Source organism: Pseudophryne corroboree, chromosome 8 (assembly GCF_028390025.1).
Source record: "Pseudophryne corroboree isolate aPseCor3 chromosome 8, aPseCor3.hap2, whole genome shotgun sequence".
NCBI classification, from domain to species: Eukaryota; Metazoa; Chordata; class Amphibia; order Anura; family Myobatrachidae; genus Pseudophryne; species Pseudophryne corroboree.
Window position 1 is genome coordinate 390,320,815 of NC_086451.1, and position 288,358 is coordinate 390,609,172.

The following is a 288,358-nucleotide window of genomic DNA, read 5'->3' on the forward strand; positions in this document are numbered from 1 at the left end:
GTCATCTCCCAATGTAGACAAGGCGCTATCACGACTGTCCAAGAAGGTGGCGCTTCCGTCTCCTGACACTGCTGCCCTTAAGGACCCTGCGGATCGTAAGCAGGAAACGACCTTAAAATCCATTTATGTCAACACGGGTGCACTGCTCAGACCTGCCGTGGCGTCGGCATGGGTGAGTAGTGCTATTGGTAAGTGGGCAGATAATTTGGCATCTGACATGGTTACCCTGGAGAGGGATAACATTCTTTTGACTCTCGATTATATCAGGGACGCTGCAGTTTACCTAAAGGATGCGGCGAGGGATATTGGCCTCTTGGGCCAGGAGAGCGCTGTGGATTCATCAATGGAATGCTGATGCCAACTCTAAGAGAGCTATGGAAGCTCTCCCATATAAAGGAAGTGTCTTGTTTGGTGACGGCCTCGCTGACCTGGTGTCTACAGCTACAGCGGGTAAGTCATCCTTTCTTCCTTATGTTCCGGCACAACAGAAAAAGGCACCCCATTATCAGATGCAGTCCTTTCGGCCTAATAAATACAAAAAAGGAAGAGGGTCGTCCTTCCTTGCCTCTAAAGGTAGAGGAAGGGGAAAAAGGTCGCCTGCTGTGCCAGGCTCCCAGGACCAGAAGTCCTCCCCGGCTTCTGCCATGTCCACCGCATGATGCTGGGGCTCCTCTACGGGAGTCCGTACCGGTGGGGGCGCGTCTCCGAATCTTCAGTCAGGTCTGGTTTCAATCGGGCCTGGATCCTTGGGTGTTAGACATAGTGTACCAAGGGTACAAACTGGAGTTTCAGGAGGTGCCCCCCCCCACCGATTTTTCAAATCAGCCTTGCCAGTTTCTATCCCAGAAAGGGAAGTAGTGAGTGCTGCGATACAAAAGCTGTGTCAACAGCTTGTCATTGTCACGGTACCCCCGTCTCAACGGGGAGAAGGGTTTTATTCAAGCCTCTTTGTCGTTCCAAAGCCGGACGGCTCGGTCAGACCGATCCTGAACCTAAAATCCCTCAATCTGTATTTGAAAACTTTCAAGTTCAAGATGGAATGTCTCCAAGCAGTGATCGCCAGTCTGGAAGGGGGGGATTTTATGGCGTCAGTTGACATAAAAGATGCCTACTTACATGTCCCAATATATCCGCCGCATCAAGCTTTCCTGAGGTTTACGGTGCAGGATTGTCATTACCAATTTCAGAAGTTGCCGTTTGGTCTTTCCACAGCCCCGAAGGTCTTCACCAAAGTAATGGCGGAAATGATGGTACTACTACGCAAGCAGGGTGTCACAATTATCCTGTACTTGGACGATCTCCTGATAAAGGCAAGATCAGAGGAGCAGTTGCTAAGAAACGTGGCACTCTCCCTGTCAGTTCTGCAACAACATGGTTGGATTCTAAATTTGCCAAAGTCACAGTTGATTCCGACAACTCGGCTGTCTTTCTTGGGCATGATCCTGGACACTGAACTGCAGAGAGTGTTTCTCCCAGCGGAAAAAGCTCTGGAAATCCAGACCATGGTCAAGGAGATTCTGAAACCGGCAAGAGTATCGATTCATCAATGCACTCGGGTGCTGGGGAAGATGGTTGCAGCTTATGAAGTCATTCCGTTTGGCAGGTTTCATACCCGGGTGTTTCAGTGGGACCTGTTGGACAAGTGGTCTGGGTCTCCCCTGCACATGCACCGGAAAATAAGTCCATCTTCCAGGACCAGAATATCTCTCCTGTGGTGGCTTCAAAGTTCTCACCTCCTAGAGGAACGCAGGTGCGGGATCCAGGATTGGGTCCCGGTGACCACGGATGCAAGTCTCCGAGGCTGGGGAGCAGTCACACAAGGAAGAAATTTCCAGGGAAAATGGTCAAGCTAGGAAGCTTGTCTGCACATAAACGTTCTGGAATTAAGGGCCATCTACAACAGCCTTCTGCAAGCGGAACACTTTCTTCGAGGTCTACCTGTCCTGATTCAGTCGGACAACGTAACAGCGGTGGCGTACATAAACCGCCAGGGCGGAACAAAGAGCAGAGCGGCGATGGCAGAGGCCACAAAAGTTCTCCGCTGGGAGGAAAAGCATGTAAGCGATCTGTCAGCGGTCTTCCTTCCGGGCGTGGACAACTGGGAAGCAGACTTCCTCAGCAGACACGATCTCCATCCAGGAGAGTGGGGTCTTCATCAAGAGGTTTTTGCAGAAGTGACAAGTCGTTGGGGAATTCCTCAAATAGACATGATGGCGTCTTGCCTCAACAAGAAGCTTCAGAGATATTGTTCCAGGTCAAGGGACCCTCAAGCCAGTGCAGTGGACGCCCTGGTAACTCCGTGGGTGTTTCAATCGGTATATGTGTTCCCTCCACTTCCACTCATTCCAAAAGTGTTGAGGATCATAAGAAGAACAAGGGTTCAGGCGGTACTCATCGTTCCAGATTGGCCACGGAGGGCCTGGTGTCCGGATCTTCAGGAATTGCTCATAGAAGATCCTTGGCCTCTTCCTCTCAGAGAGGATCTGTTACTGCAGGGGCCGTGCGTCTTCCAGGACTTACCGCGGTTGCGTTTGACGGCGTGGAGGTTGAACGCCAAATCCTAGCTCGAAAGGGTATTCCCCTGGAAGTCATCCCCACTCTCCTTAAGGCCAGAAAGGAGGTCACGGCGAAGCATTATCACCGTATTTGGAGAAAGTATGTGTCTTGGTGTGAAGCCAAGAAGGCTCCTACGGAGGAGTTTCAGCTGGGTCGTTTCCTCCATTTTTTCCAGGCAGGCGTGGATGCAGGCCTGAAATTAGGTTCCATTAAAGTGCAGATTTCGGCTTTATCTATTTTCTTTCAAAAAGAATTGGCCGCCCTTCCAGAGGTTCAGACTTTCGTGAAGGGAGTGCTGCACATCCATCCTCCATGTGTGCCACCCATGCCACCGTGGGATCTTTACGTGGTGTTGCAATTTCTACTGTCTCACTGGTCTGAACCTTTGCGAAAGGTTGAGTTGAAATTTCTCACTTGGAAAGTGGTCATGCTTTTGGCCTTGGCGTCCGCAAGACGGGTGTCGGAATTGGCGGCTTTGTCTCACAAGAGCCCCTATTTGATTTTCCATGTGGATAGAGCGGAATTGAGGACTCATCAACAATTTCCTCCGAAGGTGGTTTCTTCGTTTCACATAAACCAACCTATTGTGGTACCTGTGGCTACGGATGCCGTGGCTGTGTCGAAATCACTCAATGTAGTGAGAGCTTTGAAAATTTATGTAGCCAAAACAGCTCAAATTAGGAAATCAGAGGCTCTGTTTGTCCTATATGCTCCCAACAAAATGGGGCTCCTGCTTCCAAGCAGACTATTGCACGCTGGATCTGTAATACGATTCGGCATGCTCATTCTACGGCTGTATTGCCGTTGCCGAAGTCAGTGAAGGCCCATTCTACCAGGAAGGTGGGCTCATCTTGGGCGGCTGCCCGAGGAGTCTCGGCGCTTCAACTTTGCCGAGCAGCTACGTGGTCGGGTTCAAACACTTTTGCTAAGTTCTACAAGTTTGATACTCTGGCTGATAAGGACATCATGTTTGCTCAATCGGTGCTGCAGAGTCGTCCGCACTCTCCCGCCCAGTCTGGAGCTTTGGTATAGACCTCATGGTCCTTTTGGAGTCCCACATTAGTACCATGGGGTATAGACAGGTCCACTAGGAGTCTTGGGCACTTTAAGAAATCAATAGTGTGCACTTGCTCCTCCCTCTATGCCCCTCCCACCAGAATCAGTTTAGAAAATGTGCCTGGAGGAGCCGGTCACGTTTGGGAAGCTGAAGAGTTTTCTGCATTTATTTTCTATTTTTTGTTTTCAGGCAGGTCTGTTGGTACCAGACTGCCTGCTTCGTGGGACTTAGGGGGAAAACAGCCCAACCACCTTAGGGTTGATGATCCCGTTCTCCGTTGACAGGACACTGAGCTCCTGAGGGTCCTATTCGCAAGCCACACCACGGCGAGCGTACAGACCCGCAGCACGCCGCCTCCCCTAACAGAGCCAGATGTAAGAAGAGTGGTGAGTAGGTGGCCGACGTCCCGGTTAGCGGGTTGGCGGTTGTAATGGTGGCACAAGGGTAGGAGCGCAGCGCTGACAGGAAGGCTGCGGCTCCAGGCTTCAGAAACATGCAGAGTACTGCGTGGTCTGCTGTGAGGGGCGAGCTGAAGCCATAACTATTAATACCCACACTGGCAGTACATCTTACAGGGGTTTTAACCCACTGTGGAGCAGAAATATTACCTCAGCCAGTATAAAAATCCGGGAAGACCGCGCTCCATTAAGGGGGCGGGGCTTCTCTATGAGCGGATCCAGCAGCTCACCAGCGCCATTTTCCCTCTGCAGCTATACACAGACAGGCTGGCAGGAAAGCGCTGCTCCTCCACAAAGACTCCAGATCACCTCAGCTGTACCAGGGAGTCATAGCAAGGGAGGGGAGCAATAATAGTATACTAAGCCCCTATTAAGGGTGCTTAGTTTGCGACCCAGCTAAACTTGGAAATTAGCTATAGGGGCGCGGTGTGGCTGGCTCCATCATACTCTGTGTCTCCCTAGGGGGCTCTGTGTGGGTTAACAGTGCTTTTAACCTATTGTCCTGTGTGTGTGGGTTCTTTCACATTGTACTATGTCAAAGGAGTGTGTCTCATGCACGGCAGAGTGTTTTTCTCACTCAGAGGGGTCAATGTAGTGTACTCAGAATAGTACACATTCTCAGGCTAGTGGAACTGAACCTGTATGGTTAGATTCATTGAAAGGGATGATCTCGAATATTTCCCATAAATTATCCCAAAATGAGGAGACGCAATACTTAAGGCAGTTGGTAGATGACCTGATGAATAGAGATTCAGTGGCCATTCTGGCATCTCAGACCCCTGCCATTTGTCCACAAAAGTGTACACTGGCCCAAATCCTGCAGACTGATACTGATGATGGTGTATCAGACGTTGAGGAGGGTGAGATGGACTCGGGAGGGGGGGATGCAGCTTTGTCACAGGGAATACAGGCCCTGATAGAAGCTATTAGAGATATCCTGCACATTCCTGACAAAGCGACAGAGGATGAGGAGGAATCTTATTTTAATGTAAAAAATAAATCCTCTACTACTTTCCTTGCATCTAAGGAATTAAATTCCCTATTTGAAGAAACTTGAGTTAATCCTGACAAGAAGTTTCAGATCCCTAAAAGGTTACTGACATCCTTCCCTTTTCCTCAGGATGATAGGAAAAAATGGGAAAACACACCGATTGTTGACGCATCGGTATCTAGATTGTCCCGTAAGATAGTCTTACCGGTCCCAGGGGCAGCCTCCTTAAAGGATGCGGCTGACCGCAAGATTGAGACCACTCTCAAATCTGTATACACAGTTGCGGGGGTGGCCCAGAGACCCACTATAGCTTGTGCTTGGATCACTAGGGCCATTGCAAAATGGTCGGGTAACCTAATTGAGGGGTTAGATTCCTTACCAAGAGGTGAGATACTTTTACTCCTGCACTATATAAAGGACTCTGCCAATTTTATGGTGGAAGCCATAAAAGAAATCGGATTGCTCAATGCACGCACCACGGCCATGGCAGTGTCTGCACGCAGGGGCCTATGGCTACGTCAGTGGACGGCGGATGCGGATTCCAGAAAAGGGGTAGAAAGCCTACCTTTCACAGGCAAGGCCCTGTTTCATGGCAAACTGGATACGTGGATATCCAAAGCTACGGCGGGTAAGTCTACATATCTTCCTTCCGCAGCCCCCCTAGCTAGGAAGGCCTATTCTGCTCCGACTCTGCAGTCCTTTCGGATAGCAAAATTTAAAACTAAAACCAAGGGTTCTTCTACAGCCTTCAGAGGCAATAGAGGTAAACCCAGAAAACAAGCAACTGCAGGTTCACAGAAACAGAACTCCGGTTCTGCTTCCTCAAAGCCTTCAGCATGACGGTGGACCTCTCTGCCTGGAAGACGGGCAGGTGGGAGCCCGGTTAAAAGATTTCAGTCACGTATGGGCGACATCATGCCAGGATCCCTGGGTCAAAGAGCACATCGCCCAGGGATACAGACTGGAATTTTAGGGCATCCCACCTTACAGATTCTTCAAGTCAGGTTTACTAGCTTCTCAGGAGGCAAGTATAAATTTACAGGGTTCAATTCAATAACTGATACAGACTCAGGTCATTGTCCCAGTTCCACCTAGGCTACGGAACAGAGGGTATTATTCCAACCTGTTTGTGGTACCGTAACCGGACGGTTCGGTGAGACCCATTTTAAACCTCAAGTCCTTGAACCCGTATTTACGGGTGTTCAAATTCAAGATGGAGTCTCTGAGAGAGGTGATATCGAGTCTAGAGGAAGGGGTATTCTTGGTGTCTTTGGATATCAAGGATACATACCTTCATATCCCCATCTGGCTGCCTCATCAGGCTTATCTCAGGTTTGCCTTACAGGACTGTCACTACCAGTTCCAGGCTCTGCCTTTTGGCCTCTCCACGGTTCCAAGGGTGTTCACCAAGGTAATGGCAGAGATGATGTTCCTCCTCCGCAAACGGGGAGTGAACATAATTCCGTACCTGGATGATCTGCTGATAAAAGGGAGCGGTTGTTGAACAGCATTGCCCTCTCAACTCAGCTTCTCCGGGATCACGGGTGTATTCTGAACCTACCGAAATATTACCTGGAACCAACACGGAGGCTTCCGTTCCTGGGGATGATACTGGATACGGAAGTACAGAAAGTATTCCTTCCATTGGAGAAGGCAGTGGTGATCCAGTCGATGGTGCGGGATGTTCTCAAACCAACCCGGATATCGGTGCATATCTGCATTCGCCTTCTGGGATAGATGGTAGCCGCTTACGAGGCACTGCAGTACGTAAGGTTTCACGCCAGACCCTTCCAGCTCAACATGCACCAGAGGATTCGTCTGTCGCCAAAAGCCGGGATTTCTCTACTGTGGTGGCTCCAGATTTCTCACCTGACCGAGGGCCGGAGGTTCGGGAATCAAATTTGGATTCTGTTAACCACAGACGCAAGCCTCAGAGGTTGGGAAGCAGTCACCCAGGGGGAACACTTCCAAGGAAAATGGTCAAGTCAGGAAACCATTCTTCCATACAACATTCTGCAACTAAGGGCCATATACAACGCCCTTCTACAGGCAGCACATCTTCTTCAAGATCAGTCGGATAAGGTGAGGGCGATAACGTACATAAACCGACAGGGCGGAACGAAGAGCAGAGCAGCAATGTCAGAGGTAACATGGATTCTCCTCTGGGCAGAAAGACACGCTGTGGCTTTGTCTGCGATCTTCATTCCAGGAGTAGACAACTGGGAAGCAGATTTCCCCAGCAGACACGACCTCCACCCAGGCGAGTGGGGTCTTCACCCGGAGGTGTTCAGGTGTGTGACATGTCGGAGAACTCCACAAATCGACATGATGGCCTCTCATTTCAACAAGAAACTCAGGCGGTATTGTTCCAGGTCGAGAGACCCACAGGCAGTGGCCGTGGACGCTCTGGTGGCTCTTTGGGCCTACCAGATGGTGTATGTGTTTCACCACTTCCACTGATCCCAAGAATTCTCAAAAGAATAAAAAACGAAAAGGTTCAGGCAATTTTTATTGCTCCGGATTGGCCAAGAAGGGCTTGGTATGCGGATCTACTGGACATGCTTCTGGAGGATCTGTGGCCTCTACCTTTCTGAGAGGATCTTCTGTAACAGGGGCCGTTCGTCTATCAAGACTTACCGCGGCTACGTTTGATGGCATGGAGGTTGAGTGTCAAATTTTAGCCCAGAAAGGAATTCCAGACAGGGTAATTCCTACCCTGATCCAAGCCAGAAAAGGGTTAACGTCTAAACATTACCACCGAATTTGGAGAAAATATGTGTCTTGATGTGAAAACAGGAAAATTCCTGCGGTGGAATATCAGCTGGGTCAGTTTCTGCTTTTTCTGCAGTCTGGTGTGGATGTGGGCCTACGCCTGGGCTCCATAAAAGTCCATTTTTCGGCCTTGTCCATTTTCTTCCAAAAACAGTTGGCTTCCCTCCCTGAGATTCAGACGTTCTTGAAAGGTGTTCTGCACATCCAGCCGCCCTTTGTGCCTCCCACGGCACCTTGGGATCTCAACGTGGTGTTGCAGTTTCTACAATCTGAATGGTTTGAGCCTCTACAAGAGGTTGATGTAAAGTTTCTTATGTGGAAGACCATCACATTGCTGGCCTTGGCTTCGGTAAGACGTGTGTCGGAATTGGGGGCATTGTCTCACAAGAGCCCTATTTTTATTTTTTATGAAGATAGAGTTGAACTTACAACTCGTCAGCAATTTCTTTGAAAGGTGGTGTCTGCATTTCACATCAACCAGCCTATTGTGGTTCCGGTGCTTCCTGACACCTCTTCCACTTCAAAGTCCCTGGATGTTGTGCAGGCTTTGAAAATCTATGTCAAACGGCAGCTTGTTACAGAAAATTGGATTCGCTGTTTGTACTCTATGATCCCAATAAAATTGGGTGTCCTGCTACAAAGCAGTCTATTGCTCGCTGGATCAAGCTTACTATCCAGCATGCTTACTCTATGACAAGTTTACTGGTTCCTAGATCTGTACATGCCCACTCTACTAGGTCGGTGGGTTCTTCCTGGGTGGCTGCCTGGGGTGTCTCGGCCTTACAGCTCTGCCAAGCAGCTACTTGGTCTGGGCACTCATTCCGAGTTGTTCGCTCGCAAGCTGCTTTTAGCAGCTTTGCACACGCTAAGCCACCGCCTACTGGGAGTGAATCTTAGCTTATCAAAATTGCGAACGAAAGATTAGCAGAATTGCGAATAGACACTTCTTAGCAGTTTCTGAGTAGCTCCACACTTACTCGGCATCTGCGATCAGTTCAGTCAGTTTTGTTCCTGGTTTGACGTCACAAACACACCCAGCGTTCGCCCAGACACTCCCCCGTTTCTTCAGACACTCCCGCGTTTTTCCCAGAAACGGTAGCGTTTTTTCACACACTCCCATAAAACGGCCAGTTTCCGCCCAGAAACACCCACTTCCTGTCAATCACATTACGATCACCAGAACGAAGAAAAAACCTTGTAATGCCGTGAGTACAATTCCTAACTACATAGCAAATTTACTTGGCGCAGTCGCACTGCGGACATTGCGCATGCGCATTAGCGACTAATCGCTCCGTTGCGGAAAAAAAATAACGAGCGATCAACTCGGAATTACCACCCTGGTTCGAACACGTTTGCTAAGTTCTACAAGTTCGATACTTTGGCCTCTGAGGACCTTCAGTTTGGTCAATCGGTTGTGACCTCAGCACTCTCCCACCCAGTTTGGGAGCTTTGGTACATTCCCATGTACATACTAATGTGGACCCCAGTATCCTCTAGGACGCAAGAGAAAATAGGATTTTAATTACCTACCGGTAAATCCTTTTCTCGTAGTTCGCAGAGGATACTGGGCGCCCACCCAGTGCTTTGTTCTTCCTGCACTGTTACTTGGTTAAGTAATGCTGGTTCGGCCGTTGCTGTTCCTGTTTCAAGTTTGGTTAGCTTGGCTTTCCTCTTGTTGTGTGTGCTGGTTCGGAATCTCACCACTATCCTTATCTATCCTTCTCTCAAAGTATGTCCGTCTCCTCGGGGACAGTTTCTAGACTAAGTCTGGTAGGAGGGGCATAGAGGGAGGAGCCAGTGCACACTATTGATTTCTTAAAGTGCCCAAGGCTCCTAGTGGACCCGTCTATACCCCATGGTTGCTAATGTGGACCCCAGTATCCTCTATGGACTACGAGAAAAGGATTTACCTGTAGGTAATTAAAATCCTATTTTAACTTAATGCGACTTGCACCCAACAGACCTCTTCTCCAAGGAGCTGCGTGACAAGTGATCGGTTGTGTGCGCATGATAATTTTGGATTGGTACAACAGATTTAGGATGGAAGTATGTCGCAGTTACCATGAGATAACGGTACTCTGTAGAAGTGAGTATAGGGACCAGGCGGTTATCATAAGCGCTGCTCTGTCTGTACTATTACAGTCAGAGAAAAAAATAATTTCACTATTGTTGCAATTTGCAGGAATAAGTAAATATACTTTATGGCAGTGGTTCCCAAACTGTATGCCTAGGCACTCTGGGGTACCGCAAGGCTCTTGCAGGGGTGCCTCGGGGTGATGGTCCAGGGCCAAATCAACTTCTTTATGGCCAAAGTTATAGGTAAAACCAGTGCTGGTGACTGCCAATCATAAACATGCACACATTCAGAAGCACAGGTGTTCACCACCACATAACTACCTTAAGGATGACAGGTAGGCACAATTAATTAATTTAATATTTTTCTCCAAATGTATTTATTAAAACTTTTATCCCAGGGGTGCCGTGAAAAAAATGCTGATACTCTAGGGCGCCATGATTCAAGAAAGTTTGGGAACCGCTGATTTGTTGGAAAAATTTGTGAGTTTTGATACATTGACCCATTTGGGGCTTATTTAGTGGCATGAAAAGCTTCTAGAGTATAACATTTGGCCCCTTGGCAAATTAATGTTGCGGTTGGGGGGAAGCAAATTGTAATTGTGTGGACAGGTTTAGAGTTGGGTGTTTAGCATATAGTAGCTGGACTCTAAACTGTAGCGTTAAAGCTGCCGAGTAATTGAGTGCTACAGGCATGTGCAGCTCATTGTTGCATGGTTTCCACTTGTTAGCTGGATTTGTTTGTAGCACCACATATGACCCATAAATGCTGATAATAAACAGATGTGAAGCTCTAGGTCAGGGAGAGCTAAAGGCTTATGGGGGGGGGGGGGGTGTAAACACGGAGCGATTTTCTCAGATCATTGAAGCATGCAGTATAAATCCAGTCGGATCACTTAGCAATCGCCCGTGTGTACAGAAACGAGTGATGAGCGATAGTGATCTACATCACCCGAACCACCCCATGCCTCTCCCTGGGCCCTCCTCTTGTTATTCACACTGCGCACCATGCCAAAAAGGGATTTGAAGTGTGAAGACGCGGAGTCCAGAAGCAGAGTTCTGTATAGTTTGGTAAGTACATTTTCTCATACGTCCTAGAGGATGCTGGGGACTCCTAAAGGACCATGGGGTATAGACGGGATCCGCAGGAGACATGGGCACTTTAAGACTTTAAAAGGGGTGTGAACTGGCTCCTCCCTCTATGCCCCTCCTCCAGACTCCAGTTAGATTCTGTGCCCAGAGAGACTGGTCACACACTGAGGAGCTCTCCTGAGTTTCTCGGAAAAGACTTTATGTTAGGTTTATTATTTTCAGGGAGCACTGCTGGCAACAGGCTCCCTGCTTCGTGGGACTGAGGGGAGAGAAGCAGACCTACTTCTGTGAGTTTAAAGGCTCTGCTTCTTAGGCTACTGGACACCATTAGCTCCAGAGGGTCTGATCACTTGGTTCGCCTAGCTGCTCGTTCCCGGAGCCGCGCCGTCGCCCCCCTCACAGAGCCAGAAGAAAGAAGCCGGGTGAGTAAAAGAAGGCAAGAAGACTTCAGTTAAGACGGCAGAAGACTTCACGGTCTCTGAGGTATCGCGCTGCGTGCCATTGCTCCCACACACAAGCGGCACTACAAGGGTGCAGGGCGCAGGGGGGGTGCCCTGGGCAGCAATAAAACCTCACTATCTATCCTGGCATAAGAGGTATACAGGGCATAGGCACTGTATACAGACCCCCGCCAGTATATATATATATATATATATATATATATATATATATAATAGCGGGGCTGTAGCGCCCCATTAAGGGGGCGTGGCTTATCACTCACAGCTAACCAGCGCCATTTTCTCCTCACAGAGACGCTGGCCCTGCCAAATCACTGCTGAAGGTCACAGTGGAAAACGAGGGGGGGCACAGTGTTTTAGAGCAATATATGAAAAGTAAAGCACAATAGATAGGGAGCATGGTGTAAAAGAGCTGGTATACGTCTTCTGTGTATCCCTGACACAAAATAGTCAGTGTAATGTCGGTGGGTGTTTAGTACATGTCGGCATGTCGGAGGCTGATTACTCTGCCACAAAAACAGCTATGGGATGTCTAAAACAGTCGGCACCGCCGACGCCTGAGGGTATTTGGTTCATGTAATTAAGTGTCCACATGTCAGTAGATGTATGTTTTTTCAAAGAGAAAACTATATGGGAGACACAGACGTGGGTGGGTGACCCTGTCGGCACCAATTAATTTGACTGGGTAAAAATTGACAAAGCTATACCTGTTTGTATAATATATTTCTCTCAGACCCCTCGGGGTCGCAAAAAAAACAAGAGAAATGTTATTCTGCACAGTTACTACTCCCTTATATCGACATGAATACTATTTCTTATGTCGACCATAATGTTTCCTGATTAGATCCACAAAAATCAGCATTCAGTACATGTTTCATACACATTAAGAACGTATTAACGTCACTAGGGACCCTGCTGTTCCTGACAAAATATGTGTGTATATGTGTGTGTGTGTGTGTGTGTGTGTGTGTGTGTGTGTGTGTGTGTGTGTGTGTATGTGTATTTAAATGTGCATGAGGGTTTATAATGAATGCTGAAGTAAAGTTATTCCTTTTCATGTGCTGGTCGCTCTGTTGAAAATACTCTAGGTCAGCCGTGAGGCCCGTGACAAGATGGTTTCAAATCCTCATGAGAAGGCCGAGTGTTTATTCTTTTCCCGCCGTGGATAGAATAAAGTGAGAGTCGACTGCACGGGGCCCTGTCACAGAGGATCGTATACAGGAAGCTAAGTGATATTTTAATTATATACGTTGATTATACTTGTATTACATGCGCAAGGGGGAGTGCTTGTGTTCAGAAATGGTCGGTTACTTTGTCATCCGATATAATTACCCTGGGGAGAGATGGGATACTCCTTACGTTGGGTCATATCTAGAACAGTGTAGCATACTACCGTACGACTCCGAGGCATTTGGAACTTTTGGGTTTCGCGAGCCAATTCCATGGCGGTCTCACCTAGGAGGGCGTTGTGGATTCACCAAGGGGATGCTTGTGCTGACTCCCAGAAGAAGCGGAGTCTCTTCCCTATGAAGGTGAAGCCTGGTTTGGTGATGACTTTGTTAATATGCTTGCGGCAGATACCACTGGTAAGTTTACCTTTTGGCCCTAGGATACCTCACTATGGTTGGGGACGCATTATTGTAGGATGCAGTCATTTCGACCGAATGGATAAGGTTTCCTTTTTTCTTTACAGGTAAAGGAAGGTTAAAAGAGGTAGGAGGTCAGCTACCTTTTTCAAGTCCACAGGCAGAACTCGTCCTATGTTTTCTGCCACGTCCACCGCAGGATGTTGGGTCTATCTTACGGGAGCCCACACCAGTGGGACCACGTCTAAAACTCTTCAGTAAGCCCTGGATAGGACATGGACCAGTGAGTGAAGGATAGAGTCCCTAGGGGACATACAGGAGTTTTTTCCAGACGTTTTCCCTCTCTAATTTTTTTCAAATAGACTTTACCAATTCTACTCTGGACAGGGAGGTAGTACGTGATGCAATACAAGAGTTGTGTCAGGATCGGGTCATTGTCCTGCTGTCCTTGGCACACAAAAAAAAAAAAAAGGAAAGAGGAGAAGCTGTTATTCAAGCTTTTTCGTGCTTCCGAGGCCAGACAGCTCGGTCAGACCAAATCCTATATCTGAAATCTCAAATTTTCCTACTTAAAATCCATGAGGGATTCTCTCATGGCAGGTTTCTCTACTCTGAAAATGCAGAAGGAGGCCTAACTACAGTTTTTCGCATTAGGCTTACCTGAGGTTTGCGATTCAGGATTGTCGTTACCAATTCGCCAGAGTGATGGCTGTAGGATGGGTTTCCTTCGATAGGAAGGAGACATAATTATTCTGTACTGGATCGCTCTCCGGATTGCGGAGGGATCAAGAAGCCAAATGGTGAAAAACGTTGTTTCTCCCTGACAGTTCTTCGACAGCAGAACTTGCCAAAATCCCTGTTGGTTCCAACGACGTGGAGGTCGACTTGGGAAATATTATTTGCTTCCAGTGAAAACAGCTCTGAGGATTCAGAGTCTGGTCAGACCTGCAACAGGGTCAATCCTTCAATACATTCGGTTACTGGAAAAGAGGGTTGCGGCCTACGAGACCATTCAGTGGGCAGCTTGCATGCCAGAGTGTTAGTGGGACCTGTTGGACAAGTGGCCCGGTTCCCACCTGGGATAATCATAGTTTCAAGACCAGAATATCACTCCTGTGGTAGCAGCGCAATTCTCACCGAGGACAAGGGTCAAGTTAGGATACTTGTCACCACGATAACGGTCTGGAGTTAAGGGCCGGTTATAACGTTTTTTCTACGAACAAAGTCCGGAGTAGAAATGGCAGAAGCCAGAAAGCTTTGTCGCTGGGCGACAAAAACGTTTACACGCTCTGTCAGCGATGTTCGTTCCAAGTGTGGACAACGAGGAAGCAAACTTCCTCGATGGACATGTTCTCCAGCCGGGAGAGTGGAGTCTTTATCAAGCGAGGGTCACAGAAGTGACAAGTTTTGGGGAATTCTACAAATAGACAAGATGGCGTCTCGCCTCGACAAGAAAATTCAGAGATATTGTTCCAGGTCGAGGGTCCCTCAAGTGGTAGCGGGGGACGCCCTAGTGACACCGCGGGTGTTTCGGTCGGTCTATGTGTTCCCTCCACTTCCACTCTTTCCAAAGATGCTAAAAGATCATACGAAGAACAAAGGTTCAGGTGATCCTCATTCTTCCAGACTGGTCGCGGAGGGCTGGTATCCGGATCTTCAGGAATTACTCATAGGTGTTCTCTGACCTCTTCCTCTGAGAGAGGATCTGTTATGACAGGGGCCGTGTATGTTCCAGGACGTACTGCGGTTTCCATTGACGGCCTAGGGGTTGAACGCCGGATCCCAACCCGAAGGGGTATTCCCAGTGAAGTCATCCCTACTCTTCTTAAGGCAGAAAAGAAGTAACGTTACAACATTACCCTCATTTTTGGAGAAAGTATGTGTCTTGGTGTGAATCCAAGAAAAATCCTACGGAAGTATTCCAGTTGGGTCGTTTTTCTCCATTCTTTTCTTACAAGATCGTGTGGATGCAGGTCTTAAGTTGGGCTCGATTAAGGTTCAGTTTTCGGCCTTATCGGGTTTATTCCTACAACAATTAGCCTCCTTTTCCAGAGGTTCAAACTTTCGTGAAAGAAGTATTGCGCATCCGTCTTCCCTTGTGCCCTGTGGCACCATGGGATCTTACCGTGGTATTGCAGTTCCTGCAATTTCATTGGTTGAATTGTTCATTAAGGTTGAGTGAAAATTCCTCACTTGGAAAGTGGTCATGCGGTTGGCTTTGGCTTCCGCAAGGCGGATATCTTAATTAGCGGTTTGGCTCACAAGAGCCCTGTTCAATCTTCCATGAAGATAGAGCAGAGTTGAGAACTCGTCGGCATTTTCTGCCATTAGTGGTTTCATCGCTTCACATGAACCAACCTCGTGTGGTGCCGGTGGCTACTGACGCCTGGGCGGCATCGAAATGTCTCGATGTGGTCTAAGTTTTGAAACTCTCTGTTGCCAGAATGGCTCACATTAGGAAAACAGACGCTCTGTTTATTATGTATGTTCCCAACTAGATTGGGGTTCCTGCTGCCAAGCAGACTATTCCACGCTGGATCTGTGATACGATTCAGCAGGCTCATTCTACGGCTGGATTGCCGTTACCGAAATCGGTGTAGGCCCATTCTACCAGAAAGGTGGGCGCGTTCTGGGCGGCTGCCCGAGGGATCTTGGTATTACAGCTTTGCCGAGCGGCTCTTTGGTAGGGTTCTTCAAACACCTTTGCAAGGGTTACAAGTTTGATACCCTGGCTGATGAGGACCTCATGTTGGTCAATCGGTGCTGCAGAGTCATCCGCACTCTCCCGCCCATTCTGGAGCTTTGGTATAAACCCCATGGTCCTTTTGGAGTCTCCAGCATCCTCTAGGACGTATGAGAAAATAGGATTTTAATACCTACCGGTAAATCCTTTTCTCTTAGTCCGTAGAGGATGCTGGGCGCCCGTCCCCGTGCATACTGTATCTGCAGTTATTGGTTTTGGTTACACACATGCTGTGTTACTTTTCAGTCGGCCTGTTGCTAACGTTATTCATGCCGTGGCATACATTATGCTATTATTGGTGGTGTTTACACACAGGTTGTGTTACGTTTTCTGGCAGCATATTGCTGCATATTCTTCATGCCGTCAACTGGTGTTCTATTGAATGCCACGTTCTGCGGCATGCTGGTGGTGTGAGCTGGTTTGTCGCTCACCGTGGTAAATGATAAATTATTTCCTTGAAATGTCCGTCTCCCTGGGCACAGTTCTTTAACTGGAGTCTGGAGGAGGGGCATAGAGGGAGGAGCCAGTTCACACCCCTTTTAAAGTCTTAAAGTGCCCATGTCTCCTGCAGATCCCGTCTATACCCCATGGTCCTTTTGGAGTCCCCAGCATCCTCTACGGACTAAGAGAAAAGGATTTACCGGTAGGTATTCAAATCCTATTTTTTTTGCTTGGCACAAATCGCCTACACTAAATCGCTTAGCACAGATTGCTATGTGTGTATGGGCAATCTAGACTCCAGGAAGCTCTAGACAAATTGCATACACCAAATTGGTTAGCACAGATCGCTAGCACAGATCGTTTGCACACATTGCTACGTGTGTAAGGGCGATCCAGACTCCAGGAAGCTCTAGGGCTAGGCAAATCACCTACACCAAATTGCTTAGCACAGATCGCTTGTGCACATCGCTCCGTGTATATCCCATTAGTTGCAGACTTTGTGGGAGATCTTGGAGGGGGAGATCCCAAGGGCAACTACTGGTGCCGTGGTTCAGTGAAACTGAAGTGGACAAATGTTATCACAGAGTGCGTTTCGCTGACTATTGCAAGCAAGATGGGTCCCGATAACACGATTCACAACAAATCATGGCACTATCGACTTTACTGCAGAAGTAGAGCTGATGCAGGAGCCTTGCCTCCTATACCTATATATTCCCGGAGATCTCCTTAACTTTGTGTGTCACCTATACTTTCTGGTATGCTGTGCTTTACAACTGTTAGCTGTTAGATCCTGCATGACACACACAGTACTATGGGGGTAATTCCAAGTTGATCGCAGCAGGAATTTTGTTAGCAGTTGGGCAAAACCATGTGCACTGCAGGGGAGGCAGATATAACATGTGCAGAGAGAGTTAGATTTGGGTGTGGTGTGTTCAATCTGCAATCTAATTTGCAGTGTAAAAGTAAAGCAGCCAGTATTTACCCTGCACAGAAATAAAATAACCAGTGGCGTGCGGTGAGGTCAGTGGCTGGTGAGGCACTGCGGCCATAATGTCCGCCGAGTCCCGCCGATGATCCCTACTGCAGCCGAGCCAATGCCTGCTACTGCCCCTGAGCCGATGTCTGCTACTGCCACCGTCCCTCTTGCCCGCTACCCCCGCCACTAATGGCCGACACCCCCGCCAATGGCTTACAAAATCGCCCACCATCAACTGCCCTGGCCCCCCGCCACTAATTTGCATCTCAGTCCGATGCCGCCGCCAGTGCCCGCAGCCTGCCTGCTCATCAAACTTGTGATGAGCAGGTGGCAAATATATTGTTAATTTTTATCAAATAAAAAATAAAAACTAGTCTTTGGGACTGGGGAGGGAGTGGAAGGAGGACATGAATGCAATTTTGTTGTACAGTGCTTCTATTAACTTAATAGTGGCGTGGGTGTGGGGCTATTAAGTTAATGGAAGAACTGGACAACAAAATAGCCAGCAGTGGGTGGGAGAGGGTAATGCCAGGGAGAGGGTGACAGCAATGTGTGACAGGGAGAGGGTGACAGCAATGGGTGACAGGGAGAGGGTGACGCCAGAGAGAGGGAGACAGCAATGGGTGACAGGGAGAGGGTGACGCCAGAGAGAGGGTGACAAATGGGTGTGGCCAAATGCCACATGGGGCGTGGCCAATGAAAATGGGGGCGTGATACCCATATGGGGGAGGGGCAGATACACGTATGACCCCAATAGTGCCAGATACACGTTGACCCACAGTGCCAGATATACATTGCCCCACAGTGCCAGATACACATTGACTAACAGTGCCAGATACACATTGCCCCACAGTGCCAGATACAGAAATGCCCCCAGAGTGCCAGATATACATTGCCTCGCAGTGTCAGATACACGTTGCCCCACAGTGCCAGATATACATTGCCCCACAGTGCCAGATACACATTGCCCCACAGTGCCAGATACACAAATGCTCCCACTGTGTCAGATATACATTGCCCCCCGTGCCAGATACAGAAATGCCCCTACAGTGCCAGATATGCCCCCAGTGCCAGATATCCCCCAGTACCAGGTATACATGCCCCCCCAGTGCCAGATATCCCCCAGTGCCAGGTATACATGCCCCCCTGTGCCAGATATCCCCCAGTGCCAGGTATACATGCCCCCCTGTGCCAGATATCCCCCAGTGCCAGGTATATATGCCCCCCCAGTGCCAGATATCCCCCAGTGCCAGGTATATATGCCCCCCCAGTGCCAGATATCCCCCCGTGCCAGATAGAAATGCACCCCCAGTGCCAGATATCCCCCAGTGCCAGATAGAAATGCCCCCCCCAGTGCCAGATATCCCCCAGTGCCAGATAGAAATGCCCCCCCCAGTGCCAGATATCCCCCAGTGCCAGGTATAACATGCCCCCCCCCCCCTTCCCTGCTCACCGCTGCCGCTGGCCGCTGCCGTCCTGTGTGAGGGAAGGAGAGCGCAGCCTGTGCCTCTCCTTCCCCTCAGTCTCCGGCGGGTGTCTCACTGTTTAATTCAGTGCCGATCCGTGAGCCAATCAGAGCTCGCACCGCGAGCTCTGATTGGCTCACGGATCGGCGCTGAATTAAACTATGACACCCGCTGGAGACTGAGGGGAAGGAGAGGCACAGGCTGCGCTCTCCTTCCCTCACATCAGCGGCGGTGCGAGGAGCGGCGGCCCGTCGGTAAATTCTTACGGGTACGCCGTACCCACCCGTACCCGCCCACTTGCACCACTAATGTACTTACATAGGGGCACTTGTAAGGTGCTCTGGTCTGGTGGTGGAATGCAGGCCGTCCAGTTCTTTCCTCTCCTGCGTGTTCCTTCCTCTGCTCCCGTTACCCACTCCTGCCAGTCCCTGCAGAAAGGAATCTCTTCCCTCCTGGAGACACCTTGGGGGATTCGACAACCTCAGTGTCCGGAGCACAGTCTGCTGGGCAGGCACACGATGACAGCTGCGATAATCCGCTGTCTGGCTGCCAGGCAACTAGCCGCTATTCCCTCACAGCCAGTGCCGCATTCAAAATGCCGCTGCTAGGTCTCCATTGCCGGTCCGCGAGCATCTCATCACTTGGCAGCAGATCCTCAGCCCTGACACTGCTGCTTCTCAGTCCGACGCCATGGCCCATCTACAGCAGCACCCTCCTCACTATGGCGTTGTACAGGTACCCGGCATAACACTTGGGCCGGCTTAGCTCACACGTAAAAATGACAGCGGTGGCCGGGACAGCTCCAGGGAACATAGCAGCGTCTGACTGCTATGTAGCCCTGACCCCCTCTTCTGTTCCTTAACAGTCACCCCGTTGCCGGGTTCAGAGAGCAGCGCGGCTGGCCCCGGGAATATTAACACAGCAGCGGCGGCCTTACCGGTTACCGGAACAGCAGCTTTGGTAAGTTGGCATGGGGGTCAGGGTCACCGTGTGTTACGGGGGTCGCCCCCTGCTGCATCCGCCACTGCGGGTATGGCCACATATGGTAATGTAAATCTAATTTTAAAATTTGCAAGATGACAGGGTGGCCACATGCCTTGGTAGCCACCACCCCCCACCCCCTCTTAAGTCAACCACTGCCCAATCACATCTTGCCCCTGTCATAGAGGCACTTATACTAGTGCCGCTCTCAGTGATTTTTTTAATGGAGAGAGACGAACTAACCTGCTGGAGCCGGCGGAGGAGGTCGGGGGAGAGCCGCTGCTGGCTGTCAGGAGGACGGAGCCGGCGGGAGGAGAGCTGCCACCGCTGCTGGCTATGAGGTGAGCGGGAGCCGGCGGAGGAGGTCGGGGGAGAGCAGCTGCTGGCTGTCAGGAGGACGGAGCCGGCGGGAGGAGAGCTGCCACCGCCGCTGGCTATGAGGTGAGCGGGAGCCGGCAGAGGAGGACGGGGGGGGGGGGGGATCCGCACACACTGCAGGCCCACCGCTGCCTCCAACGCCAATCATCGCCGGGACCCGCTGCCTCCAGCGCTGCGTGTGGGTGATTGGACAAGCGGATCCGCTGTCCAATCACAGGTGCCTCGCTGACATGGGGGTGGTGTCCCTGTCAGCGAGGCACTTGGATTAGTGCCGCTTTCCTTATCTGTTTTCATGGGCTTTTACAGCCCAGTGCTAGGCTCCGCCCCCGCACTGTCCCCGTTCCCATTATCCACGGGAGGCACTGCTAGCAGTGCCTCCCAAAGTAATTTAAAGAAGGAAAATTATTAGAATTCAATAAAGAAGATACTTATGACACAGAATATGTGTCATAAGTGTCTTCTTTTTATTATTTTAATAATTAATCACAGGGGAGGCACTGCCTCCCCTGACTGCACGTCCCTGAAAATAACCCACCCAAATCTAACTCTCTCTGCACATGTTATATCTGCCTCCACTGCAGTGCACATGGTTTTGCCCAACTGCTAAAAAAATTCCTGCTTTGATCAACTTGGAATTACCCCCCATGTGTATTGACATATTGTACTATGTACCTACGAGTCACATTCAGTAGTGTAACTTGTATTCCCTGTGTGCTTAACTTTCTGAAATATAATTCGTTTGCATCCATTTATTTATTCATAAGTCAACACCCACTAAGGACTACACCCCCCTCACCCCCCACCCCAGTAAGCAAGGGCAAGACAATCCATGTACTGTATATTGTAATTGCTGTATGAAATTTCACTTGTTGTCCTCTTATTCTGTCGTCAATGAATTACCAGCCAATCTCTTACATAGTTTGCATTCTATTGTCAGAGTCACTTCTGTCTATAGTGTATACAGATTTAAGCATTTAAAAGTATTTCACCTTTCACCCTTTCATAAAATTGTCATACCCTATTTACATGTTGGGATGCCAGAGGGAATGTACACTGGCCACCTCATTACTAGCCTGGCGTTAGGGACCATACCACAATGAACCTTGACAAATGCAGCAAATTACCTCCCTTGCCCTGTCCGCAATGCCGTTGCTAATAGCAATACCCATGTGTTATTTCCAATGTTCTACAATTGAGGTCTTAGTATCTTAGTGTTGAGACAATGAGAGAACCAACAATTATGGACATTGAGTCTAATTCAAGGTTGATGCAATAGCAAAATCTTCCTCTAATGGGCAAAACCATGTGCACTGCAAGTGGGGCAGATATAACGTGCAGAGAGAGATTTGGGTGGGTTATATTGTTTCTGTGCAGGATAAATACTGGCTGATTTATTTTTACACTGCAGTTTAGAGTTCAGTTTGAACACACCACACCCAATTCTAAACCTCTCTGCACATGTTACACCTGCCCCTCCTGCAGTGCGCATGGTTTAGCCCATTAGAGCAGTGCCTTTCAACCAGGGACGGATCTAGACTTTTAGGGGGGGCGGTTTACTGTTTAATCTTGACTCCTCCCCTCTCCAGTCCCAACTCCTCCCATCTGTAATCCTAACTCCTCTCTCAATTCCTGAAAAACTGAACTTTTTGAGTGAGACTGAGATAGAGCTTTGTGATTGTTCTATGTACATGTGACTGTGCTGCAGGGTAATTGTATTTATTAGCCCTAGTACCCACACACCCACAAGTGAGGGGCAAATGCTCTGTATCCCTTGCTCTCCTGGCTCCTCTGTGCTGATGTGGTATAGGCTGCAGCACATCGTTCTGTCTCAGGCTCTCCCCGGATAGCTCACTTCTGCTCAAAAGTGGGCGTGGCTATGACTGTTAGACCGCCCCCCCCCTAAATCCGGCCCTGTTTTCAACCACTGTGCCGTGGCATACTAGTGTGCCCTGAGCAGTCTCCAGGTGTGCCGCCATAGAAGCAGAGCCAGGCCTGTCAGTGTTTTGCCGCTACTGATGCCCTAGAATGATCAATACTGGTGGGTTTAGTGGTTGCAGAGCCAGTTCTAATTTTGGGCCCGGGCAGTGTTGGGCTCTTCTGGCTTTCTCAGATGTGGCTCAGGCGTTACCTATGGAGAAGCTGCAACATGACATCCTAGGACACGCAGCTGCACCATGCATCACCATTATATTTTAGTTACAAAAAATGGTGTGCCTTGGCAATTTTTAAATCTTGATCAGTGCGCCATGAGTTGTAAAAGGTTGAAAATCTCTGCATTAGAAGAAGATTTTGCTTTTGCGATCAACCTTGAATTAGGCCCATTGTTCTTCTCCGCCCATCCTTCTGCCTGTCTTTCCCCCCTATTTACTTCACACATGCCCCAGCAATACATATTTTGTTCTAGTCAAAGAGCTTTATATTTAAGGCTTAAGCTCTGTGTCAGCTTCAGTGCCCCCAATAAAACAAACCATTGCCTTGTGGAACTTGAAAGACAGCAAGCTTACATAGCTCTCCTCCAGAAGACATATTGAAAGGCTCCCCATCTAAAGAAGGCGTTAGCGCCATCCATCACTACCATGATTGACACTGCTGGTCCTTGAATGGAGGCTAGGGCCTGGTAACCTTATACCCATCCGATGCTTTCTTAGTATTCCTGTCTTTAGTGCCTCATTAAAGTGCTTTGAACGGGTTGGGTATGTGTGACTGGCAGTCAGGAGTTCGCCGGTCACAATACCAACGCCGGCGGGGGGTGAGCGCAATGAAACCCCTTGCGGGCTCGCTGCGCTCGCCACAGGTTCTATTCCCACTCTATTGGTGTTGCGGACACCCACGAGTGGGAATAGTCCCTGATGGTTGGCAAGCCGACTGGCGGAATATGCAGGGTTCGGGATCCCGGCGTCGGTATTGTGACCGGAAGTCTCCTGACCGCCGGTCACATAACTGCATCCCCGTTGAACATAATGAAATAGCTCACTTAGGACTTCATTGTATATCTAACAGTGTTTAAATGGGATGTGGTCAGGATCCTGACAGAATACCGACAGCGGGATCCCGATGGTAAGTACTGCTGGGGGTAGGGTTAGGCACTAGGTGAGAGTTATGGTTAGCCTGTGGAATGGGGGGGTAGGATCAGGCTGCGGGGCGACGGACGGTTAGGCATAGGCCTGTGGACGGGAGGGTTAGGGTTAGGCTGCATGGTGGCAGTTAGGGTGGGGTAGGGTTAAAATACTTACTTGAATACATTGGAATTTTGACCGTCGGGATGCTGGTGTCGGCATTCTGGCGGTCGTTATACTGTCTGCCGGGATTTCAATAGCAACCCATTTACTACTGCAGGCAAACTCAAAATTGATACAAAGAGAACACTTGTCTAAAACTGTGTACAGATTCAGAATACACTGGAACTATAATCACCATAATGCATTCTAATTTCTGAATGCCCATTACACCCATTAATATTACACTGTGTGTATGAGATCTAAGAAAGTTCCCTGCTATGATATCTTGATACTACTATAACTGCCCGGCACTTCCCCTATGCTATTTCATCACCGCCACTGTTTATTGCTTTTCCTAGCGTCACCAGTGTTGTGAGCAGGAGGAAGTGTGAGTTGGCAGTCGGGTACATTGGGTCAATTACTGGCACCAAAGTCAGATGTGAGCTGCATAACTGAAGAGGGAGATGTTGGAGCAGAGAGGTAAGACCCTGATTCCTCGGTTCAGTGTACACTGTAATAGTGATACATATATTGGTGAATCACCTTGGACACGCAATTGTGATTCTTGGTGCAAAAAAAGCTTGTCAGATGAAGTAACAAGCTCACAGGTGCTGTGCTACCTGATCTGACTTTTTAACACACATGAGGAATTCGGAAGGGACAGCAATGCCCAAATTAGACATTATAGAGGGGTCTCTTTCCATCAATGTGTAGGTAGTGTTTATTTTGGAAATGTACTAACAGGAACAAATCCATCAAATATAGTGTATGGTATACTGTGACTCGGGCAGGGAGCTGACATTCGCTATCACGAGACCCACTGGGATGTAATCTTAATACTGTATTAATATCTTCTTGCTACTGGAGGTAGCGAATAGTAATGGTGTGTGCAGGACAGACCGATGCAGCCGTGTGTGATGAAGGGGTGGGCTGTATGGGGAAGATGATCAAGGGACTAGTAGGTCAGAGCAGTGATATTCGAAGGGCTGCACCTTCTACTTCCCATGTAGCCAGCTAAGCAAATTGGCCATTCACATTGATTGCCAAATTACTGTGATCCAATAGTACAAGTGCCAAGTAAGCAGATTGCACTCCGAGTACAGAGGTTAGCAGCTGATCCGATTTCCTGCCCTGACAGATGTCAGTATGGAGCCAGAGATGATGTAGTGTATGGCTACTTTGATGAACACGACCAATTTGACTGGCAAATCCGCATGTGTGAGGTTTATCTCTAAAGAGTAAAAGAAAAACATCTGTTGCTGTACGGAGCTGCAGATTTGTACTTCTTAAGTAGATAACCCACAGTGCCTATTGCAAGAAAATTGAATATGAAAATGTATACATCAATTATTATCGTCATTAACATATTTTTTTTTATATATAACACCAACAAAATCTGTAGTTCTTTACAATTGGGAACAAACAGAGTAATAAAACAAGCCTGGGTATTAACAGGGGTGTGGATCATAGGGTCGACAGTAACTAGGTCGACAGTCATTATGTCAACTACTATTGGTCAACAGTGACTAGGTCGACACGGAAAAGGTCAACATGAGTTTTTTTTATATTTTTGGGGTGTCGTTTTCTTCGTAAAGTGACCGGGAACCCCAATTAGTGCACCGCGTCCCCTCGCATGGCGAGCGAAGGTGCCTCGCTCTGCTACCGCAGCGCTCGGCACAGGTTACTATTCCCAATCATACTCCACGTGGGTCGTAAAGTATGAAAAGGTTAAAAAAATTAAATAAAATGTAAAAAACTCATGTCGACCTTTTAATGTGTCAGCCTTTGCCATGTCGACCTAATGACAATGTCGACCTAATGCATGTTGACCAATAGTGGTCGACCTAATGAGTGTTGACCGAAGCGCTGTCCACCTAAAGACCGGATACCATTAACAGCCAGAGGTAAAAGAGTCCTGCTTGCAAGCTTGCAATCTATGAAGACAATGGGGTCTATTCAATTAGTGTCTGAATTTCCGAGAAGTCGGAAAAATGCCACTTTTCAACTTTTTTAGGTCGAATCTGGATTTGACCTATACAGTTCTTGTGCCGTTTTTCCAACTTGTCAGAAAACACGTGGATCTCCATATTAGCCGCGGATCCACTTTTTTTTTGTTGAATTTGCGGGTGTTTCTGACAGTTTTTTGGCCCGTTTTCGACAGACCAAAGACCTGTCGCAAACGCCCGCAATTGAATAGGGAGTGTCAGACTACAGCCATATTTCCGACTTGTCGGAAATCCCGACTCTAATTGAATAGACCCCAATGAGTCCATTGCTGCAGTCATAGAGTAATTAATTACAGTGAAACACAGCAGCATCTGTTGAGTAGGTAGATGCAACTTATACGTTATTTTTGGACTGTGATAGCCAAGGAAATGACACAAGTGCAGCTTTCTCTTTTGTAAAAGGGAAGCAGTTGCAGGCTGTCCAATCGTTCACATGGCGTAGATCTGCTGTTATGCACACATTTTTGGGGCCTGGTTTATAGAAAATCCTAATATAGTATGCAATTCAAACCTCTGTCCTCTCTCCAGCCGGGGGCTTGTTGGCTCAGGTCTAGGGAACAGAGGTGCAATGATCGTTACAGCAGAATTGGCAAATTCTTACAATTCACAGGCAGAAAAACATAACTAAAACAGGAGATTTCATTATCATGAGCAGAAGATATTGGATACAAGTGCTTAAACCATGTTTAGCCTGGAGGGAACGAAAAACTGCCGAGTGCCCAGAACATTTGTATGGGGATTTACAGTACAATGATACATGTCAGAAGGCATCCACCAGCATTCTTATATGTACATTATACTTAGTATGAGAAAACATTGATTACATATTCTGCTGCATTATAGTAGAAACATGAGAATCACTATCGAAAATGGCACAAAATGTGATCGGTAGGTGACTGATGCCAGCCTGTGTCTGTGACCACGTAGCAATCCCAATAACAGGCTGCAACAGCTAGAAGTTATACAGATGATCGGTGCGAGGTGCCGACATCTGCATGTACTCCAGCTGGGATAATCACATGCGTGGTCAGATGAAACCATCATCCAGATTCGCTCCGTGTGTGGTCATCCACTGTTTATCTCACTGATTTATCTGCTTACTTGTCATAGTGTCAACACACAGAAGAAAGTAAAAGGAAAAGTACAAGAACTAATTGATAAGAATAATACTGAAAAGTAAACGATCTCACTGTGTACTTGTGTTTACTAACAAAGTTAAACATGAACAGATCGATAACAAGATACTTTGTGGCACATCAAAAGGAAGTATCAATTCTGAAATATGCTGCACTTTATGTATAATATTTTGATACACAGTGGGGGTCATTCAGACCCGATCGCACGCTAGGATTTTTCGCTGCACTGCGATCAGGTCAGAACTGCGCATGCGTATGCACCGCAATGCGCAGGCGCATTGTACGGGTACAAAGCGGATCGTTGCTGTGTGATGGATTGTACGAAGAATACATTCGCACAGCTTATCGCAAGGAGACTGACAGGAAGAGGGCGTTTGCGGGTGGCAACTGACCATTTTCTGGGAGTGTTTGGAAAACCGCAGGCGTGTCCAAGCGTTTGCAGGGTGGGTCTCTGACGTCAATTCCGGGCCCGGACAGGCTGAAGTGATCGCAGCGGCTGAGTAAGTTCTGGGCATCTTTGTACCGCTCGGCTGCACATGCGATCACACACTTGCACAGCTAAAATACACTCCCCCGTGGGCGGTGACTATCTGCTCGCAGCGCTGCAAAAAAAACCCTAGCGAGTGATCATGTCTGAATGACCCCCACAGCCTGTATAGAGGGTATATGCCTAAGTACAGAACATTGTGTTCCCATCTTTATTCCAAGCTGCTATATATCAGTGTATACATGTTTTGTTTTTCTTTCATTAACTAGCTCCTTGATTTATTGGCTCTATCTGCTTGACAGGAGCCGGGTACAACATGTAATATTACAGCGCTGCACTCAGTTCCTGTCACTGAGTAGGAGCCAGCATTTTGGTGACATCCTGATGCGGCCCGCACCCCCCTTGTGACGCCACTGGTCGGCTGTACCCAATGGTTTGATGCTGTTTTCGGCAATGGGAGGAGATGTAGGAGAGAGGGAGAAATAGTCCTGCTCATGAGAGCTTACATTAGTTAACGTTAACACAAAGGGCCTGATTCATGTTTGTAAGTAAAGCAAAAAAGCAAGCAACTGGGCAAAATGATGCTGTACTGCAGGAGGGGCAGATGTAACATGTGCAGATAGTTAGATTTGGGTGGGTTATTTTTTCTGTGCAGGGTAAATACTGGCTGCTTTTGTATGTAGCCCATAAACACTTGACAGCTTTATTTTTACACTGCAATGTAGATTTCAGTTTGAACACACCCCACCCAAATCTAAGTCCGATTGGATCCGTCTCAGGGAGAAACACCAAAAGACGCCCATAGATGGCGTTGCCCACTACAGTCAAGTAACTTGGTACATACAACAAGAGAGTTGTAGTAAATGGAGTGCATTCACAGGAGGGAAATGTTACCAGTAGAGTACTCCAGGGATCTGTACTTAGACCAGTGCTTTTAAAATCTTTATTGGTGACATTGCAAATGGCATTAAAGGGAAAGATTGCCCTTTTGCAGATGTAACAGGGTAGACACGCCAGGAGGGGTAAAACAAATGATTGAGGATCTAGGTAGACTAGAAGAATGAGGCAATTACAGTTTAATGCCAAAAAATGCTAAATCATACACTTGGGTCTCAAAAATCCAAAGACTAAATATAGTATTAATGGCACTATACTGGAAACTACTGAGGAGGAAAGGGATCTAGGAGTCACTATTTCAGGTGACCTAAAGGCCGGTAAGCAATTGATAGTGTAGGAGCTTCCGCAGTTTAGTATATATATATATATATATATATATATTGATTCACGTTTTTCGCATTTATTAAGATATTTACTGTTAATCACAAAATTAGTTGATATGTCCTTAAGAAAAATGTGCAGAGCTGGTCAGAATGTTGTATTTGCTGAATAATCTTGTTTTAAGGCATGACTTGTACAAGACAAATGCAACATTAAATGTATTGGAAATGTATCTAGGACGGACAAAGCAACACCAGATATATCCAAGGCTAATTGAGAAGAATAAAGAAAGAAATCTTTTGAGTTTATGTCCGAAAGACTGATAAACGAAACAATAACCATTTTCAAGGCTGTCCTAGTTGCCACTTCTAACATTGTATAACAATCGATGTATTTTCAAGACATACATGGTGTATTCTGATTGGCTAAATATATTGGCAAGCATAAACCCTTTGTGTTCAAGCTATAAATAATAAAGCCATGACGGCCCCCAAACAGATCAACTATGAACTGCTTAGGTTACACAATGATCCGGTGTCACTTATTCATTCACTGATCTCCAACCGGTTGCTAAGGGAAACAGCATTCTGACTGATGACTGAAGAGAGTTCATAATCAGACCTATTGTTAACATACCCTATCACAATGTAAGAAAGCAATGAGGAAGGCTAGTCAGATGCTTGGCTGCATTGGGAGAGGAATAAGCAGCAGAAAGAAAGAAGTAATAATTAGAGATGAGCGCCTGAAATTTTTCGGGTTTTGTGTTTTGGTTTTGGGTTCGGTTCCGCGGCCGTGTTTTGGGTTCGAACGCGTTTTGGCAAAACCTCACCGAATTTTTTTTGTCGGATTCGGGTGTGTTTTGGATTCGGGTGTTTTTTTCAAAAAACACTAAAAAACAGCTTAAATCATAGAATTTGGGGGTCATTTTGATCCCAAAGTATTATTAACCTCAAAAACCATAATTTACACTCATTTTCAGTCTATTCTGAATACCTCACACCTCACAATATTATTTTTAGTCCTAAAATTTGCACCGAGGTCGCTGTGTGAGTAAGATAAGCGACCCTAGTGGCCGACACAAACACCGGGCCCATCTAGGAGTGGCACTGCAGTGTCACGCAGGATGTCCCTTCCAAAAAACCCTCCCCAAACAGCACATGACGCAAAGAAAAAAAGAGGCGCAATGAGGTAGCTGTGTGAGTAAGATTAGCGACCCTAGTGGCCGACACAAACACCGGGCCCATCTAGGAGTGGCACTGCAGTGTCACGCAGGATGGCCCTTCCAAAAAACCCTCCCCAAACAGCACATGACGCAAAGAAAAAAAGAGGCGCAATGAGGTAGCTGTGTGAGTAAGATTAGCGACCCTAGTGGCCGACACAAACACCGGGCCCATCTAGGAGTGGCACTGCAGTGTCACGCAGGATGGCCCTTCCAAAAAACCCTCCCCAAACAGCACATGACGCAAAGAAAAAAAGAGGCGCAATGAGGTAGCTGTGTGAGTAAGATTAGCGACCCTAGTGGCCGACACAAACACCGGGCCCATCTAGGAGTGGCACTGCAGTGTCACGCAGGATGTCCCTTCCAAAAAACCCTCCCCAAACAGCATATGACGCAAAGAAAAAAAGAGGCGCAATGAGGTAGCTGACTGTGTGAGTAAGATTAGCGACCCTAGTGGCCGACACAAACACCGGGCCCATCTAGGAGTGGCACTGCAGTGTCACGCAGGATGTCCCTTCCAAAAAACCCTCCCCAATCAGCACATGATGCAAAGAAAAAGAAAAGAAAAAAGAGGTGCAAGATGGAATTGTCCTTGGGCCCTCCCACCCACCCTTATGTTGTATAAACAAAACAGGACATGCACACTTTAACCAACCCATCATTTCAGTGACAGGGTCTGCCACACGACTGTGACTGATATGACGGGTTGGTTTGGACCCCCCCCAAAAAAGAAGCAATTAATCTCTCCTTGCACAAACTGGCTCTACAGAGGCAAGATGTCCACCTCATCTTCACCCTCCGATATATCACCGTGTACATCCCCCTCCTCACAGATTATCAATTCGTCCCCACTGGAATCCACCATCTCAGCTCCCTGTGTACTTTGTGGAGGCAATTGCTGCTGGTCAATGTCTCCGCGGAGGAATTGATTATAATTCATTTTAATGAACATCATCTTCTCCACATTTTCTGGATGTAACCTCGTACGCCGATTGCTGACAAGGTGAGCGGCGGCACTAAACACTCTTTCGGAGTACACACTTGTGGGAGGGCAACTTAGGTAGAATAAAGCCAGTTTGTGCAAGGGCCTCCAAATTGCCTCTTTTTCCTGCCAGTATAAGTACGGACTGTGTGACGTGCCTACTTGGATGCGGTCACTCATATAATCCTCCACCATTCTATCAATGTTGAGAGAATCATATGCAGTGACAGTAGACGACATGTCCGTAATCGTTGTCAGGTCCTTCAGTCCGGACCAGATGTCAGCATCAGCAGTCGCTCCAGACTGCCCTGCATCACCGCCAGCGGGTGGGCTCGGAATTCTGAGCCTTTTCCTCGCACCCCCAGTTGCGGGAGAATGTGAAGGAGGAGATGTTGACAGGTCGCGTTCCGCTTGACTTGACAATTTTGTCACCAGCAGGTCTTTCAACCCCAGCAGACTTGTGTCTGCCGGAAAGAGAGATCCAAGGTAGGCTTTAAATCTAGGATCGAGCACGGTGGCCAAAATGTAGTGCTCTGATTTCAACAGATTGACCACCCGTGAATCCTTGTTAAGCGAATTAAGGGCTGCATCCACAAGTCCCACATGCCTAGCGGAATCGCTCCCTTTTAGCTCCTTCTTCAATGCCTCCAGCTTCTTCTGCAAAAGCCTGATGAGGGGAATGACCTGACTCAGGCTGGCAGTGTCTGAACTGACTTCACGTGTGGCAAGTTCAAAGGGCATCAGAACCTTGCACAACGTTGAAATCATTCTCCACTGCACTTGAGACAGGTGCATTCCACCTCCTATATCGTGCTCAATTGTATAGGCTTGAATGGCCTTTTGCTGCTCCTCCAACCTCTGAAGCATATAGAGGGTTGAATTCCACCTCGTTACCACTTCTTGCTTCAGATGATGGCAGGGCAGGTTCAGTAGTTTTTGGTGGTGCTCCAGTCTTCTGTACGTGGTGCCTGTACGCCGAAAGTGTCCCGCAATTTTTCTGGCCACCGACAGCATCTCTTGCACGCCCCTGTCGTTTTTTTAAAAATTCTGCACCACCAAATTCAAGGTATGTGCAAAACATGGGACGTGCTGGAATTTGCCCATATTTAATGCACACACAATATTGCTGGCGTTGTCCGATGCCACAAATCCACAGGAGAGTCCAATTGGGGTAAGCCATTCCGCGATGATCTTCCTCAGTTGCCGTAAGAGGTTTTCAGCTGTGTGCGTATTCTGGAAAGCGGTGATACAAAGCGTAGCCTGCCTAGGAAAGAGTTGGCGTTTGCGAGATGCTGCTACTGGTGCCGCCGCTGCTGTTCTTGCGGCGGGAGTCCATACATCTACCCAGTGGGCTGTCACAGTCATATAGTCCTGACCCTGCCCTGCTCCACTTGTCCACATGTCCGTGGTTAAGTGGACATTGGGTACAACTGCATTTTTTAGGACACTGGTGAGTCTTTTTCTGACGTCCGTGTACATTCTCGGTATCGCCTGCCTAGAGAAGTGGAACCTAGATGGTATTTGGTAACGGGGGCACACTGCCTCAATAAATTGTCTAGTTCCCTGTGAACTAACGGCGGATACCGGACGCACGTCTAACACCAACATAGTTGTCAAAGCCTCAGTTATCCGCTTTGCAGTAGGATGACTGCTGTGATATTTCATCTTCCTCGCAAAGGACTGTTGAACAGTCAATTGCTTACTGGAAGTAGTACAGGTGGGCTTACGACTTCCCCTCTGGGATGACCATCGACTCCCAGCGGCAACAACAGCAGCGCCAGCAGCAGTAGGCGTTACACGCAAGGATGCATCGGAGGAATCCCAGGCAGGAGAGGACTCGTCAGAATTGCCAGTGACATGGCCTGCAGGACTATTGGCATTCCTGGGGAAGGAGGAAATTGACACTGAGGGAGTTGGTGGGGTGGTTTGCGTGAGCTTGGTTACAAGAGGAAGGGATTTACTGGTCAGTGGACTGCTTCCGCTGTCACCCAAAGTTTTTGAACTTGTCACTGACTTATTATGAATGCGCTGCAGGTGACGTATAAGGGAGGATGTTCCGAGGTGGTTAACGTCCTTACCCCTACTTATTACAGCTTGACAAAGGGAACACACGGCTTGACACCTGTTGTCCGCATTTCTGGTGAAATACCTCCACACCGAAGAGCTGATTTTTTTGGTATTTTCACCTGGCATGTCAACGGCCATATTCCTCCCACGGACAACAGGTGTCTCCCCGGGTGCCTGACTTAAACAAACCACCTCACCATCAGAATCCTCCTGGTCAATTTCCTCCCCAGCGCCAGCAACACCCATATCCTCCTCATCCTGGTGTACTTCAACACTGACATCTTCAATCTGACTATCAGGAACTGGACTGCGGGTGCTCCTTCCAGCACTTGCAGGGGGCGTGCAAATGGTGGAAGGCGCATGCTCTTCACGTCCAGTGTTGGGAAGGTCAGGCATCGCAACCGACACAATTGGACTCTCCTTGTGGATTTGGGATTTCGAAGAATGCACAGTTCTTTGCTGTGCTGCTTTTGCCAGCTTGAGTCTTTTCATTTTTCTAGCGAGAGGCTGAGTGCTTCCATCCTCATGTGAAGCTGAACCACTAGCCATGAACATAGGCCAGGGCCTCAGCCGTTCCTTGCCACTCCGTGTGGTAAATGGCATATTGGCAAGTTTACGCTTCTCCTCCGACAATTTTATTTTAGGTTTTGGAGTCCTTTTTTTTCTGATATTTGGTGTTTTGGATTTGACATGCTCTGTACTATGACATTGGGCATCGGCCTTGGCAGACGACGTTGCTGGCATTTCATCGTCTCGGCCATGACTAGTGGCAGCAGCTTCAGCACGAGGTGGAAGTGGATCTTGATCTTTCCCTAATTTTGGAACCTCAACATTTTTGTTCTCCATATTTTAATAGGCACAACTAAAAGGCACCTCAGGTAAACAATGGAGATGGATACTAGTATACAATTATGGACTGCCTGCCGACTGCAGACACAGAGGTAGCCACAGCCGTGAACTACCGTACTGTACTGTGTCTGCAGCTAATATAGACTGGTTGATAAAGAGAAGATGTCTATGTAACTATGTATGTATAAAGAAGACTGAAAAAAATCCACGGTTAGGTGGTATACAATTATGGACGGACTGCCTGCCGAGTGCAGACACAGAGGTAGCCACAGCCGTGAACTACCGTACTGTACTGTGTCTGCAGCTAATATAGACTGGTTGATAAAGAGAAGATGTCTATGTAACTATGTATGTATAAAGAAGAATGAAAAAAAATCCACGGTTAGGTGGTATACAATTATGGACGGACTGCCTGCCGAGTGCAGACACAGAGGTAGCCACAGCCGTGAACTACCGTACTGTACTGTGTCTGCAGCTAATATAGACTGGTTGATAAAGAGAAGATGTCTATGTAACTATGTATGTATAAAGAAGAATGAAAAAAAACCACGGTTAGGTGGTATACAATTATGGACGGACTGCCTGCCGAGTGCAGACACAGAGGTAGCCACAGCCGTGAACTACCGTACTGTACTGTGTCTGCAGCTAATATAGACTGGTTGATAAAGAGAAGATGTCTATGTAACTATGTATGTATAAAGAAGAATGAAAAAAATCCACGGTTAGGTGGTATTACAATTATGGACGGACTGCCTGCCGAGTGCAGAGACACAGAGGTAGCCACAGCCATGAACTACCGTACTGTGTCTGCTGCGACTGGATGATAAATGATATAAAAAATATATATATATCACTACTGCAGCCGGACAGGTATATATTATATATTATATATTATATAATGACGGACCTGCTGGACACTGTCTGTCAGCAGAATGAGTTTTATTTTTATAGAATAAAAAAAAAAAAAACACACAAGTGAAGTCACACGACGAGTGTTTAACTTTTTCAGGCAATCACAATATAAGTATACTACTAACTATACTGGTGGTCAGTGTGGTCAGGTCACTGGTCAGTCACACTGGCAGTGGCACTCCTGCAGCAAAAGTGTGCACTGTTTAATTTTAATATAATATGTACTCCTGGCTCCTGCTATAACCTATAACTGGCACTGCAGTAGTGCTCCCCAGTCTCCCCCACAATTATAAGCTGTGTGAGCTGAGCAGTCAGACAGATATATAATATATATAGATGATGCAGCACACTGGCCTGAGCCTGAGCAGTGCACACAGATATGGTATGTGACTGACTGAGTCACTGTGTGTATCGCTTTTTTCAGGCAGAGAACGGATATATTAAATAAACTGCACTGTGTGTCTGGTGGTCACTCACTATATAATATATTATGTACTCCTGGCTCCTGCTATAACCTATAACTGGCACTGCAGTAGTGCTCCCCAGTCTCCCCCACAATTATAAGCTGTGTGAGCTGAGCAGTCAGACAGATATATATAATATTATATATAGATAATAGATGATGCAGCACACTGGCCTGAGCCTGAGCAGTGCACACAGATATGGTATGTGACTGACTGAGTCACTGTGTGTATCGCTTTTTTCAGGCAGAGAACGGATATATTAAATAAACTGCACTGTGTGTCTGGTGGTCACTCACTATATAATATATTATGTACTCCTGGCTCCTGCTATAACCTATAACTGGCACTGCAGTAGTGCTCCCCAGTCTCCCCCACAATTATAAGCTGTGTGAGCTGAGCAGTCAGACAGATATATATAATATTATATATAGATAATAGATGATGCAGCACACTGGCCTGAGCCTGAGCAGTGCACACAGATATGGTATGTGACTGACTGAGTCACTGTGTGTATCGCTTTTTTCAGGCAGAGAACGGATATATTAAATAAACTGCACTGTGTGTCTGGTGGTCACTCACTATATAATATATTATGTACTCCTGGCTCCTGCTATAACCTATAACTGGCACTGCAGTAGTGCTCCCCAGTCTCCCCCACAATTATAAGCTGTGTGAGCTGAGCAGTCAGACAGATATATATAATATTATATATAGATAATAGATGATGCAGCACACTGGCCTGAGCCTGAGCAGTGCACACAGATATGGTATGTGACTGACTGAGTCACTGTGTGTATCGCTTTTTTCAGGCAGAGAACGGATATATTAAATAAACTGCACTGTGTGTCTGGTGGTCACTCACTATATAATATATTATGTACTCCTGGCTCCTGCTATAACCTATAACTGGCACTGCAGTAGTGCTCCCCAGTCTCCCCCACAATTATAAGCTGTGTGAGCTGAGCAGTCAGACAGATATATATAATATTATATATAGATAATAGATGATGCAGCACACTGGCCTGAGCCTGAGCAGTGCACACAGATATGGTATGTGACTGAGTCACTGTGTGCTGTGTATCGCTTTTTTCAGGCAGAGAACGGATTATAAAGTAAACTGCACTGTCCTCACTAGTAAACTCTCTCCACTCAGTCTCTACACTTCTACAGTAACAGTACTCCTCCTAGTCAGCTCCAGTAAATCTCTCTCAGTCTCTTATAATCTAAATGGAGAGGACGCCAGCCACGTCCTCTCCCTATCAATCTCAATGCACGTGTGAAAATGGCGGCGACGCGCGGCTCCTTATATAGAATCCGAGTCTCGCGATAGAATCCGAGCCTCGCGAGAATCCGACAGCGTCATGATGACGTTCGGGCGCGCTCGGGTTAACCGAGCAAGGCGGGAAGATCCGAGTCGCTCGGACCCGTGAAAAAAAACATGAAGTTCTGGCGGGTTCGGATTCAGAGAAACCGAACCCGCTCATCTCTAGTAATAATGCCACTGTATAGGTCATTGGTACGGCCTCATCTAGAATACTGTGTTCAATTCTGGAGGCCATGGGGTATATTCAATTAGGGTCGAAAGCTGCCGTCTGTCGAAAAGACGGCAGTGTTCGACTTTTTAAGGTCGAATCATGATTTGACCTATTCATTGCCAGCTATTTTTATTCGACAAGTCGTGGAATACGACTTGTCGAATAGTAGTTTGAGGGAAACGGGGCCAAATTCAACAGGTTTGGCCCCGTTTCCGACCATCTCAGTCCGACATAAAAAAATGTCGGACTGAGATGAGGGACCTTAGAGGAGGAGAGGGGGGAGTGCCGCAGGGAGACAGGGAGTGCCGCGGGCAGACAGGGGACAGCAGCGCTACAGCACAGCGCTGCAGGAGGATGTGTCATAGCCGCCGCTCACGGCAGCGTTCACCCGGCTCCAGCAAGTGAGGTCACGCTTGCTGGAGCCGGGTGGACACTGCCGTGAGGTCTGGCGGCTGTGAGAAATCCTTCTGCAGCGCTACTGTAGCGCTGATCTCCCCCGTCTGCCGGTGGCTCTCCCCGCTGGTCTCCCCCCTCTCCTCCGCTCACAGGTCTCATCTCAATTCGACTTTTTATAAAGTCGAATTGAGATGGGATTGAATAGGGGTTGTCGGATCCATTCCGACAAATGCATGTCAAAATGGATCCGACCCTAATTAAATAGCCCCATATCTTCAGGAAGATATTAATACATTAGAGACTGTACAAAGAAGGGCAACTAAAATGATGCATGGCCTATATCACAAAACATACACAGAGAGACTAAACAATATCAACATGTATAGAGTGGAGCAGAGAAGGGAAAGGGGGAACATGATAGAAACTTTCAAATATATCAAGGGTTTAACAAAGTCCAGGAGGGAAACATTCTTCAAAGGAAGAGAAGTATTAGAGCTCGAGGACAGACACTGAGACTGGAGGGGGGAGGTTCAGGGGAAATTTTAGGAAAAATTACTTCACAGAAAAGGTAGTGGACAAGTGGAATAGCCTCCCATCAGAGGCTAAGACAGTAGAGCAATTTAAACATGCATGGGATAGACATAAGAATAACCTTACAAAGAAATAAGGTTTGAGGTAAGAATAAAGGTGGTCATTCCGAGTTGTTCGCTCGCAAGCTGCTTTTAGCAGCATTGAACACGCTAAGCCGCCGCCTACTGGGAGTGAATCTTAGCTTAGCAAAATTGCGAACGAAAGATTCTCTAAATTGCGAATAGAAATTTCTTAGCAGTTTCTGAGTAGCTCGATACTTACTCTGCCACTGCGATCAGTTCAGTCTGTTTCGTTCCTGTTTTGACGTCACAAACACACCCAGCGTTCACCCAGACACTCCCCCGTTTCTTCAGCCACTCCCGCGTTTTTCCCAGAAACGGCAGCGTTTTTTCGCACATACCCATAAAACGGCCAGTTTCCGCCCAGAAACACCCACTTCCTGTCAATCACATTACGATCACCAGAACGAAGAAAAAACCTTGTAATGCCGTGAGTAAAATACCAAACTTCTTAGCAAATTTACTTGGCGCAGTCGCAGTGCGAACATTGCGCATGCGCAATTAGCGGAAAATCGCTGCGATGCGAAGAAAATTACCGAGCGAACAACTCGGAATGAGGGCCAAAAAAAGGCAGACCAGATGGGCCAAGTGGTACTTATATGCCGTCACATTCTATGTTTCTATGCGGTAAGCAAGCAAACCTCCAAAAATTGAATTTTCAGAGGTCTGACCACAAAATTTGCTTTGCTGCATCCTGCCCTATATCTTTTGAATAACTCAGTGCCCAGGCATAGTGATCCACTGATCCCTACATCTACAACTTAATCTCCTTACATACTCCACCCCACCCTCTCCGGCCAGCCAATGACCGTTGCTCTTCTCTACACTGGTAACTGCATCTCACGCTTGAATCTAAGATTTCTCCTGCACTGGAACAAACTCCCTTGCTCTAGCAGAATCTTCCCAACCCTGCAGAGCTTCAAACAGGCGCTATGGCTCTACGGGCGTTGTAGACACCGACAAGTGGGAATAGTCTTTGGGCCCCTACCGGTGTCGGTATGCTGACCCCTGAAACCCACCTGTTCATCAAAGCGTACCACTTCACCACCTGACCTTATCACCACATCCTCACCCCACCCTCCTGCCTCGTCCATCTCTATGGCCCTCTCACCTGCCCTCAGGTCCCCATTCACCAGCTCACGTCTCAAATCATCTGTCTCCGCTTTCTTCTTAGATTTTAAGCTCCAAGGAGTAGGGACCTCCTCCCTCCTGTTCTCACAGCCCTCTTATCTTGCACATCAACTACAGCCTACTTAGTGGCGTATCTATAATGGGTGCGGTGCACGCGGGGCCCTGGGTCCAGAGGGGCCCACACTGCACCCATCTCGTCTATACTTACTTGTCTGGTGTCCATTGGTGTCCGTATATGGACCCCCTCCTCTCCCGCAGCCAGCAGTGCCGCTGTTAGCGCTCTGAGCACTAGTCTACAGCGCATGCGCAGGTCTCCGAAAAAATGGCAATCGCGCCATTTTTTCTGGAGACGCTGTAGACTCTGGCAGTGTGCCAGAGTCTCTAGTTCTCAGAGCGCTAGCAGCGGCGCTGCCGGCTACGGGAGAGGAGGGGCCCCACACACGGAGACTGCACACGGGTCCCCTCCTCTCTAGATATGCCCCTGAGCCTACTCCTTGGCCAGCACCAAACTCTTCTCACTTGTGGTCGTTCAGCTCTTCAATTGTATTGTGTATTGGGGGAATGCGGTTAATATACCGCTTGTTTGGATCCTGGCGTACAGGATACCGATGCCGAAATCCCAACAGGTGGGGAAATTCCGGCAGTCGGAATCCCGACCTCAGCACAGTATTAGTGGGAATCCCGACCTCGGTATAGTGACAGCCGACATCCCGTCGGCCGGTCTCCCGTATGTATTCTGTATTGGGAACTGTGGTGTTAATTGTTACTTTTGTACTGGTTGCTGCACTGTTTTGTTTACTCTGTACTGTCTTATATTTTGCCATATGTACAGCACTGCGGACCACTTGTGGTGTCCTATAAATAAAGTGTAATAATAATAATAACTCATATTGTTAATAAAGCTGACAGGTGTGAGACAGGTAAAAAATTGAAATAACAATGACATTACTGTAATAACCTCTCTGTGGGAACCATTCCACTATTCCACATTACTTTTCCCACTGAACTTCTAATATTTCATGTTCTCTCATTTCTTTGGTATTCTTGCATGGCATTGCTAAGGGAGGGAGGGGGGTTAACCCAATTGATCTTATTAATAGCTGTGGGCGTGGATTCTTCTCTGGCTGTATTGCTATTGGCTGGGTGTAATGCGTATGGCTAGGGTAGGTGTACCACATAAGATTAAGCTGCCTGATCTCTGGCAGTGCTATAATGCCATTGACTTCACTATTCACAGACAGTCCCATTGTCCAGGCAGACCGGGCCACTCATGTAAGTAAGTATAACTTTATTTCTTACCATAGATAATGCACAGATCTCCACACTGCTATTACTGATTGTCAGTCGCTATAGCCTGGGACATAAGTGGGTGACACTTCTCTAATTCAGCACAAGACGCAACTCTGGGAAACTTGCTCTAAACTAGAACAATGGAAGTTTTTAGGGTTACTTCTTTCTGTGATTATACAGTTAACTGTAAGCGATGCCGAGTTATGATTTTGTAATGCTCTGCCCTAAATTTGGAACAAACTTAATTACATGGAGATGGAGTCTGTTCTTGGTCTAATTCCCAGTAATCCACTCAGGCATTTCCGTAGCATATAAAGGGAGCGACAATCGATAAACTTCAAATTAAAACTCCTTAATATTCATATTGAATATCATTCTACAGAGCAGTTTTGTTGTATCAGTACGCTCATAGGCACATAACGGGCACCTATAAATATATCGGCCTAACTAGAGCTAAACAAACACAAATACAATTCTGAAAAGCGTCTCTTCCTAGCAGGACGAGAACCATCCCTGACAGTGGGGGTCATTCCGAGTTGTTCGCTCGCTGACGTTTCTCGCAGCTCAGCAAACAGGTTACTACTGCGCATGTGTATGCACCGCAATGCGCAGGCGCGTTGTACGGGTACAAAGCGTATCGTTGCTGGACGATGGATTTAACGGAGAATCCATTCGCACAGCCCATTGCAAGGCGATTGACAGGAAGAGGGCGTTTGTGGGTGGCAACTGGCTGGTTTGGAAAAACGCAGGCGTGTCCAAGCGTTTGCAGCGCGGGTGTCTGACGTCAGTTCCGGGACCGGACAGGCTGAAGTGATTTCAAGGTCTAAGTAAGTCCAGACCTACTCACAAACTGCAAAAAAAAACTTTTTCGGCCCGCTCGGCTGCACACGCGTTTGCACACTTGCAGAGTGAAAATACACTACCCCGTGGGCGGTGACTATGCGTTTGCACGGCTGCTAAAAGTAGCTAGCCATCTCACAAGTTCAGGAGCACAGTGTTGCCCTCCCCTTCACTTCACACCCTAATTATCTCCACCCCCGGAGGAGTGGAGAGTAGTGCAGTGAGCTGTACATGTATAAAATATATTGTCCTGCTCTATTTGGCATGATGTGAGGGCACTATTATGTGGCATGGGTGTGGTATGCTGACCGCAGGTATTCCGGCGGGGTGCGGGGAGAGTGCAGCAAGCCCCTTGCGGTCGCCGCGGGTTCTGTTCCCACTGTGTGGGTGTCGTGGACACCCACGAGTATGAAAAGTCCCTGTTGGTTGGCATGCCGACTGTCGGGATTAGTAGGGGGAGGTTATTTGAGGTCACATGACTACATCCCATGTGGCATAATATGGGCATAGGTAAGTAAGGTAATACCTTGGTGGGGTCAGGGCAGTAGAGAGCCTGGCTGGGCCCAGGTACTTTTCAGGGGGGGTGGCTTAATCACAGGAGGCGTGGCCATGCACCCTTAGAAAAAAGTGCAGACAAAATAGTACTTTAAGCGCCTGGCCACACTGTGGCCCAGCACACAGCAGCGTGTGCTGGGCAGAGGAGAAGAGCTGCTGCTGCTCTTCTCCTCTTGCTTGAGGGGCGACCTGGGCCCCTCAATCAAAGCTGGTCCCAGGTAATTAGTACCCCCCGTTGGGTGGTATTGATGGGAGATATGATGATATGGGGGATACTGGGTGGAACATGATATGGAAGGAGATTGGAGGGGGGGCGGAATTGATGACAGGAAATTTACTAGAGTATTGCTTTCTAGATTTAGCTATGTGCACACCCCAATGATATGTGGCACACATGACAATGGGGTTTGCAGATAATAAATAAAATATTATTAGAAAGGGCTCTCTCCCGATGGAAATCTTCTATAAGCCCCCCATTACAAGACCTTAACTCTGTCCCCGTGTATTTAGCATTCCTGTAAATACTTGTAGTAGAATGTAGAAGAAATAATACCCACAAATAACTGTCTTGAATGTACAAATGGGTGTGGCTATGTGAAATTATGGGTGTGGCTGGTCAGGGGAACGGTTAATTTGTGACCTGATTTGTAATTTTTAAGCCCTGAGAACCTGATGCAGACTATATCGTACCTTGCTCAAAAGAAGTGTGCACAGAAAAAGTGTGCGTTCTCCCATCTGTTGGCCACATCTGTGCGCACACCTGGGTGACTGCTAGTAATCATCATCATCAGTGTGGACTAGGTCTATTCTATACTCATAACTGACAACTTTTTGTCTGTCTGCCTGGGATGCGGTGGGCTGACAAGTGGACGGTGAGGGGGGCATGTTATCGTGGCCCCGCCATGCTATATAATACCACAATGATGTGATTCAGTACGAGTTGCATCATCAAGGTGCCCGGACTTCTGGGTGTCCAAGAGAGCCATGTGGGATTCAGGAGTCAGAAGACGTTTGGTAACTGCCCTTATCTAATTAGTAATGTCATCCAGGTGCATGAAAGGTAGGGGTTATTCTGAACAAGAAACATTGGTATCCCCCAGCACACTGGATGACATCAGCAACAGGATTTCATAACTACATGGTGGTAGAAATTTCAGAGATCTCAGGGGCTAATTCAGACCTGATCACTGCTGTGCGTTTTCGCACAGCAGTCGATCAGGTCTGAACTGTGCATACCTGAGATACTATCGGCATCTCAGCCCAGCGATCGCCTCTGCCTGATTGACTGGCAGAGGCGTTTTAGCTGGGCGGGAGAGGGCGGACCAGCGGCGCTTGGCCGCCGTTTTGGGGGTGCAATCCGGGCAACGCAGGCGTGCCTGGACCGTGCGGGGGGCGGGCCGCGGCGGCTGCGTGACATCACATCACACAGCAACAAGTAGTTCCCTGCCAGCGAGTAGGAGCTGCGCTGGTAGGGAGCTACTTATCAAGTACAAAAGCATTGCCGCTGTGCGATGCTTTTGTACTTGGATGGGAGTGTTGACCTGACATGCGGGACGGACTAGCCCCATACTGGACGTCCTCCCGCATGTCAGAGTAAATGATCGTAGATGTGCTAAATTTAGCACATCTACGATCAACTCTAAATTACCCCTCAGTTGCACACATCTGCAAAGGTATGGGAAGCCCCTAGGCTGCTTCAAGGTGTCTCTGAGTACTGGGGGTACCTAACATTAAGTCTAAGTTCGTGGCGCGACCAGGGAAGTGCAGTCAGGGGAGGCAGTGCCTCCCCTGTCATTCATTGATGATTAAAATAATACAAAAAGATACATATGACACATATTCTGTGTCATATGTATCCTGTTTATATTATTCAAATAAGTTTAGTTTATTAAACTAGTTTGGGAGGCACTGATATCAAGTGCCTCCTGAGACAGCGGGTAGACAGTGGGAACGAGGGAATAAAGCCGGGGACGGGGCCAAGCACTGGGCTGAAAAAGCCCATTAGAAAAAACAGTTAAAGCGGCACTTATGTAAGTGCCTCGCTGGCAGGGAAAGCACGCCCCTGCTAGCGAGGCACATTTGATTGGACAGCGGATCCAGTGCTGGATCCGCTTGCCCAATCATCAATACCCAGTGGCAGGACAAGGAAGGGACTCAGAGCTCCCCTCTCTTCATCTCCCGCCAGCACCCGCCATCACCCATTACAGGTTCAGAAGAACCGGGGAGGGGGCAGAGCCAAGTGTCGCCGTGCAGCCAGCAGCAGCTAATCTGCACAGCGGCGGCGGTGGTAAGCCCAGACCCAGCGGGGAAATTGTGCGGCGGCCGGCGCACTCCTCCTCCGCTCTCTCTCAGGCAGAAGCCCCAATGCCTGCTGCAATCTCCTGGCGGTGGCTTCTGCACGGGTCCCAGCGCTGCCTGCTCCAGCCCAGACTGCTCTTCCATGTGATCTCTGGAGAGGGCCCACCGCCACAGATCAGATACTTCCATGTGTCCCTACCCGGATCCCCAGACTTTATCTTTGCAGCCTCATCTGGGTGTCAGTGATGCCGGAGAGGGGATGGGGGGTGCTATAAAAAGTGACCTGCTCCTGCTGACCTCGACTTCACTTGTGATAGGAGCGCATCATGCCCCTTGATCCCGATTGGCCGCCCTTGCAGCAAGTGACAGACTGAGCCGGGTTCTGTGCGTCCACCCGGCTGCTCTATTTTAAAGTGTCCCGGAAGCTCCTCCGACAGCCGTGGTGGTCCTAGTGTTTAACGCAGCAGAAGCCATGGCTGCTATCTGACTGTGACTGTCGGCTGCAGCCACGGTCATGCACGGGCAGCCACGGACTCTTCTTTCTTTCTATTCTGTCTGTCTGCTGTAATGTGTAAAAAGGGGGACGCTGTCTGCCGTAATGTGTAAAAAGGGGACGCTGGCTGCCATAATGTGTAAAAAGAGGATGCTGGATGCCGTAATGTGTAAAAAGGGGGACGCTGTCTGCCGTAATGTATAAAAAGGGGATGCTGTCTGCCGTAATGTGTAAAAAGGGGAATCTGTCTGCCGTAATGTGTAAAAAGGGGGACGCTGTCTGCCGTAATGTGTAAAAAGAGGGACTGGCTGCCGTAATGTGTAAAAAGGGGACGCTGTCTGCCGTAATGTGTATAAAGGGGAATCTGTCTGCCGTAATGTGTAAAAAAGGGGGACACTGTCTGCCGTAATGTGTAAAAAGGGGGACTGGCTGCCGTAATGTGTAAAAAGGGGGACGCTGTCTGCCGTAATGTGTAAAAAGGGGGACGCTGTCTGCCGTAATGTGTAAAAAGGGGGACGCTGTCTGCCGTAATGTGTAAAAAGGGGACGCTGTCTGCCGTAATGTGTAAAAAGGGGATGCTGTCTGCCGTAATGTGTAAAAAGGGGGACTGTCTGCCGTGATGTGTAAAAGGGGCTCTACCTGGTGTAGTGGCGCTACTGTGCAGCGTAATTTGAATAATGGAGACTGTGCACCGTAGTATGAATTGGTACTATTTTGTGGCCATGCCCCTTCCCCATGAAGCCATGCCCCTATACATGCATGGGAAGGGGGGTGCCAATGCCGTTTCTTGCACACAGCGCTAAAATGCCTAGTTACAGCACTGATGGAACGCAGCTACTACACCTATGCCCTGAGCACAGCACTGGCATCCAAGAGCCCGTAAGCTCTGGGCTCTGCAGGGACCATAGAGAAGCAGCAGGTAGGGAGGGCTGGGGGCCCCAAATTGGTGGTGGGAGATTAGAGGAGATTGTACAGTATAGCATTTAGCTTTTTTTGTTTGGTCCACTTGTAGTGAGGGATTCAGTATGAGATGCCAGCGCTGGATCCCAGCGATCAGAAGACAGACGCTGGGATCCTGAAGTTTACAATGCCGAGAGGGGGGAGTTGAGGGTGTTCTCCCCTAACCTTCCCTTCCCACAGCCTAACCCTAACCTCCCCCTATAGTTCCTAACCTCCCTGTGGCGTTACCTAAACCTAACCCTCCCACCCAGCAGCCTAACCCTAATCTCCCTGCGGCGGTACCTAACCATCCCTCCCCGCACCCTAACCTCCCTGCGGCGGTACCTAACCCTCCCTCCCCGCACCCTAACCTCCCTGTGACGGTACCTAACCCTCCCTCCCTGCAGCCTAACCCTAACATCCCTGTGGCAGTACCTAACCCTCCCTCCCCGCACCCTAACCTCCCTGTGATGGTACCTAACCCTCCCTCTCCGCACCCTAACCTCCCTGCGGCGGTACCTAACCATCCCTCCCCGCACCCTAACCTCCCTGTGACAGTACCTAACCCTCCCTCCCCGCACCCTAACCTCCCTGTGGCGTTACCTAAACCTAACCCTCCCACCCAGCAGCCTAACCCTAATCTCCCTGCGGCAGTACCTAACCCTCCCTCCCCGCACCCTAACCTCCCTGTGACGGTACCTAACCCTCCCTCTCCGCACCCTAACCTTCCTGCGGCGGTACCTAACCAGCCCTCCCCGCACCCTAACCTCCCTGTGACGGTACCTAACCCTCCCTCCCTGCAGCCTAACCCTAACATCCCTGTGGCGGTACCTAAACCTAACCCTCCCTCTCCGCAGCCTAATCCTTCCCGTTGATGCCTAACCTTAACCTCCCCACGGGTCGGTTAAAGTACTATGGGGGTGATTCCGAGTTGTTCGCTCGCTAGCTGCTTTTAGCAGCATTGCACACGCTAAGCCGCCGCCCTCTGGGAGTGTATCTTAGCTCCAGACCTACTCACAAATAGCGATAAGTTCAGTCAGTTTCGTTCCTGGTTTGACGTCACACACACGCCCAGCGTTCACCCAGCCACTCCCCCGTTTCTCCAGACACTCCCACGTTTTTCCCTGGCACGCCTGCGTTTTTCCGCACACTCCCAGAAAACGGCCAGTTTCCGCCCAGAAACACCCACTTCCTGTCAATCACACTCCGATCACTTCAACGAGGAAAAATCTTCGTTCGGGCGTAAATCTACTAAGTTTTGTAGTAAAATACTAACCGCATGCGCACTGCGAACCATGCGCATTTTTGCCTTAATCGCTCCGTTGCGAAAATCGGCAACGAGCGAACAACTCGGAATGACCCCCCATGTGTAAGACTGTAGGGGGTGATGATAATACGGTATATATATTTAAAATTTGATAACAATATATAATTACGAGGCTAGTCCCACTTTCCTAGGAGTGCGCACGCCTTCATTGCGCACATTGGGGGGAGAGGGGGTGCTTCAAAAGATCTCGCTCAGAATGCCAGTAGTTTTGGACCCAGGCCTTGCTTCTCTCTGGGTACTTTGCGATCTGTCCTGTAATCACAGTACTGTATATACACAATTGCTGCAGTACCAGACCACCTTCCCGTGCACTCTAATGTATTTGTTTTCCCTAAAAAGTGAGCTGAGGTTTGTGTTCTTGTGCGACTAGGGATGTACTTGAGAAGCCAGTGCCTCCCCAGCCATTGACTTCACCGCACGTCACTGGGCGCGACACCCCGCAAACCGGCAAGGGCAGCACACCAGTGTGAGATTAAAGTCTAAGTGAATATTAGGAAGCAGAGGCTATATATAAAAGAAGATACACATGAAAAGTGTCATTAAAAAAAGATATTAGTAGAAAATTGTATGATAGTGATATAGAAAGTGATTCCGGAGTCTCCTGGACATTCTGGAAGACTGGGCAAGAATGTCTATAGGGGTGTAGTGCAAAATGCCGTCATCCAGAATGTCAGCATGGGTGTTATGTCGACATGTGGCATGTCAACATTCGGCTTTGTGTCGGCTTTGACGCAATGTCGACACTGCCTAAACAATAACTTGAGCTATTGTGCCTGTGGATGTTCTCAATGTCCGCATTATGGGGGTCATTCCGAGTTGATCGCTCGCTAGCAACTTTTTGCAGCGCTGCAATCAGATAGTCGCCGCCTATGGGGGAGTGGATTTTTGCTTTGCAAGCGTGCGAACGCTTTTGCAGCCGGCGGCACAAAAAAGTTTTTTGCAGTTTCTGAGTAGCTCTGGACTTACTCAGCCACAGCGTTCACTTCAGTCTTTTTGGTCCCGGAATTGACGTCAGACACTCGCCCTGCAAACGCTTGGACACACCTGCGTATTTCCAACCACTCCCTGAAACGGTCAGTTGAAACCCACAAACGCCCTCTTTCTGTCAATCTCCTTGCGATCGGCTGTGCGAATGGATTCTTTGTTAAATCCATCGCCCAGCACCGATCCTCTTTGTACCCGTACGACGCGCCTGCTCAATGCGGTGCATACGCATGCACAGTTTTGCCAAGATTTAACCAGATCGCAGCGCTGCAAAGAGAGCGATCAACTCAGAATGACCCCCTATGTTAATGTCATAACATTCATGTGGATAATCAGATCATGCCAACATTCTGATGTCGACATCTTCACTACATATAATATGTACAAAAGATACGCCTCCTATGTTCTTTTAGGTCCATCTCTGCATGCCCCGCAGCTGCGTGAGTTTAGCCCAGGTGAGAATGTTCTACCACAACGTATTTCCGCCTCTTTAGTGCACATGTGACTGAAATGCGAAATCCCGGAAAATACAGTCCACCAATGGGCTTGCTGTCACCCCTGATTCAGCAATTGACCCTTCTAGGAACGTGCAGGACATATTGTTCCAGAATTATTTTGGTAGACTTAACTGTAAATGATCCATCAGGTGCAGCCACAGAAATAATTCCCCATAATATGACAAGTAAGGGCCTGATCACTAGGCTGCGTTTTCATACAGCGGGCGATCAGGTCTAAACTGAGCATACCCGTTTGCACCGCAATGTGCAGGTGCGTCGCACGGGTACAAAGCGGTTCACCGCTTAGCGATGGGTTTGTGCAAAGAATCCATTCGCACGGGCGTTCGCAAGGAGATTGACAGGAAGAAGGCACTTGTGGGTGGTAACTGACCGTTTTCTGGGAGTGGTTGGAAAAACGCAGGTGTGTCCAGCGTTTGCAGGGGTATTGGTTATTAGGGCAACAAGACTTAGGTCGACAGTTATTAGGGTGACCACTATTGGTCGACATGCATTAGGTCGACATGGTCACTAGGTCGACATGAGGTTTTTTTTTTTTTTTTTGGTGTCGTTCTCTTCGTAAAGTGACGGGGAACCCCAATTAGTGCACCGTGTCCCCTTGCATTGCTCGCAAATCGGCAGGTTACCGTTCCCAATCGTAGTCCACGTGGATCGTAAAGTATAAAAAAAAAATGTGAAAAACTAATGTCGACCTTTTTCCACGTCGACCTAATACATGTCGATCTAATGACCATTAGTGGTCGACCTCATGACTGTCGACATAAGTCTTGTCGACCTAATGACCGTATCCCGTTTGCAGGGAGGGTTCCTGACGTCAATTCCAGAACCGGACGGGCTGAAACGATCGCAGCGGCTGAGTAATTCCTGGGATGTGCAGAGACTGCACAAGATCTGTTTGTGCACATGCGTTCGCACACTTGCACAGCTAAAATACACTCCCCCTGTAGGCGGCGGCTATCTGTTCGCAGCCCTGCAAAATCGCCTGCTAGCGATCAGGTCTGAATTAGGCCCAAGGTTATACAAACTTATGGTACTGACCCCCTTTTAAACTGCTCAGAACAGTAGTCACATGACTTCAAGCTTTTCTTTTACAGTACAAAACAGTTGCACCAATATATTAGTGAGTCAGGATCAGCCGCTATTATTCAGGCACAAGAGAGGGATTCTTTTTAGGAGTAAGCATGCCAAGTTTGCAGAAAGGTCACAGAACCTTAAAAAGTGTCACAAAGGAACATGGGTGAGTTTCCAGCAGAATGCTTTGGCAGGGGTGGGTTATTAGCGAAGTGCCTCACATGCCCAGTCGCACGCTTGGCAACTCTTACACTTCAGATCAACACCCATAGTCAGTTTGTTGTTATTAGAGAGAAGTCACTTAGTCTCCCGGTGTCAAGGGCACCAAAGAAAAGATTGTAAAATCTTTTGGGCAAACACTAGGCCAGCTTCAGGTCCCAATGCAGAAGCTTCACATATCGCAAAGTACCGATATTTGGTTCTTTGCGCATGTGCAGGACCCATACTGCGCATGTGCAGTACATGTCCTGTTACGTCGGTAGCAAATTGGCTGCAGATGTCAGTTGATTATAGGGGGTAATTCCAAGTTGATCGCAGCAGGAAATCTTTTAGCAGGTGGGCAAAACCCTGTGCACTGCAGGGGAGGCAGATATAACATGTGCAGAGAGAGTGAGATTTGGGTGTGGTGTGTTCAATCTGCAATCTAATTTGCAGTGTAAAAATAAAGCAGCCAGTATTTACCCTGCACAGAAATAAAATAACCCACCCAAATCTAACTCTCTCTGCACATGTTATATCTGCTCCCCCTGCAGTGCACATGGTTTTGCCCAACTGCTAAAAAATTTCCTGCTGCGATCAACTTGGAATTACCCCCATAGTCTGCAGCCATCTGGAGGCGGGAAGGGGGCAGCGGCCTCCATTTCCAAAAATGGAGGTGTGCTGACACCATTTTGAGGGAGTGGTGAGGCCAAGATCGCTGTCAGAAGATGGATATTTCCTGGCCTCTGTGTAGGAACTGCGGTGGTCGGCTTCCGCGACCCCGTGGGTCATGCAGCCAGCCAATGGTGTCACAGGTGAACCGATGCTGTGTCCTAGGACGTAACATGGATTACTAATGCAAGCAGGAGACTTCTACTAATGCCAGACGTCTCCTACTGCATTACCATACCAGTGCATTGCTGCTACGTCCAAGCACATCCAACCACATCTGAATCAGGCCCACACTGGGGGTAATTCAGACCTGATAGATAGGGTGCGTTTTTTGCATCTCTGCGATCAGGTAGTCGCCGCCTACAGGGGGAGGGAGAAATCGCTGTGCAGGGGTGCGATCGCATGTGCAGGAGAGCTGCACAAACAGAAGTTCGTGCAGTCTCTGCACAGCCCAGGACTTACTCAGCCGCTGCGATGAGCGGGGCCGGAGCTGACATTCAGAATCCTCCCTCCAAATGCCTGGTCCCTCCTTCGTTTTTCCGGACACTCCTCAAAAATGGTCAGTTACCACCCACAAATGCCCTCTTTCTATTAATCTCCTTGCGTTCGCCGGTGCGATGGGATTTTTCGCACCATCCCGTTGCTGCGGACTGTTGCGACTGCACATTATGGGCATATGCATGTGCAGTTCAGACCTGATCGCCCGCTTTTTGAAAACGCACAGCAGCGATCAGGTCTGAGGGGGTCATTCCGACCCGTTCGCATGCAGCGGTTCTTCGCTGCGGTGCGAGCGGGTCGGACATGCGCATGCACGGCGGACGCAATGCGCATGCGCGTTGTTGCCGGGCAACGCCACCGCCAGCGAGAAATGTGATTGCAGCGGCGATCGCAAGAAGACGGACAGGCGGGAAGCGTTTATTTATTTATTTATTAACAGTTTCTTATATAGCACAGCAAATTCCGTTGCGCTTTACAATTGGAAATAACAATAACAAACTGGGTGATAACAAACAGTCATAGAGGTAGGAAGGCCCTGCTCGCAAGCTTACAATCTATAGGAACGGAACGCTTACAATCTAAGTGTTCCGGGGCGCATACTCACCGTTTTCCAGGCGCGCTGAGTCCAATGCAGGCGGATCCAGGCGTTTGGAGGGCGGATGTCTGACGTCAGGACCGGGACCTGCATCGCTGGATTCGTCGCACTGGGTGAGTAGCTGCAGGACTAGTCTTGTTTTACTTGAAACTTTTTTAGCATAGCAGGGCTGCACAAGCGTTCACAGCCCTGCTATGCTAAAATACACTCCCCCCATAGGCGGCGCCAGGTTGATCGACAAGCAGCAAAAAGTTGCTACGTGCGATCAACTCGGAATGACCCCCTGACCCCTCGGAATGGCCCCATTGACCTCTAATGTAGTTTAGTAACATTGCCATGTGAGGGCGCCAGAGGCATGTACTGTTGTGAGATGCATAGGTGCCTGTTTATAAAAGAGTTGTAAACCATTAATACTGTGAAACTTCAGATTTTGTAGGATTATGGTAAAATTGAGATTCAGAGCCATTTATTACTACTATTATGCTTGTGATATGACAGCGTTTACTAACGTTTAACACTACCCCATACTGAATAGCTGCAATGAGAGATTATACTTGAAAGCAACATTTTGCAACTTGTTACAAATTGTGTAATGTTTTAGGTAACAATATGGTGTTGTAAATGGATCTGTTTTATGGGGGTCGATTCAATTGAACGCGGATTGAATAGTGCCGGGAGACAGTCTATGACTTAGCATTGCGCTGAATTGTATAGCTCCGGCTCCTTCCTGACGCTATTCAATTCACACAGAATAGATAGATTTCCTTCACTTAATATTGCATAGCATAAAGGCTTCCTGGTGAAGCAGAGAACGCCTACCTTGAAAGAATCATGCGGCACTTAACAATGTTCAAAAACGTTGCCGTATTAGTGCATAAATTCTATAGATCGATGTTTCAAGGACTCACAGGACCAAGAAGCATACACCCTGCGGTGTGGTAGAAGTGAAGTTATCATCAATTCGCTTACTTTTCCATCAGCGACCACTCATGTGCGAGTGGAGAGTGGCGGGGACGGATCTTACAGAACTCTCTCCTAGAACTTTTTGCAAAGTGTAGTCCATAGCCGACATCGGCTAACACCATCATGAGATGGCCCAAAACAAAGAGTGCTTTTTTCTTTATTGTATGAATAATGCATTTTTCTCAATGGCTAACGGGGGTCATTCCGAGTTGATCGCTAGCTGACGTTGTTTGCAGCGCAGCGATCAGGCTAAAAATCTGCATTTCTGCGCATGCATATGCACCGCAATGCGCACGCGCAACGTACGGGTACAAAGTCCTTTGTGGTTTTGCACAGGTTCTAGCAACGTTTTCATTCGCACTGGCAGCCGCAAGAAGATTGACAGGAAGGGGGCGTTTCTGGGTGTCAACTGACCGTTTTCAGGGAGTGCTTAGAAAAATGCAGGCGTGCCAGGGAAACCGCAGGCGTGGCTGGGCGGGTGTTTGACGTCAAAAGCCAACCCTCCAACGTTAGAATCATCGCACACGAAGAGTAAGTTCAGGGCTGGTCTTGTTTTGCACAAAATGTTTTTGCAGGCGCTCTGCTGCACAGGCGTTTGCACTTCTGCAAAGCGAAAATACACTCCCCAGTGGGCGGCGACAATGCGTTTGCACGGCTGCTAAAAACTGCTAGCGAGCGAACAACTCGGAATGACCACAAACATCTTTTATTTTTCTTATATTTGTTATCTATTTTTAACTAATACCCCTTTCTGACCGCCAGCTTGTAACCCGGGTTATTGCACATGAACACGCATAGGGGGTGATTCAGACCTGATCGCCGGGCTGCAAACTTTTCTGTTCGGATAGTCGCCACCTCCAGGGGGAGTGTAAATTCGCCGTGCAAGTTAGCGATCCCATGTGTACGCAGAGTTGCAAAAATCCACTTTGTGCAGTGTGTGCGCAGCCCAGGACTTACTCCTACAGTGCTATGAGAAGAGGCTGATCGGTGCCGGAGCTGACGTCACACACCCTCCCTGAAAACGCTTGGGCACGCCTGCGTTTTTCTGGACACTCCCAGTAAACAGTCAGTTACCACCCACAAACGGCTTCCTACTGTCAATCACCTGGCGAACACCTGTGTGATTGGATTTTTCGCACCATCCTGTCGCTGACCGGCGATTCCCTTTGTTGTTGTCCGACGCACGTGCGCATTGCGGTGCATACGCATGCGCAGTTACTACCTGATTGCCCGCTGTGTGAAAACGCACAGCAGTGATCAGGTCTGAATCACCCCCATGACCCGGGTTGCTGTGCGGTTTGAAAGGGCCCATGGGAAATATCCCGGGTCGAGTGACCCGGTATTTCAACCCTGGAAATGACTAGGGTTGAACACCGTTTCAACCCTGGTCGCTGTGCGGTGTGAACGGGTTGCCGGGTCGTTATGACCCGTTTCCAGTTCACACTGTATGGATGGGCGGCACTTGGAGATCATCTGATCTCCAAGCGCCGCCTCTGCATGGGTCACCGCCGATGTCACTGATGACGCCACTGTGAAAGGGGCAGAGGCGGGTCGCACCCGGGAAGCACCTATTTACGGCTCCCGAGTGCGACCCTCCAAATGCGGTCTGAAAGGGCTATTAGTGTATCGGAAAGCTCAGGCCTGCCATATCAGCAGGGCTCCGGGATAGTATCGCTCAGCTGACTTTGTGAGAATAAATTGATCAATTCCATTGTGCAAAGATTTATTTTATCACAGTGATAAAAAAATCATCTCCTGTTGTTCTTACTTATCCCACCATGGGCCTGAGTAACACGCAGTCCGCAGTGCCGATGTTCCCAAAGTAAAGCATTTATATGCAACTGTGCATGCAAGGAAATGTCTGCAAACCCCTGCGCCACCTGCATAAGACAGAGTGTACACACAAGGGTGCTGTTGCGATCAATTCAGATGTATCAGAAATGTGTTGACTGGGAGGTGGCTACTAGCGCACCTAAAAATGTACAGTACAGTGGACGTATTATGGATCTTGTGATCTATGGTGGGTTAAAGGACTCACCAATCAGTATTACAGCGAGCACGGGCACTAAAAGTGGGCACCTCAGTTCTTGCACGTTCAACCACACGGATGTCAGCAAGGAAGTAGCTGTCATTTACCGCCCCCCTGGCATGCCCTCCAAATTCATCGACAATTTTGCTTAGTGGCTTCCTCACTTCCTGTCTTCTGACATTCCCTCCATTATCCTAGGTGATTTCAACATCCCTATCGATATCCCCACACAATCCCCTGCCTCTAAACTCCTTAACCTCACCTCTTCACTTGGTCTCTCCCAGTGGACCTCCTCATCATCCCATGTGAATGGGAGCTCACTGGATCTGGTCTTCGCTCACCATTGTGATATTTCTGATTTTTCCAACTCCCCATTTCCCTTCTCTGACCACCACCTGCTCTCCTGTAACCTATCTCTCTCTGCTTCCCCATCTCTACCTCCTAAGGCTACCATCACTAAGCGTAACATTGAGGCTATTGACACCACATTCCTTTCCTCCCTGTTTGACTCACGTCTCTCTCCTATACTATCTCTCTCATGCCCTGAACAAGCCACTTCCCTATACAATGCATCCCTTATTTCTGCTCTTGACTCTGTTGCTCCACCAAGCACTATTCACCCTCGCAAATTAACACCTCAACCCTGGCACACTAAATGCACCAGATATATGCAAAAATGCTCACATACTGCCGAGCAACACTGGAGGAAATCACACTCTAAGGCAGACTTCCTCAATTTCAAACTTATGCTCTCATCCTTCAGTGCTGCCCTTTCCCTTGCTAAACAGTCATACTTCAAGAACCTCATCTATTCTCAGTCTTCCAACCCCCGGCGCCTCTTTGCCACTCTCAACTCACTCCTCTGCCCACCTCCACCTCATCTCCCCTTCTCACTCTCTGCTCTTGACTATGCCACTTACTTCACGTCCAAAATTGACTCCATACGTCAGGACATCACATCACACCAGACCATCAGCAACCAGCCTCCTCCCATAATTTACCACCCCTCCCCATCCCTCTCACCAACTCTTACATCTTTCTCCCATGCATCTGGAGAGGAAGTCATGGACCTCATTCATTCCTCTCCACTTACCACCTCCCCTCTTGACCCTATACCCTCCCACCTCCTCCGCTACCTCTCTCCTTCTTCCTGTTCCCATCTTTCCCACCTTCTCAATCTCTCCCTCTCATCAGGCACTGTTCCCTCTGCCTTCAAGCATGAACTCATCTCTCCTATTCTTAAAAAACCTACCCTTGATCCAAACACTCTCTCCAACTACCGACCCATCTCTCTTCTCCCTTTTGCCTCCAAACTCCTTAAGCGTATTGTCTACAACCGCCTTACTTCCTTTCTTTCCTCACACTCACTGCTTGACCCTTTCCAGTCTGGCTTCCGTCCTCTCCACTCCACTGAAACTGCCCTTACAAAAGTCTGCAATGACCTCCATGCTGCTAAATCTAAGGGCCACTACTCTCTGCTTATTCTTTTTGATCTCTCTGCTGCTTTTGACACCATGGACCACCCTCTCCTACTGCAAATCCTTCACTCCATTGGTCTGCGTGATACTGCCTTCTCTTGGCTGTCCTCCTACCTCTCTGACCATTCATTCTCTGTCACCTCTCATGACTCCACCTCCCCCTCACTTCCACTAACTGTAGGTGTACCCCAAGGCTCTGTCCTTGGTCCTTTTCTTTTCTCTCTCTATACGTCCTCACTAGGTAAGCTCAATAGCTCTTTTGATTTCCAATATCATCTCTATGCTGATGACACTCAAATCTATCTTTCCGCTCCAGACCTCTCCCCTGCTCTCCTCATTCGTATCTCCAACTGTCTCTCTGCTATCTCTGTTTGGATGTCCCAGCACTTTTTTAAACTTAACATATAAGCTAATCATCTTCCCTCCCTCCCGCATAACCTCACCTCCCACAATCTCATTATCTATTGATATCACTACTATCTCTTCTAGCCCCCAAGTGCGCTGTCTTGGATAAATCCTTGACTCCTCCCTCTCCTTCAAACCACACATTCAGCACCTCTCACAAACCTGCCATTTTCATCTAAAAAATATTTCCAGGATCAGACCCTTTCTTACCCAGGATGCTACTAAGACATTCATCCACTCACTGGTCATTTCCATACTGGACTACTGTAATCTCCTCCTAACTGGCATCCCTGACATATGCCTCTCTTCACTCCAATCTATCCTCAATGCTGCTGCCCGGATCATCTTCTTCACCAAACGCACTACATCCACCTCTCCTCTCCTACAAGACCTTCACTGGCGCCCCTTCCCTCTCAGAATCCATTTCAAGCTTCTCACACTCACTTGCAAAGCCCTCACGCACTCCTCTCCCATTTACATCTCTTATCTCCCCTTACACTCCCACCCGTCCTCTTCGCTCCTCTGCAAATGCACGCCGACTCTCCTGCCTACTGATTACTTCCTCCCACTCCTATCTCCAAGATTTTTCACGTGCTGCTCCAATTCTCTGGAATTCCCTACCTCTCCCCCTCAGACTCTCCACCTCTCTACAAAACTTCAAACGGGCTCTCAAGACCCACTTCTTCACCAAACCCAGTCAAATCTCATCCTAACCCTCTGTTCCATGCTCTCTATGTACCCCGTCTGTGTCACCCAGCGGTGCAAGTATGCGGGTACGGGTGGGTACGGTGTACCCTTAAGAATTTTGCCGTGGGTACGCCGTACCCACACCGACGGGCCGCCGCTTGCTACCGCTGATGTGAGGGGAGGATAGCGCAGCCTGCGCCTCTCCTGCCCCTCAGTGTCTTCGTTCAAATCAGCGCCGCCCGTGAGCCAATCAGAGCTCGCGGAGCTTTGATTGGCTTACGGATCGGCGCTGAATATTGAACTCCCCTCACACAAGACAGCAGCAGTGGTGAGCAGGGGAAGGGAAGGGGGTAGGTGGGGGGGAGATTCTGCTGCTGCTTCACGAATACCTGGCACTGTGGGGGGCAATGTATATCTGGCACTGTTGTGGGCAATGTATATCTGGCACTGTTGTGGGCAATGTATATCTGGCACTGTTGTGGGCAATGTATATCTGGCACTGTGGGGGGCAATGTATATCTGGCACTGTTGTGGGCAATGTATATCTGGCACTGTTGTGGGCAATGTATATCTGGCACTGTTGTGGGCAATGTATATCTGGCACTGTGGGGGGCAATGTATATCTGGCACTGTGGGGCATTCGTGTATCTTGCACTGTGGGGCATTCGTGTATCTGGCACTGTGGGGCATTCGTGTATCTGGCACTGTGGGGCATTCGTGTATCTGGCACTGTGGGGCAACGTGTATCTGGCACTGTGGGGGTCATATGTGTATCTGCCCCTCCCCCATATGTGTATCACGCCCACATTTTCATTGGCCACGCCCCATATGGCATTTGGCCACACCCATTTTGGTACGCGCGCACACAGTACCTGTAAGACATTTTTTCTACTTGCACCACTGGTGTCACCCCTGTCTGTCTACCCCTCACCTTTAGAATGTAAGCTCTCACAAGTAGGGCCCTCTTCCCTCATGTGCTTATCCTTTCTCTTACTTTAATAATCTTCAACTGCACCAACTCCAGCAGTCCTCTGCCACCTGATACTTATTCCAGTGTCATCTGCTTTTGTAGCTATGCTTATTTACCCTGTACTTGTCCTATATTGTCTTCAACTGTAAGTTGCTGTTTTCCTGTTTTGATTATTTGTTTATGTACTCTGTAATTGGGCGCTGCGGAACCCTTGTGGCGCCATATAAATAAAGGATAATAATAATAAGGGAAGGAGCTTGTAGGTCATTTGCAAAAACTCACAGACAGACGGCAGCCAATAGACGCTGCTGCATGTGCAATTGGGTGCGATTCAGAATCAGATCCTATGTCTCATAGCTACATCACCAGTGGAAGGGATGTATAGCTCCATTCTGTGTGCATCACCTGTTAGGTGGGAGGTGGCAGACGCTCTGTCTTATAGCTCCCATCTGTCTGCATCACCCTGCAGTGGAAGAGACGTATAGCTCCATTCTGTGTGCATCACCCATTAATAGGTGGGAGGTGACAGACCCTCTATCTTATAGCTCCCTTCTGTCTACCTGCAGTGGAAGGGACGTATAGCTGTATTCTGTGTGCATCACCCGTTAGGTGTGAGGTGACAGATGCTCTATCTTATAGCTCCCGTCTATCAGCATCCCCTGCAGTGAAAGGGACGTATAGCTCCATTCTGTGTATATCACCTGTTAGGTGGGAGGTGACAGATGCTCTGTCTTATAGCTCCCATCTGTCTGCATCATCCTGCAGTGGAAGGGACATATAGCTCCATTCTGTGTATATCACCTGTTAGGTGGGAGGTGACAGATGCTCTGTCTTATAGCTCCCATCTGTCTGCATCGCCCTGCAGTGGAAGGGACATATAGCTCCAGTCTGTGTATATCACCTGTTAGGTGGGAGGTGACAGATGCTCTGTCTTATAGCTCCCATCTGTCTGCATCACCCTGCAGTGGAAGGGACGTATAGCTCCATTCTGTGTATATCACCTGTTAGGTGGGAGGTGACAGACGCTCTGTTTATAGCCCCCATCTGTCTGCATCATCCTGCAGTGGAAGGGACATATAGCTCCATTCTGTATATATCACCTGTTAGGTGGGAGGTGACAGATGCTCTGTTTATAGCTCCCATCTGTCTGTATCATCCTGCAGTGGAAGAGACATATAGCTCCATTCTGTGTATATCACCTGTTAGGTGGGAGGTGACAGATGCTCTGTCTTATAGCTCCCATCTGTCTGCATCACCCTGCAGTGGAAGGGACGTATAGCTCCATTCTGTGTATATCACCTGTTAGGTGGGAGGTGACAGACGCTCTGTTTATAGCTCCCATCTGTCTGTATCATCCTGCAGTGGAAGGGACATATAGCTCCATTCTGTATATATCACCTGTTAGGTGGGAGGTGACAGATGCTCTGTTTATGGCTCCCATCTGTCTGTATCATCCTGCAGTGGAAGAGACGTATAGCTCCATTCTGTGTATATCACCTGTTAGGTGGGAGGTGACAGATGCTCTGTTTATAGCTCCCGTCTGTCTGCTTCATCCTGCAGTGAAAGGGACGAATAGCCCAATACCCCCTAAACCCTCCCTTGCCACTGCTCTTAACCCTAACCTCCCCCCTAGTGCCTAAGCCTATCCCCCTCCTTTCCGCAGCCTCACCTTAACCCTCACCCCTGGTGGTGCCTAACCCTTACCCCACTTCCTGCAGCCTAGCCCTATATTTTTATTTTTTTTCACTTATAACAAAAAACATATTGGCTATTAGGTTTGATATGATTATTAAAAAACACTCTTAGTATAGCAGGTATAATCGTCATTGGTGTACGAATGAATATAGTAAAAAGTGATTCTAAAATACGTCAACAGAACCATATAATATGTGCACAGTCAATGACTATAGCACCTACCAGCTTCAGCGGTCATTCCGCAATCAGTAGCAGGCAGCAAGTGCTGGCAACACCATCATCCTAGCATATTTACCTTCGTGCACCCGCAAATGGTACAGCGACTGATAAGCATATCTGCTCCTCCTTCTGCCTCAATTACATGAACACATTGCACTCCGTCTGCGTTTGCCCCTTCCCTCCCCTGTTCTGACTCTCCTAGCGGAAGGTGCCAGCATTAATTCTGCATATAGATGTAGGCGTCTTCTGTCCAAGGATATCACTGGAGAGATGCTCGGGGCCCCCCTGGACTCATAGGCCCATGTGCACCATGCACACATTAAATAGGATTTTAATACCTACCGGTAAATCCTTTTCTCCTAGTCCGTAGAGGATGCTGGGGACTCCCAAGGGACCATGGGGGGTATAGACGGGATCCGCAGGAGACATGGGCACACTATAAGACTTTGAATGGGTGTGAACTGGCTCCTCCCTCTATGCCTCTCCTCCAGACCTCAGTTATAGGAACTGTGCCCAGGGAGACGGACATTTCGAGGAAAAGGATTTTTGTTAACCAAGGGTGAGAAACACACCAGCTCACACCACCAAACACCGTACAACATGGTTTACAAGCAATACCAGTTAACAGTATGAACTAAAAACAGCAACAAGCTGAATATAACCGATACACAACCTTCGTGTAACCGAAACAACAACTATCAATACAACTGCAAGGAACAGTCCGCACTGGGATGGGCGCCCAGCATCCTCTACGGACTAGGAGAAAAGGATTTACCGGTAGGTATTAAAATCCTATTTTCTCTTACATCCTAGAGGATGCTGGGGACTCCAAAAGGACCATGGGATCTATACCAAAGCTCCAGACCGGGCGGGAGAGTGCGGACGACTCTGCAGCACCGATTGAGCAAACATGAGGTCCTCATCAGCCAGGGTATCAAACTTGTAGAACTTATCAAAAGTGTTTGAACCCGACCACGTAGCTGCTCGGCAAAGTTGAAGCGCCAAGACTCCTCGGGCAGCCGCCCAAGATGAGCCCACCTTCCTGGTAGAATGGGCTTTCACTGACTTCGGCAACGGCAATCCAGCCGTACAATGGGCATGCTGAATCGTATTACAGATGCAGCGTGCAATAGTCTGCTTGGAAGCAGGAGCCCCAATTTTGTTGGGAGCATATAGGACAAACAGAGCCTCTGATTTCCTAATTTGAGCCGTTCTGGCGACATCAATTTTCAAAGCTCTTACTACATCAAGAGATTTTGGCATCGCCACGGCATCCGTAGTCACAGGCACCACAATAGGTTGATTTATGTGAAACGAAGAAACCACCTTCGGCAGATTTTGTTGACGAGTCCTCAATTCCGCTCTATCCACATGGAAAATCAAATAGGGGCTCTTGATTGACAAAGCCGACCAATTCCGACACCTGTCTTGCGGACGCCAAGGCCAAACGCATGACCACTTTCCAAGTGAGAAATTTCAATTCAACCTTTCGCAAAGGTTCAAACCAGTGAGACATAAGAAATTGTAACACCACGTCAAGATCCCACGGTGCCACAGGTGGCATAAACGGAGGATGGATGTGCAGCACTCCCTTCACGAAGGTCTGAACCTCTGGAAGGGCGGACAATTATTTTTGAAAGAAAATAGATAAAGCCGAAATCTGCACTAATGGAACCTAATTTCAGGCCTGCATCCACACCTGCCTGCAAAAAATGGAGGAAACGACCCAGCTGAAACTCCTCCGTAGGAGCTTTCTTGGCTTCACACCAAGACACATACTTTCTCCAAATACGGTGATAATGCTTCGCCGTGACCTCCTGTCTAGCCTTAAGGAGAGTGGGGATGACTTCCCCGGGAATACCCTTTCGAGCTAGGATTTGACGTTCAACCTCCACGCCAAAAAACGCAGCCGCGGTAAGTCCTGGAAGACGCATGGCCCCTGTAGTAACAGATCCTCTCTGAGAGGAAGAGGCCAAGGATCTTCTATGAGCAATTCCTGAAGATCCGGATACCAGGCCCTCCGTGGCCAATCTGGAACGATGAGTACCCCCTGAACCCTTGTTCTTCTTATGATCCTCAACACTTATGGAATGCGTGGAAGTGGTGGGAACACATATACCGACTGAAACACCCATGGAGTTACCAGGGCGTCCACTGCACTGCAGCTTCTTGTTGAGGAGAGACGCCATCATGTCTATTTGAGGAATTCCCCAATGACTTGTCACTTCTGTAAAGACCTCTTGATGAAGACCCCACTCTCCTGGATGGAGATCGTGTCTGCTGAGGAAGTCTGCTTCCCAGTTGTCCACGCCCGGAAGGAAGACCGCTGACAGAGCGCTCACGTGCTTTTCTGCCCAGCGGAGAACTTTTGTGGCCTCCGCCATCGCTGCTCTGCTCTTTGTTCCGCCCTGGTGGTTTATGTACTCCACCGCTGTTACGTTGTCCGACTGAATCAGGACAGGTAGACCTCGAAGAAAGTGTTCCGCTTGCAGAAGGCCGTTGTAAATGGCTCTTAATTCCAGAACGTTTATGTGTAGACAAGCTTCCTGGCTTGACCATTTTCCCTGGAAACTTCTTCCTTGTGTGACTACTCCCCAGCCTCAGAGACTTGCATCTGTGGTCAGCAGGACCCAATCCTGGATCCTGAACCTGCGTCCCTCTAGGAGGTGAGAAATTTGAAGCCACCACAGGAGAGATATTCTGGTCCCCATCTTGCCCAGCACCCGAGTGCATTGATGAATCGAAACCCTTGCCGGTTTCAGAATCTCCTTGACCGTAGTCTGGATTTCAAGAGCCTTTTCCGCTGGGAGAAATACTTTCTGCAGTTCCGTGTCCAGAATCATGCCCAGGAAAGACAGCCGAGTTGTCGGAATCAACTGCGATTTTGGCAAATTTAGAATCCAACCATGTTGTTGCAGAATCGTCAGGGAGAGTGCCACGTTTCTTAGCAACTGCTCCTTTGATCTCGCCTTTATCAGGAGATCGTCCAAGTACGGGATAATTGTGACACCCTGCTTGCGTAGGAGTACCATCATTTCCGCCATTACTTTGGTGAAGACCGTCGGGGCCATGGAAAGACCAAACGGCAACGTCTGAAATTGGTAATGACAATCCTGCACCGCAAACCTCAGGAAAGCTTGATGCGGAGGATATATTGGGACATGTAAGTAGGCATCTTTTATGTCGACTGACGCCATAAAATCCCCCCCTTCTAGACTGGAGATCACTGCTCGAAGAGATTCCATCTTGAACTTGAAAGTTTTCAAATACAGATTGAGGGATTTTAGGTTCAGGATCGGTCTGACTGAGCCGTCCGGCTTTGGTACGACAAAGAGGCTCAAATAAAACCCTTCTCCCCGTTGAGACGGGGGTACCGTGACAATGACACTCTGTTGACACAGCTTTTGTATCGCAGCACTCACTACTTCTCTTTCTGGGATAGAAACTGGCATGGCTGATTTGAAAAATCGGTGGGGGGGGGGGGGGGGGCACCTCCTGAAACTCCAGTTTGTACCCTTAGGACACTATGTCTAACACCCAAGGATCTAGGCCCGAGTGAAACCAGACCTGACCGAAGAGTCGGAGACGCCCCCCCCCACTGGAACGGACTCCCATAGGGGAGCCCCAGCGTCAAGCAGTGGACTTGGCAGAAGCCGGGGAGGATTCTGGTCCTGGGAGCCTGGCACTGCAGGCGACCTTTTTCCCCTTCCTCTACCTTTAGAGGCAAGGAAGGACGACCCTCTTCCTTTTTTGTATTTATTAGGCCGAAAGGACTGCATCTGATAATGGGGTGTCTTTTTCTGTTGTGCAGGAACATAAGGAAGAAAGGATGACTTACCCGCTGTAGCCGTAGACACCAGGTCAGCGAGGCCGTCACCAAACAAGACACTACCTTTATATGGGAGAGCTTCCATAGCCTTCTTAGAGTCGGCATCAGCATTCCATTGATGAATCCACAGCGCTCTCCTGGCCGAGACTGCCATGGCATTGGGTCTTGATCCCAAGAGGCCAATATCCCTCGCCGACGCCATGGCAGGTCTGAGCAGTGCACCCGTAGTGACATAAATGGACTTTAAGGTCGTTTCCTGCTTGCGATCCGCAGGGTCCTTAAGGGCAGCAGTGTCGGGAGACGGAAGCGCCACCTTCTTGGCCAGCCGTGATAGAGCCTTGTCCACATTGGGAGATGACTTCCACTTTTCCCTATCGTCAGAGGGGAAAGGATAAGCTATTAGAATTCTCTTGGGAATCTGCCATCTTTTATCAGGAGATTCCCAAGCTTTTTAACAAAGAGCGTTCAGTTCATGAGAGGGGGGAAACATCACCTCAGGCTTTTTTCCCTTATACAAACAAACCCTTGTATCTGGAACAGCAGGCACTTCAGAAATATGTAAAACATCTTTAATTGCCACAATCATGTACTGAATACTCTTAACCAATTTTGGATGTAAACTGGCCTCACTATAGTCGACACTGGAATCAGAGTCCGTGTCGGTATCCGTATCCGCCATCTGGGTAAATGAACGCTTTTGTGACCCTGAGGGGGCCTGTATCTGAGACAAGGCGTCCTCCATGGATCTTCTCCACGTTTGTGTCTGAGAATCGGATTTATCCAGTCTTTTAGTCAACAACGCCACATTTGCATTCAATGTACTCAACACATTCACCCAATCAGCAGTCGGCGGTGCCGACAGAGTCACTCCCAACTCCTTATCTGCGCCCCCAGCAACTTCCTCCGGGGAGGAGCACTCAGCCTCAGACATGTCGACACACACGTACCGACACGCATAAACACACTGGCTATAGGGGACAGACCCACGGGGAAGCCTGTTAGAGAAACACAGAGGGAGTTTACCAGCTCACACCCCAGTGCCTATTTCAGTACTGAAATCAAATATCAGATGTCTGCGCTGTTCATAAAAGGGTTAATAGCACCAAATTACTGTGCCCCCCCCCTACGTTTTGCTCCCTGTTACTTGTTCAGTAGAGTGGTGGTCCGGGCCAGCGTTCTCTGCCGCCTGTGAAGAGAAAATGGCGCTGGTAAGCTGTGAGGGTTAAGCCATGCCCCCTTACTGGCGCGCTGTAGTCCCGCTCAAAATCTTAATATTTACTGGCGGGGGCTATAATTTAGTGCCTAGGCACTTATAACATATATACTTTGCCAGTTTTATCCTCCAGTAACATGCTGCCCAGGGCGCCCGCCCTGCGCCCTGCACCCTGCAAGTGCCGTCTGTGTGCGGGAGCATGGCGCGCAGCGCGACCGCTGCGCGGTACCTCGTTACTGAAGTCTTCTGCCATCACTGAAGTCTTCTGTACTTCTTTATACTCACCCGGCTTCTTTCTCCAGGCTTCTGTGAGGGGGTTGACGGCACGGCTCCGGGAACAAGCAGCTAGGCGCACCAAGTGATCAAACCCTCTGGAGCAATTGGTGTCCAGTAGCTGTTATGATTCCAGCACTCTGGTCTGAGGAGATCTTATTGCAAGGACCGGAGCACTGGAACGTAATGCTGGGGAAGGGTGCGGGAATGGAAAATAGCCCCTGGCGCCCTAACTCCGTTGTCTCGCCCGTGCTGTCAGAAATCCCCTGCGAGACTATGGTTGCTTGAGCCCATGGCAGCCGCGTTTGAAGGGCGGATTATGTCTGCCCAACTCCGATGCCCCTCAGGTCTTAATGGGAGACAAAGGGAAATCCGAGACAGGGTGATAACAAGGGGCCCTCTGACTAAACAACCAGGCCAGGGGCTACAAGCTAACTGGAAATTAGAACATGTGCGGAAAAACCGCCAGGGAAAAGGACAACCAAAATATCCACTTGTCCACTCTCCTACCCGGCACTGCCGAGTTCCGGAGAGGACTTGTGGAAGCGGAACCCTCCGCAAATGCTCCGAAACAGAATATAAAGATAAAGCGGCTGAGCCGCAACACACGGCAGAGCCGCAACTCACGAACACCACTCGATATTCTCTGGTGATCGATGAGGACTACAGGGGACCAAACGACTTCTTGAGATGAGATGACAACTCCAAGATACAGGACTTCTGAGGACAAGAATGACCGGACACAGCAGGACTGGAACAGACGTTCAGCAAACCAAAACAGCATGCAGGAAGCTATTACCGGCGTCTGTGTGAAGCACTGAGAAGCATTTAACAAAGAGTCCTCCAATCAGATGCCCCCAGTCTAATTGCCTCAAATGCTGTGCAGCTGCCCTGCTGCACGCCCACAAGACCAGCGTGTATGTTGAAATCTGACCCTGCAACGGGGAACGCGGTCCGTCCATGGCGTCCCCGTTGCCAGGGTCCAGGCGGCTCAGCCGCTCGGCGTCCCTGTGTTGCTAGGGAGCCGGCGGCTACGTACGCACGGCGTCCCTAGTTGCTAGGTGCCGGGCATTAAGCCGTTTAGCTGATTCAATGTATTGCAGGTTCTTATGATCAATCAAAACCGAAATAGTATGTTTTGCTCCCTCCAGCCAATGCCTCCACTCCTCGAAAGCCCACTTTACCGCCAGTAACTCCCGATTACCAACGTCATAGTTGGATTCAGCGGAGGAGAATTTCCTGGACATAAAGGCACAAGGATGTAACTCCAGAGACTCCGGATCCTTTTGAGAAAGGACAGCCCCCACTCCAACCTCTGAGGCATCAACCTCCACAACAAAGGGCAATTCCGGATTAGGATGTCTGAGGACTGGAGCCGAGACAAAGGCTTGTTTCAAGGCCCGGAAAGACAACTCAGCTTCATGCGACCAGTTGGTAGGATCCGCTCCTTTCTTTGTCAGAGCCACTATGGGAGCAACCAGGTCAGAAAAAGAATGGATGAACCTCCTATAATAATTTGCAAACCCTAAAAAGCGCTGAATTGCTTTTAAATTGGTGGGTTGCGCCCAATTAAGGATGGCCTGGAGCTTTTTTGGTTCCATGGAAAATCCCTGAGGGGAAATCTGACCCTGCAACGGGGAACGCGGTCCGTCCATGGCGTCCCCGTTGCCAGGGTCCAGGCGGCTCAGCCGCTCGGCGTCCCTGTGTTGCTAGGGAGCCGGCGGCTACGTACGCACGGCGTCCCTAGTTGCTAGGCGCCGGGCCGCGAGGACATCGCGGACCCCGGCGCCTAACAGTAGCCTAAGAAGCAGAGCCCTTAACTCAGAAGAAGTAGGTCTGACTTCTCTCCCCTCAGTCCCATGAAGCAGGGAGCCTGTTGCCAGCAGGTCTCCCTGAAAATAAAAACCTAACATAAAGTCTGTTCAGAGAAACTCAGGAGAGCTCCCCTAGTGTGTGTCCAGTCTCTCTGGGCACAGCATCTAACTGAGGTCTGGAGGATTGGCATAGAGGGAGGAGCCAGTTCACACCCATTCAAAGTCTTACATACCTCCCAACTTTCTCCGCCTTCAAAGGAGCATGGCCTATGGAAAAGGGGGCGTGGCTTTGCAGGAGGACCCGTGATCGCGAGCCACGCCCCCGATTTCGTCACTGAGGGGGCATGCCCAGCGCTCCGTGAGCCGCTGGCATGCCCTCTCTCCTTCTGTCTGAACTGAATAGACGCTGGGCGCATGCGCACAGCGTCTATTCACCGCTGCTCTGCTAAGCAGAGCAGTGAGTGCAGAAGCCTCCCAACTGCCCCCTCACCCCCACCGCGGGACACTGCAGCCCGCAGTTGGGACAGCGGGACAGTCCCCAAAAAACGGGACTGTCCCGCGAAAATCGGGACAGTTGGGAGGTATGGTCTTATAGTGTGCCCATGTCTCCTGCGGATCCCGTCTATACCCCCCGTGGTCCTTTTGGAGTCCCCAGCATCCTCTAGGGCGTTAGAGAAAAGGGTATATTTACGGGTTTTTAGAAGTGGAGATGTTGCCAATAGCAACCAATCCGATTGTAGTGGTCTCCGGGGGTAGCCCAGCATCCCCGGACCCCCAAGTGACAAAAATGGGGGGTTCGGGTTGTGAGGCCACGCCCCTTATCCATGAGCCGAAGGTGTCACGAAGGTAGGGATGCCACTGAATACTGTACCCCTACCTGTTCATAATTCTCTGAAGAGGAGATAGAAAGCTTACTATTTATACTCACACATGCTTTATCCTCCCCATGCTTTCCTGTGGGTGGGCGGGTGGGTGAGTGAGTGGGGGCATAGCTAGAAATTAAAAGAATATATGATGTATATTGTTTAAAAAGGGGGAATTCACCCTTTACTTACCCAAAGGTACAATAACGTCTGCTCCATCAGCTGAATCTCTCTTTCCACTGTTACAACATCTGTTTTTCTCACCCCATCATACTTTTGTGTCCCCCCCACCCTGTACCTTTCCCCAGTTACAGGAACAGTTAATGTTCATTGCTCAACAGGATTAATGACAGACGTTAGTCTTACATACTGAATGCTGACTCCTGCTATAAACACATTCAGCCCTTGACCGACAAAGAAAATCAGCAGATTGTCTAGAGCTCAGCACTGATATCTTGTACAGTGTTATTAGAGTACAGACCAGACTATTAGTATTATTATACAATGCAGTGTGGGACCATTATAATAAGTATACGCACTCAATATAATTATACAGTGCAGTGTATTATGATTATCATTGTACAGACACTCAGTATTGTACTCGTGGCTTCGTTCGGGTCTGAACAGACTCCATAGTGTGGTTGCAGACGTCAGGTGAGTGTCAGTCAGCACTTGTTTGGGAGCGGAGAGGGGAGCATTTTACAAAACGGAGGTGTTCCTAGGCCAGAGACTGCATCTTCCGACGCAGCTTCACTGGCTCACATTATACTTATTCACTATAATTATACAGTGCAGTGTGTGATCACTGGTCAGTGTACAGACCCTCAGTAATATTATACAGTGCGCACACAGTATGATCATTATCAGTGTAACGTTACTCAGTATAATTATACAGTGCAGTGTGTGATCACTGGTCAGTGTACAGACGCTCAGTAATATTATACAGTGTGCAGTGCACACAGCATGATCATTATCAGTGTAACAACATTCAGTATAATTATACAGTGCAGTGTGTGTGATCACTGGTCAGTGTACAGACCCTCAGTAATATTATACAGTGCGCACACAGTATGATCATTATCAGTGTAACAATACTCAGTATAATTATACAGTGCAGTGTGTGATCACTGGTCAGTGTACAAACGATCAGTAATATTATACAGTGTGCAGTGCACACAGCATGATCATTATCAGTGTAACGTTACTCAGTATAATTATACAGTGCAGTGTGTGATCACTGGTCAGTGTACAGACGCTCAGTAATATTATACAGTGTGCAGTGCACACAGCATGATCATTATCAGTGTAACAACATTCAGTATAATTATACAGTGCAGTGTGTGATCACTGGTCAGTGTACAGACCCTCAGTAATATTATACAGTGTGCACGCAGCATGATCATTATCAGTGTAACAATACTCAGTATAATTATACAGTGCAGTGTGTGATCACTGGTCAGTGTACAAACGATCAGTAATATTATACAGTGTGCAGTGCACACAGCATGATCATTATCAGTGTAACAACATTCAGTATAATTATACAGTGCAGTGTGTGATCACTGGTCAGTGTACAAACGATCAGTAATATTATACAGTGTGCAGTGCACACAGCATGATCATTGTCAGTGTAACATTACTAAGTATAATTCTACAGTGCAGTGTGTGATCACTGGTCAGTGTACAGACCCTCAGTAATATTATACAGTGTACACACAGCATGATCATTATCAGTGTAACTATACTCAGTATAATTATACAGTGCATTGTGTGATCACTGGTCAGTGTACAGACGCTCAGTAATATTATACAGTGTACACACAGCATGATCATTATCAGTGTAACTATACTCAGTATAATTATACAGTGCATTGTGTGATCACTGGTCAGTGTACAGACCCTCAGTAATATTATACAGTGTACACACAGGATGATCATTATCAGTGTAACGTTACTCAGTATAATTATACAGTGCATTGTGTGATCACTGGTCAGTGTACAGACGCTTAGTAATATTATACAGTGTACACACAGCATGATCATTATCAGTGTAACGTTACTCAGTACAATTATACAGTGCAGTGTGTGATCACTGGTCAGCGTACAGACACTCAGTAATATTATACAGTGTGCAGTGCACACGGCATGATCATTATCAGTGTAACATTACTCAGTATAATTATACAGTGCATTGTGTGATCACTGGTCAGTGTACAGACGCTCAGTAATATTATACAGTGCGCACACAGTATGATCATTATCAGTGTAACGTTACTCAGTATAATTATACAGTGCAGTGTGTCAGAGGCGTCACTAGGGTTGGTGTCACCCGGTATGGCAACTTATGGTGTCACCCCCATGGACCTCCTTCCGTATCACACCACGCGTGTGTGTGTGTGTGTGTGTGTGTGTGTGTGTGTGTGTGTGTGTGTGTGTGTGGCACTCCAAGCACTTTAAAACAGTATGAATGCTAGTGCCCTTCTTAAAAAGAATTTATACAAGGAGTATCGGCCACACAAGTTTCATAGATAGATAGATAGATAGATAGATAGATAGATAGATAGATAGATAGATAGATAGATAGATAGATAGATAGATAGATATTAGATATACATATGTATCTCTTCGGGAAAGGGGGCATAGCCACTCAAAAGGGGGCATGTCCTCTAGTGTAGTTTACCACACTACATAACCCTTATACACATTATGCACCACAATAGTAGGACCCCTTATACTGGTGCCCCTTTCACATTATACCACAAAGTATGAGCCGAAATTCACATTATAGCACATGGTATGAGCCAAAATTCACATTATAGCACACAGTATTAGCCGAAATTCACATTATAGCACACGGTATGAACCGAAATTCACATTATATAGCACACGGTATGAGCCGAAATTCACATTATAGCACACGGCATGAGCCGAAATTCACATTATAGCACACGGCATGAGCTGAAATTCACATTATAGCACACGGTAGCCGAAATTCACATTATAGCACACGGTATGAGACGAAATTCACATTATAGAATACAGTATGAGCCAAAATTCACATTATAGCACACGGCATGAGCCGAAATTCACAGCACACGGAATGAGCCGAAACTCCCATTATAGCACACGGTAGCCGAAATTCACATTATAGCACACGGTATGAGACGAAATTCACATTATAGAATACAGTATGAGCCAAAATTCACATTATAGCACACGGCATGAGCCGAAATTCACAGCACACGGAATGAGCCGAAACTCCCATTATAGCACACGGTAGCCGAAATTCACATTATAGCACACGGTATGAGCCGAAATTCACATTATAGCACACAGAAGGAGCCGAAATTCACATTATAGCACACGGTATGAGCCGAAATTCACATTATAGCACACAGAAGGAGCCGAAATTCACATTATAGCACACGGTATGAGCAGAAATTCACATTATAGCACACGGAATGAGACAAAATTCAGGGAGAGTGACAGCAGGGACAGGGAGAGTGACAGAGGGACAGGGAAAGTGACAGCAGGGACATAGGGACAGGGAGAGTGACAGCAAAGACATAGGGACAGGGAAAGTGACAGAGAGAGGGACAGCAAGGGCATACAGTAGGGACTAGGGAAAGAGAAGGGCAGCAGGGTAAGATTACCTATTTAGCAGCCGGAGCGGAGGATGATGTGGTCTGCGGTGCATGAGGAGGCTGTGGTCGGCACGGGGCGGAGGAGGTTATGGGCAGAGAAGGACTGAGGGTGGCTGAGGAGGCTGAGGGTGGCGGCTGTGCAGCGGAAGAGGTAGAGGGCAGCAGCGGTGCAATGGAGGAGGCTGTGGTCGGCGGCCTTTGGTGGTGCGGCACTGGCTCCTATGACCCGGCGCTACTATTTCCAATCTACCGCGGACCGGCAGCCAATGACTGGCTGCTGGTCCGCGGCAGATTGGATAGGAGTAATAGAAAATGTTTGGTTACACAAGAAAGTTGCCTTATTTGAGGCAAGAGCACACAGACTACTAATACCAGAGTGCCGAACCAGCTGCTCACGACACACATATATATCTCTCTATACATACACACATGTACATACACAATGCGTACACATATATATATATAGACCTACACACACAAACACACACATATATATCATGGCGCCCCTCCCCCCCCTTTACCCCTCATCATACTTTTTATGGCGACTGGAAGGCTGGCTCCCACTGTAAATGATATAAGGTTCTTCCCAGGCTGCTCTTCTGCTCCAGTCTGTCTCGAGAGTTCCTGTCCCTCCTCCCAGGCAACATTCAGCGCGCACCAGCAAGGAGAGACGAAGCTGCTGCGGAGAGGGGAGGGTGGCCCCTCCTCCCCTCTCCCCCTGGCTGGGACACTGACTGGCGGCGGGCGCAGCGCTGACTGCGGCAATACAGTGAGTCAGTGTGACTCAATGTAATGCCGGCGGCTGTGGGCCCCTTGACAGCGGCGGGCTTCGGTGCAATGCACCGCTGCTACTTCCGCCGCTCTGTCTCGCCTCTCACATTCATTTAATGGGATGCGGGTGCGCGGCTCTATTTAACGGGATGCGGGTGCGCGGCTCTATTTAACGGGATGCGGGTGCGCGGCTCTATTTAACGGGATGCGGGTGCGCGGCTCTATTTGGTGTCACCCCATTGAAGGGTGACACCTGGGTGCGGGCCGCACCCACCGCACCCCCCTCATGACGCCACTGCAGTGTGTGATCACTGGTCAGTGTACAGACGCTCAGTAATATTATACAGTGTGCAGTGCACACAGCATGATCATTATCAGTGTAACAACATTCAGTATAATTATACAGTGCAGTGTGTGATCACTTGTCAGTGTACAAACGATCAGTAATATTATACAGTGTGCAGTGCACACAGCATGATCATTATCAGTGTAACGTTACTCAGTATAATTATACAATGCAGTATGATTACTGGTCAGTGTACAGACACTCAGTAATATTATACAGTGTGCACACAGCATGATCATTATCAGTGTAACAATACTTAGTATAATTAACAGTGCAGTGTGTGATCACTGGTCAGTGTACAGACGCTCAGTAATATTATACAGTGCGCACACAGCATGATCATTGTCAGTGTAACAATACTCAGTATAATTATACAGTGCAGTGTGTGATCACTGGTCAGTGTACAGACCCTCAGTAATATTATACAGTGCGCACACAGTATGATCATTATCAGTGTAACGTTACTCAGTATAATTATACACTGCATTGTGTGATTACTGGTCAGTGTACAGACGCTCAGTAATATTATACTGTGTGCAGTGCACACAGCATGATCATTATCAGTGTAACGTTACTCAGTATAATTATACAGTGCAGTGTGTGATCACTGGTCAGTGTACAGACACTCAGTAATATTATACAGTGCGCACACAGCATGATCATTATCAGTGTAACAACACTCAGTATAATTATACAGTGCAGTGTGTGATCACTGGTCAGTGTACAGACGCTCAGTAATATTATACAGTGCGCACACAGCATGAATATTATCAGTGTAACGTTACTCAGTATAACTATACAGCGCAGTATGATTACTGGTCAGTGTACAGACGCTTAGTAATATTATACAGTGCGCACACAGTATGATCATTATCAGTGTAACGTTACTCAGTATAATTATATACAGTGCAGTGTGTGATCACCGGTCAGTGTACAGACGCTCAGTAATATTATACAGTGTGCAGTGCACAAAGCATGATCATTATCAGTGTAACGTTACTCAGTATAATTATACAGTGCAGTGTGTGATCACTGGTCAGTGTACAGACCCTCAGTAATATTATACAGTGCGAACACAGTATGATCATTATCAGTGTAACGTTACTCAGTATAATTATACAGTGCATTGTGTGATCACTGGTCAGTGAACAGATACTCAGTAATATTATACAGTGTGCACACAGCATGATCATTATCAGTGTAACTATACTCAGTATAATTATTAGAGATGAGCGGGTTCGGTTCCTCGGAATCCGAACCCGCCCGAACTTCATGTTTTTTTACACGGGTCCGAGCGACTCGGATCTTCCCGCCTTGCTCGGTTAACCCGAGCGCGCCCGAACGTCATCATCCCGCTGTCGGATTCTCGCGAGGCTCGGATTCTATCGCGAGACTCGGATTCTATATAAGGAGCCGCGCGTCGCCGCCATTTTCACACGTGCATTGAGATTCATAGGGAGAGGACGTGGCTGGCGTCCTCTCCGTTTATAGAGAAGAGAGTGAGACTAGAGTAGAGAGAGACACAGTAGTAATTTTGGGGAGCACTAGGAGGAGTACTACTACTTGCTGAAGTGATAGATAGATAGATAGTGTGACTGTATAATGTATATCTGACTTGTGGGGGAGACACTGACAGTGGGGAGCAGTTAGAGTCTGAGAGCAGGACTCAGGAGTACATATAACGTACAGTGCACACTTTTGCTGCCAGAGTGCCACACTGCCATTGTGACCACACTGACCACCAGTATAATATATATTGTGATTGTCTGCTTAGGAGTACTACTTGCAAGTTGCTGATAGTGTGACCAGTGACCTGACCACCAGTTTAATAATCACCACCAGTTTAATATATATATATATATATATATATCATTGTATATAATATATATATAATATTGTATACCACCTACCCGTTTTTCTTTTTTCTTTCTTCTTCTTTATACATACTACTATAGTAGCTTACTGTAGCAGTCTGCGGTGCTGCTGAGCTGACAGTGTCCAGCAGGTCCGTCATCAGTCATTACATAATAAATATATATACCTGTCCGGCTGCAGTACTAGTGATATTATATATATATATATTAATTTCATCTCATTATCATCCAGTCTATATTAGCAGCAGACACAGTACGGTAGTCCACGGCTGTAGCTACCTCTGTGTCGGCAGTCGCTGGTCCATCCATAATTGTATACCACCTACCCGTGTTTTTTTTTTTTCTTCTTGATACATACTACTATAGTAGCTTACTGTAGCAGTCTGCAGTGCTGCTGAGCTGACAGTGTCCAGCAGGTCCGTCATCAGTCATTACATAATAAATATATATACCTGTCCGGCTGCAGTACTAGTGATATTATATATATATATATATATTAATTTCATCTCATTATCATCCAGTCTATATTAGCAGCAGACACAGTACGGTAGTCCACGGCTGTAGCTACCCCTGTGTCGGCAGTCGCTGGTCCATCCATAATTGTATACCACCTACCCGTGGTTTTTTTTTTCTTTCTTCTTGATACATACTACTATAGTAGCTTACTGTAGCAGTCTGCGGTGCTGCTGAGCTGACAGTGTCCAGCAGGTCCGTCATCAGTCATTACATAATAAATATATATACCTGTCCGGCTGCAGTACTAGTGATATTATATATATATATATATATATATATATATATTAATTTCATCTCATTATCATCCAGTCTATATTAGCAGCAGACACAGTACGGTAGTCCACGGCTGTAGCTACCTCTGTGTCGGCAGTCGCTGGTCCATCCATAAGTATACTAGTATCCATCCATCTCCATTGTTTACCTGAGGTGCCTTTTAGTTGTGCCTATTAAAATATGGAGAACAAAAATGTTGAGGTTCCAAAATTAGGGAAAGATCAAGATCCACTTCCACCTCGTGCTGAAGCTGCTGCCACTAGTCATGGCCGAGACGATGAAATGCCAGCAACGTCGTCTGCCAAGGCCGATGCCCAATGTCATAGTACAGAGCATGTAAAATCCAAAACACCAAATATCAGTAAAAAAAGGACTCCAAAATCTAAAATAAAATTGTCGGAGGAGAAGCGTAAACTTGCCAATATGCCATTTACCACACTGAGTGGCAAGGAACGGCTGAGGCCCTGGCCTATGTTCATGGCTAGTGGTTCAGCTTCACATGAGGATGGAAGCACTCAGCCTCTCGCTAGAAAAATGAAAAGACTCAAGCTGGCAAAAGCACCGCAAAGAACTGTGCGTTCTTCGAAATCCCAAATCCACAAGGAGAGTCCAATTGTGTCGTTTGCGATGCCTGACCTTCCCAACACTGGACGTGAAGAGCATGCGCCTTCCACCATTTGCACGCCCCCTGCAAGTGCTGGAAGGAGCACCCGCAGTCCAGTTCCTGATAGTCAGATTGAAGATGTCAGTGTTGAAGTACACCAGGATGAGGAGGTTATGGGTGTTGCTGGCGCTGGGGAGGAAATTGACCAGGAGGATTCTGATGGTGAGGTGGTTTGTTTAAGTCAGGCACCCGGGGAGACACCTGTTGTCCGTGGGAGGAATAGGGCCGTTGACATGCCTGGTGAAAATACCAAAAAAATCAGCTCTTCGGTGTGGAAGTATTTCAACAGAAATGCGGACAACATTTGTCAAGCCGTGTGTTGCCTTTGTCAAGCTGTAATAAGTAGGGGTAAGGACGTTAACCACCTCGGAACATCCTCCCTTATACGTCACCTGCAGCGCATCCATAATAAGTCAGTGACAAGTTCAAAAACTTTGGGCGACAGCGGAAGCAGTCCACTGACCAGTAAATCCCTTCCTCTTGTAACCAAGCTCACGCAAACCACCCCACCAACTCCCTCAGTGTCAATTTCCTCCTTCCCCAGGAATGCCAATAGTCCTGCAGGCCATGTCACTGGCAATTCTGACGAGTCCTCTCCTGCCTGGGATTCCTCCGATGCATCCTTGCGTGTAACGCCTACTGCTGCTGGCGCTGCTGTTGTTGCTGCTGGGAGTCGATGGTCATCCCAGAGGGGAAGTCGTAAGCCCGCTTTTACTACTTCCACCAAGCAATTGACTGTCCAACAGTCCTTTGCGAGGAAGATGAAATATCACAGCAGTCATCCTGTTGCAAAGCGGATAACTGAGGCCTTGACAACTATGTTGGTGTTAGACGTGCGTCCGGTATCCGCCGTTAGTTCACAGGGAACTAGACAATTTCTTGAGGTAGTGTGCCCCCGTTACCAAATACCATCTAGGTTCCACTTCTCTAGGCAGGCGATACCGAGAATGTACACGGACGTCAGAAAAAGACTCACCAGTGTCCTAAAAAATGCAGTTGTACCCAATGTCCACTTAACCACGGACATGTGGACAAGTGGAGCAGGGCAGGGTCAGGACTATATGACTGTGACAGCCCACTGGGTAGATGTATGGACTCCCGCCGCAAGAACAGCAGCGGCGGCACCAGTAGCAGCATCTCGCAAACGCCAACTCTTTCCTAGGCAGGCTACGCTTTGTATCACCGGTTTCCAGAATACGCACACAGCTGAAAACCTCTTACGGCAACTGAGGAAGATCATCGCGGAATGGCTTACCCCAATTGGACTCTCCTGTGGATTTGTGGCATCGGACAACGCCAGCAATATTGTGTGTGCATTAAATATGGGCAAATTCCAGCACGTCCCATGTTTTGCACATACCTTGAATTTGGTGGTGCAGAATTTTTTAAAAAACGACAGGGGCGTGCAAGAGATGCTGTCGGTGGCCAGAAGAATTGCGGGACACTTTCGGAGGACAGGCACCACGTACAGAAGACTGGAGCACCACCAAAAACGCCTGAACCTGCCCTGCCATCATCTGAAGCAAGAAGTGGTAACGAGGTGGAATTCAACCCTATATATGCTTCAGAGGTTGGAGGAGCAGCAAAAGGCCATTCAAGCCTATACAATTGAGCACGATATAGGAGGTGGAATGTACCTGTCTCAAGCGCAGTGGAGAATGATTTCAACGTTGTGCAAGGTTCTGCAACCTTTTGAACTTGCCACACGTGAAGTCAGTTCAGACACTGCCAGCCTGAGTCAGGTCATTCCCCTCATCAGGCTTTTGCAGAAGAAGCTGGAGGCATTGAAGGAGGAGCTAAAAGGGAGCGATTCCGCTAGGCATGTGGGACTTGTGGATGGAGCCCTTAATTCGCTTAACAAGGATTCACGGGTGGTCAATCTGTTGAAATCAGAGCACTATATTTTGGCCACCGTGCTCGATCCTAGATTTAAAACCTACCTTGGATCTCTCTTTCCGGCAGACACAAGTCTGCTGGGGTTCAAAGACCTGCTGGTGACAAAATTGTCTAGTCAAGCAGAACGCGACCTGTCAACATCTCCTCCTTCACATTCTCCCGCAACTGGGGGTGCGAGGAAAAGGCTCAGAATTCCGAGCCCACCCGCTGGCGGTGATGCAGGGCAGTCTGGAGCGACTGCTGATGCTGACATCTGGTCCGGACTGAAGGACCTGACAACGATTACGGACATGTCGTCTACTGTCACTGCATAAGATTCTCTCCCCATTGAAAGAATGGTGGAGGATTATATGAGTGACCGCATCCAAGTAGGCACGTCAGACAGTCTGTACTTATACTGGCAGGAAAAAGAGGCAATTTGGAGGCCCTTGCACAAACTGGCTTTATTCTACCTAAGTTGCCCTCCCACAAGTGTGTACTCCGAAAGAGTGTTTAGTGCCGCCGCTCACCTTGTCAGCAATCGGCGTACGAGGTTACTTCCAGAAAATGTGGAGAAGATGATGTTCATTAAAATGAATTATAATCAATTCCTCCGTGGAGACATTGACCAGCAGCAATTGCCTCCACAAAGTAGTACACAGGGAGCTGAGATGGTGGATTCCAGTGGGGACGAATTGATAATCTGTGAGGAGCGGGATGTACACGGTGATATATCGGAGGATGATGATGAGGTGGACATCTTGCCTCTGTAGAGCCAGTTTGTGCAAGGAGAGATTAATTGCTTCTTTTTCGGTGGGGGTCCAAACCAACCCGTCATTTCAGTCACAGTCGTGTGGCAGACCCTGTCACTGAAATGATGGGTTGGTTAAAGTGTGCATGTCCTGTTTATACAACATAAGGGTGGGTGGGAGGGCCCAAGGACAATTCCATCTTGCACCTCTTTTTTCTTTCATTTTTATTTGCGTCATGTGCTGTTTGGGGAGTGTTTTTTGGAAGGGCCATCCTGCGTGACACTGCAGTGCCACTCCTAGATGGGCTAGGTGTTTGTGTCGGCCACTAGGGTCGCTTAGCTTACTCACACAGCTACCTCATTGCGCCTCTTTTTTTCTTCTTTGCGTCATGTGCTGTTTGGGGAGTGTTTTTTGGAAGGGCCATCCTGCGTGACACTGCAGTGCCACTCCTAGATGGGCCAGGTGTTTGTGTCGGCCACTAGGGTCGCTTATCTTACTCACACAGCTACCTCATTGCGCCTCTTTTTTTCTTTGCGTCATGTGCTGTTTGGGGAGTGTTTTTTGGAAGGGCCATCCTGCGTGACACTGCAGTGCCACTCCTAGATGGGCCAGGTGTTTGTGTCGGCCACTAGGGTCGCTTATCTTACTCACACAGCTACCTCATTGCGCCTCTTTTTTTCTTTGCGTCATGTGCTGTTTGGGGAGTGTTTTTTGGAAGGGCCATCCTGCATGACACTGCAGTGCCACTCCTAGATGGGCCAGGTGTTTGTGTCGGCCACTAGGGTCGCTTATCTTACTCACACAGCTACCTCATTGCGCCTCTTTTTTTCTTTGCGTCATGTGCTGTTTGGGGAGTGTTTTTTGGAAGGGCCATTCTGCGTGACACTGCAGTGCCACTCCTAGATGGGCCAGGTGTTTGTGTCAGCCACTAGGGTCGCTTATCTTACTCACACAGCTACCTCATTGCGCCTCTTTTTTTCTTTGCGTCATGTGCTGTTTGGGGAGTGTTTTTTGGAAGGGCCATCCTGCGTGACACTGCAGTGCCACTCCTAGATGGGCCAGGTGTTTGTGTCGGCCACTAGGGTCGCTTATCTTACTCACACAGCTACCTCATTGCGCCTCTTTTTTTCTTCTTTGCGTCATGTGCTGTTTGGGGAGTGTTTTTTGGAAGGGCCATCCTGCGTGACACTGCAGTGCCACTCCTAGATGGGCCAGGTGTTTGTGTCGGCCACTAGGGTCGCTTATCTTACTCACACAGCTACCTCATTGCGCCTCTTTTTTTCTTTGCGTCATGTGCTGTTTGGGGAGTGTTTTTTGGAAGGGCCATCCTGCGTGACACTGCAGTGCCACTCCTAGATGGGCCAGGTGTTTGTGTCGGCCACTAGGGTCGCTTATCTTACTCACACAGCTACCTCATTGCGCCTCTTTTTTTCTTCTTTGCGTCATGTGCTGTTTGGGGAGTGTTTTTTGGAAGGGCCATCCTGCGTGACACTGCAGTGCCACTCCTAGATGGGCCAGGTGTTTGTGTCGGCCACTAGGGTCGCTTATCTTACTCACACAGCTACCTCATTGCGCCTCTTTTTTTCTTTGCGTCATGTGCTGTTTGGGGAGTGTTTTTTGGAAGGGCCATCCTGCGTGACACTGCAGTGCCACTCCTAGATGGGCCAGGTGTTTGTGTCGGCCACTAGGGTCGCTTATCTTACTCACACAGCTACCTCATTGCGCCTCTTTTTTTCTTTGCGTCATGTGCTGTTTGGGGAGTGTTTTTTGGAAGGGCCATCCTGCGTGACACTGCAGTGCCACTCCTAGATGGGCCAGGTGTTTGTGTCGGCCACTAGGGTCGCTTAGCTTAGTCATCCAGCGACCTCGGTGCAAATTTTAGGACTAAAAATAATATTGTGAGGTGTGAGGTATTCAGAATAGACTGAAAATGAGTGGAAATTATGGTTTTTGAGGTTAATAATACTTTGGGATCAAAATGACCCCCAAATTCTATGATTTAAGCTTTTTTTTAGGGTTTTTTGAAAAAAACACCCGAATCCAAAACACACCCGAATCCGACAAAAAAAATTCGGTGAGGTTTTGCCAAAACGCGGTCGAACCCAAAACACGGCCGCGGAACCGAACCCAAAACCAAAACACAAAACCCGAAAAATTTCAAGTGCACATCTCTAATAATTATACAGTGCAGTATGATTACTGGTCAGTGTACAGACACTCAGTAATATTATACAGTGTGCACACAGCATGATCATTATCAGTGTAACGTTACTCAGTATAATTATACAGTGCCGTGTGTGTGATTATTACTGGTCAGTGTACAGACGCTCAGTAATATTATACAGTGCGCACACAGCATGATCATTATCAGTGTAACAATACTCAGTATAATTATACAGTGCAGTGTGTGATCACTGGTCAGTGTACAGACCCTCAGTAATATTATACAGTGCGCACACAGTATGATCATTATCAGTGTAACGTTACTCAGTATAATTATACAGTGCATTGTGTGATTACTGGTCAGTGTACAGACGCTCAGTAATATTATACAGTGTGCACACAGCATGATCATTATCAGTGTAACGTTACTCAGTATAATTATACAGTGCAGTGTGTGATCACTGGTCAGTGTACAGACGCTCAGTAATATTATACTGTGTGCAGTGCACACAGCATGATCATTATCAGTGTAACAACACTCAGTATAATTATACAGTGCAGTGTGTGATCACTGGTCAGTGTACAGACGCTCAGTAATATTATACAGTGCGCACACAGCATGAATATTATCAGTGTAACGTTACTCAGTATAACTATACAGTGCAGTATGATTACTGGTCAGTGTACAGACACTCAGTAATATTAAACAGTGTGCACACAGTATGATCGTTATCAGTGTAACGTTACTCAGTATAATTATACAGTGCAGTGTGTGATCACCGGTCAGTGTACAGACGCTCAGTAATATTATACAGTGTGCAGTGCACAAAGCATGATCATCAGTGTAACGTTACTCAGTATAATTATACAGTGCAGTGTGTGATCACTGGTCAGTGTACAGACGCTCAGTAATATTATACTGTGTGCAGTGCACACAGCATGATCATTATCAGTGTAACAACACTCAGTATAATTATACAGTGCAGTGTGTGATCACTGGTCAGTGTACAGACGCTCAGTAATATTATACAGTGCGCACACAGCATGAATATTATCAGTGTAACGTTACTCAGTATAACTATACAGTGCAGTATGATTACTGGTCAGTGTACAGACACTCAGTAATATTAAACAGTGTGCACACAGTATGATCGTTATCAGTGTAACGTTACTCAGTATAATTATACAGTGCAGTGTGTGATCACCGGTCAGTGTACAGACGCTCAGTAATATTATACAGTGTGCAGTGCACAAAGCATGATCATCAGTGTAACGTTACTCAGTATAATTATACAGTGCAGTGTGTGATCACTGGTCAGTGTACAGACACTCAGTAATATTATACAGTGTACACACAGCATGATCATTATCAGTGTAACAATACTCAGGATAATTATACAGTGCAGTGTGTGATCACTGGTCAGTGTACAGACCCTCAGTAATATTATACAGTGCGCACACAGTATGATCATTATCAGTGTAACGTTACTCAGTATAATTATACAGTGCATTGTGTGATTACTGGTCAGTGTACAGACGCTCAGTAATATTATACAGTGTGCACACAGCATGATCATTATCAGTGTAACGTTACTCAGTATAATTATACAGTGCAGTGTGTGATCACTGGTCAGTGTACAGACGCTTAGTAATATTATACAGTGTGCACACAGTATGATCATTATCAGTGTAACGTTACTCAGTATAATTATACAGTGCAGTGTGTGATCACTGGTCAGTGTACAGACGCTCAGTAATATTATACAGTGTGCAGTGCACGCAGCATGATCATTATCAGTGTAACATTACTCAGTATAATTATACAGTGCAGTGTGTGATCACTGGTCAGTGTACAGACGCTCAGTAATATTATACAGTGTGCAGTGCACACAGCATGATCATTATCAGTGTAACGTTACTCAGTATAATTATACAGTGCAGTGTGTGAACACTGGTAAGTGTACAGACACTCACTAATATTATACAGTGTACACACAGCATGATCATTATCAGTGTAACAATACTCAGTATAATTATACAGTGCAGTGTGTGATCACTGGTCAGTGTACAGACGCTCAGTAGTATTATACAGTGTGCAGTGCACACAGCATGATCATCAGTGTAACGTTACTCAGTATAATTATACAGTGCAGTGTGTGATCACTGGTCAGTGTACAGACTCTCAGTAATATTATACAGTGCGCACACAGTATGATCATTATCAGTGTAACGTTACTCAGTATAATTATACAGTGCATTGTGTGATCACTGGTCAGTGTACAGACTCTCAGTAATATTATCAGTGTAACGTTACTCAGTATAATTATACAGTGCAGTGTGTGATCGCTGGTCAGTGAACAGATACTCAGTAATATTATACAGTGTGCACACAGCATGATCATTATCAGTGTAACTATACTCAGTATAATTATGCAGTGCAGTATGATTACTGGTCAGTGTACAGACGCTCAGTAATATTATACAGTGTGCACGCAGCATGATCATTATCAGTGTAACAATACTCAGTATAATTATACAGTGCAGTGTGTGATCACTGGTCAGTGTACAGACGCTCAGTAATATTATACATTATGCACACAGCATGATCATTATCAGTGTAACAATACTCAGGATAATTATACAGTGCAGTGTGTGATCACTGGTCAGTGTACAGACGTTCAGTAATATTATACAGTGTGCACACAGCATGATCATTATCAGTGTAACATTACTTAGTATAATTATACAGTGCAGTGTGTGATCACTGGTCAGTGTACAGACCCTCAGTAATATTATACAGTGCGCACACAGTATGATCATTATCAGTGTAACGTTACTCAGTATAATTATACAGTGCATTGTGTGATCACTGGTCAGTGAACAGATACTCAGTAATATTATACAGTGTGCACACAGCATGATCATTATCAGTGTAACATTACTCAGTATTATACAGTGCATTGTGTGATCACTGGTCAGTGTACAGACGCTCAGTAATATTATACAGTGTGTAGTGCACACAGCATGATCATTATCAGTGTAACATTACTCAGTATAATTATACAGTGCAGTGTGTGATCACTGGTCAGTGTACAGACGCTCAGTAATATTATACAGTGTGCAGTGCACACAGCATGATCATTATCAGTGTAACATTACTCAGTATAATTATACAGTGCAGTGTGTGATCACTGGTAAGTGTACAGATGCTCAGTAATATTATACAGTGTACACACAGCAAGATCATTATCAGTGTAACGTTACTCAGTATAATTATACAGTGCAGTGTGTGATCACTGGTCAGTGTACAGATGCTCAGTAATATTATACAGTGTGCAGTGCACACAGCATGATCATTATCAGTGTAACGTTACTCAGTATAATTATACAGTGCAGTGTGTGATCACTGGTAAATGTACAGACGCTCAGTAATATTATACAGTGTGCAGTGCACACAGCATGATCATTATCAGTGTAACGTTACTCAGTATAATTATACAGTGCAGTGTGTGATCACTGGTCAGTGGGGGTCATTCTGACCTGATTGCTCGCTGCAGTTCTTCGCAGCGCAGTGATCAGGTCAGAGCTGCGCATGCACCGGCGCCGCAGTGCGTCAGTGCCGCAGTGCGTCGGTGCATGGCTGAGAGCCGACAGCTGTCGTTGCCTAGTCAATCAGGCAGAGGAGGTCGCTGGGCGGGAGGGGGCAGCACGGCAGCGTTTGGTCGCCGTTTTGTGGGTGCGGTCTGGCCAACGCAGGCATGGCCGGACCATGCAGGGGGCAGGCCGCAGCGGCTGCGTGACGTCACGCGCAACCGTTGCGACCCGGGCAGCGACGAGTTGCTCCCGGCCAGCACGCAAAAGCTGTGGTGGCCGGTGTCACACTCGCGGCGCTGCAGCTGCCGCGCTTACCGCTCTGGGTCTCCCGGCGGTCGTCGCCTCCGTTGGGCTCCGGGTCGTCGTGTCTTGCTGGTGCTGCCTCCGGCGGGCTCCCGGGGTGTGGGCGCCGCCATTGCGCCCGGCATCCACGAGAGCGTGGTGAGCGGGTGACGTCATCGGCACCTTCCGCCAATCAGGAGAGGGCGGGAAGTTCAAAGGCAGACGCCGTACAGAGCCCCGGCGCCTGAGTATCGTTTTTCCAATGATCACCAGTGCTAGCAGCGTTCAGCGTGTTCTCAAGCTGAACGTCTCCTGTGTTCCAGCGTTGCAGAGTATCTTTCAGTGGGACATTCCCTGTGCTACCAGCGTTACAGAGTATCTCTCAGTGGGACATTCTCTGTGCTACCAGCGTTACAGTGTATCACTCAGTGGAACCTTCCCTGTGCTACCAGCGTTACAGTGTATCTCTCAGAGGGACACCTCCTGTGCTTCCAGTATTACAGGGTATTCCTAAGTGGATCGCCTCCCAAACTTCCAGAGTTACACTGAATCTCAAATCCTCATTCATTTCATCAACATCGCTCACAAGTTCTTCATTCTTCTGTGTGCTTCAACATCGTTCTCAAATCTTCATTCATCTCTTCAGCATCGCTCACGAGTTCTTAATTCTTCTGTGTGCTTCAACATCGTTCTCAAATCTTCATTCATTTCTTCAACATCGCTCACAAGTTCTTCATTCTTCTGTGTACTTCAGCATCGCCCCCAAGCCTTGGCCACAACTAATTCTTTAGCATTACACGTCGGTTACAACGGCTAAGTTCTGCATGAGGAAAACCTAAATCCGGCCATCCCTGCTCCGGCCCAGCTGTGGTTCCTCTTCCCTACCATCGGATGTACCCCCGAGTTCTCAACACTCCCAACCCAGGTCAGTGACAGTATACTCAGGCCACATGGCCCCGGGGGATCGGAACCCAGAGTCAAGCGCCATCCAAAACTTGGCTTCCCGAGTTCAGAGTCAGGAGGCGGCACAGAGCCAGGTGATGCAGTATCTCCAGGAATTATCCGGCCGGCTGGATCAAATTCAGGCCTCCCTGGCTTCAGTAGTTCCGGCTCCTGCTCCAGTACCCGCTCCAGTAGTCGTCTCCAGTAATGTTCAATCCTCGTCTGGAACCAGGTCACGCCTTCAGCTTCCCACTCCCTCTCGCTATAATGGGAATCCAAAGAATTGCCGTGGTTTTCTCAACCAATGCGAGGTGCATTTTGAACTTCTCTCACACAATTTCCCCACCGATCGGTCCAAAGTGGCATACATTATTTCCTTGCTTGAAGGTTCAGCGTTGGATTGGGTGTCTCCGTTGTGGGAACGATCTGACCCATTGGTTTCCAGTTACACTAATTTAATCGCGTTATTCCGAAGGATTTTTGATGAGCCCGGCAGAAAGACCGCTGCTTCCTCGGACCTGCTCCGAGTCTGTCAAGGCTCCCATTCTGTGGGACAGTATGTGGTTCACTTCCAGACCATTGCCTCAGAACTACGCTGGAATAATGATGCTCTCAGGGCCGCTTTCTGGAACGGGCTCTCTGACCGTCTGAAGGACGAGCTGGTCACTAGGGATCTGCCGGATCCTTTAGAAGAGTTGATCTCACTCTGTGTCAAGGTGGATCTTTCCATGCAGGAACGAGGTGGCGAACGTAGTCGGTCGGATTGATCCAGATTCCGGCTTCTCCCGCCTAAGCAAACAGTTACCCCGAGTCCGGACGAACCCATGCAAATCAACCGATCCCGGCTGTCCCCGGAGGAACGACAGCGCCGTCGTGAGGGTAAACTCTGCCTCTACTGTGGAGCCGCGGATCACTTTATCAAGTTCTGCAAGTCCCGTCCGGGAAACGAGCAGGCCTAGCTTGTTCCGGAGGAGTCAAGTTAGGGGTTACATCTAAATCTTCTCCGACAGGGGATTATTTACTCTCCGTGTCTCTGTATTCTGAGTCTATAGCCAAACCTGTTGTTAAGGCCCTGCTGGACTCTGGGGCTGCAGGAAATTTTGTTTCTCTTTCTTGTGTTCAGAGTCTGGGTTTACAGTTACAGTCTGTCAAACGACCTATAACGTTGACTGCCATCAATGGTACCAAAATATCTAATGGTCTTATTACAAGTAGCACAGAGCCAATCAAGCTGCAGGTCGGAGCTCTGCATCAAGAACATTTGGAGTTTCTAGTAATTCCGGAGATGCCTCACGATCTTGTTCTTGGTCTACCTTGGCTTAAAATTCACAACCCTCACGTCGACTGGAAGTCATCACTAATATTGTCCTGGAGTTCATTTTGTCACTCTAGTTGTCTCACTCCTGTTTTCCCGCTCCATGCATCTTCCAAGTCGGATGAGGAGCTCATTCCGGAGGCCTACCGGGAGTTCACAGATGTGTTCTCGGAACAGGCGGCCGATCAGTTACCACCCCATAGACCCTGGGACTGTCCCATTGAGCTTATCCCAGGGAAAATGCCACCCCGGGGACGCACACATCCCTTGTCATTACCCGAGACCCAAGCTATGTCGGACTATATCAAATCTAATCTACTGAAAGGATTAATTCGCCCCTCTACCTCTCCGGCTGGAGCAGGTTTCTTTTTCGTGAGGAAGAAGGACGGGGGGTTAAGACGATGTATTGATTATCGTGGCTTAAACGATATCACCGTTAAGAACAAATACCCTTTGCCGCTAATTACTGAGCTATTTGATAGGGTTCGTGGAGCCCACATCTTCACTAAGCTCGACTTAAGAGGAGCCTATAATCTGATACGTATCCGATAGGGGGACGAATGGAAGACGGCCTTCAATACCAGGGACAGGCATTACGAATATCTGGTAATGCCGTTTGGCCTCAGCAATGCCCCTGCCGTTTTTCAGGGATTTGTAAATGAAATCTTCCGAGATATGTTATACCAAAGCGTAGTGGTGTACTTGGATGACATTCTGATATTTTCTAAGAATCTTGCAGCGCACAGAGTACAGGTCAAAGAAGTACTTCTTCGCTTACGAAGGAATCGTCTCTACGGCAAGATTTCCAAATGTATCTTTGAGGTCCCTTCGATTCCGTTCCTCGGTTATGTCATCTCGGGTACGGAGCTTCGCATGGATCCAGAAAAACTCACTGCCATTCGGGACTGGACTCAGCCTCTCTCCTTGAAAGCAGTACAAAGATTCCTGGGCTTCGCAAATTACTACCGGAAATTCATTAAGGGATTTTCTACCATCGTTGCACCCATTACTGCCCTAACCAAAAAGGGGTCTGACCCAAGTCTCTGGTCTTCCGAAGCTGTGGAAGCGTTTGCCCGGTTAAAATCAGCATTTATGTCTGCTCCGGTACTCCAACAACCGAATTTCTCAAAACCATTCTTCTTGGAAGTCGATGCTTCCTCAGTAGGCATCGGTGCCGTCCTTTCACAGTACTCTTCTAATGGGAATTTACATCCATGTGGTTTCCATTCTCGTAAGTTCTCTCCTGCTGAACGAAACTACACCATTGGAGATCAGGAACTTTTAGCAATAAAATCTGCCCTAGAAGAATGGAGGTACTTATTGGAAGGTGCTAAACACATAATTACTATTTACACCGATCACAAGAACTTGTTGTATATCAAGACGGCCCAGTGCTTGAATCCCCGTCAAGCTAGATGGGTGCTCTTCTTCACTCGGTTCTCGTTCGTTATTAAGTACCGGGCCGGGACTCTTAACGCTAAGGCTGATGCTCTGTCTCGTTCTTTAACGGCCTCGGATGAGGAGAATTCCTTTGAAAAGAGTTTATTTCTCAGTCCAGTCTCTATTTCAGCAGCTCCCACCTCTCTGGGTCCTCCTCCTGGGAGAATGTCTGTACCAGTTGAATTTCGACCAAAGTTACTGCAGTGGGCTCATATCTCCAAGTTTTCTGGTCATCCTGGAGTTCAAAAAATGTGTGAATTTCTACGAAGGTCATATTGGTGGGACACCATGAAGAAGGATATACAAGATTATGTCAATTCATGTCCTCAATGTGCTCAGCACAAAACTCTTCATCTGCCTCCTGCGGGGTTGCTTCGTCCACTGTCCATTCCTAAGAAACCCTGGACCCATATTTCTATGGACTTTATTACCGAATTACCCCTCTCCAAGGGTTACAATACCATCTGGGTGATTACTGACCGTTTTTCAAAAATGGCACATTTTGTTCCGTTGACCAGTTTACCAACGGCTCCCAAGTTGGCTTTACTATTTATTCGTGAACACTTCCGCCTGCACGGGTTACCTCGGGAGATAGTCTTTGATCGAGGGGTACAGTTCACTGCAAGATTTTGGAGGGCCCTCTGCTCAACCTTACAAATAAAACTCAAGTTCTCATCTGCTTACCATCCACAAGCCAATGGGCAAACTGAACGTGTCAATCAAGATTTAGAGACTTTTCTCCGCGTTTATCTCTCTCCTTCACAGGACGATTGGGTGGAACTGTTACCCTGGGCCGAGTTTGCCCATAATCATCTGTACCACTCTTCCACTGGTGAGTCCCCATTCTTCATTAATTACGGATTCTATCCACGAGTCCCAGAATTACCAATTTTTCCTTCGGAGGATGTTCCTGCTGCAGCTTCCACTCTCCGGCACTTCAGTCAAATCTGGAGTAGGGTTCATGCTAATCTCAAGAAAATCTCTGGCCGCTACAAATTCTTTGCGGATAGAAAACGGCGAGCAGCTCCTCAATACAAAGTTGGTGACAGAGTATGGCTCTCTACCCGCAATCTTCATTTAAGAGTACCCGCTATGAAGTTTGCTCCGAGGTTCATCAGTCCTTACCCCGTTTTGCAAGTCCTGAACCCTGTTGTCTGCAAATTGGGATTGCCTTCTCACTTTCGGGTACCAAATTCTTTCCATGTTTCTCTTCTTCGTCCCCTCATTTTAAATCGGTTTAATTCGGAGTCTCCTAGCCCAACTTCGGTAGAGACTGAAGCTGGAACAGAATTTTAAATCAAAACTATTCTTGACTCTCGTTATCTTCACAAGAATTTACAGTATCTGGTAGAATGGAAAGGTTATGGTCCTGAGGAGAGGAGCTGGGCCAAAGCTTCTGAAGTCACTGCTCCCCGACTAGTCCGGATCTTTCATTCTAAACATCCAACGAAACCAGGAAAGTGTCCAGGGGCCACTCCTAGAGGAGGGGGTACTGTCACACTCGCGGCGCTGCGGCTGCTGCGCTTACCGCTCCGGTTGCGCTGGGTCTCCCGGCGGTCATCGCCCCCGGTGGGCTCCGGGTCGTCGCATCTTGCTGGCGCTGCCTCCGGCGGGTTCCCAGGGTATGGGCGCTGCCATTGCGCCCGGCATCCACGAGAGCGTGGTGAGCGGGTGACGTCATCGGCCCCTTCCGCCAATCAGGAGAGGGCGGGAAGTTCAAAGGCAGACGTCGTACAGAGCCCCGGTGCCTGAGTATCGTCTTTCCAATGATCACCAGTGCTAGCAGCATTCAGCGTGTTCTCAAGCTGAACGTCTCCTGTGTTCCAGCGTTGCAGAGTATCTTTCAGTGGGACATTCCCTGTGCTACCAGCGTTACAGAGTATCTTTCAGTGGGACATTCCCTGTGCTACCAGCGTTACAGAGTATCTCTCAGTGGGACATTCCCTGTGCTACCAGCGTTACAGTGTATCACTCAGTGGAACCTTCCCCGTGCTACCAGCGTTACGGTGTATCACTCAGTGGAACCTTCCCTGTGCTACCAGCGTTACAGTGTATCTCTCAGAGGGACACCTCCTGTGCTTCCAGTATTACAGGGTATCCCTAAGTGGAACGCCTCCCAAACTTCCAGAGTTACACTGAATCTCAAATCCTCATTCATTTCTTCAACATCGCTCACAAGTTCTTCATTCTTCTGTGTGCTTCAACATCGTTCTCAAATCTTCATTCATCTCTTCAGCATCGCTCACGAGTTCTTAATTCTTCTGTGTGCTTCAACATCGTTCTCAAATCTTAATTCATTTCTTCAACATCGCTCACAAGTTCTTCATTCTTCTGTGTGCTTCAACATCGTTCTCAAATCTTCATTCATCTCTTCAGCATCGCTCACGAGTTCTTCATTCTTCTGTGTGCTTCAACATCGTTCTCAAATCTTCATTCATTTCTTCAACATCGCTCACAAGTTCTTCATTCTTCTGTGTACTTCAGCATCGCCCCCAAGCCTTGGCCACAACTAATTCTTTAGCATTACACGTCGGTTACAACGGCTAAGTTCTGCATGAGGAAAACCTACATCCGGCCATCCCTGCTCCGGCCCAGCTATGGTTCCTCTTCCCTACCATCAGAAGAACCCCCGAGTTCTCAACACTCCCAACCCAGGTCAGTGACAGCCGGGAGCTACTCCTGAAGTGCAAAAGCATCGCCGCTGTGCGATGCTTTTGCACTTCTGCGACGGGGCAGGGACTGACATGCGGGGCGGGCTAGCCCTGTGCTGGGCGTCCCCCCGCATGTCTGTGTTCCTGATCGTAGCTGTTCTAAATTTAGCACATCTGCGATCAAGTCGGAATCATCCCCAGTTTACAGACGCTCAGTAACATTATACAGTGTGCACTGCACACAGCATGATCATTACCAGTGTTTGGATACTGAGTATTATACAGTAATCATTAGTGTATAGATTCCTAGTGTTATTATACAGTACAATTATATAGTATATCTATATACGCCTATAAACCTTTTTCACAACATTTCAAAATGTATTTCCAAATCCATTAAGTACATTTTGTATTTATGGTGTTTATCTATGAGATCACACTTCCTCCTGACATACGTAAAAGTTCTTGTTACTTCATGTAAATGAAAAGTGCTTGCGTAAGACTGTGATCTGACTGGTATCAGGAAGTCGTATCTGTAATAGAATTTTCTCCGGCTTTGTATGTGACCTGTATGTGTCAGCTGTGTATCTTAACCATCTGGGCTAGTCTTTCCAAGTGCTGATATAACCAATATCATGAACCAATGTTTCCATCACCTTTAAGTAAAAATGATATTGTGTCTCAGTTCCGTTATATTGAGATGTTGTGAGACAAGCTCTTGGGAGCAGGGTCCCTGACCACTTTACCTTTGTTTTCTCTCCATTATTATGTTATAACTATAGGTTTATGTAAAGTTGTGTAATTGTTTATATCTGTTTTACATTATACATATACTACTTCATACCTCCCAACTTTTCAGTTTTGTGAAGAGGGACATGGGCTAAAAAAAGGGGCGTGGCTTCACGGAGGACCCACTGTTGCAAGCCACGCCCCCATTTTTGCCACTGAGGGAGCATGCCCAGCGCTCTGTGAGCCGCTGGCATGCCCCCTCTCCCTCTGACTCCAATGAATAGACGCTGTGTGCATGCACACAGCGTCTATTCACCGCTGCTCTGCTAAGCAGGGCAGCGAGAGACAGAGCCTCCCAACTGTCCCCCACGCGGGACACTGTGGCCCGCGGGTGGGACAGCGGGACAGTCCCAAAAAAACGGGACTGTCCCGCGAAAATCGGGACAGTTGGGAGGTATGCTACTTGTTTATTCTATCCCCTTTGTACAGTGCTACAAAACCCTTGTGGTGCCTTATAAATAACATATGGTAATAATAATAATAATAACTAGCTGATGTGCCCGGTTTCAACCAGGCAGGTGCACAGGGAGAGTTCACCAACTGTCACGTTTTCCAGAGCACAATGGTGATGCAATGTAAATGGCAGGCAGACGTTTTCCCACATAACTCTGAAACGAAGCAACCAATTACAACGCCAATACTTTTTTTTGACAAATCTATAGACCAGGGGCCTAATTCAGACCTGATCGCTGGGCTGCTAAAATTGTTGTCCTGCGATCAGATAGTTGCTGCCCAAGGGGAGTGTATATTTGCCGTGCAAGTGTGCAATCACATGTGTACGCCGAGCAGATCAAAACCCCTCAGTCAGCGGACAGCTGCAAATCCGTTCGCACCTCACTCACCATTGAATGTTTTTACCAGTGTGTGCTGTCACAAAGCGTCAGCGGCGGCCGCCGCGCTTACCCCTCCGCTGTGTGCTCTGTCGCTGGGCTTGTGATGTGTGTCGGCCGTCACGTGACCGCAGCGGCCATAGCAACAGAGCGGGAAGTTTAAAGGGAGTCGCCGGGCAAAGCTCCGGTGCCTGAGTATCGTCGCTTCACAGCTGTCCCCAGGCTCACGCTGCAGTTCAGGAAGGAGTGTTCCCTAGCCCTCCGTGTCCCTGCTTCTCCAGCACTGCAAGTATGTTCCCAGTCTCCAGCATTGCAAGTGTGTTCCCAGTCTCCAGCATTGCAAGTATGTTCCCAGTCTCCAGCATTGCAAGTGTGTTCCCAGTCTCCAGCACTGCAAGTGTGTTCAGTGTGTTCCCAGTCTCCAGTACTGCAAGTATGTTCCCAGTCTCCAGCTCTCCAGCATTGCAAGTGTGTTCCCAGTCTCCAGCATTGCAAGTGTGTTTCCAGTCTCCAGCATTGCAAGTGTGTTCCCAGTCTCCAGCACTGCAAGTGTGTTCCCAATCTCCAGCATTACAAGTGTGTTCCCAATCTCCAGCATTGCAAGTGTGTTTCCAATCTCCAGCATTACAAGTGTGTTCCTAGTCTCCAGCATTGCAAGTGCATTCCCAGACTCCCAGCATTGCGAGTGCGATTTCAGTTCTCACTGACATAGAGTTCTTCAGCATCGTTCTCCAATCATCATTCGTTTCTCCATACAGAGTTCTTCAGCGTCGTTCTCAAATCATCATTCTTTTCTTCATACAGAGTTCTTCAGCATCGTTCTCAAATCATCATTCTTTTTTCATACACAGTCATTCAGCATCGTTCTCAAATCATCTTTTCTTCATACAGAGTTCTTCAGCATCGTTATCAAATCATCATTATTTTCTTCATACAAAGTTCTTCAGCATTGTTCTCAAATCATCTTTCACTTCTTCATTCAGAGTTTTTCAGCATTGCTTTCAAGTCATCAATCCTTCTTCATTTCGTGATTCCAACATTGTTCATTCATTATTACCCACTTCCTTCCGTGGTTTCTGGCATTGTTCTCAAGTATCTATTATTAATAAAGCTGCATGAGGAAAACCTACATCTGTCTGTCTTTATTGCGACCCAGCTACGGTTCCTCTTCCCGACCATCAGAAGAATCCCAGAGTACCCAATTCTCTCAGCCCAGGTCAGTGACAGTATACTCAGGCCCAATGGACTCGGAGGATCGGAAAGCGGAAGCAAGTGCCATACAAAGTCTTGCTTCTCGTGTACAGGGTCAGGAGGCGGCACACGGTCAGGTGATGCAGTATCTCCAGGAGTTGTCGGGTCGTTTGGATCAAATTTGGCTTCGGTCGCTCCGGCTTCCACTCCAGTTTCCACTCCATTAGTAGTTTCCAGTAGTGCTCAGCCTTCTGCAACAGTCAGGTCACGCCTCCAGCTTCCTACTCCCTCCCGCTATAACAGTGATTCAAAACACTGCCGCGGGTTCTTGAACCAGTGCGAGGTGCACTTTGAACTGCTCTCACATAACTTCCCTACGGATCGTTCCAAGGTGGCGTACATAATTTCCCTGCTCGAGGGTGCAGCGTTGGATTGGGTATCTCCATTGTGGGAATGTTCAGACCCATTAGTCTCCAATTACACCGATTTCATAGCTTCTTTCCGGATAATTTTTGATGAGCCCGGAAGGTCTACCGCAGATTCTACTGAATTGCTCCGTGTCCGTCAAGGCTCTCATCCCGTATGGCAGTACGTGGTCCAGTTCCAGACCATCGCTTCGGAGTTGCGCTGGAATAACAAAGCTCTCAGGGCTGCCTTCTGGAGCGGGCTTTCGGATGGCCTCAAGGATGAGCTGGTCACCAGGGATCTGCCTGATCAACTTGAGGAGTTCATTTCACTCTGTGTCAAGGTGGAGCTCAGCATGCGAGAGCATGGTAGTGAGTGCAGCCGATCGGATCGGCCTAGGTTCCGGTCTCTTCCTCCCAGGCAGTCTGCATTTCCCGGTCAGGATGAACCCATGCAGATTAATCGGTCCCGTTTATCTCCTGAGGAATGCCAGCATCACCTTGAGGGGAAACTGCCTCTACTGTGGAGCTGCTGATCATTTTATTAAGTTCTGTAAGTCACGTCCGGGAAACGGGCAGGCCTAGCTTGTTCCGGAGGAGTCAAATTGGGTGTCATGTCTAAATCTTCTCCAGCGGGGGATTGTTTAATTTTGGTATCGTTGTCCTCGGAATCGATCACTAAACCCTTCTATGGCTTGCTGGACTCCAGGGCTGCTGGGAATTTTATTTCTGCCTCTTGTGCCCAGGCAATGGGTCTAAAGTTGAAGTCCATCGAATGACCCATCATGCTGACTGCTATCAATGGTACCCAAATCTCCAATTGTCTCATTTCTAGCCGCACGGAGTCGACCAAGCTGCAGGTCGGAGCTCTGCATCTAGAACATCTACAGTTCCTGGTGATCCTGGAGATGCCTCATGATGTTGTTCTCGTCTTACCCTGGCTCAAGACCTACAATCCCCACATCGATTGGAAGTCCTTGCAAATCTTATCCTGGGGTTCCTATTGTCCTTCAAGTTGTCTCACGCCCGTTTGCCCGCCTCGAGTGTCCGTCAAGTCTGACCAGAAACTTCTTCCGGAGGCCTATCAGGAATACGTAGATGTATTCTCCGAACATGCAGCTGACCAATTACCACCCCATAGACCTTGAGACTGTCCTATAGATCTGGTCCCTGGGAAGATGGCGCCCCGAGGTCGCACGTATCCCCCTTCTTTGCCAGAGACACAAGCCATGTCAGAATATATCAAATCTAATCTCCAAAAAGGTTTCATTTGACCATCCACCTCTCCGGCTGGAGCTGGCTTCTTTTTCGTAAAGAAGAAAGACGGGGGGTTAAGACCGTGTATTGACTATCGTGGCTTGTATGATATCACCATCAAGAACAGATACCCGTTGCCACTTATCACGAAGTTGTTCGATAAGGTTCGCGGAGCCCACGTTTTTTACAAAGCTTGATTTAAGAGGAGCCTATAATCTCGTACGCATCAGACAGGGGGACGAGTGGAAGACCGCTTTTAATACCAGGGACGGGCATTACGAGTATTTGGTAATGCCGTTTGGTCTCAGTAATGCTCCTGCCGTCTTCCAGGGATTTGTAAACAAGACCTTTCGAGACATGTTATACCAAAGTGTGGTGGTCTACTTGGATGACATCCTGATCTTTTCCAGAAATCTCGCTGAGCATAGGATACAGGTCAAGGAAGTACTTCACTGCCTGCATAAGAACCATCTATATGGCAAGGTCTCCAAATGTACCTTTGAGGTATCATCCATTCCTTTCCTTGGATATATCATCTCGGGCACTGAGCTTTGCATGGATCCGGAAAAGGTTAAAGCCATCCGGGACTGGAGTCAACCTCTCTCCTTGAAAGTGGCGCAAAGATTCCTGGGCTTCGCAAACTATTATAGGAAATTTACAAAGTTGTTTTCCACCATTGTGGCACCTATTACTGCTCTGACCAAGAAGGATTCCAATCCGAGTCAATGGTCTTCCAGAGCCGTGGAAGTGTTCTCTCAGTTGAAATAGGCCTTTATGTCTGCTCTGGTGCTCCAGCAGCAAAACCTTGAGAAACCATTTTTCTTGGAAGTCGATGCATCCATTGGTGTCAGAGCTGTTCTCTCCCAGTACTCCTCTGATGGGAAGTTGCATCCGTGTGGATACTTCTCTCGAAAGTTTTCACCTGCAGAACGAAACTATTCCATAGGAGACCAGGAGCTTCTGGCTATAAAATCTGCCTTGAAGGAGTGGAGATATTTATTAGAGGGTGCTAAACATCTTATTACCATCTATACCGATCACAAGAACCTGCTGTACATCAAGACCGCCCAATGTCTGAATCCCCGCCAAGCTAGATGGACTCTTTTTTTACTCGGTTTACATTTGTTATTACATACCGGCCCGGGTCTCTTAACGTTAAAGCTGACGACTCATCATTCTTCTCTTCATGCAGAGTTCTCCAGCATTGGTCTCAAATCATCTTCTCTAACACCTCTCTAACCGCCTCTGACAAAGAGAATTCTATTGAAAAAAGTCTAATTCTCAGTCCTGTCTCCATCTCTATAACTAATACCTCCCTAGGTCCTCCTCTTGGAAGGTCGTCCGTTCCAGCTGAGCTTCGCCCAAAGTTGTTAAAGTGGGCTCATATCTCCAAGTTTTCCGGACATCCGGGAGCACAAAAAATATTTGAGTTCCTACAAAGGACTTATTGGTGGTCCACCATGAGGAAGGATATACAGGATTACGTCAGTTCATGCCCCCAATGTACCCAACACAAGGTTCCACGTTTACCACCTGCCGGGCTGCTTCAACCTTTGTCCATTCCTAGAAGGACATGGTCCCATATCTCTATGGACTTCATCACTGAATTACATCCGTCCAAGGGATTTAACACCGTTTGGGTGATCGTAGATCGCTTCTCGAAAATGGCACATTTCGTTCCGTTGTCAGGTCTACCTACGGCTCTCCGATTGGCACAATTGTTCATCCGAGAACATTTTTGGTTACATGGATTACCACAGGAGGTGGTCTCCGACTGAGAGGTACAATTCACAGCAAGATTTTGGAGAGCTCTCTGTTCTGCCCTACAAATTAAAGTCAAGTTCTCTTCTGCCTACCACCCACAAACCAACGGGCAAACCGAGAGAGTCAACCAAGACTTAGAGACTTTCCTTCGCATTTATCTCTCTCCTTCTCAAGACGACTGGGTGGAGTTGTTGCCCTGGGCAGAATTCATACACAATTATCAGTACCACACGTCCACTGGCGAGACTCCGTTCTACATCAATTATGGATTCCATCCACGTGTTCCCGAGCTCTCACATTTCCCTACAAAGGATGTTCCTGCCGTAACCTCCTCACTACAGCATTTCAGTCATATCTGGAATAAAGTGCATGCCAACCTCAAGAGGATCTCCATCAGATATAAATTCTACGCAGACAGAAAATGGCGAGCGGCTCCTCAGTACAAGGTTGGCGACAGGGTATGGCTCTCCCAACGCAACCTTCGTCTAAAGGTACCTACGATTAAATTTGCTCCAAGATTCATCGGTCCTTACACTGTTTTACAAGTCCTGAATCCTGTTGTTTGCATATTGGGTTTGCCTTCTCACTTTTGAATCCCGAACTCCTTCCATGTTTCTCTTCTCTGCCCTCTCATTCTGAATCGTTTCCATTCAGACTCTCCTAGACCAACTCCAGTGGAGACCGAAACCGTAACAGAATTTGAGGTCAAGTCTATCCTCGATTCTCGTTACTATCGTAAGAATCTACAGTACCTGGTGTAATAGAAGGGTTATGGACCCGAGGAGAGAAGGTGAATGCTACCGACGTTTCTGCTCCACGACTAGTTCGAATCTTTCACCCAACGAAGCCAGAAAATTGTCCAGGCGCCACTCCTAGAGGAGGGAGTACTGTCACAAAGGGTCAGCGGCAGCTGCCGCTCTTACCCCTCCACTGTGTGCTCCGTCGCTGGGCCATTGATGTGTGTCGGCCATCATGTGACCGCAGCGGCCAATAGGAACAGAGCTGGAAGTTTACAGGGAGTAGCTGGGCAAAGCTACGGTGCCTGAGTATCGTCGCTTCACAGCTGTCCCCAGGTTCACGCTGCAGTTCGGGAAGGAGTGTTCCCTAGCCCCCCGTGTCCCTGCTTCTCCAGCACTGCAAGTGTGTTCCCAGTCTCCAGCACTGCAAGTGCAGTCTCCAGCAATGCAAATGTGTTCCCAGTCTCCAGCATTGCAAGTGTGTTCCCAGTCTCCAGCATTGCAAGTGTGTTCCCAGTCTCCAGCACTGCAAGTGTGTTCCCATTCTCCAGCATGGCAAGTGTGTTCCCAGTCTCCAGCACTGCAAGTGTGTTTCCAATCTCCAGCATTGCAAGTGTGTTTCCAATCTCCAGCATTGCAAGTGTGTTTCCAGTCTCCAGCATTGCAAGTGTGTTCCCAGTCTCCAGCACTGCAAGTGTGTTCCCAGTCTCCAGCACTGCAAGTGTGTTCCCAATCTCCAGCATTACAAGTGTGTTCCCAGTCTCCAGCATTGCAAGTGCATTCCCAGACTCCCAGCCTTGTGAGTGCAATTTCAGTTCTCACTGACATACAGAGGTCTTCAGCATCGTTCTCAAGTCATCATTCTTTTCTTCATACAGAGTTCTTTAGCATCGTTCTCAAATTATCATTATGTTCTTCATACAGAGTTCTTCAGCGTCGTTCTCAAAGCATCATTATTTTCTTCATACAGAGTTCTTCAGCGTCGTTCTCAAATCATCATTCTTTTCTTCATACAGAGTTCTTCAGTGTAGTTCTCAAATCATAATTCTTTTCTTCATACAGAGTCATTCAGCATCGTTCTCAAATCATCATTCATTTCTTCATACAGTCATTCAGCATCATTCTCAAATCATCATTCGTTTCTTCATACAGAGTCATTCAGCATCATTCTCAAATCATCATTCTCTTCATACAGAGTTCTCCAGTATTGTTCTCAAATCATCTTTCATTTCTTCATTCAGAGTTCTTCAGCATTGCTTTCAAGTCATCAATCCTTCATTTCGTGATCCCAACATTGTTCATTCATTATCACCCATTTACTTCCGTGGTTTCTGGCATTGTTCTCAAGTATCTATTAATAATAAAGCTGCATGAGGAAAACCTACATCCGTCCGTCGTTATTGCGACCCAGCTACGGTTCCTCTTCCCGACCATCAGAAGAATCCCCGAGTACCCAATTCTCTCAGCCCAGGTCAGTAACATGTGCAGTCTGTGCGCAGCCCAGAACTTACTCCTACAGTGCGAAGAGAACAGGCTGATCAGGGCCGAGCTGATGTCACACACCCTTTCTGAAAACGCTTGGGCACGCCTGCGTTTTTCCGGACGCTCCCAATAAACGGTCAGTTACCACCCACAAATGGCCTCCTCCTGTCACTCAACTTGCGAACGCCCGTGCAATCAGATTTTTTGCACCATCCTTTTGCTGACCAGCGATGCCCTTTGTTGTTATATGACGAGCGTGTGCATTGCAGTGCATATGCATGCGCAGTTAGTACCTGATCGCCCACTGTGCGAAAACGCACAGCAACTATCAGGTTTGAATCGCCCCCTCAGTAATATTATACAGTGTGCAGTGCACACAGCATGATTATTATCAGTGTAAAAATGCTCAGTATAATTATACAGTGCAGTGTGTGATCACTGGTTAGTGTACAGACGCTCAGTAATATTATAGAGAATCGGGCCCCAAAACCTTTAAATTGTGTGCCCTACTCGGCATCATAGAAATATGTCACTCAAAAAAATCTTCCTTCTGCTATTAATATATATAGAGAGATGATTACTCCTGGCATGCTGAGCAGATGTCTCCTGGGGCTGTCTTGAAAAAGGCTTATTAGAGCCGAAACGTCGTCATACTGTGATGACTCTGATGTACCAATAAATTCTTTAATGAAGTTGGACTGGTGAGTGCCCTCTATACTGGATCTCGCTTGGGATCATGATAATACCTGGTATATATATATATATATATATATATGAGAGAATGTTTTTATAGATCAGTGCGCTTATCCAACGTTCGGAAATCCCTTCCATGGGTCAACAGATATCACCATGCAAAGTCTTAGTCAGTTGTAATCAGTCAAAATCCAAAATGATCTAGCAAAATTTTTCGGGTCCTATGAACACCTTCCAAACTTCTTTGGCGGCAGCTCAGTTCCTCAAAAAATGACCTGGGTATGTTTAGTCATGAATTTCTGTGGAAGTAGGGGAGAAGAACAAGCGCCATATGGTGTAGTAATTTAGATAAATGGTATATTATAGACACGCAAATAGGAGTTAAGTACCGGATGTAATCTTGAATTCAGGCCTATCAGTCTCTCTTTTCCAGTGGCTGCTCCCCACCTATATATCAGGAGACAAAGATCATCGCCATATAGTGTAGTACCTTTGTAAATAACCTGGGGGTCCCTCCCCTATATATCATGCGTACCAAATCAACGCTTTAGTCATGCATATAGGATAAAGCTTTATCCAAATAACCCAAGCAGGTCCCGTGTAGTATGCTGCTCACACAATTTCAAAACGCTGCCCCTTTCCTCCTGTGCCTGCTTCGACTGTGTGAGCTACCGTTATCAGCCCTCCCTGCAGAACAGAGCTGTTGTCTGTTGTGTGAACAGCATACTACACGGGACCTGCTTGGGTTATTTGGATAAAGATTTATCCTATATGCATGACTAAAGCGTTGATTTGGTACGCATGATATATAGGGGAGGGACCCCCAGGTTATTTACAAAGGTACTACACTATATGGCGATGATCTTTGTCTCCTGATATATAGGTGGGTAGCAGCCACTGGAAAAGAGAGACTGATAGGCCTGAATTCAAAATGACATCCGGTACTTAACTCCTATTTGCGTGTCTATAATATACCATTTATCTAAATTACTACACCATATGGCGCTTGTTCTTCTCCCCTACTTATATATATATATATATATATATATATATACAGTTGTGCTCATATGTTTACATACCCTAGCAGAATTTGTGATTTTCTAGCCATTTGTCAGAGAATATGAATGATAACTCACAAACTTTCTTTCATTCATGGTTAGTGGTTGGGTGAAGCCATTTATTGTCAAACTACTGTGTTTACTCTTTTTAAATCATAATGACAACAGAAACTACCCAAATGACCCTGATCAAAAGTTTACATACCCTGGAGATTTTGGCCTGATAACATGCACACAAGTTGACACAAACGGGTTTGAATGGCTACTAAAGGTAACCATCCTCACCTGTGATCTGTTTGCTTGTAATCAGTGTGTGTGTATAAAAGGTCAGTAAGTTTCTGGACTCCTGAAAGACCCTTGCATCTTTCATCCAGTGCTGCACTGACGTGTCTGGATTCTGAGTCATGGGGAAAGCAAAAGAATTGTCAAAGGATCTGAGGGAAAAGGTAATTGAACTGTATAAAACAGGAAAGGGATATTAAAAGATATCCAAGCAATTGAGAATGCCAATCAGCTGTGTTCAAACTCTAATTAAGAAGTGGAAAATGAGGGATTCTGTGGAAACCAAATCAAGGTCAGGTAGACCAACAAAAATTTCAGCCACAACTGCCAGAAAAATTGTTTGGGATGCAAAGAAAAATCCACAAATAACTTCAGCTGAAATACGGGACTCTCTGAAAATAAGTGGTGTGGTTGTTTCAATATGCACAATAAGGAGGCATTTGAAGAAAAATGGTCTGCATGGTTGAGTCGCCAGAAGAAAGCCATTACTACGCAAATGCCACAAAGCATCCCGCTTACAATACTCCAAACAGCACAGAGACAAGCCTCAAAACTTCTGGAACAAAGTCATTTGGAGTGATGAGACCAAAATTGAACTTTTTGGCCACAACTATAAACGTTACATTTGGAGAGGAGTCAACAAGGAAGGGTACACCATTCCTACTGTGAAACATGGAGGTGGATTGCTGATGTTTTGGGGATGTGTGAGCTACAAACGCACTGGAAACTTTGTCATAATTGATGGCAAGATGAATGCAGCATGTTATCAGAAAATACTGGAGGAAAATTTGCACTCATCAGCCCGGAAGCTGCGCATGGGACGTACTTGGACGTTCCAACATGACAATGATCCAAAACACAAGGCCAAGTCGACCTGTCATTGGCTACAGCAGAATAAAGTGAAGGTTCTGGAGTGGCCATCTCAGTCTCCTGACCTCAATATTATTGAGCCACTCTGGGGAGATCTCAAACGTGCAGTTCATGCAAGACAGCCCAAGAATTTACAGGAACTGGAGGCTTTTTGCCAAGAAGAATGGGCAGCTTTACCATCTGAGAAAATAAAGAGCCTCATCCACAACTACCACAAAAGACTTCAAGCTGTCATTGATGTTAAAGGGGGCAATACGCGGTATTAAGAACTGGGGTATGTAAACTTTTGATCAGGGTCATTTGGGTAGTTTCTGTTGTCATTATGATTTAAAAAGAGTAAACACAGTTGTTTGACAATAAATGGCTTCACCCAACCACTAACCATGAGTGAAAGAAAAGTTTGTGAGTTATCATTCATATTCTCTGACAAATGGCCAGAAAATCACAAATTCTGCTAGGGTATGTAAACTTATGAGCACAACTGTATATATTTCTCTGACAAATGGCCAGAAAATCACAAATTCTGCTAGGGTATGTAAACTTATAAGTACAACTGTATATATATATATCTCCTATATATTAGCCGAAGTCTGTGACTCTGTGCTAGCTGTAACGCTGGGCGGAGTTACAGTGGTGGGTGGAGTTATTCAAATGAGTCACAGAACTGGGTAAATCTATAGGAGACCAGCAGCAGAAGCAGATGGTATGGCCATGTCACAGGCAGGGGTGCATACCTCCCAGCTTTCTTCAGGCAGGAGGAGGGACACACACACACACACACACACACACACACACACAAAACCACACCACACTGCGAAAAGGGGGCGTGGCCAACGAAAGGGGCGTGGCTTCACGGGAGGGCCCCCGTTTTCGTCAGTGAGGGGGCATGCCCAGCGCTCTGTAAACTGCTGGCATGCCCCCAGGGGCAGATTATGAGTCTGGGGGGCCCAGGGCACTTAAGACAAGGGGCCCTATCTCATTGCTGTGCCTGCTGTGGGATTGGGGGCGTGGCTTAATCGCGCCCGCGAAGCCACGCCCCCTTATGCAAATTCCAGGATTTTTTTTTTTTTTATGGAATTTTAGCCCCTCATCTAGAGGTAAATCCAGAGGAGGTGGTCGCTCCCTCCCTACACACCCGCACAGGCAGAAGAAAGCAGGGAGACTGCTGCCTCCCTGTAACACCACAGACCTGCCAACACGCAGCAGCATGTGCTGACTGTCGCACAATGCTGCTGCTGTTACTGGCAGGACGAGGAGCTTCAGAGCTGGGACAGAGCTACTCCAGCCGGGGGGCCCCATAAAACTGTTGGGACCATGGTACGTACCCCCTGCCCCCCCCCTCCCCCCGTAATCTGGCTCTGCTGCTGGAATCCCCCCTTAATCCGTACCCCCTGATGCCCCCTCTCCCTCTGTCTCCACTAAATTCACCGCTGCTCTGCTAAGCAGAACAGTGAGTACAGGAGCTTCCCAACTGCCCCCCCCCCCACCCCGCAACACCACCACCACCACGGGACACTGTGGCCCGCGGGTGGGACAGCGGGACAGACCCTAAAAAATGGGACTGTCCCGCGAAAATCGGGACAGTTGGGAGGTATGGGGGTGAGTGAGGGGGTATGCCATACAGACTGACAGGCACCGGCACACTGTGTGCTTGACCCCCCACATCAGCATACTCAGCAGGGTCTCACTGGTGCGGAGGAGCGTCACTTTCTGGCACACTCCACGCTTCTTAGCTGCAGTTTTGTGGGGCACCTGCCGCTGTGCAGGTTTCATACTGCCTCTGTTATCTCCAGCCCCAGCAACCCCACCGCTAGCTGCAGCGCTGCAGAAGTCCGCACTGCTTGCAGGCTCCGACCCCTTCCTCCCTCCAGCCACAGCGTCTCCTGGGGGCTAACCAGCCACTCCCAGTCTCCCCTTACCACAGTGCCCGCCAGCTGCGCGAGGTCTGCGGTGTGTGACTGAGGAGGGGGGGATGGATGCGGATGGGCAGAGGAAGCAGGACTCCAGCCTGAGAGAGTCAGCCATGCCAAGTCTCCACCAGCAGCAAATCCCAACAGATTGGAGTGGAACAGCAGCAGCCAGCAGCAGTGACTTCGGTAAGACACAACTGTCTGTCACCACTGTTCTGTCCCTAATACCAATCTCTCCCGTGCCCTGTGTTCTGTCATGTCCCTGTCACCCTTATCCTGGCCTTGTCACCCCTATCCAGGCCCTATCACCCCTGTGCTTGCCCTGTCAACCCTATACTGGCCCTGTCACCCCTGTCCTGGTCCTGCCGCCCCTACCATGGCCATGTCACCCCTATCCTGTCCCTGTCATTTCTGTCCTGGCCCCGTCGCCCCTGTCCTGGCCCTGTCACGCCTGTCCTGGCCCTGTCACCCCTGTTCTGACCCTGTCATCCCTGTTCTGACCCTGTCACCCCTGTCCTGGCCCCGTTACCCCTGTCCTGACCCTGTCACCCCTGTCCTGGCCCTGTTACTGCATACCCTCCAACTACCTTTTTGTCAGGTACAGTACCCGTAGCGCCTCCAGACCCCTCCCCAATGCACCACACCTCCGCATCTTCCCCTCTACCACATGCGGCACCCCACCCCTCACCCACACGCTGTGCCTCCAGACCCCCTACACCACCCGCGGCTTCCACTCCTCCGCCCCTCCACCACCCACAGCACCTCCAGACCCTCTCCACCATCCACCCCCCATATATGTCTCTCCCCACACCTGCCCCCCTCCACCCGCAGCATCTGCAGAGACCCTCCTCCATCCGTGGTGCCCCCCTCATCCACCCCTCCCCCACCTGCCTTTCCACCACCTGCAGCATTTCCGGACCCCCTTCCCCATCCGCCGCACCACCTGTACCTGCCCCTCCCCTACTCACGGCACCTCCGGACCCCCTACCCCACCCCCGCCCCTTCCCATCCCACAGCACCTCCGGAACCCTTCACCCATCCGCAACATCCCCGCACCTGCCCCTCTCCCACCGGCAGTGCCTACGGACCCCATCCCCCTTCTGCAGCCCCCACTCCTCTACCCCTCCCCCACCCGCAGCATCTCCCGACCCTTCCCCATCTGGGCCCCCCCGCTTCCACCCCCCCTCTACCCGCAGCATCTACAGACACCCTCCCCCATCCACAGTCCCCCCCGCACCTGCTACATTCTGTACATTGTGCCCTGCAGGTGCTGTTCATACCGTCGCAAGGGGCTGCGCCTCCTTCACCATCGCACGCCCTTTCATTGTGCAATATTTAACCACTAACAAAGGAATGCAGGTAATACTCCATATAATACAAATATTGAACCCCAGAAAGGCATGCAAGGGTTAAGAGCGCCCGTAGGGCGCGATGAAGCACCTAGTATATATATATATATATATATATAATTATTATTAATAATAATAACAATGATAATACAGGTTGAGTATCCCATATCCAAATATTCCGAAATACGGAATATTCCGAAATACGGACTTTTTTGAGTGAGAGTGAGATAGTGAAAACCTTGTTTTTTGATGGCTCAATGTACACAAACTATGTTTAAATACACAAAGTTATTAAAAATATTGTATTAAATGACCTTCAGGCTGTGTGTATAAGGTGTATATGGAACATAAATGAATTGTGTGAATGTAGACACACTTTGTTTAATGCACAAAGTTATAAAAAATATTGGCTAAAATTAACTTCAGGCTGTGTGTATAAGGTGTATATGAAACACAAATGCATTCTGTGCTTAGATTTAGGTCCCATCACCATGATATCTCATTATGGTATGCAATTATTCCAAACTACGGAAAAATCCGATATCCAAAATACCTCTGGTCCCAAGCATTTTGGATAAGGGATACTCAACCTGTAATACAAAATACCTGGGGCTGCTCCATGGTCATTCTTAAACCGAATATAGTGGTTGACACTGAAAAACTTGGCCTTGCAGATGGAAATGCTGTTCCCAATTATCAACACTATTAACAAGCCACATGTGCCAGGTGCTGCACATGGGAGCGCTACGCTGGAGCCTAAGGAAAAACTTTAGGGGCCAAATGTAATAGAGTGAGAGTTTCAAAAAGTGAGAGATTTGGTAAGGTTTTGCAGTTTTTTTTACAGTGGCAATCATTTACACAGCAAGATCAACCTGGTTTTGCAGTGTAAATGATCGCCACTTTAAAAAAAAATAAGATTTTACTTACCGATAAATCTATTTCTCGTAGTCCGTAGTGGATGCTGGGACTCCGTAAGGACCATGGGGAATAGCGGCTCCGCAGGAGACAGGGCACAAAATAAAAGCTTAAGGATCAGGTGGTGTGCACTGGCTCCTCCCCCTATGACCCTCTTCCAAGCCTCAGTTAGATTTTTGTGCCCGGCCGAGAAGGGTGCAATCTAGGTGGCTCTCCTGAGCTGCTTAGAATAAAAGTTTAGTTAGGTTTTTTTATTTTCAGTGAGTCCTGCTGGCAACAGGCTCACTGCATCGTGGGACTAAGGGGAGAAGAAACGGACTCACCTGAGTGCAGAGTGGATCGGGTTTCTTAGGCTACTGGACACTAGCTCCAGAGGGACGATCACAGGTTCAGCCTGGATGGGTCACCGGAGCCGCGCCGCCGTCCCCCTTACAGAGCCAGAAGAGACGAAGAGGTCCGGTGAAATCGGCGGCAGAAGACATCCTGTCTTCAGACTAAGGTAGCGCACAGCACCGCAGCTGTGCGCCATTGCTCTCAGCACACTTCACACTCCGGTCACTGAGGGTGCAGGGCGCTGGGGGGGGGGGCGCCCTGAGACGCAATATAACAGAATACCTTAGGTGGCAAAACAGAATACATCACATATAGCTCCTGGGCTATATGGATGTATTTTAATCCCCTGCCATTTTACACAAAAAAGCGGGAGATAAGGACGTCGTGAAGGGGCGGAGCCTATCTCCTCAGCACACAAGCGCCATTTTCCCTCACAGCTCCGCTGGAAGGACGGCTCCCTGACTCTCCCCTGCAGTCCTGCTTCAGAATCAGGGTAAAAAAGAGAAGGGGGGGCACGTTTGGCAGCAAATAAATATATTAACAGCAGCTATAAGGGAGTAACACTTATATAAGGTTATCCCTGTATATATATATAGCGCTGGGTGTGTGCTGGCAGACTCTCCCTCTGTCTCTCCAAAGGGCTAAGTGGGGTCCTGTCCTCTATCAGAGCATTCCCGGTGTGTGTGCTGTGTGTCGGTACGCGTGTGTCGACATGTATGAGGAGGAAAATGATGTGGAGGCGGAGCAGTTGCCTGTGTTGGTGATGTCACCCCCTAGGGAGTCGACACCTGACTGGATGATTGTATTTAAACAATTAAGTGATAATGTCAGCAATTTGCAAAAAACTGTTGACGACATGAGACAGCCGGCAAATCAATTAGTGTTTCAAAAAGTGAGAGATTTGGTAAGGTTTTGCAGTTTTTTTTACAGTGGCAATCATTTACACAGCAAGATCAACCTGGTTTTGCAGTGTAAATGATTGCCACTTTAAAAAAAAACCTGAAAAACTTTACCAAATCTCTCACTTTCTGAAACTCTCACTCTATTACATTTGGCCCTATATGTCCAGTTTCTGGGGCTTATCACCAATGCATCAAGCTATGGCCAAACCCCAATAAGGGGGATGATGTATCAAGCGGTGAAAAGAGTGAAGTTTCCCATAGCATCCTAACAGCTTAAAAGTAGCATTTATCAACAGAGGCATCACAAAGTGCGATGCAGGCCACATCCGGGTGTCATCCTTCCAGGTGGTAACAACAAAATGCCATTTCCTCTGCAGTGGGTATGGAAACCCGGCAGCCGGGAACCCGGCAGTCAGAATACCGACGCCTGGATCGCGGTCGCCAGAATGCCGGCAGTGTGGCGAACACTAGAAAGCCTCTGTGAGCTCGCTGTGCTCACCACACTGCGCTCGCCACAGGTTCTATTCCCACTCTATGAGTGTCGTGGATGCAGCCCTGGGGCAGCTGTCGGCATTCTCGGTGGTCGGGATCCCGGCTTCGGTATTCTGACCGCCGGGATCCCTACCGCCGGGATAGTAACTGCATCCCCCGCAGTGATAGGACCTGGGTGCACTCAGCTCCTGTCACTGAGAAGGAGCTGGCAGTGCACTCAGAGTCTCCTTAGCAGTCCAGCATCTCCAGGCAGTGGCAAACGCAGGATTTGCATGGGGGGGGGGGGGGTTCCAGAACTGGGCGGAGCCAATCACGGGGGTGGGGACTGAGGTGACCCAGTATATGCTGGGTCCGTAAAACTAGTGTGTCTGTGTGTGTGTGTGTGTGTATATATATATATATATATATATACATATACATACATATACATATATCTACATATCTACATATATATATATATATATATACACACACACACACACACACACACACACACACACAGCATATTAAACATGCATATATATATATATATATATATATATGTACACACACATACAGTACACATATATATATAGACACGTATATATATATATATATTGTGTGTGTGTGTGTGTGTGTGTGTGTTTATATGTATGTATGTATATACATGTGTATATATATGTATGCACATGGATATATATGCACTATAATTAAAATAAAGTAAACTTTTATTGCACTTACAAGTGCCACCAGGAAGACAGCAGGCTGCAGAGGACGCTACACAGCCATTAATAATACTCATGCAGCTAAAAAAAAAATATATATATATTTTTTTTTTTTTATGGAGGGGGTTTCTGGGTGCTCGGAAACCCCCCCTGGGTGCGCCACTGCCAGGGATGTCTTTCATGCCTTAGTCAAAAAAAGGGGAAAGGAATTGGTCTCATAGTGGCGCACTGATACATATTAATTACACACTTAAAATATAACTTTTATTCTTATAATCTTAAAAAGCCTGTAACTGTGGATATTAAATCCAAAACCAAATGACAAGACAAAATGTGACATAATGTTAAAAACACGCACTGTACTCTCTGTGTTGGCAATGTATTAATAGAACAATTAATCTTTCTGGGTACTATGACCTCCACTGGTGTTGTGTATATTTTCAGAATATATGTTATATCAAATAAATGTTTGAAATAAATTGATATGTCTCTGTGTGGTGTCTTCGTTGTTGTAATTTAACTGAGACTTAAGGGCCCTACACACTATGCGATCCGACGCAGAGCTGCCCGACATGGATACGGCCGACGGGCGACCCGGCGGCAGGGGGGCAGTGACGGCGGGAGTGAAGTTTCTTCATTCCCCCCATCACCCGGCTCCATAGCAGTGCAGGCAAATATGGATGAGATCGTCCATATTGGCGTGCATGCACAAGCTACGGGGCACCAACGATGAACGAGTGCGGGGCCGCATGTCATTCATCGCTGGTGCCTCCACATTGAAAGATATGAAAGTTATCTCGTTCATATCTTTCAGTAACATCGCCCAGTGTGTAGGGCCTATTAATAGGACTCACGATATTGAACTCACAATGGGGGTAATTCCAAGTTGATCGCAGCAGGAATTCTGTTAGCAATTGGGCAAAACCATGTGCACTGCAGGGGGGGGGGCAGATATAACATGTGCAGAGAGAGTTAGATTTGGGTGTGGTGTGTTCAATCTGCAATCTAATTTGCAGTGTAAAAATAAAGCAGCTAGTATTTACCCTGCACAGAAATAAAATAACCCACCCAAATCTAACTCTCTCTGCAAATGTTATATCTTCCTCCCCTGCAGTGCACATGGTTTTGCCTAACTGCTACAAAATGTCCTGCTGCGATCAACTTGGAATTACCCCCAATGTTCTGTCTGTAGGTGCCAGATTAGATAAAATTAATTAACAAGCATCGTGGTTTAAGCTATAGCATATAAGCCCCTTGCAATTATTGGGCTTGTGAGGCCATATTCCTATAGTGACAATATCAGTGGCTCTAATGTGGCCACGGCCTGTCCACAAAGCCACGCCTCCTTTTGGACATGCGTGCCTCCTGTGTATGCAAGATGGCTCTTGGCCGCACTGGGTGTCACTGATCCCGCTGCTGCCACTGTTTGTCATATACAATCTCCACTGGTCCATCTCTTCAGTCTTTTCACTGCTTCATACATCAAAGCCGAGGTGTTAGCAGATGTTGTTTAAAAAAAAAGTGTCAAGTGACAATACAAGTGGGTATGGAATCATTGGTAATTATGGGGCAGATGTGTTAAGCCTGGAGAAGTGATAAAGAAGTGATAAGTGCAAGGTGATAACGCACCAGCCATTCAGCTCCTGTCATTTTTCAAACCCGTGATAATTGGCTGGTGCGTTATCACCTTCCATTTATCACTTCTTTATTACTTCTCCAGGCTTAATACATCTGCCCCAGTGTGTTCCATTGTCCATTCTTCTATTGTCAGAATATGCGTGGTACAAGAACAGGAAATGCTATTAAATGCATGTAATATAAAGCCTATGGGTGTGGATCAGTCGCTTGGTGGTGTCTTGTGTGAGGCAGAGATAATTTCAGGTGTGATCACTAATAGTCTGTTCATAATGGAACGGGCACAATGTTTCCTACGCTCTATATCTGGGGCAGAACATCCTGTTGTATAATGATTAGCTGTCAGCAATGCATTGTATTCTCTCCCACTTTTGGGCAGTAGTGATACATAGGCTCAGTTCTATTCCTGGCAGTAGCACGTTTGTATGAATCACAAAGCAGCTGTTTATTAGCATGAAAGTCATGTCAGCGTCACACATCAGTCACATCACTGCAGCTACACTTAAGTGCCCAGCTGGGATTGTGTCACTGGGACAAGTTTATACATACAACTACTGATACTAGTATGAGGAGCTGACAAATGGAGCTCCCATCACTGACAAACACTGTGGGGTAAATTTACTAAGATGGGAGTTCTATTTAAGATGGGATGATCAGATTCCAGATATTATTTTCTAAAAGGTGCTAGATAAATGAGAAGTAGAATCTGATTGGTTGCTATGGGCAACATCCCTTCTTAAATAGAACTCCCTTCTTAGTAAATTTACTTCAGTGTCTATGGTGTCTCTCAAACAGAAAATAATACCCCATTTCCACTATCTAGCACAGGTCACAGCCGGAAAGCCTGACACGGCCGTGACCCGTGCTAGAGCCCCCTTCTACACTGCGCTCACCAACCCGGCATACTGCCGGGTTGGTGAAGCTGCTGGTGACGCGGCAGGGGAGGCGCTGGGAGATCACATGATCTCCCAGCGCCGTCCTTCCATAGACTGTGAACGGGAGCCGTGTACGCCGACATGTACACCATATAGGTGTACCGCGTCCCCTCGCTGCGCTCGGCACACTATTATATTCCCCCTCCAGGTCCACTGGATAGTAAAGTATGAATAAGTCAGTTTCAATGAAAAACCTCATGTCGTCATTTTGACCTGTCGACATTTTACATGTCGTTATTTTGACATTGTCAGTATTTTAAATGTCAGTATTTTGTCCATGTCGGGATTTTGACCTTGTCGGGATTTTGACCGTCGGTCAATTGCTGACGGGATTTCGACCGTCAGGATTTTGATTGTCGGTAAATTGTCTGCATCCCGCAGCATGTTATACCTGATCTATGGTAAAATAAAGGGTTTCTCTTCTCTGTCCACTTCACTGTATACTTAGTTTGTTTCCTCTTAATGACTAGTTATCCTTGTGACCAGCTCCTCTCCTCTTTGTGTCCAGTGAGCCCTAGAACAAGTCATTCTCCTCCGACCAGTTATCATACTGCACATGGGACCTGATTCATTAAGGATTGCAAATACAAGGGTGTGGTTCATCAAATCGACAGTATCTAGGTCGACAATGTTTAGGTCGACCACTATAGGTCGACAGTCACTAGGTCGACATGGATGGAAGGTCGACAGGGTTTCTAGGTCGAGATGTGCTAGGTCGACAGGTCTAAGGGTCGACATGAGGCTTTTTTTTGTGTGTCGTTTTCTTCGTACAGTGACCGGGATCCCAAATTAGTGCACCGCGTCCCCTCGCATGGCTTCGGGCATGGTGCCTTCGCTCCACTACTGCTTCGCTCGGTACAGATTACCGTTCCAATCGTAGTCCACCTGGATCGTTAAGTATGAAAAAAAAAAATGTGAAAAACTCCTGTCGACCTTTAGACCTGTCGACCTAGCACATGTCGACATAGAAACCCTGTCGACCTTCCATCCATGTCGACCTAGTGACTGTCGACCTATAGTGGTCGACCTAAACATTGTAGACCTAGATACTGTCGATCTTCAGACCGGATCCCAAATACAAAGCTGCTCGCAGTCCTTAGCAATGCAAATGCAGGAGGAAGTGCATGCCACCTCGCTCCTGCATACCACCTCCTCCCTGCATACCACCTCCTCCCTGCATACCACCTCCTCCCTGCTTTTGCGATGTGATCGCATCTCAGATGAATATCACGACCATCCGTCGCAATGTTTATCTGTGACAGCAGGCTGAGTAAGCTTCAGCTTTCTCAGCCTTGCCGTCGTAGGGAGGCTTGTGAGGCCAAGGAAACTGCGCCTCGCGATGCAGTCCTTCGATTCGCCACTCCCAGAAAATGGGGGCAACACTCTGTCACTCTCCCACAATGGCGGCGACCCAGTTCCGTTTTGGGATACATCGACCATCGCCACCCCCTCTCCACCACCAAGTGGCAGCAGACTGACAGTCTGCTATCGATCTGCGTCTGACATCGCAGACCCGTACCAGTGCAAAGTACCGAACATCACAAAACATCACAAAAGCAGCTTATAAGCGAAAAGTGTGTGAATCAGGCCTGGGCGAAGGGTGCAAATCACAACTTCAATTTGCCCCTTCACCCACAATCGAATTTGCCCCGTAACGCAGAACGCTGTCCCGTCCCCTCTGCTGCCTGGGGTTGAACACATGATATCTAGAGGTATGGTGTTCCAAATGGGCAGTACAGATGATGTAATGGTAAGCATTACTGCCTCACGGTAGTGAGGTCACGGGTTCGATTCCCACCATGCACCTGTGCAGAGTTTGTATACTCTCCCCGTACTTGCTTGGGTTTCCTCCGGGTACTCTGATTTCCTCCCACAATCCAAAAATATACTGGTAGGTTAATTGGATCCCAACAAAATTAACCCTAGCGTGTATGTGCTGTGCTGCAAATTTGCAGAGGTCTGTGATCAGATAGTCGCTGCCCAGGGAGAGTGAAAATCCGCCCCGTGCGAATGCATGTGTACGCCGTGTGAAAATCCTGCCAGACAGCAGACATCTGCAAATCTGTTTTCAACTCACTCACCATCGAATGATTTTTCCAGTCTGTGCGTAGCCCAAGACTTACTCCTACAGTGCGATAGAATTAGGCTGATCACAGCCGGAGCTGATGTCAAACATCCTCCCTAAAAACGCTTGGATCACCTGCGTTTTTCCTGACACTCCCTGAAAACGTCCAGTTACCACGCACAAACGTCCTCTTCCTGTCAATCACCTTGCAAACGCTGTGCGATCTAAATTTTCCCAACATCCTATCGCTGTTTGGTGACACGCCTGCGCTTTGCGGTGCATACGCATGCACAGTCATTCGATGGTTGGCTTCCGATGTAAATCCTTACCCTAAAGGACCTGGAACGCAGTTACCACAACAGTATGATACATCCAGACACACAACCAGTGCAACCACGATCACTTTTCTGTTTCGTTCAGCTGGACAGGTGCGCCAACAGAGGTGAGGGATCCTACGGATCTAGATACTGAAATAGTCTGCAAAGTGTGGCCCATAGGCTGCAAGTGGCCAAAGCCATCTAAAGTTGGCATTAGCTGCTGGTGCCGAGCTTGGTAAACCTATGTGGGCCGCAGCTGCTGTCGGAATTGGAAGGACCACAGCCAAGAGCGTTGCTACCATAGGTGCAGGCAGTGCAGCTGCTATGGGGCCCAGAGCTGAGAGCGACCCACCTTCCCTGTAAAAGTTGCATGTGTTATATTCATTTTTCGCCATGGGGTGGTACATAGGAGTCCTTTCAAACATTTTCCTTGGGGCCTACAATATATCTAGATATGCTTCTGGACCTGCTTATTGTAGTGTGGTATGAAATAAACTGGAGGGCATTTTAATGTTATATAATATGAACCGGGGCACTGTAATGAGGCACAATATGAACGGGAAGCACTACATATAATAATGTGAATTGGGGGGACTGTGCGGCATAATGTGTACTGGCAGCTCTGAAATGTGACATAGGGTGAACTTAAGCACTACTGCGATTCATAAAAGAAACTAGGGCACTACTATGGGGCATCAGATTAAATGAGGCTCTACTATAGTTCAGAAAATTAACTAGGGTGCTGTTATAGGGCATAACATTAACAGCTGTACTGGGCCCCTTCAAAATGTTGCTATGGGGCCCACAAAGTTCTGGCTACGCCCCTTACCGCAGCAGATTTATGGAGGTATCTGCTACAGTCCGAGTCCCTCCGTGGTACGCTGGTGTAATACTTTGTGGGTCCCCACCCTAAAATTTGTGTTTTCAGGGGATATTCCACCATTATTTATTAAATAGACCCCTAAGTATTCTTTATCACCTAGCAAACATGGGCCTATTCCTGCAAATAGTGAGTCCCTTGGCTTAATTGTGAAAATCCAATTGTGAACATCCACTGTTGTTTAGTCTGCAGTTTATGTTTTGTTTTCGCTCTTAAGTGACTTCTAACTCCATTTATAACTTATACAGAGCTTCTATTAGCAAAAGTTTGAACTTCGTGTCCTGCTTATGTCTCCACAGATAAACTGTTTGGTTTTGTGTCTGGAGAGTACGCACAGAGCAGAGGACGTGCCCACTAGAGGACAGAAGCGAGACCAGCCAACCGCGAGCACATTCTTTCGTCTTGACCCCACGGGGACTATTTTATTTTCAGAGGCAACTCCTCGAGCGGATGCGTCACGGACTTCGCAGACAGAAACTCACGACTCGCACTGATACACCATAGGTGAATGCGCTGCCTTGGGGGCCTTAGCAGCCGCCCGGCGGCGTGTGATTGGTCTCCCGGGGAGTGACATCAGCAGCTGGAGGAAGGAATCTCCGGGCAACGGGGCCCGCTATGGGACAAAGCTATTCGAGTCGCGCAGCCGTGAGGGCAGATGGGATCTCCCGAGTTGGGGAGTGGAAGAAGCGCATCACAGCCCAGAGGAGGCGGAGGAGGAGGGAAGATAGGAGCCGCCATAGGACCGAACAGGGCACAGTGCAGAGCATACAGCCGCCAGAGTTACAGAGATGTTCAGCAGAGCGCTCAGGTCAGGTTGCAGAGCAGACTGCTGCACATGCAGAGCCACTGGTAAGTGCAGTGCAACAGATACCATCTAACCCTGGCACAGCACCGAATAGAAGTGGCTTGTTGTCTGTTGAAGTTGCCCAGAGTAACCCATGGGGCACCGCGCATAATATCCCAGCTGACCCACAGAGAAGAGACTCTGGAACTGTCCTTTCATCAAACTTGCTGGACTCAGGAGTTAAAGAGAGTACACTGACATCTGGCCAAGGTATAGCCCCTGGTATACAAGTTACTGCGGCTCCTGACATGAGACTAGAAGGGCAGGGAGTGCTGCTCAGAAGGGATATGTCCACGTGTGATGCCACCAAGCCCGTCATGACCGGTAAAGAGAAAGTCTGGGTAGACGATGTTGGGAAAAACATCTTGGGGTCACCGAATGACGGTCTTAAAAAGGTATTGTGTGATTCAGAACCGGGAGACGGCCGCAGGGCAGAGGCGACTAGTAGAAAGAGTGTCGACTCGGAAAGAGAAACCTCTGGAGATGGCACAGAGACCTGGAGGAGTGAGACCATGTTTCGTGGTAGTGTGGAGAAGCCGGGGGTCCACACCATCGTGGGTATGTGCACTGAAGACCAAACTTCAGATGTCTCAGAGAGACCCTTTGATAGAGGTCCCAAAGATGTGATATCTGGATCCCATTGCACCAGAGTCTTTTCGCACACCAGCAATATCTCCCCGACCCCCTCATCAGGGACCGGCCAACAAATGGGACCAAACCTCCATCCCCATCATTGTACTGTTGAGGAATTGTGGGGCAGTGACTTGGGAATTGCTGGACTTAGACTGACTGTTACCCCACCTGACACAGATGGCTCTCCAGGTCAGAGAGGTGAGCAATCCAGGGAGACTCTATTGCACAGAAGAGGACCCTTGCTAATGACCTCTGACACCCAAAGCTATTCTATACCCAGACTTATTATCACCCGGGATGCAAGTCCCAAGTGCTGCTTCCCATCTTCCTTATCTCCTCAACCTCATGAAATGAGCTTTAGCCTAGATGTTCCCCTCTCTGGGGACGCAGAGTCCCCCTGCTCAGATAGTGGCTGTGGTGGGTCCCCTGTCCCTTCCCTCTACCTACGCAAGTTGTCCAGCTCCTCTGGTCTGTCCAGTGCTTCATCCTTTGAGGAATCTGAAGATGATTTCATAGGGAGCGACGTGGAACCCAGTGGGTTACAGCTACTCATCTGCAGTCCTGATGAGCAGGGAGCACCAGTAAGTATACGTTTATAGATGATTGATGTGTATTGTGGCTGAGGGTAAATGTTACATCCTCTTTGAGTGCTGATTGTCTTTGGTTTAGTATAAGTGGTAACCCAACGCCATAGATTACTTGAGAGCATTCTGTGCCATATCTACTGTTCTCCTCTTTTCTTCACCCGGTATGTACAGATGCAGTTTTACAGAGTTATGTATGCAGTTTAGTCTGTTCATTTGTTATTTAGGCTGTACTAAGTATTAATGTAACTTGCGTGTTCTGTTACTTGTCCTTCTTGTGCCACCTTAGCTTCTTCTATTCACATTACCCACTTGACACATTGTTACATACAGCCAGTATCCTTATCGGCAGCGCTAGGTGCCCCTTCCTTCTTTAAACTGTATCAGCCAATTGGGTTTCAAAGAACTTTGGTGTGTTGTGGTGGAAATGCTAGACTCTCTTCTTGACCTCGTGGTTCTGCAGAGATTCTCCAGTGCAGCCACCAGAACCACTGGTGCCGTGTGGAGCATGTCCATGTATAGAGGACCGCAATCTACACCCAATGATCACACAGCTCTGTAAATGAAGAATAATCTCTATCATCATACAGTGCGGTATGAATCACTACTTGGCTTATGCAGGGTTAAGCAGAAGTCTGCAGTGATTACTCTTATTGCAAGATACAGAGTTTATGCATCCCTGAGGACGGGCCACCCATCCTTAGTGCAAAAGTCTTAAAACAGGCATATTTATGCATACGGATAAAAAAAAGCCAAGGTACTTCTCAAGCTCTTATGGTCTGCTTTGTACAGTATCTACCACACATAGGTATCTGCTTTGTACAGTATCTACCACACATAGTCAGTCCCACAAACAAAAAAAATTAAATACAAAGAAAACAGCGCTAATAAATACAACAATTCAATAATACATGGATAAGTAAAAGCGTACATTTAATCGGAACATTTAACTTTATAAAATATATAAGGTAGCAAGTCTACAGAAATCAAACACTTGTGGTATTCAAACTGCAGTGTGGCTTAACACACAACTGTCAGTATAGTCAATAGGTGTCTGTTCCTATATAGACACCTCGGGGTTAATAATCCAAGAAAACTCCTAACATAAGGCACCTTTGACAAAGCTTTCAACTCTAACACAGTGAAACGCGTTAGCTGTATTCATATCACCCACCTATTGATCTGTGGAACAACTGTGGTGTTTCCGAACCAACCCATTTCCATTCAGTGCCTAAAGTTCAACCAAGAGGCTGTAGAGTTTGAAAATATTGGACTGGACCAAGGCCCTCATTCCGAGTTGATCGCTCGCTAGCTATTTTTTGCAGAGCAGCGATCAGATAGTCGCCGCCTCTAGGGGAGTGTATTTTCGCTTAGCAAGTGTGAGAACGCTTGTGCAGCCGAGCGGGCTGACATTTTTTTTAGCAGTTTCTGAGTAGCTCTGGACTAATCCAGCCCTTGCGATCACTTCAGCCTGCCTGGTCCCGGAATTGACGTCGGACACCCGCCCTGCAAACGCCTGGACACGCCTGCGTTTTCCCTACCTGTCCCAGAAATCGGTCAGTTGACACCCACAAACGCCCTCTTCCTGTCAATCTCCTTGCGATCGGTTGTGTGAATGGATTCGTCGCTAGAAGCATTGCACAGCAACGATGCTGTTTGTACCCGTACGACGCGCGTGCGCATTGCGGTGCATGCGCAGTAGTAACCTGATCCTGAGCGATCAACTCGGAGTGAGGGCCCAAGTACCCACACCGTGGTATATGAGGACTCCATCACTGCTATACAGCATGTACAACTGAGGAGATTCTCCCTCTAGCAGTGGTATCTATACACTAATGGGACAGTGCCTTCTCTTTGGAACTTTCATGGATTATTAGCGCCAGGGTTCTATATAGGAACGGACACCTATTGACTATATGAACAGTTGGGTGTTTCTGTATGCCACATTGCAGTTTAAATACCGTGGGTGTTTTGATGTTCTGCAGCCTTTCTTACATTATATATTTTATAAAGTTACATATTCAGATATTAAATGTACACTTTTACCTATCCATGTATTATTGAATGTTTTACTCATTCCGGCTGTTTTCTTTTGGGTACTGTGCCCAGTAGTTTAAATGGGTTTAACTGCTGTATGTGGCTAATCCCAGTGCATTGGGTGCGTGGCATGACCCATAAATAATGGGCACTTGCACCAAGTGGCACAAACAATTGAATATTGCCTGTCACTTTAGATTGGAGCTGCGGGCTTGCGATAACAGTTGAATTCCCCCCCAATGACTCTGTGCCCTGAGAAGAGTGGACAGAAAGGATCGCTGTTGCTGTGACAACCAAGAGGCTGGAGGGTCCTGCCTGTGTGTAGCTTGCTGTCTAGAGGGCCGCTTAAAACTCACCAGCTACCAAATTGCTCCATTTCGAATGATCAACTTCTTAAGAGACCTTATTGAAGTATTGGGGATTTGTGTTAAAGGCCCGTACACACTGGTCGATGTATCGGCCGTTCTCTTGAACGGCCGATACATCGCGGGACCGTCGGCCAGTGTGTACGGGCGATACGTCTGTGAACTCCGTCGTTCACAGACGTATCGCGTCGGCCGCGCAGCACAGCCGACAGCCAATATATCTAACGATATATTGGCCCGTCGCTATGTGTGTACGGGGCGGTCGTCCGACCGCCCGTACACATGCTGCGGCGGCCGGCGGTGATTGACAGGTGAACTCGCCCAGTTCATGACGTCAGTCCCCCAACGGATCGGGCTGTGTGTATGCACAGCACACTGCCCGATCCGTACATAGATATATCTGCAGATCAATTGATCTGCAGATATATCTAATAGTGTGTACCCACCTTAAGAGATACTGACTAATTAGGGTTCTAAACTGAAGTCCTTTCTATTCCTGTAATTATATGGGGAGTGTGTAAATGCTCCCTATTGGAAACGCCTGGGCGGTTATGTACTTTTGGACTTCCTAACCACCACCCATGCGAAGTCACGTGTTATGGGTATGTTCTTGGATCACTACCACCTAATGACTTTATTATTATTATTATTATTTTATTTTTGACTCCGCTAATCTGATACTGAGTATTTCTGGGAGTGGGTGTGTGCAGCTGATGCATGATTTAGTGCTGTCACGTTGTGTCATATAATGTATCATCTATGTGTCATATTGGCACGAATACAGGTCTGTGCTGCTCAACATAACTGTGCCCTGTATTGTGAGGAAGTATATATTCTTTCTGTTCCTATAAATTCGCAGTATGGATAATGGAAACTTTCTGCTTTCTGTTCTGGTTTATTACTTTGGGTTTAATTTAATTCTTTCCAGGCCACTGATTCTATATTGTGGCATCCTGTACCACCAATCTAATTTCCACTGGTTCCAAGAAGCTTCAATTGGAGCATGGCTTGCAGATAAACACGCATGGCGATCTAATTAAAGTCAACAAACCGAGATGTCTTTGTGTCTTGTTGGGTGGCCATGGATCTGTGGAACGCAATGAAGAGATTTCACAATTATTAGGATCATTTTGGTGGCCAGATACACACAACACCATCTGCAGTATTATCATGAGAGACTGCGGTACACTGTATCTGTATATGACTTTTCAGGTAGCGATATATTGGAGATGCACTCTTGGAACCTGTTTGGTCTTTCTAGGTTACTTCTCTAACCCCCAGTATTCTGTGGCTTTCCTCGGCTGTCTTAATTAGGCAACTTTTTTTTTTTTTTTTGTAGGCTACAGGTTTATGTGACAAATCACAATTGCTGGTATAGCCGAATCCCAATGTACAGTATCTTTAAAAGATTATTATTTCTGTATGGATGTGCCCTAGCGGTAGGCACAATTATATAAAGTCGTGCTGGGTTGCCATTGTTTGGCAGTTAGTTTGATGAGAGCTCCATTTGTGGGTTGAGGCTCCGTTTAAGGTATAGTAAATAGGACTATAGAATTCTAATTTTTATCTAATCTTCAAAAGGTAGGGTGTGCCACCAGTGACTAAACTCTGGTTATAAACCCCATCATCGCATACTTCATGTACACTAATTTATAACCTTCCCTTAACCGTAATTAAGGTTTTTCCATCAAAGGGGGGAATTCAAGAGTTTTGGATGTGTGTAAGTAATGGGCACCCAATGGCAATATTCAACCGTTCTGCAGAAGGGTGTGAGTGCCGCTTGCACCCACTACATGCTGCACTTGTCTCGCCCAAATGCAACGCAATAAGACGGGAAAAGCGGCTAAACCTGTGCATCGTACTGGGCGCATTGCCGAAATGGCAGTTTAGGTGCCCAAAAGCCCAACTTCTCACATAATTTTGCTCGTCACGCCAGGATGCAAGCAGAAATAATGGGCTCCCGTGGTATACGTGCCCATCGGCACAAACAATTGAATAGCTCCCATATTGGAGGTGGAAGTGGAGGCCCAAAAACAACTGAATTCCGTCCTAAGATGTAGTCAGCTAGATCATAATGCATAACATATGATGGCAGGGGTGTGGTATGGAAGGTCGACAGGGTCTCTAGGTCAACATGGTCTAGGTCAAAAGGTTGACAGGAGTTTTTTTAGGTGTCGTTTTCTCCGTACAGTGACCGGGAACCCCAATTAGTGCACCGTGTCCCCTCGCATGGCTGCGCTCGGCACAGGTTACTATTCCCGATCGTAGTCTGCGTGGATCGTTAAGTATGAAAAAGTAAAAAAAAAAAAAGGGAAAAAATTGAAAAACTCGCGACAACCTTTTGACCTGTCGACATAGTTAGTTACTGTCGACCTAGAGACTGGATCCCGATGGCAGTATGCACTGGAATATTACACTGCCATACTGTTGTTTCAAGCAGATAGCCTTTTTTATTGTGTATTTATATAGCACTGATCATATAGGTGCAATATAAATACAGGTTGAGTATCCCTTATCCAAAATGCTTGGGACCAGAGGTATTTTGGATCTCAGATTTTTCCGTATTTTGGAATAATTGCATACCATAATGAGATATCATGGTGATGGGACCTAAATCTAAGCACAGAATGCATTTATGTGTCATATACACCTTATACACACAGCCTGAAGGTAATTTTAGCCAATATTTTTTATAACTTTGTGCATTAAACAAAGTGTGTGTACATTCACACAATACATTTATGTTTCATATACACCTTATACACACAGCCTGAAGGACATTTAATACAATATGTTTAATAACTATGTGTATTAAACAAAGTTTGTTTACATTGAGCCATCAGAAAACAAAGTTTTCACTATCTCACTCTCACTCAAAAAAGTCTGTATTTCGGAATATTCCGTATTTCGGAATATTTGGATATGGGATACTCAACCTGTAATATGATCAGTGCTGTATAAATAATCATGTGATCAGTGCTATATAAATAAAAAAGGCTATCTGCTTGAAACAACAGTATAGAGTTGTAATATACCAGTGCATACTGCCGTTGTATGTTATACAGAGAATATACTGTGCATCGGTCCCTGCCCCATTGGTGCTTACATTCTAAGGGGGGAATTCACTTCCTGGCATCGACATGTTGTGTCATTGTGGAATGGCACGTCTCGTCCGTCAGCATCGCTCGTTCTCCTTCACACCCCATAATGGTTTGAGGAAAAATTTTAATCACTGGAATTATTGCAACTAGCCAATATGTGCCTAGCCGCAGCACATCACGCACTATCAAATCTCTTGCTAAATCCCCCCCATCATTATGTCAGCTGAGATTAACCTGCCAGTATGTATGAGAAGAATCTGGAATACCCAGAGGAAACCCATGCAAACCTAGTGAGAACATACAAACTCTACACACACGAGTACCTTGTCGGAATAGATAGAAGGCACCAATGCCAACGTTTGTGCCACCATTCCAGTTAATGATTGCAAATAAGGGCCTAATTCAGACCTGATCTCTGTGCTGCTAATTTTGCTGTCCTGCGATCATATAGTCGCCGCCCAAGGGAAGTGTAAATTATCCCTGTGCAAGTGGGCGATCGCATGTGTACGCCGTGCGAAAATGTCCCTCAAGTCAGCGGACAGTTGCAAATCCGTTCGCTCCTCACTCTCCATTGAATGATTTCACCAGTGTGTGCGCAGGCCAGGACTTACTCTTACAGTGCAATCAGAACAGGCTGATTGGAGCCGGAGCTGACGTCACACACCCTCCCTGCAAACGCTTGGGAACGCCTGCGTTTTCTCTGACACACCCACAAGTGTCCTCTTCATGCCAGCCAGCCTGTAAATGGCTGTGCGATCGAAATTTGTCTTGTCGCTGTTCGGCGATGCCTGTTGTTGTTTGGCGAAGCACGTGTGCGTGCGCAGTCAATCGATAATCACCCGCTGTGCGAAAACGCACAGCTGGGATCAAGTCTGCATCGGGACCTAAGTCCAGAGTGTTTTTGCACAAATATGTGCTATAATGTCGATCTTGTGAAATGTTAATATAGCCTATTATATGCTTGTAGCACTTTATCTGTGAAATCTAATCATGTACTGTATGTTCTGGGAACCAGATGTATGGAGGCAATAATAGAACACCTACAGTATGAAAGCGTGGTATTTTTATAGATTGAGTATCTGTGTTTCTTCCTGGTGTACTTATACTGCACAATAGATAAAGGCTGAGCTAAGGTCACTTTACATGTGGTATGGCGGCTGAGTACAGTGTGTTTTGCTTGATAAGAATAGAGATGTGTGGCCGGGCTTTATTGTCTTGTGAATGTTATTTACATACGTCTAAAAATAAGCACAAGAAATGTCCCTGTTCTTCACCTTGGACGCTATTTTCAGAACAACTCGGAAAACCTGTTCTCAGAGCATAGGGTGAGGGTGTCGGTCGGTTACTCCCCAAATCCACAGAGACCTCTCTCATACATCGGAGATGAAGTAACCTGTTGTATTAGCAAGTATTGGAGCCTAGATTACTGAAAGGAACTTTTGTATAGGAGTACCAGCATCTTGGCGATATATCCTGTGAGCTGTAATACAAGGCGATACAGTGATGCGAGTGAAACCTGTCGCCTCCATTTTAATTGAAAAACATTTCTTTTCCCCACAGTTTCCAGCTGTCTGGGGAACTTTTTGCTTAGCAATAAATCCCATCTGATCTGCATTACGCAGTCATTTCTACCTACACATGGCTTATTGTCACTTTCTCCTGTTTCCTGTCTGCTGAAACTTTAGGTTTTTTGTTTTTCTGAATGTTCTTTTGTTACTGTTGTTATTTCCCTGAGGCTTAATTGTTGTGAATGCTGGGAAAATCATTTTTTTTTTTTTTACAGTTCTGGGTTATTCCAGAGCGTGGCGATTATTCTGATGCCTCACTAACATTGAAAAGCATTACACCCTGTGACAGCAGCCTACTGTATGGTGACCTCCTTGCTAATCTCCTGTTGGAGAACGAGCGCTATATATATAAAATGATCTCTTTTAGGGAAAATACTGAGGGTTAGATTCTGCTTTGTCAATATCTGACGTTACAAGACCGCTCACTCATCTGTAATGGCAGCCATTTTGTGAGCTTAAGACATTAATAAATATTTTACTCACTAAGAATCAGTGATGTTACTGATCTCTTCTCACAAAGGCATTTATTGTCTACATTTTCCCCCCCTCATTATTCATCTCATTAGAGTGGGGGGAATTAAATTAGAAGCGAGGGGATGTAGTTCCCCAGGTGAGTGCCCGGAGCTATTCAATTGCCCACGCTGTAAACCTGTGACTAGAGGATTTCTGCCTGCACCCTCCTGACATGCCGGTCTGCTCTGTATTAAATAGGTATAGCGCTTAGCTGATGGATAATTTGTGATATCTAAATAACTATATGCCATACACATGTATCATAGATATAGGTCAATTTACCTAGAAATTGTAATGTGTGCAAACATATGATAAAAAAACCCAGTGGTGGTCTATTCTGCTGTGGAAAGTTGTCCAACAGCACTAAAAATGAAAGTACACGCAGGGGTCGGGCTGGCAACTTTCAGCCTGGGGGCAAACACAAGCAAGTGGCCCGGCTTCTCAACTAGCACACTTTTCCTGCCATGCAAAAACGATTAGCAGCAAAAGTGTGCTTTTTGTATTTTAATACATCTGTGATTTTTTTTTGTCACCTTTATAATAGTAGGGTAACAGCAAATTTGTTAGGTGTTTGCAGATACCATAGAAATAATTGTACCTGCCTGGGGGGCAGGGCCATCTGCCCCCCAGCCCAGCCCGCCACTGACCAGATGGACGGGAGGGCTGGAGGGTATTGTAGGATGTGGAAGTCTTGAGATGCGCTAACCAGTGCCTAAAGGCTCGTCATGGTGTTATTGCAGAATTCTGAAAATGCACTTTACAGTGGAAATTACTCACGATAAACTTGATCTCCCGATTTAAGTACAATGCATTCAATTGAATAGCTCTGGGCACTTAACATGGGAGCTACATCCCCCTCACTTCTAGTTGAATTCTCCCCCCCCCCCCCCCCCTCCCATTGTGTTTTGTCTTCTCGATGAAACCAGTTCTTATATTATTACTTATTGTTAGACTTTATATAGCACCCCATATTAAGCAGCGCTGTACAGAATATGGATCATTGACACCCTTCCCTGCCCCTCTATAGCTTATACCCCTTTTCCACTGCCTTCTAAACCCTGGGTTTTTGCACATGAATGCGCATCGACCCTGGTTTTTGCTCAGTGTAAAAGGGTCTAAAAAAACTGGTCCGGGAAGGACCGGGCTTAGTGGAAGTATAAACCGGTATCCTGGGTCTGACTGGGGACCCATTTACAGCATGGTGATTGGTCAAAATCGACAAGATCCGAATGGTGCCTGTGGACTGAGGAGGGAGAGATTTCAATCTGCCTCTGAGGTGCGGAATGTTCCAGTTTTTACCACATCCCCGCTTCGTACAAGGAATCTGTAATCCCTACCTACCCACTCCCCGACACCTTGTGATTGCAGACACTTCGGTCCGTCATTCAGAGGAGATCTGGAGTTTCCGGCTCTTGGAGGGGAGCGGGAGTGAGAGCTGCAGAGCGGCAGACTAAGAGCCACCTACTGGCCTCACATAACCATGGGTGCACAGTAGTGACATTGTTCCCTGCTGGACCGGACGTTGGGTGGACGACTGGGGTCAATGCGTAGTGAGGTGGACGTACGGGCAGTGCGCCCCTGGGAAACGGAGCGGGGGGCTCTTGAGTCGGGGTTGGCGGCGGCAGTGCAGTAGCAGGTGACGGGCGGAAGCGCGCCGGGTAGTGACACGTGCAGGGCGCGCCCCAGGCGGCTCCTAGAGAGGCTGGAGTGGGGATCCGGGCATCAGCGGTGGCCGCAGCAGCGACGGCGGGAGGCGGCCTCATCCTCTGCAGCATGGCATCCTGTGTCCGTCCTCAGCCGGCCGCCCTCCTAACCCTAGCACAGGATCCGGGACCCGCAAGGAGGACAGGGAAGATGGCGGAGAGGTATTTGGTCAGATCTGTGACTCCGCCCAGTGCTGTAACTCCGCTCAGCGTTAGTCACACAGTCATAGAGTGACAGATCTGGGCAATTATATAGGATATGTATAATTCAAGTGCACAATCTGGAACTTGAGGAGGAGAATTTGGGCCCACCGGGGGTTTCCCCCTGCACCATTATGGGTCTGTCCGGCCCTGCCCCTATGTTCCAAATCCCAGGTCAGACCCAGGACTTTAGTTGAATTACATTATTAATGATGTAACATACATTTATACACACGCTAGGGTTCATGTAGTCCAGGCCTGGCCAACCTGTGGCTCTCCAGATGTTGTGAAACTACACATCCCAGCATGCCCTTCCACAGTTTTAGTATTCTCTAATAGCAAAACTGTTGCAAAGCATGATGGGACTTGTAGTTTTACAACAGCTGGAGAGCCACAGGTTGGCCAGGCCTGATGTAGTCACTAGTCGGCAGTAAATGAACATAAGACCTATGTTTTTGGAGTGTGGCAGGGTCCCGGAGCAACTACGCAAACATGGTTAGAAAGTACAAACTCTACACATACAGGGCCCTGGCCCTGGTTGGAATTAAATACATGAAGCAACACAACAGTGTTGCCTGAATAACGCAGAATCGTTTCCCTGTGTTTTGCAGAACATGGTAACGAGAGTCGCCTGAGCTCTCTACAGGGTGATACACAAATGCCATGCCGTGAGTGAAATGATGAGTGAGAGCTTGAAGTGAGGGAACAGACTGACACACTATGTGCCATCTGGGCTTGTGTCGAGAGCGGACTAAATTGTGGTTCCGTCTGAGCTCTGTGCAGGGAGTGCTTTACTGTGTATATTTGTTTTGTCTTTTACAGTGTGTACGCAGAGTATTCAGTTAAATGAATGTCTCTTCTTTTCACAACATGTAAATATTAACTGACGGTGAGTGTACGGACTGGATATGAGACCCACATGTTCTGGTCTCTTCTGTCACACGTAAATGACATAGGCACAGGTACAGTGAGAGGCTATGCCAGGGACGGACACCTGGTGCCAGGTACTTCTGGTGCCTAACCTGCTGACGTAGAGTCTAATGCTGGGCATACACTGTCATATAAAATGCCTGACACCTAACAGATATCCTGGTCATACACTGAGAGATGGATCCTAGTGTATGGCCATACGATATCTGTGTTCCTCCCCTGGGGAGGAGATGTTTCCTTGTTCAGGGACGGGAAATGTCAGGTGGTCGGCCGCAGCACTACACACACTGCCCAATGCGAATGACTTGCAGCAGCAAAAATATTGCACTGGACGGACATGCCAGACGATATTGATATATTGCCGTGCTCGTACACAGTACAATTATCTGGGTGATCAGTCAGGTAATTGTATAATGTATGCCCAGCATAATCGATCGCAATGGTGCAACTCTCCCCTGGCTGTTTAAAATGGCAAGTGCCTCTTTGATGGGGTGCAGTCAGGACCCTGACAGTCACGATGCCAACAGACAGCGAGGATTAAGCCGGTTACACACGAGACGATATGCTCCATGAGCGATATAGTCAGTGTTTCTCTGACGTCCTAGTGGATGCTGGGACTCCGTCAGGACCATGGGGAATAGCGGCTCCGCAGGAGACAGGGCACAAAATTTAAAAGTTTGACCACCAGGTGGTGTGTACTGGCTCCTCCCCCTATGACCCTCCTCCAAGCCTCAGTTAGGTTTTTGTGCCCGTCCGAGCAGGGTGCAATCTAGGTGGCTCTCCTAAAGAGCTGCTTAGAAAAAGTTTGTTAGGTTTTTTATTTTCAGTGAGTCCTGCTGGCAACAGGCTCACTGCAACGAGGGACTTAGGGGAGAAGAAGTGCAGGATGGATTTGCTTCTTAGGCTACTGGACACTAGCTCCAGAGGGACGATCACAGGTACAGCCTGGATGGGTCACCGGAGCCGCGCCGCCGACCCCCTTGCAGATGCCGAATAGAGAAGAGGTCCAGAAACCGGCGGCAGAAGACGTCTCAGTCTTCATGAGGTAGCGCACAGCACTGCAGCTGTGCGCCATTGCTCTCCGCACACTTCACACCAGCGGTCACTGAGGGTGCAGGGCGCTGGGGGAGGCGCCCTGGGCAGCAATGTAATATACCTATTCTGGCTAAAATATATCACATATAGCCCCTGGGGCTATATGGATGTATTTAACCCCTGCCAGGTTCCAAAAAAACCGGGAGAAGAAGCCCGCCGAAAAGGGGGCGGGGCCTATTCTCCTCAGCACACAGCGCCATTTTCCTGCCCAGCTCCGCTGCGAGGAAGGCTCCCAGGACTCTCCCCTGCACTGCACTACAGAAACAGGGTAAAAACAGAGAGGGGGGGCACTTATTGGCGATATTTATAATATTTGAGCTGCTATAAAGGGAACACACTTATTAAGGTTGTCCCTATATATATTTATAGCGCTTGGGTGTGTGCTGGCAAACTCTCCCTCTGTCTCCCCAAAGGGCTAGTGGGGTCCTGTCTTCTATCAGAGCATTCCCTGTGTGTCTGCTGTGTGTCGGTACGGGTGTGTCGACATGTATGAGGACGATGTTGGCGTGGAGGCGGAGCAATTGCCTGTAATGGTGATGTCACCCCCTAGGGAGTCGACACCAGAATGGATGGCTTTGTTTATGGAATTACGGGATAGTGTCAGCACGCTACAAAAGTCGGTTGACGACATGAGACAGCCGGCAAACCAGTTAGTACCTGTCCAGGCGTCTCAGACACCGTCAGGGGCTGTAAAACGCCCTTTACCTCAGTCGGTCGACACAGACCCAGACACTGACACTGAATCCAGTGTCGACGGTGAAGAAACAAACGTATTTTCCAGTAGGGCCACACGTTATATGATCACGGCAATGAAGGAGGCTTTGCATATCTCTGATACTGCAAGTACCACAAAAAGGGGTATTATGTGGGGTGTGAAAAAACTACCGATAGTTTTTCCTGAATCAGAGGAACTGAATGAAGTGTGTGATGAAGCGTGGGTTACCCCAGATAGAAAACTGCTAATTTCAAAGAAGTTATTGGCATTATACCCTTTCCCGCCAGAGGTTAGGGCGCGCTGGGAAACACCTCCTAGGGTGGATAAGGCGCTCACACGCTTATCAAAGCAAGTGGCGTTACCGTCTCCTGATACGGCCGCCCTCAAGGATCCAGCTGATAGGAGGCTGGAGAATACATTAAAAAGTATATACACACATACGGGTGTTTATACTGAGACCAGCAATCGCCTCAGCCTGGATGTGCAGTGCTGGCGTGGCTTGGTCGGAGTCACTGTCTGAAAATATTGATACCCTGGATAGGGACAGTATTTTACGGACTATAGAGCAGTTAAAGGATGCATTTCTTTATATGCGAGATGCACAGAGAGATATTTGCACTCTGGCATCAAGAGTAAGTGCGATGTCCATATCTGCCAGAAGAAGTTTATGGACGCGCCAGTGGTCAGGTGATGCGGATTCCAAACGACATATGGAAGTATTGCCGTATAAGGGGGAGGAATTATTTGGGGTCGGTCTATCGGATCTGGTGGCCACGGCAACGGCCGGAAAATCCACCTTTTTACCCCAGGTCACCTCCCAGCAGAAAAAGCCGCAGGCTTTTCAGCCGCAGTCCTTTCGTTCCTATAAGAACAAACGAGCAAAAGGACATTCCTATTTGCCCCGAGGCAAAGGAAAGGGTAAGAGACTGCAACAAGCAGCTCCTTCCCAGGAGCAGAAGCCCTCCCCGGCTTCTACAAAGGCGTCAGCATGACGCTGGGACCTTACAAGCAGACTCAGGGGCGGTGGGGGGTCGCCTCAAACATTTCAGCGCACAGTGGGCTCACTCGCAGGTGGACCCCTGGATCCTGCAGGTAGTATCTCAGGGTTACAGGTTGGAATTCGAGAAGTCCCCTCCTCGCCGTTTCCTAAAGTCTGCTTTGCCAACGTCTCCCTCCGACAGGGCGACGGTATTGGAGGCCATTCACAAGCTGTATTCTCAGCAGGTGATAGTCAAGGTACCCCTCCTACAACAGGGACAGGGGTATTACTCCACGCTATTTGTGGTACCGAAGCCGGACGGCTCGGTAAGACCGATTCTAAATCTAAAATCTCTGAACCTGTACATACAAAAATTCAAGTTCAAGATGGAGTCACTCAGAGCAGTGATAGCGAATCTGGAAGAAGGGGATTTTATGGTGTCCTTGGACATCAAGGATGCTTACCTTCATGTTCCAATTTGTCCTTCACACCAAGGGTACCTCAGGTTCGTGGTCCAAAACTGTCATTATCAGTTTCAGACGCTGCCGTTTGGATTGTCCACGGCACCCCGGGTCTTTACCAAGGTAATGGCCGAAATGATGATCCTTCTTCGAAGAGAAGGCGTCTTAATTATCCCTTACTTGGACGATCTCCTGATAAGGGCAAGATCCAGAGAACAGCTTTTCAGTGGGATCTGCTGGACAAATGGTCCGGATCGCATCTGCAGATGCATCAGCGGATAAAATTGTCCACAAGGACAAGAGTGTCTCTGCTATGGTGGTTGCAGAGTGCTCATCTGTTAGAGGGCCGCAGATTCGGCATACAGAACTGGGTCCTAGTGACCACGGATGCCAGCCTGAGAGGCTGGGGAGCGGTCACACAGGGAAGAAACTTCCAGGGCGTGTGGTCAAGCCTGGAGACGTCTCTTCACATAAATATACTGGAGCTAAGAGCAATCTACAATGCTCTAAGCCTGGCAAAACCTCTGCTTCAGGGTCAGCCGGTGTTGATTCAGTCGGACAACATCACGGCAGTCGCCCACGTAAACAGACAGTGCGGCACAAGAAGCAGGAGGGCAATGGCAGAAGCTGCAAGGATTCTCCGCTGGGCAGAAAATCATGTGTTAGCACTGTCAGCTGTGTTCATCCCGGGAGTGGACAACTGGGAAGCAGACTTCCTCAGCAGACACGATCTGCACCCGGGAGAGTGGGGACTTCATCCAGAAGTCTTCCACATGATTGTGGTCCATTGGGAAAGACCAATGGTGGACATGATGGCGTCCCGCCTCAACAAAAAACTGGACAGGTATTGCGCCAGGTCAAGAGACCCTCAGGCAATAGCTGTAGACGCTCTGGTAACACCATGGGTGTACTAGTCAGTGTATGTGTTTCCTCCTCTGCCTCTCATACCAAAAGTACTGAGAATTATACGGCAAAGGGGAGTAAGAACGATACTCGTGGCTCCGGATTGGCCAAGAAGAACTTGGTTCCTGGAACTTCAGGAGATGCTCACGGAAGATCCGTGGCCTCTACCTCTAAGACGGGACCTGCTTCAGCAGGGACCGTGTCTATTCCAAGACTTACCGCGGCTGCGTTTGACGGCATGGCGGTTGAACGCCGAATCCTAAGGGAAAAAGGCATTCCGGAAGAGGTCATCCCTACCCTGGTAAAAGCCAGGAAGGAGGTGACTGCACAACATTATCACCGCATTTGGAGAAAATATGTTGCGTGGTGTGAGGCCAGGAAGGCCCCGACGGAGGAATTTCAACTGGGTCGATTCCTACATTTCCTGCAAACAGGATTGTCTATGGGCCTCAAATTAGGGTCCATTAAGGTTCAAATTTCGGCCCTGTCGATTTTCTTCCAGAAAGAATTGGCTTCAGTTCCTGAAGTCCAGACTTTTGTAAAAGGAGTACTACATATACAGCCCCCGGTTGTGCCCCCAGTGGCACCGTGGGATCTTAATGTAGTTTTGGATTTTCTCAAATCCCATTGGTTTGAGCCACTCAAATCGGTGGATTTGAAATATCTTACATGGAAAGTAACCATGCTACTGGCCCTGGCTTCAGCCAGGAGAGTGTCAGAATTGGCGGCTTTATCGTATAAAAGCCCATATCTGATTTTCCATTCGGACAGGGCAGAACTGCGGACGCGTCCTCACTTTCTGCCTAAGGTGGTTTCAGCGTTTCACCTGAACCAGCCTATTGTGGTGCCTGCGGCTACTAGCGATTTGGAGGATTCCAAGTTGCTGGACGTTGTCAGAGCATTGAAAATATATATTTCAAGGACGGCTGGAGTCAGAAAATCTGACTCGCTGTTTATACTGTATGCACCCAACAAGCTGGGTGCTCCTGCTTCTAAGCAGACGATTGCTCGTTGGATTTGTAGCACAATTCAACTTGCACATTCTGTGGCAGGCCTGCCACAGCCTAAATCTGTCAAGGCCCATTCCACAAGGAAGGTGCCCGAGGGGTCTCTGCATTACAACTCTGCCGAGCAGCTACGTGGTCAGGGGAGAACACGTTTGTAAAATTCTACAAATTTGATACCCTGGCTAAGGAGGACCTGGAGTTCTCTCATTCGGTGCTGCAGAGTCATCCGCACTCTCCCGCCCGTTTGGGAGCTTTGGTAAATCGGGTTGTTATTGTTGTGAGCCGTCTGTTCAGAGGCTCCTACGTTTGTCATACTGTTAACTGGGTTCACTTCAAGAGTAGCTCCCGACCAGCACAGCTTTAGCGTGCTGGCCGGGAGCTACTCGTCGCTCCCCGGCCCGCAGCTGCTGCATGTGACATCCCGCAGCCGTTGCGCCCCCGGTACGGTCCGGCCACACCTGCGTTGGCCGGACCGCGCCCACGAAACGGTGGCCGCCCAGCGACCGTCTCTGCCTGTCAATCAGGCAGAGGCGATCACAGCCCTGCTACGGCCTTAGGCCGTATGGCATGTGCCGGCGCATGTGCAGTGGGGAACCGAACGGGTCAGAATGACCCCCTTAGTCTGCATATAGAACGGGCATTACCCCCTGATGCTGGATAATATAGGGGATGGTCAGTGTAAAGCCATATATCCTCTGTACCTCATAGTCACACTTACACATTATTTATATGAGGCAAGAGCTGCTGTGGATTTTACCTGTAGTGTTTATTTTGGGGCTCCGGAGTACCAATTTTACAGAGTTGATTGAAAAAATATTACTTGCGGTTTTGGCAAGAAAGCCACTAGATTTATAGCGGCAATTGGCATAAAGGCAAAACCAGGCTGTTTTTGCTTTTAAACTCATTGGCTCTTTAAATATAGCGGCACAGTCAGGGTCCACAATCGCGAGTTATTACATTTGGGCCTTCACTCCCACTGTAGTTTATTTCTGGTGACAAAGCAGCTTTAACCCTGGATGCTTTCTGAGATCAGCGATCCACATGTTAATCTGCATTTGTGAAGCATTATCTGTCTGTCTGGGTGAGAGCATGTAATCTCTTCCAGCCCCTGTGTGTGCAGCCTCCGCCTGGCCACGCTCCCTCCGCTGGGCTAAAGCTTTCAGGTGACATTTGTGTGTTATACTTGCAGAATTCCCTTTCTCCTTTACCTGAGGTAATATACAATTAGAATACTGTCGGTAATGGTTACCAACTCTGTCCGATGGTCAGTAACCATGTGTAATGTTTGGCAAGGGATTCCACTCATTACATCGGTCATGCTAGTGGTATAGGTTCAATGCATTTTGTATGTTCCCCCCCGTGAGGTTTTTGCTGAACCCTGCTTACCTCTCCCTGCCCTCTGCTTGCAGGGCTACAGGTCATGTACCTGAACTAGCAGGTCTGCAGGAGGAGGTCAGGGGTTAACCGGTTGCACAAACACTCATTTTCTCCTCTGTCATGGAAAAATTCTCCTGGGGGTTGCAGTTACTGAGCAACTTTACAACGTCAGCAGCAACCCCTCCCCTCTGCCACCCGTTATTGTGTTCTCCGAGAGCACCACGCTGTAGAGGAGGCCAGTCTGAGTGGTGTAAGAGTGGTAGGTCCTGGCTATTCATCCTCTGTACACCTGGCAGCACTAGTGGTAATCAGCCATGTCCCTTTATAGAGAATATATATATATTACCATCCATGGTCTCTAGCTGCTGTGTGCTGACGGGTCGTCCCTTTAGCTTGCTGCAGTATTTATGTACTATTGATGGGGAGAGGGGTTTTGTGCGTCTCTGCAGTGCTTAACTGTTTAATCAATGAAGCAGTTTACCTATAGCATGTGTGCTAGCGCTGGACTGTGGGCTCCGTGCCCACCTACAGTGAGTGTGCCTTGGTTATGTGTGGGTAATGCTCCAGTCTGCAGGCTAGCAATTGCTTTGTATCCGTATCTGCACCAGACAGCGGTGCATGCCAGTGACCTTATGTCAGGATGGTTCTACTCACACTAAGCGCTTGTGGGGCTCCAAGTTTGCATTTGCCCATTTGTCTGGGTATAATTCTGGTTGTAGTACATCCAGTGGCTGATTCCAACAGATATCTGTAAGATGTTGTGTTTTATCCCCCACCTGAACAAATGTATGGAAGAACCTCTGCACATATTCATTCTAGTGTCTGTCCATCTTTTTATGATATTGAAATTTTAAATGTTTTTTTTTAATGCCGTCCATAGATAAGTTAATAGAGGTAAAAAGCCAGATCTACAGCCAAATATTAGCCTGTTCAGTCACGTATTCGTTGTGAGAACTCAATACAAAGATATGCACTGTTGGTGAAGTGACACCACTGTAATACTCCAGTCACATAACTATCATTACTCAGGGTATTAAAGTGCGGAGATGTGGAGTTGCTGAATGGTAGGGCTTATTAGGCTTCATCTGTACTGTCGCTGCTTTTTCTGGTGAGGTAAAGTTTTGAAAAGGGGGGAGGGAGCTGCAAATTATGATATTACGATGGGCTACATAAATTTGGCCTGTTGAAATGCTTATTTTAAACCACCAGCCCCATAAACAGTTAATATAGCATTTAATTACAGGGATTACCTCACCCCCAGTGACGTGAGGCGCCATCTTTATGTGAATGCTGAGTGTGTGAATTTTAATTTGAACCCAGTTAACCCTTGTGTATGCTTCCATTAGTGATGCATTTACCATTCTGCATGTGAGATTGGGCACTAGCCCAAATGACTTTCTGCGGAATGTCAAAGGCTACAGCTCCAAAAAAAGAAAATGTTCTGTACTGTGTGTAAAGACCATTTTCGCATTTCCGCCACGCAGGCCATTCACCCTCCCCAATTCATGGTCAGGAGTCTCCATAACCTGTTTTCTGTGTGTGACGTGCCGTTATGGTTCTTGGCGATGTTGCGCGTTGTTAAAATGACTGCTAGTCATTAGTGTGTTGTGTCATTACGGGCAGGCGACACTGGGGTGTCGGCACCCTATGCATTGCTTTTAAGGTCTCTGATACCCTTGTGCCACCACATTGGATCTGAATGTGTACTGGCATGTATGTCTGGTAACACATTGGGCAGGATTTCATTCAGTTTCAGTACATCACACGTGCACTTGTATTGCACAGAACGCCATTTATTGGATTATAGAGCTACAAGTAACCTTTACCTCTCCTATTCAACATGTGCGCTCCATTTGTGCTTCCATATGCAACTGTTTATATAGTGCATCCAACCTGTTAGATGTTTTATTAATCATTATATTTTGTAAAATCAATTTCCAGAGGTCCCTTTTATTCCTACATTGGATACATTACAGATGAGTGATCTAAAGGTGGGTACACACTAGGCGATGTGCTCCGTGAGCGACATCGCCTAGTGTGTCTCCCAGCGCGGGCCACCCGACAGCGGGCATACATACTGTGCGATATCGCACAGTGACGTCATGTCGCAGCCGGGCTGTACATGCAGCTTTGGACAATGAGTCCGAGGGTCGTTAACGAACCATGGGGCCGCGCATCGGCTGTTATCCACTGCATACACACTGGCGATTTTATAGTAAACGATATCGCTCAAGAGGGGGAAAATTAGTGCTATTGTTTACTATGGGTGTGGTATGAGTTTCTGGGTCCCCGGTAGCCAGCATAGCGGCGCCGGGATCCCGACCGCCGGCTTGCCGTCAGCGTGCTCGCTGCGCTCACCACGCTGCGGGCACGGTGGTGCGCGCACTATCTATTCTTCCTCCAGGGGGGTCGTGTACCCCCAAGAGGGAGAAAAGGTGTCAGTATGCCGGTTGTCGGGATTCTGGCGACGGTTTACTGTGCGCCGGGATCCCAACAACCGGTATACTGAATACCACCCGTTTACTATATCACCTAGTGTGTATGCACCTTAACTCTTTTGTTCTATGTTCCCCTACTTTCTGCTGGGGGAAATTGGCCTTAAGTGTTCCCAGTCCTACCCTGACCGCACCACATAGCAGACTGAACTGACAGTCATCGTCTCCGTTCTATTCATAGACTAAAGTTCCTGAAAATGTGAGTTTACAAATACAATATGGAAGTCCTCAGAGCTCGGGGACTGTATCACTGGAACTTGGCATCTCTGAAAACTGCTTCCATCCTCTATTGATCCTTCAAACATTATTATTATTATGATTGTGATTATTATTATTATTATTATTATTTGATTACTTTTGTTCCTAGGCTAAGAACAAATGTGGGCATCTCTGAAATTCACAGTGAATGACGGATAGTTTAATTTAGGTGTAAAATACAATTCACAAATCTTACTTTATGGGCGTTTCTCTGTTGATCTGTGACACAACTATCCTGGTATGGTGACACAAATAGGTGCTGGCACATTGGCTGGGAGTTATATCTGTAGCCCAGTGCGTGCAAACGCCACACAGTTAGGGCCTGCGTCGTCATTGACCCTGTGCTGTGTGACACTAATGCTTACCACTTTGCAATCATGCTACCTATACTGTATCCACTAGCAAAATTCCGCTGTGTCTCAGGCACACTGCCTTTGCAGACCGCTGCACCCCGCCGCACTGACACTCCCCTGTTTCTGTCAGCCGCGCTACACGGTGACTGACCGCTATCTTCCCCTCCTCTGTGTGCAGACTAATGGCTGGTCTGTTGATGATCTGGTGAGACCGGAGGGCTGGGGTTGCCTCTCCTGCCGAGACAAACCCAGCTCTCCTGTGTGTACGAATCTATAAAAGGAGACACCAGGGAGGATCATCACGGTGGCCATCTTTACTGTAGCTCCGCAGCAGTGTGCGATGATTAGCGGTCTCAATAAGTTCAGTGCTTCACCCCCTCATAGGTGTTCTGGGCTAAAGCATTTTCACTTGTAAGTAGTTCTCCAATGTGTATCTGGCAGCACTGCTGGGGACGTATAATGTGTATCTGGCAGCACTGCGGGGGGCGTATAATGTGTATCTGGCAGCACTGCGGGGGGCGTATAATGTGTATCTGGCAGCACTGCGGGGGGCGTATAATGTGTATCTGGCAGCAATGCGGGGGGCGTATAATGTGTATCTGGCAGCACTGCGCGGGGCGTATAATGTGTATCTGGCAGCACTGCGCGGGGCGTATAATGTGTATCTGGCAGCACTGCGCGGGGCGTATAATGTGTATCTGGCAGCACTGCGCGGGGCGTATAATGTGTATCTGGCAGCACTGCGCGGGGCGTGTAATGTGTATCTGGCAGCACTGCGCGGGGCGTATAATGGCCCTCATTCCGAGTTGATCGCTCGCAAGGCGAATGTAGCAGAGTTACACACGCTAAGCCGCCGCCTACTGGGAGTGAATCTTAGCTTCTTAAATGTGCGACCGATGTATGCGCAATATTGCGATTACAAACGAGTTAGTAGTTTTTGAGTAGCTTCAGACTTACTCTGCCTGTGCGATCAGTTCAGTGCTTTTCGGTCCTGGCTGACGTCATAAACACACCCAGCGTTCGCCCAGGCACACCCACCGTTTCCCCGGCCACTCCTGCGTTTTCTCCGGAAACGGTAGCGTTTCCAGCCACACGCCCCTAAAACGCCGTGCATCCGCCCAGTAACACCCATTTCCTGTCAATCACAATGCGAACGTCGGAGCGATGAAAAAGCCGTGAGTAAACTTACTTTCTTCATAGTAAAGTTACTTGGCGCAGTCGCAGTGCGAACATTGCGCATGCGCACTAAGAGAATTCTCACTGCGATGCGATGAAAATCTCCGAGCGAACAACTCGGAATGAGGGCCCATGTGTATCTGGCAGCACTGCTGGCATTTGTGTATCTGGTCGGCCCCCACACATTTTCACCTCACCAAATCTGTCCCTCTTTGCAAAAAGTTTGGTCACCCCTGCACTAGGCGATGTGCTTTATGAGCGACATCGCCTAGTGTTTCCCCTCCCGGGCCAGGGCGGTCGGCGCCATTGCATACACACTGAGCAATATGAGGACCATATCGCTCAGTGTTGTCACGCCACTGCTGGGCCGTGCAGGCAGCTTTTGGACGACAGTCCAAATGGAGATGCATGCATGGCCGACAGCGAGGGTCGTTAACGACCGCATACATACTGGCCAATATAGTAAACGACGTCGCTTAGGAAGGGTGAAAATGAGGGATGTCGTTTACTTTCTTGGCGAGTGTGTATGCACCTTTAGGGGTAATTTAGGAGCTTATTTTATTTTTATAAACCGTATAAAAATACAGAATAGTAATGTTCAACATAGGTAGCGAGTTTGGATATAAACATGTGAGGAGTACTACTGGAGAATAACACAATATACATATGACATAGTTACAGTAATGAAAAACCAATCTAAAAAAAGTTTAAATATTAAGTACCAAAGGAAAAATGTAATGGGTGTGGGGGAGTAAGAGAGCCTGGGGTACGAGAGGCAGAGTCTGGGAACCCGATGGCACTACTTAGGAGACCAGGAAAGGTCTGAGAAGATCCTGGGAGGATCTTTCTTGACTGTATAGCTACTGTAAATGAGCCAATCCCACCAAACTTGGATATAATTATGGGACTTACTGTGAAGGTAATCGGATATTTTTTTCACGCTTGTTTAATGCCAAATCCTGTTTAGAAGCTGCCGTCGGGTGTATTGGCCGTTTCCATTGAGAACTTGTTCGGAAAGTTTGTCAGCATTTTTGGCGAGTACCTCTGATGGGCTGCTTGTACTTTGGGTACATTGTTGAGAAGGTGCAGACTTGTGGGCAGGACCACCACATGTAGCTCTACTAACACTTTTATTATGGAAAAGTAGATCAGTGACTAGCTATCATTTTCTAGAAGGCAACCTGTGACCCTCCAACTGCTGTAAAACTACTCATCCCAGCATGTCCTAACAGCAAAACTGTGGCAGGTCATGTTGGTGTGCATAGTTCCACAGCATCTGGATTTCTGCAGGTTGCCTACCTCTGGAATAGATGATGGTTAGAATCTGGTTACTATGGACAATAGCCAAGTTTTAGTAACTCTACCCCTTAGCCAGAGAGAGATGTAGATGATGGCTCTTTATAGCGTTTTCCATATACTAGTGAATAGGAAATGTTTTCCGTTTATGGCAGATCACTGTGTGTGGTATGTTAAGTGGACGCTGAGTGAGCCATAAAATGTATATTTAGATGTTGTCTACAAATAAGTTTGACCACCACTTCCTTCAGGAAACTATGGCGACACTACACCGCTGGACTGATAATCAGATCCCCCGTCTACCCCTCGCTGTCTCCCCCCTATTCCCACAACCTGCACATAATGACTGGTAGGAACAGGGTTTGTAGTCCCTTATAATACCCTGTTGTAACCATCTAATAATCTGCAGTGATTGGTGGGGTCACAGACTCGGCCAGGAAGCTGGTTTATACACCTGCAGCATGCGGTAGGCTCATTGAAGCATCTTCTCTCTATTATGCAAAGCTCAGGTTTGGTAGAGCAGCATTGTAACCGCAGGACCCTAGGGACCTGGCCTCCAGGGCTGCTGCTTGGCCCTCCTAATGTCAGCATGTGATGAGGATCTCTGCATGCATCGCAGACACCATCCCTGCTGTTCTGGTTCCATCATGCTTGAGGGTCATGTAATGCGGTGCCATAGGTCTCTGTATTGCTGTGACTGACGTGTTGTACCATGGAGATGCATAATGATCCTGTGTGTGTCTCTGTCTGTACACAGCCTTCTCTAATCACCTCACAAACCTCTAACCACAACCCGGCCGCAGTGGAAATAATCTCTCACAATGTGTTAGCTTGTTGTAAGGAGGGGGGTGGTGTTTGTTGTTCACCTATCTCTGACGCCTTTATACGGTGTTTGTACATTAGATTTACACTGACGGATGGCTTTTTGTACAGTACGTTGCTGGCTCAGGGGTAAATCAGGCTAAGGATGCCAGTCTGTCAGCTGTGGTGCAATGGATATACTTGGTTCTGTTTAATCTATAGGGAGTGTGGTTTTGCTTCAGTGCTGCACAGGTCACCTAAGCAGTGCACAGTCCCTGTTACTGGCTGCTGATTGCATGAACAATCCAAGCAGATTTCACTTGAAGGATGTAGGAGGAAAGAGAATGGTTATGTATAGGTGAGGCCTGCAGGAGGACCTGGCTACAGAACCATCCTGGCTTGTGGTTCCATATTCCTAGCAGGGCTGCCATCAGAAATTGCGGGGCCCTGGACTGACAAAATAGACAGGCCCCCCCCCCCCCCTCCCCCCAAAATAAATAAATTAAAAAAAGATATATATTCTGCCACACCACACTATCCCTATGTGATGTCATACATTGTAACGTTACATATAGATGGAGCGTTGTGGACCTACAGGAACAGTTCACGGAGAGCTGATATGCAGGGAAAGATTGTTTTGAAGAAGTCCTCACTGTGTATCAGCCTTGTTGTTGTTTCACAGACTGGTGCCGCTCTCCTGGTATTGGCGGTACGAGCCAGAGGTGGGCCCTCATCTCTGTAAGGGCCCGGGACACCAGTCCCCCCCTGAGGGCTGCCCTGATTCCTAGTACAGTAATGTCTGCTGTCATAGGCCACTTGTGTGTCTGCTTGCTGTCCTGGCTGCAAGCTGCACAGCCTCCCCTGCCTGTATGCATTCTCAGTAAATGACCCCCTGCATATCGGAAGCAGTTGCACCCCCTTCCCCTCCACACACACTGCTCTCCATATTGCTTATCTACATAACATGCAAATATTGAATTTGTAACTATCAGAACAATCATTTAAACTCCCGACTGCAGAATTCTCTTTTACTTCTATCAGTCTGCAAACACAGCCTTCTGTTTGTCAACATTGGCTACACCATGGGTGTTGTGAGTTAAGCGCTGATATCATGCCGTGTAATAAGCATCCGCTCTTCCAGACGGGAATATGCAAAGTGTACGTTTTCTGCCTCACCCCACTCCCGTGTCGGTCCATGGTGCATGGTCTGCAAGTCCTAAGCATTTATCACCGTGCCTTCTAAATCATCTCGTACAATCGAGTAAATTGGGTATATGACAGAGGTGTTTATGGGGCTGCCTTCCATGTGACCCCTTAAGTCAGAGATTTTCTACCTATTACAACTCGCGGCACACTGAACAAGATGTAAATATTGCCATGGCACATTCAAATATATTGGTGATGCATGGTGCGGTTGCGTGTCCTAGGATGTCATGTCGCATCTTCTCCATAGGTAACGCCTGAGCCACATCTGAAAAAGCCAGAAGAGCCCAACACTGCCCAGGCCCAAAATTAGAACTGAGACTACAACCACTAAACCCACCAGTATTGATCGTTCCAGGGCCTCAGTAGCGGCAAAACACTGACGGGCCTGACTCTGCTTCTATGGTGGCGCACCTAGAGACTGCTCAGGGCACACTAGAGTGCCATGGCACAGCGGTTGAAAAACACTGTCTTAAGTCTTTCTTGATATTTATTTTATATAAAGTGTTGTTTTTTGGGCAACACTTGCGCTCTTTTTTTTTCCGTTTTAGTAAATCTGCCCCCTGTATATCATTGATTTACGTGGCTTGAAAGTGTCTTGTATAATGCTTTGGTTTTCTTCCTTTTTTCTTTTTTTTTTTTTGTGTATAATCTATAGTGACCTTTTTATTTGCATTTCTGTGAGCCATGAGCATGCATGTAAAAGGGACAACCTTACATGCATCACATCTTTTCAGATATTACATTTAACCCATTAGATATAACCTTTCTCGTTTAATTAACCCCACAGTGACTGTCAGAGACTGATCCAGTATTCCCTGGAAGGCGCAGCCGCATGATACTGAGGCATTATACCAATAAATGATAATAAAACCGTTGATCCCTGGGAGGCTGGAGATTAGTATTCTCCCAGCAAGACAATAGCATAACCCCCTACCCCAGTCCAAGCAACTCACTGAGTGAGAGGCTGTTTGTTTAGCATCAATTAAACTCATTAACGAAGACCTATAAATAGACTGTGGAAGTTGAGACTTGCTGGTTAATGAGTCAGTGTGTGTGTGAACTCAGATTTCATAATTAATCAAATTAAAATCTATTTTTTTTTTATACGAGTCTTGGCAAGGTATTACTAATTGATTTGCTTATGGTTTCTCAATGCGTAATTAAGTGAGGAATGTCCTTTTAGTGTTTGTTTTTCCATCACATAAATGAAGGAATTGCTTTCTCTGCTTTCTCTCCCTGTTCAGGCATGAAATGATTCCTTTATGAAGTCTTCGTTATAGATTAGCTGCTGATCGACAAAGATACTTAGGGCTGGTCCAGGCATCGGCGGGTCACGACACGGCCAAACCCTCTCCTATAAATCAGGCAGTTTCCGGGATCACTGATCGCTACTGTTAAGTTGAGCAACATTGTCATTGTGACAGACCCTGAGGGTGGTTTGTTGTACAGTGTGGTATATCCTACCACCCAGCGAATGGCAGAGGTGTACGGGCATGTAGCTTCATAATGAGATTACCAGAAGGGTTGGTTCATGGCACGCACCCACTGGAACATGGCATGTGCACATTCTGACTCTTGTCCCAACAAGCCCTTTTCTTGGCTACATACAGCAACCCCGTTATCTGATTGGTCATTTTCTACCAAGCTGGCCGGGTCCCAGACATCCACATCTGCAAATGCTGGTGATCTTGTGTGTGTGCCTACATTGCTGAGCAACTTGGTCTGTGTAGGGATGTCCAGGGGAAGTTCATTATTAGGGTTGGTAAGTGTTTGCTGAACGAATAATAGCTTCTTTATAGGTAGAGGACAGCCCAGCCCTTACAGCATAGGTATATTTGTCTCTGGGCCCGTTAGATGGAACATAGCGGCCAGCCTGATAAATAGCTGTATATACTTGTACTTGCAGAAGAAAGCTGTTCTCCTTTGTTACAAGTTCTTGGTAAACACTTCCCCTGATGAACAAATAGGGAGCATAGATCTGGCTATTTGTGTAGCCTTGTTTACTCATTGGATTTATTTGTTTTGCTATATGTTTGTGTATCTTTCCTCTCCAGCAAGAGTCACACTTGTATAACCGTGTGACAACCGCGTGCTGACCTGAGCAAGACAAAGAAGCTCTGTATTTGGATATGTTTCAAGTCAGGGCTGGGTGTTCTAAGCGGAGAAAGAGTCATCTACTTGTCAACGGTGGATTGTTTTCAATGATACCTTAAATCTTGGCCAGGGAGTCCATATGATGTGTAGGTGTATTCCTGGCCGACACAGAACACCCGGTCTCCTCCACGCACTATTGTACTATGCAGAGCGTCGCAGCCAAAGTGATAGGGGGACGCGGAGCGGCCCAGCCAAGCGCTGTAGGATTTAGGGCCTAGCAAAGGCTCGGTGGAATGAAAACCACAGGGTGGCCCAGCCTATGGTGCAATAGGATTTAGGGCAGAAGAGGGGCCAGTCCTATGGCATATTAGAATGAAGGCCTATGGGTTACAAGGTCGGAGCGACTAGGCTAATGGCACATTTATTCTAGGGGACCACAGATCGGCTTGGTGGATAGGTGACCGCAGGGTGACTCTTCCTCTGGCATGTGAGGATAAAGGGCCCAGTGGATGGAATACTACAGAGTGGCCCAGCTAGTATAGAAGGGATCTGGTCAGGATCCTGATGGTTGAGGTCCACTATAGAGGACCACAGAGAGGACTTTGGTAAGTGAATATTACAAGTGTATTGCTTTGCAGCCAGATTTATTGGTAGATAGTGTGCTAGAGTATTACATTGTGTCTTCAGTTTTGTGCGGCTTTCGTCATCCCTGTTCTGTTCTGTCGGTAGAGAAGTGCTTGACAGAATGTGTGTGTACGGAGAGCTGACAAGATTACTTTAGCTGCGAAGCATCTTCCATCTCCTTATGTGTGAATACTGCAGCGCGAGATGCCTGTGGACTATCCTACATGCTCCCTCCACACTACACAGGCCTGGTCATTGGAATCCTTGATAATGAAGTGACCCATACGGAAGTGTCCAAGAATAGGCAACAGACAATTACTGTGTTAGAAATGGTTGGAAAGTGTTAGGTCTGTGTAGGGCCCGAGCCTGTGACTCGCCTAGGCCAGACAGCAGAAACTGGGCACGCTGTGGAATTTTTAGTGATTTACATAAACTATTTAGCATTTTAAAAGCAGTGATTTCCTCTAGCTACAAAAATAAATGTCACTTGCGTGAAACCTGTCTCAGTTTTACCGGCAAGGAAAAGAATTTCATGTTGTTTTTGAACCCTCAGTGACTCAGGTCTCAACCTGTCTCCAGCACACTGGTGCCACACTTCGGGAGTGATTGGAGAGCGGATTGGGGCGGGGGGGATGCAGGTGTGGTGGCCCTTTTGATCTCCCACAATGCTTTGCACCACTGTTTTACCTGCTCCTGAATTATGGTTGTCTTGGTATCAAGCGTTTGTAATGTTGCCTCCGGGTTTGACAGTAAGTAAGGGAGAAGTCAATGTTGTAAATGGCTGATCTGTGACCCTGCATGCTTTCACCGTGTCAGTCTGCATTTGCATCACAGGTGGCTGTAAATTTACATTTAGCAAATAGCCGCTTCCACTGTTTATTTGGATGCCGTATAACAACAGCTGCATTTTCTTTTTTCTGTTTTACAGAATGCTGCTCATATAAACAGCGGTGTTGAAACACTCTATTCATTTTACAGATTTAGTCATCCTGACAGGAAAAATGCAATTATCAAACGCCAAAGCATTTTGTAATAGGGACTAGTCACGACTCCGGGCTCTGAGCTCCGGATACACTCAGGAAGCTGGAAATGGAGTTGGATACTCTCCACATGCAGTTGTCCACATAATTACACACAAACTAGAATCAGAGATTACTGGGGAATTGCGTTCCCCTATGTGGCAGTTTGTCTTGTAGCTGTGGCTTTTCTGTGTTGTGTTTTTTGTTTTGTTTTTGTACGCGGAAGTCTTTTATTATGGCAAAAGCTTCAAATGGAAAAAATGAGTAACTCTGTGTTTGTATCTTACATTTATGTATAAGCTTATAGGAAGTGCATAAGTTCTTCTGCTAAAGCGTTTCCTCCTGTGATGCTGACTGGTGGCAGGGAACATCTCTTATCTTCTGTCCCTTTTATACCTGTGTGCTCAGCACTGGACTTTGTGCAGTCACTCCAGTAAGTGGCCCAGCACGCAGTCACATGACCAGTGTATAGCCCCTTCAGAGAATAGGAATAGTCAGCATATCCCTCAGACATCCCTTTTTGTAGCATCAATAACCTAAAACTACTGTTTGTGCTTTGTTAAAAGGAAAAATACAAATGTCATTGTGAGGGGCTTTTAGCTATTCTGTTTATGTGCCTTGTTGCCTGTAGAGATGATTGAGGATCTGCCCCTTGTTCTAAAGCAGGCCGGTGGTGGAGTTAGGACTTTGCCCTGCCATGACACAGTCTAACACTTGGAGAATGCAGTGTTTTCAGCATTGATTTATTACACACACACAGAAGCTATGTCCAGCTCTTCTTGAGTGGCTTGTGCTAAGCTATGTCCCTCTGATTACTGCGCCCAGAGCCCATGTAGGTGCCCTGCTGATGGATTTGTCCAGCGATGAGGTAATGGGTTGTACACAGGACATTTTTCTGCAGTTTGGGGGAATTTGTGCTGCAGCTCATGAGGTAACTCTCCCCGCTTTGTTCTGTGTATATGACTTGTATACGCCTCTCTATAGCAAGCTTCTACATGTTGGACGAATGCATTTGCATGTAGTTTGATTACATTTCTTCCACAGTGCCTGCTGCAGCCCCCGTATGGTTTCTGTGCTGATGGCTCTTGGCAGTGACAGTGTTAAGAGCCTGTCCATATGCTAAATGCCCTCCCTCAGTCACCTGAGTGACTGGAATGCTTGTCTTTATGCAGAATTGCTGGTTTCTTGGGTCATACCGAGGCCTCTATATCATTGTGTATGCCCGGTAACATCGGACTGACTGGGAGGGGAGGTATCTGGAGAGGGTTAGTACCTTCTTACACTGCACCTGTTGCAGAAAACCCAGTGGCAGCAGTCTTTCTGTGCAGAGTCACCAGACTTGAGCATGGTTTGGTTCCACCACATGCAGCACATGTTTGAGCAGTATACAAACATACCTGTTACCATAATTCTTTCCTTTTATTCCGATAAATGCAGTTTGCGAGAGGGCCTATGATGTACGTTCTCACCGGTGGCTAGAGAGCCACCAGTAGTACATTGCGTGATCACTATAATGAATGTCCATACTTGGGAGCCTAGTTGGAAAAACAGACGAAGCTAAAAACGCAGTGGACCAGGGCAGCATAAGGGCTAAAACACACTACCCGGCTTTTGCCGGCCAGGAAAAAGCCGGACGGCTTTTTCCCGTGCCGGCATTGTAGTTAACAGTGTGAGGGGTAGGGTCCCTTCACACTGCACGGCCCCGGCCCGGCTGCCGGGTTGCTGCCAGGTCTCACCACTGGAAGGTCCGGCTGCCGGCCGGGCGCCGGGCTGTCTTTGCAGCCAGTAAACCATGTGTGTGAAGGGGAGCTTTCACACACAACGGTTTTTTCTGAAGCCGTGTCTGATGCTGCGCATGCGCACAGCATCACACACGGCTCAAAGCCGTCCTGTGTGACAGACTCTGCCGGTTTCTCCTGGATGGCAAAAAGCCGGACAAAGTTTGTCCGGCTTTTTGCCATCCGGGAAAAACCGGAGTGTGTGTTACAGCCCTAACACAGGTGGCTCAATAGCGAACAGTTATGTAGATTGTAGAGTGTGGCACAGACTGATATGAATTATGTACATTATCTGTAGAATGCTACTGTATAAATAAATGATACTAATATTCGGTAATAATATACTTTGCTCCTTGGAACGCGCCAGTGTTCTCCCTCTGTGGATAATTCAGAGAATGATAGACAAGCATAGTTTATCTGCGACGCCTGCCCCCCAAACAACATTTTCTGCACCTCTGTTATAGTAGGAGAGAGCTATCCTATATAGAAGTCTTAGCAGCTGGAGGCTTCATCTGACAAGATGTATGTATATTGTGACCAGTTGCATTGTTTTAAATGTCAACAATCCCCAGATGCTTGGCTCTGCGTGCTTGGGGACCAGCCAAACACACCATTGTTTCTGTTCACTTTGGAAGCATTTCCAGAAGTGTAATTTATTTGCAGATATGTATAATAGGACCTTGCGGCCGTTTCCTCCTGCCAAACATTGCTGAGCTGCAGGTCATAAACTAATCAGAAGACTTCCATATTGTCAGTCACGACATCTCCCCCTTATGTCTTCTTCTTACATTAGTTGGTGCAGAGGCCACCAGACAGCCCATAGCATCTTCTGTATTTAATATGCAAAGCGTAATTCACCTTTCCAAGCTATGCTTGTGTATAAGGATCCCTGCAATGACAGAGCTTACAATTCAGTGTTTTCCCATTGTCTTTCAGAAATCCTGGCGGAAACTTAAGAACATGGTTCACTGGTCACCGTTTGTGGTGTCCTTCAAGAAGCAGTATCCATGGATCCAGCTGGCTGGACATGCAGGTAATAATACATGACTGTTCCAGTTCTATTGTTTCCGATGCCGTGTGCAGTATCCTTTACACTGGTGGAAGAAATGTACTTTATACTGCCCACTTCCTGTACATGCTACTTAAATTATCTCTCCAGGAAATAAGTGTTGAGAGGTCATTTGCATTCCCCTGTAGTCTATACAATAAAGTGAATATCTCAAGGCACATCCGAGTATTTCCAGTATTATTCGTAAATGTTCTTTCAAATAAAAGTTCCTGAGAGATGAGTATTGAAACCAGAGTCTTTCCCCTGTAACGTAATGGCTGATTGCAGACACATCTGGGGAGCAGTAAATTGTCTGTATGGCTAGACTATGTTGAAAGTCAGGGAGGTCACCGTACAGGGGCAACGTGCTACTATAACTCACGGCTGTTTCCCTGCAGGTAACTTTAAGGCTGGAGAGTATGGGAAAATCCTGAAGAAGTTCTGTCTTTGTGAGCAGCAGTGCTTAGAGTGGCTAAACCGTGACTCACTACAGCCCTATGTCCCTGGTTACTTCGGTGTGGTAGAGAAGGATGGACAGACCTACAACCAAATGGAGGATCTACTTTCAGAGTTTGACTCCCCGTCTATCATGGACTGCAAAATGGGTGTTAGGTGAGGGATGGATGAAAGTCTGTGTACTGTGGTGTTTGCGTCCTGTGCGTAAACCGTATTTATTGCTGTGTGAAGTGGTTTTCTTGAAATGTTGTGTTGTAAGGTGGTGGTTCTCTGTCATGTGGCAGGAACGGAGAGCCATGTGCCCAACCTGTTAACAGACTGGAGATTCAGGTCACTTTATGGAGGTGGAGATGTTGGGCAAAGTCTCATTTGTTTCTCCCCTTTTAACTTCAGGACATATCTAGAGGAGGAGTTGGTCAAGGCCCGGGAGAAGCCCAAACTCCGAAAGGACATGTATGATAAGATGATTGCTGTAGACCCTGACGCACCTACTGAAGAGGAGCACAGACAGAGGGCAGTCCTGAAGCCCCGATACATGCAGTGGCGGGAGACCCTGAGTTCTACTGCTACCATGGGCTTTAGGATAGAGGGCATCAAGGTGAGCAGGGCAGAGTCCCTGAACTAATGGTTTATCTATATTTGGTTTTATGCAATGATAGTGCAAACACTATACTGACGACAGTAATCAGTAGATAAGCAAGAGCTAACAAAAAAAGGCCAAACCTAAAATTGTGGAGAATCACTCTACAAAGATGTCTTCATATGGTTGGTACAGAGCTAGACTTCACCCCGTGCCCAAGAGACTGAGGTGAGGCAACACAGTGGCGAGGCTGGCACAGATCCCAGAACATATAGTATAACCATAAATGATTAGATATGACTGTGGGAAATGGCACAGTTGGTGAGGGAAAGTGTTTATTAAGACATTCAAATCAAACCTAACTTAAGCCATCGGGGGTTGGGAATTGCTTACAGGTCCATGTGTAGGAGACCTCTTGAAGGGAATAGGTTTTACTGGCAGCTCATGTAGCATGGAAGGAAAAGGAGATGTGGGTCTTGGAGTGAACCCAAGAGACTTGTTTTGAGATTATAGGGCCCATACAGAAACCCGGAGTCCAGCGCGGCAGCGAGGGTAATCGTGAGTCCAGCGCGGCAGCGAGGGTAATCGTGAGTCCAGCGCGGCAGCGAGGGTAATCGTGAGTCCAGCGCGGCAGCGAGGGTAATCGTGAGTCCAGCGCGGCAGCGAGGGTAATCGTGAGTCCAGCGCGGCAGCGAGGGTAATCGTGAGTCCAGCGCGGCAGCGAGGGTAATCGTGAGTCCAGCGCGGCAGCGAGGGTAATCGTGAGTCCAGCGCGGCAGCGAGGGTAATCGTGAGTCCAGCGCGGCAGCGAGGGTAATCGTGAGTCCAGCGCGGCAGCGAGGGTAATCGTGAGTCCAGCGCGGCAGCGAGGGTAATCGTGAGTCCAGCGCGGCAGCGAGGGTAATCGTGAGTCCAGCGCGGCAGCGAGGGTAATCGTGAGTCCAGCGCGGCAGCGAGGGTAATTGTGAGTCCAGCGCGGGTGCGAGGGTAACCGTGAGTCCAGCGCGGGTGCGAGGGTAACCGTGAGTCCAGCGCGGGTGCGAGGGTAACCGTGAGTCCAGCGCGGCAGCGAGGGTAACCGTGAGTCCAGCGCGGCAGCGAGGGTAATCGTGAGTCCAGCGCGGCAGCGAGGGTAACTGTGAATTAAATTTGAAGTGGAAAAGGGTGAAGCGTAATGCTGGGTACACACTACTAGATCTATCTGCAGATCAATGGTTCTGCAGATATATCTATGGACAGACTGGGCAGTGGGGCTAATTCAGACCTGATCGGTGCTGTGCGTTTTCGCATCCCATGGCTGTCTTAACCCTGCGATCACCTCTGCCTGATTGACAGGCAGAGGCAGGAAGAGGCGCGGTCTGGGCAACGCAGGCATGTGTGTGTTAGGCCTAGTCTGTTGAGCATACACACTGCCCAATCCAATGGGACTGACGACATGAACTGGGCGGGCATTTACATACACCTGCCCAGTTCCGAAGTCAATCACCGCAGGCTGCTGCAGCTTGTGTACGGGCAGTTGGTTGACCACCCGTACACACACACGGATGCACCAATATAAAGTTAGACAAACATATATATTGCTCATACACACTGGCCGGCGGACCCGCAATATATCGGCTAGTGTGTACGCACCATTAGTCTGGTGTCCCACGTTGCCTTTGCAAATGTCATTATTTGGGCCTGATAGATGTGGATTTTTATTGGTTCAGTCCCTCCATGAACAAGAGCGCAGTGCTTATGACAACAGCATATTTAGTTAAGCTATTGAACTACTGTACTGGAGACTGTGACATGTGCATTAAATATTGTTTTGTTTTTTTCTTGCAGAGAGCTGATGGGACATGTAACACAAACTTCAAGAAGACCAAACAGCGGGAGCAAGTGATGAGCGCGCTGGAAGACTTTGTAGATGGCAATACAAATATTTTGGTGAGTGGCTGGAATGCACAGAACCATTGTCCAGCTCCTTATTTGTGGCTAGGAGTGTGTGTGTCCCCTATCGTCTATATGCTGACTGTAGGCCAGGGGTTCTCAAACTCGGTCCTCAGGACCCCACACAGTGCATGTTTTACAGGTAACCCAGCAGGTGCACAGGTGTATTAATTACTCACTGACACATTTTAAAAGGTCCACAGGTGGAGTTAATTATGTCACTTGTGATTCTGTGGGGAGACCTGCAAAACATGCACCGTGTGGGGTCCTGAGGACCGAGTTTGAGAACCTGTGCTGTAGGCTAATGTGTGATCACTTTGAAGAATATATCTGTACTCTCCCCAGCTTTTTACAAGCAGAATGGACTTGAAATAGAGCAGGCAGTGACCAGGGTCCATCTGGTGTTTTGGAAACGCTCAATAAGCACAGACAGTATGTTTCTCACAGTGATTAATAGAATCACTGTTGGGCGGAAGGCAAATCGCCAGTGTGACCAATCCCTTAAGCCTTCTACATCAGTCAGCGCCAAAAATAAATGGACTTGTCAGTGGGGATCAGAAGAGATGAGTGACCATGTTTTTGTCCTCTTGTTTAATTGCAGAAAAATTACTTAACGAGATTGAAAGAGCTTCGGACGGAGCTGGAGAAGTCTGAGTTTTTTAAGCAACATGAGGTATTTATCTACTTATCATGCAGTCTAATTAATCCCACATCCTGCTTCTCTACGTATTACTCACATGGATCATCTTCTTGTGTTCTAGAAGAGTCTCGGGTCTTACTTAAGAGCTGTTCCCTAGCCCACTATCTAGAAGAATGATGATTCATGGGTATGGAGTCAGCATACCGATAGTCTGGATCCTGGTTGTCACAAGACAGACGCCGGGATCCCGACAGTGCCACCATACCAATGCCGGTATACCGGCGAGGTAGATGATTCCCCCTCTATGAGTGTCCATGACACCCACAGAGGGAGAAAGGAACCTGTGGCGAGCGTAGCTCACCACCGTGCCCACAGCGTGGGGAGAGCGGCGAGCCCGCAAGGGGCTTCGTTGCACTCGCCCCCTGCCGGCATTACACCGCTTGGGATGCCGATGTCGGGATCTTGACGTTCAGCATCCCGGCCGGCGGGATCTCATCCCGATTCATGGTCATGTCAGGGCAGCAAAGTGTAAAGGGCCCTACAGACTGGGCGACCCGCCGCCAAGCTGCCCGATCGCCGATACGGCAGATAGGCGACCCAGCAGCGGGGGGAGGTGACGGGGGTGTGTGAAGTTTTTTCACTCCCCCTTCACCTGGCTCCATAGCACTGCATACAAATATGGACGAGATCGTCCATATTGGCCTGCATGCACAAGCGACGGGGCACCAACGATGAACGAGTGCGGGCCGCGCATCGTTCATCGTTGCTGTTTACACACAGAAAGATATGAACGGTATCTCATTCATTAAAGAACGAGATTGTTCATATCTTTCACTAATATTGCCCAGTGTGTAGGGACCATAATTGTCCATAAATTAGTCTCCATGTGAGATCCAGAATCCTACATTACTGGGTCACAGTGTGTATGGGCCATACATGTATTGCTCTACTCTAAGTACATATTTGTTCTTATACATCATTGCTGCAGTAGCGCCAAACAGCCCCTCTCAACACGCCCATTCCTGTGTGACCCTGCTAGCGTTGGACGTCTTTTTTCCATATTTTTATCCAAAAATGTCTTAGTAGCGATGCAACTGGGTTACCACGGGAGACTGTGCTGATTGTGACACTTGTAGATCTATGTGGCACTGAGTATCGGGATCTGTATACGAAGTGCTACAATGCAGTGTCCGCAACTGTTTTCCACACCAAGTTCCATTGTGCTTTGTATACAGACTCGGTCATGCACAGATATACAGGTGCCGCGTCAAATGAATCAGCAGTCTCCTTGTGCATTCTAGTCGCACCGCATTGCGACGAAGCATGTTCGGGCGAAAATATGCAAAAAAAAAAGACGCCCGTCGCTGGTAGTGACACGGGACCTGGCAGCTCACTCGTGTCAGACATCTCGTACCACATGGTGTATTGAGGTTAGTTGTATGTGGACACATCTGTCACCCTGCTTCTGTGAGCACTTTCCAGACACTGCTGCCCAGTACAGGCTGTGAAACTCTACCATGCTCCTGCTTTGCAGGCAGCCATTGAACAGGTAGGGAGTTGGTGATCAGTGGTGCCAACCCACAGTGGAAGCAGCTGTTTTGTGGCACAATAATAATGAATGTGCGTTTTACTAGGAACCACTAACACTCAGGAATGAAACCTGCTCGTCGTCCCAAAGTAGAGGCTGTGATACACATGAACGAGAAGATGTTTTGTCCCAGTCACTAGCCTGCAATGATTTATGTACCTAGGAACTTGTCCAACCCATTCTTATGGTCTCCTGTCTCCGCAGGTGGTTGGAAGCTCTCTACTCTTCGTCCATGACTCCTCTGAGCTCGCCAAGGTCTGGATGATCGACTTTGGAAAGACTGTTCGATTACCAAACAAGCAAACACTAAATCACCGGGCGCCTTGGGTGGAAGGTAACCGAGAAGATGGCTACCTGTGGGGGCTTGACAACCTCATTACCATCTTCTCTGACATGGTGCAGGACTAGGAGACTTTTCTAACACCCAATATTGGCTCCATTATCAGAGCATAAAAGGGCACCAGCATCCGGCACTCCGGTAGTGGAATTACTAGTGACAGACAATCCCTGGATATTATATTTCCTGCCTCATCTCTAAAGACTAGCATCCACTTCAGTCTAATGTATTATAGTTGCGTTCTATTTATGACTTTTGTAGCCTCATAGAAACACTGGAAGTTTTGTACAGTTTATTGCTGGGAGAAGCACATAGCTCCATTCTTTTATCATTTGTATGCGCGTGTATATATATATATATATATATCTATATATTTTATTACATATTTGAAAACTGGTTCTTTATATTAATATTTTTTTAACATTTTTAAATATAAGATGGGGAATATTTTTTATCTCCTTTAGGAATGGAATGTTCTGGTTTTGACTTTTGTTAACCAAAGAAATGATTGCTCATGTAAGCTGTAGTCCTTTCCAAATAATGAGAGCGGTTATCCATTTTGAGTCAAGTGTTTTCATTGGCTGTCAGCCCTTTAAAGCTGCACTAGGAAAATGTTTTACTGATTAGTCCCTGCCCCCCTTGCCAGTGCCCTGAGGACCAATCACACTCTGGTGATTGGTCCTTCTGCTTACAGACTCCCCTTTGTCACCCTTTAAACCAAACATTGGAATGCAGGTGCTCCTAGGACTCTGGCTAGGATGAGATGGGATGTTGGTAAAGTATTTTCATAGGTGGAAATGCAGCTGTAAGACCATACTGACCTCTATTCCCCCTTTGTGTGTGTGTGTGTGTGTGTGTGTGTGTGTGTGTGTGTGTGTGTGTGTGTGTGTGTGTGTGTGTCGGGGTGCTCGGTATGTGGAAAATGACACATTTTTAGGAGTATTGCATTTTCTAAAGACAAACGTTCATATGGTTCCAGCAGATTTAATGAGGGCTTTCTGAATAGCCGATCTGAAAAAAGTTGAAATATACTTAAGAAAACCAGTCTGTGGGGGCAGAGCCATAATTATATAGCTGGGAATAGACTGGCTAGTGGCCAGGGCATGGTTTAGTATTGACCACACGCACATGCTTTCTGCATAGACCTGAGGTCATGGTATTTGGGAACCTTACACTACTCGGCTTATAGGTCATGTTGCTCTTTGTAAACTAGGGGTGGAATTGTGGCCTGGAATTACACGTTTTTGGCTTAAAATGAAAGAAATGTCCAAAGGAGCAGAACCTGTAAGATATTCACTGCAATCAGCGCTAAATTGGACGAAATCTTCAGAAAATAGGAGAACTTTTGTTTTATGCGCTTGGGTGTGGAAAATTGCATTAGCGTGGACCCACTGCCCACACGCAGAAGGAGCAGCCAGTTTGTGGGCTCAATCAGTATTCATAGGATTGAGGGTGGCCTCTGTGGATCCCACTAGTTCTCCGTGAACTCATAGGCAATAGGTGCACTGCATAATATGCATAAACTGCCTGAATAGGACTGGCTACATTTTATTTATAAGATAACCTACGTGGGAGAAAGTGTGCAGTATGATCAGGCAGTGATACACATCTTGCAGTGTACCCATCGCCTGCACACGGTGGAGATAATCCCTTTTGTGGGTGTGAAACAAGCAATATTCTGGTGGAGCCAGTACCTGCCCCCCTGGGATATGACTGTTGGTCCAGGCACAGATTGGCTGCAGGCTCTGCGTGTAGGTGTGTAAGTGACTGTTGCACCCTTAGGTCGTGCACAACCTGATTTTCAGCAACAGGCAAATTCTTTATTTGCATTTTTGTCCCGTTTTTGTCTTACATTTGAGCTAATGTAATGTTTGCTTATGTGCAAGTTAAACTTTAGCATGACACAACTGTTCTAGATCAGTAACTGGAGCACATGCCTCTGGGCCTACAGTGCCGGTTCCTAGCTCCGGGACTCCTGTCTAACCCAAGTACCGGTCTCCACGTTTTGGATACTCCTGGCACCTGTGATTCTTCATCTGGGTGGATTCTGTCTCTTTGGACTGATTCGCCTGATTGGATGGGAACAGTAACTAAGCCAATAGGTGTATAGCCAGCTAGTCCAATCAGGTTTATTCACCTTCCCCAGGGGAAGGTTGTGTTAACCAGTTTCAGTTCACAAGCTGCTTGTTTTCTGTTTAGCAATAATTACCAAATAGTATAAATTGGTTACACTGAGAGAGATTCTATCTCCAGAATAGAAGACAGTACAATTTGTAGCCAGCCTGTTGTTCTAAGGCTGGGAATTCAACATGTGGCTCTGCAGCTGCTGTGGAACCACACAGCCCAGCATGCCCTGCCACAGTTCTAGCATGCTCTAGTAGCAAAACTGTGACAGGGCATGCTGGGATGTGTAGTTCTGCAGCAGCTGGGTCACTGCATGTTGTACACCCCTGCTCTAAGGGCATCATGTTGTTGTCCAAGAGCATAGTCACCCATAACCAGGGTTTACCAAGCTATAGATCTCTTACTGGCGTGTAGCTACAAATCCACACATGCCTGGCAGGGACTGGTAGCTCCGTACCAGCTGAAGATCCGAGGTTGCTTACTGATCTAGAAGAATCTCACAATATTCGTAGTTTTTATACAAAGTAATATGACTGCTGAGGATGGCTGGGCTCAATGAATGATATATTTACATCTAATTTTTATTTTTTTGATAAAAAAATGATTTTTTACACTATTCCTGTAACGTATTTGGAATATATGGTTTTTATAATAAATAAGACCCTGAAAAAGGATGGACTGTGGAAGTATTCATAATAATACATCGTTCCTTTTATATATTGCATAGTTACTGAGAAAAATGCTTAAACTGTGTAAAATGTCACACCTCCCAATACAACAGCAGCCGTGTTCATAGAACCTGCTTTATTTATTTTTAGTTTTTAACTCCATAACCAAATGGAAATCTAGTTTAACAGAATGGATGAACTAGGATGTGCTTAACAGTCGGTTGTATATACACAGTATTCTTTCTATGTTAGGAAACCACAATATATGGGAGTACAGCAAATGATAAACACAGGATGCATGTTATTGCTGGTTTGTATAATTATTGGCTGTGTTTCAGCAGCCACAGGCAGGTTCAGCCATGTCGTGCAGTGCCAGTTCAGCAGTTTCTGCCAGGTCCTGCCGGGGTTTCAGCCCTACCCGAATGCAGAGGTCTCCATGTGTTCTGACACTACAAGTCTCGCTGTCACTGTCTCTGCATTCTGACACTGTAAGACTCACTGCCCGACACTAAATGTCTCCATGTGTTCTGACACTACAAGTCTCGCTGTCACTGTCTCTGCATTCTGACACACTGCCTGGAGCTACAAGTCTCGCTGTCCGGCTGTCACTTTCTCTGCATTCTGACACACTGCCTGGAGCTACAAGTCTTGCTGTCCGGCTGTCACTGTCTCTGCATTAAGACACACTGCCTGGCGCTAAATGTCTCCATGTGTTCTGACACTACAAGTCTCACTGTCTCTGCATTCTGACACACTGCCTGGTGCTAAATGTCTCCATGTGTTCTGACACTACAAGTCTCACTGTCACTGTCTCTGCATTCTGATACACTGCCTGGTGCTAAATGTCTCCATGTGTTCTGACACTACAAGTCTCACTGTCTCTGCATTCTGACACACTGCCTGGTGCTAAATGTCTCCATGTGTTCTGACACTACAAGTCTCACTGTCACTGTCTCTGCATTCTGACACACTGCCTGGCGCTAAATGTCTCCATGTGTTCTGACACTACAAGTGTCACTGTCACTGTCTCTGCATTCTGATACACTGCCTGGTGCTAAATGTCTCCATGTGTTCTGACACTACAAGTCTCACTGTCACTGTCTCTGCATTCTGATACACTGCCTGGTGCTAAATGTCTCCATGTGTTCTGACACTACAAGTCTCACTGTCTCTGCATTCTGACACACTGCCTGGTGCTAAATGTCTCCATGTGTTCTGACACTACAAGTCTCACTGTCACTGTCTCTGCATTCTGATACACTGCCTGGTGCTAAATGTCTCCATGTGTTCTGACACTACAAGTCTCACTGTCACTGTCTCTGCATTCTGACACACTGCCTGGTGCTAAATGTCTCCATGTGTTCTGACACTACAAGTCTCACTGTCACTGTCTCTGCATTCTGACACACTGCCTGGCGCTAAATGTCTCCATGTGTTCTGACACTACAAGTGTCACTGTCACTGTCTCTGCATTCTGATACACTGCCTGGTGCTAAATGTCTCCATGTGTTCTGACACTACAAGTCTCACTGTCTCTGCATTCTGACACACTGCCTGGTGCTAAATGTCTCCATGTGTTCTGACACTACAAGTCTCACTGTCACTGTCTCTGCATTCTGACACACTGCCTGGCGCTAAATGTCTCCATGTGTTCTGACACTACAAGTCTCACTGTCACTGTCTCTGCATTCTGATACACTGCCTGGTGCTAAATGTCTCCATGTGTTCTGACACTACAAGTCTCACTGTCACTGTCTCTGCATTCTGATACACTGCCTGGTGCTAAATGTCTCCATGTGTTCTGACACTACAAGTCTCACTGTCACTGTCTCTGCATTCTGACACACTGCCTGGCGCTAAATGTCTCCATGTGTTCTGACACTACAAGTGTCACTGTCACTGTCTCTGCATTCTGACACACTGCCTGGTGCTAAATGTCTCTGTGTTCTGACACTACAAGTCTCTCTGTCACTGTCTCTGCATTCTGACATTATAAGACTCACTGGGGTATATGCAATTCACGGCGAATCGCGGCAAATTATCGCCGTTTTTCAATTCGACTCAATTCGACAGGTGAATTCCGGAAGGTGGCTTCCGGAATTCACCATATTCAATGAAAAACGGATTCGCCAGAGTCGCGGGCGAAAATCGGCCGATTTGGCGGATTTTGCCGCGATTTTAAAAAACGGGAAAAAACGGGAAAAACCCGGGGGAAAAAATGGCGTGGGGTCCCCCCTCCAAAGCATAACCAGCCTCGGGCTCATCGAGCTGGTCCTGGTTCTAAAAATCCGGGGAAAAATTGGCCAGGGATCCCCCGTATTTTTAAAACCAGCACCGGGCTCTGCGCCTGGTGCTGGTGCCAAAAATACGGGGGACAAAAAGAGTAGGGGTCCCCCGTATTTTTAACACCAGCATCGGGCTCCACTAGCTGGACAGATAATGCCACAGCCGGGGGTCACTTTTATGCCGTGCCCTGCGGCCGTGGCATTAAATATCCAACTAGTCACCCCTGGCCGGGGTACCCTGGGGGAGTGGGGACCCCTTCAATCAAGGGGTCCCCCCCCCCCCCAGCCACCCAAGGGCCAGGGGTGAAGCCCGAGGCTGTCCCCCCCCCCCCATCCAATGGGCTGCGGATGGGGGGGCTGATAGCCTTTTGTGATAATAAAAAGATATTGTTTTTTCCAGTAGTACTACAAGTCCCAGCAAGCCTCCCCCGCAAGCTGGTACTTGGAGAACCACAAGTACCAGCATGCGGGAGAAAAACGGGCCCGCTGGTACCTGTAGTACTACTGGGAAAAAAATACCTCAAAAAAAACAGGACACACACACCGTGACAGTAAAACTTTATTACACACTACCGACACACACATACTTACCTATGTTGACACGCCGACTGCCACGGTCTCCGACGATCCGAGGGTACCTGTGAAAAAATGATACTCACCTTCCAGCGTCCAGAGATAAATCCACGTCCAGAGAGATAAATCCACGTACTTGTAAAAAAAAAAGAACACGCAAATACCCGCTCCATACCGGACTAGAAAGGGGTCCAATGCTTTCACATCAGACCCCTTTCTCCCGAATGCCGGGACATCACGTGACTCCTGTCACTGAAGTCCCTTCAGCCAATCAGGAAGCGCTACTTCCGTGGCGCTCACCTGATTGGCTGTGCGCTGTCTGTACTGTGACAGCACATCGCAAAGCCGCTCCATTACTTTCAATGGTGGGAACTTAGCGGCTAGCGGTGGGGTCAGCCGCTGACCGGCGGGTGACCTTACCGCTAGCCGCTAAGTTCCCACCATTGAAAGTAATGGAGCGGCTTTGCGATGTGCTGTCACAGTACAGACAGCGCACAGCCAATCAGGTGAGCGCAACGAAGTTGCGCTTCCTGATTGGCTTAGAGACCTTTCTGTGACAGCTGTCACTGACAGGTCTCATTCGTGGAAAGGTGTCCCATGTGTCAGCATGGGACCCCTTTCAGTCCGGCATGGAGCGGGTGTTCGGTTTGTTTTTTTGCCAAGTACGTGGATTTATCTCTGGACCATGGCTGGGGTGAGTATATTGATCTTTTCTTTTCAGGTATCCGTGGATTCTACATGGAGAAGAGGACCGATGTCGGCGTGTGAACATAGGTAAGTATGTGTGTGTCGACGTATGAAATAAAGTTTTACTGTCGACGGTGTGTGTGTCCTGTTTTTATTTGGGTATTTTTTCCCCAGTAGTACTACAGGTACCAGCGGGCCCGATTTTCTCCCGCATGCTGGTACTTGTGGTTCTCCAAGTACCAGCTTGCGGGGGAGGCTTGCTGGGACTTGTAGTACTACTGGAAAAAACAATATCTTTTTATTATCACAAAAGGCTATCAGCTCCCCCATCCGCAGCCCATTGGATGGGGGGGGACAGCCTCGGGCTTCACCCCTGGCCCTTGGGTGGCTGGGGGGGACCCCTTGATTGAAGGGGTCCCCACTCCCCCAGGGTACCCCGGCCAGGGGTGACTAGTTGGATATTTAATGCCACGGCCGCAGGGCACGGCATAAAAGTGACCCCCGGCTGTGGCATTATCTGTCCAGCTAGTGGAGCCCGATGCTGGTGTTAAAAATACGGGGGACCCCTACTCTTTTTGTCCCCCGTATTTTTGGCACCAGCACCAGGCGCAGAGCCCGGTGCTGGTTTTAAAAATACGGGGGATCCCCTGTCAATTTTCCCCCCGCATTTTTAGAACCAGGACCAGCTCGAAGAGCCCGAGGCTGGTTATGCTTTGGAGGGGGGACCCCACGCCATTTTTTTTTAAGATTTCACCGTTCCAGCATAAAAAAAAAAAAAAAAAAATATTTTAAAAAATATATAAATAATATTTGTGCCTCCAAAAAAAAAAGAAAAAAGTACCTAATCCCTTCTAATATAAATAGATCTGCTATTCCCCCCCAAAAAAACACAAAAAAAAACATGTTTAATTTTTTTTTATTTGTTTTCACCCTCCAAAGTGTGGCGGATTGAAAATGACGAATTTGCTGTCTAAAAGCACTGCTGTCGAATTTCCAAACTTGAATTGAATATGCTTTGGTCGAATTGCAGCACTTGTATCATTGCAGAAAAGTCGAATTTGCAAAAAGTCGAATTTCAAAAAGTCGAATTTTGAAAGTCCGTTTTTTGGTCGGAAAGCACTGAATTGCATAGGCGATTTTTTTTTTTTGGTCGAAAATGACCCGAAATTCGACAATTTCGGGAATTCGACCGCAATTGCATATACCCCACTGTCTCCATGTGTTCTGACACTACAGGGGGAATTAGATTCCTGACATCGATGTGATGTGCCATTCCAGCATCACAAGTTTTATTGCCCCACCTCCATGTGAAAACTTGTGATGTTAACACTACTGGTATTGTCCATGATGCCTGGCGCCATATTGTTCCGAACTGAATTCCGCCCCGTAAGACTTGTTCTCTGGGTGCTGACGTTCGTCACATCCCTTGGGTGATTGAATTCTAGCGTGAAAAAAGCATGTCACAAGCCTTTTGGTAAAGAAGTGAAAATCTTTGTGTTCATTATTTCTCTAACGTCCTAAGTGGATGCTGGTGACTCCGTAAGGACCATGGGGATTAGCGGCTCCGCAGGAGACTGGGCACAAAAGTAAAGCTTTAGAACTACCTGGTGTGCACTGGCTCCTCCCCCTATGACCCTCCTCCAAGCCTCAGTTAGATTTCTGTGCCCGAACGAGAAGGGTGCACACTAGGTGGCTCTCCTGAGCTGCTTAGTGAAAAGTTTAGTTTTAGGTTTTTTATTTTCAGTGAGACCTGCTGGCAACAGGCTCACTGCATCGAGGGACTAAGGGGAGAAGAAGCGAACTCACCTGCGTGCAGAGTGGATTGGGCTTCTTAGGCTACTGGACATTAGCTCCAGAGGGACGATCACAGGCCCAGCCATGGATGGGTCCCAGAGCCGCGCCGCCGGCCCCCTTACAGAGCCAGAAGACGGAAGAGGTCCGGAAAATCGGTGGCAGAAGACGTCCTGTCTTCAACAAGGTAGCGCACAGCACTGCAGCTGTGCGCCATTGCTCTCAGCACACTTCACACTCCGGTCACTGAGGGTGCAGGGCGCTGGGGGGGGGGGGGCGCCCTGAGACGCAATATAAACACCTTGGATGGCAAAAAATGCATCACATATAGCTCCTGGGCTATATGGATGCATTTAACCCCTGCCAGAATACTTAGAAAAACGGGAAGATAAGGCCGCCGATAAGGGGGCGGAGCCTATCTCCTCAGCACACTGGCGCCATTTTCCCTCACAGCTCCGTTGGAGGGAAGCTCCCTGGCTCTCCCCTGCAGTCACTACACTACAGAAAGGGTTAAAAAAGAGAGGGGGGGCACTAATTACGCGCAGTATAAAAGATACAGCAGCTATAAGGGGAAAAACACTTTTATATAAGGTTATCCCTGTGTATATATATAGCGCTCTGGTGTGTGCTGGCAAACTCTCCCTCTGTCTCCCCAAAGGGCTAGTGGGGTCCTGTCCTCTATCAGAGCATTCCCTGTGTGTGTGCTGTGTGTCGGTACGTTTGTGTCGACATGTATGAGGAGAAAAATGATGTGGAGACGGAGCAGATTGCCTGTAATAGTGATGTCACCCCCTAGGGGGTCGACACCTGAGTGGATGAACTGTTGGAAGGAATTACGTGACAGTGTCAGCTCTGTATAAAAGACAGTGGTTGACATGAGACAGCCGGCTACTCAGCTTGTGCCTGTCCAGACGTCTCATAGGCCGTCAGGGGCTCTAAAGCGCCCGTTACCTCAGATGGCAGATATAGACGCCGACACGGATACTGACTCCAGTGTCGACGGTGAAGAGACAAATGTGACTTCCAGTAGGGCCACACGTTACATGATGGAGGCAATGAAAAATGTTTTACACATTTCTGATAATACGAGTACCACCAAAAAGGGGTATTATGTTCGGTGAGGAAAAACTACCTGTAGTTTTCCTGAATCTGAGAAATTAAATGAGGTGTGTGATGATGCGTGGGTTTCCCCCGATAACAACTGATAATTTCTAAAATGTTATTGGCATTATATCCTTTCCCGCCAGAGGTTAGGGTGCGTTGGGAAACACCCCCTAGGGTGGATAAAGCGCTCACACGCTTGTAAGGGCTCTACCCTCTCCTGAGATGGCCGCCCTTAAGGATCCTGCTGATAGAAAGCAGGAGGGTATCCTAAAAAGTATTTACACACATACTGGTGTTATACTGCGACCAGCAATCGCCTCAGCCTGGATGTGCAGTGCTGGGTTGGCGTGGTCGGATTCCCTGACTGAAAATATTGATACCCTAGATAGGGACAGTATATTTTTGCCTATAGAGCATTTAAAAGATGCATTTCTATATATGCGTGATACACAGCGGAATATTTGCCGACTGGCATCAAGTCTAAGTGCGTTGTCCATTTCTACCAGTAGAGGGTTATGGACACGACAGTGGTCAGGTGATGCGGATTTCAAACGGCATTTGGAAGTATTGCCTTTTTAAGGGGAGGAGTTATTTGGGGTCGGTCTTTCAGACCTGGTGGCCACGGCAACAGCTGGGAAATCCACGTTTGTACCCCAGGTCGCCTCTCAACATGAGAAGACGCCGTATTATCAGGCGCAGTCTTTTCGTGGACAAGCGGGCAAAAGGTTCCTCATTTCTGCCCGTGACAGAGGGAGAGGAAAAAAGGCTGCAGAAATCAGCCAGTTCCCAGGAACAGAAACCCTCTCCCGCCTCTGCCAAGCCCTCAGTATTACGCTGGGGCTTTACAAGCAGAATCAGGCACGGTGGGGGGCCCGTCTCAATGAATTTCAGCGCGCAGTGGGCTCACTCGCAAGTAGACCCCTGGATCCTTCAGGTGATATCTCAGGGGTACAAATTGGAATTCGAGACGTCTCCCCCTCGCCGTTTCCTAAAGTCGGCTTTACCGATGTCTCTTTCTGACAGGGAGACAGTTTTGGAAGCCATTCACAAGCTGTATTCCCAGCAGGTGATAATCAAGGTACCCCTCCTGCAACAGGGAACGGGGTATTATTCCACACTGTTGTGGTACCGAAGCTGGACGGCTCGGTGAGACCGATTCTAAATCTAAAATCTTTGAACACTTACATACAGAGGTTCAAATTCAAGATTGAGTCACTCAGAGCAGTGATTGCGAACCTGGAAGAAAGGGACTACATGATGTCTCGGGACATCAAGGATGCTTACCTTCATGTCCAAATTTACCCTTCTCACCAAGGGTACCTCAGGTTTATGGTACAGAACTGTCACTATCAGTTCAGACGCTGCCGTATGGATGGTCCACGGCACCCCGGGTCTTTACCAAGGTAATGGCCGAAATGATGATATTCCTTCAAAGGAAGGGAATTTTAGTTATCCCTTACTTGGACGATTCCCTGATAAGGGTAAGATCCAGGGAACAGTTGGAGGTCGGTGTAGCACTATCTCAGGTAGTGTTGCGGCAGCACGATTGGATTCTCAATATTCCAAAATCGCAGCTGGTTCCGACGACTCGTCTTCTGTTCCTAGGGATGATCCTGGACACAGTCCAGAAAAAGGTGTTTCTCCCGGAGGAGAAAGCCAGGGAGTTATCCGAGCTAGTCAGGAACCTCCTAAAACCGAGCCAAGTCTCAGTGCATCAATGCACAAGGGTTCTGGGTAAAATGGTGGCTTCCTATGAAGCAATCCCATTCGGCAGATTCCACGCAAGAACTTTCCAGTGGGACCTGCTGGACAAATGGTCCGAGTCGCATCTTCAGATGCATCAGCGATAACCCTGTCACCAAGAACAAGGGTGTCCCTCCTGTGTTGGTTGCAGAGTGCTCATCTTCTAGAGGGCCGCAGATTCGGCATTCAGGACTGGGTCCTGGTGACCACGGATGCCAGCCTGCGAGGCTGGGGAGCAGTCACACAGGGAAGGAATTTCCAGGGCTTATGGTCAAGCCTGGAGACATCACTTCACATAAATATCCTGAAGCTAAGGGCCATTTACAATGCTCTAAGCTTAGCAAGACCTCTGCTTCAAGGTCAGCCGGTGTTGATCCAGTCGGACAACATCACGGCAGTCACCCACGTAAAACAGACAGGGTGGCACTAGAAGCAGGAGGGCAATGGCAGAAGCTGCAAGGATTCTTCGCTGGGCGGAAAATCATGTGATAGCACTGTCAGCAATTCCGGGAGTGGACAACTGGGAAGCAGACTTCCTCAGCAGACACGACCTCCACCCGGGAGAGTGGGGACTTCACCCAGAAGTCTTCCACATGATTATAAACCGTTGGGAAAAACTCGACAGGTATTGCGCCAGGTCAAGGGACCCTTAGGCAATAGCTGTAGACGCTCTGGTAACACCGTGGGTGTACCAGTCAGTGTATGTGTTCCCTCATCTGCCTCTCATACCCAAGGTACTGAGATTGATAAGATGGAGAGGAGTAAGCACTATATTCGTGGCTCCGGATTGGCCAAGAAGGACTTGGTAACCGGAACTTCAAGAGATGCTCACGGAGGATCCGTGGCCTCTACCTCTAAGAAGGGACCTGCTCCAGCAAGGATCCTGTCTGTTCCAAGACTTACCGCGGCTGCGTTTGACGGCATGGCGGTTGAACGCCGGATCCTGAAGGAAAAAATGAGAATTTACTTACCGATAATTCTATTTCTCATAGTCCGTAGTGGATGCTGGGGACTCCGTAAGGACCATGGGGAATAGCGGCTCCGCAGGAGACTGGGCACATCTAAAGAAAGCTTTAGAACTATCTGGTGTGCACTGGCTCCTCCCCCTATGACCCTCCTCCAAGCCTCAGTTAGGATACTGTGCCCGGACGAGCGTACACAATAAGGAAGGATTTTGAATCCCGGGTAAGACTCATACCAGCCACACCAATCACACCGTACAACTTGTGATCTGAACCCAGTTAACAGCATGATAACAGAGGAGCCTCTAGAAAAGATGGCTCACTACAGCAATAACCCGATTTTTTGGTAACAATAACTATGTACCAGTATTGCAGACAATCCGCACTTGGGATGGGCGCCCAGCATCCACTACGGACTATGAGAAATAGAATTATCGGTAAGTAAATTCTTATTTTCTCTAACGTCCTAAGTGGATGCTGGGGACTCCGTAAGGACCATGGGGATTATACCAAAGCTCCCAAACGGGCGGGAGAGTGCGGATGACTCTGCAGCACCGAATGAGAGAACTCCAGGTCCTCCTCAGTCAGGGTATCAATTTTGTAGAATTTTACAAACGTATTTGCTCCTGACCAAGTAGCTGCTCGGCAAAGTTGTAAAGCCAAGACCCCTCGGGCAGCCGCCCAAGATGAGCCCACCTTCCTTGTGGAGTGGGCATTTACAGATTTTTGGCTGTGGCAGGCCTGCCACAGAATGTGCAAGCTGAATTGTACTACAAATCCAACGAGCAATAGTCTGCTTAGAAGCAGGAGCACCCAGCTTGTTGGGTGCATACAGGATAAACAGCGAGTCAGATTTCCTGACTCCAGCCGTCCTGGAAACATATATTTTCAGGGCCCTGACAACGTCTAGCAACTTGGAGTCCTCCAAGTCCCTAGTAGCCGCAGGCACCACAAATAGGTTGGTTCAGGTGAAACGCTGAAACCACCTTAGGGAGAAACTTAGGACGAGTCCTCAATTCCGCCCTGTCCGAATGGAAAATCAGATAAGGGCTTTTTTAGGATAAAGCCGCCAATTCTGACACGCACCTGGCCCAGGCCAGGGCCAACAGCATGACCACTTTCCATGTGAGATATTTTAACTCCACAGATTTAAGTGGTTCAAACCAATGTGACTTTTGGAACCCAAAACTACATTGAGATCCCAAAGTGCCACTGGAGGCACAAAAGGAGGCTGTATATGCAGTACCCCTTTTACAAACGTCTGAACTTCAGGGACTGAAGCTAGTTCTTTTTGGAAGAAAATTGACAGGGCCGAAATTTGAACCTTAATGGACCCTAACTTCAGGCCCATAGACACTCCTGTTTGCAGGAAATGTAGGAATCGACCCAGTTGAATTTCCTCCGTCGGGCCTTACTGGCCTCGCACCACGCAACATATTTTCGCCAATTGCGGTGATAATGTTTTTGCGGTTACATCCTTCCTGGCTTTGATCAGGATAGGGATGACTTCATCCAGAATGCCTTTTTTCCTTCAGGATCCGGCGTTCAACCGCCATGCCGTCAAACGCAGCCGCGGTAAGTCTTGGAACAGACAGGGTCCTTGCTGGAGCAGGTCCCTTCTTAGAGGTAGATGCCACGGATCCTCCGTGAGCATCTCTTGAAGTTCCGGTTACCAAGTCCTTCTTGGCCAATCCGGAGCCACGAATATAGTGCTTACTCCTCTCCATCTTATCAATCTCAGTACCTTGGGTATGAGAGGCAGAGGAGGGAACACATACCCTGACTGGTACACCCACGGTGTTACCAGAGCGTCTACAGCTATTGCCTGAGGGTCCTTGGACCTGGCGCAATACCTGTCGAGTTTTTCCCAACGGTTTATAATCATGTGGAAGACTTCTGGGTGAAGTCCCCACTCTCCCGGGTGGAGGTCGTGCTGAGGAAGTCTGCTTCCCAGTTGTCCACTCCCGGAATGAATACTGCCGACAGTGCTATCACATGATTTTCCGCCCAGCGAAGAATCCTTGCAGCTTCTGCCATTGCCCTCCTGCTTCTTGTGCCACCCTGTCTGTTTACGTGGGTGACTGCCGTGATGTTGTCCGACTGGATCAACACCGGCTGACCTTGAAGCAGAGGTCTTGCTAAGCTTAGAGCATTGTAAATGTCCCTTAGCTTCAGGATATTTATGTGAAGTGATGTCTCCAGGCTTGACCCTAAGCCCTGGATATTCCTTCCCTGTGTGACTGCTCCCCAGCCTCGCAGGCTGGCATCCGTGGTCACCAGGACCCAGTCCTGAATGCCAAATCTGCGGCCCTCTAGAACAGGGGTGTCAAACTCAAATTCATCGGGGGCCGCATCAGCAGTTTGGTCCCCATCAAAGGGCCGGTTGTATCTGTAGGTCTATCCAAAATTTACCGCTCCACCTGCCTTATATGTGCCCAGCCATGTGCCCCCTTTTAAAGTGCCCAGCCATGTGCCCCCTTTTATAGTGCCCAGCCATGTGCCCCCTTTTATAGTGCCCAGCCATGTGCCCCCTTTTATAGTGCACAGGTCCCCATTTTACACATTGCGGCAGGCACAGGTCCCCATTTTACACATTGCGGCAGGCACAGGTCCCCATTTTACACATAGCGGCAGGTACAGGTCCCCATTTTACACATTGTGGCAGGCACAGGTCCCCATTTTACACATAGCGGCAGGTACAGGTCCCCATTTTACACATTGTGGCAGGCACAGGTCCCCATTTTACACATTGTGGCAGGCACAGGTCCCCATTTTACACATAGCGGCAGGTACAGGTCCCCATTTTACACATTGTGGCAGGCACAGGTCCCCATTTTACACATTGTGGCAGGCACAGGTCCCCATTTTACACATAGCGGCAGGTACAGGTCCCCATTTTACACATTGTGGCAGGCACAGGTCCCCATTTTACACATTGTGGCAGGCACAGGTCCCCATTTTACACATAGCGGCAGGTACAGGTCCCCATTTTACACATTGTGGCAGGCACAGGTCCCCATTTTACACATTGTGGCAGGCACAGGTCCCCATTTTACACATAGCGGCAGGTACAGGTCCCCATTTTACACATTGTGGCAGGCACAGGTCCCCATTTTACACATAGCGGCAGGTACAGGTCCCCATTTTACACATTGCGGCAGGTGGTGGAAGGAGGGAGAGAGAGAGAAAGAGAGGAAGGGAGAGGGGCTGACTTACATTTGAAGCGGTTCTCGCCGCTCTTCAGCCGCCTCTCCCTCCTCGTCTGCGCGGCTCCCTTCTCCCTCCTCCGACGGGGTTTCGTTGAATGACGCGTTTGCGCCGTGACGTCACGACGCAATCGCGTCATTCCGCGAAACCCCGCCCCCCCCCGAGCTGGGCACTCGGGAGAAGGGGGTTTCATGGCGGCGGCACCGCGGGCCATCAGACGAGGTCTGGCGGGCCGGATTTGGCCCGCGGGCCTTGTCTTTGACACCCCTGCTCTAGAAGATGAGCACTCTGCAACCACCACAGGAGGGACACCCTTGTCCTTGGTGACAGGGTTATCCGCTGATGCATCTGAAGATGCGACCCGGACCATTTGTCTAGCAGGTCCCACTGGAAAGTTCTTGCGTGGAATCTGCCGAATGGGATTGCTTCGTAGGAAGCCACCATTTTACCCAGAACCCTTGTGCATTGATGCACTGAGACTTGGCTCGGTTTTAGGAGGTTCCTGACTAGCTCGGATAACTCCCTGGCTTTCTCCTCCGGGAGAAACACCTTTTTCTGGACTGTGTCCAGGATCATCCCTAGGAACAGAAGACAAGTCGTCGGAACCAGCTGCTATTTTGGAATATTGAGAATCCAATCGTGCTGCCGCAACACTACCTGAGATAGTGCTACACCGACCTCCAACTGTTCCCTGGATCTTACCCTTATCAGGGAATTGTCCAAGTAAGGGATAACTAAAATTCCCTTCCTTCGAAGGAATATCATCATTTCGGCCATTACCTTGGTAAAGACCCGGGGTGCCGTGGACCATCCATACGGCAGCGTCTGAACTGATAGTGACAGTTCTGTACCATAAACCTGAGGTACCCTTGGTGAGAAGGGTAAATTTTGACATGAAGGTAAGCATCCTTGATGTCCCGAGACATCATGTAGTCCCCTTCTTCCAGGTTCGCAATCACTGCTCTGAGTGACTCAATCTTGAATTTGAACCTCTGTATGTAAGTGTTCAAAGATTTTAGATTTAGAATCGGTCTCACCGAGCCGTCCGGCTTCGGTACCACCACAGTGTGGAATATTACCCCGTTCCCTGTTGCAGGAGGGGTATCTTGATTATCACCTGCTGGGAATACAGCTTGTGAATGGCTTCCAAAACTGTCTCCCTGTCAGAAGGAGACATCGGTAAAGCCGACTTTAGGAAACGGCGAGGGGGAGACGTCTCTAATTCTAATTTGTACCCCTGAGATATCACCTGAAGGATCCAGGGGTCTACTTGCGAGTGAGCCCACTGCGCGCTGAAATTCATTGAGACGGGCCCCCCACCGTGCCTGATTCTGCTTGTAAAGCCCCAGCGTATACTGAGGGCTTGGCAGAGGCGGGAGAGGGTTTCTGTTCCTGGGAACTGGCTGATTTCTGCAGCCTTTTTCCTCTCCCTCTGTCACGGGGCAGAAAAGAAGAACCTTTTGCCCGCTTGTCCACGAAAAGACTGCGCCTGATAATACGGCGTCTTCTCATGTTGAGAGGCGAACCTGGGGTACAAACGTGGATTTCCCAGCTGTTGCCGTGGCCACCAGGTCTAAAAGACCGACCCCAAATAACTCCTCCCCTTAATAAAGCAATACTTCCAAATGCCATTTGGAATACGCATCACCTGACCACTGACGTGTCCATAACCCTCTACTGGTAGAAATGGACAACGCACTTACTCTTGATGCCAGTCGGCAAATATTCCGCTGTGCATCACGCATATATAGAAATGCATCTTTCAAATGCTCTATAGGCAAAAATATACTGTCCCTATCTAGGGTATCAATATTTTCAGTCAGGGAATCCGACCACGCCGACCCAGCACTGCACATCCAGGCTGAGGCGATTTCTGGTCGCAGTATAACACCAGTATGTGTGTAAATACATTTTAGGATATCCTCCTGCTTTCTATCAGCAGGATCCTTAAGGGCGGCCATCTCAGGAGAGGTTAGAGCCCTTACAAGCGTGTGAGCGTTTATCCACCCTAGGGGGTGTTTCCCAACGCACCCTAACCTCTGGCGGGAAAGGATATAATGCCAATAACATTTTAGAAATTATCAGTTGTCATCGGGGGAAACCCACGCATCATCACACACCTCATTTAATTTCTCAGATTCAGGAAAACTACAGGTAGTTTTTCCTCACCGAACATAATACCCCTTTTTGGTGGTACTCGTATTATCAGAAATGTGTAAAACATTTTTCATTGCCTCAATCATGTAACGTGTGGCCCTACTGGAAGTCACATTTGTCTCTTCACCGTCGACACTGGAGTCAGTATCCGTGTCGGCGTCTATATCTGCCATCTGAGGTAACGGGCGCTTTATAGCCCCTGACGGCCTATGAGACGTCTGGACAGGCACAAGCTGAGTAGCCGGCTGTCTCATGTCAACCACTGTCTTTTATACAGAGCTGACACTGTCACGTAATTTCTTCCAACAGTTCATCCACTCAGGTGTCGACCCCCTAGGGGGTGACATCACTATTACATGCAATCTGCTCCGTCTCCACATCATTTTTCTCCTCATACATGTCGACACAAAAGTACCGACATACAGCACACGCACAGGGAATGCTCTGATAGAGGACAGGACCCCACTAGCCCTTTGGGGAGACAGAGGGAGAGTTTGCCAGCACACACCAGAGCGCTATATATATACAGGGATAACCTTATATAAGTGTTTTTCCCCTTATAGCTGCTGTATAGTTAATACTGCGCCTAATTAGTGCCCCCCTCTCTTTTTTAACCCTTTCTGTAGTGTAGTGACTGCATGGGAGAGCCAGGGAGCTTCCCTCCAACGGAGCTGTGAGGGAAAATGGCGCCAGTGTGCTGAGGAGATAGGCTCCGCCCCCTTATCGGCGGCCTTATCTTCCCGTTTTTCTGTATATTCTGGCAGGGGTTAAATGCATCCATATAGCCCAGGAGCTATATGTGATGCATTTTTTGCCATCCAAGGTGTTTTTTATTGCGTCTCAGGGCGCCCCCCCCCCAGCGCCCTGCACCCTCAGTGACCGGAGTGTGAAGTGTGCTGAGAGCAATGGCGCACAGCTGCAGTGCTGTGCGCTACCTTGTTGAAGACAGGACGTCTTCTGCCGCCGATTTTCCGGACCTCTTCTGCCTTCTGGCTCTGTAAGGGGGCCGGCGGCGCGGCTCTGGGACCCATCCAAGCTGGGCCTGTGATCGTCCCTCTGGAGCTAATGTCCAGTAGCCTAAGAAGCCCAATCCACTCTGCACGCAGGTGAGTTCGCTTCTTCTCCCCTTAGTCCCTCGATGCAGTGAGCCTGTTGCCAGCAGGTCTCACTGAAAATAAAAAACCTAAACTAAAACTTTCACTAAGAAGCTCAGGAGAGCCCCTAGTGTGCACCCTTCTCGTTCGGGCACAGAGATCTAACTGAGGCTTGGAGGAGGGTCATAGGGGGAGGAGCCAGTGCACACCAGATAGTCCTAAAGCTTTCTTTAGATGTGCCCAGTCTCCTGCGGAGCCGCTATTCCCCATGGTCCTTACGGAGTCCCCAGCATCCACTTAGGACGTTAGAGAAAAGGCATTCCGGATGAAGTCATCCCTATCCTGATCAAAGCCAGGAAGGATGTAACCGCAAAACATTATCACCGCATTTGGCGAAAATATGTTGCGTGGTGCGAGGCCAGTAAGGCCCGACGGAGGAAATTCAACTGGGTCGATTCCTACATTTCCTGCAACCAGGAGTGTCTATGGGCCTGAAATTGGGGTCCATTAAGCTTCAAATTTCGGCCCTGTCAATTTTCTTCCAAAAAGAACTAGCTTCAGTCCCTGAAGTTCAGACGTTGTAAAAGGGGTACTGCATATACAGCCTCCTTTTGTGCCTCCAGTGGCACCTTGGGATCTCAATGTAGTTTTTGGGTTCCAAAAGTCACATTGGTTTGAACCACTTAAATCTGTGGAGTTAAAATATCTCACATGTAAAGTGGTCATGCTGTTGGCCCTGGCCTGGGCCAGGCGCGTGTCAGAATTGGCGGCTTTATCCTGTAAAAGCCCTTATCTGATTTTCCATTCGGACAGGGCGGAATTGAGGACTCGTCCTCAGTTTCTCCCTAAGGTGGTTTCAGCGTTTCACCTGAACCAACCTATTGTGGTGCCTGCGGCTACTAGGGACTTGGAGGACTCCAAGTTGCTAGACGTTGTCAGGGCCCTGAAAATATATATTTCCAGGACGGCTGGAGTCAGAAAATCTGACTCGCTGTTTATCCTGTATGCACCCAACAAGCTGGGTGCTCCTGCTTCTAAGCAGACTATTGCTCGTTGGATTTGTAGTACAATTCAGCTTGCACATTCTGTGGCAGGCCTGCCACAGCCAAAAATCTATAAATGCCCACTCCACAAGGAAGATGGGCTCATCTTGGGCGGTTGCCCGAGGGGTCTCGGCTTTACAACTTTGCCGAGCAGCTACTTGGTCAGGAGCAAATACGTTTGTAAAAATAAGAATTTACTTACCGATAATTCTATTTCTCGGAGTCCGTAGTGGATGCTGGGGTTCCTGAAAGGACCATGGGGAATAGCGGCTCCGCAGGAGACAGGGCACAAAAGTAAAGCTTTTCCGATCAGGTGGTGTGCACTGGCTCCTCCCCCTATGACCCTCCTCCAGACTCCAGTTAGGTACTGTGCCCGGACGAGCGTACACAATAAGGGAGGAATTTTGAATCCCGGGTAAGACTCATACCAGCCACACCAATCACACCGTACAACTTGTGATCTAAACCCAGTTAACAGTATGATAACAAAAGGAGCCTCTGAAAGACGGCTTCCTACAACAATAACCCGATTTTTGTAACAATAACTATGTACAAGTATTGCAGAATAATCCGCACTTGGGATGGGCGCCCAGCATCCACTACGGACTCCGAGAAATAGAATTATCGGTAAGTAAATTCTTATTTTCTCTATCGTCCTAGTGGATGCTGGGGTTCCTGAAAGGACCATGGGGATTATACCAAAGCTCCCAAACGGGCGGGAGAGTGCGGATGACTCTGCAGCACCGAATGAGAGAACTCCAGGTCCTCTTTTTGCCAGGGTATCAAATTTGTAGAATTTTACAAACGTGTTCTCCCCCGACCACGTAGCTGCTCGGCAGAGTTGTAATGCCGAGACCCCTCGGGCAGCCGCCCAAGATGAGCCCACCTTCCTTGTGGAATGGGCATTTACATATTTTTTGCTGTGGCAAGCCTGCCACAGAATGTGCAAGCTGAATTGTACTACAAATCCAACGAGCAATAGTCTGCTTAGAAGCAGGAGCACCCAGCTTGTTGGGTGCATACAGGATAAACAGCAAGTCAGATTTCCTGACTCCAGCCGACCTGGAAACTATATTTTCAGGGCCCTGACAACATCCAGCAACTTGGAGTCCTCCAAGTCCCTAGTAGCCGCAGGTACCACAATAAGCTGGTTCAGGTGAAACGCTGACACCACCTTAGGGAGAAACTGGGGACGAGTCCACAGCTTTGCTCTGTCCGAATGGACAATCAGATATGGCTTTGTGAGATAAAGCCGCCAATTCTGACACTCGCCTGGCCGAGGCCAGGACCAACAGCATGGTCGCTTTCCATGTGAGATATATCAAATCCACAGATTTGAGTTGTTTAAACCAATGTGATTTTAGGAATCCCAAACTACGTTGAGATCGCCCAGTTCCACTGGAGACATCAAAAGGGGGTTGTATATGCAGTACTCCCTTAACAACTTCTGGACTTCAGGAACTGAAGCCAATTTCTTTCTGGAAGAAAATCGACCGGTCGAAATTTGAACCTTAATGGACCCCAATTTGAGACCCATATACACTCCTGTTTGCAGGAAATGTAGGAATTAACCTAGTTGAAATTCTTCCGTGGAGCCTTCCTGGCCTCACACCATGGAACACATTTTCACCTAAGCAGTGATAATGTTGTGCGGTCACCTCCTTCCTGGCTCTGACCAGGGTAGGGATGACCTCTTCCGGAATGCCTTTTTCCCTTAGGATCCGGCGTTCACCCGTCAACGCGGCTGCGGTAAGTCATGGAACAGACATGATTCTTGCTGAATCAAGATCCTTTCTAGTATCTCTTGAAGTTCCGGGTACCAAGTTCTTCTTGGCCAAACCGGAGCCACGAGTATAGTTCTTACTCCTCTCCTTCCTATCATTCTCCATACACTGGGTATGAAAGGCAGAGGAGGGAACACATACACCGACTGGTACACCCACGGTGTTACCAGAGCGTCCCAGCTATTGCCTGAGGGTCTCTAGACCTGGCGCTTCATGTGGGACGCCATCATAACCACCTTTGGTCTTTCCCAACGGTTTACAAACATGTGGAAACTTCCAGATGAAGTTCCCACTTTTCCGGGTGGAATTCATTCATGCTGAGGAAATCTTCCTAGTTGTCCACTCCCGGAATGAACACTGCTGACAGTGTTATCACATGATTTTTCGCCCAGCGAAGAATCCTTGCTGTCATTGCCCTCCTGCTTCTTGTGCCGCCCCGTCTGTTTACGTGGGCGACTGCCATGATGATGTCCTACTGGATCAGCACCGGTTGACTTTGAAGCAGAGGTCTTCCTAGGCTCAGAGCATCGTAAATTGCCCTTAGCTCCAGTATATTCATGTGGAGAGAAATCTCCAGACTTGACCACACTTCCTTGGAAATTTCTTCCCTGTGTGACTGTTCCCCAGCCTCTCAGACTGGCATCCGTGGTCACCAGAACACAGTCCTGAATGCTGAATGTGCTGCCCTCTAGAAGATGAGCACTCTGCAGCCCCCACAGAAGAGACACCCTTGTCCTTGGAGACAGGGTTATCCGCTGATGCATCTGAAGATGCGATCCGGACCATTCGTCCCGCAAATCCCCCTGAAAAGTTTTTGCGTGAGATCTGCCGAATGGAATCGCTTCGTAAGAAGCCACCATTTTTCCCAGGACTCCTGTGCATTGATGCACTGATACTTGGCCTGGTTTTAGGAGGTTTCTGACTAGGTCGGATAACTCCCTGGCTTTCCCCTCCAGGAGAAATACCTCTTTCTGGACTATGCCCAGAATTATTCCTAGGAACAGCAGACGTATCATCGGAAAACAGCTGCGATTTTTGGAATATTTAGAATCCACTCGTGCTGTCGTAGAACTACTTTAGATAGTTCTTTTCCGACCTCCAACTGTTCTCTGGAAACTTGCCCCTTTCAGGATATCGTCCAAGTAAGGGATAATTAAGATGCCTTTCTTCTTTTAAGAATCATCTTTTCGGCCATTACCTTGGTAAAGGCCCGGGGTGCCGTGGATAATTCAACGGCAGCGTCTGAAACTGATATTGACAGTTCTGTATCACGAACCAGAGGTACCCTTGTTGAGAAGGGCAAATTTTGGACATGGAGGTAATCCTTGATGTCCAGGGACACCATATAGTCCCCTTTTTTCCGGTTCTCTATCACTGCTCTGAGTGACTCCATCTTGATTTGAACCTTTTTATGTAAGTGTTCAAAGATTTCAGATTTAGACTGTCTCACCAAGCCGTCTGGCTTCAGTACCACAATATAGTGTGGAAGACTAATACCCTTTTCCTTGTTGTAGGAGGGGTACTTTGATTATCACCTGCTGGAAATACAGCTTGTGAATTTTTTCCCAATACTGCCTCCCTGTCGGAGGGAGCCGTTGGTAAAGCAGGCTTCAGGAACCTGCGAGGAAAAAATGTCTCGACTCTCCAATCTGTACCCCTGGGATAATACTTGTACGATCTAGGGGTCAACTTGCGAGTGATCCCACTGCGCGCTGAGACTCTTGAGACTACCCCCCCACCTCACCTGAGTCCGCTTGCACGGCCCCAGCGTCACGCTGAGGACTTGGCAGACGCGGTGGAGGGCTTCTTTTCCTGGGAAGGGGCTGCCTGCTGCAGTCTACTTCCCTTTCCTCTATGTCTGGGCAGATATGACTGGCCTTTTGCCCGCTTGCCCACATGGGAAACGGAAGGATTGAGGCTGAAAAGACAGTGTCTTTTTCTGCTGAGATGTAACTTGGGGTAAAAAGGTTGGATTTCCCAGCTGTAGCCGTGGCCCCCAGGTCCGATGGACCGACCCCAAATAACTCCTTCCCTTTATACGGCAATACTTCCATGTGCCGTATGGGATCTGTATCACCTGACCACTGTCGTGTCCATGACATCTTCTGGGAGATATGGACAACGCACTTATCTTGATGCCAGAGTGCAAATATCCCTCTGTGCATCTCGCATACATATATATAGAATGCATCCTATTAAATGCTCTATATCAATAAAATATTTTTAGTCAGGGAATTCGACCAAGCCAACCCAGCACTGCATCTCCAGGCTGATGGCGATCGCTGGTCGCAGTATAACCACCGTATGTGTGTATATACTTTTTAGGATATTTTTCCAGCTGCCTATCAGCTGGCTCCTTGAGGGCGGCCGTATCTGGAGACGGTAACGCCACTTGATAAGCGTGTGAGCGCCTTATCCACCCTAAGGGGTGTTTCCCAACGCGCCCTAACTTCTGGCGGGAAAGGGTATAACGCCAATATTTGCTATCGGGGTAAACCCACGCATCATCACACACTTCATTTTATTTTATCTGATTCAGGAAAAACTACAGGTAGTTTTTTCACTCCCGCATAATACCCTTTTTTGTGGTACTTGTAGTATCAGAAATATGTAACACCTCCTTCATTGCCCTTAACGTGTGGCCCTAATGAGGAATACGTTTGTTTATTCACCGTCGACACTGGATTCAGTGTCCGTGTCTGTGTCTGTGTCGACCGACTGAGGTAAATGGGCGTTTTTTTTTTTTTTTTTAAAAACCCCTGACGGTGTTTCTGAGACGCCTGGACCGGTACTAATTGTTTGTCGGCCGTCTCATGTCGTCAACCGACCTTGCAGCGTGTTGACATTTTCACGTAATTCCCTAAATAAGCCATCCATTCCGGTGTCGACTCCCTAGAGAGTGACATCACCATTACAGGCAATTTCTCCGCCTCCTCCAACATCGTCCTCATACATGTCGACACACACGTACCGACACACAGCACACACACCTGGAATGCTCTGACAGAGGACAGGACCCCACTAGCCCTTTGGAGAGACAGAGGGAGAGTTTGCCAGCACACACCAAAAAACGCTATAATTACATAGGGACAACCTTATATAAGTGTTTCTCCCTAATAGCATCTTTATATATATATTTATATCGCCAATTAGTGCCCCCCTCTCTGTTTAAACCCTGTTTCTGTAGTGCAGTGCAGGGGAGAGCCTGGGAGCCTTCTCTCCAGCCTTTCTGTGAGAGAAAAAATGGCGCTGTGTGCTGAGGAGATAGGCCCCGCCCCTTTTCCGGCGGGCTCGTCTCCCGCTCTTTAGTGAAGTTTGGCAGGGGTTAAATATCTCCATATAGCCTCTGGGGGCTATATGTGAGGTATTTTTAGCCAGTATATAGGTTTACATTTGCCTCCCAGGGCGCCCCCCCCCAGCGCCCTGCACCCTCAGTGACAGCGTGTGAAGTGTGCTGAGAGGAAAATGGCGCACAGCTGCAGTGCTGTGCGCTACCTTTAGAAGACTGTCAGAGTCTTCAGCCGCCGATTCTGGACCTCTTCTAACTTCAGCATCTGCAAGGGGGCCGGCGGCGCGGCTCCGGTGACCATCCAGGCTGTACCTGTGATCGTCCCTCTGGAGCTGATGTCCAGTAGCCAAGAAGCCAATCCATCCTGCACGCAGGTGAGTTCACTTCTTCTCCCCTCAGTCCCTCGTTGCAGTGATCCTGTTGCCAGCAGGACTCACTGTAAAATAAAAAACCTAAGCTAAACTTTCTCTAAGCAGCTCTTTAGGAGAGCCACCTAGAATTGCACCCTTCTCGGCCGGGCACAAAAATCTAACTGGAGTCTGGAGGAGGGTCATAGGGGGAGGAGCCAGTGCACACCACCTGATCGGAAAAGCTTTACTTTTGTGCCCTGTCTCCTGCGGAGCCGCTATTCCCCATGGTCCTTTCAGGAACCCCAGCATCCACTAGGACGATAGAGAAATTCTACAAAATTGATACCCTGACTGAGGAGGACCTGGAGTTCTCTCATTCGGTGCTGCAGAGTCATCCGCACTCTCCCGCCCGTTTGGGAGCTTTGGTATAATCCCCATGGTCCTTACGGAGTCCCCAGCATCCACTTAGGACGTTAGAGAAAATAAGAATTTACTTACCGATAATTCTATTTCTCGTAGTCCGTAGTGGATGCTGGGCGCCCATCCCAAGTGCGGATTGTCTGCAATACTGGTACATAGTTATTGTTACCAAAAAATCGGGTTATTGCTGTAGTGAGCCATCTTTTCTAGAGGCTCCTCTGTTATCATGCTGTTAACTGGGTTTAGATCACGAGTTGTACGGTGTGATTGGTGTGGCTGGTATGAGTCTTACCCGGGATTCAAAATCCTTCCTTATTGTGTACGCTCGTCCGGGCACAGTATCCTAACTGAGGCTTGGAGGAGGGTCATAGGGGGAGGAGCCAGTGCACACCAGGTAGTCCTAAAGCTTTACTTTTGTGCCCAGTCTCCTGCGGAGCCGCTATTCCCCATGGTCCTTACGGAGTTCCCAGCATCCACTACGGACTACGAGAAATAGAATTATCGGTAAGTAAATTCTTATTTTCTGTGACTCCAGGCCCGGAGGAAGAGTTGTTCCTATGAGAGCTGTAGCTGCTGTACACATCGCAGTGTATAATGGTCAGACACTTGTTAAGGGAACACTGCCAGATCTAAGAGCTGCCTGGGAAAGTCAATAGCAACGCATACTGTTATTCATTTATCAGTGAAGGAACAAGGAAAGCATTTTTCCCCAGGAGGGACCGTTTGAAGGGTACTCTGCAAGAGATTTGATTGGAACCTAAAATGTCTCATTAGAAAGGCTTATTCCTGTGATTGCTCTAGGGAAGTGTTCCAGAGTAAAAGCCTTCGCTACTGTCAAGGTATGGAAAGTTATAGAAGAATATTTAAACTTAAATTTGTATTTTAGAGACACTGAGAACGAACGCAGATACAACCAATTCCCACATACAGCATTTGCCCAGACATTACATTTTATATATAGAGGGAAATGTAACCACTTGCGAGATGCAGGCAGCGGAGCAATTCTGGCGAGTCTGAACAATGGTTTTTAAAGCGGAAATAATTTAACAGAGCCTTACTTTTTTAATTACTGCTGCTTTAAAAGATTGGGCAGACTCGCCTGTATCTCCAGTCTGTTACATTTCCCCGTAGTATGGTGCTTGCAGCTGTGCAATGGAGGAACATGGACTTACGGATCAAACCGTTAGTAGTGATTTATATAAATGCAAACTATATACACAGATGTCCCCGGGGTGACTTACTGGCGTGTTGGAGACAAGGCTGCGATCATGGGGTAGGCACTTCTTCCCTATGTGCTTTTAGACCACTTACCCAACACTACATGAACACTTCTAAGGCATAAATAGACTATAAATTGTAGTAATATAGATCACGTTTCCATACAATGACCACAAACCCTAAATGTGTTTCATATTGGGTTAAATTGTATTTTAGGGGTAGTATCCCTGTAGTCAACATGAAAAGAACTGAAAGTGCTGCGCTAATGTAATATATTATTCATATAATGAATTTGCCTTAGCAAACATAAATATGTATAAAATTATAAATCTAATTTCTCTAACGTCCTAGTGGATGCTGGGGACTCCGTAAGAACCATGGGCAATAGACTGGCTCCGCAGGAGACAGAGCACTATTTGGATACTTGTGTGCTCTGGCTCCTCCCTCTATGTCCCTCCTCCAGACCTCAGTTTGAATCTGTGCCTGGACGAGCTGGGTGCTACTTAGTGAGCTCTCCTGAGCTTGCTATAAGAAAGTATTTTGTTAGGTTTTTTTATTTTCAGAGAGATCTGCTGGCAACAGACTCTCTGCAGCGTGGGACTGAGGGGAGAGAAGCAGCCCTACTCACTGAAGATAGGTCCTGCTTCTTAGGCTACTGGACACCATTAGCTCCAGAGGGATCGTACACAGGATCTCACCCTTTGTCGTCCGATCCCGGAGCCGCGCCGCCGCCCCCCTCGCAGAGCCGGAAGACAGAAGCCGGTGACAGAAGCAAGAAGACTTCAAAATCGGCGGCAGAAGACTCCAGTCTTCAAACTGAGGTAGCGCACAGCACTGCAGCTGTGCGCCATTGCTCCCACATTACACCTACATACTCCGGTCACTGTAGGGTGCAGGGTGCAGTGGGGGGCGCCCTGGGCAGCAATTAGGAACCTCTTGGCAAAAAGTGAGCATATATACAGTTGGGCACTGTATATATGCATGAGCCCCCGCCATTATTTTACACAGAAACGCGGGACAGAAGCCCGCCGCTGAGGGGCGGGGCTTCTTCCTCAGCACTCACCAGCGCCATTTTCTCTCCACAGCTCCGCTGAGAGGAAGCTCCCCAGGCTCTCCCCTGCAGAAACACGGTAGAAGAGGGTAAAAAGAGAGGGGGGGGCACATAAATTAGGCGCAAAAGCTTTATATACAGCAGCTATTGGGTTAACACTAAATTACTGTGTGATTCCTGGGACATATAGCGCTGGGGTGTGTGCTGGCATACTCTCTCTGTCTCTCCAAGTGGCCTTGTGGGGGAACTGTCTTCAAAAAGAGCATCCCCTGTATGTGTGTGGTGTGTCGGTACGCTTGTGTCGACATGTTTGACGAGGAAGGCTATGTGGAAGCAGAGCGGGAGCAAATGAATGTGGGGTCGCCGCCGACGGTGCCGACACCTGATTGGATGGATATGTGGAAGGTTTTAAATGATAATGTTAATTCCTTGCATAAAAGGTTGGATAAAGCTGAAACCTTAGGACAGTCGGGGTCTCAGCCCATGCCTGATCTTATGTCGCAGAGGCCGTCAGGGTCTCAGAAGCGCCCACTATACCAATTTGTTGACACAGATATCGACACGGATTCTGACTCCAGTGTCGATGGCGATGATGCAAAGTTACAGCCTAAATTGGCTAAAGCCATCCGTTATATGATTATAGCAATAAAGGATGGGTTGCACATCACAGAGGAAACCCCAGTCCCTGACAAGAGGGTTCATATGTATGGGGAGAAAAGGCAGGAGGTGACCTTTCCCCCTTCACATGAGCTAAATGAGTTATGTGAAAAGGCTTGGGAATCTCCAGATAAAAGAATGCAGATTTCCAAGAGGATGCTTATGGCGTATCCCTTCCCACCATCAGACAGGTTACGCTGGGAATCCTCCCCTAGGGTGGACAAAGCTCTGACACGCTTATCCAAGAGGGTAGCCCTGCCGTCACAGGATACGGCCACCCTTAAAGATGCTGCTGATAGAAAGCAGGAGAGTACTCTGAAGTCCATTTATACACATTCAGGTACCTTACTAAGGCCGGCAATTGCGTCGGCCTGGGTGTGTAGTGCTGTAGCAGCATGGACGGATACCTTATCAGAGGAACTTGATACCTTAGACAAGGATACTATAGTAATGACCCTGGGGCATATAAAAGACGCTGTCCTATATATGAGAGATGCTCAAAGAGACATTAGCCTTCTGGGCTCTAGAATAAATGCAATGTCGATTTCTGCCAGAAGGGTCCTGTGGACTCGGCAATGGACAGGCGATGCCGACTCAAAGAGGCACATGGAGGTTTTACCTTACAAGGGTGAGGAGTTGTTTGGGGACGGTCTCTCGGACCTGGTCTCCACAGCTACTGCTGGAAAGTCAAATTTTTTGCCGTATGTTCCCTCACAACCTAAGAAAGCACCGTATTACCAAATGCAGTCCTTTCGATCACAAAAGAGCAAGAAAGTCCGAGGTGCGTCCTTTCTTGCCAGAGGCAGGGGCAAAGGAAAGAGGCTGCATAACACAGCTAGTTCCCAGGAACAGAAGTCCTCCCCGGCTTCCACTAAATCCACCGCATGACCTGGGGCTCCTCAGGCGGAGCTAGGCCCGGTGGGGGCGCGTCTCCGAAATTTCAGCTACAAGTGGGTTCACTCCCAGGTGGATCCCTGGGCGATAGAGATTGTGTCTCAGGGATACAAGATGGAATTCGAAGAGATGCCCCCTCACCGATACCTCAAATCGGCCCTGCCAGCTTCCCCCTTAGAGAGGGAAATAGTGTTAGCTGCAATTCACAAATTGTATCTTCAGCAGGTGGTGGTCAAGGTTCCCTTCCTTCAACAAGGAAAGGGTTATTATTCGACCATGTTTGTGGTACCGAAACCGGACGGTTCGGTCAGACCCATATTGAATTTAAAATCCCTGAACATATACCTGAAAAGGTTCAAGTTCAAGATGGAATCGCTCAGAGCGGTCATCGCAAGCCTGGAAGGGGGGGATTTTATGGTGTCTCTGGACATAAAGGATGCATACCTTCATGTCCCCATTTATCCACCTCATCAGGCATACCTCAGATTTGTGGTACAGGATTGTCATTACCAATTCCAGACGTTGCCTTTTGGTCTGTCCACGGCATCGAGAATATTTACCAAGGTAATGGCTGAAATGATGGTGCTCCTGGGAAAGCAAGGGGTCACAATTATCCCATACTTGGACGATCTCCTCATAAAGGGGAGGTCCAGAGAGCAGTTGCTGATCAGCGTAGCACGCTCTCGGGAAGTGTTACAACAGCACGGCTGGATTCTAAATATTCCAAAGTCGCAGTTGATTCCTACGACTCGTCTGCCCTTCCTGGGCATGATTCTGGACACAGACGAGAAGAGGGTTTATCTCCCGATGGAGAAGGCTCAGGAGCTCATGACACTGGTCAGAGACCTATTAAAACCAAAACAGGTGTCGGTGCATCACTGCACGCGAGTCCTGGGAAAGATGGTGGCATCATACGAGGCCATTCCCTTCGGCAGGTTCCATGCGAGGACCTTTCAATGGGATTTGTTGGACAAGTGGTCCGGATCACATCTACAGATGCATCGGCTGATCACCCTATCCCCCAGGGCCAGGGTGTCTCTTCTGTGGTGGCTGCAGAGCGCTCACCTTCTCGAGGGCCGCAGATTCGGCATTCAGGACTGGGTCCTGGTGACCACGGATGCAAGCCTCCGAGGGTGGGGGGCAGTCACACAGGGAAGAAATTTCCAAGGTCTGTGGTCAAGTCAGGAGACTTGCCTTCACATCAACATCCTGGAACTAAGGGCCATATACAACGCCCTAAGTCAAGCGGAGACCCTGCTTCGTGACCAATCGGTGCTGATTCAGTCAGACAACATCACTGCAGTGGCTCATGTAAACCGCCAAGGCGGCACAAGGAGCAGGGTGGCGATGGCGGAAGCCATCAGAATTCTTCGCTGGGCGGAGAATCACTTAAGAGCACTGTCAGCAGTGTTCATTCCGGGAGTGGACAACTGGGAAGCAGACTTCCTCAGCAGGCACGACCTCCACCCGGGAGAGTGGGGACTTCATCAAGAAGTCTTCGCGCAGATTGCAAGTCGGTGGGAACTGCCACAGGTGGACATGATGGCATCCCGCCTCAACAAAAAGCTACAGAGGTATTGCGCCAGGTCAAGAGACCCTAAGGCGATAGCTGTAGACGCACTAGTGACACAGTGGGTGTTCCAGTCGGTTTATGTATTTCCTCCTCTTCCTCTCATACACAAGGTGCTGAGAATCATAAGAAAAAGAGGAGTGAGAACAATACTCATTGTTCCGGATTGGCCAAGAAGGACTTGGTATCCGGATCTGCAAGAAATGCTCACAGAGGACCCATGGCCTCTGCCTCTAAGACAGGACCTGTTGCAACAGGGGCCCTGTCTGTTCCAAGACTTACCGCGGCTGCGTTTGACGGCATGGCGGTTGAACGCCGGATCCTAGCAGAAAAAGGCATTCCGGATGAGGTTATTCCTACGCTGATAAAGGCTAGGAAGGACGTGATGGCTAAACATTATCACCGTATATGGCGAAAATATGTTGCTTGGTGTGAGGCCCGGAATGCTCCTACGGAGGAATTCCAGCTGGGCCGTTTCCTTCACTTCCTACAGTCGGGAGTGACTTTGGGCCTAAAATTGGGTTCCATTAAGGTCCAGATTTCGGCCCTATCCATTTTCTTTCAAAAAGAACTGGCTTCTCTTCCGGAAGTCCAGACGTTTGTAAAGGGAGTGCTGCATATTCAGCCTCCTTTTGTGCCTCCTGTGGCACCTTGGGATCTTAACGTGGTGTTGAGTTTCCTGAAGTCACACTGGTTTGAGCCACTCAAAACCGTAGAGTTAAAATTTCTCACGTGGAAGGTGGTCATGTTATTGGCCTTGGCTTCAGCTAGGTGTGTGTCAGAATTAGCGGCTTTGTCACATAAAAGCCCCTATCTAGTTTTCCATATGGACAGGGCAGAATTGCGGACCCGTCCACAATTTCTGCCAAAAAGTGGTGTCATCCTTTCATATGAACCAACCTATTGTGGTGCCTGTGGCTACTCGTGACTTGGAGGATTCCGAGTTACTGGATGTGGTCAGGGCTTTGAAGGTTTATGTAGCCAGAACGGCTAGAGTCAGGAAAACTGAGTCGTTGTTTAGCCTGTATGCACCCAACAAGCTGGGTGCTCCTGCTTCAAAGCAAACTATTGCTCGCTGGATCTGTAACACGATTCAGCAGGCTCATTCTGCGGCTGGATTGCCGCTTCCAAAATCAGTAATAGCCCACTCCACAAGGAAGCTGGGCTCTTCTTGGGCGGCTGCCCGAGGGGTCTCGGCATTACAGCTTTGCCGAGCGGCTACTTGGTCAGGTTCAAACACTTCTGCAAAGTTTTATAAGTTTGATACCCTGGCTGAGGAGGACCTTGTGTTTGCTCATTCGGTGCTGCAGTCATCCGCACTCTCCCGCCCGTTTGGGAGCTTTGGTATAATCCCCATGGTCCTTACGGAGTCCCCAGCATCCACTAGGACGTTAGAGAAAATAAGATTTTACTTACCGGTAAATCTATTTCTCGTAGTCCGTAGTGGATGCTGGGCGCCCGTCCCAAGTGCGGACTTCTTCTGCAATACTTGTATATAGTTATTGCTTAAATAAGGGTTATGTTTGGTTGCATCAGGGTTTATCTGATGCTCCATTGTTGTTCATACTGTTAACTGGGTAAGTTTATCACAAGTTACGCGGTGTGATTGGTGTGACTGGTATGAGTCTTGCCCTGGATTCCAAAATCCTTTCCTTGTACTGTCAGCTCTTCCGGGCACAGTTTCTCTAACTGAGGTCTGGAGGAGGGACATAGAGGGAGGAGCCAGAGCACACCAGTATCCAAATTCTTTCTTAAAGTGCCCTGTCTCCTGCGGTGCCCGTCTATTCCCCATGGTCCTTACGGAGTCCCCAGCATCCACTACGGACTACGAGAAATAGATTTACCGGTAAGTAAAATCTTATTTTGTTTGATGTATTCACTATATAAAAAATAGCTGTCATCGATTACAATTAAAAAAACAAATCTGTGTGAAATCCTTAGGTAATTATGGCAGTAAGGGTTAAAACCTAAATGCAACTCACAATTTCAATATAACAACAGTTAAACTTGCTCAGTGTCTCGGCATGGGCTGTGTGTGGCTACGGCTATGTGAGGCTGTTGCTAGTGTACCATGGGAGTCATTCCGAGTTGATCGCTCGCCAGCAGTTTTTTTTTATTTTTTTATTCAATACTTTTTTTATTGATTTTCTGTTTTTCAATGAAACAAAAATACAAAGAAAAAACAAGGCAAACCAAAACAAATCCCCAACCCAGGGAATACGCAGATTCCCATTTCCAGTAGGGACCAGTTATCACAGTAAAACAGGTGCAGGCTTAAATGCAGAGACATAGATTATAAATTAGAACTAATATCACATGTTAGCATGGAGCTTATAGGACAATGTATATTGTACATAGTCATCTATGGCAACACAACATAATTATTGAGCTAATCACACAGCTACAGCACTGGCAAGGGAATGGCTGGCCATGGGTGCCAGGGGATGACACAAACAAAGAGAGGCAGCTCACCCAATGCAGATCTAGAATCACACATCCACCCCCGTTACATGTCTCATCTCCCACTCATCCAGACATGGAGCCCTCAGTAGCGGGTGCTCAGACACTCTGGGTCCTAGAGCGCGGAGACTCAAGCCATCTACCCCACAGGTCCTGATATTTTCTCCCCGCTTTTCTAGCTAAGTATACATATTTCTCATGAGAGGCCGTATCATTTACAAGTGAGACCCAGGATCGCATTGTGGGCGCTTCTTTGGCTAGCCAAAGCCTGGCGATACACACCTTGGCCAGGCCACACAGATTAATTACATATCTTTTGGCAGGGGGCTCCAGGGCATCCTCCTCCACAGCAGATAACACACATGTCGTCGGGGAGCATACAGACGAGGGAATACCCGTTGACACCAGGGCGTCAATAACGCCCGACCAGAATACGGCTACCTTGGGGCATAGCCAGATTATGTGCCAAAAGTCCACATCCAGACGATAGCACTTAGGACATCTGGAGGAGTGGGTACCCCCTATATGTCGCAAACGCACTGGTGTCATATATACTCTGTGTATTATAAACAGTTGGATTTGTTGATATCTAGTGGTGGTGGTGGAAAATCGTGGAGAACATAAAGCACACTCCCAGATCTCATCAGAGATGGCACCCAAGTCAGATTCCCACTTGTTCCTGAGAAGGGACAACGGGTCAGAATAGTGAGATCGGAGCACGCCTGTATAAATGTTGGACACCAGATGTCCGTTTCCCAGGGACTGCAGGAGAGACTTGACCGGGGAGTCAGCAATCATTGGAGGAGTTTCGGGAAACTGTGCGTGAAGTGCATGTCTCAGCTGCAGGTATCGGTAAAAATTAGAAGAAGGTACACTGTAATCCTGTTGAAGCTGCAGGAAGGATTTCAGTATACCATCGTTATACAAGTGTCCCAGGGACGTCACCCCCCACCTCCCCAGTCTGCAGTGAAGCCAATTCTGGGAAGCCAAAGGCATTGTCCAGAGGAGTATCTGGGTCAATATCTTGGCCCAATAGGATAACATGTACCTGTTTCCATATGAGGACGGCCTGTTTTATTATAGGGATCTTGGACAAGTTAGGGTTCCCACAGATAAGCATCTGTAATGGAGTAATGGTGGATTTATCCCAGTTAATTTTGAGCCCGGAGAAACGTCCATAGTCGGTTATTAAGTCAAGGAGTTTAGGTAAGGAGGAAACGTAATCGTCCACAAAGAGCAATAGGTCATCAGCGTATAACGCTATCCTGTCCTCTCTTGTGCCAACCCTTATACCCACAATATCTTGGGTTGCTCTAATCAAACATGCCAGTGGCTCAATAGCAATGGCAAAGAGTCGGAGACAGAGGGCAGCCCTACCTCGTTCCCCTGGATAGGGGGAAGGAGTCCGAAACAAACCCGTTCACCGAGACTCTGGCCATGGGCAGAAAATACAATAATTTAACATAATTGATAAAGTTGGGGCCCACGCCAAACCTACTCATAGCCTCCCAGAGGAAGGCCCACTCCACCGAATCAAAGGCCTTTGTGGCATCTAAGGAGGCTATAACGGCAGAGCAGTCCTCCCCCCCGAGAAACCTGAAAATGAGTGAACAGGCGCCTCATATTCAAAGCAGTGGACTTGCCAGGCAAGAAGCCCGTTCGGTCAGGGTGAATAATTTGGGAGATAACCCGGTTAAGTCTGGAAGCCAGAACCTTGACTAGGATTCTAATATCCGTGGGCAACAGGGAAATAGGACGGTAGGATTCAACCCTCCTGGGGTCCTTATCTGGCTTGGGAATCACTATAATCAATGCCTCCGCCATTCGCTAGCAGTTTTTAGCAACCGTGAAAACGCTATGCCGCCTCCCACTGGGAGTGTATTTTAGCTTAGCAGAAGTGCGAACGCATGTGCAGCCGAGCTCTGCAAAACCAGTTTGTGCAGTTTCAGAGTAGCTCTGAACCTACTCAGCGCTTGCGATCACTTCAGCCTATTCGTGTCCGGATTTGACGTCATACACCCGCCCAGCAAACGCGCAGCCACGCCTGCGTTTTTTCAGACACTCCCCGAAAACGGTCAGTTGACACCCAGAAACGCCCCCTTCCTGTCAATCTTCTTGCGGTCGTCAGTGCAAAGGAAAACTTTTCTAGAACCTGTGCACAACCACAAAGAGCTTTGTACCCGTACGTCGGGGCATACGCATGCGTATAAATGCCGTTTTTCTCCGGCAGGGTCCACAGGATAACATTGGGATATGATGGAGCGACAGCGGATTGGCACCAAACGATCACAAGCTTTCAGGCCTCCCAGAATGCACCGGGCTCGTCCATATAATCCCGCCCACTGACTCAGTCAAATCAGTTTTTTGTTTTGTGCGGCAGGAACCGGACCATGGTCACAGGGCTGCTGTGTTTGGCAGCCCTAAGCTTTATTTGAGTTATTTTTATAGTCTTACTATGTTTTTTAAGTGATTTTTCCTAACAGCGTTTCTCTAACGTCCTAGTGGATGCTGGGAACTCCGTAAGGACCATGGGGAATAGCGGGCTCCGAAGGAGGCTGGGCACTCTAGAAAGATTTAGGACTACCTGGTGTGCACTGGCTCCTCCCACTATGACCCTCCTCCAAGCCTCAGTTAGATTTCGTGCCCGGCCGAGGTTGGATGCACACTAGGGGCTCTCCTGAGCCCTTAGAAAGAAAGTATAGTTTTAGGTTTTTTATTTTCAGTGAGACCTGCTGGCAACAGGCTCACTGCAGCGAGGGACTAAGGGGAGAAGAAGCGAACTCGCCTGCTTGCAGCCGGATTGGGCTTCTTAGGCTACTGGACACCATTAGCTCCAGAGGGATCGACCACAGGCCCAGTCCTTGGTGTTCGGTCCCGGAGCCGCGCCGCCGTCCCCCTTACAGAGCCAGAAGCATGAAGAGGTCCGGAAAAACGGCGGCAGAAGACATCAGTCTTCACCAAGGTAGCGCACAGCACTGCAGCTGTGCGCCATTGCTCCTCATGCACACTTCACACTCCGGTCACTGAGGGTGCAGGGCGCTTGGGGGGGGGGGGGCGCCCTGAGCTGCAATAAAAACACCTTGGCTGGCAAAAATACCACAATATATAGCCCTAGAGGCTATATATGTGGTAAATTCCCCTGCCAGAATCCAGAAAAAAGCGGGAGAATAGGCCGCGGAAAAGGGGCGGAGCTATCTCCCTCAGACACACTGGCGCCATTTCTCCTTCACAGATCCGCTGGAAGGAAGCTCCCTGGCTCTCCCCTGCAGTCTACACTTCAGAACAGGGTAAAAAACAGAGAGGGGGGGCACTAAATTTGGGCGCAATACATATATAATATAAAAAGCAGCTATAGGGGACATAACTCAGTTAGTCCCTGCATTATATAGCGCTCTGGTGTGTGCTGGCATACTCTCACTCTGTCCCCCCAAAGGGCTTTTGTGGGTCCTGTCCTCATTCGGAGCATTCCTTGTGTGTGTGCGGTGTGTCGATACGGCTGTGTCGACATGTTTGATGAGGATAATGATGTGGAGGCGGAGCAGATGCCTTTAGAAGGGATGTCACCCCCTGCGGGGCAGACACCTGAGTGGATGGGCTTATGGAAAGTAATGAGTGCACGTATAGACTCCTTATATAAGAAAATCGACGACATGCCAAATGTGGGACAGCCGACTTCTCAGCTCGTGCCTGCCCAGGCGTCGCATGGGTCGTCAGGGGCTCTAAAACGCCCGCTACCTCAAGCAGACCCAGATGTCGACACTGATACTGACACCAGTGTCGACGACGATGAGTCAAACCTGATGCCCACTAAGGCCATTCACTGTATGATTGAGGCAATGAAAGAGGTGTTAAACATTTCTGATATAACTACTGGTACCACTAAAAAGGGTATTATGTTTGGAGAGAAAAAACTACCCGTAGTTTTTCCCCCATCAGATGAATTAAATGAAGTGTGTGAAGAAGCGTGGGCTTTCCCTGATAAAAAATTGGTAATTCCTAAGAAGGTACTAATGGCGTTCCCTTTCCCGCCAGAGGATAGGTCACGTTGGGAAACACCCCCTAGAGTGGATAAAGCGCTCACACGTTTGTCTAAAAAGGTGGCACTACCGTCTCCGGATACGGCCGCCCTCAAGGAACCTGCTGATAGAAAGCAGGAGGCGATCCTGAAGTCTGTATATATACACACAGGCATTATACTTAGGCCAGCTATTGCGTCAGCTTGGATGTGCAGTGCTGCCGCTGCTTGGTCAGATAAACTGTCAGAAAATATTGACACATTAGACAGAGACACGATCCTGTTAACCATAGACCATATAAAAGACTCAGTCTTATATATGAGAGATGCACAGAGGGAAATCTGCCGACTGGCATCTAAAGTAAGTGCATTGTCCATTTCTGCTAGGAGAGGCTTATGGACTCGCCAGTGGACAGGAGATGCAGACTCTAAAAAGCACATGGAAGTGTTGCCATATAAGGGTGAGGAATTATTTGGGGATGGTCTCTCGGACCTAGTTTCCACAGCAACGTCTGGGAAGTCAGCATTTTTACCCCATGTCCCCTCACAGCCTAAGAAGGCGCCGTTTTATCAGGTTCAGTCCTTTCGGACCCAGAAAAACAGGCGTGGAAAAGGCGGGTCTTTTCTGTCCAGAGGCAGAGGTAGGGGAAAAAGGCTGCAACAAACAGCAGGTTCCCAGGAGCAAAAGTCCTCCCCCGCTTCTTCTTCCAAGTCCGCCGCATGACGGTGGGGCTCCACAGGCGGAGCCAGGTACGGTGGGGGGTCGCCTCAAAAATTTCAGCGATCAGTGGGTTCGCTCACAGGTGGATCCCTGGATCCTGCAAATAGTATCTCAGGGGTACAAGCTGGAATTCGAGGCGTCCCCACCCCACCGGTTCCTAAAATCTGCCTTGCCAATTGCTCCCTCAGACAGGGAGGCGGTGCTAACGGCAATTCACAAGCTGTATTCTCAGCAGGTGATAATCAAGGTACCCCTACTTCAACAAGGCCGGGGTTATTATTCCACACTATTTGTGGTACCGAAACCGGACGGTTCGGTGAGACCCATTCTAAATATAAATCCTTGAACACATACATAAAGAAATTCAAGTTCAAGATGGAATCGCTCAGGGCGGTTATTGCAAGCCTGGACGAGGGGGATTACATGGTATCCCTGGACATCAAGGATGCTTACTTGCATGTCCCCATTTACCATCCTCACCAGGAGTACCTCAGATTTGTGGTACAGGATTGCCATTACCAATTCCAGACGCTGCCGTTTGGACTGTCCACGGCACCGAGGGTATTTACCAAGGTTATGGCGGAAATGATGATACTCCTTCGAAGAAAGGGAGTTTTAATTATCCCGTACTTGGACGATCTCCTAATAAAAGCGAGGTCCAAGGAACAGTTGTTGGTGGGAGTAGCATTATCCCAGGATGTGCTGCACCAGCACGGCTGGATTCTGAATATCCCAAAGTCACAGCTGGTTCCGACAACACGGCTACTGTTCCTGGGTATGATTCTGGATACAGTCCAGAAAAAAGTGTTTCTCCCGGAGGAGAAAGCCAGGGAGTTGTCATCTCTAGTCAGAGACCTCCTGAAACCAAAACAGGTATCAGTGCATCACTGCACGCGGGTCCTGGGAAAGATGGTGGCTTCTTACGAAGCAATTCCCTTCGGCAGGTTCCATGCCAGAATCTTTCAGTGGGACCTGTTGGACCAGTGGTCCGGATCGCATCTTCAGATGCATCGCTTGATAACCCTGTCTCCGAGAACCAGGGTGTCGCTACTGTGGTGGCTGCAGAGTGCCTATCTTCTAGAGGGCCGCAGGTTCGGCATACAGGACTGGGTCCTGGTGACCACGAATGCCAGCCTTCGAGGCGACTATGGTCGAGTCAGGAGACTTCCCTTCACATAAATATTCTGGAACTAAGGGCCATCTACAATGCCCTAAGTCAAGCAAAATCCCTGCTCCTACACCAGCCGGTGCTGATCCAGTCAGACAACATCACGGCAGTCGCCCATGTAAATCGACAGGGCGGCACAAGAAGCAGGATGGCGATGGCGGAAGCCACAAAAATTCTCCGATGGGCGGAGAATCATGTACTAGCACTGTCAGCAGTGTTCATTCCGGGAGTGGACAACTGGGAAGCAGACTTCCTCAGCGGACACGACCTCCACCCGGGAGAGTGGGGACTTCATCCAGAAGTCTTCCAGATGCTGGTAAACCGTTGGGAAAAACCACAGGTGGACATGATGGCGTCCCGCCTCAACAAAAAGTTAAAAAGATATTGCGCCAGGTCAAGGGACCCTCAGGCGATAGCTGTGGACGCTCTAGTGACACCGTGGGTGTACCAGTCGGTTTATGTGTTCCCTCCTCTGCCTCTCATACCAAAGGTATTGAGAATAATAAGAAAGCGAGGAGTAAACACCATTCTCGTGGTTCCGGATTGGCCAAGACGAGCGTGGTACCCGGAACTTCAAGAGATGCTCTCAGAGGACCCGTGGCCTCTACCGCTCAGACAGGACCTGCTACAACAGGGGCCCTGTCTGTTCCAAGACTTACCGCGGCTGCGTTTGACGGCATGGCGGTTGAACACCGGATCCTAAAGGAAAAGGGTATTCCGGAAGAAGTCATTCCTACGCTTATTAAGGCCAGGAAAGATGTTACGGCAAAGCATTATCACCGCATATGGCGGAAATATGTTGCATGGTGTGAGGCCAAAAAGGCCCCAACAGAGGAATTTCAACTAGGTCGATTTCTGCATTTCCTGCAAGCAGGAGTGAATATGGGCCTAAAACTAGGCTCCATTAAAGTACAGATCTCGGCTCTGTCGATTTTCTTTCAAAAAGAACTAGCTTCAGTACCTGAAGTTCAGACATTTGTGAAAGGAGTGCTGCATATTCAGCCCCCATTTGTGCCTCCTGTGGCACCTTGGGATCTCAACGTGATGTTGAGTTTCTTAAAATCACATTGGTTTGAGCCACTAAAAACCGTGGATCTGAAATATCTCACGTGGAAAGTGGTCATGTTATTGGCCCTGGCTTCAGCCAGGCGAGTGTCAGAATTGGCGGCTTTATCATGTAAAAGCCCTTATCTGATTTTCCATATGGATAGGGCAGAATTGAGGACTCGTCCCCAGTTTCTCCCTAAGGTGGTGTCAGCGTTTCACCTGAACCAGCCTATTGTGGTGCCTGCGGCTACTAAGGATTTGGAGGACTCCAAGTTGCTGGACGTTGTCAGGGCCCTGAAAATATATGTTTCCAGGACGGCTGGAGTCAGAAAATCTGACTCGCTGTTTATCCTGTATGCACCCAACAAGCTGGGTGCTCCTGCTTCTAAGCAGTCTATTGCTCGCTGGATTTGTAGTACAATTCAGCTTGCACATTCTGTGGCAGGCATGCCACAGCCAAAATCGGTAAATGCCCATTCCACAAGGAAGGTGGGCTCATCTTGGGCGGCTGCCCGAGGCGTCTCGGCTTTACAACTTTGCCGAGCAGCTACTTGGTCAGGGGCAAACACATTTGCAAAATTCTACAAATTTGATACCCTGGCTGAGGAGGACCTGGAGTTCTCTCATTCGGTGCTACAGAGTCATCCGCACTCTCCCGCCCGTTTGGGAGCTTTGGTATAATCCCCATGGTCCTTACGGAGTTCCCAGCATCCACTAGGACGTTAGAGAAAATAAGAATTTACTTACCGGTAATTCTATTTCTCGTAGTCCGTAGTGGATGCTGGGCGCCCATCCCAAGTGCGGATTGTCTGCAATACTTGTAAATAGTTATTGTTAACTAAAGGGTTATTGTTGAGCCATCTGTTGAGAGGCTCAGTTGTTTTCATACTGTCAAACTGGATATAGTATCACGAGTTGTACGGTGTGATTGGTGTGGCTGGTAAGAGTCTTACCCGGGATTCTAAATCCTTCCTTATTATGTCTGCTCGTCCGGGCACGGTGTCCTAACTGAGGCTTGGAGGAGGGTCATAGTGGGAGGAGCCAGTGCACACCAGGTAGTCCTAAATCTTTCTAGAGTGCCCAGCCTCCTTCGGAGCCCGCTATTCCCCATGGTCCTTACGGAGTTCCCAGCATCCACTACGGACTACGAGAAATAGAATTACCGGTGAGTAAATTCTTATTTTTACACGCATATTGGAAAGAGTCGCTCCAACATCTCTCAACCGGGTCGCAACAACGCTTACCCACGGTACAAGTGCTGTCTCGACGGGCGTCTGTGTCAGATGTTTCTAGCAGATCCAGCAGACGTTACCAGGCTGTGGCCGGAGCACGGGGAGAAGGTAAGGCATTGGTTCCGCTTAGAAGGGGAATACGGACACAGCCGCACTGTTTTGGGAGGAGACTACCAAACAGTAGCTGGCGCGCCAACACCACAGGTGCTCTAGCGCTAGGCTTTAGGGATCATAAGGCGCCAGGATTAGTTTGAGGCTGCGATCCCTAGGGTTGGTGTCAGCAGTGGGGAGTCAGACGCTCTCCTGGTCGCCCCTCCCCCCAGTTCATGACCATTGACAGCGAGCGATCAACTCGGAATGACCCCCCATGAGCTGCACACAGAGATCAAAGGCGTGTGGCTTTGTGCTAGTGCCGTTCCTCAGGTCCAAATCAGTGCTCCTTCAGGTCTAGTTTAGCAGCATGATCTTAGGGTATTTGGGCAACAAGACCACCTTGGAAAGCTTCACAACACGTTTCGCTGATTATTTAATAAAGCTTCCTAATCGCAGAGTGAAACGCGTTAGCTAAGCTTTGCAAGGTGATCTTTGTGCCCAAATACCCAGAGATCGTGCTGGTTCACATGCCGCCATACTGAACCTGCAGGAGCACAGATTTGGAAGTGAGGAACGGCACTTTGCACACAGCCGCATGCCTCTGATCTGTGTGCGGCTCATGGTACACTGGCAACAGCCTCACATTTCCATATCCCGTCAGCCCGTACCGAGACACGGAGAAAGTGCAGACAGAGTGCTGCTGATGTTCTGTTAAGATCTGTGCATTGCCGTGTGTGGAAGATCATCTATCTGTACAAGGAGTAACAGCGTCCATTAAATGAGGTATATATTTTTATACATATATGTCTGTTTTGAACCATTTTTTTCAGCCAAAGCAAATTCATTTATGAATAATACATTACATTTATTAGCGCAGCACTTTTAGTTACTTTCAGATATTGGTGTAAGTGTTCCTAAGGTCTAGGCAACCAACGTTTTTGAGGCATACTAGTGTGTCTGCAGCAATCGTGGTAACTGAGTACAGCTGTATTATACAGAGTTTGATCAGCGCCTTAATAATACCAAACAATACTATAAGTAGTCATACAAACATTATTCCACTTGCACGTTTTCAGTTCTCTGAGCGTTTCAGGAGCAAGGTTTTGCCACTAAGCCCGTCTCGTACGCCACCCTCAGGAATCACATAGGTATTACCATCACAGGATCTCTTAGGGTCCAGCTGGAGAAGCTGGCTGTTACTGAGGCTCACACACCCATATTCCCACAACTGATACCGAAGGCTCTTGCCCTGCTTGGCAATGAGGTAGATCTGTTCTAGGTCATCTGAGTGCAGGGCAGGAAGGTTGGCTGGTGGGTAATATAGTCCAGGAATTTCAGGATCTGGATGTAAAGAACCATTCCAAATGCCAAATAATACACCTTAAAAGACAGAGCATAGTCATCAGACATTGGACACTTAATGATATCTAAATAATACTCAGATCCTGATGTCTGTGCCAGTTCTAGATACTGGCATCGTGTATGTCTGTACCTGAGATAACCGCCCAGTGTGCTCTGTGCCCATTTCTCTTGCATGGCTCATGGTTGAAGTCCTCATCGTATCTGCACAACTTGTTAAGTTAATGGATTCTCTGTGTACATCACTTGTTGGGATCTGTTATTTGCACAGAGACACAATTGTTTCCCATAAAATGCAGTAACCCTTCTGTAGCTGAAACCACACAAACTAGTCTACATGTATTATGTGGTGTTGCTGCCACCTGGTGGTCACTATACACAATACATATGTACATTACATATCCCCAATGGCTTCTGCTCGGGTCTACCATGGTATGTCGGTGTGCCAGCAGCGGGGCGAGCACAAAAGAGCCCCTTGCGGGGCTGGCACATAGGTTTTAACAAGTGTTACATTTTCAAAATATAGGAGGTCATTTAGCAGCAGTTGCTACTGCTGTGGACACTCAGTTCGGCCATTTGCGTATGCGCAGGGGGCAAAATGCAATCACATCCCAGAAGGATGCGGCGGCCGATGTTACGACATTGCGTTGGAGCCAATGCAGGCATGGCCAGACCGTTTTCGGGGCGGCTGCATGACGTCACACACAGCTGCTCCGATAACGAAAATGGCTGCACTGTGGCCGCATCCGCTATTCCCTGGTCAGTGATGCGATCACAATTAGACTTGGCATGCTGGGTGGCGCCCAGCATGCGATCTGCAGCAGTAGCAGATTCTGCTTTTTAGCAGAATCTGCAATCCTTTTTTTCGCATGCTGGGGGCCGCCCATCATGCTACCCGCTGCCCACCCACTGTGATAACGTTGTAATTGCGATCACGCTGCCTGGCTGCGACGGCAGGAGTCCCGCCACCATTTTTTCGATCGGAGCGGCTGCATGTGATGACACGCAGCTGCCCCTAAAACGCCACCGACACTCCCCCGTTTTCCTGACGCTCCCCCAAAAATACCCTGTACCCAGGACCATGGCTGCTCTCTGCAGCCCTGGGTGTATATATACTGTATTACTGAGTGACGCATTTTAAAAATATCTATAGGTAACACAAATTATGTCACTTGTGATTCAGTGAGGAGACCTGTAAAACATGCTCTGTTATGGCTCATTGATACACTGCCCTATACTATGTTATTAGTACATATGTACTCTTTCCTATGCAGACATTTCAGTGGAAACTGCAGCCTGTGTATTACACAACTGTAGGAATCATCGCCACCTCTGGTCCAATCGCAGCCATGCCAAAAAGGGCTGTAGGGATAATACTGTGACATTATGAGAAAGGATACGGGATAAGAACGGGCAGCCCCTCAGTCAGGTGACGCAGGATTCGCTCTCTGTTCTCTCCTTCCATTCCTCCTGTGAGGAGCTCACAGTGACAGCCATACACCTCTTCTGCCAGACAGGCCATATTAGCAGCTAGAATAGAATAGCAAGGGTTACGCCAGTGACAGCCATACACTTCTTCTGCCAGGCCAGCCACCAGTGACAGCCATACATCTCTTCTGCCAGGCCAGCCACCAGTGACAGCCATACACCTCTTCTGCCAGGCCAGCCACCAGTGACAGCCATACACCTCTTCTGCCAGGCCAGCCACCAGTGACAGCCATACACCTCTTCTGCCAGGCCAGCCGCCAGTGACAAGCCATATACCTCTTCTGCCAGGCCAGCCACCAGTGACAGCCATACACCTCTTCTGCCAGGCCAGCCACCAGTGACAAGCCATACACCTCTTCTGCCAGGCCAGCCACCAGTGACAGCCATACACCTCTTCTGCCAGGCCAGCCACCAGTGACAGCCATACACCTCTTCTGCCAGGCCAGCCACCAGTGACAGCCATACACCTCTTCTGCCAAGCCAGCCGCCAGTGACAAGCCATACACCTCTTCTGCCAGGCCAGCCACCAGTGACAGCCATACACTTCTTCTGCCAGGCCAGCCACCAGTGACAGCCATACACCTCTTCTGCCAGGCCAGCCACCAGTGACAGCCATACACTTCTTCTGCCAGGCCAGCCACCAGTGACAGCCATACACTTCTTCTGCCAGGCCAGCCACCAGTGACAGCCATACACTTCTTCTGCCAGGCCAGCCGCCAGTGACAGCCATGCATCTCTTCTGCCAGGCAGCCACCAGTGACAGCCATACACCTCTTCTGCCAGGCAAGCCACCAGTGACAGCCATACACTTCTTCTGCCAGGCCAGCCACCAGTGACAGCCATACACTTCTTCTGCCAGGCCAGCCACCAGTGACAGCCATACATCTCTTCTGCCAGGCCAGCCACCAGTGACAGCCATACACCTCTTCTGCCAGGCCAGCCACCAGTGACAGCCATACACCTCTTCTGCCAGGCCAGCCACCAGTGACAGCCATACACCTCTTCTGCCAGGCCAGCCACCAGTGACAGCCTTACATCTCTTCTGCCAGGCCAGCCACCAGTGACAGCCATACACTTCTTCTGCCAGGCCAGCCACCACTGACAGCCATACACCTCTTCTGCCAGGCCAGCCGCCAGTGACAGCCATACACCTCTTCTGCCAGGCCAGCCACCAGTGACAGCCATACACCTCTTCTGCCAGGCCAGCCACCAGTGACAGCCATACACCTCTTCTGCCAAGCCAGCCGCCAGTGACAGCCATGCATCTCTTCTGCCAGGCCAGCCACCAGTGACAGCCATACACCTCTTCTGCCAGGCAAGCCACCAGTGACAGCCATACACTTCTTCTGCCAGGCCAGCCACCAGTGACAGCCATGCACTTCTTCTGCCAGGCCAGCCGCCAGTGACAGCCATGCATCTCTTCTGCCAGGCCAGCCACCAGTGACAGCCATACACTTCTTTTGCCAGGCCAGCCACCAGTGACAGCCATACATCTCTTCTGCCAGGCCAGCCACCAGTGACAGCCATACACCTCTTCTGCCAGGCCAGCCACCAGTGACAGCCATACACCTCTTCTGCCAGGCCAGCCACCAGTGACAGCCTTACATCTCTTCTGCCAGGCCAGCCACCAGTGACAGCCATACACTTCTTCTGCCAGGCCAGCCACCAGTGACAGCCATACACCTCTTCTGCCAGGCCAGCCGCCAGTGACAGCCATACACTTCTTCTGCCAGGCCAGCCACCAGTGACAGCCATACACCTCTTCTGCCAGGCCAGCCACCAGTGACAGCCATACACCTCTTCTGCCAGGCCAGCCACCAGTGACAGCCATACACCTCTTCTGCCAGGCCAGCCACCAGTGACAGCCATACACCTCTTCTGCCAGGCCAGCCACCAGTGACAGCCTTACATCTCTTCTGCCAGGCCAGCCACCAGTGACAGCCATACACTTCTTCTGCCAGGCCAGCCACCAGTGACAGCCATACACCTCTTCTGCCAGGCCAGCCGCCAGTGACAGCCATACACTTCTTCTGCCAGGCCAGCCACCAGTGACAGCCATACACCTCTTCTGCCAGGCCAGCCACCAGTGACAGCCATACACCTCTTCTGCCAGGCCAGCCGCCAGTGACAAGCCATACACCTCTTCTGCCAGGCCAGCCACCAGTGACAGCCATACACCTCTTCTGCCAGGCCAGCCACCAGTGACAGCCATACACCTCTTCTGCCAAGCCAGCCGCCAGTGACAAGCCATACACCTCTTCTGCCAGGCCAGCCACCAGTGACAGCCATACACTTCTCCTGCCAGGCCAGCCACCAGTGACAGCCATACACCTCTTCTGCCAGGCCAGCCACCAGTGACAGCCATACACCTCTTCTGCCAGGCCAGCCGCCAGTGACAAGTCATACACCTCTTCTGCCAGGCCAGCCACCAGTGACAGCCATACACCTCTTCTGCCAGGCCAGCCGCCAGTGACAAGCCATACACCTCTTCTGCCAGGCCAGCCACCAGTGACAGCCATACACCTCTTCTGCCAGGCCAGCCACCAGTGACAGCCATACACCTCTTCTGCCAAGCCAGCCGCCAGTGACAAGCCATACACCTCTTCTGCCAGGCCAGCCACCAGTGACAGCCATACACTTCTTCTGCCAGGCCAGCCACCAGTGACAGCCATACACCTCTTCTGCCAGGCCAGCCACCAGTGACAGCCATACACTTCTTCTGCCAGGCCAGCCACCAGTGACAGCCATACACCTCTTCTGCCAAGCCAGTCGCCAGTGACAGCCATACACTTCTTCTGCCAGGCCAGCCACCAGTGACAGCCATACACCTCTTCTGCCAGGCCAGCCACCAGTGACAGCCATACACCTCTTCTGCCAGGCCAGCTGCCAGTGACAGCCATACACCTCTTCTGCCAAGCCAGCCGCCAGTGACAGCCATGCATCTCTTCTGCCAGGCCAGCCACCAGTGACAGCCATACACCTCTTCTGCCAGGCAAGCCACCAGTGACAGCCATACACTTCTTCTGCCAGGCCAGCCACCAGTGACAGCCATGCACTTCTTCTGCCAGGCCAGCCGCCAGTGACAGCCATGCATCTCTTCTGCCAGGCCAGCCACCAGTGACAGCCATACACTTCTTTTGCCAGGCCAGCCACCAGTGACAGCCATACATCTCTTCTGCCAGGCCAGCCACCAGTGACAGCCATACACCTCTTCTGCCAGGCCAGCCACCAGTGACAGCCATACACCTCTTCTGCCAGGCCAGCCACCAGTGACAGCCATACACCTCTTCTGCCAGGCCAGCCACCAGTGACAGCCTTACATCTCTTCTGCCAGGCCAGCCACCAGTGACAGCCATACACTTCTTCTGCCAGGCCAGCCACCAGTGACAGCCATACACCTCTTCTGCCAGGCCAGCCGCCAGTGACAGCCATACACTTCTTCTGCCAGGCCAGCCACCAGTGACAGCCATACACCTCTTCTGCCAGGCCAGCCACCAGTGACAGCCATACACCTCTTCTGCCAGCCCAGCCGCCAGTGACAAGCCATACACCTCTTCTGCCAGGCCAGCCACCAGTGACAGCCATACACCTCTTCTGCCAGGCCAGCCACCAGTGACAAGCCATACACCTCTTCTGCCAGGCCAGCCACCAGTGACAGCCATACACCTCTTCTGCCAGGCCAGCCACCAGTGACAGCCATACACCTCTTCTGCCAAGCCAGCCCCCAGTGACAAGCCATACACCTCTTCTGCCAGGCCAGCCACCAGTGACAGCCATACACTTCTTCTGCCAGGCCAGCCACCAGTGACAGCCATACACCTCTTCTGCCAGGCCAGCCACCAGTGACAGCCATACACCTCTTCTGCCAGGCCAGCCACCAGTGACAGCCATACACCTCTTCTGCCAAGCCAGTCGCCAGTGACAGCCATACACTTCTTCTGCCAGGCCAGCCACCAGTGACAGCCATACACTTCTTCTGCCAGGCCAGCCGCCAGTGACAGCCATGCATCTCTTCTGCCAGGCCAGCCACCAGTGACAGCCATACACCTCTTCTGCCAGGCAAGCCACCAGTGACAGCCATACACTTCTTCTGCCAGGCCAGCCACCAGTGACAGCCATACACTTCTTCTGCCAGGCCAGCCACCAGTGACAGCCATACACCTCTTCTGCCAGGCCAGCCGCCAGTGACAGCCATACACTTCTTCTGCCAGGCCAGCCGCCAGTGACAGCCATACACCTCTTCTGCCAGGCCAGCCACCAGTGACAGCCATACACCTCTTCTGCCAGGCCAGCCGCCAGTGACAGCCATACATCTCTTCTGCCAGGCCAGCCACCAGTGACAGCCATACACCTCTTCTGCCAGGCCAGTCGCCAGTGACAGCCATACACTTCTTCTGCCAGGCCAGTCACCAGTGACAGCCATACACTTCTTCTGCCAGGCCAGCCACCAGTGACAGCCATACACCTCTTCTGCCAGGCCAGCCACCAGTGACAGCCTTACACCTCTTCAAAGTGAGTGACAGACAGGTGGTGGTAACGGGTGGGGTGGCCACTCAAATGTAGGTGTATTGTGGCCATTTCTGGGGTATGTCACAGCTGGCAACTGTCATACACACTTACACTGCCCCCGGCATCTTACTTCCACCAGCCATGCTGCACTTCCATAGGTTAACTCAGAAGATCAGTTATGGACTGATGTAAATCTGATGGTTGACCAATCGCACACAAGCAGCGGCTCTCAGATGCCACCAGTGGGCGTCTAAGTACAATACCCAGGCTGCTGCGACATTTGCATGTTTTCACAAAACCACTATGTATGAGATTGCACTTGTGTACATGTCTGATCAGGCCCAGTGTCTCTCTCACTCACACACTCAGAAACTGGCTATCCACTATTATAGCCTGAAAGCATCAAGTAACATGATATATAAGCATTGGCTAAGGGTGGATTGTGCTTCTCTGACTGCACTCACCTGAGAACATTTCCCCCAGGGCGGTGTATCCTCTAGACACGGCCATCTGTACAATTGTGTCCAGGGGCACCTCGTGCTTAATGCCCAATAGTCCTCCTGCCATCCACAGAGCAACCAGGCCACACCTGGGGGGAAGAAGGTGAGATACACTCTCTCATACAGCAATGATCAGGAGAAGCAACACAAATCATTTCTATTGTAATTTGCAGCACTCGGGTGGTGTTAGCAGTAGGAACTATTACAGCTCAATGCCTTCAGGTGCATTACATTATTAACATTGCATGTACAGTATGGCGTTTATTCAGAGTTGCACGCATTGCAGATCTTCACCTGTATTCAGAATGCACGATGCACCACCTCTATGTATTCACTGGTAGAAGGAGCCATCATCATTATTAGTGCAGAGATCTTTCTGATATCACATGAAGCTCTGCGTATGCTGAACCCTAGCCTGCAACTGCGTCTACCGGCCCACACAAATGGTTCAATTGCACCCAGTTACACCCGTTTAGCTGCAAGTGACATGCATCTGTCATGTATATAACTCTGGTTCGCTTACAGAGGCGTGCACTGATACATGCACAGTTCCTATAGCGATGCAGTTAAAATGCCAGCTGTCAGGATCCCAGCGTTCAGGAAACCGACGCCGGAATCCCGACAGCCAGTGAAATACCGACACCCGGAATCCCGACCGCTGCCTGGTATACCCACTCGGTTGGTGGGTCCACGACACCGAGTGGGAAAAAAGCATGACAAGCACAGCAAGCCCGCGAGGGGACTTGCTGCCTGGATTCCGCCAGATGGGATGCCGCTGTCGGTATACTGAGAGCCGGCATCCCGTCTACCGGTAAAACATACTGGGCCCTTCCTTTAAAACACAAAATCGCCCCCAAAGCAGATTTGCAAGAAACTCTGACTCAGCATTATGTGTCTGGCAGGGCCTTCCTACCTCTAGGTCTGTCTGTTTTTACCCAGTTTTGTTCTATTACTGTTGTTCCCCAGTTTTGTTCTATTACTGTTGTTCTAATTGTAAAGCGCAATGGGATATGCAGCGCTATATAAGAAACTGTTAATAAATAATAAGAATTTACTTACCGATAATTCTATTTCTCGGAGTCCGTAGTGGATGCTGGGGTTCCTGAAAGGACCATGGGGAATAGCGGCTCCGCAGGAGACAGGGCACAAAAGTAAAGCTTTTCCGATCAGGTGGTGTGCACTGGCTCCTCCCCCTATGACCCTCCTCCAGACTCCAGTTAGGTACTGTGCCCGGACGAGCGTACACAATAAGGGAGGAATTTTGAATCCCGGGTAAGACTCATACCAGCCACACCAATCACACCGTACAACTTGTGATCTAAACCCAGTTAACAGTATGATAACAAAAGGAGCCTCTGAAAGACGGCTTCCTACAACAATAACCCGATTTTTGTAACAATAACTATGTACAAGTATTGCAGAATAATCCGCACTTGGGATGGGCGCCCAGCATCCACTACGGACTCCGAGAAATAGAATTATCGGTAAGTAAATTCTTATTTTCTCTATCGTCCTAGTGGATGCTGGGGTTCCTGAAAGGACCATGGGGATTATACCAAAGCTCCCAAACGGGCGGGAGAGTGCGGATGACTCTGCAGCACCGAATGAGAGAACTCCAGGTCCTCTTTTTGCCAGGGTATCAAATTTGTAGAATTTTACAAACGTGTTCTCCCCCGACCACGTAGCTGCTCGGCAGAGTTGTAATGCCGAGACCCCTCGGGCAGCCGCCCAAGATGAGCCCACCTTCCTTGTGGAATGGGCATTTACATATTTTTTGCTGTGGCAAGCCTGCCACAGAATGTGCAAGCTGAATTGTACTACAAATCCAACGAGCAATAGTCTGCTTAGAAGCAGGAGCACCCAGCTTGTTGGGTGCATACAGGATAAACAGCAAGTCAGATTTCCTGACTCCAGCCGACCTGGAAACTATATTTTCAGGGCCCTGACAACATCCAGCAACTTGGAGTCCTCCAAGTCCCTAGTAGCCGCAGGTACCACAATAAGCTGGTTCAGGTGAAACGCTGACACCACCTTAGGGAGAAACTGGGGACGAGTCCACAGCTTTGCTCTGTCCGAATGGACAATCAGATATGGCTTTGTGAGATAAAGCCGCCAATTCTGACACTCGCCTGGCCGAGGCCAGGACCAACAGCATGGTCGCTTTCCATGTGAGATATATCAAATCCACAGATTTGAGTTGTTTAAACCAATGTGATTTTAGGAATCCCAAACTACGTTGAGATCGCCCAGTGCCACTGGAGACATCAAAAGGGGGTTGTATATGCAGTACTCCCTTAACAACTTCTGGACTTCAGGAACTGAAGCCAATTTCTTTCTGGAAGAAAATCGACCGGTCGAAATTTGAACCTTAATGGACCCCAATTTGAGACCCATATACACTCCTGTTTGCAGGAAATGTAGGAATTAACCTAGTTGAAATTCTTCCGTGGAGCCTTCCTGGCCTCACACCATGGAACACATTTTCACCTAAGCAGTGATAATGTTGTGCGGTCACCTCCTTCCTGGCTCTGACCAGGGTAGGGATGACCTCTTCCGGAATGCCTTTTTCCCTTAGGATCCGGCGTTCACCCGTCAACGCGGCTGCGGTAAGTCATGGAACAGACATGATTCTTGCTGAATCAAGATCCTTTCTAGTATCTCTTGAAGTTCCGGGTACCAAGTTCTTCTTGGCCAAACCGGAGCCACGAGTATAGTTCTTACTCCTCTCCTTCCTATCATTCTCCATACACTGGGTATGAAAGGCAGAGGAGGGAACACATACACCGACTGGTACACCCACGGTGTTACCAGAGCGTCCCAGCTATTGCCTGAGGGTCTCTAGACCTGGCGCTTCATGTGGGACGCCATCATAACCACCTTTGGTCTTTCCCAACGGTTTACAAACATGTGGAAACTTCCAGATGAAGTTCCCACTTTTCCGGGTGGAATTCATTCATGCTGAGGAAATCTTCCTAGTTGTCCACTCCCGGAATGAACACTGCTGACAGTGTTATCACATGATTTTTCGCCCAGCGAAGAATCCTTGCTGTCATTGCCCTCCTGCTTCTTGTGCCGCCCCGTCTGTTTACGTGGGCGACTGCCATGATGATGTCCTACTGGATCAGCACCGGTTGACTTTGAAGCAGAGGTCTTCCTAGGCTCAGAGCATCGTAAATTGCCCTTAGCTCCAGTATATTCATGTGGAGAGAAATCTCCAGACTTGACCACACTTCCTTGGAAATTTCTTCCCTGTGTGACTGTTCCCCAGCCTCTCAGACTGGCATCCGTGGTCACCAGAACACAGTCCTGAATGCTGACTGTGCTGCCCTCTAGAAGATGAGCACTCTGCAGCCCCCACAGAAGAGACACCCTTGTCCTTGGAGACAGGGTTATCCGCTGATGCATCTGAAGATGCGATCCGGACCATTCGTCCCGCAAATCCCCCTGAAAAGTTTTTGCGTGAGATCTGCCGAATGGAATCGCTTCGTAAGAAGCCACCATTTTTCCCAGGACTCCTGTGCATTGATGCACTGATACTTGGCCTGGTTTTAGGAGGTTTCTGACTAGGTCGGATAACTCCCTGGCTTTCCCCTCCAGGAGAAATACCTCTTTCTGGACTATGCCCAGAATCATTCCTAGGAACAGCAGACGTATCATCGGAAAACAGCTGCGATTTTTGGAATATTTAGAATCCACTCGTGCTGTCGTAGAACTACTTTAGATAGTTCTTTTCCGACCTCCAACTGTTCTCTGGAAACTTGCCCCTTTCAGGATATCGTCCAAGTAAGGGATAATTAAGATGCCTTTCTTCTTTTAAGAATCATCTTTTCGGCCATTACCTTGGTAAAGGCCCGGGGTGCCGTGGATAATTCAACGGCAGCGTCTGAAACTGATATTGACAGTTCTGTATCACGAACCAGAGGTACCCTTGTTGAGAAGGGCAAATTTGGACATGGAGGTAATCCTTGATGTCCAGGGACACCATATAGTCCCCTTTTTTCCGGTTCTCTATCACTGCTCTGAGTGACTCCATCTTGATTTGAACCTTTTTATGTAAGTGTTCAAAGATTTCAGATTTAGACTATGTCTCACCAAGCCGTCTGGCTTCAGTACCACAATATAGTGTGGAAGACTAATACCCTTTTCCTTGTTGTAGGAGGGGTACTTTGATTATCACCTGCTGGAAATACAGCTTGTGAATTTTTTCCCAATACTGCCTCCCTGTCGGAGGGAGCCGTTGGTAAAGCAGGCTTCAGGAACCTGCGAGGAAAAAATGTCTCGACTCTCCAATCTGTACCCCTGGGATAATACTTGTACGATCTAGGGGTCAACTTGCGAGTGATCCCACTGCGCGCTGAGACTCTTGAGACTACCCCCCCACCTCACCTGAGTCCGCTTGCACGGCCCCAGCGTCACGCTGAGGACTTGGCAGACGCGGTGGAGGGCTTCTTTTCCTGGGAAGGGGCTGCCTGCTGCAGTCTACTTCCCTTTCCTCTATGTCTGGGCAGATATGACTGGCCTTTTGCCCGCTTGCCCACATGGGAAACGGAAGGATTGAGGCTGAAAAGACAGTGTCTTTTTTTTGCTGAGATGTAACTTGGGGTAAAAAGGTTGGATTTCCCAGCTGTAGCCGTGGCCCCCAGGTCCGATGGACCGACCCCAAATAACTCCTTCCCTTTATACGGCAATACTTCCATGTGCCGTATGGGATCTGTATCACCTGACCACTGTCGTGTCCATGACATCTTCTGGGAGATATGGACAACGCACTTATCTTGATGCCAGAGTGCAAATATCCCTCTGTGCATCTCGCATACATATATATAGAATGCATCCTATTAAATGCTCTATATCAATAAAATATTTTTAGTCAGGGAATTCGACCAAGCCAACCCAGCACTGCATCTCCAGGCTGATGGCGATCGCTGGTCGCAGTATAACCACCGTATGTGTGTATATACTTTTTAGGATATTTTTCCAGCTGCCTATCAGCTGGCTCCTTGAGGGCGGCCGTATCTGGAGACGGTAACGCCACTTGATAAGCGTGTGAGCGCCTTATCCACCCTAAGGGGTGTTTCCCAACGCGCCCTAACTTCTGGCGGGAAAGGGTATAACGCCAATATTTGCTATCGGGGTAAACCCACGCATCATCACACACTTCATTTTATTTTATCTGATTCAGGAAAAACTACAGGTAGTTTTTTCACTCCCACATAATACCCTTTTTTGTGGTACTTGTAGTATCAGAAATATGTAACACCTCCTTCATTGCCCTTAACGTGTGGCCCTAATGAGGAATACGTTTGTTTATTCACCGTCGACACTGGATTCAGTGTCCGTGTCTGTGTCGACCGACTGAGGTAAATGGGCGTTTTTTTTTTTTTTTAAAAACCCCTGACGGTGTTTCTGAGACGCCTGGACCGGTACTAATTGTTTGTCGGCCGTCTCATGTCGTCAACCGACCTTGCAGCGTGTTGACATTTTCACGTAATTCCCTAAATAAGCCATCCATTCCGGTGTCGACTCCCTAGAGAGTGACATCACCATTACAGGCAATTTCTCCGCCTCCTCCAACATCGTCCTCATACATGTCGACACACACGTACCGACACACAGCACACACACCTGGAATGCTCTGACAGAGGACAGGACCCCACTAGCCCTTTGGAGAGACAGAGGGAGAGTTTGCCAGCACACACCAAAAAACGCTATAATTACATAGGGACAACCTTATATAAGTGTTTCTCCCTAATAGCATCTTTATATATATATTTATATCGCCAATTAGTGCCCCCCTCTCTGTTTAAACCCTGTTTCTGTAGTGCAGTGCAGGGGAGAGCCTGGGAGCCTTCTCTCCAGCCTTTCTGTGAGAGAAAAAATGGCGCTGTGTGCTGAGGAGATAGGCCCCGCCCCTTTTCCGGCGGGCTCGTCTCCCGCTCTTTAGTGAAGTTTGGCAGGGGTTAAATATCTCCATATAGCCTCTGGGGGCTATATGTGAGGTATTTTTAGCCAGTATATAGGTTTACATTTGCCTCCCAGGGCGCCCCCCCCCAGCGCCCTGCACCCTCAGTGACAGCGTGTGAAGTGTGCTGAGAGGAAAATGGCGCACAGCTGCAGTGCTGTGCGCTACCTTTAGAAGACTGTCAGAGTCTTCAGCCGCCGATTCTGGACCTCTTCTAACTTCAGCATCTGCAAGGGGGCCGGCGGCGCGGCTCCGGTGACCATCCAGGCTGTACCTGTGATCGTCCCTCTGGAGCTGATGTCCAGTAGCCAAGAAGCCAATCCATCCTGCACGCAGGTGAGTTCACTTCTTCTCCCCTCAGTCCCTCGTTGCAGTGATCCTGTTGCCAGCAGGACTCACTGTAAAATAAAAAACCTAAGCTAAACTTTCTCTAAGCAGCTCTTTAGGAGAGCCACCTAGAATTGCACCCTTCTCGGCCGGGCACAAAAATCTAACTGGAGTCTGGAGGAGGGTCATAGGGGGAGGAGCCAGTGCACACCACCTGATCGGAAAAGCTTTACTTTTGTGCCCTGTCTCCTGCGGAGCCGCTATTCCCCATGGTCCTTTCAGGAACCCCAGCATCCACTAGGACGATAGAGAAAAATAATAGTGAAGGTGACAGCGAGTGTTTGATTGGATGCTGTGTATAGTAACAGCTTGCACCTACAGTAAGTGCAGTATATGAATGAACCATAGTAGACGCCGTAAAACTAACAGAGGAGATGAAGCCCCTTTTTACTTAGAAGAATGCTGCTACAGGGGTACATTTTTTGAGCAGACATGAATCTGTAGTGTTTGGTCCTGCTGCCATCCTTGTGCCCCACTTGTGCTATTATATGTTATATACAGTATATTGTGCGTGCGTTTTTACTTACTGCGGGCCCTCCTGTATCAAGGATGGTATGTGCTGGTTATACAGGATCCACTTTAACGTCTCGCAGCACCTGAGACAGAAAAATAAAGCTCTTACTACCCCAGTTCACAGTGTGATAAACTCAGCCAATAACTATCCGCTATCTGTGCACCCCAGTTACCTGTCCAATAGTTTCTTGATCAACTTTTTTAACTCTTCACATTCTCCAACCGAGGGGTCGCTGCTGTCCGCCACCTTCTTGAAGAACTTGCTCTTCACCAGTGATGGAGGTGGTGGGCAGAGGGTTGGCAGTGGTGGGGGAGGTGCAGGAATGGCATGGGTAGCAGCATTCGACCCACCTTCCGGCATGAGTGCTGCAGAAATACCATGAACAAAACATCAGCCACAGACTACAGAAATCTGTTTCGGGCAGCTCCATATTTGAAGTGCATCGACCAGCTCCAGAGCAGTGTAATTATGACTGCCACACCTGGCTTGATGCTTACAGCAAAACTGTGGCAGGGCATGCTGGGATTTATAGTTCCATAAAAGCTGGTCTACCACAGGATGCCTACCCCTGCTGTACTATATCACACAGTACTGTAAATAAGGTTTCATAGCATCAAGCACAGATAACTACATTATCTAAACTAGTGGTGCTGGTTAATTTATTTAATGCCGCTTATCAGCCAATCTTGGGGAATATTGGGAACTGTAACCTACATTGGTCTGACAAACCTAGACCAGACATGTCCAAACTGCGGCCCTCCAGCTGTTGTGAAACTACATATCCCAGCATGCCCTGACACAGTTTTGCTGTCAGAGAATGCTAAAGCTGTGTCAGGGCATGCTGGGATGTGTAGTTTTTCAACAGCTGGAGGGCCGCAGTTTGGACATGCCTGACCTAGACACATCTATTTCCAGGGGGAAGTGGGAAAATGCATGAGACACAATAGTGAGAGTGAAATCTGTTTTCCTATTGGATAATACGTAGTTTGGTCTCAAACACTGCAATCAGACTAATAATAAATAAATAATAATAAATAATAATAATAATAAAATAATAAGGATACCAGCTTCTGAGCTAACTCAGTCCTGCTTGCGGACTGTAACCGGAGCTGTGGTCTGATAATGCAGCTTCAATATGACTTATCATGCATCGCTGGATCTTATTGGCCTTTGCAGCAGCCATAGGTCACTGATGCTGTTACCATCTCAGAGTTCCTAGGTGCATAACATGGCATTTATCTATGTTACACCTCATCTGTCACTTTCCTGTCCTATCTTCTAACTTGTCTATGAGGGGAATTCAATTGTTTGAAAAGTCGGTTGGGTGTCAGTTTTTTCCTGTCTATTAGATACGGGGAAAAACAGACACCCAACTGACTTTTCAAACAATTGAATACGCCCCTCTATCCTTTTCAGCGAGATATAAAAAGGTGAGATAAGGGAGAATATTATATAATCCACGGACATCAACCAGCAGGATCCCGGTAGTCGAAATACCGATCCCGAACGAGGGTTTGCCGGGGCTGCCAGGTTTAGGCTGCGGGGGATGGTTAGGTTTAGGCTCCGGGAAATGAAGGGTTAGGGTTTGGCTGTGGGGAGGGTTAGGTTTAGGCTGCGGGAACATCATGGTACTGTATGTACAGTAACATGATATTCGGTGGGGAATGGAGGCAGCAAGAAGCCACAGACTGAGCGTCATGCTGGGTACACACTAGACAATATAATGGACGATGGGGGTCATTCCGAGTTGATCGCTCGCTAGCAGTTTTTAGCAGCCGTGCAAACGCTATGCCGCCTCCCATTGGGAGTGTATTAGCTTAGCAGAAGTGCGAACGGTTGTATCGCAGAGCGGCTACAAAAATTTTTTGGTGTAGTTTCAGAGTGGCTCAAAACCTACTCAGCGCTTGTGATCACTTCAGACTATTCAGTTCCTGATTTGACGACACACACCCGCCCAGCGTTCACCCAGCCACGCCTGTGTTTTTCCTGGCACGCCTGCGTTTTTCAGTTGCCACCCTGAAACGCCCACTTCATGTCAATCACTCTGCTACAAGCAGTGCGACTGAAATGCATCGCTAGACCCTGTGCAAAACTGCATCATTAGTTGTGCCCGTACGTCGCGCGTGCGCATTGCGCCGCATATGCAGAACTGCCGGTTTTTAGCCTGATCTCTACGCTGCGAACACATGCAGCTAGCGATCAACTCGGAATGACCCCCGATGTGCCTCATTCAGACACATCGTTCACAATATCGTCTAGTGTGTATACACTATGTCGATGACAATGCATGCTCATGCTCGTTGTCAGCAACATCGCCCATCAGACATGCATGCATGGCTGACGGGCGATATCGCCCTCGAGGGCTTTGCTGCTGAATGCTCCCCCGCCACCGTTGCAGACATGTATACGTTGCCTCTGACATCGTCTAGTGTGTACCCGGCATAAGATAGTGGAAGGAGCAAACAGGGTGACCACGAGTGATTTAGGTCCTGATGCAGCCGCTTTACAAACAGCCATAAATGGTCTCTTCCGCTCTCTTCTAATGTTTGAAAAGTACAATAATAATTCTACCTCCAGGACCGAGTTGTTTGCAGATCATGCTCACCTACTTTTTGGACCAATGGGAAGCGTGGATGTGTGCTGATGTAGATTGCAATCCTCATGCCCCACCCACCACTGTGTGATGATACATCTTTCTTCATATTAAAGGGAGAGCACAGTTGGCATAGTGGTTAGCATTACTGTCTCACAGCACTGAGGACTTGGGTTCAATATGTGTTTAGTTTGTGTGTTCTCCATGTGTTTGCAAGGATTTCCACCGATAACTGGGAGACTTCTAACAAGAAAAAAATAACCCTTGGGTATATGTGTCTGTACAAGTCCCTGCACCCTCAATAACTTGTTGCTTCTCGGCCTTTTGGCTAAGATCAAGTGTAGTACCTGCTCGAGGGAAACACAGGGTGGAGTACCTGTTCTTACACTAGGACCGTGAGAGGTTCCTAGATGTGGAATGGAGAAACACCTTGTGGAGTACCATGCCGGGGTGTGGCGAGGCCCCTGGTCGAGAGTGGAGAAAAACCAGGCTTAGTATCCCTACTTCGTAAGGGTTGTTGTCACCTTACGTTGGACAGGGAACTCTCGTACTGGGGGTTGACCCTGGCACAGAGCGGGTATGAAGCTTGGTCTGGCTGAGAGGTCGGGAGCAACTAGAAGCTCGAGGTGATACGTGCCCCTGGTGCTGGAAGAGCCAGGGGTGCCTGAACCTGCACTGGTGATGTCTGCGCACCTGTGCACAAGTATGGCACTTTGCACTATTCACTTCCCCTACTTCTGTTGCACCTTGTCCTTTGCCCTGGCCTTTTGGCTAGGGCAAGGATAATTTTTTAACCCCCCCCCCCCCCCCCCCCCCACCCCGGCCTTCTGGCTGGGGCTTATTTATTTATGCACGTGTTTTGCACCTGTATAACACACAAGCACTTATTTTTGTAGAGTTTTGTCACGTATCGGTTTTTTGTTTGGGGTTTAGGTGAGACCCTTATGGGCCACCCTTTCCCCTAAGTTGCCGAGGTCCTCTCCATTTGGGGAGGACCAGACGCTGTTTTCGGTCCCCAGGGGGACGCTTCGGCCAACCCTGGGGATACACGAGGGTCCCTCTGCGCTTCGGCAAGGGGGAACCCACAGTCCCTTTTTCCCCTCAGTAGGCCTTTTGGCTCTGAGGGGTAGGGGAGTAACGGGGCCCTTCTCCTTTCGGAGAGGGTCCAAGAACCTATGCCCCCAGCACGTTTGGTCACAGACACTGGGTGAAGAAGCACCGCACCTCGGGCTTCAAGTAAAAAAAAACTTGTCAGGGTGTTGAGGGAGGGGATGTATACCCTACAGGGATAACTCCCACATATTTGGGAATTTTCCAGATAGTAGTTTGTGTGTCCATGTGGTAGGTCTCTGTAATATGAGTGCACTATATAAATAACTAATAATAGATATGCAGTAGCACAGCTGCGGGTGGGGAGATGTAATAACCGCCCATAGGAGAAGCAGGTAATAATTACATGTAATCAGAGCAGACCCATTACCAGCACATTGCACAGTAGCCTGCATGACACGTGTACAGGAACCACCCCACCCACAATAGTGTATTGCTGTGTTGTATTAGAGCAGTGATAGGCAGCATTAGATGCACCTGTCGGATAGGGGACTGGGACTGACCGCCATCACCAGGACACTACTGCACTGCTTGGGGTGTCCTGTATAGGCTGCAGGGTGTGTGGCAATCATTTTGTGCAACAGCACCAGCAGCACCGCCCTCCTTATGCACTGGGTCCTCTAATGCTGGGTACACACTGGGCAACATACTGGCCGTTTGAGTGAATAGTCCCTAAATCATGAGGCAGTCGGCGGGTGTGTTCACACGATGTATGTCAACTATGACCTTCAAAGACATATCGTGTCGGCAGTGTAACACAGCTGATCTATCTCGCTGTGTGTACCCAGCTTACGCTTATGCCCAGGTGTGTACCCAGCTCAAGCTCGTGCCCAGGTGTGTACCCAGCTCACGCTCATGCCCAGGTGTGTACCCAGCTCAAGCTTCAACGCTTATGCCCAGATGTGTACCCAGCTCAAGTTAGTGTGCGAGTGTGTACCCAGCTCATGCCCAGGTGTGTACCCAGCTCAAGCTTCAACGCTTTTGCCCAGATGTGTACCCAGCTCAAGTTAGTGTGCGAGTGTGTACCCAGCTCATGCCCAGGTGTGTACCCAGCTCACGCTTATGCCCGGGTGTGTACCCAGCCCAAGCTTTCACACTCATGCCCAGGTGCGTACCCAGCTCAAGATAGTGCACGAGTGTGTACCCAGCTCACGCTCATGCCCAAGTGTGTACCCAGCTCACGCTCATGCCCAGGTGTGTACCCAGCTCACGCTTATACCCAGGTGTGTACCCAGCTCACGCTCATTCCCAGGTGTGTACCCAGCTCACGCTCATTCCCAGGTGTGTACCCAGCTCACGCTCATGCCCAGGTGTGTACCCAGCTCACGCTCATACCCAGGTGTGTACCCAGCTCACGCTCATTCCCAGGTGTGTACCCAGCTCACGCTCATTCCCAGGTGTGTACCCAGCTCACGCTTATACCCAGGTGTGTACCCAGCTCACGCTCATTCCCAGGTGTGTACCCAGCTCACGCTCATGCCCAGGTGTGTACCCAGCTCACGCTTATACCCAGGTGTGTACCCAGCTCACGCTTATACCCAGGTGTGTAGCCAGCTCACGCTCATACCCAGGTGTGTACCCAGCTCACGCTTATACCCAGGTGTGTACCCAGCTCATGCTCATTCCCAGGTGTGTACCCAGCTCACGCTCATTCCCAGGTGTGTACCCAGCTCACGCTTATACCCAGGTGTGTACCCAGCTCACGCTCATGCCCAGGTGTGTACCCAGCTCACGCTCATGCCCAGGTGTGTACCCAGCTCACGCTTATACCCAGGTGTGTACCCAGCTCACGCTTATACCCAGGTGTGTACCCAGCTCACGCTTATACCCAGGTGTGTAGCCAGCTCACGCTCATACCCAGGTGTGTACCCAGCTCACGCTCATTCCCAGGTGTGTACCCAGCTCACGCTTCAACGCTTATGCCCAGATGTGTACCCAGCTCAAGTTAGTGCGCGAGTGTGTACCCAGCTCATGCTCATGCCCAGGTGTGTACCCAGCTCACGCTTATGCCCGGGTGTGTACCCAGCCCAAGCTTTCACACTCATGCCCAGGTGCGTACCCAGCTCAATAGTGCACGAGTGTGTACCCAGCTCACGCTCATGCCCAGGTGTGTACCCAGCTCACGCTCATGCCCAGGTGTGTACCCAGCTCACGCTCATGCCCAGGTGTGTACCCAGCTCACGCTCATACCCAGGTGTGTACCCAGCTCACGCTTATACCCAGGTGTGTACCCAGCTCACGCTTATACCCAGGTGTGTACCCAGCTCACGCTCATTCCCAGGTGTGTACCCAGCCCACGCTCATGCCCGGGTGTGTACCCAGTTCACGTTTAATCTGAGGAGCAAGTGTAACCAGTGAATCTTTTACACAAGAAATATAAGAAGCTAACTTCAGCCTCGTTATAATGGCACACAATTATGGTAACAAAGTAGGAAGGAGCTGGGGAAGGTTTTGGTGGGGGGGGGGGGGGGGAGCGCCTGTTGCCCGTTACTGCATTACAGGCTGCCAGGGCATGGTGGAACTTGTAGTCCCACACTATGCCTCTCCCCTGTATAACGCCACACGTCACATAGAGAGCTGGGGTTACCGGGGACACAGCAGCTACGGAGTACGGACCCATGAGAGGAAGTGACGGTCTCAGCCTGTGGCGGCCGCTCACACACGGGAACTCTGGCTCCGGCAGCCGGCGGCGGATGATGGACAGCTCACTCAGCCAATCACCTTACCACGTACTGCATTTCCACCCCGTCACGTGACGCAAACGAGAGGCGGACGCACCAATCAGCATCGTGCTAGTGTGTGTAGGGGCGTGGTCCGACTGTGCAGTAAGCGGTCTTCAGTCTCCCGCCGGCTCTCTCTGTTTCCGCTCTGGTTACTGTGCCACCGAGGCCTAGTGCTGACCCCGCGCCGTACACCGACTCCCACAGCTCCGACCGCACAGAGGTAATGTGTCCTTATTCCGCCATATTAGGTGCGGCCGACGGCAGGCGCGCAGTAATAGTGTGCTTGCTCGGTGCTGCAGTGCCGGGTTTAGGGGCCTGGCTGTAAGCAGCGTGCAGCCGCCATGTTGCCTGTAGTAACCAGGCGTTGCAGCGGTCTGGCCTAGTGGGGGGCTCCGTGCCTGGCTGGGGGCTGGTGTCAGGAGGGAGCCCCCAGGTATTGCAGGATCCTCCATGTGATGGGTTCTTTATGTAATATTAATATGTATTATACCGTCTGTGCAATGGCTATATATGCTCAGTGAGGCCTCTGCACACCCACATCCCAGGCGAGTGCCTCTATTGCTGCATGAGTCGTCTCTTCACCTGTTGGAGGTGAGTGAGTGCATAACCTTACCTGAATCTGCTGCTCTGTCGGCGTGATGGTGGGTCTGCCGACATGGTGCAGTTTGTACCCAGCATAGTTCACCTTTCTGGGTGACCTGATAAAAGCCTGACCTTTGCAAAGTACAGTATTGAGCTGGATGGTGGCACTGACAGTGATTTATTTAGTACACTTGATATGACTTATCTATCTATGCTCAAACATGGAGATCCTTAAAACCTGGACAGCAATGGAGGAGTCTGGGAAATTGCCTTAACAAGATGCTCTTCTTTAAATGCTGCAGTTCAGCGTCCACGCTGGTTCTTATGTTTAACCGGTTTTGCATTATTTTTCCTTCCAGCCTCTGGTACAATGGCCATCCAGGAGACCAGACCCAACAATACGATCTACATCAACAATCTGAATGAGAAGATAAAGAAGGATGGTGAGACCCACTGTCCCTTATATGTAGAGGGAGTTGTTTATTTGTGGAAAGTGGGGCGTGCTGTCTGATCTGTGGAGCTGATGTGACGCAGTATCGTTCCTTGTGTAGGCGTTGCGTAGATCCTGTGTGTGAATATGGAGAGTTAGAGAAACGTCTGACTCTGTATAGTTGGCTAGCTTTGTGTTTATATATTAGTGTCTAATGTTGTATTAACAGCCTCTCCTTTCCGACAGAGCTGAAGAAGTCCCTGTATGCCATCTTCTCCCAATTTGGGCAGATCCTTGATATCCTTGTGTCTCGCAATCTGAAGATGAGAGGACAGGCATTTGTAATCTTTAAAGAAGTGAGCAGCGCAACCAATGCCCTGAGGTCAATGCAGGGATTCCCATTCTACGATAAGCCTATGGTTGGTATTGTGGTTCTGTCATGTTAGAACAACCCATCTTTCCCTGTGTTCCCACCCCACCACTAGCGCTGTATGTTTTAGTGACCACCACTTACCAGTGCTATACAAGTAGGGATTCTCTTGTCGGGTATGTAGTGACTGTCATGACTCGCAGGTAACTAAGGCGACTCAAATACGGGCGCCAATATCACTATATGGTTGTAATACTATATAAAGCATTTTTAATTTGCCAGCATTCTAACTTTAAAAAACAACCAAACACAGCAACTACAACAAAGTATCCCCCTGGCGCTAATTCTATGACTCAGTTTAGTGTATATGTTCTAAAGGATTTTTCCCTTCAAATGTACATGCAGCTCACTGTAAAAAAAGGGACTTCTCTGCCCTTTCACTACAATCCACTAGAAAAAAAAAAAAAAAAAAAAAAAATAGACAGCGCTAGCAGACTTCTTTGTTAAAATAGTTTTTCTCTGACGTCCTAGTGGATGCTGGGAACTCCGTAAGGACCATGGGGAATAGCGGCTCTGCAGGAGACTGGGCACAACTAAAGAAAGCTTTAGGTCACCTGGTGTGCACTGGCTCCTCCCACTATGACCTATGACCCTCCTCCAAGCCTCAGTTAGATTTTGTGCCCGGCCGAGGTTGGATGCACACTAGGGGCTCTCCTGAGCCCTTAGAAAGAAAGTATAGATTTAGGTTTTTTATTTTCAGTGAGACCTGCTGGCAACAGGCTCAATGCAGCGAGGGATTAAGGGGAGAAGAAGCGAACTCGCCTGCTTGCAGCCGGATTGGGCTTCTTAGGCTACTGGACACCATTAGCTCCAGAGGGATCGACCGCAGGCCCAGTCCTTGGTGTTCGGTCCCGGAGCCGCGCCGCCGTCCCCCTTACAGAGCCAGAAGCAAGAAGAGGTCCGGAAAATCGGTGGCAGAATACATCAGTCTTCACCAAGGTAGCGCACAGCACTGCAGCTGTGCGCCATTGCTCCTCATGTACACCTCACACTCCGGTCACTGAGGGTGCAGGGCGCTGGGGGGGGGGGGGGGGCGCCCTGAGCAGCAATATTAACACCTTGGCTGGCAAAAATACCACAATATATAGCCCCAGAGGCTATATATGTGGTAAATACCCCTGCCAGAATCCAGAAAAAAGCGGGAGAAAAGTCCGCGAAAAAGGGGCGGAGCTATCTCCCTCAGACACACTGGCGCCATTTTCTCTTCACAGTGCAGCTGGAAGAAAGCTCCCCAGGCTCTCCCCTGTAGTTTTCAGGCTCAAAGGGTTAAAAAGAGAGGGGGGGCACTAAATTTAGGTGCAATATTATATATACAAGCAGCTATTGGGGAAATTTCACTCAGTTATAGTGTTAATCCCCACATTATATAGCGCTCTGGTGTGTGCTGGCATACTCTCTCTCTGTCTCCCCAAAGGGCTTTGTGGTGTCCTGTCCTCAGTCAGAGCATTCCCTGTGTGTGCGGTGTGTCGGTACAGCTGTGTCGACATGTTTAATGAGGAGGCTTATATGGTGACGGAGCAGATGCCGATAAATGTGATGTCGCCCCCTGTGGGGCCGACACCAGAGTGGATGGTTAGGTGAAAGGTATTAACCGACAGTGTCAACTCCTTACATAAAAGGGTGGATGACGTAACAGCTGTGGGACAGCCGGCTTCTCAGTCCGCGCCTGCCCAGGCGTCTTAAAGGCCATCAGGGGCTCAAAAAAAAAAAACGCCCGCTCACTCAGATGGCAGACACAGATGTCGACACGGAGTCTGACTCCAGTGTCGACAAGGTTGAGACATATACACAATCCACTAGGAACATCCGTGACTTAATCCCGGCAATAAAAAATGTGTTACACATTTCTGACATTAACCCAAGTACCACTAAAAAAGGGTTTTATGTTTGGGGAGAAAAAGCAGGCAGTGTTTTGTTCCCCCATCAGATGAATGAATGAAGTGTGTGAAAAGCGTGGGTTCCCCCCGATAAGAAACTGGTAATTTCTAAAAAGTTACTGATGGTGTACCCTTTCCCGCCAGAGGATAAGTTACGCTGGGAGATATCCCCTAGGGTGGATAAGGCGCTCACACGGTTGTCAAAAAAGGTGGCACTGCCGTTTTAGGAACGGACACTTTGAAGGTACCTGTTGATAAAAAGCAGGAGGCTATCCTGAAGTCTGTATTTACACACTCAGGTACTAGACTGAGACCTGCAGATCGTGCTGCTGCAGCGTGGTCGGTGACCCTGTCACACATGAGAACATATTAAAGACGTCGTCTTATATATGAGGGATGCACAGAGGGATATTTTGCCAGCTGGCATCCAAAATGAATGTAATGACCATTCTGTCAGGAGGGTATTAGAGACCTGTCACTGGACAGGTGATGCTGACTTTAAAAGGCGCATAGAGACTCTGCCTTATAAGGGTGAGGAATTATTTGGGGATGGTCTCTGGGACCTCGTATCCATTACCTCAGGTTTCCTCACAGACTAAGAAAGCACTGTATTATCAGGTACAGTCCTTTCGGCTTCAGAAAAGCAAGCGGGTCAAAGGCGCTTCCTTTCTGTACAGAGACATGGGGAGAGGGAAAAAGCTGCACCAGTCAGCCTGTTCCCAGAATCAAAATTCTTCTCTCGCTTCCTCTGAGTCCACAGCATGACGCGGGGGCTCCACAGGTGTAGCCAGGTACGGTGGGGGGCCGTCTCAAAAATTTCAGCGATCAGTGGGCTCGCTCACAGGTGGATCCCTGTTTCATTCAAGTAGTATTTCAGGGGTACAAGCTGGAATTCGAGATGTCTCCCCCCCGCCGTTTCCTCAAATATGCCTTGCCGACAACTCCCTCAGGCAGGGAGGCTGCGCTAGAGGCAATTAATAAGCTGTATTCCCAGCAGGTAATACTCAAGGTGCCCCTACTTCAACAAGGACGGGGTTACTATTCCACACGGTTTGGGGTACCGAAACCGCATGGTTCGGTGTGACCCATTTTATATTTAAAATCCTTGAACACATACATAAAAAAATTCAAGTTCAAGATGGAATCGCTCAGGGCGGTTATTGCAAGCCTGGACGAGGGGGATTACATGGGATCCCGGGACATCAAGGATGCTTACCTGCATGTCCCCATTTACCATCCTCGCCAGGAGTACCTCAGATTTGTGGTACAGGATTACCATTACCAAGTCCAGACACTGCCGTTTGGACTGTACATGGCACCGAGGGTGTTTACCAAGGTAATGGCCAAAATGATGATACTCCTTCGAAAAAAGGGAGTTTTAATTATCCCGTACTTGGACAATATCCTTATAAGGGCAAGGTCCAAGGAGCAGTTGCTACTCGGGGTAGCACTATTTTGGAAAGTGCTACAACAGCACGGTTGGATTCTAAACAGTCCAAAGTCACAGCTGGTTCCTACGACACGTCTACTGTTCCTGGGGATGGTTCTGGACACAGAACAGAAATAAGTGTTTCTCCCGGAGGAGAAAGCCAAGGAACTGTCATCTCTAGTCAGAGACTTCCTGAAGCAAAATCAGGTATCGGTGCATCATTGCACGCGAGTCCTGGGAAAAAATGGTAGCTTCCTACGAAACAAACCCATTCGGCAGGTTCCATGCAAGAGGGCCGCAGGTTCGGCATACAGGACTAGGTCCTAGTGACCATGGATGCCAGCCTTTGAGGCTGGGGGGCAGTCACACAAGGAAAAAAAAAAAAAAAAAATTTCCAGGGACTTTGGTCAAGTGACTTCCCTACACATAAATATTCTGGAACTGAGGGCCATTTACAATGCCCTGAGTCAGGCAAGGCCTCTGCTTCAAAACCAGCCGGTACTGATCCCATCAGACAACATCACGGCAGTCGCCCATGTAAACCAACGGGGCGGCACAAGAAGCAGGATGGCGATGGCAGAAGCCACAAGGATTCTCCGATGGGCGGAAAATCATGTGTTAACACTGTCAGCAGTGTTCATTCCCGGAGTGGACGACTGGGAAGCAGATCTTCTCAGCGGACACGACCTCCACCCGGGAGAGTGGGGATTTCATCCAGAAGTCTTCCAAAGGATTGTACACCATTGGGAAAGGCCACAGGTGGACATGATGGCGTCCCGCCTCAACAAAAAGCTATAAAAGATATTGCGCCAGGTCAAAGGACCCTCAGGCGATAGCTGTGGACGCTCTGGTAACACCGTGGGTGTACCAGTCGGTTTGTGTTCCTCCCTCTGCCTCTCATACAAAAGGTACTGAGAATAATAGGAAGGCGAGGAGTAAGAACGATACTCGTGGTTCCGGATTGGCCAAGAAGAGCTTGGTACCCAGAACTTCAAGAAATGATCTCAGAGGACCCATGGCCTCTGCCGCTCAGACAGGACCTGCGGCAGCAGGGGCCCTGTCTGTTCCAAGACTTACCGCGGCTACGTTTTGACGGCATGGCGGTTGAACGCCGGATCCTAAAGGAAAAGGGCATTCCGGAGGAAGTCATTCCTATGCTGATTCAAGCCAGGAAAGATGTAACTGCAAAACATTATCACCGCATATGGCGAAAATATGTTGCTTGGTGTGAGGCCAAAAAGGCCCCAACAGAGGAATTTCAACTAGGTCGATTTCTGCATTTCCTACAAGCAGGAGTGTCTATGGGCCTAAAATTAGGCTCCATTAAGGTACAGATCTCGGCTCTGTCGATTTTCTTCCAAAAAGAACTAGCTTCAGTACCTGAAGTTCAGACATTGTAAAAGGAGTGCTGCATATTCAGCCCCCGGTTGTGCCTCCAGTGGCACCTTGGGTTCTCAACGTGGTGTTGAGTTTCTTAAAATCACATTGGTGTGAGCCACTAAAAACCGTGGATCTAAAATATCTCACGCGGAAAGTGGTCATGTTATTAGCCTTGGCTTCGGCCAGGCGTGTATCAGAATTTGCGGCTTTGTCATATAAAAGTCCTTATCTGATTTTCCATATGGATAGGGCAGAATTGAGGACTCGTCCCCAGTTTCTCCCTAAGGTGGTATCAGCTTTTCACTTGAACCAACTATTGTAGTGCCTGCGGCTACTAGGGACTTGGAGGATTCCAAGTTACTGGACGTAGTCAGGGCCTTGAAAATTTATGTTTCCAGGACGGCTAGAGTCAGGAGAACTGACTCACTGTTTATCCTGTATGCACCCAGCAAACTGGGTGCTCCTGCTTCTAAGCAGACTATTGCTCGCTGGATTTGTAGCACAATTCAGCTGGCGCATTCTGCGGCTGGACTACCGCAGCCAAAATCTGTAAAAGCCCATTCCACAAGGAAGGTGGGCTCATCTTGGGCAGCTGCCCGAGGGGTCTCGGCTTTCCAACTTTGCCGAGCTGCAACTTGGTCAGGGGCAAACACGTTTGCTAAATTCTACAAAATTGATACCCTGGCTGAGGAGGACCTGGAGTTCTCTCATTCGGTGCTGCAGAGTCATCCGCACTCTCCCGCCCGTTTGGGAGCTTTGGTATAATCCCCATGGTCCTTACTGAGTTCCCAGCATCCACTAGGACGTCAGAGAAAATAAGATTTTACTCACCGGTAAATCTATTTCTCGTAGTCCGTAGTGGATGCTGGGCGCCCATCCCAAGTGCGGATTGTCTGCAATACTTGTATATAGTTATTGCCTAACTAAAGGGTTATTGTTGAGCCATCTGTTGAGAGGCTCAGTTATATTCATACTGTTAACTGGGTATAGTATCACGAGTTATACGGTGTGATTGGTGTGGCTGGTATGAGTCTTACCCGGGATTCAAAATCATTCCTTATTATGTCAGCTCATCCGGGCACAGTGTCCTAACTGAGGCTTGGAGGAGGGTCATAGTGGGAGGAGCCAGTGCACACCAGGTGACCTAAAGCTTTCTTTAGTTGTGCCCAGTCTCCTGCGGAGCCGCTATTCCCCATGGTCCTTACGGAGTTCCCAGCATCCACTACGGACTACGAGAAATAGATTTACCTGTGAGTAAAATCTTATTTTTATTTTTTTTCTCAAATCTTATATTTAATATATAACTCCTTTTCATACCTCTAAATCTAATTTCATGAGTTTTTAAAATTAATATTGTCTCAAACTTGGCACTGTATACATAAAAATGATAAAAGTAATTCTCATAATATCACATTTAATATCACAATCCATGCTCTGTAAAAAAAATTCTATAAACATTAAAAAATAAATAAATAAGCAGCTGGATATAATTAGCTCTCACTGTTCCATTCAGTGTTACAAGGTTTCCAAGCTCCACTCTGATGTTTAATAACTATCAGCTCAAGCTGGAGATTAATACTTTGTTAGTGGGCTACAACAAAACAATTCTTAAATAGTCTCTTGTCCAGAATGTATTTTGATACTCAAGAATCCATACTGCTTTAAAATACAGCGTTCTCTGCTTTCAAATTACTTGGTTTAGCATGCAAAATCTCAATGAGATTTTTCTTAGAGAGAATCAGTAAGTTAATGCACAGCAGCAGTAAGTAGATTATTCGTTAACTGAAAAATATATATTTTGTGCACTCACAGGTACCAGGGGAAACACTGTAATTTTTCTGGTATTCCCACGTGTACCGGTGCGTGAACAAAAATCCAGGCGCAGCAGTTAATAGTTAGATCACCAGTTAATCAATAAATAGCTTAGAATTATACTAATCACCAGGCTATTATACAAGCTGCTCCCACTTAATAGCCTGGGGTTAAACTATACTAAATTTACAAACATAAAGTACTTAATAGAGAGCGCTTAAATTCCAATCACATTTATTACATATTAAAACGTAAATATAGATAAAAATAAATCACATTTATATACATAAATTATGCATGTATGGCACTTTAAAAAGCTGTAAAACACTTCAATTGATGATAAACTGTATAGCTCCAAAGTGTTCTTAAAGTTCATAAGTGTATAGGCAGTCCATATCCATATGTTGTGTATCTTAATAGGCTAGTTTGGCCAGAATTACTTGATATCCAGTTATTTATATATCCTAGGAATTCTTTGTGTATAAGGATATATACAATTGCTATAGCAAATTTGCTGTTATGAGTCCAGATATTTAAATGGATACAAAAGCTGCAGTCTTTAGATCCAAAATATCCTGATGTGTGCACTCACCAGGACCCGGTATTAACCATTCGCCGCTCTACTTCACTTTTATACTGCTGGCGTAGTATGCGGTTTAGACAAATTACAGTGACCGGTAAGGTCAGTGTAATGTTTTCACCTCACCTCGCCGCAGGCTGTAACGTGATGCTTCTTATTGAATGGAGCGGCCGGCGGCTGTAAACCGCAGGCTGTGTCTTTAACCGGAACAAAGCTGAATATGTGGTCTGTCTGCCCGGGCCAGGACAGACCAAATGTGGTAGAACAGCAACCGGCTGAAATCACCTGTCATAAGGCTGTGATGCGCCCGTGTATAGCTGGATATCTGGAGCAGGTGGAAACCAATAGTCCAAAGCACAGTTTATCAGCACCAGTGCCAATTTCCTTAACACGTTTCTCCGTTATGGCATTAGAACGGTTTCATCAGAAGGTATGAAACCGTTCTAATGCCATAACGGAGAAACGCGTTAAGGAAATTGGCAGTCGTGCTGATACTGTCTTCTGTAACACTCTTTGATCTCTTCTCCCCCTCCCTCCACTTGCAGAGAATACAGTACGCAAAGTCGGACTCTGACATCATTGCCAAAATGAAAGGTACTTTTGTAGAGCGAGACCGTAAGAGGCAGGAGAAGAGGAAGGTGAAGGCACCAGAGCCAGCAGCTGTCAAGAAACCTGTTCCAGGCGTACCTTTGGTGCAAGGCTTACCAGGGCAAATGCCAGTAAGTTTGTGCCTCCATAGATTGATTTCTCCCCTGTCTACATACTATATCTTACAAGTGTTCTTTGACTTCAGGGAATGCAGAATATTCATGGAATGACCCAGGCTCCACGTATGATGCATATGGCTGGTCAGACACCATATATGCACCACCCGGGCATGATGCCACCTCCAGGAATGGCTCCAGGACAGATGCCACCTGGTGGCATGCCCCATGGACAGATGATGCCAGGACAGCTTGCACCCATGCAGCCAGTAAGTGATGCTACAATAAACACACAAGGCACAGAGAAGCCAAATTGTATTTCATGCCTCACTCTTGTCCACCTGCTTGGACAAATGGGTCTGTAGAACTTGTAGCGGTCAATCTTTGAAGAATCCCTTCCTATGCAGTGCTTTTTGTGTATTAGTTATGCTTGTCATAATAGATGTGACTTCTATGTGTGTGTTTTAAAATACTGTATTGATAGCTTATCTTTGCGTGCTAATAAACTAACATCCACATTGTATCTCGCCCTTCAGATTTCTGAAAACCCACCAAACCATATTCTCTTCCTGACCAACCTCCCAGAAGAGACCAACGAGTTAATGTTGTCTATGCTCTTTAACCAGTGAGTATCTCAAGACTCTTCCCTGATGTTATGTTTGGTGACCAATAGCATTAAATCTTTTGAAAGCCTGTTATATTTGTCTTTTTGATCCACTTGACACGTCTTATGCCTCCTAATCTCCTTCAGGTTCCCTGGCTTCAAGGAGGTCCGTCTAGTTCCTGGACGTCACGATATTGCTTTTGTGGAGTTTGACAATGAAGTACAGGCTGGCGCTGCCAGAGACTCTCTACAAGGGTTCAAGATTACGCAGAGCAACTCCATGAAGATTTCATTTGCTAAGAAGTAGTCTAAAGTGTTTTGGGAAATCTCTCTCAAGCTTCCGTTGGTCGTCTGGCTTTCAGAAAAACTCCAACTCGTTATATGGTTGGTTGAGTTAAATACTGTTCAGACTCTTAACTGATTTTTAAGTTTATTGCTCTTTCATCCAGCCTACTAAGTGGGTGAGTATGGAATGGTTTATTTTATATTTTTGTAATGTTATGAGCATGTTGAAAGCATTGCACCCAGAGTCTGCCTGCCAGACATTGTACCTGGAGCTTTTGAATAAAATCTTTTTCCATTGATTTATTTTTTTTGGGCTTATTGAGTTAAGAACAATGCAATCTTTTGGGGCCTTCTATCCAGTATATAATACCATAAGTTTTGAGATACAAATATGGTTTAAAAAAAAAAAAAAAAAAAGAAGGTAGGTTAGATGGGCCAAGTAGTCTTTATCTGCCGTCAAACTCTGTTTCTATGTAACCATTAATACAAGCAGTCTTGCATAAGAGCTGCAAATTACAATTTCTTCTTCGTCCACTAGGGGGCACAGGAGCATTACACTGGGTACATAGGTAACAACTTCTCGTGGCAGATTGGAATTTAAGGAGGTATTTTGCTGGAGGCTTCACGTCTAATACCCTTGGTGCTGCCCCTGCTTGTCCGCGTGTAATAAATGCAGTCACCGTAACATGTACATTTCATAAATGTGTCAGCTTGTGTTGTCAGTTTAGTGACTTTGGTTGTGCGATAGTTATTTGGGGGGATTCTCCAAATATGACACTAGGGCATAATAGTGATCTAATCTTCCTATCTGACAGATCTAGTTTCTTGTGACAAATCACCCATAACTAGACATTACCATGCCATCAAATCAACAAGGCAAATGTGTAAGTACTAATTGCTGCTTCCATATCTATAAAGAAGGTAATCTTAGGCCAATGGCTGCTGATCAGGTGTTACAACTTCCTGTGCGAGAAAGCAGAACATTATCGGCATTTAGTCCAGTGCATTAAGACTTTGTTTTTAGCAGCCACGGTGAAAAGACATCTACAGTCATATCAGAGGTGATTGCTGCTGCTCATTAGTGGGAAATACCATAAAGCCATTTCCAAACAATGTGGAGCCCCTAATTCTACAGGACCGATGTGTACAGACAGAGCCAGTATTCCTCCGGAGTGGTCTCCCATGAAATTCATCTAGAGAATGGGCTGTATGATTCTTTAGGAAATGCCCAAGAACCCAAAGGCTATATCTTTGCTGTCAACATGAGGCATAAAGGATGAATCTGGTGCTTCCAGCAGTTAAATGATTATCACTAATGCTGCTCGCACATAGGTCATTCCGAGTCGATCGCTGGCTGCCGATTTGCGCAGCGATCAGTTAAAATGTCAAAAATGCGTGCGCATTGCGGTGCCTGCGCAGGTCGTACGGGTACAAATGACATCGTTGCTGTGCAATGCTTCTAGTGAAGAATCCATTTGCACAACCGATTGCAAGGAGATTGACAGGAAGAGGGCATTTATGGGTGGCAACTGACCATTTTCTGGGAGTGGTAGGGAAAACGCAGGCGTTTGTAGGGCGGGTGTCTGATGTCAATCCTGGGACCGGACAGGCTGAAGTGATCGCAAGGGCTGAGTAAGATCAGACCTACTCAGAAACTGCAAAAAACTTTTTCGTACCGCTCGCCTGCACATGCGATCGCACACTTGCAAATTGAAAATACACTCCCCCCGTGGGCGGTGACGATGCGTTTGCACGGCTGCAAAAAGTAGCTAGCGAGTGATCAACTCGGAATGAGGGCCATAATAGGGTGCTGAGCTCTAAAACCCCAAGGTGCAAGGAGAAAACAAAGTGAATGCAAAAGCGTAAATTGAAAACCAGATCTGGTAAAATACCCAAATTCATCTGTTGCTTAGGCAAAAGTGTGTGTGTAGTAAAAATCTGATTACTATGGGACTCCTATTAGGCTTTTTAAGTTCTTATACTTTGCAAAATTCAAATAAATTCTGATTCCACAATTATTTATTAAGCCTGCTGTCATTCCTCCACATTGTGGGTAACTGCGTTAGAAGCATATAAGCGCCACATTCAGTGTTATGGTACAAATGTAACAAAGTTTGCAAAGGAGACAGTCCTCTAATGAAATGGGCAATAGTTGGCTGAGAAACGTGTTAGAACTTTTGTCATTGGCAGACACCTTGCCTGTATTGCTGCTATCCACCAATACTCTAGGCTTGTCAATCATTAACGCTGTGTGGACATCCAGAGATTCCACCTGTAGGACCGCTGACACGCTGCACAGACTTCAGTGTACCGCTCCCACGAGACCAGGACCTTTACCAAAAATGCTATCCAATTCTCCCCCCTACAATTGGTTACCTGCAAATGTGTTCTTGCATGTTGGTGAAATAAACTAGATTCTAATTAATATTCCTTACTAAATGATACAAAGGCATATTAACAAGACATACGCAGCAATCAGAAATGTGCTGCCTTGAGAGAGGTATAGCTGTGTGCTTATTTTATGTTCGAATCCACATACCTGCAGTTTACGCCACACTGTACAGACAAACATAAGAATGGTACTATGACTGTACATTGATATAACTGGTATAGGACAGATCATAGAGGGTCATTCTGAGTTGATTGTTCGCTAGCTATTTCTCTGACGTCCTAGTGGATGCTGGGGACTCCGTAAGGACCATGGGGAATAGACGGCTCCGCAGGAGACTGGGCACACTAAAAGAAAGATTTGGTACTACCTGGTGTGCACTGGCTCCTCCCTCTATGCCCCTCCTCCAGACCTCGGTTAGATTTCTGTGCCCGGCCGAGCTGGATGCACACTAGGGGCTCTCCTGAGCTCCTAGAAAGAAAGTATATGTTAGGTTTTTTATTTTACAGTGAGACCTGCTGGCAACAGGCTCACTGCAACGAGGGACTAAGGGGAGAAGAAGCGAACCTACCTGCTTGCAGCTAGCTTGGGCTTCTTAGGCTACTGGACACCATTAGCTCCAGAGGGATCGACCGCAGGACCCGTCCTTGGTGTTCGTTCCCGGAGCCGCGCCGCCGTCCCCCTTACAGAGCCCAGAAGCATGAAGATGGTCCGGAAAATCGGCGGCAGAAGACTTCAGTCTTCACCAAGGTAGCGCACAGCACTGCAGCTGTGCGCCATTGCTCCTCATACACACTTCACACTCCGGTCACTGAGGGTGCAGGGCGCTGGGGGGGGGGGGGGGCGCCCTGAGCAGCAATAAAAACACCTTGGCTGGCAAAATAATCACAATATATAGCCCCAGAGGCTATATATGTGATAATTACCCCTGCCAGAATCCATAAAAAAAGCGGGAGAAAAGTCCGCGAAAAAGGGGCGGAGCTATCTCCCTCAGCACACTGGGTGCCATTTTCTCTTCACAGTGCAGCTGGAAGACAGCTCCCCAGTCTCTCCCCTGTAGTTTTCAGGCTCAAAGGGTTAAAAAGAGAGGGGGGGCACTAAATTTAGGCGCAATATTGTTTATACAAGCAGCTATTGGGGAAAATTCACTCAGTGATCGTGTTAATCCCTACATTATATAGCGCTCTGGTGTGTGCTGGCATACTCTCTCTGTCTCCCCAAAGGGCTGTGTGGGGTCCTGTCCTCAGTCAGAGCATTCCCTGTGTGTGTGCGGTGTGTCGGTACGGCTGTGTCGACATGGTTGATGAGGAGACTTATGTGGAGGCGGAGCAGATGCCGATAAATGTGATGTCGCCCCCTGTGGGGCCGACACCAGAGTGGATGGATAGGTGGAAGGTATTAACAGACAGTGTCGACTCCTTACATAAAAGGCTGGATGACGTAACAGCTGTGGGACAGCCGGCTTCTCAGCCCGCGCCTGCCCAGGCGTCTCAAAGGCCATCAGGGGCTCAAAAAACGCCCGTTACCTCAGATGGCAGACACAGATGTCGACACGGAGTCTGACCCCAGTGTCGACGAGGTTGAGACATATACACAATCCACTAGGAACATCCATTGCATGATCTCGGCAATAAAAATTGTGTTACACATTTCTGACATTAACCCAAGTACCACATAAAAGGGGTTTTATGTTTGGGGAGAAAAAGCAGCCAGTGTTTTGTTCCCCCATCAGATGAGTGAATGAAGTGTGTGAAGAAGCGTGGGTTCCCCCGATAAAAAAATTACTGCTGGCGTACCCTTTCCCGCCAGAGGATAGGTCACGTTGGGAGATATCCCCTAGGGTGGATAAGGCGCTCACACGTTTGTCATAAAAGGTGGCACTGCCGTCTTAGGATACGGCCACTTTGAAGAAGGAGCCTGCTGATAAAAAGCAGGAGGCTATCCTGAAGTCTGTATATACACACTCGGGTATTATACTGAGACCTGCAATTGCCTCAGCATGAATAGTGCTGCTGCAGCAGGGTCTGATACCCTGTCAGATAATATAATACCCTAGACAGGGAGAATATGGTGCTAACATAGAGCATATTAAAGACGTAGTCTTATATATGAGGGATGCACAGAGGGATATTTGCCGGCTGGCGTCCAGAATAAATGCAAGGTCCATTCTGCCAGGAGGGTATTAGAGACCCGGCAGTGGACAGGTGATGCTGACTTTAAAAGGCACATGGAGATTCTGCCTTATAAGGGTGAGGAATTGTTTGGGGATGGTCTCTGGGACCTCGTATCCACAGCAACAGCTGGGAAGAAAAATTTCTACCTCAGGTTTCCTCACACCCTAAGGAAGCACTGTATTATCGGGTACAGTCCTTTCGGCTTCAGAAAAGCAAGGGGGCCAAAGGCGCTTCCTTTCTGCACAAGGGAAGAAGGAAAAAGCTGCACAGACAGCCAGTTCCCAGGATCAAAAATCTTCCCCCGCTTCCTCTGAGTCCACAGCATGACGCTGGGGCTCCACAGACAGGTGCGGTGGGGGCGCGTCTCGGGAACTTCAGGGACCAGTGGGCTTGCCCACAGGTGAATCACTGGGTTCTGCAAGTAGTATCACAGGGATACAAGCTGGAGTTCGAGGCGACTCCCCCTCGCCGTTACCTCACATCAGCCTTGCCTGCTGCCCTCGAATATAGGGAGTTAGTACTGGCGGCAATTCACAAGCTGTACTTCCAGCAGGTGAAATCAAGGTACCCCTCCTTCAACAAGGCCGGGGTTACTATTCCAAAAATGTTGTGGTACCGAAACCAGACGGTTCGGTGAGATCCATTCTAAAATTGAAATCCTTGAACACTTATATACGAAGGTTCAAGTTCAAAATGGAATCGCTCAGGGCGATTATTGCAAGCCTGGAGAATTTCAGGGTATCACTGGACATCAAGGATGCTTACCTGCATGTCCCTATTTACCCTCTTCACCAGGAGTACCTCAAAATTGTGGTACAGGATTGTCATTACCAATTCCATACGTTGCCGTTGGTCTGTCCCCGGCACCGAGGGTATTTACCAAGGTAATGGCCGAAAGAATTATCCAGTACTTGGACAATCTCCTTATAAAGGCGAGGTCCAGGGAGCAGTTGTTGTCAGAGTAGCACTATCTCGGGAAGTGCTACAACAGCACGGCTGGATTCTGAATATTCCAAAGTCGCAGCTGGTTCCTACGACGCATCTACTGTTCCTGGGGATGGTTCTGGACACAGAACAGAAAAAAGTGTTTCTCCCGCAGGAGAAACCCAAGGAGCTGTCATCTCTAGTCAGAGGCCTCCTGAAACCAAAACAGGTGTCGGTGCATCACTGCACGCGAGTCCTGGGAAAATTGGTAGCTTCCTACGAAGCAATTCCATTCGGCAGGTTCCATGCAAGAACTTTTCAGTGGGACCTCTTGGACGGAATAGCATCTTCAGATGCATCGGCTGATAACCCTGTCTCCAAGGACCAGGGTGTCTCTGCTGTGGTGGCTGCAGAGTGCTCATCTTCTAGAGGGCCGCAGATTCGGCATACAGGACTGGGTCCTGGTGACCACGGATGCCAGCCTTCGAGGCTGGGGGGCAGTCACACAGGGAAGAAATTTCCAAGGACTTTGGTCAAGTCTGGAGTCGTCCCTACACATAAATATTCTGGAACTGAGGGCCATTTACAATGCCCTAAGTCAGGCAAGACCCCTGCTTCAAAACCAGCCGGTACTGATCCAATCAGACAACATCACGGCAGTCGCCCATGTAAACCGACAGGGCGGCACAAGAAGCAGGATGGCGTGGCAGAAGCCACAAGGATTCTCCGATGGGCGGAAAATCACGTTTTAGCACTGTTAGCAGTGTTCATTCCGGGAGTGGACAACTGGGAAGCAGACTTCCTCAGCAGACACGACCTACACCCGGGAGAGTGGGGACTTCATCCAGAAGTCTTCAAACTGTTGGTAAACCGTTGGGAAAGGCCACAGGTGGACATGATGGCGTCCCGCCTCAACAAAAAGCTAAAGAGATATTGCGCCAGGTCAAGGGACCCTCAGGCGATAGCTGTGGATGCTCTAGTGACACTGTGGGTGTACCAGTCGGTTTATGTGTTCCCTTCTCTGCCTCTCATACCAAAGGTACTGAGCATAATAAGAAGGCGAGGAGTAAGAACGATACTCGTGGTTCCGGATTGGCCAAGAAGAGCTTGGTACCCAGAGCTTCAAGAGATGATATCAGAGGACCCATGGCCTCTACCGCTCAGACAGGATCTGCTACAGCAGGGGCCCTGTCTGTTCCAAGACTTCCCGCGGCTGCGTTTGACGGCATGGCGGTTGAATTCCGGATCCTAATGGAAAAGGGCATTCCGGAGGAAGTCATTCCTACGCTGATAAAAGCCAGGAAAGAAGTAACCGCAAACCATTATCACCGCATTTGGCGAAAATATGTTGCGTGGTGTGAGGCCAGGAAGGCCCCTACAGAGGAATTTCAGCTGGGTCGTTTTCTGCACTTCCTACAGTCAGGAGTGACTATGGGCCTAAAATTGGGTTCCATTAAGGTCCAGATTTCGGCTCTGTCCATTTTCTTCCAGAAAGAACTGGCTTCACTGCCTGAAGTTCAGACTTTTGTAAAGGGAGTGCTTCATATTCAGCCCCCTTTTGTGCCTCCTGTGGCACCTTGGGATCTCAATGTGGTGTTGAGTTTCCTAAAATCACATTGGTTTGAACCACTTAAAACCGTGGATCTCAAATATCTCACGTGGAAAGTGGTCATGTTATTGGCCTTGGCTTCGGCCAGGCGTGTGTCAGAATTGGCGGCTTTGTCATGTAAAAGCCCTTATCTGATTTTCCATATGGATAGGGCAGAATTGAGGACTCGTCCCCAGTTTCTCCCTAAGGTGGTATCAGCTTTTCACTTAAACCAACCTATTGTAGTCCCTGCGGCTACTAAGGACTTGGAGGATTCCAAGTTACTGGACGTAGTCAGGGCCTTGAAAATTTATGTTTCCAGGACGGCTGGAGTCAGGAAAACTGACTCGCTTTTTATCCTGTATGCACCCAACAAAATAGGTGCTCCTGCTTCTAAGCAGACTATTGCTCGCTGGATTTGTAGCACAATTCAGCTGGCGCATTCTGCGGCTGGATTGCCGCATCCTAAATCAGTAAAAGCCCATTCCACGAGGAAGGTGGGCTCATCTGGGGTGGCTGCCCGAGGGGGTCTCGGCTTTACAACTTTGCCGAGCTGTTACTTGGTCAGGGGCAAACACGTTTGCTAAATTCTACAAATTTGATACCCTGGCTGAGGAGGACCTTGAGTTCTCTCATTCGGTGCTGCAGAGTCATCCGCACTCTCCCGCCCGTTTGGGAGCTTTGGTATAATCCCCATGGTCCTTACGGAGTCCCCAGCATCCACTAGGACGTCAGAGAAAATAAGATTTTACTCACCGGTAAATCTATTTCTCGTAGTCCGTAGTGGATGCTGGGCGCCCATCCCAAGTGCGGATTGTCTGCAATACTTGTATATAGTTATTGCCTAACTAAAGGGTTATTGTTGAGCCATCTGTTGAGAGGCTCAGTTGTATTTCATACTGTTAACTGGGTTAAATACCACGAGTTATACGGTGTGATTGGTGTGGCTGGTATGAGTCTTACCCGGGATTCAAAATCCTTCCTTATTGTGTCAGCTCTTCTGGGCACAGTATCCTAACTGAGGTCTGGAGGAGGGGCATAGAGGGAGGAGCCAGTGCACACCAGGTAGTACCAAATCTTTATTTTAGTGTGCCCATTCTCCTGCGGAGCCGTCTATTCCCCATGGTCCTTACGGAGTCCCCAGCATCCACTACGGACTACGAGAAATAGATTTACCGGTGAGTAAAATCTTATTTTATTTTTTTTTGCAGCGCTTCGCACAGATAGTTGCCTATAGGGAAGTGTATGTTTGCTTTGCAAGTGTGCGAACGCATGTGCAGCTGAGCGGTACAAAAGTTTTGTGCAGTTTCTGAGCAGCTCAGAACTTACTCAGCCGCTGCGATCACTTCAGCCTGTTCGTAATTGACGTCAGACACCCGTGCTGCAAACGCCTGCGTTTCTCCAACCACTCCCAGAAAACGGTCAGTTGACGACCATAGACGCCTTCTTTCTGTCCATCTCCTTGCGATCGGCTGTGCGAATGGATTCTTCGTTAAATCCATCACTCAGCAATGATCCGCTTTGTACCCGTGTGATACTCCTGCGCATTGCGGTGCATGCGCAGTTGTGACCTGATTACAGCGAAAAGTCCTAGCGTGCGATCAGGTCGGAATGACCCCCATAATCTGGTGACCTATATACAATGGCTAAAGGTATGGACAGGGAGATGTCCTGGGTCCTGATAAGAAAGTCTTTGGATTTGGAAGTCTGGGGGCAAGGCGCTCCAGCATACAGTGAGCCTGTACCCAGGGAAGGACAGTGTCGGGGATGAAATAAGAGGAAGGAGGCCCCCTGCCTATGAGCGCTGACATGAATGTATGTACCTCTCAAATGAAACAAACAAAAGTAAAAAAGTGCCCAAAAACTCTGATTGGTATACATAATGTACTTCCTTTTTGTTTTGTGTTTTTATCGACCAATTAAAAAAAAAAAATAATAAAAATAAATACTGTTTGACTGGCAGTAAATAAACACTGTCCGATAGAGATTGATTTTTTAATTGTGTTCCCTCTCCCCCTGTGTCCAAGTATGTAAGTAGTGTGGCTTATACCCCTTTCACACCAAAATATTCAGAGTCTTACCCAGGAATACGGTCCCGGGATCATGTAGGGCCATTCCCAGGTAGGACGCCTTACATACCGCAGTCAGCGGTGACAACGCAAGAGATCACATGACCTGGCTCCCGTTCACACTGACCAGGTTCCCGGGAAGATCCCGGGACTCACCCTGGTCGATTGCAGGGTTGAAATGCTGGGGCATGAGTCCCGGTATTTTGTCCCGGAACCTTTTCACACTGAGAAATTTCCTGGGTTGATGCGCGTTCATGTGCAATAACCTGGGAAATTTTGGTCTGTGTGAAAGGGGTATAGTTTTGCAAAGTTGCATGAGTTGTTTGGAGTTATTGCACAAAACCACAGTATCACTACAAGAGCCTAATACCAGCTCATGTCTCTTCTGGGCCACTGCAGGAGCTGCACTCACTGGTCCAATACCCCATTACCCTGTCTGTTATGATCTCAAGTAAATGCGCAGTCGCCAACTATGGCACAGAATGCTCTCCCAGCAGTGTCGGCATCGGGCCACTAAGGGACAGCGGCAAAGTGGTGAATCGTATTAGGTAAGTATTGCTCCTTTTGACCCAGGGTTTAGAGTGGTCACACTAGCATTTTTCTTTTTGTGCAGGGTGCTGATCCCTGCGGAGGTCATGATGTAATATATACACTCTCCTATGCTACTTTTTTATCACTTATGTGCCCACCAGTCCTCCCAATGTGCCATGGTGGGGAAGGTTACACCGAGCTCAGTGCGAGGAAATTCTGTTACCTGACCGGTATGCAGGGGCACGGCTTTATGTACAGAGCAAATCCAGGCTAGGTATCTCAATTCACAGATTTATAGGCTCTATGGACATAATTCACATCACATGTTAGGTTTAAATCTTATTTCTAAGGGTCATCCTAATCTTTATTGTAACAGACTTCTATATGATAGAGACTTGGTTCATTACTTGATTGTGTAGGTGACTTTCTGTATTCCATTTATTACACCATTCTCTGATTGTCACACTTTATTCCTTACAATGCCTCTGTATGTGACAATGCCTCATTAAAAAAAGTTTTCAAAAATAAATAATTTATAAGGCATATGAGGCTCTGCTCAGGATTATATCCACACACCGGGCCACATGGCTTGCTGTATCTTCATGTTCCTGCCTTGTGTAATGTCACTCTTTTCTGTTTTAGCTGCATTTTAATGGGAATCTCATGTATTTCCTCACACCTTAGCAGAGAGGACATTTGGCACACCGTGGCCCTCCTTACACAGCCACCACAGAACTCATTACATTCACAGAGGACGGATATAGGTGAAGCAGTTAAATTACCGACGCCGGAATCCCAACTGCTGACAATATTGGCTCATGGGCTAGTCCCACTCGTGGGTGTCCATGACACCCATACAGTGGGAATGGAACCTGGCCGCAAGGGGCCTCTTACAGGTCACCTCGCTGCTGGCATACTGACAGCCGACATCCCGACCGTCGGTAATTCATATACTGATCCCAGATATAGAAGGCAAGTCTTACAGGGCTGCCTCTGCACAGCTGCTAGAATGATTGCATATTATACTGAGCTCATTCTAGCCCCCTAAGCGATGCAGCAGCTCCTGTTCCTACCTCCAAGCAAAACTGCAGGATGCTATAGCTCTGTTCTACATGTGAGAGAGTAAGCAACATGCACAGATAGGCCTCCCTGAGGACTAGAGTTGGGAAACACTGGTGATCAGTCTCATGTACAATGAGACATGAGGCCGCTGTGGAGGAGTGAGCTATGAAAGGGGTCAGCATGCTGATGTGATCCTTGTAATGGAGCCGTGATGGGTGGAATGTGATGTAAATGCTGCAAATTTGGTTGTGCTTTTGTCTTTATGCTCTGTTAAAAAGGGCAAGGATACATTTTACATTTCCAAAACAGGCAGGGTGCGGACCCCTGCTACACCAGCCCAGCCGAAAATGGTCTTGCACTCGGGGTCGATGCCAATTGGTCGACACACTTTAGGTCGACGCCTGAACAAGGTCGACATGAGTTTTTAATAGGGGGGGGTTTGGTGCCGTTTTCTCCGTAATGTGACCGGGAACTACAGTTAGTGCATCTCGTCCCCTCGCATAGCAGGTTACCATTCCCAGTTGTAGTCCACGTGGATTGTAAAGTATGAAAAAGTTCAAAAAGTGAAAAACTCATGTCGACCTTGTTCATATCGACCTTTTGTCCATGTCGATCTATTTCAGGTGTTGACCTAAGGTGAGTCGACCTAGAGTCTGGATACCAGCTGAAACTATTATGGACTCCAATTAAGGGGTCATTCCAATTGTGTGCGAGTTTTGTTCACAGCCCTATGGCATACAGTCGCACTTACTCGTGCCCCGAGAGGACTCGCATCTAATTGGATTGAGCCCTATGCAAGTTAATGTATGAAACACAAAGGCGCATATGGAAAACATTGGTTATAAGCACAAAGTTTGAAATCCATAGAAGGGCTAAAAAAAAAACCTGACAACTGCAATTATTTTTGTTTTTCATTAATATTTATTTACGTTAACTGCAAGTTACCAGCAACTATTAACTTGTTACACTGCTCATCAAGATTCATATTAGCCAGACTCACCCAATTATTACGTCTTTTCCCGGTATCAGCATCTGCTCACATCTATCATATATCATAGAGACATAACATTACTTGTCCCGACCGCCGGTCACATTACCAACGGCTACATCCCGCCCCCTCTAAATCCCGACAGGCGGCATGCAGACTAGCAGGGACTATTCCCACGACACCCATAGAATGGGAATAGAACCTGTGGCGAGCACAAGGGGCTTGTTGCATTCTCCCTGCCGGCATTCCGCCGCTGGGATCCCCAGTGGCGGTCACGCAACCCAACCCCATTACTCAATAGAGAATCTCATAGTGTGTCTAATCATACAGTGCTGAAATATTGTGGAATTTCCTGACCTCCGAAGTTAACTAGGCAGCGTATCTGCTAATCCCAATAAAACCATTACACCTGACGTTTCTGAGGCTTACTATTTCCAGTCAACACTTTCAGTTCAAGTGCCGTCATTTCAGTCTCAGTAAGGACTTCAATGTGGTTGTAATAGTAGTTACTGCAAAATTAAGGCAGGACGGAAATTTGCTGTGGCCATATATAGATAATGGGTCTAATTCAAGGTTGATAGCAAAAGCAAAATCTTCCTCTAATGGGCAAAACCACGTGCAGTGCAGGGGGGGCAGATATAACATGTGCAGAGAGAGTTAGATTTGGGTGGGGTGTGATCAAACTGAAATCTAAATTGCAGTATAAAAATAAAGCAGCCAGTATTTAATCTGCACAGAAGCAATATGACCTACCCAAATCTAACTCTCTCTGCACATGTTATATCTGCCTCCCCTGCAGTGCACATGGGTTTGCCCATTAGAGGAAGATTTTGCTTCTGCAATCAACCTTGAATTAGGCCCAATGTATTGATGCCTGCAAAATCCTGGCAGGGTTTTGTTCAAGCCACACCTTGGGTTCGTCAGACACTAGCAGAGACTGACTGGATTGTACTATAATGCTATAATACAGGGGTGGCCAAACAGTCGATCGCGGACATGCGACCAGTCGATCGCGATCCGCTGCCCAGCCACCAGGAGCTGCGCCTCTCCTGCCTGCCGCTCTGCCTCCTCAGTCTGGTCTGCGGCAGTGACGGCCGAGTGTATAGCTCAAATCAGGTGCCGGTTCGTTAGCCAATGAGAGCTCGCGAACTGGCACCTGATTTGAGCCATACACGCTGCCGTCACCGCCGGAGATCAGACTGAGGAGGCAGAGCGGCAGACAGGAGAAGCGCGCGCTGCGCTCTCCACACACCAACGGTGAGCTCTTCTATGGGGGCATATCTGGCATTGTGGGCACATAGCTCAGTGGGGGCATATCTGGCACTGTGGGGTCATATGTGGCACTGGGGGCATATCTGGCTCTGCGGGCACATGGCACTGTGGGGGCATATCTGGTACTGTGGGGGCATATCTAATCTGGCGCTGTGGGGGCATATCTGTATCTGGCACTGTGGGGGCATATCTGGCACTGGGCACATGGCACTGTGAGGGCATATCTGGCACTGGGGGGCATATCTGGCACTGTGGTCATATGTGGCACTGGGGGCATATCTGGCTCTGCGGGCACATGGCACTGTGGGGGCATATCTGGCACTGTGGGGGCATTTAAGGAAAAATTACTTCACAGAAAGGGTAGTGGATAAGTGGAATAGCCTCCCATCAGAGGTGGTAGAGGCTAAGACTGTAGGGCAATTTAAACATGCTTGGGACAGGCATATGAATATCCTTACAAAGAATCAAGGTTAAAAAAGGGTTGAGATTGCCTAAAGGATAAAATAAAAAAGGGGCAGACTAGATGGGCCAAGTGGTTCTTATCTGCCGTCAAATTCTATGTTTCTATATCTGTAATCTGGCGCTGTGGGGGCATATCTGGCACTGTGGGCACATGGCACTGTGAGGGCATATCTGGTACTGTGGGGGCATATCTGTAATCTGGCACTGTGGGCACATGGCACTGTGGGGGCATATCTGTATCTGGCACTGTGGGGGCATATCTGGCACTGTGGGCACATGGCACTGTGGGGGCATGTGTATTTGGCACTGTGGGGGTATATGTGTTTGAGGTTTTTACCTGTGGGGGCCAATGTGTTATTTCGTGTGAGGCAGTCATTACACTCTGCGCAGCAAGGCTACGTCCCTTTTTTTAGTTATACCACGCCCACTTTTTGTTATGCCACGCCCCTTTTTGCGCGTATGCCTGCGGCGCGCGCTATTATTCCTCCTAGCTAGATCACAAAAGCTTTTTAGCTTTCACAGATCGCCGACTCCAAAAGTCTGGCCGCCCCTGCTATAATAAATATAGTAACCAAAAAAAGCAAGTCACTTTATGTCTGTAACGAACAATGTTGCAATGCAAGGGGAGCAAGTACATTTATTTCTGCAGCGGAGTACACTGGTATTCCACAGGGAATAACATCGGGGGTGTAGAGTAGGATCTTGAGCAGAGGCACCAACAGGCTAAAAGCTTTGACTGTTCCCAAGATGCTCAGCGCCGCCTCCTCTATAACCCCGCCTCCTTGCACAGGAGCTCAGTTTGTAAGTTGGTGCAGTGCAGGCAGCTAACAGGCAGGGCTGCTCCAGCAGCCCTAAGAAGAGCTTTTTTTTTTTTTTTTTTTTAAACTATTTGTACAAAGAGAAATAGAAAAATGTACAAAACAGATGTAAGTGCATAATAAAAAGGTATAAATAATTCTCCTTGGTATTTTACATTTTTTTGTTTTACATTTAACGAACAAAGTTGTCCCTCAAGAGGGGACAATACACGGGTAGGACAGAAGTAGAGGAAAAGGGAAAAAAAGAGCGGGGAGAGCAGAAAGGGCAAAGGGAAAGAACAGAGACGGTCTCTAGACCTAGGTGTGAAGAAGGCACATAGTGTAATAATATATAGGACCTAATCATAACAGTGAAAGCATAGAGGAAGAGACAATACACTGCCCTGAGACAAGCAAAGCGCAGGAGGACATCCAGAGGAAGGACCCAGGGACAACATTGCCAACAGATCTAGAAGGTTTGAGGTGGATATCTGTTTGAAAATCAGTGTGAGGGAGACATCGTAAGCAAATAGGGGCCCCAAACTAGTTAAAATTTGTGGGGACCGTCATGTAGATAATAAGTAATTTTCTCCATATTAGCGACAAACCAAATATAATTATTCAGTGCAGGGACAGTAGGAGCAGCGGAGGACTTCTAATTCCTAGCAATTAAGGATTTAGCAGCTACTAATATATGGGAAAACAATTTATTCAAGAGTGGATCTAAATCTGGGAATGGGTATGCTCATAAGAATATCCACGGGTCTAACGTGAGTGGGAGGCCGGAGAGGGACTTCAATGTATCGAGTACTTTATTCCAAGTTCCCCTTTGACCACAGCCTCGCCAACAAACCGGAGTAGCCGAAGGGAACATCCTAGACAACCTGTCCGTGGTGTAGTACCACCGATATTATAATTTGTAAGATGTTTCCTTGAGGCGGGTTGAGATAGAGCTTTTAGCTATACCCTCACGTACTTCCTCCCAACAAGAATCGTCCGGAGGAGGGCCCAGGTCCCTCTCCCACTCCCGTTCATGGTGAGTCTGCGAGACCGTGGAAGCTCCAACCAGCATAGGATATATTAGTGAGATCAGCCCACCATACAAGGATTTTCTGGTACATAAGGATTCAAAGGGAGTAAGATCCCGCATGACGTCATTTTGAGGTAAAGAGAGGAGGAAATGGCAAATCTGAAAGTATTCAAAGAAGGGCGGGGATAAGGAGGAGAACTTACATTTGAGATCAATTGTCATCCAGTTATCTTGGAGACAGAGGTCATGTACTCAGAGGTCATGTACACGCTGTGCCAGGGTGTGAATCGAAGAGGTGAAACCCCAGTGGGAAAGGCAGGGTTGTCCCAAAAGGGGGTTGAGGGGGGAGCAGGAGGAGGACCGTTTATATTTTGCTAGAGAGTTATTCCAGATGGAAAGAAGGAATTTAAGAGAAGAATTCGTCAGAGAGTTGATATGGTTTGTCCAGACCCCACAGAGAAGCCAGTGAACGAAATCCCAAGGAAAAGGCTTCTAAATCCACCCAGGCAATAGAGCCTTGGTGTACGAAGGAGGCTACAATTTGGCTCAAGTGGCTAGCCAGATAATAAAATGTAACATCTGGAAAACCCCAACCACCCTCAGAACGAGGGAGCCTAAGTACAGTAAAAGCTATTCTTGGGGGTTTATTGTTCCAAACAAACTTCACAAAAGAGGTCTGGTCGTCCCTATGAACCCTCTCCGGAACTCTGACAGGTAAAGTTTGAAAGAGGTAAAGAAGTTGTGGCATGACTGTCATTTTGAGGGCAATTATCCTACCCAGCCAGGGAAAATTCTCAGTACAAAGAGCTATAGTGGGATGTAATATAGACCCCTAAGAGTATTTAATCTTATTGGTCTGCCAGCGAAGATCATAAGAAGAATGCAAGGAGCGTTTTAGATCTTCTGAGACATGTAATAGCATGGCTTCGGATTTAATAACATTGATTTTATAGCCCGAAAGGTTTCCATATTCCTCTATAATCTGATACAAGGCTGGAAGAGAAGACTGCGGTTGAGTAAGGGACAACAATACATCATCTGCAGAAAGCGAGATCTTAAATTCCTGTGGGCCCACTTTCACTCCCCGTATCCTATCAGAATGTCTTATCATAGCAGCCAGGAGTTCTATCACCATGGCAAACACCAGGGGGGAGAGAGGGCATCCCTGTCTCGTACCATTAGATAATGGGAAGGAGGCGGAGAATATCCCGTTAGTGAGAACTTTAGCTACAGGCGAGGAATAAAGAGCTGAAACTCCAGTTAGGAATTCTGCTGATATACCAAATGCCTGCAAGGTTTGAAATAAGAAAGGCCATGAAATGCGGTCAAACGCCTTTTCGGCATCAAGCGAAAGAACGATAGATGGAGTGTGTTTGCGGTTCAATAGTTGTATAAGATTTATTGCTTTTCTAGTGTTGTCCCTGGCCTGACGACCAGAAATAAAACCCACCTGATCGTAATGAATCAGACCAGGGAGGACACCACTGAGACAAGTAGCTAGAATTTTGGCGTATAGTTTAATATCGAGATTCAGAGAAATTGGCCTATAATTAGCGCAGTCATGGGGGTTTCTGCCTTCCTTGTGAATAACTATCACTCTAGCTTCCAGCATAGTGCTGGGGAATGGGGTGCCATGAAGTACAGCGTTAAACAATATTCTGAGGTGGGGGACCAAAATGGAAGCAAATTTCTTATAGTACAAGGCCGAAAAGCCATCAGGGCCTGGAGCTTTAGAGAATTTAAAGTTCCTCAAGACTGCAGCAATTTCCTCATCTGTTATACCATTATTTAACTCTGAGGAGGCAAGTTCAGACAGTCTAGGGAGGTGAGCTTGTTGTAAGAACTCTGAAATCAAAACATCAGGAAAACCAGGACTCAAGTTATTAGAATTTAAATGATAAAGTTTAGTATAGTAGTCCTGGAACGCCCTATTTATGGCAGCAGGAGCATAAGTTACCTCGCCGGAGTCAGTATGCACAGCCAGAATATTGTTCTGAGAGCGCTGTGCCCTGAGGCAGGATGCCAGAATTCTATCCGCTTTGTCACCCTTCTCATAGAACGTCTGATAAGCCTCTGAAGAGTCTTTGCTGTGCTCTCTGAGAGAGAAAGCGAAATCTCAGATTTTGCCTTAAGCACAAGCTCCAAATTAGCAGGGGTGGGGGAGAATTTATGTTGCCTTTCAAGTGTCCGAAGTCTAATAGAAAGAGAGAGAAAATGGGATTCCTTTGACTTTTTGAACCTAGAGGCCTGACTTATCAGATGTCCGTGTAGGACGGCCTTATGAGCTTCCCATAGAGTTATAGGCGAATTCTCCGGAAGGTCATTATATAAAAAATAGTAAGACAACTTTTAATTTGGTCAGTAATTTCTGGGCTATGTAAGAGGGAGTCACTCAGCCGCCAACAGGCAGGAGGGGGACGAGGGGCAATGGAGAGGAGATCAACAGTAATTGGGCAATGGTCGGACCATATCATAGGAAGTACAAGTGTAGAGATAAGTTTAGAGGATAGGTCCCGGCTGAGCAGGATCATATCAATCCTAGAGTAGGAATTATGGACAGAGGAATAAAACGTATAGTCCCTAGTTAGAGGTTCAGATAATCTATATGAATCATATAGTAACTGGTGTTTCAGAAGAGCGAGCAAGGCCAGAGATGAAGAAGATGGGGGTTTGGGAGTGGAAGGAATGGGAAAGGAAGGGGAGGATCTATCTAGGGAGGCATCAAGGGCTTCATTAAAATCGCCTGCTACTATGAGTTCCCCCTTATGTAGTCTAGTCAAATGGGAGTTCAATCTCCTAAAAAAGGTGGCCTGATTTTGGTTCAGGGCATACACATTAACAAGGGTGCACAGGAAGTTATTGAGATTCCCAATAAGTATGAGCCACCTACCTGATTTGTCCACGTAAGGTGAGCAGCCAACAAAATGGAGACCCCCGTTTTTTGTGTGTGGCATCACAAGGTGAAATGTAAGCGGGAAGGATTTAGATTTTAGATCAGGGTGAAGGGATTTCTTAAAGTGGGTTTCTTGTAAAAAGACTATATCGCTCTTGGCCTGTTTAAGTGAGAGAAAGAGCTTGGTTCGTTTGAAAGGGCTGTTCAAACCTTTAACGTTATGTGAGTATAGCCTAAGAGCCATGATAATTGTCTCTTCGGAACGCCTCATGTCCTCCCTCCGGACTCCACACCTCTATAACAAACCAAACAAAAAACATTATAAACAGACACAGCATTTGGTATACATCTATATACATTTGACCGAGAGAAGAAAGCAAAAAGACAAGAGAAACAGATCTTGGGGAAAGTGGGGAAGCAGAGAATGTTGGGGACCAGAAGAAAGTACATCTGGTCTAACATGCCGGTCTGGAAACGACAGAAAAGAGTCACTGAGTGACATCAACCGGACTCGGGTATAAGACCCTGCTAAGGGGAAGCTGGCCCAGGGGCATCAGGAATAATGGACACTGGACATCATGAGTCCTGAGTCTAGGGACCAGTGGTAAAGGGAGAGAAGATGGAACAAAGTGTTCCAATCCCTACTACCATGTATGATAGACAATATAATATACGGAATCTCCCAAGGTCAAACCAGATACTGTATGGAACTGGTGAGGGCAGTAACAGTCAACAGGGCAATGAGCGCCAGTTCCAAAACAGGAGAGTATGTTGCCTTTAGGGAGAACCGCAGCAATAAACTAACCTAACGGGTACTAAAACAGTGAAGAGAACTTAGTTTCGGCACAAATAAGGATGGTGAGAAGAAATGGGGGCTAGAAGGCGACATAGAAATAGGAAAATATTACATCACCAAATAATGAGTATTCCAAAATAGAAGAACACAGGATAAAGACAGAAGGAGCATCAGGTTGGGGGACCAGCACAGGCAGATTTCCTTGCAGAAGGTACATTCGTCCAGTCTCGATTCAGGGAGCACTGAGGCGTAACATTTGCCTGCAAGGGTGTAGCAATATGTGCCCACTGCGGTGATTCAGACGAGGTTGACGGAGGAGAGAGACCCAAGGTGTTCAGGAGTCGGTGAGTTTCAGCCAGGTCCCTAGTCGAATGAAGGCGGTTATGGTGCCACACCAGGATGCGGAAGGGGAAACCCCATCTGTAGCGAATACCATTGTCTCTAAAAACCGACGTTATAGGCCTGAAGTCCTTTATTTTGAGCAAGGTAGCAGGTGCAATGTCCTGGAATATTTGGAGGGAGTGACCTTGGAACTGTAATTTGGAGATCTTCCTAGCCTCTCTGAGTATATCCTCTTTAGCCGTATAGTAATGGCAGCGCAGAATAACTTCTCTAGGCTGAGCAGAATCTTGTGAACGGGGCTGAAGAGCTCTGTGAGCCCTATCCAACAATAGATGGTCTTCCGGAGTTGTCGGCAAAAGGTGTGAAAACAGTTTTTTAAGGTAATCATCTAAGGACATCCTATTAACTTCCTCAGGGACACCTCTAATGCGGAGGTTATTACGTCGCGCTCTGTTGTCCTGATCTTCCTGGTGTTCCAGGATAAGCTGAACCTCCTGTTTTAGACCTTGAACTTCAATCGCCCAATCCCTGTTGGGAAGTAATCACTTCATCCACCTTAGATTCCAGATTATCTGTTCTGTCGCCAAGGTCGGTAACGTCGGCCTTAAGAGAAGTAATCACCGTATGTACTTCCACCTGCACCGTCTGAATAGATTTCCTTGTCTCCTGGATTTCACGGAAAAGCATTTGTAGGTCTTTCCGAGTCAATGGGGAGTGGTCCGAGACCTCCGAATCTGAAACATCAGTTAGCGAGGGGGTCTGCTGCTCCATAGATTTAGTAGTTGAGAACGTACATGTTTTAAGGCTTTGGGTCAGGTCCGATCCATTCCGTTTTTTGTTGCCTTTAGGCATGATGGAGCTACGGACAGGTCAATACGAGAAGGTCACTGTAGTACATAGTTAGGTATAGCTCCGCAGTAGGGAAACAGTACTGTAATTATTTATGTCATAGGTAGCATAAAATGATAGTCCCGAGACTGAGGGCATTTTCCAAAGTTTTACATTGTGGATGAATTGAACTCCCACAGGCAGATTAAATCAAACAATAAAGGTCACCAGTAGATGGAGCTCCAGCACTATTTATCATACATGATATGAGAAGTCTGATGAAATGGTGGTTTAGAATAGAGACACTCCAAGTATTAAAAGAACAGACCAAGGGGGTCCCCTCAGGTTCTGATCACTGGAACTGAAAGTAATTATTACCTCAATAGTAATGATAGGGTGTATGGGGATCACAGGCAGCTATAATACAGGCTTGTAAGCAGTAGCTGTCCCTGGTCAACTCACCACTGTCACATATCAGGAGCCACTGGGTGACGTTGTAGGGTCCAGGAGGTGGTGGGTCACCGACCAGCCAGTAACAAGGGTGCCACACAATAGGCAGGTAACTGAAGCAGAGTATTAGTGGGCTCCGGATCCAAGATGGCCGCCGGGAGCTGAAGAGGAGCTGGTATGTCCCAGCTCCAGCTCTACACAGACGCTGTCAGCGGGGCTCCCGGGGGTGCAGAGGCCGGGAGACAGTTATCGCTGGTGCAGGAAGGAGGTCACACAGGCCGACTGCGACCGTTGCGGCCACGATCCTGGGCTTCTGGAGGTATGCGGCGGCCACTGGCATTAATTGAGTCCCCAGCTCAGCAGGCGTAAGTAGGCTGCAGCACGGAGGCAGGTAACGGAGCCCTCTATCTGCACAGGGAGGTCTGACAGCGGTGGGACAGGGCGACTAGGGTGGCTGGAAGGAATAATCTGGGGGGTCCTGCCGGGAGTTCAGAGAGAACGCAGCTTACTTGGATGCCCGCCAGGCCACGCCCCCTTGAAGAGCTATTTTAAAGAAGAAGACTTCAAGGGCTGCAGCAGAGGCACTCTAGTGCTAGATATCATTCTGATATCTCCTGCTGCAGCTCCATCACCTCCCCCAGCGGCGCTGTATACTCCCGCGTCCCTGGTTGCCGGGTACTTACAGCGGGTACTTACAGCGGAGGCTCCGTTTCTTCACCCAGGGCACACACACTAACCAAAGTTCTCTGGGATCGCTTGGCCGCACTCATGGAGGAGGTGAGAGGGTCCCCCAGGCGGGACCTGCTGGAAATCGCGATCCGACACGCCCATTCGGAGGCGGGCCGCGTGCGCTGGCGTGGACACTGGCCGTACAGGGACCCCACTAGACCACCAGGGCAAGGGCACAGGTCGGATTAGGCTATAATCCATTTTACTAAGGCCCGCAGCACCCGGTGGTGAAGTCCAGTAAGGGGATAAGGCTCTGGCGCCATTTAAATGTTCCCACCCTGGAGCTGCATCTCTCTGTCTCCCTCACTCCCTGTCAGCGTTTGGGCGCCATTACACACAGCTGCGCTGATTCTGGGACTGCTGGTCAATGTCTCCTCTGTAAAGCCGCCTGCATCATCAGCGCTGTGCATTTCCAGGACACTTAAATATTCTACATGACGTTTAGACAGTGTTAGTTAAGAACAAGTGCATACTTCAGGGTTATTTAGTACAAGTACCCTGTGATATTCATCCAGTTTTTACTGTGCATTGATATATCTGTTTATATACATAGCCTTACTCAGTAATAGTATTGCTAGTCCAGTGCAGTTTTATTGTTTGTAGGGTAAGTAAAGAGACACACAGACACCTTCTTTTCAAATTACAATTTTATATTGTCATATATATGTCCTTTCCCCTTTGCTCAGTCATGTAGGTATATACCTTTGACGTATTGGGAGGTGTTCCTAGGAATGGCGCAAGTATACAAAACCAGAAGAAGAAAGTATTCCCTGTTGTGGGTACACACGGACTCATATAGTCTCATAAAGTCAAATATCCTTATGATAGATGACCATTAATTCTAAAATGTAACTTTTAATATTGTCATTACAACATTAGCGAAATATAGTGCATGTGAAATCATGTGTGAAAAAATTAATAATAAAGTGAATTAAAAAGCTTAACCACTGTAATTTACTGTTTCTTCACTTATTCTTAAACAATGTTTCAATATTTGTTGCAATGTTGATTGCTGAGTGTCTTCTACTGATACATTTGTATCTCAGGATTAATAACTCCTGTGTATAATTTTATTGTACCACCAATAGTCTTGTTAAATTCCGTGCTTGCAGTGTACGCATCACTGACTATTAATGCACCCTTTATTATTAACAATTTTATGGTGGACCTTATTACTTCATTTACTAAGGTACCTTGTAGTGTTCAACATTAATACATTTATATATTTTTCTTATGAATGGATTATTGCTGCTTCAGGGAGTGTTGTCACTGTGCTGATTTTCCTAATAGATGCAGCATTGCTGTGTGATGGAATATGTGTGTTTCAAGCTATTATCGCTCATTGCCGTAGGCTATCCTTTATTCCTATCTGACAGATATGGTCTACAGGCAGTTGATAGGGCTTCGAATATTCACACTCTCTCTACATATTTCATGTGTGTATAGATTTTTATTTGTGATATGTTTCAGAGTCACAGTGCTCTATTCTATATGGCACTGTACTATGCTTTTAATCTCATTGCTGGCATGCCACCATCAAATTGCACATATCAAACATGGAGTTTGTGGTATAGTCATCATGAAACTTTTATTCCATTGATATAGTAGTAATTCATATAGATCAACAATTGTTTATTCACACATAACAATCACACACCCAGAGGTTTCAGTGTATTATACTGGCACATTGTAGCTGAGGCCATCCTATGTCCCCTGAACACAGTGCTGAATTTACTATAGGTGCTGTGTTCTAAACTGTAGCTGCAGCCGCTGCAGGTTCTTAGATAATATAGGTATTTCACAGGATATACGTATTTTGTATTTTTCTCTCTTTTTCAGTCACATTTTACCTCAGAAATCCTCTGTTTGTGCTGTCACACTGCACAGGGGGTTTGTGTTAGGTATTCTATCACCTGACCAGAGCCGGCGCTACCCGCTCAGCTGAGCAAAGGGATGCAGAGCCGGTAGGTGCCGAACCAGAGAGGCGCTCTCCCTGCTCTGCATCCCTCCTTCTATACATGACTTTCTGCCTGATGCTGACGCAGAGCCGGCCCTAGGCATAGGCAAACTAGGCAATTGCCTAGGGCATCTGGTATGCCTAGGGGCACAAGCAGCTTCTGCTGATTAAAATGATATGCGGCATTCCCTATATTCTGTGTGTAGCATTTCATATGCAGATACAGCCACAGTTGCACACAGTATATAGGCATGCCGCATATCATTTTAATCAGCAGAAGCTGCTTGTGCATCCTAGCTACATAGCAATGCAAATAACATGCATTTTCATAAAAAATAGGCACCCGACGTTAGCAGAGCTGCCAGTTGACTCACACCAGGAACTATATGTGTCATTATGTGTATAAGGGCTTTAATAATGTGTAACATATGTGTAAGGGGCACTATGTGTGTCATTATGTGTATAAGGACACTAATAATGTGCGGCATATGTGTAAGGGACATTATGTGTGTCATTATGTGTATAAGGGCATTAACAAGGGTTGGCATAATGTGTAAGGCGCATTATGTTTATAAGGACATTAATAATGTGTGTCATATGTGTAAGGGGCATTACTGTGTGGTATTATGTGTATAAATGCATTCCAATGTGTGGTATTATGTGTATAAGGTGCTCTACTGTGTGGCATAATGTATAGAAAGGGCACTACTGTGTGGTTTAATGTGAATAAAGAGCAATATGGTGTGGTATGATGTGAATAAGGAGCAATATGGTGTGGTGTAATGTGAATAAGAAGCAATTCAGTATGAAGTTATGTGAATGAGGAGTAACATATATAAGGTAAAGTGGTACTACTGTGTGATGTAATGTGAATAAGGGACACTATCGCATGATAAATTGTGAATAAAGTTGCACTACTTGAGGCATAATTTGAATTGGGGGTACTATTGTGTGGCCATGACCCTTGCCAGCAAAAACACATACCTTTTTGGTCTGCGCCGAATGTGCACACTGTTCTTATTTAGATTACAGGGGGTAGGAAAACAAAAAAAAAAGGACTGCTATGGGTGGGGGGTGATGGTGCTGGGAAAGGGGTGTAGGGTCAGAGGCGGAACTAGCGGTGGTGCTAGGGGGCACCAGCCAAAATCTTGCCTAGGGCATCATATTGGTTAGGGCCGGCTCTGTGCTGCCGCACCTGTCACACGGCGCCAGCAGCTGAATGAACCACGGCACGGGCATATACTAAAAATAACAAAGTGGTCACATCAGTAATAGAACAGTGACAAACCAAGAAGGATCCTGTTATTTTCATTGTGGACTCCATACCAGCACCTGAAGGACATTAATGGACATCACATTCTATTCAGCAGCAAACTCCCATTATTTTCTGCACAGACTGTGGACACCCCTAGGGCACTTCCCATTGGGACATTGCTATATGCTCATTTATTGGGGACTGCATCACATTGGGCAACGCCAGCCACCTTTGTGCTCATAGGAGGAATCTGGAGACAGGTCCAAAGTCTGTATGGTGAATATATTCTGGAGTTAGATATGCAATGAAAATAGGATTTTGATAACCTACCGGTAAATCCTTTTCTCCTAGTCCGTAGAGGATGCTGGGGACGACATCAAGACCATGGGGTATAGATGGGATCTGCAGGAGACATGGGCACTCTAAAGACTTTTCATTGGGTGTGAACTGGCTCCTCCCTCTATGCCCCTCCTCCAGACCTCAGTTGTAGGAACTGTGCCCAGGGAGACTGACATTTCGAGGAAAGGAATTACTTAACTAGTGGTGAGATATCTACCAACTCACACCCTCAACCATGCCGCACACATGGCATTCAACATAACACACGCCAACAGGCATGAACTAATTGCAGCAAGCAAGATAACACAACTTGTGTAACTGTAATAACTAAACTGCAGGTAAAGTACGCACTGGGACGGGCGCCCAGCATCCTCTACGGACTAGCAGAAAATGATTTACCGGTAGGTTATCAAAATCCTATTTCTCTAACGTCCTAGTGGATGCTGGGGACTCCGTAAGGACCATGGGGAATAGACGGGCTCTGCAGGAGACATGGGCACTTTAAGAAAGAATTTAGATTCTGGTGTGCTCTGGCTCCTCCCTCTATGTCCCTCCTCCAGACACCAGTTTGAATCTGTGCCCGGACGAGCTGGGTGCTTTTCAGTGAGCTCTCCTGAGCTTGCTGTGAGAAAGTATTTTGTTAGGCAGAAACCTATTAAAACCAAAACAGGTGTCAGTGCATCACTGCACTCGAGTCCTGGGAAAGATGGTGGCATCATACGAGGCCATTCCCTTCGGCAGGTTCCATGCGAGGACCTTTTAATGGTACTTACTGGACAAATGGTCCGGATCACATCTTCAGATGCATCGGTTAATCACCCTATCCCCCAGGGCCAGGGTGTCTCTCCTGTGGTGGCTGCAGAGTGGTCACCTTCTCGAGGGCCGCAGATACGGCATTCAGGACTGGGTCCTGGTGACCACGGATGCAAGCCTCCGAGGGTGGGGAGCAGTCACACGGGGAAGAAATTTCCAAGGTCTGTGGTCAAGTCAGGAGACTTGCCTTCACATCAACATCCTGGAACTAAGGGCCGTATACAACGCCCTACGTCAAGCGGAGACCCTGCTTCGCGACCAACCGGTTCTGATTCAGTCAGACAACATCACCGCTGTGGCTCATGTAAACCGACAAGGCGGCACAAGGAGCAGGGTGGCAATGGCGGAAGCCACCAGAATTCTTCGCTGGGCGGAGAATCACGTAAGCGCACTGTCAGCAGTGTTCATCCCGGGAGTGGACAACTGGGAAGCAGACTTCCTCAGCAGGCACGACCTCCACCCGGGAGAGTGGGGACTTCATCAAGAAGTCTTCACGCAGATTGCAAGTCGGTGGGAACTGCCACAGGTGGACATGATGGCATCCCGCCTCAACAAAAAGCTACAGAGGTATTGCGCCAGGTCAAGAGACCCTCAGGCGATAGCTGTGGACGCACTGGTGACACCGTGGTTGTTCCAGTCGGTCTATGTATTTCCTCCTCTTCCTCTCATACCCAAGGTGCTGAGAATCATAAGAAAAAGAGGAGTGAGAACAATACTCATTGTGCCGGATTGGCCAAGAAGGACTTGGTATCCCGATCTGCAAGAAATGCTCACAGAGGACCCGTGGCCTCTTCCTCTAAGACAGGACTTGTTGCAACAGGGGCCCTGTCTGTTCCAAGACTTACCGCGGCTGCGTTTGACGGCATGGAGGTTGAACGCCGGATCCTAGCAGAGAAAGGCATTCCGGATGAGGTTATTCCTACGCTGATAATAGCTAGGAAGGACGTGACAGCTCAACATTATCACCGTATATGGCGAAAATATGTTGCTTGGTGTGAGGCCAGGAATGCCCCTACGGGGGAATTCCAGCTGGGCCGTTTCCTTCACTTCCTACAGTCAGGAGTGACTTTGGGCCTAAAATTGGGTTCCATTAAGGTCCAGATTTCGGCCCTATCCATTTTCTTTCAAAAAGAGCTGGCTTCTCTACCTGAAGTTCAGACGTTTGTAAAGGGAGTGCTGCATATTCAGCCCCCTTTTGTGCCTTCAGTGGCACCTTGGGATCTTAACGTGGTGTTGAGTTTCCTGAAATCCCACTGGTTTGAACCACTCAAAACGGTGGAATTGAAAGATCATATAAACCAACCTATTGTTGTGCCTGTGGCTACTACTGACTTGGAGGATTCCAAGTTGCTTGATGTGGTCAGGGCTTTGAAGGTTTATGCTTCCAACAAGCTTGGTGCTCCTGCTTCAAAGCAAACTATTGCTCGCTGGATCTGTAACACGATTCAGCAGGCTCATTCTGCGGCTGGATTGCCGCTGCCAAATTCAGTTAAGGCCCATTCCACTAGGAAGGTAGTCTCTTCTTGGGCGGCTGCCCGAGGCGGCTCGGCATTACAGCTGTGCCGAGCGGCTACTTGGTCAGGTTCAAACACTTTTGCAAAGTTCTATAAGTTTGATACCCTGGCTGAGGAGGACCTTGTGTTTGCTCAATCGGTGCTACAGAGTCATCCGCACTCTCCCGCCCGTTTGGGAGCTTTGGTATAATCCCCATGGTCCTTACGGAGTCCCCAGCATCCACTAGGACGTTAGAGAAAATAAGATTTTACTTACCGGTAAATCTATTTCTCGTAGTCCGTAGTGGATGCTGGGCGCCCGTCCCAAGTGCGGACTTCTTCTGCAATACTTGTATATAGTTATTGCTGCAATAAGGGTTATGTTATAGTTGCATCAGGGTTGAACTGATGCTCTGTTGTTGTTCATACTGTTGACTGGGTCAGTTTATCACAAGTTATACGGTGTGATTGGTGTGGCTGGTATGTATCTTGCCCTGGATTACCAAAATCCTTTCCTTGTACTGTCAGCTCTTCCGGGCACAGTTTCTCTAACTGAGATCTGGAGGAGGGACATAGAGGGAGGAGCCAGAGCACACCAGAATCTAAATTCTTTCTTAAAGTGCCCATGTCTCCTGCGGAGCCCGTCTATTCCCCATGGTCCTTACGGAGTCCCCAGCATCCACTACGGACTACGAGAAATAGATTTACCGGTAAGTAAAATCTTATTTTTCTCATACGTCCTAGAGGATGCTGGGGATGACATCAAGACCATGGGGTCTAAACCAAAGCTCCAGTATGGGCGGGAGAGTGCGGATGACCCTGCAGCACCGATTGACCAAACTTTAGGTCCTCATCGGCCAAGGTGTCAAACTTGTAGAACTTAGCAAACGTGTTTGACCCTGACCAAGTAGCTGTTCGGCAAAGTTGTAATGCCGAGACCCCCCGGGGGAGCAGCCGCCCAGGATGAGCCCACCTTCCTAGTGGAGTGGGCCTTTACCGACGTCGGTAACGGCAATCCAGCCGTAGTATGAGCTTGCTGAATAGTATTTCTAATCCAACGTGCAATAGTCTGCTTGGAAGCAGGACAGCCAATTTTGTTGTGATCATACAGGACAAACAGAGCCTCTGTTTTCCGTATACGAGCTGTGCTAGCAACATAGATTTTCAAAGCTCTAACCACATCTAGAGACTTTGAATCAGTGAATGTGTCAGTAACTACTGGCACCACAATAGGTTGGTTTATGTGAAAAGCAGACACCACCTTTGGAAGAAAATGTTGGCGAGTTCGCAACTCTGCCCTATCTTCATGGAAAATCAGGTAAGGGCTCTTGTGAGACAAGGCCCCCAATTCCGACACCCGCCTTGCGGATGCCAATGCCAAAAGCATCACCACTTTCCAAGTGAGAAACTTAAACTCTATCTTTTGTAGAGGCTCAAACCAATCCAATTGAAGGAACTGCAATACCACGTTAAGGTCCCATGGTGCCACTGGAGGCACAAATGGAGGCTGGATGTGCAGAACCCCTTTCACGAAGGTCTGAACCTCTGGAAGAGAGGCCAATTGTTTTTGGAAGAACACTGACAAGGCCGAAATCTGGACCTTGATTGATCCCAATCGTAGGCCCGTCTCCACACCATCCTGCAAAAAATGGAGAAAACGTTTTAAGTGAAACTCTTCCGTAGGAGCTTTCTTGGATTCACACCAAGACACATATTTTCTCCAATTACGGTGGTAATGTTTTGACGTTACTCCCTTTCTGGCCTGAATAAGGGTGGGGATGACCTCCTTAGGAATACCCTTCCTGGCTAGGATACGGCGCTCAACAGCCATGCCGTCAAACGTAGCCGCGGTAAATCTTGGTACACACAGGGCCCCTGCTGCAGCAGGTCCTCCCGAGGAGGAAGAGGCCGAGGATCTCCTATGAGTAACTGCTGAAGATCTGGGTACCAAGCCCTTCTTGGCCAGTCTGGGGCAATGAAGATTGCTCGAACCCTTGTCTTTCTTATGAGAGAAAACATACACTGACGGAAACACCCACTGGGTCACCAGTGCATCCACTGCTACTGCTTGAGGGTCTCTCGACTTGGAACAGTATCTCTGAAGCTTCTTGTTGAGACAAGACGCCATCATGTCTATTTGAGGAACTCCCCAAAGACTTGTCACCTCTGCGAAGACTTCTTGGTGGAGGCCCCACTCTCCTGGATGGAGATCGTGTCTGCTGAGGAAGTCTGCTTCCCAGTTGTCTACTCCCGGAATGAAGATTGCCGACAGAGCTTGTAGATGTTTTTCTGCCCAGCGGAGGATTTTTGTCGCCTCTGCCATTGCCGTTCTGCTTTCCGTTCTACCCTGCCTGTTTATGTATGCGACTGCTGTTACATTGTCCGCCTGGATCTGCACGGGACGGTCTTGAAGAAGATGTACCGCTTGTTGAAGGCCGTTGTAAATGGCTCTTAGCTCCAGAACGTTTATGTGAAGGCAGGCTTCCTGTTGTGACCAACGTCCCTGGAAGTTTTCTCCCTGAGAGACTGCTCCCCAGCCTCGGAGACTTGCATCTGTGGTTACTAGGACCCAGTCCTGAATCCCGAACCTGCGTCCCTCTAGCAGGTGAGAGCCGTGCAACCACCACAGGAGCGAAATCCTGGTTTTTGACGACAGGATTATCTTTCGGTGCATGTGTAGGTGTGACCCCGACCACTTGTCCAACAGGTACCACTGGAATACTCTGGCATGGAACCTGCCAAACTGTATAGCCTCGTAGGCCGCCACCATCTTCCCCAACAACCGAATGCACTGATGGATCGATACACTTGATGGTTTCAATATCTGTTTTACCATTTTCTGGATTTCCAGAGCCTTTTCCAGCGGAAGAAATACTCTCTGAACTTCTGTGTCCAGAATTATCCCGAGGAAAGACAACCTTGTCGTCGGTTCCAACTGTGACTTTGGGTAATTTATGATCCACCCGTGTTGCTGGAGTATTGACAGGGAGAGGGATATGTTTTGTAATAACTGCTCCCTGGATCTCGCCTTTATCAGGAGGTCATCCAGATAAGGGATTATATTGACTCCTTTCTGACGAAGGAGGACCATCATCTCCGCCATCACCTTGGTGAATACCCTCGGCGCCGTGGAGAGACCGAAAGGTAACGTCTGGAATTGGTAATGGCAATCCTGAATCGCGAATCTCAGATAAGCCTGGTGAGGAGGATAAATGGGAACATGCAGGTAAGCATCCTTTATGTCCACCGACACTAAGTAGTCCCCCTCCTCCAGACTGGCAATCACCATCCCGAAGTGATTCCATCTTGAACTTGAACCTTTTCAGGAAGAAATTCAGATCTTTTAGATTTAGGATCGGTCTGACCGAACAACAAAGAGGCTTGAATAAAAACCCCGCCCTTGTTGTGACAACGGTACCAGGACTATAACCTGGTCTTGACATAATTTTTGGATTGCCGCTGTTACTGCTTCTCTCTCTGGTGGAGAAGCTGGCATGGTCGATTTGAAAAATCGGCATGGGGGAACGTCTTGAAACTCTAGTTTGTATCCCTGGGATACTATTTGCAACACCCAGGGATCCAGGCCAGACAGAATCCAATCCTGGCTGAAGAGTTTGAGACGTGCCCCCACCCGAGCGGCCTCCCGCAAGGGAGTTCCAGCGTCATGCTGGGGATTTGGCAGAATTAGGGGTAGACTTCTGCTCTTGGGAACCTGAAGCCGGTGTGGGCTTCTTTCCCCTTCCCCTTCCCCTACCTGCAAAGAAGGGGGAACCTCTCGCCTTTTTGTATTTATTGGTCCGAAAGGACTGCATTTGCGGGTGATAGGTCTTTTTTGCCGGTGCAGGCGCAGAGGGCAATAATGATGACTTACCTGCGATAGCCGCCGAGACTAACACATCCAGGCCAACGCCAAATAAGGCCTCACCTTTATATGGGAGAGCCTCCATATTTCTTTTGGAATCTGCATCCGCGTTCCACTGGCGAATCCATAACGCCCGCCTAGCCGATACTGCCATGGTAGCGGCTTGTGAACTCAAGAGTCCAATATCCTTCTTTGCTTCCAGCATGTAGGCGGCAGCGTCCTTGATATTCCCTAACTTAAGGAGTATCTCATCTTTATCAATCGTGTCAATTTCTGATGACATGCTTTCTGACCATTTTTCAATAGCACGACTCACCCATGCGCAGGCAATAGTGGGCCTGAGCAGTGTACCATTGGTAACATAAATGGATTTCAATGTTGTTTCCATTTTGCGGTCTGCCGGCTCTTTAAGAGAAGCCGTGCCAGGAGCAGGGAGAATTACCTTCTTTGTCAACCTGGAACTAACACAGGGGGTGACTCCCATTTTTTCCTGTCTTCAACCGGAAAAGGATAAGCTATGTGAATCCTTTTGGGAATACGAATTTTTTTATCAGGATTCACCCACATCCCTTCAAACAGAGCATTTAGTTTGTGTGAAGGAGGGAACGTGACTTTGAATTTCTTTTCCTTACATAAATAAGCTTTCTCCTGAGGTACAGGAGTGCTTTCTGTAACCTCCAACACGTCTCTTATAGCCACAATCATATATTGTATACTTTTTGCCAATTTATGATCTATCTCTCTGGATTCACTATTGTCGACACAAGAATCAGAATCCGTGTCGGTATCAGTCTTTACAACATTTGCAAATGGTCTCTTATGTGACCCAGAGGGGCCGCCTGCATAAGGAAAAACAGCATCCTGAAAAATCACATCTTCCACAGATTTTCTCCAGCATGCAGCCTTAGATTTATCTAATCTACGGATAGTCAGATGCATACTGTCACGTAGCTCTTTCACCCATGCAGGCTCTTGGTGTGCCGGTAGCGCCACCACATTACAACTCTGTGTCCCTAAAATGGCTTCCTCCGGGGAGGAACTCCTTGCCTCAGACATGCCTCACACGTGTTCACCACACTCACAGACACACTGGGACTTATTTTGGGGACAGACCCACAGTAAAATCTATCAGAGGTGACAATGTTAAATTCCTTTGTCGTATAAACAACCCTTAATGAAGTCTAAGAACACAGTACGCTGTTTACTTAAGAAGTACCGTAAGGGTACGCTAGTTGCGTAACGATCGCTTAGCCGTAGGCGAGACGCTCAAGCGTCACGTTCGCTCACGGCCCAGTGATCACAGGACAGCACGTTATTGGCGATGACTAGAGTAATGATTCGCTATGGCGTAGCGGACGCTCGAGACCACGAGGAGATCACCAGCGGCGCAGACGCTCACAACGCTATACCTTTATGTCTAAACCTTTTATCAATGAAATACACAGAATACCTTAATGTGAATACAGGGTGTAAGTGCAACCTTGTGTAACCTGACTAACTACAAAGCTGCTTGAGCGTCACCGACGCTCAAGTGAACACTTAAAACTATAGGAAATACACAGATACTGGTTTAGGGTCCAAGGCCTATTATCTGTATTATAACTATTATACTTGCAAAAAGAATCACAGTACAAATGATACACTACAATATAACAGAGACTTCCTAACCAAATAACTATACAAGAAATACAATACAATACTATGCTGATCTAATACAATACAATACTAGTCAATGGGAGATACGAGAGAAAGAGAAGGGAGAGAGAGAGAGAGAGAGAGACGGAGAGAGATTGGCTCACAGTAAGACAATATGATTATGGAGAGAAACTTACGCACAAAGGGTATGATCGCATGCGCCTCGATATCCAGCTCCCGATTATCAGCAAGAAAACCGTTGATGAGAGTGAAGTTGGATATGGTCGGCCTGCCTATTTATGCCCCACACACAATGCAATCTCATAGTCCCTACAATCCCATTGTCCATTGGACGAAGGAATTCGGCCCCGCATCATAACAAAAGGTCATAGGTTGATTCATACAGGTGGGCTGTGACGATTTCCAACAGCTCAGGTGGGTGGGAAACTGGGCTTCCCGCCGCATACCTGAGTATGTGTAAATAATAGAAATGGACATAAACTTCTTATGTCCATAACTATCCGCACGAGCGATTAATATGCTCCAAACCAACACCGGAATATTGTTAATTAAATACTCTTCCGATGGGTACCAAACACTGCTGTATGACTCCTGTTAGACCCTTCCTACAATACAAAGAGGGATTCCTCCGTTCAGGGACATTCTATATTAACCAAACTTTCAGAATCTATCAATGGGACCATGATCTACAAACTACATTAATTGTGGAAATATGTAACGATTGGGTCGCACGCTACGACTACATACTCCTTACCGTAAATACGCATACCGATGCGAGCGGGTGCACGCATCGGCGGGTATGCGCTATCACGGGAAAGCGCACGCATGCGCAGCGCGGGCCAGCGTGATGTGCAAATATGGCAGCGTGTATAGGGATATTTTTCTGACTTTGACAGTCCACCCTTTGGCAGTCAATAATAACTGCCACCTTCTAAAACATTTCAAAAGGAGAAAAATATAAGTCAGGGGTTAATTCATTTCCATGGTTGGGTAAGGAAGAAGAGAGGAGTAGGTGTGAAAAGGGTATGACCTAGTGAGATAGCAGAAGCATGTGTGTATGAGTCCATGTTTGGGGGGGTCATGTATCATCGTGCCGTACGTGTTGTAAATCAAGCTTCGAGGTATTGCGAAGTATACATTTGAATTCCTTCTTATCCCGTGGTACAGGTCTGTGGATGGGCTGTCAAACTTTACCGAGCTCTTTTCGGCTTTTGGACAAAATGGGGAGCACATTTTAGTTGATGATACATGAATGGGGGAATATGTGATTGCTGATATCTGTGCCTGTATTCCCTATACTATGTGTGTTATTACCTGAGGGTTGTAGAGATGAAGATAAAGAACACTTATGGAAAATGCAATGATATTCTATGTCAGGGAAATGTACATCTGTTGTTGAAGTTTTGTTCGGTATCTGTTGAGAGTCGTCTTCTTTGCGCTGTATTGCTCCTTGGGCATGAGCAAATAGCTTTGTCAGTGCCATCAGATTTACAAAAATGTTGGGCTAGCGTGAGTTTAAGAATACTAGGGAAACTGGGGATCCATGGCAAAGTTCATCAAATGTCCATTTCTCAAGTGGTCAAAACTTCATCTTTGGTGCTTGTCTGTTGTCTGTATAGCGTCTCGTCAACTTCCTCGTCCAAGGGGGTCTTTGTATCTTGGAGAAAAGCAGAAAAACAGGTGAAAGAAACGGACCGTATAATCGCATTTTTCATCACATCCTGGTTTCTATCATTGGGTCATAAATCAAATCCAGGTTAATTACAGTTTCCTCACTCCTCAAGCTCATCACTCTTGTACTTTGTTTGCACCTCATTAAAGCCTGCCCGCATCTAAATATCAATCCAATAGATATAACAACACCTAAGATACATAGGAGAAACTTTCCAACATCCATTATGACTCCTTGAGCCCAGTCTCCTAAACCGGAGAACCAATTTCGCGGGTTCAACCATGACACCCAACCAGTCAGCTCATTACCTACAGCAGCAAGGGTGAGATTGTGTTTTCGACGAAATTCCCACTTCAATTGGAGAATATCGTCCATCTTTTGGTCTATGACCTCTACCGGATCCTCGGTGCTATTTGTAATATACGTGCAACACTTTATGCCGTACTGTGTTGCCAATGTAACACAATATCCGCCTGTTACTGCTGTAAGATAATTAAGAACCATCCTATGCTGAACTAGTTCTGTTTTATAAGCTTGAAGTTCTCTTCCAGTGTATCTGAACGTGTCATCATACATTTCAGTGATATTATCTAACAAATTGGCGAGTGCGGAAATGTATCTATAATTCATCACTCCTCGAGCGGTGCGAGTGAAATCTAACGCTACCAGAACCTGAATCCCGGTGGATTCATGGATAAGATCAGAGGCCGGATGCTCTAACCTTTCTGACAGTTGTCTTTTAACTCGGTGCTCGTAATGAGTGTGAGTATAAGGAGCTTGGGCACCACGGTGTATGTCCTTCATTTTGTCATGTGTTACAGTCATCACTTCAGGCAATACTTTTCCAATATAACACAATCCTTCAGAGTTTGGGGCAAGCCACTTGTACGCCTTTCTCCCGCATATGAAATATGCATCATCGGGGAGAACATATGGGACAGAGAAGGACATTACCATATTACACACCTTCCAGGTGAACTCTCCTGACCCTAATTCTTCCATCTGCTTAATGCACGTATCAGTTTGTACGATATGTGCACAGTATCCTGGTGATACTTCTCCAACTCTAGTAATCCTATTTCCTAAGGTATATCGATACCGGAAAGATTTTCCTCTACTGGCTATGTGGCGTACAAGCTCTGTATCTGTAGGCATTCTATCTGCTCTGTGTGAAAAGGTCATGGTAAGGTTGCTCCATGACACTTCCCAATTTCCCGGCTTACGGGGATTGGAGATATTAAAACATAAGAGGGACCTATCCACATGGTATTGGTGGAGCTTCAAACTAGGAGGGCTTGAGATGTTAAACCTCCGGTCCACCGGTCTCCCACCACTTAGCTCAAGTACCTCCCCTAACGTTAAAGGAAATGGTACTAGCCCTGATTTGCTATGACCCTGAGGTACTTGAGAGCATACCCAACAATCTGTTTGGTTTAATACGTTACCCACTAAGGAGTGATAGTCACTCAATGGATGCCGGTCCATATGGATCTTAAAACTGGATTGGCATTTCTTTATGCACCCGTCCTCAATCAAATTGTCACAGAGCCTACAGATACAGTTTTCTTCAGCTAACAATCCATCACAATTTCTTCTATCGGACCGTTTTCTGATACTCGCCTTTGCTTGTTGGTTTGGTTGATCTTGGAAAACTACGCCTCCATCATCATAATCGGAACCCATTCCAGAACCTCTCTCGACCTCTATGGTACTCTCGCCGGAACAGACTGCTCTGGTCAACATCATGGTTAACATCAAAATCCGGATCACAGTCTCTTGGGGCAAGTCCATCTTTGAGGAGGAAATAGAGAAGAATGAGAAGGGGGAAAAAGAAATTTTAAGGGAGAGGGGATGGGAAGTAGAGAAAAACAATAAAAGGGAGAAGGGAGTCAACAACTGCTTTCGGTCTTCAAGGCTCAGGTGCCGCCTCAGTCCTCCTGGAACAGACACTCCAGTGATACAACCTCTACCGTCTGTTCCTTATCACGGGACTTCTCTGGATCAGCAACCTTTTTGCAGTGGGATGAATGGACCCAAGTCTCTCTCTCAGCAACCTTCAATGCTGTGGTGCTAGTCAATAAGACCTGGTATGGTCCTTCCCATCTATCAATAAGACAACCTGAGCGTAGAAAATTTCGTATCATTACATAATCCCCAGGTTCAATGTCATGACAATTACTATCTGGTAAATCAGGAATCACCAACTTCAGATTATCATTTTGATTCCTCAACTGCTTACTCATGTTAATCAAGTATTTTACAGTCACTTCATTGTTACATTTCAAATCATCCTGAGGGTTAATCATGACATGCGGTTGTCGACCAAACAGAATTTCAAAAGGGGACAGGTTAAGAGGGGACCTGGGAGTGGTTCTGATGCTATACAAAACAATGGGTAAAGCTTCTGGCCACGTCAATCCTGTCTCTGCCATTACTTTACTCAATTTATTTTTAATAGTGCTGTTCACTCTTTCGACCTTCGCACTCGCCTGTGGACGGTACGGAGTGTGCAGCTTGCTATCAATACCCATTAATTTACACATTCCTTGAAAGACATCACCGGTAAAATGGGTACCCCTATCACTTTCGATTATTCTAGGGATACCATACCTTCATACAAATTCCTGCACAATTTTCTTAGCTGTAAACATAGCGGTATTTGTAGCTGCTGGAAATGCTTCGACCCAATTTGAGAAAACATCTATACAAACAAGTACATATTTCAAATTTCGACATGGGGGTAATTGAATGAAGTCAATTTGTATTACCTGGAAAGGGCCGCCGGCAGGTGGGATATGGGATGGTTCTGTAGGTATTGCTTTTCCAATATTCTTTCTCAGACAGGTAAGGCATGACATTGCTCTTTTACCCGCATGAGAGGAGAATCCTGGGGCGCACCAGTATGCTCTTACCAATTTGCACATTCCCTCCTTGCCTAGATGAGTCAACCCATGAGCTGCTTCAGCCAGACATGGAAGATATGCTCTGGGGGCCACTGGTTTACCATGTCCATCCGTCCAGAGCCCTGAGGACTCCTGGCCATATCCCTTTGCCTTCCAGACTGCTCTTTCCTGTGTGGAACACAAATTCTGCATCTCACACAACTTCTGTGTGTTGATGGTATTAAATACCATCAGTTGTGTTGTGTCTGTCTGTATGGGGGTAGCAGCTGCAAGCTTTGCGGCTTCGTCTGCTCGGCTGTTACCAAGGGATACTGGGTCTTGGCTATATGTATGTGCTTTACATTTGATAACAGCCACTCTGTCGGGTTCCTGTATCGCTGTTAGAAGCCTTTTTATATAAGCTGCATGCGCTATCGGTGTACCAGCTGCCGTCATGAAATTTCTGAGGCGCCATAGGGCTCCGAAATCATGTACTACCCCGAAGGCGTATCTAGAATCGGTGTAGATATTGGCTGACTTACCCTTAGCCAATTCACATGCTCTGGTTAGGGCGACCAGTTCAGCAACCTGGGCTGAGTGAGGTGGACCTAGCGGTTCCGCTTCTATGGTGTCTTGGTCATTTACGACTGCGTATCCCGTACACAAGTCTCCCGAGTCTGACTGTCTATGACAACTACCGTCAGTGTAGAACGTGAGTTCTGCATCTTCCAGTGGGTTGTCACTGATGTCAGGCCTTGCGGTAAAATTTTGGGTCAAATATTCCATACAATCATGTGTATCTTCCTTTGTATTAAATCCTCCTTCCCCATCACTCTCACCTTCCACCCTTTGTGTCTGACCAGGCACACCTGGGAGAAATGTTGCAGGATTTAATGCGCTGCATCTCCTTATGGTGATGTTTACTGGGGCCATTAATGCCAATTCCCATCTTGTAAACCTTGCTGATGAGACGTGTCTGGTTTGGGCAGAATTCAATAAGGCAGATACCGCATGTGGTGTATGGATTGTGAGGTTGTGGCCTAGCACGACATCTTCGCTTTTTGTCACTAGCAATGCTATCGCCGCAACGCTACGCAAGCATGTGGGGAGGGATCGCGCTACCGTATCTAGCTGAGCGCTGTAGTATGCAACTGGCCTGCTGGCATCACCGTGTTTTTGGGTTAGTACACCTGCTGCGCAACCAGCACTTTCTGTTCCGTATAGTTCAAAGGGTTTCCCATAGTCTGGCATACCTAGTGCTGGCGCCTGCGTTAGGCACTGTTTGAGTCTCTCAAATGCTGTTTCGGATTCGTCTGTATGCGAGATCCTATCAGGTTTGTTTGAGGAGACCATTTCCTGCAAAGGTAACGCCAATATGGAAAACCCTGGGATCCAATTACGGCAATACCCACACATTCCTAAAAACGTCCTGATCTGTTGCTGGGTTTGTGGCAGTGTCATGTCTCTAATGGCTTGGATTCTATCAGCGGTCAGGTGTCTCAGTCCTTGTGTTAGACAGTGTCCCAAATATTTTACCTTAGTTTGGCATAATTGCAACTTGTCTTTGGAAACCTTATGTCCTGTGTCTGAAAGATGAAACAGGAGCCGTTTCGTATCCTTCAGGGAAGCTTCCAGCGAATCTGAACACAGTAGTAAATCATCTACATACTGTATCAATACTGATCCACTCTCCGGTTGGAAAGACTGTAAACAATCATGCAAAGCCTGAGAAAATATACTTGGACTATCTATGAAACCTTGGGGTAACCGAGTCCACGTGTATTGGACTCCTCTGTATGTGAATGCAAACAAATATTGGCTGTCAGGGTGCAGAGGTACCGAAAAGAATGCGGAGCAGAGGTCAATAACAGTGAAAAATTTGGCAGTGGGAGGAATTTGCATTAGGATGACAGCTGGATTAGGCACTACGGGGAACTGACTCTCAACTATTTTGTTAATCCCCCTTAGATCCTGCACTAGCCTGTAACCCCTCCCCCCACTCTTTTTAACAGGGAAGATGGGACTATTTGCTGTGCTGGACGTTCTTACTAGAATGCCCTGTTGTAGCAAGCGCTCTATTACTGGGAAAACTCCTAACTCCACCTCTGGCTTCAGAGGATACTGTGGGATTTTTGGAGCTATCCTACCATCTTTTACTTGTACAACTACTGGAGCTGCGTTTGCCATTAATCCAGTGTCCTGTCCATCTTTTGTCCAAAGTGACTCTGGTATCTGAGATGTCATTTCTTCTATTTGGGATGGATTCCTATTTGTCATAATGGGATGTGACATTAATTTTGATGGGGAGTCTAACATGTCTCGTACTTCCTGAGCGTGATTCTCAGGAATGTCCAAGAATACACCTTCAGGAGTACAATAAATGACGCAACCCATTTTACATAGTAAGTCTCTTCCCAGGAGATTTGTCGGTGCCGATGCAGCCAGCAAAAAGGAATGCTTGGTATGCAAAGGCCCTATTGTAATCTCGGCTGGTTTGCTAACAGGGTAGTGCTGGACTACTCCTGTTACTCCCATGGCTGGAACTGTCCTACCAGTGGTTCTCATGCTCACTGTCGAATTTATCACTGACTTGGCCGCCCCTGTGTCTACAAGAAAATTTAAAGTTTTACCAGCTACATTGATTGCAATCTCTGGTTCACTTCCAAGACTGGCAATCAATTTAACTGGCTGCAGATTACAGGTATGGCCACACCCCTATTGGGTATGCTGACCTCCCTGAATCCCGTTGGCAGCAACTACTTGTGGGGGAGTTAGCTGGGAACTACCAGAGGCATGCCACTCTCTGTTCGGGGGGTATCTTTTTGTTTCCCCTGTATGTGGCTCAAAACTCCGCCTCTGTGGACCCTGCTCCCAATGTCGTGTGTCGTGTCGTTGTCTAGGGGGTTGAAAAGATCTTTGTACACTCTTTGTTCTACAGTCTCGTGCATAGTGTCCCTGTTTGTTACAAGAAAAACATGTTATTACACTTGACTTACCCACAGGATTCGGTGGTACATACGCAGGCTGCCTTGTGGTCAGCGCCTGTATACTTACTGACATCAACTTATCACTTTGCGACTCCCTGTGTCTAGTGATGTTTCTGTCGTGATCAATAGCAGCCTCTCTCAATGTGGACACCGACAGACCTCGCCAACATGGTTGCGTGGTCTGAACCCTAGTCTTTAATGTTTCCTTTAAACCATCCATCAGTACAGATACTGCTACTTCTTGGTGGTTTGGGTTGGTCCTAATGTCTTCTATTCCAGTGTACTTTGCCATTTCTAATAGTGCCCGATGAAAATATTCTGTTGCCGTTTCGGACTCTTTTTGTCTAATGGAGAATATTTTGTTCCATTTAACAACGGCTGGGAAATACTCCTTTAGCTGTAAATTTATCCTTTTTACGTTATCTTTGTTGTACACATCTGAAAGTGGTACATCTTTATCTAGTCCACAATCAGCTAAGAATTGAACTGAGTCGACATTTGAAGGTAAACAAGCTCTTAGCAGTATCTGCCAATCTTTGTTGTTGGGCTCTACAGTGTTCCCTAGATCCCTGATGTATTTTTGGCTAGCAACTAAGTCTTTCCTGGGGTCAGGAAATTCGGACACTATTGTTCTTAATTCCATTCGGGAAAATGGTGTGTACATGGCAATGTTCCTTATGGGAGTGGCTCCTGATACATCTGTTTTCCCATTGGGAACTGCTATTACTCTAACAGGGTTAACTCTAACAACCTCATTCTGTGTAGATTCTACAACTTGTGGTGAAATAGTTTCAGTATAATGCATGGTGCCGTACTTACCCGTTGACACGACCTCACCTATCCCTCCGCTAGGGGCCTTCGCTAATCTCGTGGGTGTTGCTGTGCCTACTGTGGTCTCTGCTATGGTGGCTGCGAGAGAGAGAGCTGAAATTGTTGCTGAATCGTCTTCTTGATCACACTCCTGAGGAAAGTTCAAAACAGGGTACAACTTGCACGGGTTAATACTTGCATGAGTTACTTGGTTAACATCATTAACATTTACAGGGTTACTAAGTGTTTGTGTTTTACAACCCAGTGCGTTTCTCTCCGTAATCAACTTCTCTCCTGCTATGTATGGTGGTGGCGGGGCTGTGGCTATCAGTTTCCTGACTGCCCCAGATCCCGCCGCCAGAGCCAAACCTCTCTGTATCTCACCTTCCTGGTGCCATAACTGTAAATAATCATGATGCTGAATTCGTCTCTTTGTTGATTTTATGAGACATATCCTCCTCCTTAAATTTTGTAACACTTCTGGACTGAAGCTACCTATTCTTGGGAATTTCTCCCTGTCTTGTACAGTCATTCTCTCCCATTCATCACATAAAACCTCTGTGTGACTTCCGTATTTTTCACACATGATGTACCTTGCCGACCCGACTGGTCGGTTCTCTGAATCAACCCGATCCGAGGTTGATCGCCCCCTACCTGAACAATTGGCCCCCATAATCTGCAGGTGTTGCTTACTACTCCTTTGATCTTTATATCACGGTCTTCAGCGAACCCTTACAGCAAACCAAATTATTCAAAATAGGCCGGCGGTGGCGGTTTACCGAGTACCCCACTCACTCGCCCACCTCGACCAATACGACCTGATCACACCGATATGGTGCTGGCGTACTCGATACAGGGCCCTACCAAAAAACCTTCTGTTTACTGGAACATATGAGGGTTACCCGCAGGACACTTACTCTTTCCAGTAAAGGTGGGGTTGTTAGATAGTTCCTGAGTGACCAGCGAACTTCCCTTTAAAAATAAAAAATTACACAAATCACGTCAGAATGTACAAATAGCGTTTGTGACCACTTTACTCTAATGGTATTAGGTCAGATTACTAACTACTGCACACAATTACGTGCGGTACAATCGTTCAGTACATAAGCACTACCTGTTATGTACTGAGAGATCAATGGAATCGAAAATTGCGGCTGCGAATTCCTTCAGCCAGAGCTTCAAATGGCCTATATGGGTTTTAGCACCAACCCCCGGGGTTGTGCTTCTTGTACCTTTATAGCGGACCTTCTTGTCTTGTTACCTTGTGACCTCCTGGTCTTGTTACCTTGTGACCTCCTGGTCTTGTTACCTTGTGATCCGCTATACTCTAATGCTCATATTTTATTTAACCAAGGATGCCTCCTTAGCCACCGTATATGTCACTTACACGTATGTCCTTTACGAGTACCCGATTTCTTTTTGGTTCAACCTCTAAGTTATATAAACTTATGTATACAAAAACACACTCACTCAACACATGTACACTTTTGCTTCCACTTCTATTTCTGCGCAGAAATTTTCTTTAGCCCAGCTGTGTTACCAATTAGGAGCAGGATCTGTTAAACTAAATTTCAGATTTCCAAAAATAGATTTGCGTTATTTACCGCGTCGCGTTATCTACCGCTGTGCGTTTCTTATCGCTTTATCACAACTTGAGCTACGTGGGCGTAACCGGACGCTACGTTGCGTAATGTACGCTGCGTGCGTCTGCCTTTGGATTGCGTACGCTAGTCTTTGTTAGAGACACGTGTACGCAAAACAAAGATCCACCGTAACACAATTTTTACTTTTATCAATGTAGATAATCCCTGATCATCTACCGCACACCACACTGACTGCCTTATCTCCCAGACAAGCCGTGTGTTGGTCTATACTTTAACTATTACCTCTACTATGAAATAACAGCAAATCTCTTTTAGCACTTTCTATCAACTATAAAAATTGGCAAACAGGAATAGTGATATACGAAATTGAAAAAGAAATGCAGATATGTATGTATGCGTGCGTGTATACGCAAGACAGAAGAGAAATAAACAGTTTTAAAGGACACAAGCGTTTTGTTCTTACTTCCGGTTCCCGGATTCCTTCAGCACTCTTTATCTAAGCGAAGCAGACGCTTATCCCGTCAGCACTGTGAGACAACCTCCCACCCTTTGCTGGGGGATAATGTCTGCTGATCTACCTAGTGCAGATATGAGAAGGACAGGACGAGTCCCCAATTGACAATGTTAAATTCCTTTGTCGTATAAACAACCCTTAATGAAGTCTAAGAACACAGTACGCTGTTTACTTAAGAAGTACCGTAAGGGTACGCTAGTTGCGTAACGATCGCTTAGCCGTAGGCGAGACGCTCAAGCGTCACGTTCGCTCACGGCCCAGTGATCACAGGACAGCACGTTATTGGCGATGACTAGAGTAATGATTCGCTATGGCGTAGCGGACGCTCGAGACCACGAGGAGATCACCAGCGGCGCAGACGCTCACAACGCTATACCTTTATGTCTAAACCTTTTATCAATGAAATACACAGAATACCTTAATGTGAATACAGGGTGTAAGTGCAACCTTGTGTAACCTGACTAACTACAAAGCTGCTTGAGCGTCACCGACGCTCAAGTGAACACTTAAAACTATAGGAAATACACAGATACTGGTTTAGGGTCCAAGGCCTATTATCTGTATTATAACTATTATACTTGCAAAAAGAATCACAGTACAAATGATACACTACAATATAACAGAGACTTCCTAACCAAATAACTATACAAGAAATACAATACAATACTATGCTGATCTAATACAATACAATACTAGTCAATGGGAGATACGAGAGAAAGAGAAGGGAGAGAGAGAGAGAGAGAGAGAGAGAGACGGAGAGAGATTGGCTCACAGTAAGACAATATGATTATGGAGAGAAACTTACGCACAAAGGGTATGATCGCATGCGCCTCGATATCCAGCTCCCGATTATCAGCAAGAAAACCGTTGATGAGAGTGAAGTTGGATATGGTCGGCCTGCCTATTTATGCCCCACACACAATGCAATCTCATAGTCCCTACAATCCCATTGTCCATTGGACGAAGGAATTCGGCCCCGCATCATAACAAAAGGTCATAGGTTGATTCATACAGGTGGGCTGTGACGATTTCCAACAGCTCAGGTGGGTGGGAAACTGGGCTTCCCGCCGCATACCTGAGTATGTGTAAATAATAGAAATGGACATAAACTTCTTATGTCCATAACTATCCGCACGAGCGATTAATATGCTCCAAACCAACACCGGAATATTGTTAATTAAATACTCTTCCGATGGGTACCAAACACTGCTGTATGACTCCTGTTAGACCCTTCCTACAATACAAAGAGGGATTCCTCCGTTCAGGGACATTCTATATTAACCAAACTTTCAGAATCTATCAATGGGACCATGATCTACAAACTACATTAATTGTGGAAATATGTAATGATTGGGTCGCACGCTACGACTACATACTCCTTACCGTAAATACGCATACCGATGCGAGCGGGTGCACGCATCGGCGGGTATGCGCTATCACGGGAAAGCGCACGCATGCGCAGCGCGGGCCAGCGTGATGTGCAAATATGGCAGCGTGTATAGGGATATTTTTCTGACTTTGACAGAGGGACACAGGATAGGAGCAGCCAGTTCACAAACCCAGCGCCAGTATTGCCTGTGAACACAATATGTCCACAGCCCAAAAGCGCTTTTAAATAGTAATATACACTATCAAATGCACCGCAATCGCTTTGTGCCCCCCCTTTATAGCACCCTGTACTTGTCAGAAGGGTAGAAGAGGACCAGCATGTTCTCTGCAGCCTGAGGAGAGAGAGAAAATGGTGCTGAGTAGTGTGCTGGCTGCCTGAGGAGGAAGCTCCGGCCCTCAGTATCCATGACAATATTTATACTGGCGGGGGTAGGGCTGTGCCAGCGGCATATTATGCCCCCTTTTAGCCAGTTTGAGGTATTTCGCTTGCTGCCCAGGGCCCCCCCCCCCCCCCCTGCACCCTGCAGTTCCTGTCTGTGTGGGCAGCAATGGCGCGCTGCGCTCCGCCAGCCGCGCCGCACTGCACCTCAGCCGTCACTTGATTGAAGATCATTCTTCTCATACTCACCTATCTTCTGACTTCTGGCTCTGTGAGGGGGGTGACGGCGTGCTGTGGGAGTGAGCATCTAGACACGGCTAGCGTACAGTTCCCTTCAGGAGCTAATGGTGTCCTGTCAGCCAGAAGCAGAGCCATGAAACTCTGAGGAAGTTGGTTCTGCTTCTGCCCCCTCAGTCCCACGAAGCAGGGAGTCTGATGCCAGCAGATCTCCCTGAAAATAAAAAACTCAACATAAGTCTTTTCGGAGAAACTCAGTAGAGCTCCTCAGAGTGCATCCAGTCGACCTGGGCACATTTCTAAAACTGAGGTCTGGAGGAGGGGCATAGAGGGAGGAGCCAGTTCACACCCAATGAAAAGTCTGTAGAGTGCCCATGTCTCCTGCGGATCCCGTCTATACCCCATGGTCTTGATGTCGTCCCCAGCATCCTCTAGGACGTATGAGAAAAGTTATTATTAATATATACCTGCACACCAATTTTAGTCTTACATTATACTATTATTAATTAAAAGTTATTTAATGTTTATGTATACCGTCTAGCATCATTTTTTATTGAGTAGCGCTGGTTATCTTTTGGTTTATGATTCTGTATGCTGTTGCTGCCGACTGCCGCTGTCTGCGCCTGTCATACTGTATGACGGGCAGCAGCGCCGACAGCACGGAGAGCGGTGCCCATCTCCTCCTTTCTGGCTCCCTGCCTTCTTGATTGTGCTCATAGTTGAAAGTAAGGGGTGGTCCGAATGTGTACAGGACCACCCGTTAGGCATATCACTAATATCAGCCGCCTGCCCAGTGAAAACCAGGAACACGACTACAGTACAGCAGTTGCTCTGAGTCACATCCTGAGCTCCGCCTCCCCTGCAGGCTGCTTTAACTCTGAGGTATAGCCGCTGACTGAACGACTCAGCCCCATGTGTGACAGCTGTCTCTCCCGAAAGAAGAGAGGAGGCACTCCTTAAGCAAAAATCAGGTAATTGACAATTGGGAGGGTGGGGGTGGTGTTTGGGCGCTCTTCAAAGCATAGAGTCTGCATATGAAGTTTAGTTGTCAGGAAACCCACACTGACGTTTAGGGGGAAATTTACAAAGATGTGAGTTCTATTTAAGCTGGGATATTGCCCATAACAACCAGTCAGATTCTACTTCTCATTTATTTAGCAGCTTCTAGAAGATAATACCTGGAATCTGATTGGTTGCTATGGGCAACATCCCATCTTAAATAGAACTCCCATCTTAGTAAATTTACCCCTTAGAGTACTTGTTTTTCTAATAAAGCTATTTTTTTTATATTTCCCCCGCACACATACATATGTTTATATACACAATTTTAAATTAAATTATGCAGAAGGCATACTGTATGTCAGAAACATGTCTTACGCACACACTCCCTCACCCTCCCACTAACTCCCCCATCACCGTCCATGCCCTCACTCTCCCTCTAGCTCCCCCTCAGCGTCCCTACCCTCACCATCCCCTCTAACTCCCTGTCACCATCCATGCCCTCACACTCCCTCTGACCCCTCAGTCACCGCCTAGGCCCTCACGCTCCTCTAGCCCCCCAGTCACCTTCGATGCCCTTACTCTCCCTCTAACCCCCAGTCACTGTCCAAGCCCTTACCCTCTTTCTAACTCCCCCTCAGAGTCCCTGCCCTCACCATCCCTGTAACTCCCCCTCAGCGTCCCTGCCCTCACCATCCCTGTAACTCCCCCTCAGCATCCCTGCCCTCACCCTCCCTGTAACTCCCCTTCAGCGTCCCTGCCCTCACCCTCCCTGTAACTCCCCTTCAGCGTCCCTGCCCTCACCCTCTCTGTAACTCCCCGTCAGCGTCCCTGCCCTCACCCTCTCTGTAACTCCCTTTCAGCGTCCCTGACCTCTCCCTCCCTGTAACTCCCCCTCAGCTTCCCTAACCTCATCCTTCCCTCTAACTCCCCGTCACCGTCCATGCACTCATACTCCCTCTAACCCCTCAGTCATTGCCTATGCCCTCACTCTCCTCTAGGCCCCCAGTCACTGTCCAAGCCCTTACCCTCTCTCTAACTCCCCCTCAGCGTCCCTGCCCTCACCCTCCCTCTATCTCCCCTTCAGCGTCCCTGCCCTCACCCACCCTCTATCTCCCCTTCAGCGTCCCTGCCCTCACCCTCCCTCTATCTCCCACTCAATGTCCCTACCCTCACCCTCCCTATAATTCCCCTCAGTGCCGTGCCCTCAGGTTCCCTCTAAATACCCCTCAGCGTTCCTGCCCTCATCCTTCCTGTAACTCCCAAAGTAGTGGGAGTAATAAGGGGAAAGAGGGGAGGGAAAATAGGTGGGGGAAGGGGGTGTCAAGAGAGAGGAGGAAAAAGAGAAGAAAAAATACCTTCCTAGGTATTCAGCCTCTTCTGGCTTGCGTTCTATGGTGAAATTCTGCATAGACTATACTGCCCAGGGCCCTATAATCCCATAAAGGTATTGTGTATAAGGGGTACTACTGTGGGCATTGTGTATAAGAGATACTACTGTGTAGCATAATGTGTATAAGAGGGCACTACCATGGGCATTGTGTATAAGGACTACTAGTGTATGGTGTAATATGAATCATGGGGACTAAGTGCAGAGTAATATAAGTAAGATTGTGCTACACTGTGGTGTAATTTGAATTGGAGGTACTATTGTGAGGTTCTATTATGTGGCCCCTCCTCCTTGTGAGACCACAGCTCCTTTTTGTGATGCACGCCTTTGGCACGCGCTGTCTCATTATGAGTTAAGGGAGGGAGGGCACCAAATTATAGTTTGCAGGAGGGCGCCGAACACCCTAGCCCCGGCCCTGCTCCTGACATTGTACTGTGCCGTCCGTGGTTTACGCTTTCATATTATGTCAGCTACAGGGGGCGATGGGTCTGGCCCTGATTCCGCCGTGTGCGGTTATGATGTCCTAGATGCATTTGAGGATAACATAGCTGCGGAGGGTTCAGGTTTTGGGGGTTCAGCCATGGATAGCTACTCTGTCCACTCAGTTACAGCACTTGAATAACTCTTTTGATAAACGTATTCCTGACCCCTGTCCCGCCTAAGACTAAACCTAAGAAGTCCTCTAAGCGGGCTGTTACTTCCTCTCAATCCACACATGTTCCGGATACCTCTTCCAATGAAGATGGCGTGTGTACTGACCCCACAGACTCTGATCATGACGTTTCTGATGGGGAATCTGTTTCACAGGTGGATGTTCCTGATCTCTTAGAGGCTATCAGGCTCATTCTTCAGATTAATGATGATCCTGAGCCTGCTACTACATCTAAGAAACCGGACAGGTTCAAACGTCAGAAGGTTACTACATTGGTTCTACCTCATTCTGACCACTTGGTTGATATACGTCAGGAATCCTGGGAGAACCCAGGAAAGAAATTCACCCCACACAAGAAGATGCTAGCCCGCTATCCCCTTGCGGCAGAATTGAGTAAAAATTGGGAAACACCACCGCCGGTGAACCCGCAAATCGCTCGGCTGGTGGGGTCATCTGCTCTGCCTGTCACTACCATCACTTCTCTCAAGGAGCCGATGGATAAGCGTGTGGAGGGATGCTTAAAAGCTATCTATACCCTTGCAGGGGCTGTGCATAGGCCCCCTTTGTGGCTACTTGAGCCGCAGAAGCTATTGAGGTGTGGGCTCAGGAAATGGAGGCTGAGTTTCCGTCAGATTTTCCTGAACATGCCAGACAATGTCTCTCTTATATTGTCATGGCATCTCATTACATTAAAGAAGCAGCTTCAGATGCCGGTGTTCTGGCGGCCAAGGCTGCTACGACATCCATTTTGGCTCGCCGTATTCTCTGTTTACGGTCCTGGTCGGTGGACTTGGACTCTTAGAAAACCCTGGAGGTGCTCCAGTTTAAAGGAAACATCCTCTTTGGTGAGGATCTCAACAAGATTGTCGCTGACTTGGCGTCTGCTAAGACTGCATGTCTACCTAGTACTACTCCTTCAGCCCCGAAGGCTAAGAGCACTTCCTTTCATTCCTTTCAACCTCCGGGTAAAGCAAAGGGTCAGACATACCCGAAACAGTCTCTCACTTCCAAAACCTCCAAGCCCAAGCCTAAACGTGCCTGGGCTGCCCGTCAGCCTGCTTCCAAATCTGACAAGCCTGCGGCATGGACGAAGCGGGCCTCCCCTGGGGGATCCCAGGGTGGGAGGCCGACTTCTACAGTTCACCCAGGTATGGTTGAAGACCACTTCAGACGCTTGAGAATGGGAAGTTGTCACTCATGGATATGCTATATCAGGGGCGGCCAACCAGTCAGTGATAAAGAGCCAAGAAACCTTGTTAGGTACGTCAAAGAGCCGACATCGAGCCGACATCGAGCCGAAGGCGCGCATGCAAAAATGGAATGTGGCCTTGTGCCTGCTAGACCACGCCCCTGGTATAAAATACATTGAAAAAGCCAGAACGACATAAAATAAACATTTTTAAAGTCAGATCCATTGAAAAAGCCACTTTCACATAAAATAATTGAAAAAGCCAGATTCACATAATAAACTTAAGTTCCCCTTGTGTCACTCCAGCCAACACCCTGCTGTCACTCCAGCCAGCTCCCCCATGTGTCCCTCCTGCTAGCACCCTTCTATGTCACTCCAGCCAGCTCCCCATGTGACACTCCTGCTAGCACCCTTCTATGTCACTCCAGCCAGCTCCCCATGTGTCACTACTTCCAGCACCTTCCTTCATCACTCCAGTCAGCTCCTCCATGTTTCACTCCTTCCAGGACCCTTCTGTGTCACTCCAGCCATCTCCGCCTTGTGTCACTCTAGCCCACCGTCATGTGTCACTAAAGTTCCCCCACCAAGTCGTGCCATTGCTGCAGCCCCTAATGTGTTCTCTGTTTGCCAGTGGGTGTCTCGCCTCTAGTATCTGGCTCCATCAATTTTCAGTCCCTGTAGTGCTGCTGCATGTCTGGCTGGAGTGTAGCAGTTTCTGTATCTGTTGAGGTCACCTGATTTAGAGTGTTGGGAGCCACATTTAAATAAAGAAAGAGCCTCATGCGGCTCAAGAGCCACAGGTTGGCCACCACTGTGCTATATCCTTCAAGACAAGTCCCCCTCCTCGCTGTTGCCTGACGGACATCCCTTCGTATCAGGTGAGGGCAACAACTCTCCATTTAGTGGTACAATCCCTCCTGGACACCGGAGTGGTAGTGCCGGTGCCTCTGGCTCAGAAGGCAGGGGGTACTATTCAACACTGTTCCTAGTCCCCAAACCGAATGGTTCCTCCCGGCCCATTTTCAACCTCAAATCTTTGAACAAGTTTGTGAGGGTCTCCAAGTTTCGTATGGAGACCCTTCGCTCTATTGTCCTGGCTTTGGAAACAGGAGACTATATGGTATCCCTGGATATACAAGATTCTTACCTGCATATCCCTATTGCCATGTCACATCAGCAATACCTTCGGATTGCTATTGGCAATCTCCATTACCAATTCTGGGCCTTACCGTTTGGTCTGACCATGGCTCCGCAAATTTTCACCAAGGTCATGGCAGTTATGACGGCTTCACTCCACCGTCGGGGCATCAGGATCCTGCCGTATCTGGACGACCTACTGATCCTGGCCAATTCCCTAGAAGTTCTCCTCATTTGGATCTGACGTTCCAGTTTCTGCAAGTCCACGTGTAGCTCATCAACTGGAAGAAATCATCCCTGGTCCCTGCCCAGAGCATGGTGCATCTGGGAGCATTGTTGGACACACACAACCAGAGGTTGTTTTTGTCACAGAAGAAAGTCCTGAAGCTTCAGACAAGATACGTTGCTTCCTCTTTCGTCCGCGTGTGTCGATACACTCGGCGAAGCAAGTACTAGGCCTCATGGTGTCGGCCTCATGGTGGAGTACGCTCAATTTCATTCCCGCCCTCTGCAACAGAAACTGATTCTGGCCAAGTGGGACGGCCTGCCTCACCGGATCAGGTCTCAAATGATCTCCTTGTCTCCGGAGGTCCGTCTGTCACTTACCTGGTGCCTGCAGGACCACCGATTGAGCAGGGGTCATCCCTTCTGGATCTACAACTGGGTCCTTCTGACAATGGATGCCAGTCTGAGGGGTTGGGACGCGGTGTTGGAGCAACACTCTCTTCAGGGTCGGTGGACCAGGGAGGAGTCTCTCCTCCCGATAAACATTCTGGAATTGCGGGCAGTGTTCAATGCTCTGAAACTGGCCCAGCATCTGGTACTGAACAGGCCTGTTCAAGTACAGTAAGACAACGCCACCACGGTGGCGTACATAAATCATCAAGGCGGCACTCGAAGCCGCATGGCAATGTCAAAGATTCTTCAATGGGCGGAACGCCATCTGCCAGCCATATCAGCAGTGTTCATTCCGGGTGTCCTCAACTGGGAAGCGGACTTCCTCAGTCGTCAGGACATACACGCCAGAGAGAGGAGCCTTCATCCAGAAGTATTTCAACTCCTAGTGGACAAGTGGGGCCTACCAGATGTAGACCTGATGGCGTCTCGACACAATCACAAGGTTCCGGTCTTCGGAGCAAGAACAAGGGATCCTCAAGCGGCATTCGTGGACGCACTGGCAATTCCATGGAACTTTCAGCTGCCGTACATGTTCCCTCCGGTGTCACTCCTGCCCAGAGTAGTAAGGAAGTTCAAGCAAGAAGGAGAAATTCTTCTTCTAATAACTCCAGCGTGGCCCAGACGGCATTGGTTCTCAGACCTGCAGGGTCTCTCACTAGAGCGTCCTCTTCTACTTCCGCAACGACCAGACCTCCTCGTTCAGGGCCTTTGTGTTTACCAGGATTTGGCCTGGCTGGCTTTGACGGCGTGGCTCTTGAAGCTTCCGTACTGAGGCCCAAAGGATTTTCTGAGGCGGTCATTCAAACTATGTTGAAGGCCCGTAAGCCGGCTTCTGCTCGGATTTACCATAGGTTCTGGAATTCTTACTTGCTTGGTGCGCATCTAACAATCATGACAACAAGTTTAGTACGGCCAAACTTTTGGCCTTCCTACAACAGGGCTTGGACTTGTGCCTTCGGCTGGCCTCCCTCAAGGTTCATATTTCTGCCTTGTCGGTATGGTTTCAGAGAAAAATTGCGACTCTACCTGATGTTCATACATTCACTAAGGGTGTTTTACGAATTCAACCTCCCTATGTACCGCCTGTGGCTCCTTGGGATTTGTCGGTGGTTCTGGAGGCTTTGCAAGAGTCTCCGTTTGAACCTCTTGTATCTGCGGACCTTAAGTGGCTTTCCCTCAAGGTCTTGTTTCTGCTGGCTATTGCCTCTACTAGATGGGTATCAGATTTGAGCGCCTTGTCTTGTACATCCCCCTATCTGACCGGGCGGTTCTTCGGACGCGCCCTGGTTATCTACCTAAGGTGGTGTCTTCTTTCCACCTTGACCAGGAGATTGTGGTTCCGGCCTTTGTCTCTCCGGATTTATCCTCCAAAGAGCGGTCTTTGGACGTATCTATGTGAAGAGGACAGCCTCCGTTAGGAAGTCTGATTCTCTCTTTGTACTGTTTGGTTTTCACAAACGTGGCTGGCCTGCTAACAAGCAGACCTTGGCCAGATGGATTAGAATGGTGATTGTACATGCTTATGTACAGGCTGGCCTTCCAGATCCTGCTACCATCAAAGCCCATTCTACTCGGTCTGTTGCACTTTCTTGGGTGGCCCGCCGTGGTGCGACCCTTGAACAATTGTGCAAGGCGGCTACGTGGTCCTCAGTGAACACGTTCATAAGGTTCTATGCCTTCGATACTTCCACCTCCCAGGATGCTTCCTTTGGACGCCGGGTTCTTGTGCCCGCTACAGTGCACCCCTCCCATAAGGAACTACTTTAGGACATCCCCGATGTTATTCCCTGTGGAATACCAGTGTACCCCACAGCAGAAAAGGAGATTTATGGTAAGAACTTACCTTTGTTAAATCTCTTTCTGCGAGGTACACTGGATTCCACAGGGTGCCCACCCTGACACACTTAGCTTCTTTGGGTTAGTATGGTATTAGCCGCTGATACCTTCTCCTGTCGTGAGATTGTGGTGTCTGTGGCTACTAACTGTTGTCGTCTGTTTTACCTGCTACTGCATTGGACTGGTTAACAAAACTGAGCTCCTGTGCACGGAGGCGGGGTTATAGAGGAGGCGGCGCTGAGCGTCTTGGGAACAGTGAAAAGCTTTTAGCCTGTTGGTGCCTCGGATCAAGATCCTACTCTACACCCCCGATGTTATTCGATGTTATTCCCTGTGGAATCCAGTGTACCTCGCAGACAGAGATTTAACAAAGGTAAGTTCTTACCATAAATCTCCTTATTTTTTCCGGCAGGGTCCACAGGTTATCCACAGGATAACATTGGGATATGATGATGCAACAGCGGATTTGCACCAAACGGTCAAAGCTTTCGGCCTCCCAGCATGCAACGGGCCCGTCCATATATCCCCGCCTCCTGGCTCAGGTAAATCAGTTGTTTTTTGTTTGGTACTGCAGGAGCCGGACCATGGTCAAGAGGGCTGCTGTTTTTTAGCAGCCATAAGCTTTTTTGTTTTGTTTTTATATTCTTACTATTTTTCTTGAGTGATCTTTCTAAAAAGCGTCTTATACGTACCTTAGAAAGAGTCGCTCCAACAACTCTCCACCGAGTCGCGCCTACGCTTACCCACGGGTACAGTGCTGTTTCAACGGGTGTCTGTGTCGGATGTACTAGCAAGTCCAGCAGACATTACCAGGCTGAGGCCGGAGCACATGGAGAAGGTAAGGCATCGGTTCTGCTTAGAGGGGGAACGCGTACACAGCCGCATTGTTTTGGGAGGTGACTACCAAACAGTCACTGACGTGGCTGCCACCTAGGGTGCACCAGCACTAGGTCTTAGGGATCATAGGCTCCAGGGGTAGTATGAGGCCACTATCCCTAGGGTTGATGTCAGCAGTGGGAAGTCAGGCGCTCCCCTGGTCGCCCCTCCCCCCAGTTCATGACCAGTTTCCTACAAGTCTCCCACCATGAACTTATTTCCTGCTTCCGTCTGAGACGCTGTGTATCTAAAAGGAACCAGTTGCAGCATAGGCGGCTGTGTGGCTGGTGCATTAGTGTTCACTTGGGCATCTGTGTTCACTGTAGGTTCACCGGGCGAGTGTGTACACTATTAGCATCTGGATCCACTCAGCGTTCGCTAACCTATTGGTCCTGGAAGCGGGGTGAGTCTCCCTGTATCCCACTCTACTGAGCACAGGTAATACAGCACTAAGGTGGTCATTCCGAGTTGTTCGCTCGCTGCCGATTTTTGCAGTGCAGCGATTAAGTAAAAAAACGGCAAAAATGCGCATGCGCATGGTACGCAGTGCGCATGCGCTAAGTACTTTCACACAAAACTTTGTAGATTTACACAAGCTCGAGAGACGTTTGTTCATCGCTCGAGTGATCGTAGTGTGATTGACAGGAAGTGGGTGTTTCTGGGCGGAAACTGGTCGTTTTCAGGGAGTGTGCTAAAAAACGCAGGCGTGCCAAGTAAAAACGCAGGAGTGGCTGGGGAAACGGGGGAGTGGCTGGCCGAACGCAGGACGTGTTTGTGACGTCAAAGCAGGAACTAAATGGACTGAGGTGATCGCAGTCTAGGAGTAGGTCTGGATCTACTCAGAAACTGCAGGGAATTATTTAGTAGCAGTTCTGCTAATCTTTCGTTCGCTATTCTGCTAAGCTAAGATACACTCCCAGAGGGCTGCGGCCTAGTGTTAGCAATGCTGCTAAAAGCAGCTAGCGAGCGAACAACTCGGAATGAGGGCCTAAGTCTCTATCTACCTTTTGAGTACGAATAGTTGGATAAGTGCTTAATGCATATGATCTGATAATTATTACTGTTGTTTTCTTTCGCTGTGCACCTGAATACGGTTAAATCCTATATAAGGTAATGAAGTAATATTCTTCTCCTGCGTACTTGAAATGTATTTATAGTTGATGATGTGCTCATATTGCTTATTATACTAATGTATAACCTGTGACTAATTGCTAGTGTGATTGCTGACATTCCGATCCTCAATGCTGGTGCAAAGCAGGGTATGGTCGGAGTGTATGTCACTTTAACAAAATTTGAAGTGATTACAGTCACAGATTGTGTAGTACACTGTGCAAGTGTGTGATTATTTATCATGTCTAAGAGTGGCAAGGGTGAGGAAAATAGACTCACAGCAGCACCAACACTCATGTCCTGTTTATCTTGCAAAGCTGGCTTAACCTCTCAGATCCTGGTTCAGAATGGTTTGTGTGTAAATTGTTTTAGCTTTCTCCAGTCTCTTGAAAAATCCAAGGCAGACACAGGTGCAAGTTGAACCCCCATGGGCTACGTTTGCACAGACATTATCCAGTATAGCTGAGTGGATAATCCCAACTTTTGTACCAGGTATAGGTTACACTATTAACCCTTACATGCAGCATTCCACCTGGGGTTTATTACATCCAGCAGGGGAAGCAGCAACCTCTCAACAAAAACAGGCTGAAAGGCCAGTGGTAAGTAAATCACAGACATAAAACAACATCTTCACAGTCTACACATGTTTCAGACGAGGATTCGTCGGAGGATGAATACTCATTACACTCCAGTTCAGCATATGAAGACGAGGAGGAAGCTCTCAGCTCAGTGTACATATCTGAGTTAATTAATGCAATGAAAGCCATTCTATCCTTAGAAGAATCAGCAGAGCCTGTATTAAAATCTAAGGCACCTGTGTTTAAACGTCCCAAAACAGTTGGGACTGAGTCTCCTGGGTCAGAACAGCTGACGGATATTATGCAAGAGGCTTGGGTTACGCTCAGTAAGAAGTTTAGAATTCCAAGGAAATGGAATTCCAATTATCCTCTTCCGGCTGGGGACTGTTTAAAGAGGCAGGTGGCTCACAAAGTAGATACGCATGTCATTCGATTAGTGTGAATATTTACATTACCTCTGCCTTCAACATCATTAAATGATGTCACGGATAGGAGAGTTGATGGTTTTCGAAAAAACTTTTTTCCCTGTCTGGGGCAATCATAAGACCAGCCATGGCTTCAGCCTGGATGGCAAAAGCAGTGGCTGCCTGGCCTGGTGCATTGGAAGGGAACCTTTCAATGGCATCTAGACAGCAAAAATCCCAGAGCAGAGCAGTTTGGCTACGTACATGGAAAGCTGATTCAGAATCAGAATAGTCTTTACCTTTTACTGGAGATATTCTTTTTGGTAAAGAATTAACCAGTATTTTGGAGTCAGAAGCAGACTCCAAGAAAGTGAAATTTCCTTCCACATACAAATTCAAGCCTAAATTTCAAGCTTTTCAGCCCTTTCGGTCTCAAGGGAAAGCAAAAGGAAAAGGTGATGGCAAACAGTCCCAATACAAGTCTGGTAAAACTAAAAAGCATTGGGCTACCAGAAGACCGGCTTCTAAATCAGAAGATAAGCCATCAGCCTGATGGTGCTGGCCTCTACCTGGGAGATCCCAGGGTGGGAGGTCGACTTCTTCAATTTGCACAGATCTGGCAGCAGTCTACCACAGATGCATGGGTGCAAGAAGCGGTATCTCTCGGTTATGCATTTGCTTTTAAGAAACACCCTCCACAAAGGTTTTTTTTTAACCTTTTTACTCTTCAGTAGAGTTGAAGGCCAGAACTTTGCAAGAGGCAGTTCAGAAATTACTTCAGTCAGGAGTAATCATTCCAGTTCCTCCTGCACAATGAAGACAGGGTTTTTACTCCAACCTGTTTCTAGTCCAGAAGCCAAATGGGTCGTTCTGCCCATACTCAACCTCAAAGTGCTGAACAAGTACATTTGGGTGCCTCAGTTTCATATGGAGCCTTTACGTTCCATCATTTTGGCCATGGAGCCAGGGGATTTTATGGTATCCCTGGATATCCAGGATGCTTACCTACATGTTCCTATAGCACTGTCCCAGCAGCGCTATCTCAGGTACGCTATCCTCCAACAGCATTTTCAGTTCCAGGCCCTTCCATTTGGATTGGCCACAGCCCCCAGAGTATTTACCAAAATTATGGTGGTAATGGCAGCTTATCTCTGCCAGCAGGGGATAAGAATTTTTCCATACCTCAACGATTTTTTATTCCTGGCACAGTCTCTGGAATTGCTTCTGTGTCATCTGCAACAGACAATAGCTTGTCTGCAGAAGCATGGTTGGCTCATAAATTGGGCAAAATCCTCTCTGGTTCCGTCACATTGGATGACTCACTTGGGGCCTGTATTGGATTCGAGCCTTCAGAGAGTAACTTTACCTCTGAACAAAATATCCAAAGTTCAGTCAAGGATTCAGGAGCTGCTACACCAGGGGTGGCCAACCCGCGGCTCTTGAGCCGCATGCGGCTCTTTCATCCACCGCATGCGGCTCAGCCGGCTCCTGGCCACCGCTGCCCTGGCCCCCCCCCACCCCCGTTCTGCTCGCCGCGCCGCTGCTGCTGTCTGTGAGGGGAGGAGAGCGCAGCGTGCGCCTCTCCTGCCCCTCACTCTCTGGCGGCGGCTGTGTCACGCTTCAATTAGGCGCTGGTCCGTGAGCCAATCAGAGCTCACGGACCAGCAGCTAAGGCTGCCGGACCGCGAGCTTTGATTGGCTCACGGAGCGGCGCCTAATTGAAAAGAGACACAGCCGCCGCCGGAAAGTGAGGGATAGGAGAGGCGCACGCTGCGCTCTCCTCCCCTCACAGACAGCTGCAGCAGCACGGTGAGCAGCACGGGGGTGGGGGGGCCAGGGTAGCGGTGTATATCTGGCACTGGGGGCATTGCTGGCACTGTGGGGGCATGTATACCTGGCACTGGGGTCATAGCTGGCACTGAGGTCATAGCTGGCACTGGGGAGACATGTATATCTGGCACTGGGGGGCATATCTGGCACTGTGGGGGACACTGGCATTGGGGGCATAGCTGGCACTGTGGGGACATATATATATCTGGCACTGTGGGGACATATATATCTGGCACTTGGGAGACATGTATATCTGGCACCTGGGGGCATATCTGGCACTGTGGGGACACTGGCAATGAGGGCATAGCTGGCACTGTGGGGACATATATATCTGGCACTAGGGGCATAGCTGGCACTGTGAGGACATATATATCTGGCACTGGGGGGACAAGTATATCTGGCACTGGGGGCATAGCTGGCACTGGGGGGAAATGTATATCTGGCATTGGGGGGACATGTATATCTGGCACTGGGGCAGAGCTGGCACTGTGTGGGGACATGTATATCTGGCACTGTGGGGACACTGGCATTGGGTGCATAGCTGGCACATTGGGGACATATATATCTTGCACTAGGGGCATAGCTGGCACTGTGGGGACATATATATCTGGCACTGGGGGGTAATGTATATCTGGCACTGTAAGGCATATATGTATCTGGAACTGTGAGGCATATATGTATCTGGCACTGTGGGGCATATATGTATCTGGCACTTTGGGGCATATATGTATCTGGCACTTTGGGGCATATATGTATCTGGCACTTTGGGGCATATATGTATCTGGCACTGTGGGGACATATGTGTATGTGGCACTGTGGGGCATATATGTATCTGGCACTGTGGGGCATATATGTATCTGGCACTGTGGGGACATATGTGTATGTGGCACTGTGGGGCATATATGTATCTGGCACTGTGGGGACATATGTGTATGTGGCACTGTGGGGACATGTTTCTGGCAGTGTGGAGGCACCCATTTTTTTTCCCCATCAATAATTTTTATTGAAAACAAGTTTTCATTTTGCAAGGGGAAGGGGTACAGAAACAAAGAAGGAAGGGGCGGGGGAGGGGGGGGGGGTACATAGAACCAAGGGAACGGGATGTAAACATGCAAATATCAAAATTGTCAGAAATCAAATATAACAATCCAATATAGATACAATAGGAAAAATACAAAGTCATCTTGGAAAAAGATACAGATAAAGATAAACACGGGTCAAACATGAAAACATATCAATAAACAGATAATCAATAATAGACACAGGGCTAGTAAGGCACAGCCGGTACACAGAGCGGAAGTATAAGCCGAGTCAGTTAGGGGGAAGGCGAAACACCCCCTCCAGCAGTGACGTAGTCATGCCATGCTCTCCATTTCACCATTGGGGAGGAGGCCGCAGAAGAGTAAGGCATGAACTCAGTTTCCATAGTAAAATGGAACTGAATTTTGTTGGTGACTAGTGATAGAGGAGGGGGAGAAGCTTGTTTCCAACTTTGGGCCAATGGAGCCCTGGCAGCTATACAAATATGCCCCACCAGATATCTCTGATGAGGTGGTATCTCAGCAGGAATAATGTGGAGCAGGGCCATGGCCGGAGAGGGGGTAAGGGACAGGTGTAAGACCGAATTAATCAAAGCAAATATCTTGCTCCAGAAATGTCGAAGGGAAGGACAGGACCAGAAAATATGGAAAATATGGCCTATTTCCCCACAGTTACACCAGCAATATTTGGAACAAGACTGCCAGAATTAGTGTAGCCTATCCGGTGTTAAATATAGTCTATTAAGGAGTTTGATATGCATCTCCGTGTGATTCAAGCACTTGGACATTCGGTAAGAAGAAATAAAAATGTGTTCCCATTGGGCTTCAGATAGGGGAAGATCCAAGTCTTGTTCCCATTTCAGCTGCGCATTAGACTTAGTAGTACTAAGCAAGCTGATAAGCGTCCTGTACCAAAACGAGATGTCCCCTCTAGAGTCACACAGAGATACACGTGTTAAGACAACCTGGGATAACGGGTTCGGGGGAGCTACCTGTCTAGGCAAACTTTTGTACCAGTGGTGAATTTGGAAATAATGCAATAATTCTCCACTGGGGAGATTATATCGAGTTTTAGTTGAGAAAACGATAGCATAACATTACCATCCATAAGGTCCCCCAAGACAGTCAAACCACAAACAAACCAGGTAGAGAGATTTAAATTAGGGATTAATTTAGCTATGGCTCGTAGTGAGATAGTAGAATATGGAAATTGATGTCCAGGCAGGCGAGTCACCAATTTATCCCAGATTTGTAAAGATGTTCTAGTGGCGGGGAGGTGGGACAATAAGCGGGGTCTAGAGTTTGGGTGTATCTTAAATAGGTCTTCTAAGGGAAGGTCCAAACTCCCAGTACATTCAAGAGATACCCATCCCACTACAGGCGCCCCACTCAACCAGTATTTAAACTGGGCCAGAGGCACCCATTTTTTTACATTTTTATATGTATGTGGCACTGTACTGGGGCATTATATGTATTTGGCACTGTACAACATGACTAAAAACGGAGTTATGACACAAGGTCATACTCCTACAAACATCATAACGAAAGGTGTGCGCACAATATGGGGTGTGGCTTTGTGAAAACTAGGCCACGCCCCCATTTTTGCACGCGTGCCTTTGGCGCGCGCATGATACTGGCTCTTGCCCTTGACTACAGATCTTTTTTGGCTCTTTGCCTCTGACTGGTTAGACACCTCTGTGCTACACAGTCGAAAGGTATCCATTCACGCAGCAATGCGTGTGATGGGATTAATGGTGTCAACATTCGACATGGTAGAGTATGCTCAGTTTCATTCGAGGCTTCTGCAACATCTGATCCTTTCCAAATGGAATGGTTTTCATCAGACAATAAAAACTCAAACTATGGTCCTTACTCTGGAAGTAAGGAGGTTATTCGCCTGGTGGCTACAGACATCCCATCTGTATAAAGGGAGACCCTTTTGGATATCAGATTGGGAAATTCTGACAACGGATGCCAGCTGCTGGGGAGCAGTGTCAGGAAGGATTTGTTTCCAGGGGCAGTGGACCAAGGAAGAAAGTTGCCTGCCAATAAATATATTGGAACTCCAGGCCATATACATGGCACTGATTCAGGCAAAGGACATCCTTCAGGGGAAACCAGTTCAAATCCGCTCCGACAATGCGACGGCAGTAGTGTACCTCAACCATCAGGGAGGAATTCGCACCCAGAGAGCAATGAAGGAGGTAAGTCACACATTAAAGTGGGCAGAACTTCATCATCCAGCCTTGTCCGCAGTGTTTGTTCCAGGAGTCCTAAACTGGGAAGCGGATTTTCTCAGTCGACACGCCATTCATGCAAACGAATGGGCTCTGCACCCCAAGGTCTTCCAGACCTTGGTCGACAGGTGGGGGTTGCCAGAGACAGATCTCATGGCGTCCCATCCGAACAACAAAGTTCCCGCATACGGGTCAAGATCAAAGGATCCCAAAGCTATCTTTGTGGATGCCCTGTCAGTGAGATGGGACTTTCATCTGGCCTATGTGTTTCCACCAATCGCCCTATTAACCAAAGTGATGAGAAAGGCAAAACAAGGAAGGGGTGCCATGATACTAATAGCTCCAGCTTGGCCCTGAAGACATTGGTACACAGATCTGCAGAGGATGTCGATGGATGCTCCATTCCTACTCCCTCAACGTCCAGATCTACTATCTCAAAGTCCTTGTTATCACAGACACCTGGATCGACTGTCTTTGATGGCCTGGCTCTTGAGACTTCCATCCTGAAGTCAAGAGGATTCTCGCAACAGGTAATTCAAACAATGCTTAGAGCAAGGAAACCTTCCTTAGCTTGCATTTATCACTGAATATGGCAAGCCTATATTCAATGGTGCAGTGATTGGAAATTTGACCCTAGGTCTTTCAGAGTTTCCAGGGTCTTAGCATTCCTTCAGGCAGGAATGGATAAAGGTTTGAAGATGGCTCCTTGAGAGTGCAAGTGTCGGCATTGACTGTATGGTTCCAAAAGAAAATTGCTAACCTACAGGATGTGCGCACTTATTTTCCAGGGAATGCTGCACATTCAACCTCCTTTTGTTCCTCCTACATTGCCTTGGGATTTAAGTTTAGTCCTAAAGGCCCTTCAAGTTGCCCTATTGAACCACTTAAAAGAGTGGATCTTAAACGGTTGACGGCTAAAGTTCTCTTTCTACTGGCCATGGCTTCAGCTAGAAGAGTTTCAGATTTAGGGGCATTGTTATGTCATCCTCCATTTCTGATTTTTATCCAGATAGAGCAGTTCTCAGAACAAAATCTGGGTATCTTCCTAAGGTGGTGTCTAAATTCCACCTTAACGAATAAATTGTAGTTCCGGCCTTCCAAGGGCCGCACCTTTCTGCGGGAGATGCATCGTTGGACGTAGTCCGTGCCTTAAGGATCTACGTGGATCGTACCAGTGCCATCAGAAAGACAGATTCTCTCTTTGTTCTCTACGGATTTCACAAGAGAGGATGGCCTGCTGATAAGCAGACGCTGGCAAGGTGGCTTCAGATGACAATTTAAGAAGCATATTCTCAAGCTGATCTTCCTGTTCCGGCTGTCTCTGCTCGCTCTACTCGTAAGGTAGGTCCATCATGGGCAGCACAACGTGGTGCTTCAGCAAAACGGATATGTAATGCAGCCACATGGTCTTCCATTAACACATTCATTAGACATTATGCCGTTGATACCTTTGACTCTCAGGATGCTGAATTCGGGTGAAGGATTCTCCTGTCCAATCAGGAGCATCCCCACCACTAAATTGCTTTGGGACATCTCAATGTTATCCTGTGGACCCTGCTGGAGAAATATACATTATGGTAAGAACTTACCACTGATAACGGTATTTCTCCTAAGTTCACAGGGATCCCACCATGACGCACCTGATTTGAGGATGCTTTTACTCACTAACCTCTTCCTTCTTGTATGGAAGGGTGTGCATGTGTGTTCTTCTCGCCTGATTAGAGGAAAAATTGTGGGTTGGCAGCGCTAATAATGAAGTGATCGGATTAGTACAATATTTTACCAATTTATTTTTAGTAAAAACACATATATTAAACAATTACTCTCCTCATGTTTAAAAATAAGTGAATAAATAAAACACATCACATTCAGTTCGTCCTATAGCTGTTAGGATCACTCGGTGTCTGTTCCTTTAAGATGCCCAGAAACGTCCACTGATTTGTACAGAGGTTTGATTAAT

The 288,358-nt window shown here is 48.0% G+C and overlaps 3 protein-coding genes across 6 annotated transcripts; 2 read left to right on the forward strand and 1 right to left on the reverse strand.

Annotated features, from left to right (window-relative positions):
- The first annotated feature begins 39,511 nt into the window (after positions 1-39,511).
- On the forward strand, positions 39,512-155,402 carry ITPKC (inositol-trisphosphate 3-kinase C). Its single transcript, XM_063937703.1, has 8 exons — positions 39,512-39,574; positions 114,207-115,965; positions 146,960-147,056; positions 147,470-147,683; positions 147,921-148,125; positions 149,935-150,036; positions 150,641-150,712; positions 152,472-155,402. Exons 2-8 carry the CDS (start codon positions 114,523-114,525, stop codon positions 152,673-152,675), a joined length of 2,337 nt encoding a protein of 778 aa, XP_063793773.1. The 5' UTR covers positions 39,512-39,574; positions 114,207-114,522; the 3' UTR covers positions 152,676-155,402.
- ACTMAP (actin maturation protease) lies at positions 119,257-215,162 on the reverse strand. Of its 4 annotated transcripts, XM_063937705.1 has the most exons (8): positions 211,336-211,586; positions 208,903-209,095; positions 208,744-208,812; positions 201,832-201,956; positions 196,771-196,900; positions 195,504-195,574; positions 195,064-195,391; positions 119,257-119,457 (listed from the first exon to the last, which is right to left on the reverse strand). In XM_063937705.1, the coding sequence occupies exons 1-7, from the start codon at positions 211,430-211,432 to the stop codon at positions 195,084-195,086; spliced, it is 993 nt and encodes a 330-aa protein (XP_063793775.1). In that variant the 5' UTR covers positions 211,433-211,586; the 3' UTR covers positions 119,257-119,457; positions 195,064-195,083. The 4 variants fall into 4 exon arrangements, with proteins under 4 accessions (XP_063793775.1, XP_063793777.1, XP_063793776.1 ...); XM_063937707.1 differs by lacking the exons at positions 119,257-119,457; positions 211,336-211,586 and adding an exon at positions 215,021-215,162 and having other exon boundaries at positions 195,047-195,391; XM_063937706.1 differs by lacking the exons at positions 119,257-119,457; positions 211,336-211,586 and adding an exon at positions 215,050-215,161 and having other exon boundaries at positions 195,047-195,391.
- A 45-nt stretch (positions 215,163-215,207) lies between these two features.
- SNRPA (small nuclear ribonucleoprotein polypeptide A) lies at positions 215,208-225,572 on the forward strand. Its single transcript, XM_063937708.1, has 7 exons — positions 215,208-215,376; positions 216,098-216,181; positions 216,415-216,587; positions 224,222-224,395; positions 224,470-224,649; positions 224,917-225,005; positions 225,132-225,572. Exons 2-7 carry the CDS (start codon positions 216,109-216,111, stop codon positions 225,289-225,291), a joined length of 849 nt encoding a protein of 282 aa, XP_063793778.1. The 5' UTR covers positions 215,208-215,376; positions 216,098-216,108; the 3' UTR covers positions 225,292-225,572.
- Positions 225,573-288,358: the final 62,786 nt, after the last annotated feature.

Coding starts and splice junctions, on each gene's coding strand:
- ITPKC (XM_063937703.1), top strand. CDS start 114,523: ATGGGACAAAGCTATTCGAGTCGCGCAGCCGTGAGGGCAGATGGGATC. Junction 115,966..146,959: donor CTGATGAGCAGGGAGCACCA/GTAAGTATACGT, acceptor ATTGTCTTTCAG/AAATCCTGGCGGAAACTTAA. Junction 150,713..152,471: donor AGTTTTTTAAGCAACATGAG/GTATTTATCTAC, acceptor CTGTCTCCGCAG/GTGGTTGGAAGCTCTCTACT.
- ACTMAP (XM_063937705.1), bottom strand. CDS start 211,432: ATGAAGAAAGATGTATCATCACACAGTGGTGGGTGGGGCATGAGGATT. Junction 209,096..211,335: donor CCCATTGGTCCAAAAAGTAG/GTGAGCATGATC, acceptor GTATTTCTGCAG/CACTCATGCCGGAAGGTGGG. Junction 195,392..195,503: donor ACACTGGGCGGTTATCTCAG/GTACAGACATAC, acceptor CTGTCTTTTAAG/GTGTATTATTTGGCATTTGG.
- SNRPA (XM_063937708.1), top strand. CDS start 216,109: ATGGCCATCCAGGAGACCAGACCCAACAATACGATCTACATCAACAAT. Junction 216,182..216,414: donor TGAGAAGATAAAGAAGGATG/GTGAGACCCACT, acceptor CCTTTCCGACAG/AGCTGAAGAAGTCCCTGTAT. Junction 224,396..224,469: donor GCTTACCAGGGCAAATGCCA/GTAAGTTTGTGC, acceptor CTTTGACTTCAG/GGAATGCAGAATATTCATGG.